The sequence below is a fragment of the Ceratotherium simum genome, chromosome 1, assembly GCF_057802395.1.
Source record: "Ceratotherium simum simum isolate JZ-2026a chromosome 1, ASM5780239v1, whole genome shotgun sequence".
Taxonomy (NCBI): domain Eukaryota; kingdom Metazoa; phylum Chordata; class Mammalia; order Perissodactyla; family Rhinocerotidae; genus Ceratotherium; species Ceratotherium simum.
In genome coordinates, this window is record NC_141900.1 from 29,306,882 (window position 1) to 29,595,239 (window position 288,358).

At 34.7% G+C, this 288,358-nt stretch overlaps 1 protein-coding gene across 2 annotated transcripts; it reads right to left on the bottom strand.

Annotated features, from left to right (window-relative positions):
• Positions 1–415: 415 nt before the first annotated feature.
• On the bottom strand, positions 416–223,917 carry SEMA3A (semaphorin 3A). Of its 2 annotated transcripts, none has more exons than XM_004431297.3 (17): positions 223,292–223,917; positions 154,177–154,334; positions 148,762–148,824; positions 129,383–129,502; positions 90,761–90,854; positions 81,850–81,969; positions 45,676–45,818; positions 43,759–43,873; positions 43,599–43,668; positions 41,054–41,198; positions 37,611–37,830; positions 34,623–34,714; positions 25,883–25,924; positions 21,262–21,419; positions 17,994–18,061; positions 5,292–5,434; positions 416–3,897 (listed from the first exon to the last, which is right to left on the bottom strand). In XM_004431297.3, the coding sequence occupies exons 1-17, from the start codon at positions 223,401–223,403 to the stop codon at positions 3,442–3,444; spliced, it is 2,319 nt and encodes a 772-aa protein (XP_004431354.1). In that variant the 5' UTR covers positions 223,404–223,917; the 3' UTR covers positions 416–3,441. The 2 variants fall into 2 exon arrangements, with proteins under 2 accessions (XP_004431354.1, XP_087301911.1); XM_087445785.1 differs by lacking the exon at positions 223,292–223,917 and adding an exon at positions 159,649–159,777.
• Positions 223,918–288,358: the final 64,441 nt, after the last annotated feature.

A 288,358-nucleotide genomic window follows, 5' to 3' on the forward strand; every position in this document is an offset into this window, starting at 1 on the left:
TTTAAAAATGAATTCATAAAACAAAAATTTCAAAATGTTATACTAATCACTCCATATTAGTAAAATGCTTGCTTATGACCTTCAGGATAGGCAATTTCCATAACAATTATGGGGAATCTTTGTAGATCCTGAATAAAACCAAACTGATTATCATAACGACATGATAGAATTTCATCCCCATATTTCCTTTTTAGGTATGACATAAAAGTAACAATACTTAATTTAAAGGGCATAAAAATTCACATAATCACCATAAATATAGAACCCAGTTTACAGATGACTACAATGAAGAAATCTGCTAGCTGATTACGTAGCAACCTGACTCTGGTTCTCAACATTTTCTAAACTTATTCCTTCTAAACTTGTTCCTTGACACCATATGCTACAGGGAACAGTAAAGACATCTGAATTCAAATATTTTGAAGAAATGTGTATTTAGCAACTGAATACATGCTAAAAGGAATAATTTACAGCAGCAATTTCATTACATTTTCTCTCCAGTTTTCTAGTTCCCATCTGAAATGCAATGATAAATACAGATTGGAACATATTTACTACCTGGCAAAAAACATGCGTATTGATTGGGCACACACCTTCTGCCCTTAAATAGCACATAAGCCACCTTGACACCCAGGTGGGAAAATCTTGCATTTTAGGATGATGTTGAACACACTGAAATGGAGTACCTATAAAAACTTGCATTTTATACTGTTCTTCCTCTTCTTTTCAAAATTATTTACATCTCTTTTGCCTAATGTGTAGGTAGCAAAAATATTAAACACATATCATTAAAAAATCACTAAATAATACATTAAAGTAGCATTAAGTGTGCATTTACATTTTACATTTGATTTCAACTGAGCCATAATTTCTCTGCTGTGATGTACCTTTTTCCTACCTTAAGATTGCTGTCATAATTTGCTCAAGGTCACATGAGTCTCTTAACAAAGTTTCAACTCTGATGATACACGCATATGCCAAAATTTATTAAAACTAAATTAAACGGGACATTGACTACTGTTCTTGCAAACTGTCCCTCTCAATACACGTTGGCAGAAGATTATGACTGTAATAAGAGTTATTTACCTGCAAGTTATATCTATAATTTTCTCTGAAAACTTAGATTTGATGGTTTATAAAGAAAGACATGCCAGTAGATTTGTTTTTGTTTCTTTTAATTGAAGTCTAGACTTTCTTTCTATGGATATTTCATAATGCTAAACAAAATGCATTCAGACACTGGAAGGCCTCCTGAAGTTATCAGAAAACTTCTATCCCTTTAAATCCTTTATTTTTGAGGACTAATAAGAACTAAGATACTTCTGTTATTGCAAATAAATTTGTTTCAGCTGCAAATTTAGAATGAAATGCAACACTGAATTTTAGTACAGTTAAGTTACTCTACGAAAATAAAAGAATGATCTATTTTTGCAGCACTCTTTGTTCTTTGATTTATATTTCAAACATGTTTTTTTTCTCTACTGGAGTGTGTCCTTTAAATAATTTAAAATTCAGCTACCATGTACTTCTAAAAGTAACACTGTATTACTCAATAGAGCCTAAAACTGAACGTAGAATATTTTTAGGCTTTCATTTGAAACAAGCGTCAACAAATTGCTTATTCAAAGTCACCACTAAAACTGAAACATGAGCTTCCATCTGTGAAATATTTCAGCTGATAGAGAATTTTTTAAAAAGTCACTGTAGTCGGAGGTGAGAAATTAATGCTGAGTTAATTAGAATCCCAAGACATCTAGAGTTAGAATTTCAATGCCGCTTTCATTAATTAGCAATAAGATGTTTCCTTTGCATTTTTGTGCATTATGAAGGCCCTAGGGAGGGATTCCTGCAAAGGAGAGTGCAGTGCGAAAGAAACCGTGTCGTAATGCTGAAGGTCTTACACATCCTCAAGATGTGTAAGATGCAGACATCCTTACACATTCCTTGAGAAGTCAATGATTCACAAGGAATCACCTTAGGACAATAAAGCAGGCAAGTCCTTAATTAATAATTTTTTACCTTTTTTTATAAGTTGTTGCAGGAGACAAAGAGTTTTATATGTTTTAAGTGTGAGTTGTGTCCTGGAAAACAGTTTGTATAAGAGTCACTCCCATCGATGTGAAAAGAATCATGTGTTCTTTAGACAGATAATTGTCTTAGACACGGTGAGATAAGAGGCAGTTGATACATATGTAAACAGTTGGGAAATTTGCTTTTAAGCTGTTGTTCTGAATATTACTGATCTCTCTCTTTTCAAAAAAATTAAGTGGCACAGATTCCTAATGGAATCATGAGAGCGTTTTTATGTCTCACATATCATGCAGAGATTCAAGCACAGAAGTAAGAGACATTTTCTATTAACATTATATTAAGACAATGCTTATTATTTCCATGAAATATACAGTTCCTTTTTTCTTCCTTGATCCACTAGGTACAACAAAATGCATTTAACAAATCAATTTGTTTCTTCCCTTTTTTTGCTGGTTAAATGCTCTGTTTTTCTGAGAACATTATGCAGGTTAAAATTAATTTAGATAATACTTAAAGAAGGGGAGGTGTTATTTGTTTGAATTCCTCAGAGGAAATAAAGCATAATTTATATCCAGGTTTTAGGAGTTAACTGTTAATAATGTATATATGTTTCTAGAACAATATTGGCTATCCTTCTTGCAGAACTGAAGACAAAATGTCAAAAAAAGCAGCACACAATTGGAGTTTTTAAAACAAAAACTATATAGCACAATAATTGTAAGACAAAGACCTACTCTAGCTTAGAAAAGAGCTAATTTTTACTGTATATTTGTCATGGTACATTTAAATTATAGTTATAATAAAATACATCTTTAGATCAAAGCTGAAAGAAGACATCAGTAGTAGATCAGTGTATTCCATTTCTCTTCTGGATGATGAATGGTTTCTGTCTTTTATATTTCCACAGACCGTTTCATTCCGTATCATTTTACTCCTCCAGTACGTATAAACATGAGTGCTGGTAGACAAAAAATATCCTTGAATCCAACCACATTTTGGAATATTCATCAGCTTAGTAAATCCATGCAGTTTATTTTACACTTTCAGTTCAATAAAATGGCTTTGCTAATGCAGTTTTTCTTCTTTAGATGGCAATATGGCAAATGACATTTTTATTTCTCAGGCAAAGAAGAAAGCGAAACCTGTACAATAAAATCTCGTAGGAAACATTAAGTCTGCTAAAGTGAACATCTGTGTTCACCTGACCTCTATTAGGTGTTGGTATTAGGAGGAAAGCCTGTTAGGAAAGTTACTCATGGACTTCATTTATAATTGGTGGAACTCAGTTGCATTTCCCACCGTTGTAAACATCCACGTAATGCCATGAAAAAAGTTCATGTATATTGCATTTTTTCCAGTTATTGTCTAGGCAAGTTTCTACTTGTTTGAGGTTTCTAGAGGTAATGCAGCTCAGACACTCCTGGGTGCCCTCTCAAATTCGTGGGTCCTCCTGTTTCTACCCTTCTTATTTTCCTGTAAGTGCTTCCATTTATTACTGTTCCCTTGGGTGTGTCCTGGCCGTTGCCGACGTTGTTTTCGGTCCCTTTTCCACACTTGTTCACAGAACTCATCCATTGTGTTCAGATTGGGGTGGTTGATGAGCTGCATGAAGTCTCTGTACCAGACCTTCTGGCTGGGTGTCATGTTGTTGGACATTTCTTTGGTCTTAGAGCCATCACCATCATCATCTTTATGAAGAAGTTCTTCCAAATGTTCTGTATCAATGACTTCCAGGGTCACTTTAAGAAGAGTTTGTATGAATCCGTGTTCCACGGCATGACAGAGGTAATTGCCTGAATCCTTTCGCTGTAGACTACGCAGCAGAAGGCCTTGTTCTGTTCTGATGATATGATCATCCACTCTGATCTAGCAGAAGAAAAAAAAGGTGGTAAAAATATGTATATATTTAAAAGGAATATAAGTTCTGAAACTCTGTCTCAGTAAAAATTTAGATTACGTGTTTAAGCACATTTTAACAGTTAATAAAATTTCTAGCTGAAGAGGAATGATAGCATTTTCCCCTGAAGGAAAAGAGTTATAAAACTCTGTCAATTGTTTTTAAGACGCATTGCAAAATACTAATTGTCTACCGTTTTAATTGAATTTCTCATTATAATAATTTAAAATATTCAAGATAATGGGAAGAAAAGACAATGATATACTTTATTTTATAAATTTGAAAGAAGGTATACAAATACAGAAGAAAGTTAACATTAAATACAGGAATTGGAAATGCAAAACCATAATACTAGAAAACAATGTAGCATGAGAATAAACTTATAATAAGATTTGAAAAAATAAATCAGCCATTGAGCAAGCAGAAAAAAGCATGACATTACATGTTTAATAATTAATTATTCAATTCCAAGGTTTTAGACATAACATAAATATGAAGATATGCTCTTCAATATATCTAACTTCAGTTTTATTTTGAATACAGTTTACAACAGAGATCTCTGAAAGCCTAAGCTGGTAACATAAAATCAACCTTGACATTTATGTGATGTGATTACATATTTCAAGACTGCTTCAAATGTCAAAGAAGATAATGGGAGGATTTTTACCTTTATATTCAGATTACGTTTGTCAAATTGTCTGCACATTATACATTTACAAATCACCTACGTAGTTTGGTTACTCTTATTTAATGCTTTTAAAAAGCTTTAAAGACTCAGAGTACTCACTGAGATTGTCTGAGTACAATTCTTAAATTTTACAGAGAAATAAATGGATCCAGTGTAGAGGAAATCTGTCTGATGCTACAGGCATAGTTCATATTAGACTTCATACTGGGACCTGAGATCCTTCATCCTAAATCTATTACTCCCTTCCCCAAACTTCCCCTCCCCATTTGAGGAGGAAGTTAACGGAGAAAGGAAAACACGTTTGGATAGCAGAATTAATTGAACGAAAGTTAAAATTAGTAGGAGGATTTTATTTATTTTTTTTTGTACACAAAGATAGCTAATATAATTGCTTTGTAGATAGCTATAGGAAGTAAAAACAAGACTCTAAAATGTATCCCCAAATGGCTTCTGGGACAAAACTCTTACTGGTTCACCTTTGTTTCTTCAAATTCTAGCACAAAGCCTGTCATATAACCAGCCTTCAATGAATACTTGTTTAATGAATGAGCTATTGATGGGTTAAGAAAAAGATAAAGATTCAAAGTACTTTTTTCCCCCCTCAAGTCAACCATGATAGGGTCATATAACAGTATATGTTAGATAGAAATAATCCAGATAGTTTCATCCCTTTACCTCTTCTTTTCGCTCTTCATTTCGCCTCTGGAATTGCCAATAGACCAGAGCTCGCTGTGATTTTGGACTGCATTCCAGGAACGTGCTACTATTTTCCACTCCATAGATGATTCTTTCTTCTAGGCTGTGGCCATGGTGATTATCTGGCCGGTGATGAGGAAATGAAATGAGAAAATGTTAGACAAGTAAACTCAACTTTCCAAAGTATTTATTTGGAAATTCAAGAGATAAACTTGTTGCCAAGTTGGAAGTTTTTCCAAATTGATTGAGGATGGCAGAAAAGTCATGGATGTAAGGTTTCAGAACCCAAGTGCCTACCCAAGTAGACTAATTATTTTGGTATGGGTTATATAAAGCATATGCAGAGATTTGTCTACCAGAAAAAAGCTTTACATTAACAAAATCAGTCATGTGTGAAGTATAACTATACATCTTTATATGCCATGATAATACTCACCAAGAAATTATTTTCACTGTAACACTCTATGCTCTGACTAATGGGGCCAGTTCATACTGTGCTATTACTAGTACAATAGTCAAAAAGTTATTTGATAGGATTTTTGGAAACAAGAATCTGTTTCTGAGAAATTATTTTGCCTCTTTGTGTTTCTTTTTCATCTGTAAAATTAAATTCACCAACCAATAGTATTTATCTAGTATTTTACAGAAGGTAGAGTTTAGGAAGTTTATACTGCCTACCAATAACCTCTAAACAGTCCACAAGTTTGTTCTGATGATCAATTGGTGTGAAATGTTTGGGACGGCTCAGAGGAAAGATGTACAATTATAATGCAATGTGGTTTCAATTGTCCTTATTTTAAAATGACACATCTTTTATTATTTTCAAGAATTAGGCTAAAGAACATGGCAAGAGAATATAATAAAATGCAGCAAGAATAAAATCTGTTTCCTGATTAAGTTTCTATTATTTTACCCTTTATGTAACCTCCTTCAAAGTGGTAAATGAAACACAGTGAAGATCAAAAGTACGACACAGGGAGTCTAGGTAAAACTCATTTAGAGGAGAAACTCCTTATTATCTTGTATAATCCTGTTTCCTGATTGACATCCTGTACAATCTGGAACTCATTAAATTAATTTAGAAAATAATAAATACATTTTCACATGCATAGAGAGCTGACAGTGTAGACAGATGAAAAATTTTTGTTCTCTACTTCAAACTCAGAGAGATTTTTAATTAAAAAAAATGTTTCCTACTTTTTTTGGCATCACTTTGACAGTTTTACTCTTGTTATAATCAACTGAGTACTTTTGTCTGTCATAGACAGTATGATTTGCTCTCACTAGGTTTAAAGCTTTCCAAAATCCTGCTTCCATCCAAGCCCTGTACATGGCCTGTGTCCATCATCTCCTATTCTCATCCTGCCTACGGTCGACCTTCTGTCTCCATTTGCTATCTCCAGGGATGTCAACCTTACTGCCTTTTCCTCTACTGCCCTAGCTGTGAAACAAAACTCTTCTAACATTGGGAACTATCTGTCCCTTCTTACTTAAAAAATCAATCCCCTGGAAATAGGAAAAAACAGGAAATGACTGAAATGTAAAGAAACAACACTATTTAACTGATTCCAAGTCACATTTTTTTTTCATATTGGAGATACACATCTTTGTGTGTCAATATCTACTTTGAATACGGTAGTGTTTTTTTTCCCTCTGAAATTATTTGTATGTCTTTGATTGAATAGATATGTTATGAATAGCACATGTTGCTGTGCTAGTTTGCAAGGCATCTGCTTCCCTGGATAGAGATGAATTGAATCTCTATGCTCAACAGGGGCTGGAAAATCTCCTGTATTTCAGGAGCTACCATGAATAATTAGAATGCCTTGTCACAGAAATCAATACAGTGTGCACTGAATACAATTTTTCTGCAATTTCTGTGCAGTATAAACTTTTTTGATTTAGAAATCCTTTTACTTACAATATTATCCAGCCTTAAAAGAGAAGGAAATCTGCAACATGCAACAACATGGATGAACCCTGAGGACATGTTAAGTGAAATGTGCCACTCATAGAAGAACAAATACTGTATGATCCCACTTAAGAGGAATCTAAAAATAGTCAAACCCCTAGAAGCAGAAAGCAGAATGGTGGTTGCCAGGGGCTGGGGGGAAAGGGAAATAGGGAGTTGCTAATCAACAGGTATAAAGTTTCAGCTACGCAAGATGAGTAAGATCTTGAGATCTGCTGTACAACATTGTGCCTAGAGTGACCAGTACTGTGGTTGTACACTTAAAAATTTGTTAAGAGGGTGAATCTCATGTTAAGTGTTCTTATTCCAATAAAATTTAAAAAGTAAAAGAAAAAATTTTAATTAAAAAAAAGAAATCCTTTCACTTTTAGGAAGAAACTTTTCATTCAATCTCTACATACTAAGGAATCATAAGCTGTATGATGGCATGATAACATAGAAAAAAAACCCACTGGATTTAGAAACAAACAACATGGTGACCCACCAGTTTCTTCTGGCTTATCAGCCATGCCTCCCAGGCCTACTTTTCTTGTAGAAATTTATGATAATAACTGACTTGTCTCTTACCTAATCTAAGTTACTAAAGATATCTACAGAAATCTAAGGTATCAGTAAGTAACTGCTCTCCGACATAGAACTCGGTTTAAATCCTTCAGTACATTAGTTGACACACTGCTAAGAAGAGCAATGTAACTTGTATAATAAGAAAAAAGAAAGCTTAATATAACTGTAACATTGATTAGGTACACTTAGAAAAAAATCACTAAGTTGTCTTCTTCCCAATTAATTTCATCATTCTACCTGAACCATAGAGAGCTTTCTGTTAACCTTTCTTATACTCCTGTGAAACCTGCTCAGTTTTTAGTTTCTCTTCAAGATCTCCTTTGGTGACAGCAAATGTTTCCCAATGTACAAAAAAAAAAATTCTTTTAACAGTAAATGTTTTCTTATATTCAAAAAATATTTCATTTCATCTGCTACTTATCTATAGTAGAATCTAATGTAGGATGTTATTTGATTTAACCAAGAATTTATACCAAGTTGTTTTTAGTTTAATATAGCAACAGTTCATGGACTTTTTCAAGAAACATTATGACATTCAGGTACTTTTCCACTTGAGTGAGATAAGAATCATAACTGGCAAATTTGGTTTATTGGCCTGGTACCTTTAGTTAGTTTGCCTTCGTAACTACTCTTGCCAATACCTCAGGGACTCATTCACCTCTAAATTGCCCTTTCTTTCTCTCCTTTGTCCAAATAAAGGCAAAAGAGAATCTAGTTAGTAAGTAGTGGAGCTCAAAGTCCTGTCATGTTAACTCTCAATCATACTCAGTATGCAGAGGCACTGTTGTCTTTCTTTGGTTTGAGATTCACCTATTTTATGTTTTGTTAGGTTCTGTTGCCATCAGCAATAATTGCAGAAAGTAAATTTCCACTAACTATAGTTGTTCTGTTAATTCCTCTGCAGCAGAATGTTTCTATCATGAACAATTTGTAATTCAGGACCAGAACTTTCATTTAAAGTGGGCTCAGCCAAGCATTCATATAATTTGGGTTCTCAGATGTAACAACTTGTAAACATTTTTTCTGTTAATTTCCCCAAACCTGACACCTTATAAACAGATACTCAATAAATATTTAGAAAGAATGATTAGAAGGTACTCAGTAAATATCCATTCCCTTTCCTGACCCTTCTACTCTACTGCTTCAGTAAATTTTGTACAACACAGAAAACATTAGAGGTCCAATAACAATGTGTTTCTCTCTCTCCTTTTCTCCCTCCTTTCTTCCCCTTGTCCTCCAATAATTCTTTGTTTTTCTCTCTCTTTCAAAAAAAATTTACAAACAGGAACAATATTTTGATTCTTGTCTTCTAACCTTACTAGATTTTCAATTTTTTTCTTTCAATGTCAAAGATGCTACCATTTTCTTTATTAAAGCAAACAGCTTTGCATAGAAATGGCAGCTTAGCATAGCTATAAGTGTTTTCAGAGCATATAATATGGAGCTCATAACTACCCAATATAAATTGGAAGCTTAACTGAGAAAACACTGTTGATTAAAGATTTCCTGAAGGATATGAAATCTTGCATATTCAGGGTTGAGTATAATCCAAAATCTCCCTCTGGATTAAACTAGTTGATCTCAGAGCAGTTTACATGGAACACATTGTGTTAATCCTATGACATAATTGATTTTCTGGAATTGTATTGGGTGGGGTCCCCCTACCTATGTTGAGGGAGCCCATAAGCAATACTCTATGGATTTGCTCACTGTGTTTATGTCACAATGTTGTAGAATATGATGGTCATTGTACCGCAGTGTTTTCTGGATGTTCATCTTTGAGAAATTTTCCTTTCTGGTCTCAGTTTTTAGGAATTATTGAGATTCTCTCGAACAAGTGATTTTTTTTAAGGAACTTTGTGACTCATCAGTTGATCATATTTCCCCCTCTACATCGGCTAAAAGAACTCATTAGACAAATTTATGTCTCACCCTTATAGCTTCTTGGTAGATATGTTCTTGCTGCATGCATGGTTGTGTTCTCTGTCAGTATACCTGCTATGCCTGTGTGACATTATTGCCATCTTTGTCTTATCTTTGTTTTTAATCAAATAATTACAAACTGTCTTAAATATATTAGGTCATTTAGCAATTATAGACAACAAAAAATTTTTATAACCCGTTTTAATATCTTTTTCAATGTTCTTAAAATATACCTACATAAAAATAATACGTCTGGACATAGAAGTCATAAATATGTGCGGAGATATTGTTATTGCTGTTCTTGTGATAGTTTCAACTGTTAATTCAAAACTTAAAATCCTTTATTGCGAATCCACACTGAGACAAATTATGAACTCCTTCCCAACATCAATCCTACTCCCCCACTAGCATCAAAGAAAGTATTTCCACTTCTATGTTTCCTAAAAATCTTTTTTTACATACCTCTTTAGAGCACATAAAGTCTTATTTGTTACAATTATTTGTTAATCTGGTTATCTTCCTCCATAGTGTATGTTCCATAATCCTGGCACAAAGTGGTCATGAACCCTTAGCTGATGTCTGCTGAATGGCAAATCCAGGTAACTATTTACATTGCATTTAAAAGCTGAAATCTCATGTAACTTTGACATCCTCAAATCACAGAGTTATTGTAATTACATAAAAGAAATGATTAAAAGTTTAATCAATTATAAAGGGCATAGAGTTTATAAACCTGATTATGACAGAATATGTTATTGAACTGCTGGTGAATGTAAACATTTCAAATCTTCTAAATTTGTTAAGTTTTATGATGTTACAAGAGTTGATTTGAGATATGGTGGGAGAAGATGATGACTAATCAGGTATATTTCAAAAGCAAAAATTCCAAATATGGGATGATAAGAAGAGAAAGAGATTTGAGAAATCATATGAATATATTCTCACATCTCCAGGGACACCTGTATCTTTAAAGGATGTCCATGCCAATGAGTTAACCCTGTAAATTTCCAGAAAGAAAGCAATCTCATTTTAATCCACTTTTAAATATACTTAGAGAGCAACTATTTTGAATAGACACTTTTGTCATGAAAATTACCAGTAGACAAGAAGGGTACAGTTGTTCAAATTGGCATAATGAATTCTCATGTGTTGAATAATCTGAATAGTTAGAGCAAAATAATTGAAAGCAACAAACATTAAGATTATTTTAAAAGCACCACAGTGTGTTTAAATAACACAATGCTACAATATGTTACAGCTGTTAATGACAAGAAATAATGTTTTTAAGGAAGCAATCTTCAATTAATCATTTCCTCTTTTAGTGGGATAATTTATGAAAATGAAACGAGGCTAATAAACCAGAAAGAATGGGAGGAAAGAAAGAAGTTAAATAAATTGCTTCCTTTTGTAACAACAAAAAGTCATGATATCCATCATTTGGTCAGAAATACGTTGCTAAAGGCTTTATTTAGTATTTGATTCTCTTCCAATATAGCAGAAACAGAAGGCATCCCATTTCAGCTTTCCATTTATTTCACTCTCCATTTTAACCCCATAAATGTCTCCCAAGATTGAAATGTTAATAATGTAACAATCTTAGTAAATTTGACGTCATGTAGAAAAGACAGAGATGAGTAAGGTAGTGAACTATATATTTATTCAACTATTTGATCTCTGTTATCATTTTTGATGTTCTCCTTTTTTAGGTTATTAAAGAGTTAAATTTCATAAATAATGAATATAAAAGTAAAACAATTTGGGGGAGTGGAAAATGGTTGCAAATTATTTAAATATTCAGCACATATAGTTAGTTGCTGAACTGCATAAAAAGAAATCTAATTCCAGTTGTTTTCATCATATTGCAATTTTAATATTTTTCTCAATAATATTCACTGTTAGGGCCGGTCCCGTGGCTTAGCGCTTAAGTGCGCGCGCTCTGCTGCTGGCGGCCCGGGTTCGGATCCTGGGCATGCACCGACGTACCGCTTCTCCAGCCATGCTGAGGCCGCATCCCACATACAGCAACTAGAAGTATGTGCAACTATGACATACAACTATCTGCTGGGGCGTTGGGGAAAAAAAAAAGGAGGAGGATTGGCAATAGATGTTAGCTCAGAGCCCGTCTTCCTCAGCAAAAAGAGGATAAGCATGGATGTTAGCTCAGGGCTGATCTTCCTCACACACAAAAATGATAATAATAATAATAATATTCACTGTTAAAAGTTATTCAAAGGAGGAAAGAAAATGTTGCCCAGCAACTCTTGGTGACATGGAAAATTGTAGATATGTACTTCTTAAGTATAAACATTATTACTTAGACTTAGATTTTCCTTAGTAGAATCTAGATGATTTTCTCCAGAAATTCAACAGGCACTTTATCAATAGAAAAGAATCTAATTTGATTTCAAGTGAATGAATAATATCTCTTTAAGTAGCAGGAGCTGAAAAGTCATTTCATGGATGAATCAATATCTCTTGAGAAGACATACAATATTTAAAAATAAAAAAATTGAAAATAAAAATTTCATTCATCTTTAATGTTCAAGTATATTTTTCGACCTATTAAGATGGCTAACAACAGATATAATAATATCATATACTATAGTGTACTTAAAACAAATTCTACAGTATATACTAAACTATATAACAGGGATTATGTTTGCTTATTTATCAAGATAATTCTTTGTACAACGTTTCTCCAGTGTTTTGTATGATGCTAATACCAACCAGTTTCTCAGTAAATGTTGAATGTGAGTTTGTGTGCATGCATGAATGCACCCAGAAATGCATGCGTATGTGTGAATTGAAGTCCCTGTGCTTAATACATCCATTTGTCAAGTACAAAAAAGATTCAATTAATGAAGTCTTAGAGAAAATTTAAACTTCAATGTATCAACTTATGAAAATAAATTTAAATTTTAAACTACTTTGTTTTATGCCCTAAATTAAGATCTGTCTTTGGTGCTGGGAAATAATTATCAGCTAGAATATAGCATTTAGAATTTTACAATTCAGGTAGTTCCTAACCTTCCTTGAATCCACAGATTCCTGTGGATTTGTGTTTAAAATGTTCTTATTGGTATACAGATAGGTAGATGGATAAACAGACACGTAACTAGGGGCAGGGTATTTTAATTTTATTGTTCATACGTAATTATTGTATTTGAGACAATCACATGTACCTTATTTTTTAGAGATTTATTAAGATGTGAAAATGAAATTGATGTGTTATGAAGTTGACTATGAAGCCATTTTAATAGTTATATGTAATACTGTGCTTAATATCTTGTGATATCAGAGGCTGCAATGCTTCTTAGTATAGAGCAGCTGAAATTCAATTACTTAAAAAAGCAGTAACAATATGAAGATATCCGCTATACTATTTATTTAGTCTATATTGAACATTTGAAATGTTTTATTTTCATGATTTTATAGCAAATATTTTACCAAGAAAGCACATATAACCTATATGCCAGAGTAAAATGACCATAGTAACTTTTACATGTAAAAATCAGGAAACATGGACTTTAATGTTAAATTTACTTTATCCCAAGAGATATGATAGGAGATAATGGAAAATACCTATTTGCTGAAGTAGAAACCTTCCATAAACAATAATGAAAATACCATCTTGTATTTTAATATGTGTTCCTTATAAATTTCGGAATTTAAAAACATATAGCATGCTTAAAAACTTTCCGTTTACAACAGTTAAATTATAGGTGTATAAACAGTTGGGTGATCTCCAATGACATATTTAAAAACTTTAACAAGGAACAATGATAGTGCAAAAATTTTCAAACTTCTTATTCATGTGATAGCCATCATTTGGCTAGAAATATGTTGTGAATGTCTTGCACACATACACATATACTATGAATAATTGAATTATTTGCCTAAGGTAATAGCAGAAGATGACTTTCGTGATGATTGATTATCTCCAGTGAAAACAGTTTCAAAAAAAGTTTACAAAAATTATAGAAAATAATACTTTAATAATTTCATTCTAGGATGCACACTTCTTTATATTTTAACTCTGATATCAGAATATGTCTTACAGTTGCTTTTCAACTGAATTGAAGTTGCTGTTTCCCGGAAAGAATTAGTTCTTACTTCTGCCAGACACATGAGATCCTACTACTCTAATACCTTTTTAAGTTAATATCTCTGTCTAAGGTTTTTGGTCCACCCTGTTGGTGTGAATTCAGAAAGTAAAGCTTCATGAGTACCATCTTGTAGTTCAAAGACTGCTCTTTCCCCCTTTTCCACCATCCATGATTATGGTCAGAACAGGCAAATTTCCTTGCTATCTTCTTCTGCATGGGAGTTTATTTCTCCTTTGCACTAATGCTGAAACATATTGTGTCCTGGCTTGATGCTGGGACCATCTATTAGATCGTTCATCTTGGGCAGTTTTTCTTTCTCAGCAGTACATAAAATAATGGTGCATCTTACATTCAGTGACATCTTAGACTTGATACAATTTATCAATTTATTAAAGTTAGGGATTTTTTTAAGGCTGACATCATGCTCATCTACCAAATCTTGAGGCTTCTCTTGGGGCTAAATGCTCAGATTCATAGTTAGATTTTATATGTATATGAAAGAAGGTAAAGCACAGACCAGATTAGCATTGCTACAAAATACTAAATTTATAGCTCTGCAGACCATCAAGATGACACTGCCAAAGATATCTTATGAAATTTTGGAATGATTTTGATGCCAACCAAGACATAAATTGAGATGAGCTAGTCATGGAGATAATTAAGAAGACTGAATTCTGTAGAGTTGTACTGTGGGAAGCTAAAAAGAAAATGCATGTATGTAGAAGAGCCAAGAGAACTATTATGAAGTGAAACTCAGTGATGGCATTAAACTGGAAGTTAGGACATAAAATATTTCACAGATTAAAAAATCTAAGATGACGTTAATTTTTTAAAAATGTTGTTACTTATGGTATAGCTTTTTCCTTTCTGGACATGTAGATCATAGTGCGGCTCATTCTTGTTTAGTAAAGAAGAGGAAATGGGAGGTAGTTTAAAGGTAAATTGACTCAGCAACTAATGCTCTTGAATGCAAAGTCAGACAAGCTCCAATTGTGTGCACAACAGTTATTTTAGGGAAGAGAACATATTGGAAACAACCTGAGGTTTCTCTTTAGCATTCAGTATGAGGTATGAGTGGGAAGACAAGAAGATCTGCCGGCACATATATATTTAGGGTTTTATACTAAAATTTCCCTATGTGAACAGCCACCAGCGATGGAGGAGAGTATGCTGGACCAAGGGGAAGTGGACTCAGATTTTTCTGTTTCACCTAGGCCATTTCAACATTAGTGCTGTTTTTACATGAGATGGAACAGAGCGCTGAGTAAGTGTTAAAGGTGTCACTGAGAGTGAAATTTCTTCCACCTTAATTCTGCGTTATTTTGTATAGTCTCTCTATTAAAACTTCAGGATATGTAAAATATAGAGTGTTCCAGAATATGTTTACCGTTACAGCTGGAACTGATCATCCTGAAGTGTGTAATTTGGCTTTAGGTTGCTTAGCAGCTTTCTGTGAAAACATCTCGTATCTTTATATGTTTCCATGTGAGCACATATATTTTATTGAATGTGAAATGTGACATTAGCAAGACAACATATATGATTTAACAGGGCTGGGCTCTGGATTTTTGCCATTTTACTTTCAAATACTGACATCACCTATTCCAAGATATTTCACTGATTCCTAATGGTAAGACTCAGCCTGGCCATTTGGGAATGCCTGACTTAGTTGCCAAACATTTGAAATTTACTGTAAACTATGGTGTATATTTTTTATGTTTGGTCAATTAGCAATACAAGCAGACAAGGAGTAAAGAGGCCTTCAAAAAAGGAATGTTTTATTGCTGCAGAGCTTCTGGGACTATTTTACCATCTCCTCCCATATATCATAAGCATCTGCTTAGAGTTGTTTATCCACTCCGTCCTCAAAAAAAAGACCTGTAACATGGAACCACAGCAATTGCCTTTCCTCCCTACAGCATGCACTCTGATTGAAGAATCAGGAGAAAAACTGATTCACGTTCATTTTATTTTCTATAGCTAAGCAATTCTACATTCCCAATTTTTACAGGCTTTCACCACCCTAATTTAATCAAAACACAACTGAAGCACTCTCCAAAGCCCATTCATTCAATAGTCAACAATATTTATTTATCCCAAGTCTCACTCTTTTTAAAAAATAAAAATGCCTTTGGTCAGCTTTTCCTTGCATATATGAACACTCATAATTCTAGCATATATATCATTTTGGAAAAATATTGAGTCTATGAAGGGACTGGATTGCTAAACAAATTAAGGTATCGGTAAGATACATATAAAGATATATATATACAGATATATAGATATACTAGTGAGATATATATATCAGTAATATATATATAGTTCTCTAGCAGTCTTCAAAACATAGCATAGTATCCTACATATAGAGGTGTATAATAATTATTAGTTAATTGGTTGATGACTTGTTTAAGAGATATTCTATTTCTGAATATGATGGTGTTAATAACAACAATGTATGACTTAAATAATTTTCACAATAAATAATAGATGCTACTTAGCTCAAATCTCTACGGAAAAACAAAAACAGTATCTATGCTATAGCTTGAAATATTAGATTATTCATTCAACAAATATTCATTAAATATCTACACTATTCATGATATGGCATCTATTACAGCCCTAGAGATATAAGAGTAAGCGAAATAACAAGGTCCATATTGATATGGAGATTAAAGTTTGATTGGAAATGAGCTCTAGTTACATCGTCTTGTTTCTTTTACTGCTAGATATTATCATTAGCTTCTCCATATCTAAGCAAGTAGATTCTTTATAATGAACTATTATTTCATAATCCTGCATTGCTTAAACAGTGCTGATCAAAACTCAATATTTTTACATGAAATAGATTAAAGGAAGACTAGCGAATGTTTTATTGTCCAATTGAAATATGCAATTTGAAAAATTTAAGAAGTGTGTGTCAATAATGCGCTATATCTATACAAACAAAAAAACTGATAACATTTGCTTCAATTTAGTGACATCTTTTTTCTTCATAATGAGAACAATAACAGACAGGAAAGTCCTTGGCAAGAAAATTTTGCAAGCAAAAATGGATCCAAAATATAGGCTCAATTGGTGGCTACCTGTCTTCTGGTATTGGCATCCCCCAAACAACCCTGTGAATTCACTCATGAATCAGACACCCGCACGTACAGGATACACAGCAGGGGGATCTGACTTTCAGAGAGGTAGCTGGGTTTTTGAATGCACGCCGGGTTTGTGCAGTGCGTTTTCTTTCGTAACATTTATGAAACAAGAACATTCTACCCACAGAATTAGTAGATCAAACCCAAGTTAATTGACAAAAATATTAGATCTTCTTTTAGGATTAATGTAAAAGGTACCAAAAAAAGTTAATAGGATAATTACGTTCAATTACATGTCAAATGTTTTACATTTGACATTTTAGCCATTTTTAACTATGAATGTTCATTAGCAGTCATGTCATTGATAAGTTTCCCCAGTAGAGGGAAGCACAGCCTCATTATTGTTTTTGTAAAGGGTTAAAGTAGGGGGAGTGAGATATTTACCACATTTTAAATGAAGATTGGTTGATATTGCAGCATTAAACAAGCAACTTGACATTAAATAGGCCTTGACATGTTTTAAGAAGCATAAAATGAACTTGCTCCAAAATCCTCAGTTCAAGAGGACATCCTACTAGTAAATCAGTGTGAAGAGATCTGAATTATCTTCTACTTGACTAGGATACCCAATAACAATACATTGGGTCTATATCATCAGCATATTAATGAATGATTTGCATGGCTTATTTTAAGACCACATTTTCTTCTTTGATATATTTAAATGAGTATTTTTGTTGCCTACCACTCAGGTTGCTTAAACCTTCTTTTTGTTAATATGAGAAAATTGAGCTTTAAGTCTCGTAAGGGTCTAAAATCTTGAACTTACCTTATCTACAATAATGAAACAGAATTCAGTGCTTTATGTTTTTTAGAATTTTCTTTCTCCTAGATTTTCTGTCTCTTCAGTTGCATTCCTTTAAGTGTTCTGGGAGAGGTGGGTGCCCTACATGCATATGTGTGGATATGCATTATTTCTTATGATTTCATTCTGCTATTAGCAGGTTACAAGATGAAAACTGTTGTAACTTACCATGGTGTTGTAAGTCTGAACAATGAGTAAGTGGGTCTCCATTTCTTATATCTTGTCGTCTTGTGCGTCTAAAATAATTACATTTAAAAGGTATTATTGTCTCTCTATTCTCTCTTGGGAATTTGTCACAAGAGTTAAGAAGAATCAAAAATCAAAGACTCCAAGAGCTTACAGAAAGAGATGCATCTGCATTTGACTAAAAGATTTTTTAAAAGCAGCTCATTATACCTGTAAAAGCAGTCTTCAAGATGATCAAAATGGGAACCAGTAGACAAATGTACTAATGATGCATTACAAGTCTTTTAAAGTATTGATAACAGAAAATTCATGTTTTTTTGCTACTGGATGTCAATGAATAAGAATCTAACATATAGAAACTCTAAAATTCTCAACATCTTAAATTCTGAGGAAAAAACACTAAATATAGAATAGTAACCCATTACTTCAATAAATAGAATTAAACATTTTCTCTGATCACTAATGAAGGACTAAGCTTGAAAATTAAAATCCACATGAATGTTCTCTTTCTCTTAATACTTATACATCATCCCTTAAGTAGACTTTTGTTAAATTTAAAAGTATTAAGACAGGAATCTATTTTTTAAGTTAGTTTTTAATTTTAGATCATATTAGTTGCAGTACATTCTGGGCGTCCTCTCTCTACACTTTGCTAATGGTTGACAGGGAAGGAGGAGGTTGGTTCCAGCCATTGTGGCACAAAAAATATGTGTAGTTTGAAAGAGAAGCTAAAATTGGAGATTGGTTATGTGTATCAGACTGGAAAAGATTGGGAACACTTGCCCAACTGTTTTTTGCATCTATTTTAATGGGTATTGTCTCGGTGCAAAGTTAGTTACCATCCCCGAAAAGAGCTCTCACAAAGGCCACTGAGAATTGCAAATATGGAATTTGTTACTGTATTCATAAATTTAGAAGTCCAAAGTATTTATAGATTTCTATTTGTAGATTTGGTGAGACCATCAAACAGATGTTGCACATTTCAAAATTTAGCCAACAAGGGAACTTGTGAAACACGAACCACATAGCATTTGGGAAGGCATTTTTTACTTCCATTTAAGCTTTTGAAAAATGCCATCACAAAGAATATATAAATTGCGAGGCCTCTAATCATCCTTTTCAAAGACAAATGAAATTGGATTAAGTGAAATCTGTAAGGCACAACAAAAACGTGTTAATGCTAATTCCTTCAATCTTGGATTGTAGGTATGCAATAAATACATTTCAAATGTATAATCATATACAGCTTTTTAATTTATTACAGATATATTATGATCTTATTTTTATCTTCTTTCTTTTGAAGAAAAGCTTAAAATTCAAATGGATTATTCCTAAATTAAGTAATGTTATACACTTTCACATGGAAAGGAAATACTTGTTTTTAGTTCAAACATTAATTCTTCATTTTTTGAGTAACATTAAAAGTCCCGTAGAGCTAAATGAATTTAAGAATCATAAAATTTTAATCTTAAATAATTTAATTTTCTTGCTGTAAAAACTGCATATTGCTGTTTATTAAACTATCCATGGTTTCTTTAATCAATAACACACTATCTCTACACAAAGGTTTTATCTTAAATTTAAATTTCCAACAAAATCAATAGGTATACGAAAGTAATACAAACATGTTATCTCAATTCTAAATGTTGCAGGCTTAAGAAAATTGTGAGTATTTATTAAATGGTATGAGCTAATGCTACATTTACATTTAATATTATTATTAACAAGATACCATGTTTTAGTCCATATGGACTGAATATATGATAGATTTAAGTTGTAGATGATTTAACACTATGGTCAATGTTATCTAAATTGTGTGATCAAAAGATTTAAGTAGACATTCAGGTTATTTCTTTCCCCTAATATTTTTCCAAACATTTAAAATAATCTAAAGGTGTAGAACACACTTCACTAGCAATGAAAAAAATCCATGTTCATAGCTTCTTTGAAAATATTAGCTATAATAAAAAACTAACAAAATAAATTTTATTGCTCCTAAAATGCAGTGGCTTAATAATGCTGATTTCTATTTTATGTTTCAATAGGTTGATGTGCATACCGTTAATCTTTAGGTTTATATTAGCAAGATATTGTATATTACTTTCATTTATCATTGCTCATTTCCTAAACACTGGTAAATATCCACAGAGAAAGGTAGCCATAAGTGAGAAGCAGAGAATATGTTGAGATGACTATTTTGTCAAATGAAGTAAGTGTTTTTATTTTTTAAAGCAAAAGTTTAGTTTACTTTTGTTTGTGTACAACTTTTAGGATGTGTTTAAGAGTTCTCTGAACCACTACTACACCTTCTGAATATAATACTACGTTGAATGATCAAATGTCCGTTTCTAAAGCTTTCAATCTCCTAGACAATAACTTAGTTATGTTTTTTATATTGTTTTAGATAAATTTCTAGGTATATCTTAGCAACTTTTATTAAAGTATGTCCAAAAAAATACTTTTAAGCATTATCAAGAGTATACTTAAAATAGTTATAAAATACATATATATGGATTAATAAATAGATATTTATTACATGGTTTTATATTTCAAGTTCAAACACTGCAAATGCAAGATGATACTATGATAGTATAGTGGCATTAAAATTTCTGGATCCAATAAAGATATATTTTGATGCTAGTTAATCAAAATTATATATATCACGTACAGAAATGTGATACCTTCAAAACTAGAAAAAATTCTTGATTGTTTATAATTGGGTCCCTGTGTACTCTCTAAGACTCTAAAGGTAAATAAATTCATTTCTCTGAGAATTTTGCATTCATGCAGGGACACAAATTGCCTCATTAAAATTTAAAACCAGGATAGAATGTTGCTGGATAGAAAAAGAAGAGCATTTTTGGACAAAAGAGCATTTTGGTAAAAAGGCACAAGGCCCAGTCTAGATTCTGATCCTGACTTTCTCTGTGGCTTTGGCCTTCAGTTTCCCTTTGTGTAAAATGAAGTTGCAAAACTTCATGATTTCGAAGAGTAAACGTTCAAGGATATTACTGTGATGTTTCAGATCTCCCTCAGTAATTTATTAAAACCATTTGTTCCATTACATTTAGTACCCAACTACCCTATTATGTTTTTCTGATTGTTTTGACTATTTAAGGGAAAGAAATGAAACAAAACCCCCTAAAACCACTTATTCATTAGAAAAAGGTGATGAAGAAAGCTGTTCCAAAAATGGAATCAGGTAAGATAAATAGCCAATATTTGTATTTATTTCTAATACTTCTCCTACCTCTTTGCAGTAGGAAAATAGCGAGAGCATGAAGAGCCGTCCCAGGCACAGTAAGGGTCTCGGGCGAGGCAGCACTCCGCACAGGCCTTCCCGTAAATGTCACAGCGGTGGAGAGGGAGCTGGGCTACCCCTGCCGTGGAGCCGACGTATAGTTGTTGCTGTGGAAAGAATTTACTGTTATGACCAAAGCTATCTTGTTTTTCAAATCTCTTTTTTCTTAAAAAACAATTATTTATACATAACTTATCAAAAATAAATTTGTATTTGTAGTCTTAAAATAATCACATTATTGGTAGTTTCTTCAAAGGCCTGGCAGACAATGTGACCATTTAAAATAGAGCAAGACCGGGCCGGCCCGTGGCTTAGCGGTTAAGTGTGCACGCTCCTCTACTGGCGGCCCGGGGTTCAGATCCTGGGCTCGCACCGACGCACCGCTTCTCCGGCCATGCTGGGGCCGTGTCCCACATACAGCAACTAGAAGGATGTGCAGCTATGACATACAACTGTCTACTGGGGCTTTGGGGGGAAAAAAATAAAAATAAATAAATTAATTAAAAATAAAATAAATTAAAAAAAAATAATAAAATAGAGCAAGATCAAAACCTAAATATTTGACTGAAACAGGTGTCTTTTAAAACCAAGGGAAAATAAAGGAAGACGGTAATAGTTATATGTCAATTATACCTCAATAAAAATAAATTTTTTAAAAAAGTAAGACACTGAGCAATATAATGTTCAAACCTTCAGTTTTTGCTCTTCGATAGCTTGCTTTTTTTACTTCTACTGTTTATAACTTTGATTTCTCAGATTATCTACATTGCCATGTATTCTGCTTGGTCATGAGGCAGGGATCATGTGCTTCTGACTCTTGGGCGCCCTATTCTACTGCCTGTGAACGAGTTTGCCTCCTATAAGAAGGGAAAGGGTGAAGTTTTGGTGCTTTTGCATGTATAAGAAGTTTTGCTCAGCACCAACTGTCTCGTTCTTGCACTACCTCCAGGAAGATTACTTTAAACAAAACTACTAAATTACTTTTCCTTCGAAAGATCATCAAAGAGGGGAATCAAGTACATGCTGGCTGGTGCAGTAGATCTGAACGAAAAGCTCCAGTGTTGAGGAAAAAGTGCTGTATTGGGCACTGAGGTTCTGGATTCTAGGTCTTGCCCTACATTAACTCTCTGTGTGATCTTGAGCCATTCACATAATTTTTCTAAGACTTAACTTCCTTACCCATAAAATGAGCATGTTTAACTAGATCTTTAAAGTATATATCCAGATAAAATGAACTACAATGCCATCATCATCAATGAATTTGGAGTTATTGAATGAGGCAGAATATGGGGAAAAAAATTTTCTAGTAGCAACTAATTCAGGATTTCAGTACAATTTGAAAAACGCCTTTAACAAAGTTGAGAAAATGTAGCATATTAGTTGCAAATTTATGTAAACAAAAAATGAAATACAAATAAAATTACTTTGTGATTTTTTCCACATTTTACTGTAATTGGTGTCATAGCTCACTTTTCTTGCACTAAAGGATTGAATAATTATAGTAAGCCTTAAATAAAAGTTGTGTAAATACAGAAACATGTAATAATACACATGGAAAAGACTTCAAAAGTGTATTTTAATTTCTCTTATGAAAAATAAGTTACAGAAAAGCCAGTCTCTGAACCATGGTGTGCTCTTTTAATATTACAAATCGCCTGACAGTCAGCAATGGATAGAATTAAAATTGCATTTCCAAAAGACTTTCAAAGATGGACTACACATATAAATAAACAGATAAGCTGAATGAAGACTGAAATATCAATTAGAATCTAAGTAATTATTAAGGTTATAAAGAGTGCTTACAAAGAAAACAATTCTGTGCTTAAAGCTAACCAACTTACTTATATCTTAATACAAGAAGGGATATAAGGCAGAAGAAGTAATACGATAAAAGCTAAAGCATTGTGGAAGCAGTTATCCTGATAAATATTGCTTATTCCATTCCAGTAAATGAAGAATATTTACAGTATATAATATTCTAGTATAGTATATAGAATATAGTATGTAGTACAAATACTCAACTTTTTACTATATTTATCTTTTATTATTATATTGAAAGATGCTACAAACCACAGCAAATTAAGAAATGATAGCTCAAGTCCCTGGGAGGAAAAGATGAATATTGCTAAGGTATTGTTGAGAGAAAATCATATTGATTTGTACCTCTCTTAAAGCATCTACAGAACCAGCATGTGGTAACGGTCAAGCATGATTTGAAAAATATTAACAAAAAACTTAACTAATGGCAGGAACTTCTTTTTTTCCCTCTTATCCTTTATTTCTCTATTCCAAAAGCATATTTTTTAAAAAGTAAACTTAGATTATATTGAAGTCAAGCCATTTCAATGTGACAAAATTGAAACAAACACATAATATTTAAACAACAATTAAATTAGCTAAAATGGGGTAGCAATATCCAGAGGCATCATTGTTATTGGTGAATATGGACATGCCTATCCATATATTGTGGTCATAACAACATGTTTAAAAAGCTACTGATCAAATCAGTCATACCTAATCAAAAGATCTCTATGTTTGGCCAATAACTTTTAAGAAGAATGAGTGAAAGGCATACAGATAGATTTTTAAGAATATGACATTTGAGTAGGAAAGGAGTTGTGATTACCTAAATAACAGTATCTAGATCTGTCATATCCCTTTAGGAGAAAAAATAATACATGGGAAGAATAGAAACCCAAAAATATGGCAACTGAAATTATCATAATGATAACATAAAGTGTGATAAAATGCCAAAATTTAAATACAATTCAACGTCTAGTTTTCATTTTATAATTATTCTGCAGTACTATTAATGATTCGCAAAACTAATTATGCTATCTAAATGAAATATAGGGGAGGCTTGCAGGCACCATTGAGCATAATCCAGTCAGTCACTAGCAAGTAACCTGATGTGCTTTTTCTGCCCAATTTAACATCACCACAGGCTTTCTCACTACCCTCTTTAACAAGTTGCGTGTCATAAGCAGGAGATGAGTCCATTTATCCAGAAAATTAGTTGCAACAAGGCTTGTCCCTCTTGAAACTACTGCCTCATTTTTAAAATTTCCATGAGCGTGAATGACATTGAATCACATATGAATGAAATCAAACTTCCAGTAATGGAAAATGAAAGCTAGGGACACTTTCTTCTATCATGGTATTTTAAATTGATAAACTGTTTTTGTTTGTTTTTTGGCGACATATCTTACATTTAATAGGCAATTCTTAAAGTAGCTTTAAAAACTTTTAAACAGAAAGGAATGTGTTACAAAACTAGATATAATGTAATTAAGATTGGCAATGAAGCCTAGCAGAGAATAAATAATTTAAGAAATCACTACAAGAAAGAATATCCCAGTCTAGCTTCCATCCTGGAAATCCCCCAATTTCCTTGCCAACATTTGACAGTTTTTAAATTACAAGAACAGGTGAACACATACTTATGAAGTGTAAGATAATAGTATCAGGTCTATAATATCTGCACCAAGTTTCTCTAGATATCTTGGAGATTATCAATCTATTTTGATACGTATGTGTGGAAAGAATATACGCTGAGTTTTACCGGCACAGTATTTTAGTGTCTTGTACAAGGGATAATGCATGGTCAGAGATGAAGCATGTAAACAATTCAGGAATAAGATTAGCCAAATGGTTCTCATATTTAACAATTGTGTATATAAGTTTTCACTGCACTGAGTGAGGGGCTGCCTACTCCATTCTGGCTTTTTCTGCTAGGTTATTTAACAATTAATTTCAACTCAGTAGTATCCAAGCCTTTTTTTTTTTTTTTTTTTTTTGTAGTTACTATTGACATATTGGATAGAAAGGCTAGGTAACATTTATGGGGAAAAGGTAATTTATTAGAAGTTAAAATTATATTTGTTTTGTACCTTTCATTTAGCATAGAAGTCATTTGCGTTTCTTAAGTGTCTTGCCAAAGCATTCAATCAGTGTGAATGGAAAGATTATTAACATGCTGCCCTGAACCTTTGAATTCATGAAGTTTAATAACTTATCATTTGGCAGTGATCATTTTGCTGTTTTCCTTTTATATTTAGCCAAACTAAATGTTTTCTCTAGCACACAATACTACTGAAAAAGTAAAATTAACATTTTAAGTCAAGATCCTCCAAACATAAATAGTCTGGTGCATAATTTTATTAACCTATAAAATGTATTTTGCTTATACATGTAAATTAAATTGAATTATAAACATTTATATTCTGAAATATCCACCAATGTTATTTTTAAAGGATACATAGTTGGAAAAATCATTGAGTAAATTATATTACAATGAGCAAAAAAAATGCTATAAATGAAACAACAAATAATGATCTAAGAAATATATTTATAGGATATATAGGAGATTGGTCAAAAATACGGGAGCAATGAAAATTATCTTTAGTTTTCGTTCTACTAGCTTATTATAAGAATATTTTTTCTTTTCTGTTGTTTTTTTGAAAAATTGCCAATAAATTTGTAAAATTTGATGGACCATAAATACATTTATCTATTTGAAATAAAAAATAACAAAATATAGAATGCTGATTGTAATACATAATGATAGTACCTGCTTAGTGGAAAGCTCCATTGCTGAAATAGTGGTTGGTTCCTAAAGAAGAAAAAGAAAAGGTGAACTATTTGGTCAATTAGAAAAGTCAGTCATTAATTAATTAACATAGAACACCAAGGTAAGTTTTCAGAGAGATAACCTCAGTACCCACAAGAAGCAATATAATTGGGAAATAAAACACATGAAAGAAATTGCATAATTAGGTGTTGAATGTGTGGAGCAGACAATAAGAGTATGTTAATGTCCTCCACCCAAGACTATCAGGAACATACCTGTAGTTGAACAAGTTAGGTTTATTGCTCATATCAATAATTGAGACCATGGGATTGCTCAGTAGGAGAGTGTTGGAAAGGACTTAAATGTTTTGGGTTCGTGTTAAGTGATTTGAGGAAGCAAAGGAAGTGGGGCTTTGCTCTGCACTGGATGCTGTCAAAAAACAGAGGTAATTTTATGATTAGGTCTCTTCATAAATCTTACTTAGAAGGAGGGAAGAACAGAGTGAGGCTAAATGCAGTGATTTGTAATGAACGAGCAATCACTCATATAGGCGGGATAGGGGGATATTTGGTCATTTTCATGGTTTGGACAATGTTTACGTTCTTGTCTGTGTTCAGACTTGATTACAGAATGGTCTTGCTTTTTTCTCGATTCATCATAATCTCAGAGTGGCCCCATCTGACGTTGGTGTTCTGCAAAAATTTGTATGTTCAGCTGGAGGACACCGTGGCCTAGCTGAGAGCGCCAGAACAGCTCTTAATGACATCAATGATGAGCTGGAGCTGATAGTATTAGCCAGTGTCCAGCTGTGAGAGCTCAGTGGGATGAGATTACTCTATTATTATTAAAATGACTGCTTAATGTGCAAAGGCCTACACTTCAGGTCTTTGCCAGAGATCATAATCTCTTCAATTTCTATCACCAGGCTAATCTAGAGAAGTAATAACTAGGGAAGTAATAATCACCAATATACTTTGTTAGGTGTTCTACCGAAGCCTATCATGAACACATGTAGTTTGCGTAAAAAAATACTGTTCTTTGATTAACTTAGACCACCAAAAGGGTACTCACCTGAACACATTAGCCTATATTCTCCTAGATTCATTTTCATTGAACTGTGCTCCATTACATTTTCACCAATGACAAACACAACGCTAAGAAGGAGATTGCTTGGGGATTTCAGAGGTGGCTTATGAGAAAGAGGCTTAGGTGGGAAGAATAATCTTAAAAGGCCTCATTGCATAGGCGGCTAAAGCTGAGCCTGAAGAAAGTGTAGAGTTGGATTCTGGAGCCAAACTACATGGATTCAAGTAGTAACTCAAACCTGGCCAGAAGTATGATATTAGGCAAGGTATGTAACCTCTTCATAATTCAGTTTTCTCATCTGAAAAATAAGTATGATGGTACTTTCCTGATAGGATTTTTGAGAAGATTAAATGAGTTAATAAATGTAAAGCACTTTACAAATGTTCTTGAAATGTAGTCTTTATTCAAACCTCTCCTCTCTCATTCTCTCTCTCACTGCACACACACACACAATCCCATATCCTTTTCTTGCTTTAGTTTTTCTCTTTAGTGTTATCACTATCTGGAAATACATATGTATATATGACATTTATGTATATATATGACACATATATACATACATGTATATATGGCATTTATCTTGTGTCTTGTGAGTTTCCCCCTTACCCCAAAGCAGACTCTGAAGTAAACTCTTATCTGCTAAGGTAGGGAGCAGGAGTGAGAAACTAAGGACTGAGAGGAAGGAGGAAAAGTCAATAAAAAGATGTGTCATGGAAGTCACCACTGAGAGAAAATCTGAAGATAGTAGACAATAATTCTCAAAATTGTCCACTGAGGTTTGCACCAAGAAAAGTATTTATTCATTCCATTACTCATTGGATGCCCACAATGTTATTAAATCTCCCACACTCCCAGTTGTGACACTCACTTGCCCTTTTGCCTGCTGCAGAGAAGTCCTGGGGCAGAAAGTGACAGACACACAGTGGGAATTAGAGGTGAGGCTGATAGGATGTGAGGAGGGGTAGCAGAGGCATCTCATATGTCTCCTTAATTGTTTGTCTCCATCCCCTTGCCCCCCACCCCAACTAATTTAGGACAGGGATTTTGGGCTGTTTCATTCACTGCCATATCCCTAGCACCTAGGACTGTTCCTGGTATTTACAAGTTCTCAATAACTATTTGTTAAATGAATGAATGAATTAATTCTCTATCAATTTTCCCCTTTTTTCCTATCTCTCACTTTCCCCATTATATTCTGTTCTTTCTTCTTAATTTGTGTATGAGATAAAGGCAGCCATCTTTAAAAAAGTCTTTCATTAATCCTTCAAGCTTAGCTGGAATTTCTCCAAATATAATCTAAATATTCTATACTCACTATCTTTATTTGTTCATGTCCCATTCAGTGCCATTCATCCCTCAGCCCACAGAGTCTAGCCCTTATAACAGAGAGGTGGCCTACGATTACGATTCTCAGAAGCAGAAATCACCAATGAACTGTATTGCTGAATAGACACTTTCAGTCTATATTATTATTACTGGACTTTTTTTGTTTTATATGGCACTATTGATCACTCATTTCTTCTTAACTGCTTCCTCTATTAAAATTTCATTATGCTTTGGAACACTTTATTGACTATTTATTCTTAGCCTTTTTCAGAGTCTTCTCAACCTCCAGCCATTCCTCACATGTTTGCCTTCCCTAGCCGACTCCTTTCCACTCTCTTTTGGATGCTACATTCTTTTCCTGGTGAGCTCATTCACTCTTGTGGTTTAAATTACCCCCTACGTGTTGCAGAATTGCAAATTTCCACTTCAAACTCTGACATCTAATCTGAGCACAGAATTTTCTTGACTAATTTAAGACAACCTGCCTGAGACACAAATGAAACAAATGATTTGGGAGGTAAATTAATTTGACAGGATAATTTAGAGATTTCCCATAGTTTCCCATTTTCATAGCTTGAATTAATGATATTAAAATAATTTTCTATAGGAATTATCAATCATAAAGACAACTATGATGAAAGTAATATCTACAATGTTCCCTATGTAGAGATATGATCTTTAGAGTTGAGTAGCATCAAATCACAAAAATCAAGGAGACAATTCATCCCAGATTTTCAGCTTTAAAAGACAAAGCTGACTATTGTATTTAGGGTTGTACAATATTGGAACCAGTGAACACAAACAGAATTTAGAAGAGTTAGGAAAATTTTCCATAGCAACTTCTTCCGTGCCAACTGTTTCATATGAGAAATGGTTATAGGTTATATAAGCAGCTAACTTCATGCCGACTTAATGAAATAAATTTTAGAGCCAAGGTGCAAGGCAAGTGCTTCTTAGAGAATTAACAGCTAGTGTAACTGAAGTGAAAGTTAGCTACGTCTTAGTTTTTTTAAAAACTTAAGTGAAACTATATAAAAGTGAAGCTGATTAATATTCATACATTTCATGTTCATTGACAGTATAAAAAATTAAATATCAGGTGGATGAAAATGAATTATTTCATACATAAATTGTAAAACAAGACAAACCCCGATACACACCAAACTCCATTGTGCCATATTACTATTTCAACATTCTTAAATTAAGATCCCAGAATCTCTTAATTAAAAGAAGATTATTTATTTTTTGAACCAGGAAATTAATAACAGTTTGGAATAGAATGTGCTATATGCTGCCTGCAGTTGAATTTTAATAGACAATGTATTAAGATGACATTCATTTAAATAAGGTATATTTTTTTCTGAGAAATAGCCCATGGCAAATATGACTTCCATTTAAAACAGATGTAGCTTCATAAGCATTTTTTCATGAAACTGGTTTCAATTGCAAATTTAATTGGTGTTCAAGTAAAAAAGGAATTAAAAACTTAGCATCTTTTCAAGATTTTCTGTGACTCTAATTTACTACTTTTTTGTCAGATATTTTAATCTAGTCCTTATTAAACTTTCGCACTTGCAGAGCTTTTCAACCTGCTGATCCCAGGAGAATCTGACATAGCTCCCTGGATGCTAAGCACGTGGACACTCCTTTAGAATGAGTTAATAGACTAGGCTTTGGAAAGCATCAATTATGTTTTACATTTGAATGAAAATTAAACTCTTTCATTTGTTTGCTCAGCTGTTCATGGAATATTGCATAAATTGGGTTTAAAATGCATGTGTTACCGATGTAACTGCCTTGCAATCCTTTGCAGTCAATAAGACTAGAAATAAAACCCCTTGTACTAAATGCACTGTGACCTGATGTAACACTCCACTGTCTCAAAAGTAAACCCCTCTTTGACTGGACTGGAAAGGAAATCCCACACTGAGTAAAGTAAAAATCAGCATGTGTCTGGCTTTTATATCTTTTGAATATTTTTTAACAAAGTATAGACGTAGAATTTTCAAGCATTTTAAAAGAGATTTTCATTTGTATAACTAGTTAACAATAGCTACCATCTACCAGCAATCTTTAATTTTAAAGAAACTTTAAAAATTTATGAAATGAAGAAGTTGAGGCTCAACTGACCATCTTGTTCAGAATCACATATAAATATGATTCAAATATGGATTTACGATTACAAATTATGATTACAAATAATATCTGGAATTTGTGTCTTAGTACTTGAATACTGTTTTGAATATACAGTGGCAATTCCAAGTCATTTCTAGAGTCCTATACCAATGCCAATTTTATTTCACCTCTTATTACCTATTAAAATTTTACTCTAAAATGAAAATTTTTATTATTGAGGAATATTTTTTTCTATACTCTGATTGGGATTTGATTTTACCCAGAATAAAAGTATCTTGGATTTAACTGAAACCACTGGAATGTTCTGTGATTAGCCAGGGTATTTTCCTAAAACCAACCTCAGGCAATGGATATAGTACTGGCTTTAGTTCATGATTTTATACCAGGTTTGGTTATTCAGCCTAGCAAGGACACATAATGAACATGGTCTCCTGGAGATGATATTATGGTAAAATTAACTGGTTGGTTGACATTCAATGTCTTTCCTTATAAAATCTAGGAGTATCAGAGCCGACCATGACTCTAAATCTGTTCCTTCTCTATTTACCTTGTCAAACTAGCATAATGCTCAGGTTAACTCTTTTTAATTTTATTTTATGTTAAATGGAATGACTTGCAAGGCTCAAATAGAAATATAGAAACTGTAATATTTTTCTCTGCTTGTTTCACTGTATATAGCGTTTGCTTTAATGTGTTGTTTTTTTCCCTCCCACTGCAAAATTAAACAAAGTTTGACAGTGAAATATTCCAATTGCTAGACCACAATAAATGTATGAACTTTGCCTGATAGAATAGAATGTTGAAAGTAAATATTTCTCTAAACTCTGCCCAAATATATTTTGTCTACTTGAGTGCCAAAGGAATAATAATGACAATAATGCACAGCAGAGAATATGAAAGAGAACTGGAACATTTAATTATGGAAAGAGATGTGTCCCAGGTTGCCAATAATCTTTTTACAAAATTGTAAACTCATAAACTATCATTCCATGTGAGCACAATATTACTTATTTACGCTTAATTATTAGAGACTGATAAAGAACTTTTCTCATGATATCTTAAAAACCACACAAATGTCATTCAATAGCTATCATGGGTGTAATTCAGTGTGTATTTCTCTGGAAACTGCAAAATACAAACTCTAATAGATATTAAATATTTGTGCTTGCAAGATTGTTAGCTCCCAACCTCTCAAGATTTTGTTAAAAGTCATTTAATAGATCAGCTTTAATTAATATCTTTTTAAACTAAAATTTTTATTAATGTACTAAAGAAAATAGCTAAGATGTGAAATGCAAATTTAAAATCCCAGATGTGGGGAATGAAAATTAGCTAGAATAGAGTATTACTGCAAAATTATGCATGTTCTGATTCATAAAATCCCAGAAAATAATTAAATGATAGAAAAAAAGAACCTTATTTTTAAAATGGCAATGATATGACTTGATATAATTCTACAAGATAAAACTTAATTGTACTAATAGATAATAAATTAAGTCCTTGAAACTATGAGAGAGAACACATAAGAGTCTGTAAGCTGCGCAAGGTCAGGGACTCTGTTTGCAGTGTTCATCTCTGAATCACCAGAGCTTAGCATTGTGCCAGAACCATGGTAGGTAGAATATATGTTTGTGTACAGTTGATTTAATAAATGAAACTTGTTTTAATAATGAACAACAAATGAAGGGAAACATGCAAAGGAACCATGACAAATATAAAAATAAGAGATTCTGAAAATAATTAAGAAATTATTAAGTTAACATAATATTTTAGTATCTCCTATCACTTCATTTGCAACAGTGGTGACAATATAAATTTCCAAAGATATAGAATTGGTAAATTTTTTTTTCTACTATAGAATAATATGGGATATAATTATCAGCATAACTTGTTGCTGTTCTCAGTTTATCTTCCTCATACTCTGGCACCTCACTTTGAGCATGGTATCCCTAAGGAAGACCTTAAACTCTTTAATTTCTCATATTTCATTTTTTTCATCAATACTGACTCTTTCATTCATTTAATAAATGTTGGTTTAAAACATTTTAGGCTCTGGATACACAACAATGAACATAAGACAGCGATTTATTTCTCCATTCCTCAGTGCCCATAATTTGTTTGCTAAACCTAGATGGATTCTATATTGCTAACACGGTGCATTTGGATAATTGTATTTCTTTTTTTTTTTTTTTTTTGTGAGGAAGATCAGCCCTGAGCTAACATCCATGCTAATCCTCCTCTTTTTGCTGAGGAAGACCGGCTCTGAGCTAACATCTATTGCCAATCCTCCTCCTTTTTTTTTTTTTTTTTTCCCCCAAAGCCCCAGTAGATAGTTGCATGTCATAGTTGCACATCCTTCTAGTTGCTGTATGTGGGATGCAGCCTCAGCGTGGTGGGAGAAGTGGTGCGTCGGTGCGCACCCGGGATTGGAACCCAGGCCGCCAGCAGCGGAGCGCATGCACTTAACTGCCAAGCCACGGGGCCAGCCCCGATAATTGTATTTCTGAATTTGTAGGATAAACTATCAATATGTAAATACTGAAATGAGACAGTGAATGATAGAGATTAGTCATCATTCTATAACAGATATAAATAAAATAAGGCCAAAGTACCTGATTTAAAAAATCATGATAGAATTATGATGATATTACTATTTTGAAGACTTAAACCAAGGGTTAGTAGAAAAGGCTACCAGAAATGTGGCTTATTTTCAGTGTAGCTAAACTGAAACAGTAAAATTATATTATCAATAAACTTTTGAGCACAGTACCTAACACTATCCTGGATGCTTTACATATAGTGTCTCTAATTCTTCCAGCCTCCCTGTGAAGTAGCTATTATTCTCACTGTTTTAATGATGGGGAAGCTTAGAGGGATCACATAAGTGTTCCAAACAGAACTGCCATATAGATATGACTGAAGGGCCTAAACTCTTTCCACTGGAGCATTGTTTAGTTGCTATCACAAGATGTCTATGTCGTGATTTACCAGCTATCTTTTTCAATACGAATCACATAGTTTTAATTGAATGAATATATATTAGGAACTTCCCATATTGTACTTCATTTTCTCTTCAGAATGTTACTGATAATGAGCAAGAACTGTACTGGGTTAATAAACTGGTCTAGAAATATAGGGCTAACTAAGAACAGTCTTGGGAGGACTGCTTACAATGAAAATATTTAATCAACTGAAAAATTTAATCCAGCTGCTTCATTTTATAGATGAAGTATCTGACACCTGGGGACTAAATGAGATAATTTTAAGTTGTGGGACCAGATCCAACGTTTTCTTATTTTCTGTCCACAAAATTCTTCTGGTCCAGTTTATTTTGCAGTTATAAATGTCTCATATGTTTGCCTTATTCTTTTAAGAAAAATTTGAAGTAAACCTTTTTTAAGCATCTACTTTTATCTCATATCTCATAAATAATTCATATCAAGGTGTGCATCAGTTCAAACTCTTCCTATTAGCAGGCTTTCCAAAAGGAACAACAGACATTGTGGTATAAGTGTTATATGTTGTATTACTTCTGTTCTCCTCCCTCACTTCACCCCATATCCTGGCTGCCTCTACCCCCAATGCTATATAAATTTACCTGGGCCGTCCGTGTCCATGTTCAGGACAATGGACAAACATCTGTTCATTTCTTAAGTATGAAGACTAGGAATCCATAACAAATTTGCCACCAGTGATACAAAAACCTCAATCATTTTTTGCTAATGAATGATTTCTCTAAGAAAATATGATAACACAATTCAGGAAAAAGCAAAAAAAATGGTTGAAATGTCTTCATTCCCATGTCATTCTGAATGTATTTCCCTTAATACATTCATGGAAGCTACCTATCTTTCCAGTTATACCATAAAGTGTGAAAGAGGAGATCTTGGGGGTGGGAGGTGCACAGAGTTTGTTCATTGAAGTAACTTACATAAGTAATATAAAATGTAAATCATATATTTTATCATTGAGAAAACAAAATACGAGCCAAAAATATATTTCTTTACATTTTTAGATTCAACTAGCATTGAAAGTTCCAAGGTTTATTTTGACTAGTGTCTGGCTTTCTAATTGACAAGCTAATTAGAAGGGTATGCTAGACTACTTGCCCATACCAAGTTCAGTGTGCAGCTGTCCTGGGGGAAAGACACACAAGTGAACTTGTTGACACTTGAAATTAAGCAGCACTCACCCGAAAAACTGTCATTTCTTCCAGCAGAACTTCTTCTAAATCATGCCAGGTCTCCTTAGGAATTGAAACTACTTTAAGAACGGTCCCAACATCTTTGAAAGAAAGTGGAGAAGACCACAATTTAAATAGATCTAAACAGAGTTTACTGTTAATGAATGGAAACAGTATTTGATCAGAAAGAAGATTTTGATCTCAGTCTTCCTTTTAACTTATTTTTTCATTACAGCATTAGCAAAATATATATTCAAGTGCATTTCATACAACTAGATAAACTATAAACATAGCCATGGCATAAAACTAATTGAATTTTTAGAAATATATGAAGCATTGGAGATGGTTTTATCCTGAACCTGCATAATTAAAAATATAATCCTTAGGTTGGATTCATTATTTTTATTATTTTTGATCTCAATTGTCAGGTATCTCAGGAAAAAACCCTAAAAATAATACCAGTTTGACATGACAGGTTTTTCCACTTTTGTTTATGAAATCAGGGACTACTATGAAGACTTAATGTAGATGCAAAATGCAAGGAATGTTGTCAAACAACAGAAGTAGTTAAGAGCTTCATAGCCTAGCTGCTTGTCCTCCTGTCACCGGAAAGCCTTTAATACTTAGAGGCCCCTAAAGACAGCGAAATGACTATTAAGTGATGAATGACAATAACCTGATTTCTCAAAATAAACACCTTGGATTACTTATTATAGTGGTTTTTCAATAACTGGTTAATCACTTTTGGTTAACATATTAGTTTGATTAACATATTGGTTAATCAATTTTAGAGTACTAAAGAAATTTAAAATTCAGAAGCATAAATCAAAAACTGTTAACACATTTTATAGAGATTTCAAGCATTGTTTAGTCTAGTTTTCACTGTTAAAAGAGACAAATTGTTCTAATGATGAGCTGTCAATTTTACTCAAAGTTGGGTTAGGAAGATATCAATTTTCTACTATTTACAGCATGTTCCTATTCCTTGATAGAATGAAAAACAAGGCCTTATTAAACTCAAAAATTTGACTCAACATTCTAGTTCTGATCAGCTGATCAATTATTTTTAGCTTCAATTGGCTCATTTTAATCAAGTTTAACAGACTAATTATTTGAGAAGAACATCTTGCCAGTAAAGAACAAGTTACACCAGGAAGATAATTCAATATATTCATATCATTGACAAACATTTTCAGGAGATCAATATGATGTGCTATGTGAGATCAAGAAAGGTTGCTAGTGTATCCCTTGTAAAGCAAAAAAAAAAAAAAAAAAAAAAAAAAAATCCCTCTTTTAAGAGGATCCTTCTGTGTTTACAGGACCTTAGACTACTCATAACACCAAAGATTAAAGGTAAATTAGGTTAATCTACTCAGTGCCTCTGATCAGTCTCCAGGATCCAAACAACTTTATCTGTGTTCCAGATCAAGTTTTACCGAGTAGTATTTCAAACAATTTCACACAAATTGAATCAGATTACTCAACTAGGATCAATATACTATGATGTGCAACTTAGTTAAAAGATAAAATTACTGTAATCAATTTACTTTGCTGACAGATGACCCTGGTCTGTGCTGACCGATAGTGGTCCACATCATCAGACATTCAATATGCTCATGAAACTGGTTCCTTTAAAGATAGCTTGTGGCCAAGAGGAATTAAAAACTCATGATTGGGTTTCTTTGGTAAAATAGCCGGAAGCAAGCCTTTGTTGCATTGACAATGAGTGAGGGAATTCTCAACATGTTTAGGCCAGAGGAGAAGAAAAAGGCAAGTGTCACATTATTGAACAAACCTAATGACTCTGTAGAGAGATGTAATTATAATTTGACATTAAATGATACAATAATATTTATTGAAGAGAAATCCTATTATAATTTCTAAAGATATTTATAACCAAAAGCTGATACTAGCAATTCATTGACTTTTATTGAACTCTGAGTCTCACTGGGATTCTTTTATTTGATAGGGAAACTTTCTCACTCACCAAAGAGGACTGTGATGTATTGCTCAGAACCTGACACTGCTATACCTGCTAACATAAGTATTTGACAATTTTGTTATAAAACTTTAAGTCTTTAAAGCATTTACTGTACAGTCGCCATTCCCCCGTAGTTAATGTAGTTTTTTTTCTCTGTTTCTCACCAAGGGAAAATAAATGTTATTATACAAGGTTTCAGTGGAGCACTCGCTCTGTTTCCCATTGATTTATGTCAGTTAACAACGTTAATGGAGACTAGGAATTTATTACCTTGGAATCTGACCCTAAGTAGCAAGTTTCAGATTTGTAACTGGTACTTTCAAAATAATATTATTAAAGAGAGTAGGGGAAAAATAAAACAATATGTCATAATAGTAATAGAATTCATTATGAAAATATACATGCAAAAAGTTTGTTTCTAATCACGGAATTAGTAAAAATATGTTGTTAAATTTCTATAGAAATGGATCTAAAATGTATCTGATGATTCCCTAGGTCCATTTTTTTTTGTTTTCTGATGAAGTTTTATTTTTTTCTCATTGTATGGCGAAAACACTGAACAAATTTTCTTGCCAAAATTTATTTGCTGGAAGATTTGCATCCTATGGTAATTTTAAAATTCAGATAATTTTGCATCAATATATTCTAGAACCATTATTGAATGTCTTGGGAATTTTAGGCATGGCTTGAGCAATACATCTTTGTTCTAAAAAGCCACGGGCCAGAAGAGTTATGATTCAATTACAGAATAACATTGATTGTTCACCTAATCATTAACTTTACCTGATTACATTTATCAAGTTTTGATTGAAAAGGAAATTTTATTTAAATTAATATATGTCAACTTAAAAAGATAACACATTGTAATGGTATAATGTTCAGGTTTTTTAGTCATTTATTAGAGGTTAACTATACCTTGAGAGTGACTATAAAAAATTCCTTCAGTTCTCAGTACACTTAATCAGTTAAAAGCAATGTTCTGGAAGAAAACTTAGAGCTGAAGTTACAACTTTTACCTGTTCCAATAAACATGACATCATACTGGCCATCTTCTGCATCCACTCGATCTACTACAATTTGTGTAAACTGATAATTTACATCTGTTTTGATCATTATTGGACGATTATTAATAGGAAACACTGGATTGTACATGGCTGGATGACTTCTTGCAAATGTTATAACTTCATCAGGAAGGTCTTTTGTAGAGTCAAATCCACCAAATGTTTTACTGGGACACTATTAAGATAAAGAGAAGAATATCTTTTGTTTAAAATATAATGAATAGGATTATAAATTACATAAAAATATATGACTTCAGTGTTCTAGGAATCTAAACCTGTGATAATTTTTTTAAAGTTAAGTAACTGATAAACTAAAAAATAATGTTGCTTAAATTAGAAGATGTAATATATATTATATATTTCTTAAATATATCTTGTCTCAATAGGATTTAGTTATGTCACCATTTCTTATCAAAAATTGCAAACACATCTCATGAATTCAGTGTACAGGAGGAGTCTGATGCCCCTAGTAGTAGCAATACCACATATTTTATTTATGTGATACATGAAATATTTGAAATAATAAATGGAATATATTACAACTAAATGCAATTAATCATTAGATTAGAGAAACTCAGAATAATTTTCTTGAATATATTTCAGTTTTTCCTATGGCATTATGCTAAGATACAAATGCTCTTTTCAAACTAAAAGACAATACAAACTATTCTTCGTTGTTTTGTTTCTAACATATCATTGAAAAAGTACCACAAAAAGTACCAAAAGTACAATCTCTTTAATAAAGTAACTTTAGGGATAAGGAGAGGTGTTATTCAAAGTGTTTAACAACCTGCATGGCACAGAAACTGACCAATCAGAATGGACCAAGCAGAACAGATGATGGCCACAGAGAGCCAGAAAGGATGCATTGTTGTACAGTGGCATAATATCAGCTCTGGATATAAACGCTCCACATAAGGCAATAAAACAAAAATGAGAAAATTCAGATTTCACTGTGTCTCTTTTCATTGCATTTAATTATGTGGTACAAGCATTCAGAGTACAATATCATCAGTCTCTTGCTTTTTGTTTTACACTTAAGTAATCTCTGCCATTTAATGTAAGAGCTCGAGAGCTGAAATGTTATTAAGAGAGGTTCTTGATCTTACAAGAGGCTTAGAAGGAGAAATCAATTGTCTTTGCCATTATCTTGATATAGATCATTAATAATTCATGAGAAATGAAATAAATAAACCTGTTTTGAAATGGGAAGAGTATCTATCTATGAATATACATGAATGTATACATATGTTGTATACATACACACACACAATAATACACTAATATAACAGTTAAAAGATTTAAGGAATTGCTTTTTGTTTAATTATAAAATTACTTATTTAATGTAACAGAAATATCAAATATTTATATAATTTCCTAGAAGAAACAATAAAATATTTTTACATTTAAAACTTTTTTTTTTGCTTTTCTACTAGCATTTAAAAATGGCTTGCAAAAATTTAGAAATATGTGATTGAAAATTAAAGTGAGGGATTTATTTATTTTAAATTTTTATGTTACAATTTGTTTCATTCTCTTGCCTTACTATCCTTTTATTTTTGTGTCTAGTATTACTCAGCTGTAGGTTTTTCTTTAAAAATAAAGAAAATGTCATTCTACTGCCACATTGTTTGAAGGTCACTTAATATGTTTTTCTCCAGTAGTGTTGATGGAATGACATATTCTCAACGGCCATCTTTTGGGATTAACGAACTCATCCAAGTGAATTTTTTTCACGGAGTTAGGTGTCATCTCCTCCTAGCAGCCCCTCCTTAATTCCTAGATTAGGAAATACCTTCTGCCTTCTGCCTCCAGCGTGGGGTGCATAGTGCTGACTTAATTTCCCCTGTTATAACAACTCTCTATGAATAACAGGTGAGAACATAGGCTCTAGAACCAAACTTCCTGGACTGAATCCTGGCTTCTCTCCTTGCCTCAGAGTCCTCATCTGTGAAGTGGGAACAATAACTGGACTATTAAGTGTAATATATATAAATAGGTATAAATCTCTTAGAACAAGTTTTGGGACACAATAATTTCTAATTTCCATTATTAATTCCAAATATATTGGACACATCTTTAGATAAAAAACTTTGTAGCTCCAAATAGTAGCACAATATCTAGCACACTGAAGGAATTTCACCAAGTCTGTTGAAGAGAACCTAGAAAGAGTCAGTTTATATTTAGAATACACTTGCATTAATTAGCAATAGATATAAACAGCCATAGGTATATAAAACTGTCCACCAACAAAGTAAAAACAGTTTACCATTAAGAAATGGAGTAAATACCTTATGCCTCTTATAAAACCCATTTGACTTCATATAATCAAGAGATATCCTATCTTGTTCATTTATTCTTCGGAAAGCTAACTTAGGTTTTTTTATCTACAAGATCCATCAGCTAGAAGTAATATTTGTAAAATGTAAAATTTTCAATTTGCTCATACATAACTTTAGCAATACAGAAAAAACAAGAATATTAAAAGCAACCTAACAAAATCATATAAAAACATAATTTACTTGAATTTAACAGAATAAAAAAAACTGAAGTGAAATTAAAGTAATGGCTAAACTTCAAATGCAAGTTTTTTCATCATATGAAATAATTTCCTTCAAGATTCTCAGGATTCGAAAACGATGCACATAAGTGGATGGTTCTATCCACATACTCTGTTACTTCTGAGATCATATTGATGATGACTTTACTAATTTTATACCATATCGAAGTCTCTTCCTTTTTTCTCCCTATTTTAAATTACAGATTCAAAGCTGGTTTTATTTTGATTTCTGTCCAATTTTTTTAAGCCTGAATGTGCCCAGGGTTGCTGGAGGGAAAAGGGAGAGGTTGGTGAGAGTAGACAATGTCTGTTAAAATATCTAGGCCCTGCTCTTTCTCTCAGGTTTTTTTCACATATCTTCTTTCACATATCAAGCAGTGAGGGATCTGTCCCATTTCCATGGGAAGATAACATCGACGAAAATTTTTTTTTTCTTGTATTTAATGTGCAATCCTTGAGCCTTCACTACGATCAGAGAGAACAAGTCCAGGTGTATCTTGTTTCAACTCTCCATGAAGGCCATTTTCACTACATCCCATGCAGAAAAGAAAATAAATAAGGCTACCCAATCACTTTCTGTTTCTCAAAAATTCTGAGTATTAATAACTGAGTGCTTAATAACTGATAAGCACTGAACTTGAACACCAAAAGTCCGTAAAAAACATGTTTTTAAATGTGGAATTCCATGGTATCACAGAAAATCCTTGCATTGCTTTCATTTATAGTCTTGGAATCTTTGTTTTACATTATCTGTATTTAATATTTTTTGTAGCTGATTTTTTTTAAACCTTCAGCAGAAATTTATTCATTTTCTATTTTAAACACATAGGCCACTTACAGTTCCTGGTCGTGGGTAGGGGACTCTTCCTTGATAAGGTACCCACTGATAGTTGGGACCATCCCTGTGAGCATACGGACCAAGGAACACCCTTCTCACATCACTCATGCTATACATACACACAGCTGACCCCTTGAAGATGTTACTAAAAGAGAGAGACAGAACAAAAACAGACTTTCATCTTTATACAATGGCAAGAGAACTGTCAATACTTCGTTCTTAAACTTCAGATATCAATTATCAAAACATGAACATAAATTCTTAGCAATCTCAAATAGTGTTTGGGATTTTTTTTTTAGTTGCATGTATATATTTTAACAATCTACAAAAGAAAGCATTACGATTTCTCAAAAATAGAAGACATGGATGAAACTGTCTTTAGTATTCCTAGAATATATATATTCATATCATACATAAACTTTGATATGAAAAACACATACACATGATCTTCTAAAAAGTAATGTTTAATTTTGATATCGTATAGAAATGAAAATATAAACTTTGGTAATAGGTTAAGCCTCAAACATATTACTGAAACTAGGGAACTTTTAAACAAGCAAGAATGTCTAAAAAGTCATTTTATATGTTGAAAGCACTGCAGAAAATGAATAGTCAATGTCAAATGATGTGTTACATTATATTATTTTTAATTCCCAAACCAAAAGTATTAGATCAAGTAACAGAGTTTGATTTGTAGAAGGCATTTAAAATCATCTCTTCCTAAAGCAGAAAATTGTCTTAAGTTAGTAGCTATTAAACTCTAGTCAAAGTGGAGTATTATAGCAATTATCCCCAACATTTTGCTAGAAAAAATCACGTAACTGAAGCAAACGGGAAGTTTGCCATGAACTGCCACAATTTTCCATTTTATTTTGCTTATATAGATACAGCTTGAGGGATGTATATATATAAAGATATAAAACACTTGTGCACAGTTAGATATGGAATGCTTATCTTTTAACCAATCTCTCTCCATAGAAAATTACATATAAATCAGACCAAAGGAAAAACACGTGTTCATAAGAGTTTATTATCGGAAACTACTGCATATAGACAATGTCTGGTAGAGCGTTAAGCTACATGAGGGAAGAAACCATGCCTGGCTTCTTTTCTGTAACATCAATTACATGTTGCACTTGACATACAGTAAATCTCAGTAAATATTTATAGAATTTAATAAAATTATTTTCATAATAGCGTGGCAAATTGACACGTATTTGCTACATCATGGTTTGTAAAGTTTATATGTATCTTTTTCATTGTTATAGACTTTGCGTATCTATTGATGAAATCAGCCATCATTGAAAGGCTTTATTATGATTCACAACTGTTAAGACTAACTCACAGACATCCACCTCACTGAAGTAGAGAGAGAAAATTATTTTACCGATTAAGCCAGCCATTCTTAAAGTGTGGTCCCTAGACCAACAGCATGGGCATCACCTGGGGATTTGTTAGAAGTACAAATTCTTAGGCCCCATCCCATTCCTACTGAATCAGAAACTCTGGGTGTGAGGAATAGCAATCTGTATTTTAACATGCTCTCTAGGTGATTCTGATGCACGCTCAAGTCTGAGAACCACCGTACTGAGCAATGAGGAAGCAGAGCAAACAGATTAATGTTTGTTTAATTTGAGCCTCTCACATTCTTTATTTTATTGTCATTTTGTTTTTATACCAAAGGGGATAAATAATTAGGTATGGGAAACTGCATATAGTTTTAGTAATATGGGTTTCTGAATTTTTGCATGTTATTTTTAAAATTATTAAGTAAAATATCCAATCAATTTGTAATGGCTTTAATATTTACAGAACAGATCAGTGTTGGACATGCAGTTAATCTTTCTCTTTATGATATCACAGTCAATTGCAGCACTTTTCTGGACTTTTGATTCTGACTTATTTTTCTTTTGAACATTTTCTCCTTATCTGAATGCATATCCCTATTTATATGCATGTAAATATATGTTTCTTTTAACAACTCAATGTAATGTAAACTCTGTACTGAATGTAATAGTCAAGAGATAATTGCTGCTTGATTGACAACAAAAACCTTGTAGGAGATGGGGAAAGGGGAAAGGAGGAGGGGGAGGAGAGGGGGAAGGAAGAGAGAAGGAGGGGAAGGGAGAGAGAGTGAGGGAGGAAGAGAAGGTGGGGAGGAAGAAGGAGAAGAGAACGGAGAGAAGAGGGGAAAACTTTTTTCACCCTAGTATAGTTTATATCACTATAAACTTATCAAAACTCAGATTTCCATTTTTATAATGCTCAACATTTCACTCAAATTTTTAAAGTCAAATCTATACATACATAGGACATGACATGGTTTTCACCATTCTATTTATAGGGATGATATTCTTTACTAAAATTTATTTTAAAAACACTATTTAGGTCATAACTTATTTCAGCCACCCAAGAATGCACAACTGCTCAAAGGTTAAGTCAACATTGTTCTTTCAAAAATATATTTTCACAAATTATGGATTCTTGGAAAACACATAAAGGACATGAAGTTTCTAGGATAATAAGTTAGTAAAAAGTTGTTTACCTGGAAGTTGTAAACACTCCATATACAATTGGATTTTTTGGATCTTTAGAATTCATTAGGAATACATCCTCTGTTTGAAAACAAAATTGAGGAAAGTTGCATTTTTGATGGTTATGGCAAAGTCTGAACAAATATTCTCCGTGCAACATCAGCTACTTACGCAATTCATCAAAATGAGTGTCGATGCCATTTGGGCCTGGCACTGAGCAAATCAGACGAGCTTTGAGAAATGTTGTCCATTTATTCACCAGACTTCTGTGCCCCCCGAAGTCATTCTGAAAGGAGAGAACACTGGTTTTAGAAACTGTGCATGATGATGATTTCAAATATTTTTCTTACCTTCAAATCTTAAGATAACAAAATACAATAAAGATAAAATACAATTCCCCATTTTTCAAAATGAGTAATGAGGAGTTTTAAATGACTAGATACAAGTAACTATGCTTTTTCATTACATTGTTAAATATCTATTTACTCAAACTTTATTCAAGGAATGACTTATAATAAATGTCCCTTAGCATTAAAAAGTTACTTTGCTTTTTCCATCTGTCACCACTCTGCAATGAGCAACTATTACTGTTGTGTTTGTTTTGGTCTGGCTTAACTTTCTCCATCCTATATGTGTATTTCTTGCGATCTTACTCACCTAAGCAGGGTGGTTCACAGTAGTGAACACATTAGCACACAATAGGCAGTTAATGAGTATTTATTGAGTGGAAGAATAAATGCATGCCTTATAATTCTTACGGAAAATACATCCCAAATAAAAGCATGTTAGCACTGAATATTTTATAAGCTTACAGTTGATGCAATTCTGACTTTACAAATGGCATTTTGAAAAAATATCTGCATAAACTTTAATAAAGGAAACTTACTCCAGAGAAAACATTTTGAAAAAGTGTCCCCTCACTGAAAATGAAACAGAATTTTAACCAAATGTAGCAATACATTCTAGTATGATGGTATGTATTCACTGGTAACATATAGTCTTTTAAAATAAACAGTATTTATATTATGCACATATGTTTGAAGGAATATAAATGTTCCTTCAAAAATATAACACCATTTTACATTTTGTTTATATGACTTTATATACTATAAAGATGTTTTTTAATCCTTATAAGTAGTGCTTTTAAATATGATCTATATTTTGCAGAGAAAAGAGGCTCATATATTTTATATATTATTTGTATGTTTCCAGATAGTTAAAACTTTTGATTTTCCAGTACTTTAATATACTAGAGATAAATAATTAGATCATAACTGGAGTAGAAAAGAGGCTACCCCCCAAAAAACAGATTTTTTAAATTTCATGATATTCTTAAAAAGAAAGAATTCCATTTTAAAACAATTATTAGATCTGACTTTATGATTTCCTTGAGATGAAAGGTGCTTTAACATATAACAGTTGGCTTTATTCATATTGCCTATATACTGCACTATACAGTGTAGAGGCAAGGAAGAGTAGTGCTATCAGATCTTCACACTGATACTAATTAATCTATAAGTCCTTAGTGAGCAATTTTTTATTCTATATATCTAACACTGTAATGCAATATTACATCCGATTTTGTGCCACACAGTAAATGAATTAGCTCATATGGATAAAGTTCAGAGCTTCAAAATTATATGTGTGTGCGTGTGCATGTACGTGTATGTAGGATGCTATAATCAATTTATAAAAATAAGCTTTAATGCTTTTCTTTCTTATATTAATACTTCAGTTATTCCAACAACACAGATTCACTCAAAATGGACACATTGTAGAAAATTATGCTAGGTCTGAGAATACAAAAAAGTATATTCTCCCAGGTGATATGAAAAAATTTTATTTCTCTAGAATTTAATGTAATTGTGAAATAATGCCTCACAACCTCTACCTGCATGGTTAACTATATAAGTTACTCATAAGCAAATATAATATGTTTTCAATCATTTTTTATCACCTAAATATTTACAGTGATCAGTCAAGTTTTTTAGCTATAGTTTTCATTGTATTTGCACATAGGTGGAAAAGAAAAAGAAATAAAATTGTGATTGGACAACGATATCCTTTCAATTTTTTTCTTTACCTCACCTTGCATATCTGACCTATTCTAGCATGAGTGGCTTTTCCAGTGTGTTCTCCATCTATCGCATTTTCACGGAAGAAAAAATATACTTTGTCATCTTCAGGGTTGTCACTCTCTGGGATGAGGTGGGCACTAATGAACCTTGGATCTGAGAGACAAATTATAGCACATATATTAATTCACAGTTGGATAAATAATACCATTCATTACAGTCCATTTTCACCTTCTCTTAACTCCTGTTTGACATATTTCAAGAACTAATCTTTCCTTAGTTCACTTTTTTCAGTACATGTGAACTGTTCTTTATGCATTTTAAAGTATGTTTCAATTCACTTTATACTTCAGAAAAAAATCATTAATTTTTTCTGGAAAGTTAGGAGTAGGTGAGGAAATCCTTAGTATGATCACATAATGCAAATGCATTACTGGATATTAAAATATTTTACAAACTGTAAGTGCTATTAAATATTACCTATTGCCGTCACCATTATTATTCTTCCTTTCAAACATAAAATAGTTTAAATCAAACTATCAATTGGTCTATTTCAGTTTCCACCAAAGACTGGCTGGGAGGGGAGAATGAGATCCATATAAAACAACAACATAAAAAAAAAAAATCCTTTCATGTTGTTTCCCATCTTAGTAAATGACAACATCATTTACTAGGTACTCAAGCCAAAAACCCTGGAGCCACCCTTGAGTCCTCTCTGTCTCTCACATCCCACATTCCATCTATCAGCACATTCTTACTCATCACCATTTCTTACCACATCCTTTACTACCAGTCTCTCCCAGACCACTGATTGCCAACAATAGACCCTAACGGTCTCCTTGTTGCTACCTTACCGACTTGGGTCTATTTCTCCACACAACAGCTGGAGTGAACCTCTGATATGTCACTCGCCTCTCTAAACCCCCCTATATCTTTCCAAATCTCTCACAATGAAATATCCTCCCAGTGACCAGAAGCCATTTATGATCTGGCCCCTGCTACCTCACATGCCTTTTCTTCTACCTACCCTTTCTTCCCTAACTTACTCCTAGCTAGCCATACTAACCCTCTTCCTGGTTCTCAGTCAAACATTCTCAGTCCTGCCTCATACTTTTCCTGCATTTGCAACTCTCTGCCTTCGTATACCCTAAAGACTGAATTTTTACTTTTATTCGGGTCTTTCTTCAAATAGAGATCTTTGTTGACTAGTCTATTTAAAACCCCGAAATCCTAACTCCTGGTGATTCTTTATCTATTTTCATGCATTATTTTTCTTCCTAACACTATTAAACACCTGCTATTATACATCTCTCTGTCTCTATCTAACCTTCATTTGCTTATTGTCTGTCTCCCTCCCCACCTCAATGGAATATAAGTTCCTTGACAAAAGGGACTTGGCATGTTTTGTTTGATGCTATGATCCTAGAACTTAAAACACAGTAGGCATTCAATGAATATCTGTGCAAAGAGGGAAGGAAAGAAAAAAGGAAAAAAGAAAACTGCCTAGACCATACAGAAGGTGTATCAGCAATGTTTAGAGCCCCACCTCAAAAAATACTTCTGTAAATACCTGGCTTGATATGGTTGTGGCTCAAACAAACCATATAAAAATATTTAATAGTTTCATGGCTTTGACATGTAATATACTAAGAAGCTGAGTTTACCTCAGTGAAAACACTTAGGACATTGCAGGTATTTAAATTCATACAATAATCTACTTTTACTCCCATGGTGCATTATGTTATCAAGTTAACCATGAAATGTACACACACAGGTCAGCACTATACTTAAGAGACCAGAAAAAAGATCAGAACCCTGAAACTAGCTTTATCCACGTTATTGAGTCCTAATCTTTACACCTGTGGATAATCATCGTTATCATGTGGTCTATGCTTGTAACCTTCTTTTAACATTTGCTCTGGGACCATGCACTTGGTATAATTCACAGAGCTGCACTCCACTATCCTTCTCAGGCAAATCATACAGACTGTAAGTAATGTAAAACATAAAATAGTACCTATTCATATTTAAAGTTCACTGTGCCAGTGGAGTAAGTGTAGGAGAATAATAACTTAAACATTGGAATTACTTAGCACCAGAATTTTTTAAAGATACAGAAAATAATACATTGCTTTAACCTTAATAATTGTTGCAAAGCTTATTTTTCTTCATAAATTTTTACCTGTTCATACATAAATATATTTGTATATATGTGTTTGTGTCATGATGAATGGTGAGCAGAATAATTAACGTGACATGGTAGGAATTATGATGTTACAAACCAAAGAATTATTACCCCACTGACAAAGTAAGGCTCCTATAAATGCAGCATGTGTATGTGTGTGTGCATGCACACGCAGATAATAACACAAACCCACATGTGAAAGAACTCAGTTCAGTCACTTGCAACTTTTGTGACCTTTTGGCAAGACTCTTATTTCTCTAATCTCACATGCCTAATTTTCAAGTTGGGTTTATTTCAAATTGAGTTATTTTAAATTGGGTTCTATTCACCTTGTCTGTCATAAATAGTTCATGTAAAAACAAATACTTTAAACAGCGCATGTGAAACAACACTGTAAAACATTAACAAATGTATTATATTATTATCATCATGATGATACTGAAAGGAAGCCTCAATCATATGCTAAATTTGGGATCTCATTATAATCCAGCTACAGAATTAAAAACGAAAAATCATACATTCTTCAACTCTAATACTGGGGCAATGGAGGAGAAGTTGGCCTAATATTACCTCCCAAATTAGTGTAGTTGTTCATATAAACACTTGAATAACTTAAAGAATTTCAAGTAATTAAATCCAACTACCATTTATTTCATCACAAATACATGCAAGACACCATGTAGAAAACAAAATGAATAATATATACCCCTTGTTCTCAGAAAGCTACAATCTAGCAAAGTGATGTTATAAGCACAAAAATGACAACAAAGCAAACAATATTTTACACATATAGATATTCTCTTAACTTGGTGTGTGGGCATGAGAGAAGGTGTTATCAAACATCACGTTTCCCTCTGTAAAATACTTGAGGGTAATTATCATCTTACAAATGTGGACTCAAGTGGGAAATACTTCAAGCAAGTTATCAAGTATATTCATTGTTGACAGGGCCTTCAATCCTAGTCTCTCCTTCAATATTTGATAGTATAGGCATGGAGGATTTTGTAGGTGAGTTAACAGTTTGACATAGTTTCAGATATAGCCCCAAAATAAAATTATATACGGTAAATAAGAGCCAAATGTATTAAAAGAGAAAAAGAGACTATCAAAGAAAAACAATGTCAATTTAATGTAACTTGTCTTCAAGAAATTTAGGTTATATCTAATACTTGGAAAAACATTCATTCCTATTTCAAAGTAAAATAGGTCTCTAGTTGATCTCTCCAAACATTTAAAAGGAGCCATTCTTCTTTCAAATTTAGAAAATCTTCTCTTTTATCAAAACTTCTGCTCACTACTCATTTTCTACTTCTTCAATCTCCCAAATTTTGCCTTCCCCTTCCTTGTTAAATGTTGTCCTCTCACCCCTCTCTCTTCTTCTCTCAGTCTATTCTTCCCCTCACTGGTGAATTTCCCTCTTTACTCAATCTGAACATTCTAATCAGTCATCCTAATCATCTTCCCTATCATCCTAGAAGCTCTTGGCCTTCTGAACCTCCACTGTTCCTGCCTTGTAAAACCCCAGAACCTTTTTCCCTTTGCCCCTAAACCTAAGCAAAGATGAAGAAAATCATATAATCATAGTAAATGGATGTGATATAAATTCAAGCTATTTATCCTAAATAAGAATCCTAGTGTTCCTAAGGAATTATTATATTTACTTTTAGTGGCTCACTATAGATTTATTATTAGCAACTGTTTAAATCATTCTGATTGTTTTCAAATCAACTACTGTACTATCTCTCACTTTACTCTCCAAAGATGGACTTCTTATATACTGATAAGACCAAGGCCATTTAGTAAGAACTCCTTTCTTTTCCTTCCTTCACTCCCCAATTTTTATTTTCTTCCTTTCTGTAGAAAAACTGACATCTCCTTGTTTCTAAGTCTAAGGCCTCTGTCTATTTGCTCTCAACCCAATAATCTACAGAATATTGCTCCAATAACAATCTCTATTCTTCAGGCAATCACTCACCACTTCTTATATTTTCATTACCAAATATTTCCTAAGCCTCTACTCTGTGCTCTGGATTGTGGAAGACTAGGGTATATTTTGATGAAATGTTTTCTGTCCACATGGTGCTTACTGTCTGTGAGGGAATACTGACAATTAAACAGAGCAATTATTAAACTGCACAAAAGAACAAATATAAAAGTTTGGAAAGAATGCAGGGGGAAATAAAAGGAACAGTTAATCTTGCCTTAAAGGAATTAGGGAAAGTTTTTCTCAGAAGATATGGCGTCTAATGCAAGACCTGAAGAATTACCAGGAGTGTCCCAAGTAGAAGCAATGCACGTGCAGGGTCACAGAAACAGCAGAGGATGCTGTGCACACACAGTGGCCAAAGCAGAGAGAGGTGGTCAGAGATAAGGGTGGAAAGTTGAGCAGAGGCCAGAATAAGAAAGAAGTGTTGTTTGGGAGTTTATGGTCCTAATGGCTATGAGAGAAACCATTGAAGTGTCATAAACCTAGTAATGACAGTATCAGATTTCTATATTAAAAAAATCACTCTGGCTACTGTAAAAAAAAAAATTACAGTGAGGCAAGAATGAAGGCAGGAAGCCCACTCTGGAGGCTGGGGAGAATGATGGGGATCTGGACCTGTATGACTAAGAAGGAGACACATGCAGAGATTATGTAAAAATAGAATTGATGGATTATGCTCATTGATAAGATGTGGAATGTAAGGAGTAGTGAGAAAAATCATGGAAAAATTAAAGAAACGTCTGATTTAAACAACTGGTTGGGTAGGAATCACTTACTGAGATAGGGAACACTTGAGGAAGGACCGATATGAGAGTGGACAAGGGAGATGAGATCAGTTTAGTGCATCTTTAGAGTGAGATGCTTGTGAAGTTGTCCCACAGGCCAGGGAATACAAGAGCTCAGAAAAGAAATGAGGAGAAGAACTGAAGTTATTTGAAATTGAAGTCAATGGAGTAATTGGGAAGATATAGAGTAAAAATAGAAAAGAGGATAGAACCTAAATCACTGAAAAAAGTTTTGAAAAGTAGGAAGAAATCTAGCAACCAGGGAGTTGCAAAATGAAGGGAAGCAGGCAATTCTTTCTTGGGTTTTCAATCTTTCCCTTTCTAATGACTCTTTCTCTGTGTCAAATATTTATTTTTAAAATCTTTTTATCCTCCAAAAAAAAAAAAACCTTCCACTGACATTCTATCCTGTAGAATCCGTTGTGATTTCTTGCATCCATTAAGCCATACAACCTCTTGAGAGAGTAATTGTACTCATACTCCCTGCCTCACTTAATACTTGCATCTCAACTTTTTACTATCTAGCTTTTGGCATCTTTCACTACTGATAGTGTTCTATCGATAAGCAACAGGACTCATCAAACCAACAAATAGATTTGACACTCATTCTCCTTTGGTTGTCTTCAGCTATTGGTACAGTAACAAGGCTAAAAGTAGATACTACATTTATCAATACATATATTCAAGATGGGCCGCAATTTTGGCTCTAAGCTTTCCAGCACGAGAGGAAAATGGGAAACCTTGTCAGTTACATTACTCACAGTGTTTCTAATACAGAAAATAAACTAAGGGCAATAAGTATCATCCACAAACTAACCTTGACTTATCTTTCCAGCAAAACTGATCACTGTTCCCCTTCCTTAATCCCTCAGTGAACCTGCTTATCATTCTAGAAAACTCCCTATCTACTATCTTCATAGGCAATGTAGTTCACATCACATGCAAATTTGCTTCTACCTCTTTTATAACACTTAATTTTCTTTCTGTTATCCTCATTTTCACATTTGTTATGACAGGCATTTGTCCTATATTTCTCCCTCTCTTGCCTTCAGCTTCTATACATAACAAAATATTTCCTTAAGTATATTTTGAATCTGTCCCACTGCAACTACCCAAATGTAAGCCCTTTTTTCTTCTCTCTTGGCAGTCACATTCAATTTGTTTTCCCTGCCTCTGGCCTCACCTTCTCCAAACCATCTTGTACTGTCTATCACCTTTTAACACACAAACCGTTCCCCAGCACCTGGTGCACATTTCTCAATTAGAATCCATAAAACTATTTTAATCACTTCTTTTCTTTCCCCTCTCTTCTTGTAGGATGATCTCCCTATTTTTCCTATTTCTTCCAGGATAAACATAATTTTTGAAACAGAGCCTTGTTCCTAAATGAGTGAATTAATTAATAAATCTCCTGGATTAAAATGTGTTTTTTTTTAAAGAACACATTTTCTTACTTTTTTTTTATTGCTGTCACATTGGCTTATAACATTATATAAATTTCAGGTGTACATCATTATACTTCTATTTCTGCATAGATTACATCATGTTCACCACCCAAAGACTAATTACAATCTATCACCACACATATGTACCTAATCATCCGTTTTGCCCTCCTCCCTCCCCCATTCCCCTCTGGTAACCACAATCCAGCCTCTGACTCTATGTGATTGTTTGTTGTTGTTTTTATCTTCTACTTATGAGTGAGATCATATGGTATTTGACTTTCTCCCTCTGACTTATTTCGCTTAGCATAATACCCTCAATGTCCATCCATATTGTCACAAATGGCTGGATTTCGTTGTTTCTTATGGCTGAGTAATATTCCATTATGTATATATACCACATCTTCTTTATCCATTCATCCCTTGATGGGCACCCAGGTTGCTTCCAAGCCTTGGCTATTGTGAATAATGCTGCAAAAAACTTAGGGGTGCATGTATCTTTACACATTCACGTTTTCATGCTCTTTGGATAAATACCCAGCAGTGGAATAGCTGGTTTGTATGGTAGATCTATTCTTAATTTTTGGAGTACTCTCCATACTGTTTTCCACATTGGCCGTACCAGTTTGCACTCCCACCAGCAGTGTATGAGAGTTCCCTTCTCTCCACATCCTCTCTAACACTTGTTGTTTCCTGTCTTGTTAGTTATAGCCATTCTGACAGGAGTGAGGTGATATCTCATTGCAGTTTTGATTTGCATTTCCCTGATAGGTAATGATGTTGAACATCTTTTCATGTGCCTGTTGGTCATCTGTATATCTTTGGAGAAATGTCTGTTCAGGTGTCAGGACGGCCGAGTGGTCTTGCTTTTTGACATAGTTTGTTAAAGCGTTTAAGATGAGTAGAACTCATCATAGGCTCAACGATGTTTAGGTACCTGGTTAAAGAAATGCTTAGACATGCTTCTTTAAATTGCAACTATTTCTAAGGGTTATTACACGATAGTGGGTTTTCAAAATGTTCTTTTGAAATTTTATGAATGTTCTTTTAACCTGGGAGAATGTTTTCTTTTATTGATCACATCCTTTTGTATTAGATAATTAATGCAGTAAAATTAATTATACTTGCAATTTTTCAAAATTAGATTCCATCAATAAGATTAAAACAACAGAAAGCATGTTTCTCCATCTTATGAAGCTAAAAACAATGCATATGTTGGAGGTCAGAGATTACCTTTGTCCTGAGAAACTACAAGCAATTCAATAACTTGCCTTGTCATCAAAAACTCCCCATGGAAAAGTTTTACCAAAATTCATTCAGACTGATCTATTTTATTAGTTCTCCTTAGGAATCTAAGAAAGTTCATGATACTCACAAAGGAAGCTATTCTACTTCCATCAAGTGGCATGCAGAAATGAAAAACCCAAACCCACTAGTTACTTTTTCTTTTTAAATTTGTGTTCTGTAACCCATTAAAGCAGAGAATGCCAATTTCCAATCTCCAGATACAAATTCCTGATTTCAGTGTGGCCATGTCCATTGAAACTAATAGACACACATATCCAGATCTTTGAATAATGTAGTTACAATGCCCCTAGATACCTTTCCACACTGCAACATTCTCTACTCTGTAAAGTTCACAAAACCCCATGACACGGATTTAGCAAAATCTTTGACTTGTACAGTTTGAAAATATTTCTGGAGACGTGACGCAGGAAGTCAATGTGGATGTATATTAAAAGCTGAACATCAAAAGAAAGTGGCAAAATCCATTTAAGCAAGATCAAAGTGCATTAATCTCACCACCGCAAAACTGCAATGTAAACACTATGAAAGGTAAATAGAGTGCAAAGAATTCTCTCATCTGGATAGCTTAAACAGTATGCCTGTGGGGAAGAAACTTTGTCTTTACAGGTACCGTGGTACTTTTGCAACGCCCTGAGTACGTGGTAGAAGCTGAACAAATAATCATATTTAACAATCTTGGGCCAATGCTATCATGTGAAGCATGGAATCTTTAGTCACCGTGATAGCAGTAGACACTGAGTAAATATACCCCTTTTCTTTCCCCCTTTATCTCCTTTACCACCCCCTTGACATTCTTCCATACCTCATCCCACAGACGGCATTTCTTGCAAAATTCACGTTTGAGTACCACCTGCCACTTGTAACAGTACCACTCTGTTGAAATATTTTTAGCAGCTGCAAATTAAACTGTCCTTCAGGTGCAACCTCACACTTAATGAAAATGACACCTTGGCACAGGACACGCAGCTGCCTTTATGATTCATCTGGCAGCTTGAGTTTATTTAAATAAGGAACACATCTTGCTGCTCTCAGCATTAGGATCAATTTGAATCACTAGTACAGCAACATCTGATCAGCATTTAGCTGGGTCCTTCCACCAACAAGCCCCCAAGGAACAAGAACATACAACTAAAATTATATAAATATTTTTTTTCTGAAAATGAATTAAATTTATAGGACACTTAATTAAGGCTTTTGGAGTATCCATAAATTTAAAAGTTAGGACATATATTGGTTTTCTAGGACATAAATTATACATAGTTCATTTGGACAGAGGATGGAATTAAAGACTATAAACTCTCTTGTGCAACTGCTGCAAGGACCAGTTAGTTTCATAGCATGAAGCCCTCCGTCACTCCTCTTGTGAAGCATGTTAGGAGGTTCCTGAGCAGCAGAGGAGGAGCATAAACACACTGCAGAAAAACAATCCAAATTAGCTATCCGAATCAATCATGACACCACCTATGAGAGGATAAGGAAGGCTTGAACATCTATAGAGTTCACCAAATGTACATACACACACTCTCATTTTCTTTACTTGAAAGGTGATTCCACTGATGTGATGACTATTCATGAAGGAAAATCCTTACTATGTACATACCCTCAATTACCAACATCAAAATAAACAAATTCTTCCTTCCCTGCACATATACAAAAACTATTCTGTGACAGGAGTCAGAGAAAACTGGGTAGAAACCAGGCTTCTCCCACTCAACAGATTTGTAACTTCAAAAAATTAATGTCACCCAGCCTCAGTTTTCTTATCTGTCAGAAAGCACATAGCTCTGAGGGGTGCTGGAGAATTACATTAGAGAATATATACACATCTACACCTACACACATATGTCTGTCAGTCTAGCTCTCTATCCACCTACCTCCCCATCTACCTATCTATATCAGCACATCATAGGCCTTCAAAATTGCTCGCTGTTATTATTTTATAGCACTGTTTATAAAACTTGGAGAAATATCCTGTATAAATATATGTTTTAGATTGCTAATGAAAGCAAGTTGAATCAGAAGCCAGCTGATAAGGAAGCTATTTACCTGTTAAAGACAACTGACAAGAACAAAGAGAAATTGTAAATTATATAAATTGTAAAACTTTATTTTTATAATTTTTAAAAATATTTTCAATATCACAGCCTCAGGCTTCAAAATATATACAAGCTAACTAGCAGGGAAATCGGTGATGAGGAAAAGTCATCACCAGATGACGGCCCGCATACCAGGATGGTAGCCAGAGTGACTGGTTTCTTCTCCTGTCAGCTCTGCCATATACATAAGGGAGAAAAAAAGCCCCAAAGAATCAAAAGACCGTGAATGGGAACTTTCAGCATATTGGGAATGCAGAGAATGCAGCATAAGGTCATCTTACATTCTTAGCTAACAGCCTAAGCAGAATGGATATATCATTTTTTGGCTGTGGAATAGAAAAACCTCTGGCTGCCAAGCAACAGGCCTGGAAAAACTTTTGATGCTTAGCTGGCTGGGAAACTATGAACAGCCCTTGGGATAGTTTAACCCGAAGAAAGGTTCAAGATGAGTCACATCAGGAAGGAGAGAAGGGCTGATTAGGATGGAAGATTAGCAAGAATCGTAAGTGAAAATAACAGGTACTATTTACTGTGCCTCTTTCTGGTGCTTTTTACACATTATTCTAATCCAGACTTGTCCCGACATTAAGACCCCAGCAAATGTCCAGAGTGCAAACTAGTAATTGGCAAAGCCAGGACATGAATAAGAGCTGAGTTCTTTCTACTGCATCACGTGGCATCAAGTATTTACACCTATGTATGTTTCAACACGTCTCTAAGTTGCATATCCTTATACACTATTTGGTTATTTTGTTTAGTACTGTAATAGAGACAGTTTTTAACATTAATAAAAGGAGAGTGGAAAAGCTTGCTGCTTTTTACCACTACAAAATAAGGCTATTTGAACTAAATGGTCATAACCAAAACTTTCCACAGCTTTTCTCAGCTGAAAGCAAATTACCGAAGAGGAAGCGAAAAGCCTTTGGAATACTGGACCTACAAAAAAAAAAACCCGTGACGTGATCACAGACTTCACTGCGGAGTGTGCTGCCTCCAACTCTATACGCCAAAGCAAATTAATCACCTTAGAGTTTCCCTTATTTAATCTAGCAAAGAGAAAACATTTTTTCCATTTCCATCTTTTCAGTTTCATCTCCCACATCTATTCAGTTGGCATCTCCTACCAATTCTACCCTTAATACATTTTTTAAGTGTATTTTTTTCCTTACTTCTTTTATCATAAGTAAAGCTCTCTCATCTCTCTCCTAAAGTATTGGTCTGTCTTCTTAAAAGATCCACTCACTTCAAATCATTCTTCCCAATAAACACTTCACAATTTTGCCAGTGTGTATTTCTAAATATACAGTTTTACTGATGGTTTTCCACTGGCTAAACCATTAAACTCAGACTCTTTAAAAAGTATTCAAGGTCTTCACTACCCAGCTCTCATACATAATTCTAGGCTCACCTCCCATTGCATTTCCCCCTGTATCCTCCTCTATCTTATCACTCTGGATTCCCAGAACTTTCATTCTTGAATGACTTTACTTACGCAAATCCTCGATGAAGAATCATGCCAATTTTTCAAGACTTTTTTCAAATACGTTCCAAAAGTACTTTCTTCAAATTCTTTAGGTGGAAATTTGTCTTCTGGGTTTCCATAATATTTGTTTAAATTTCAATTAGAGTAGTTACACCTTCCCACTTGCCTGAGATTTTTCTTTACAGTGATACACTATGTTTCTTCACTAAGTTCTTTTGAGAGAGAGTTTTGTCTTTCATCTTTGAATCCCCTCTACTTCTTAGGATAGTATATTACACTTTAAGAGAGTTGCTAATTTGAACAACTGAACACTATTCTATTTATACAATTGTCTTACGGTTTTTAAACTGCCTTCACATAGATGATGGTCAACAAAAGCCAAGTATCTTTTTAAAAAATAGGACCGGATGATAAAGGGCAGAAACAAAGAGCAAATCAAGAGCTCCTTTCTTCATATCAGATGGCCATAATAAAAGAGAAGATCAAAATGAGTCAGAAACTAAAAAGAGCAGCAGCAACATTGTTCTCTATACTGACTTAAAGACACACAGACTTAAAATATTCAAAAGAAGGTTTTACTCTGGGGCTGGGGCTTGAATAGCTGTATTCTTAGTCAAGCAAAACTAGGTGTGCTGCGATATTTATAGGCGTTTGCTTGTATTCTCTGTCAACAAATTCATTTATACCATGAATATTCTCATCACCTTTGCAATATTTAAATTATTATTGCTTTTAATTACATTAGCAAGTATAAGTAAGATTATATGGGTGTGTATAACCATTTTGAGGTAATTAAAGAGTATTTTGGCTGTTAAATAAAAGAATATAAAAAAGCAGAGAAAGGAAATACTCATGTAAAAAATATATCATTCAGGGCCGGCCCCGTGGCTTAGCGGTTAAGTGTGCACGCTCCGCTACTGGCAGCCCAGGTTCGGATCCCGGGCACGCACTGACGCACCGCTTCTCCAGCCATGCTGAGGCCACATCACACATACAGCAACTAGAAGGATGTGCAACTATGACATACAACTATATACTGGGGTTTGGGGGGAAAAATAAATAAATGAATAAAATTAAAAAAAAATATATATATATCATTCAATGGTTACTGCCTCTTTCCCTTTCCCATAAATTTTTTTGGTTATCTTAATCAATTTGACTCCTTAATTCCCAGGCTATTCTTCTATGCCTGAGCAGCATTTTCTGACTGACTTTTGACCACGTTCATGTAGTACTGCATATTTAGCTCCTCAGAATAACTCACTATCTCCATCATTTGCACACTGCTCCTCCTGGAGACTCATCTTTCTCAAATCCACTTTATTTATTAGAGTCACTCAACTCAGAAGCCTCAGATTAGTCTTGACTTCTCCTTTCCTCTCCGTCGACATTTTATCAATCATGAAGTTTTATTTCCATCTCTCTCCTAAATATCTTTCATATCTATCTTTATCTTTCATGTCTTCATTTAGGTCCTCAAATTTTTTCCACCCTTTCAATAGTTTTTTGAGTTTCTTTTTATCAGTCTTACTTCGTACATTTTTTCTTCCACATAATGCCAATATTCAATTTTTTTGTCTTTATCAATATTCAATTTGTTTATGCCAATCCATTGTTTAACACTTCCTTCATACAGTTTTTGGTAGGAGTGTAAAATGGTCTGGTAGTTTTTTTATAAAACCAATATATACCTACCCTATGATACAGCCATTCCATTCCTAGCTATTTAATTGAGAGAAATGAAAGCATATGTTCACAACAAGAATGTTTATAGCAGCTTTATTAAGCCCAGGTGTCTATCAATAGAAGAACAGGTAACACAATGTGGTATATCCATACAATTAAATACTATTTAGAAATAAAAAAAACCAAATTACTGATACATGCAATGACATGGATGAATTTCAAAAACATTAGAACAAATGAGTACATATTGTATAATTTCATTTATATGAGTTTCTAGAACAGGCAAGAATAATCTGTTGTGGAAAATTCAGAACAGTGGGTTCCTCTGGGGGCAAGGGTATGGGGACTGACTGGGGAAAGGAATGAGAAAACTTTCTGGAGTGTTCCATATCTTGATAGGCATTTGGGTTACTGAAGTATATCATTTGTCAAAACTCATTGAGTAGTACACTTAAGATAAGTGCACTTCATTGTACGTAAATTTTATCTCAATAGAAAAAATACATAAACAAATATTGAACTCACATCATTGTTAATCATATGAGAAAGGTGTGCTGAAATCTACTTTGAATTCAGAAAAAATGACGGTTGATGGATGGAGAGGAATGGATGGATACGTAGATATGGGATAAATTATAGTAAATGTAAATTTGTAGAATCTAGGTGGAGGACAAAGGTGTATCACTATAAAATTTTCAACTTTCTGGTATTTGAAAATTTTCATAGAAAAAATACTTCTATGCCTCCTGAAACAAAAGGTAGTATGTTTTTCCTAACTTTCAGCAGAGGTGAGCTTAGATACATATAAAGATTAAGAGAAAATTAAGAAAATACAGTGTGTAAATACAATAATTATTATTACGGGTGGTGAATGAAATCATTTACTTTTTTTACTAAAACTTATTTTTATGGCTCAGTCAAACTCAAACTGCAGCAAAATCAAGAAATTCAAACAATATTACTGAGCCTGAGCTACAAGCATCACTTAAATTTTCAGAGATGCAAATTTGGTATGGTAAAATCTTCAATGTATGGTTAGTTTTCTATATCTAGATATCATGTATGTTCTTTTTACTTAAATATTATGGTCTTTAACATCTTCTATTCAAATAGGAACATATTCATAATGTAATTGCCTACGAGTTGTAGAATTATGTTAAGAAAGTAAATTGGTAATAAATAGTGTGTTTTTTTTGAAGAAAACACGTCTTGTTATGTTTTTTGTCTTTCTGTTTTGTTGCTTTATTTTTATCACATATATCTTATAATCATTTCTCTATTTTGATGAATTTCTCAAATTGCAGGAACATAGTGTTGAGCACAAAGTAGGTTTTAAGGAGAGTGACTGGAATAGTAAACTAATTTAAACTAAATGGACACATCACAAGTTTATATGACTATTTTGTTATTATTAGTTATGATTCGATAACTATCTACCAAAATGTGGTCTATGTTTCCACTCTATTATTTTGTAAGTATGTGGTCTTTTTTATTGATTAGTTATAAAACAAGCAATTCTTTAATATTTCAATACAGGTATGATATAATTATGTACCTTATTCATTACATATTAGAGTGACTTTCCATTGCAGATTTTGGGAGTTGCAAATGATGTCCTGTTATTTACAAGTACACTATGTATAATGATTTAGAGGTTTGTGTTTTATCATGTTAAACATGGATTAGAAATATTTTGATGTCTTTAGATTTAATCCAGTTATCTCAACTATAATGTTTTTCACATTTATATAATTTTTGACTATTTATTCCCTCCTAACTGCAGGAAGCTGCAATATTTATAGATGTTTCCTTGTATTAGATCTTAAATAAATAAATTCATACTATGAATGCACTCATCCATCATCATTAATTGCCCTTTCATCATTTACATTATGTTTTTGAATTATGTTAAGTATAAACTACTGTATGATTAGATGATTTATTATTTGAGAAGATCAGATGGAATTTCATGAACAACATAATCTCCAGGAAGAATTTTTTTTTTTTTGAGGAAGATTAGCCCTGAGCTAATATCCGTGCCCATCTTCCTCTACTTTATATGGGACGCTGCCACAGCATGGCTTGACAAGTGGTGCTTTTGTTCCGTGCCCGGGATCTGAACCTGTGAACCCCAGGCTGCCAAAGTGGAGCACGCGAACTTAACTGCCACGCCACTGGGCCGGCCCCCGGAAGAATATTTTTATTCCCTTATATAGTTACACACATGCATGCACACACACGCATCCATGTATAATAATACACTTATTCTTGCAGTTAATAATTTGGATACTGATTTGATTACTTTTAAAGACATCAAAGACTTATTACAGACTTTTTTCCAATTAATTTCTATAAAATTGAAAGGTTTGGGAAATAGACAATTATCTTTGTATGTTTTCTCATTATAGGAGATGTTAATATGAAGGGAAATTAAATGAAATACACATAATATAAACTCTGCTCTCTAAAAACAAAATGATGCTGTCAATGGAGTCTATGTTCATAAAGTAATTACAATATTTTGCCTACAACACAATTTGAAATCGAATTTTGAACTTGGGTGAAGAAAACAAAGGCAGCAAACATTCACTGCCTACATCCAAAGCAAACAGAACTGTCTATTTAGAAAAGTCATTGCCTCAAGATAACAAGTAATTTATATAATCTTACTTATTCGATGACTTCACACTACAACTTTCTCTTAAAGGGAAAATTGGTAGAGGTTCAAGAAATGTGGTATTTCCTAACTCACCTCATTTTAAATTAGAGCACATTTTTCTTGCCTATGCCAGAAAGTTCATCACATTTTTTTAGACAGCATGCTTACTCTGCTTTATTAAATGAGATGAAACAAGTGCATTTAAGTGTGTGTGATTTATTTTTTAAAAGTTTCAGTGCTTAAGCAAGGAGCTAAAAAATAATCACCACATCAAAGAGATATAGTACAGGCATGATTTAAATCTCTTTCAGAAGGACGAAAAACATACCAGTACCTCCTTTCAACTTTCTCCAATCCACAGTTATATCTCACTCATTGGCAACATTTAAAATCAGGAGTTTATATAAGTTTAAGATGCATTTCATAGAAATAAACATAACTTTTGAAAAACAATTATATAAAGAAATGAGAAGACAAGCCACAGACTGGGAGAAAATATTTGCAAAAGACACATCTGATAAAAGACTGTTATCTTAAAATTCAACAATAAGAAAACCAACAACTTGATTAAAAAATGGACCAAACACCTTAACAGACATCTCACCAAAGAAGACATCCAGGTGGCAAATAAGCAAGGAAAAGATGCTCCACATCATGTCATTAGGAAAATGCAAATTCAAACAACAATGAAAAACCACTACAGACTTATTAGAATGGCCAAAATTCATAACAGTGACAACAGTAAATGCTGACAAGGATGTGGAGCAACAGGAACTCTCATTTACTGCTGGTAGGCATGCAAAATGGTACAGCCACCTTGGAAGACAGTTTGATGGTTTCTTACAACACTAAACACACTCTTACCACATGGTCCAGCAATTGTGCTCTTTGATATTTACCCAAAGGAGTTGAAAAGTTATATCCACACAAAACCTGCACAGAAATGTTTATAGCAGCTTTATTCACAATTGCCAAAACTTGGCAGCCACCAAGATGTGCTTCAGTAGGTAAATAGGATAAATAATAGTAGGATAGTAGGATAAATAAATTGTAGTGCATCCAGACAATGGAATATTGTTCAGTGCTAAAAAGAAATGAGCTATCAAGCCATGAAATATATGGAGGAAACTTAAATGCATATTAGCAAATGAAAGAAGCCAATCTGAAAATGCTATATACTGTATAAGTCCAAACATATGACATTCTGGAAAAGGCAAAACTATGGAGATAGTAAAGAGATCAGTGGTTGCCAGGGGTTAGGGAGTAGGGACAAATGAATAGGTCGAGCACAGAGGATTTTTAGGTAAGTGAAACTAACTCTGTATGGATACATGTCAATATACATTTGTCCCAGCCCATAGAATGAACAACACCAAGAGTGAACTCTAACATGAACTATGGACTTTGGGTGATAATAATGCGTCAATGGAGGTTCATCAACTGTAACAAATGTACCACTCTGGTGGGGGATGTTGGTAATGGACAGCCTATGCACACATGAGAATAGGATTATATGGGAAATCTCTGTACCTTCCACTCAATTTTACTGTGAACCTAACTAAAGCTGCTCTAAAAAACAAAGTTTAAGGGCCAGCCTGGTGGCTCAGTGGTTAAGTTCACACACTCCGCTGCAGTGGCCCAGGATTCGCAGGTTCGGGTCCCAGGCATGGACGTAGGCACTGCTTATCGAGCCATGCTGTGGCAGGCGTCCCACATACAAAGTAGAGGAAGATGGGCATGGATGTTAGCCCAGGGCCAGTCTTCCTTAGCAAAAAGAGGAGGATTGGCAACAGATGTTAGCTCAGGGCTAATCTTCCTCACACACACAAAAATAAAGTTTATTATTAAAAAAATTATAATAACACATTACCTAAATTAATAGTGTTCTTCTACATATTAAAAACTTTAATTGGGGTTCAACTCTTTCTTCCCTATCATGTTAAGAACATTTTCTTCTACTCATAGCTAACATATTTTAATTAATCATAAAAAGTCATTTGATTTATCTTACTCTTTAACATTAAAGAAGATAAAGCACATATCTTATTTTTAAAATATTAAGGCAATGAATTAAGAGATTTCCTATTACTGAATAATCTTTGTAATATCAGAATTGATTTCATACATTTATTTGGAATATTTGGATACTCATAAATATATTTATTTCTAGTTTTCCTTTTTGTCCAATATGTTTATCGGTAATACTAGAGCTCCATATGATTTGAATGGCTTGACAACCTTTTTATCTTTGCCTATGCTCTGAGACATTTCTCAAAGGTTTAATACAATTTTCTCACTCACATATTGGCCCCAAACACAAACAAAACCACTAAGCAACACAAAAACAAAAGCAAATATACAATACCAATTTAATTTTTTTCCATTAAATTATCTTAAAATTTAGGTGTATACTCAATTTCTGCGTACATTTTTTTTTTCTCTGAAAAGTAGCTCAGAATCTACAGATGGTAGAACTGGTATCTGTGAATTCCAGTCACAGTTTTATTCAGAAAAAAAGCCAATTTTCATATAATCATAAAATTTACTTTGCCAAAAAATTTCTGAATATGTAATCTCACAAAAAAATTTTTACTCTGTGAAATAAAAAGTCAATTTTGTAAGTGAAATGGAAAAAGTTCCTTTCTGCTATCTGCTCCTTTCTTAGGGGATGGTAAGAGTTAAGCCCTCATTCAAGGACTGCATTGAGAGGGGCTTTTTCTCTGAGTTGCCTCTGACTAGGCCCTTGAGTTCTGAGGAAAAGGAAATACCTATAAGAATGTGGCCTGATTCTTAAAATAAAATAATGATTTAGGGACCAGGGAAGATTTAGGTCAGTTTTTATTTGACATAGACCGTAGCAAATTTTTAATAACGTCAACGTTATTATAGATAGAAACTAATTATCCTGATTGCAACACCAATGGAGCTTCAGCATTTCTATCATCCTCTGGTCAGAAAACGTTCTCAAAAATGCTGGAAATTCAGGATCTCTTCAAAGAACAAAGACATGTTCAATTGCGATATAATTAGCAGTTTCTATCACTTTTGTTCTCAACAGACAATAACAGTTTTGATTCTCGAAAATGTATAATTATATGGGGAAGAAAATCCAAGCCAGAAAAGAAGATAATTTAAGCATAATTTTCAAAGTATAGAATTTGCAGAAAACAGTTAAATCCCTTAAGAAATAATAATTCAAATTTAACATTAGCCACCATTTTTTGTATTTTCATAATCTCAATGTATTGAAAATAAACAATTATTGTTATTTTAACAAAACAACTTCCACTAATTATGTTTTTTTGTGTGTGTGTGAGGAAGATCAGCCCTGAGCTAACATCCATGCCAATCCTCCTCTTTTTGCTGAGGAAGACTGGCCCTGAGCTAACATCTATTGCCAATCCTCCTCCTATTTTTCCTTTTACTCCCCAAAGCCCCAGTAGATAGTTGTATGTCATAGTTGCATATCCTGCTAGTTGCTGTATGTGGGATGTGGCCTCAGCATGGCCTGACAAGCGGTGCATCAGTGCGCGCCCAGAATCTGAACCCGGGCCACCAGAAGCGGAGTGCGCGCACTTAACCACTAAGCCACGGGGCCGGCCCTGTTATGAGTTGTTTTTAGGATTACATCTATGTGAACTGAATAGTGAGCAAGTTGTTAGTTATATTTACATGAAATTTGGAGAGTTTTCTTCATATTGGAAAGGGTCTATTATATATATAATCATATCACATCTCTATAATTTAAAATTTAAGGTTGCAATACGAAATTTACAGTTGTAACCTAAAAAGTGTAATTTTTGGTTTTATATTTATTTTAGTCTGTCTCTTTGCACTAAAAATCCACCTAGTTTTTCTTTACTCAATGCTTTTGACAAAAAGATGTCTACAGGAAATTAACAGTTATCACATACTATACATACTATCTTGCTGTTTTATCATCCAATTTATTACTTAAAATAAAATATGATTAGTCCTAGTCTAGCTGTAGTGAAAGACAGTTAATTCATGTTAACCTGTTCTGAAAACAACTTCTTTTTTAACTACCTGAGGCTTCTTTGAACCCTAGGATAGCACCTCTACCACAATTTTTTTTAAAACTCTTAACATTTAACAGGACATAGAGTTTGGGAGACTTTTATGGGCTATCAAAAACGTGCTAGTAGCTGTATTAATCTGACACAGTCTCAGTATAATGATTCAAGCAGGGTAAGGTGGGTCTTACCAGCCTTACTAGGAGGTCTTATCAGTGATTGTTGCTTGAAATTCCAACCAAACTGTTCAAAGGATACACTTACCAAGTGTTTATATCCCCCCAGTTTAAATGGAAGCAAAAGTCCCTAATTTAAGAAGGCTGATATTAGACGAACTGCAGAGTTTGGATTAGATCACATCACGAGCAGTAAATTGAGTCTTAATAATGAACACACGCACACACACACACACGCACAAACACATTCTTGCCTGCTAATGTCAATTAAGTTGAGAAATAAGATAGTCCATTCAGGTAGAATGGAACAAAATCATTGTGTCTCTACTTCTCTTCTTTAACGTCAAAGATGCAATATATTTTGGTAGTTTAGTCTAGTCTTTCTCAAATTTTATGTAGGAACTTGATAGAGGGCAGATTCTGATTCAGCAGGTCTGGGAAGGCTCTGAGATTCTGCATTTCTAACAAGCTCCCAGGACATGCACATGCTGCTAGTCCAAGGGCCAAATTCTTAGTTAAGGGTTTATACCAGCTAAGTTTCCAGTGAGTTGGGCTATGCGTAAATAACACAATTCATTCTGCGAACCATTATAGGACAGAATCATTTAACTTTGGCAAATCTTTACTTTTTGAAAAGTATGTACCTGTATTTTCCAAGGTCTATATTTAACTTAAAAAACATTTCCTACACATAAAATCTTTAGCAAAGAATAGAAATACGCAAATTTTTAAAGTGTTAAACACTAAAATGAACATGTTAGAAAGAAAAGAAAGTTCAGAAGATACAGGTTTAGTTTCGGTTTTAACCCAAGAGCAGGTTACTACTGACCTCTTGCAGGTTACTGAAATTTTATTACTTGCAGTTTCTCTACTTCACAGGGTTTTTGGAAGGATGAAGTGATATTATAGGAAGCACTTTGAAGAGTCTAAAACCCTACACAAATACAGGATTTCAGTTGTTCATGATTATTTCAATTATTTATGTAAGGATATCAATTTTTCAATTCATTACTTAATTGTTAAAACTTTCAAATATTCAGTATAATAACACTAAATGTCACTGCATTTACCGAGTGGTGGATGCAATTTAAAATTGCTGCTGATCATTAAGTCAATTTTTGGTCTTTGTTCAGTGCAAGCACTCCATTAACGCCATTCCTTTTTTTATTTTTTTCAATTCCTTCCTATTGCTTTACGAATAAAGATGATGTATTTTGAGTGCTAATATAAAGCTGTTTCCATAGATACCTAATCAAGACTAATAAAGGCATTTTCTAAACCAATTAGATACTTCCAACTTAGTTTTTAACAAGTACAGGGTTTGTCTCATTTTATTTTAATAACACAATGAAATGTTTTCTAATATCTTTAATATAGATTAAATTTAAGTTAGTTTTACTTTCTAGTGGACCTACTATTTCTACATTGTTCCATGAAATACGTATTAAAATATACATATGGGGCCGGCCCTGTGGTGTAGTGGTTAAGTCTGGCGCCCTCCGCTTCAGTGGCCCGGGTTTGTGGGTTCGGATCCTGGGTGCAGACCTACACCACTCATCAAGCCATGCTGTGGTGACAACCCACATAGAAAATAGAGGAAGACTGGCACAGATATTAGCTCAGGGCTAATCTTCCTCAAGCAAAAAAAAAAAAAGTAAAATATACATAGAATCATTATCTGAACAATACTCCACTGAGTCTTCTATAATTACAGAATATTAGAATCAATTTCGTAGACCATATATCAAGAAATGTTATACATATGTTAAGTAGTTAAAAAGACCAAAGAAAAGTAGATTTCCCCATCTTTTTAAATAATATCCCTCAAGATGTTACTGAGGCCAAAGAAAAATGCTTATAGACTATATGTAAATAGAAAGGCAGATAAAAAATATGACAACAATACAACTTACATATTTATATAATAAAACCCAAAGAAATTGCAAAATTACTATACTTTTTGCTTAATGATAGAAAGCAAAAGCAGTGTAAGTATTGAAATGTAAAAATTCTATAGCAAATAGTGTGTGAAATCAATTAAGGCAATAAAAGTTACTTAAGAAAACTATTAAGAACATGCATTTTTAAGTTTATACAACCATTTCTTTAAATAATTGAACTAGAAATTAAAACATTAAAATATGAAACACTTGTACTCAGAAAAATATCTGTATTGAGAACCATGATTATTGTTAATGATTAATTCGTTATTTTTTATGTATGTCTTCTAAAGTTCAGAGGCCAGTTGAAGAGATTTTATTTACTTATTTACTGGAAAACAGCCCAAAGCATCTACTGCTACTGAACTTCTACTAAAACCCCTGAATATAGAAGAATACTGTTTCTGGTTTCTCCCCATTCCTTGACTGTTTCCCTCTAACCACCAATGTCTTCTTCATCTCATTATTTTGGGGATGACTTTCTTGCTTAAAAATTTCTTTATAATTAGGAATGTATGCCATTAAAATAACATCTTCTAATAATCTACAGTCATCTACAGTTTTTATGATTCCAACTGATTCCCATCTTTTTCCTCAAAACTTAAAAAAAAGAGTTTCCCATTTCTTATTTTTTTGAACTCTCTTATACACATATTCTCTAAGAGAAGACAGCAGATATATGAACAAAGGATAGCCTCCCTCATAAATTATCATATCTTGCTATCATTTTATATTGAAAGCCTCAGTCAGTGTTTCTGATATTGAGTTAAAGCCTAAAAATCAATTGAATAAAAAAATTCATGTTTCATTAAAAGAAAAATGGATAGTACCTCCTTCCTCACTTTTTGGGTTAAACAATGGTTTTAAGATAGTAAGACATCTTGGAAATATATGCATATGATCCCATAGATGTGCTAAGACTTCTAGGGTTTTCCATTTGACAAAAAGTTCTGTAAGTATTATCCTGGAGGGCAGGGATCTCTCTTACTGGATCTGTTTCTTATAACAGTTCTTGGTACCCAGAGAGTGCTTAATGTGTGTGGAAAATAGAAGTTACCCAGAGTAATATGTTGGTCGCTAGCAAATGTAGCTATTCGCCGTGCTATTATTGGTGATCTAGGAGGACTTAGACTAGAACTGCAGGGGAAAGAGGAGAGAATAGCATTCTATGTTAGAAATTGGAGTGATTGATAAACTTACGTACAGAGAAATAGAAATACTGTTAAATGAGATGAGAAGGTACTAGACTTGGGGAAACTAAAAATACTCATTAAAAAACAGAAAATAAATACACTGATCAACAGTAATTAAATTGGACAGTTTAATCGCTGCCTAAAAGTGATCTATTCTTAACTTCCCATTAATAATGTAGCTATTTTACCTCTATCATATCGTATTACATATTATCTTAATTGTTTTTACTGACAACCATATGGTCAGATATAAAATGGCAATTTGAGTATTCTCAGGAATTAATATATGTTCCAATAACATTTTGTAATGCTCTGAAACTGTGAAAAAAATATTTAATACATATCACATCTAACTTACATGGCAAACTTCAGGGTTAGACCTTTAGATAGGAGAATTTATGGTGTAGTTTGGGGAATTTTATTTCAGTTTGTGATGTTATAAATTTTATTATAGTGATAGATGTTGTTTATTATATTGAGTGCTGAGGACAAACTCTAATCAGGAAGTTATTATTAACCATTAGGAATTATTCTTTTCTTTTCTCTCTTTATTCTTCCCTCCCTTTCATCTTTCTTTGCAGACTCCATCCAGTGGACAGATTAGTTTTTTAAAAACTTTTTTCCTTTTTATGATTAACATCTTTTTCCTCATAGAAAACACGTAATAATTCCAAATAATCAATCATAATGCAATGACTTAGCTTCCTCAGTTGCATTAAAGTGTATCAGAGGAAGTTTCATTTTGCTATTATTATCAGAATATTCTTTAATAACATCTTTTGCTAACAAGCCATGATCCTCCCAGCATGACAGTTTGGGAATTCACGAGTGGCTTACATGCAGTATTGGTAAATGGGGTTGCAGCATATTTATTCAAAATCAAAATGACAAAATTAATCAAAATAATAATAAATTTAGTAGAGATTTTTGCAAATCTTCATGACATGGCTACCTTCTTCTTTGGTGCTGCCTCTGCTGTTTCACTACCAGATGACTTCTGCACTGCACAACATCAAAGCTGCAGCCGCTAACAGTTTGCCACTGGTTTTCTATCTCCTGCTGCCATGTTCCTAGCTCCAGCCAGTCTGTTCATTCATGTTCTACAAGCTGCTCTCACTCAGGAATTAGAAATGAACAAGTAAGGAAATAAGAGTATTTCTAGTTTGGAAAATTAGTTCATATTTTAAGATTCATTAATATACAACTGTCTCAAGGTCTTTCAAAGGCAATTCCATTATAATTTTCTTAATTTGGGCACTTATTGGTTTATCAGAGTTGGCTATATTTACCTTGATATCTATGAAGAATGTGATTTTTTTCCTTTTCTTATTTAAAGGAAATCAACAGAAATAACATTAAGGGGAGGTCAGTCATTAGCCTTCTTGTGGCAAACAGCACTATCCCACTAGTTCAATAATTTCTCTTCAATCAAAATATTTAATATGATTACTGCAAACACATAAAAGTCATTGATCAAAGATGTCCTGTACCTTGTTGGTTCATCCTAGCCCTACAAACCTAAATTCTATAATCTGAATTGTTAGTATGACTAGATTTCCCTGTAATCCATCCAAAAATGAGTAAGGTTTTGTGGTAATCCATGTGTTTTGTTTCCTATCTTCAGAATTCATTTCTTTTTGTTTGACTTACAAGACTGCTTTCTTTTTTTTTTTGGTGAGGAAGATCAGCCCTGAGCTAACATCTGTTGCCAATCTTCCTCTTTTTCACTTGAGGAAGATTGTCACTGAGCTAACATCTGTGCCAATCTTCCTCTATTTTGCGTGTGGGACACCGCCATAACATGGCTTGATGAGTGGTGTGTAGGTCTGTGCCCGGGATCCGAACCCATGAACCCTGGGCCGCCAAAGCGTAACGCACAAACTTAACCACTATGCCCCTGGGCCAGCCCCACAAGATTGCTTTCTTGCCCTGCAAAACCTGAGTATAATTTGTTCATTCATTCTTAAATGTGTTTAGAAAACACATTTGATAAACAAACACTAACTCTATGGGTGCTAAGCAATTAAGTGGCAGTCATCAGTTTGATATCATCACTGGCATTACTTAACTTTCAGGATCAATGAGATTAAAGTTCACTAAATTATAAATGGGCCATAATACAATATATAAGCCCAAAACACAACTTATGACCTGGCTGTAACTTAAATCCTATTGTATGCTAAGCAGAAAAGGCAGTGTGGATCCAAAGGGAAAGCTAAATCTGCTGTCACCAATTTCCCATACATGTCATGTTAGGATTTTATAAATGTATAAATGGGATTGTTCTCTTTGATACTGAAACCCTGGCATCTTTTTAAGTTAGTAATTAAATGTGAAAAAGAGATTATTTGAATATATATGAATTTAGACAAATTTATAAACATATTTAGAAAAGAGACATTTTTGATGGGTCCCTTATGCTATCAGCCTACATTAAATCCAAAAACAGTTATAATTTAGCAAAACATAGGAAAAATAATAAAAACTATACTTCTAATGAATAAAAAATTTACACTCATCTTAATTTATAAAATTACTACTGATAATAAATTGTAATTATTTTTCAAATGCATATTTTATTTTTTAACCAATATATTTTAAAATAATAATAATATCACTTTTATAATGGTATACAATTTAAAATGCAGAATTTATGTGATGATCCAAAAGCGCCCTAGGAAATCGACAGATTGCTGAGAGCCGGGTGTGGGAGGTGGGGATGCAAGGTAAAGGAACTTTTTTTTTTTTTTTTGTGAGGAAGATCAGCCCTGAGCTAACATCCATGCTAATCCTCTTCTTTTTGCTGAGGAAGACCTGCTCTGAGCTAACATCTATTGCCAATCCTCCTGCTTTTTTTTTCCCCCCAAAGCCCCAGTAGATAGTTGTATGTCATAGCCGCACATCCTTCTAGTTGCCGTATGTGGGACGCGGCCTCAGCGTGGCTGGAGAAGCGGTGTGTCAGTGCGCACCCGGGATCCGAACCCGGGCCGCCAGTAGCAGAGCGTGTGCACTTAACCACTAAGCCACGGGGCCGGCCAAGGAGCTTTGATTTTCTCATTTCATTTTTTGTTTTTTTGCTGAGGAAGACTCTCCCTGAGCTAATATCCATCGCCAATCTTCCTCTTTTTGCTTGAGTAAGATTCACCCTGAGCCAACATCTGTGGCTAATCTTCCACTATTTTATATGTGGATTGCCACCACAGCATGGCTGGTAAGTGGTGTAGGTCTGCACCTGGGATCCGAACCCGCGAACCCAAGGCTGCCGACGCGGAGCATGCTGAGCTTAACCACTATGCCACCAGGCCAGCCCCTCTTGTTTCCTTTCTTAAATCATATAGTGACACAAACATTTCTAACCTGAAAAGGTTCCTTTTAAGGGCATCTAAACACCCTTAAATATTCCGTACTAATATTCTTGGGAAAACATTTTAAAGACCCTTTTCCTGGATACCATTTTGTAATTTATATTAGTTATTTTTTTTTTTTAAAGATATTCCTTTTTTTTTTTTAATTTTTTATTTATTTATTTCCCCCCCAAAGCCCCAGTAGATAGTTGTATGTCATAGCTGCACATCCTTCTAGTTGCTGTATGTGGGACGTGGCCTCAGCATAGCCAGAGAAGTGGTGCGTCGGTGCGCACCCAGATCCGAACCCCGGCCGCCAGCAGCGGAGCACGCACACTTAACTGCTAAGCCACGGGGCTGGCCCCTATATTAGTTATTATATGAAGTTTAGAGCATTTTAATGCCTTTTTGTCATGTGTAAGTAATAAGTATGTCACTAAGCTTAGAAAAAATCCTTTCTCTTTTTATGGAAGTGAAGGAGTAGTAGTAGATTTATTTTCATCAAAATGTACAGACATCGTTAGGTGAGAAATCCTATATGTATAGACTCAGTTTAAGGAAAGGGCATAGATCACAACCACTTCATCTCCTCTTGTTTTCCTTAAGGCACTTTCATTGCTTTCCTAGAAATATGTGGCTGTTCAGTTAAGTGAGATTGTGCAACCGACTACATTTTTAGTGACTTGATATATTTAGGTATATTCTTTAAAATTCTTGCATAATATTATGAAACCAGCTAACATCAACTGAGTTGTTTTGTTTGTTTGTTTTTGGTAATAGTAGTCATTTTTCCAAATACTTGACATGAATTTTCTCATACATGATCCTCATAACAACCAAAAGGGAGGAACTGTTATTATTTCCATTTGAAAACAGGGGACACTGAGCACAGAGAACTTACATCAGATGTCTACAGTTACTCAGCTAGTGCCCAAGTCAGGCAGTCGAGCTCCACAGATTCCACACTCTTTACCAGCATCCCAAAGGTTATAGACGATGTCTTCACATGAAAAAATTTAAAAGTTAAGCTGTGATACAGCAGGATAAACGACTTTCATAGAGTCATCAGTGCTGTCAATATCTTCTTAAAAATTATACTGGAAAAACTTTTAAAACTAACCTAATGGTTTCTTTATTTAAGTGGTGAGTATTGCACTTACTAGAGCTAAGTTAACACTTAGAAAAACACATTTTATCAAAATTTAGCCTTCGTTCATTATTTCTTTATCTGCTAATTTTATTAAACTTAATTTGATTAAAAAATTTGTTTACTACAGTCATGTGCTACTTAACAATGAGGATATGTTCTGAGAAATGTGTCTTTAGGAGATTTCGTCATGTGAACGTCATAGAGTATATTTACACAAACCTAGAAGGTATAGCCTACTACACACCTAGGCTATATGGTAGTAATCTTATGGGACTACAGTCTTATATGAGGTCCATCATTGACCAAAATGTCGTTATGTGGTGCATGACTGCATTTTAATATTAAAGCTGAATATTTTATATATTCTTGATGTACTAAGTGCCCCATATGACAAATTAAATAATTTATTAAATTAATTTAATAAAATAAATAAATTAAATTAAATTAAATTAAAAACAGCCTGAGAACAGATTTAAAAAGGCAAACATAACCTTTAGACTGGTTCACTGTGTTAATTTGCCAAACATGCATTATGTACTAGGTAAAAGCTGTTATGCAATGATAGCAGCAACCACAGTTATCATGAGCATTTACCATATTATTGAACACTGTTCTTATTACCCTATATGGTCTGTCTCCTGCATCCTCAGAAAAACAGCATAAGATATTAGTATTGACCTTATTTTACAAATCATACATGAGTGATGAAAATAATACATAGGTAGTAAATGGAGGACCCTTGGGATACAAACTCAGGCAATTTGCTTCCAGAGCCTGCAAAGCAGACTCATTGAAGAGTTTCTTATTTGGTATATCCTAGAGTGCAAGGCAAAGTGGTAGGCCCTGTGATAAATGCAAACATGCATCTATGTGCTCTTGGGATTCAAAGGTGGGAAAGATTAAAATCCATTGGGAGAATGGTATGGTTAAATGAAAAAGAAAGGAAATTTGAGGATAACCAACTCTATTGGATTTGAGTATGTTAGTGTTTAATATTGGAGAGGTCATTTAGGATTAGATGACAAAGGTCTGGACAGGCAGTGAAATCTGGATTCAATTCACTTGGAAATTGAGAGACAAACGATTTTTGACTGGGGAAGTATTGTGATAGCCATCAGAGCTGTATTTAGGGAGACATCTGCTAGTGGTATCTAAAAAAGAAGAGTATATATGTCTCATTGTGTTAGGTAATCTTAGAAAATTAAGCATAAATAATAATTTATTGACTAAAACAAATTTTAATCATCAAAAACTGCGTGCAGATCCTGGGTGCAGACCTACACCACTGGTCAGCCATGCTGTAGCAGCGACCCACATACAAAATAGAAGAAGATTGGCACAGATGTTAACTCTGGGCAAATCCCCCTCAAGCAAAAAGAGGAAGATTGGCGACAGATCTTAGCTCAGGGCGAATCTTCCTCAACAACAACAACAAAAAAAACTGCATGCAGAATTTTTTTGTCCTAAGATTGCAGTCTTCATTTGTTAGCATGATTATCTAATTTGATATTTGTAAAAATAAATAGCAGAAGATATATTCTCACGAGTCAACATTTCTCTTTGACTCAGGATTAATTTTATGGGGCATCTGAAGGTTACACCTCATAAAATAGTTGGGATAAATATATGAATAAACATCTTATCAACATGAAAAGGTAGGTTACTTTATAACTTTTTTTCATTTAGATATTGTCATATTATCTTTGGAGACATTGTAATTAAAACCTTCCAGTCTGAAAGCTTCTGAAATCTTCCACTATGAAAATATTTGTGTCAAGTCTAAATTTAATAATATTGTAAACTTATTCTTTCCAATCAGAGCGATTAGAAGGTAACAAGTGGGTCTTCTGATTTTTTTTTTTTAGTCAAAACTATCCATGCCATTAAAATTCAAGGGCATTGCTTGCCATCATTCAGCTTTATCTGGCTAAAATCCTGTAATTCCCCAGCCCTTGCTGTTGGGGAGCTCTAGGTTCATCACACTTAACCTCTGCCTAGGCTTCTCAGAAAATAATTTGTTTCAGTCCATTCATAGTTTCAATAGTTGAGCAAGCCACACGCAACTGCACACTGGTCTTTTACCCTGAGCACACTAATCTGATTGTTTTTCCACTCTACAAACTCTGGGTCAACAATCAAGCTGCCGCCAGAAACTAATTAATTTGCAAACAGGCTTCTGTTTTCACAGAGGGAAAGCTTTTGAGAACCATGTCAGAGAGGCCAGTCACACCATGGTTACATGCATTGTCATGGCATCCACTTCTTTGGGTAAATCTCTTGCTTGATGTCACTGCACACATGAACCCAGATTACCCAGTCAGCGGTAAATCCCTATTGAGGCCCACTGAGCTCTGAATGTAGTGACTCTAGAAGAGGAAATTGGTATAGACAGGCTCTGTATTCATTAAACTAATGGTGAGACTAGAGAGAAAAATGTTAAGGACCAAGAGGAAAAAGAGAGCTAGCTTTAATTTAAAGAATTTTCCAAGATATTGTCTCATTTTTATACATTTTCATGGATTTTAATTTAAAAAGTGGGTTTTCCTTAAGTAAATGTAATAATATCTTGAAATGTTATTTTTCTACTCTTACCATTCAACTATAAATTCTAAATAAGTGGTTCAAAATTTTTGACTAATATGCTATACTTGAGAGTTGTACCCATTAAAGAGCTCACCATTAAAAAATGTTAAAATAGCATATCCTAACAATTTTATTCAGGTAATTTTCTCAGAGTCCTAAAAGAAATAAAATCACCTTTCAAACATTGCCACTAATGAGTTAATTTTTATTCAAAAGTTTTATTCATTTTTCCTCATTAGTGCAATGTAATTTCAAACAAAACCGATTAAAAGTGATTATGTTCCTTAGACAAAATGTGACATAGAAAATAGGTCCTCAGCAAAGGAGATCAAGTAAAGGCATATTTTGGTAACTTTTTGCTCTTCATGAAAAAAAAAAGGTAGAGTTAGTTTATTAAATTTATCATTATTTAGAGAGTAGAATAATTTCATGGTATATACTTATTTTTTGAAAAGAGTATACTTCTGGGGAGGTGTGCATTCTTTATCAGGATGAAAACTTTTCTGGGTAATAAATTCACGAGGGAAAAAACCAGATAACTACTAGGTTGTGTTTAGATACAGATATGAATACTCATTTTAAACCATTACATATTCATGTCTCAGCATAAGTTCAGCAAAAATAACCAAAAATATTATTATTTTTATTCGCAGCTCTACACATTGATACCTCAGAATCGTTAACTAATAAATACAAAGTGTAATTCACAGAAGATGTAATTCAAAAGTTAAAAAAGACTGCATCGTTGTTGCTTCTTTCTTAGGCTATGAACCAAGAAGACATTTGTGGTTGCTGTTGTTGTTTTAACTGAATGATCACTCAACTTCTATAATACTCATCTGCTCACATAACCATAAAAAAAGGCTTCCAGAGGTTTTTTTCCCCCAAGGTCAGCAAAATATCACTAATTTACTTAAGCCAGAGAAATAATTCAAAATGGCATCACTAAGAAGTATGACATTATGCAAAACTAGATAAATTCATTTTACTTATTAAAAAAATCCAGCTGGATACTCTGACATAGTTTATGCCTTTAAAGATGATAGAATTAAAACAGTACATTGAAAGAGTTGTATGAATGATTTGAGATTAGGTATCTGGTACCATGCAATATTAATTTGTGCTCTCATAGTTTATTTGTGGTCACATTTCTTGGTTCTAGTTTCATAAAAATATATCTTGTAGAGAAATTTGAATCTTTAGAACACATGAAATATCCTAGTGCATGACCACAGAGGAAGCTCTGCTGATTCCAATAAGGGCAGGCCATCCTGGTCTGAGTGTTACAAGTGAGAGGAAGTGGAAGGATGACTTGCATACCGTTTCAATTATGGACAAGAGCAAGTGGGTTGGTCTATCCACAGGCACGATCCTTTTAGGAAATTCCACTAAAAGAAAACAAGTCTTCCTGAAATGAGTGGGAAGGCCTCGCACTCTGGGCACTGTAATTAGGTCTGTTTGTGTTCACTGGGCCTTGGCTCTCTCAAGGATCCATGTGGTTTCACATATTAAACCAGACTCTGACTGCCCTTTCACCCTGACTCAAATATAATCACTCACAGAATGAATCTGATAAAGCTTCCTAAGCATGCTCCACCGAATGGAAGTGGGATAAAGGATACAGAGAAAATTCACATTTATTAAGTGCTTACTACATGCCAATCACTTGCTTAGTACTTTTTACACATTATCATAGGGTCATTTTTTTTCACAACTATGAGAGGTAGATAGTATTATAATCCAATTAAAAATAAAGTCCAAAGTCAAGCTGAAACTTTGTCTCACTCTAAAGACTATAGTTTTTCCTTCTTATCATACAGCATCTCAATATTAGTCCAAAACATAAACAATATTGGAAATATGTCCATCAAACAGAAAAATAAACATAGGCTAGATATCCATCTGCTCTAATGAATGGCTAATATGTACAAGAACTAGGTGGTAGTATTTACATACTAAATGTTAAAAAATCATTCCTATAACAGCAGCATAAACTTATTTATTATGAATATACACAGAACAATTTTACCTAATTTTCATATTGTTAGTGAGCTGAAATAGGAATTGAAGTTTAAAACAATATAACATTGAGAGAATTTATGAAGCACAAGAAAAAAACATAGTGAATTTGGGCACGTCATGTCAAACACATACCAGTACATTGTCTGAAATCAAAAATTGTTCTAACAACCGTAAACTATGGGCTAGTGTAAATGATGATTTTTAAAAAGCATTTATGTAAAAAAGCAATAGCTTCACTAGAAGGATGTGCAACTATGACATACAGCTATCTACTGGGGCTTTGGGGAAAAAAAAAAAGGAGGAAGATTGGCAATAGATGTTAGCTCAGAGCCGGTCTTCCTCAGCAAAAAGAGGAGGATTAGCACGGATGTTAGCTCAGGGCTGATCTTCCTCACAAAAAAAAACAAACAATAAATAAAATAAAATAAAAAGAATGTCTGTCCTTGATTTTATTCCCTTATCTCTGTCTTCTTCAATTCATTGTTATAAGAACCTCTATAGGGCTGGCCCTGTGGCTTAGCGGTTAAGCGCGCGTGCTCCGCTACTGGCAGCCCGGGGTTCAGATCCCGGGTGTGCACCAACGCACCGCTTCTCCGGCCACACTGAGGCCACGTCCTACATACAGCAACTAGAAGGATGTGCAACTATGACATACAACTATCTACTGGGGCTTTGGGAAAAAAAAAAAGGAGGAGGATTGGCAATAGATGTTAGCTCAGAGCCGGTCTTCCTCAGCAAAAAGAGGAGGATTAGCAAGGATGTTAGCTCAGGGATGATCTTCCTCACAAAAAAAAAAAAAATCAATGGCTTCCATCTCTCTTATGTTTTTTTACCTAACAGTGTTACTCATTCCTAATTTTTTCTGTTAAAATGAAACTGAATTTAAACCTTTATTGATACTATTATAAACAATGTAAATTTTAGTGAGCAATTATGAAAATAGTGAAATTCCATTAAAAACACAAGGTAATTCAAGATCCAATTCTAGACAACTGTTTTATTTTTCTTAAGCAGGAACAAAAGTTACAAGTCATCTAAAATAGACCAACTGATTCTTCTAAAATAATTGAATTGGTTTGAACTGATTTGAGAAAAGTAAAGTCCTACGCCAAGATTAATTTTAACAGTCTTGAAGACCTTTCAAAAAGTACCTTGCAAGGTAATTTATTACTTCTGACAGCACAAATGATTGTGTAGTCTATGCTGATGCCTCCACACTCATGTATTTTATGCATGAATGTGTAAACATTGTTTCCAGTTTTATTCTGGAATGGTATTTAATTTCATGAGGCTTGTGATTCTCACAGTCCCTTGCTTCTATCTCAAATGTGTCTGCATCCCCAATCTTGCAGCAGTTCTGGTTTCTGCACCCTGTCAAATGTAACCTTTGTGCTAATTTGGTAAAATCAGTTCTCACATTTAGTGCTGAGAGACTGATAACTGAATTCTCAAATGAACTACACATTTGCAGAGATGAAGTACAGAGCTGTGGACAATGACTGTTTTCCCACAGTGTAAATTCTTCAGACTCAGCTGTCAACATGTGAGTGTGCAGCACAAAAGCAGCTTTAACTTGATGACTTTTTTCCTCCAAGGCCATAAAAATGAAACGGATACTATACTCTCCTTTATGTTATTCCATCTTCTAACGACATTTTCTTTCTCATAGACAGTGGAAAGCCTGTATGCCCTTCATAGTTGTTAGTAGATCAAAGTCTCCTGCTTGTTGAACAAAAAATAAACATTTTCCCTCCTACATAAATTATCAGTTTGAGAATAGATCAGATAGCAATGCTGAAAGAGGTTTTTTCCTACTAATTTTGACTCTATACAAAGCCCAGGTTTAATAATTGACAGTGGATATTCCAAAATGGTCCTCTGGGATTTTGGAGTTTGGCTCTTTTATAATTTTACACAGACAGCCTTCTTATGATCTCAGCATCTTTTCTTTTCCTTGGGGAGGCCTCTACTTTCTCAGATGGTCGCCCAGGTACCACTATACCTCCTCTACCCCCAGGGGTGGATATTTGACTATACGTCCAATCCTTTTTGATTGCCACAGTGTTTGTACTCAAATCACAAATCTTAGGCATCATCTGCTTTTAAGAGAACAACAATAGAGAAGTGATGTCAAACTTATTGGAAACTTGGGAGAGCAGGAAATAAGAGAAGGTAAGAGAAGTGACCCTTTTAAAGAGAATAGGCTAGTTAACAGTGATAAATACTACAGGAGAGATTGTCTAAATGGGGGTTGAAAAAAAGGTATAGTAAGTCATCAGTGACCTTTGGAGGAGCAGTTTCATAAGATCAAAGGCGGACTGAAAGTGGCTAAAGGTGGTGAAAATGTTGAGGAAATGCATTCCTAACCAGGCTGTGGACTTAGACATATAGGGACTTCATGGCATGCCATGATTAAAGGAACAGTTTGGATAGGATAGACGAGCAATCTTTCAGATCAGAGAAAGAAATCAGTGGTGAAGAAGAGATAAAGACAGAAAAGAAATGTAAATTGGGTAAATTTACAAATAAAACATCAATGCGATTAAGAGCAAGGGCAGAAGGGTCAAATGTGGAAGGTAAGAGGCACACCATTCTTACTAATGCATGAAAAATAATAGGACGATCAGAAATGTTGCTGCAGGAGAGTAGAGATGCTGATTGAGGTACTTTGAGGTCTATTTTATGTTTTGCATAGCCACTTTAAAGTATGGGATATATTAGAACAGAGATTGTCACACACAACTCATGGTCTCCTGAAGTTTCAGCGAGGTTCAAGTGGCAGAATTGTGACTCTCCTCTAACAAACAAATGAAAGACAGAGGTGATGAAATGAATTTTGGGTTCCCCAAGAAGGGCAGAAAAAATAAATGTGGTAGAAGTTCAAAGAGTGAGGTAAACAAGCATCTTACTGAGAACACAGATGGACTATAAACCATGAGCTTCATCCTTATTAATGAGGCAAGTGAAACCAGGAAACAGTTCATGGACGAGAAATTAGTAACAGAGCAGCTTTATTTCATAATATTGAAGGTATATATAAGTAGAGATAATTATTTAATAATAAAAAATAACCATGATAATATTGCGGGAACCATTATAAAAATCTTTGATGAACGCGTAAGTGAATAAGAAAGGGATGATTAGGCATATGTGTGTGGTGATGGATTGTAATTAGTATTTGGGTGGTGAATATGATGTAATCTATGCAGAAATAGAAGTATAATGATGTACACCTGAAATTTATACAATGTTATAAACCAATGTTACGGCAATAAAAATAAATAAATAAATATACTTAACTCGTGCAAAAAAATAAATAAAACTATATAGACAAATATATAACGATTATTTGGTTCAAAATCTGAGTGAAAATAGTATTTATTTTAAGTATATAAATTTTGTACATTTTCTCCTATACTAAATTTACTTATATACTAAAAAGAGAAAGAGAGTAAAAATGTATCTACTTGATCAAGTAGTAAAGCCAGTGCCTGAAGTTCAGGAAAGTGGCTTCTTGTTCTAAATCTTCTACAAATGGGTTAGATATAACCTTAGATAAAAAATTAGCCTTAATTTCCTCACCTAGAAAACGGGAGAGAGGATTTTAGCAAGATTAAAGGAGAATCAAATGAAATGATATAAAAGTTCTTTGAAATTTTGAAAACACTTTCACTGTAATGTCGTTATTAGCACCGCAATTTTTTTAAAACATTCAATAATTTATATGGTGCTCTCAAGGCATTATAAGAGGTGTGGAGGAAAAAAAAACTACACCATGAGATTTGTTGTGGTGTCCCTGTAAGACAAGACTGGTAACTCATCTTATCTTTTTCCACTGCCTCCCTTCCGTAGCTCCAGCCCAGAACTGTTTCTTTCCTTACTTAACTACTGAGAAACTTCAATTTTGGCACAAAGCTATATTTTCCTGAATTTTTAATCTCTCTTTTCTCTTTTTGCCCCACTTTCTCACAGCCACAGTCATGAAGTCACCACCACGAGTTTAACTGCATACGAAATCTCAAGTCATACTGTTTGTACTGTACAAGGAAAGCTCTCCCTTGAATTACTACAGATATACGTGTTACGTGCCTACATTCTTGCACGCACCACCTACCATTAAGCCACCTGGAATCGTGCTGCTCCGTCCTGATTGGGTGGTGGTGCCCAAGAGTTCGGAAGATAGCAAAGTCTCGTCCCATAAAATCAGCTGCCGTTCCAGAGTATAATTCTCCATCTGCGTTATGACAAAATAAAACCACATACACATACTTTAATTCAATTAAGGCAAGAAAAACTAAAGAAACAAAATACAAGTTTCATGTTAAGACCATGCTAAAAAGAAAAGAGATGCTCTCTGCATCATTATTCAAAGCTACTTATTTTTATCCTGTCTTTGTTGAAGGGAGTATTTTATTAAATGATCGTTCACTGATTAGGCATCTGACTACCCATTTAGCACTAACTTAGAAAAACTGAGTAAAATATGATTCAGCGGACATTACTAAAACAGGAAATTTTATTCTTTTCTATTATGACCAGAGACAAACTTAAAGTGCAAAATGCAAATTATATTTATCACACGTATGCTTTTGTATGTGTAAAGCTACTATGATTTAATATCCTTATTTATTAGAGTAAGGTATCATAAAATCTAGCTTATAGCTTTTTATTTTAATGGAAATTAAATTTCTAATGTACTTCCTCTTTAGTGGGATACGAATTAATGAAATTTTACTATAATTTAGAAAGGACTAATATTTTCCTTGCCAAATTTTTTTTTCTTGTTTTTTATTTTTTAATATATCAGGTGGAAGAAGCGTCTAACTTGATATAAGCCATCATACAGTCCAAAAACACGTCATCACATAGTCTCAGATATAACAGAAATGTGTCTGAAGACAAGAAAATTTTGACAAACACAGGTCATGATCACTACAGCTCAAGATTCTGTTGTGCTTTGACTCATTCCTATTTAAACCGAATTAACTCTAGGTCAGAGTTTAACAATGCAGGAATCATATTCAGAAGATTAGACTAGAAAGGACAAGAAAAAACGAAGGAGAAAGAGAAGTTAATATTTACTGAATACCATTCTGTGTTTGCCGGGCAGTCAGGCACTGGCTTGACATTTTCAAATTATCTCATTTAGTTCTGTCAACAAGCCCATGACGTAAATGTTATTCCTATTTTACAGTTCAAGAAACCCAAGGTTGCTCAGCTAATGACTACGCAAGTCAAGGTGAAAGTTCAAACCCAGGCCTGTTTAATCCCAAGCCTCTTACACTAAACCATACCACCTTTCAATAAACTGAAGTTTATAAAAATTACATTTTCTGTCCTTTAAACAGAAAATACCCCATATTATTTCATCCAGAAAACATATTACTGCCTGCTTACGTACAGTGAATTATCAGCAAAACAAAACAAAAAAATACAAAATTTTCTCTAAATAATCTACCAAAATAACAGTAAAACTTAACATTATCTTGTTGATCATTTAGATAAGTTAATGTTTCTGAATTCATTGATTTGAAAAATATTCAGAAAATAAAGTAGGCACAGATAAATTATAACTTAAACATTTGTATAACACTATCATTTCCAAAGGACTTTGATATTTATTAGATGAATCAAAAATTTTCTGTGCATCTTCAGTTATAAATGCCTTTGGGAAAGTCTTATTAATTTGATTCTTTATGTGATATTCTTTGTTCACACCCTCAGTTCTCATGTGTGAATAATAGCTTTGTAATGAAAACAGACATTCTCAGTGGTGCAACCAAAGTCAATTCCTTCAGTAGAACCTGTGGTTCTCTGATATGTTTGAATGCACCAGGCTTTGGAGAGTCTCCAAAGCAGTGGAGAATAGCTACACAGAGAGAATCACTGAGCAGCTACAAGTTATGACTTTAAACATTAATAGAAAGATGTCTTATCTTAGAGACTAAGTTTTAAAAAATTGATCATTTATTTTGGATTGTTGTGAATTGAGACGAATAAAAATGATGGTTTGACAATATATTAAGTACAAATTACCAGCTAAATGAATGGTACTCATATGACATCCTAAATTGTCATAGTATAATATCTTTGGGATTCAAAAGCATCTTGTGGGGCTGGCCCAGTGGCTCAAGCAGTTAAGTGCGTGCACTCCACTGCAGCAGCCCGGGGTTTGCCGGTTCAGATCCCGGGCACGCACTGATGCACTGCTTGGCAGGCCAGGCTGTGGCGGTGTTACATATAAAGTGGAGGAAGATGGGCATGGATGTTAGCCCAGGGCCAGTCTTCCTCAGCAAAAAAAAAAAAAAAAAAGAGGAGGATTGGTAGATGTTAGCACAGGGCTGATCTCACAAAAAAAAAAAGCATCTTGTGTTCTCCTCGCTTAATTAAATATCAAGTTCAAATCTGACTTACTCTCATGATAATATGCTGCAGCAACATTTTATCTGCCCACAAGGTAACAAAATAACCCTTTTCTAAAAGCACAAAAACATTATGAATAAGCTATCTATAAGTTTCAAAGGTATTTTGAAATATTTAAATGCCTATTGTCTCCTTAATTTTAACCTATATTCAATAACTATAACATTTTTCTTAAGGTTGATATTTTATCTTTTTACAGATATAATTGATAAACAGATGTGATGAATTTTTAAACTTCAGGTGAATTATTTTTCTTGATCTGGGTGAATAAGAGGGTGTTCGTTAAAAATGTGTTGTGAAAGCAGCCTAAAATGTTCATGTCAATTCCAAATATTTTTCATGTTGGAACACCTGTCACAGAATGCCTTGTGTCTTCTTTACCTTGAAAAATTGAAAGCATTAAATTATTAGTTGAACCTCATTGCTCTCTCAACCACATTAGGTGACGAAAATCAGGAAAGGTGATAATAGAACAACCAAAAGGTGGAAATGGAACAATTTCCTATCAGAGTGTAGTCAGACAAGACTATGCCCAATAGAAAGTATGATCAGAAATAGAAAAGTAAAGAATGTCATTAATTAATATTTTTTTTTTCTTTTAGCTTGCTTTAGTGTAAAATCCACACTTATGGTTGTCATTATACATAAACCTTATTCAGCAGAGAGCTGAAATAATACAAACAACAACAAAAGAAACTGCTATTTGGATATAGATAGGTATTTGTTCTCTTATTCATTTGTTTAATTGTTTTACAATTTATTTTTTTACCCACTTTCACATGAGGAAGGCAAAAATCAATATAAATAAAGGCAAAGGCAGAAGGACTAGACTGCCTAGTCATTCAGAGAAAGGGCGGTCATTCAGAGAAAGCAGAAGAGTTCTTCAGTGGAAGAGCCATTCACTCAATCTATTACTGAAAACAGAATTAAATTAAGGAATTGACTTAGAAACCAAAGGAAGGTTGCAGTTTAGGCACCAGTTGCCTCCAAGCATAGGAAATTACCTCCCACCCAAATATTATTTTTAGCAAGAGTCGACGTGATTTCTGTGAGCTGGAAGCCACCAGATGACTAGGTGGCCATGAAGGGTACACTCTCATACTGTCAATGCTCAATATCAGTAAGCGTTCCTTTACACCAGGCCTTAGACCAGATTTTCTGCTGAGAAGTCTATAAGATTCTTATCAGGGTTGACTGCTCCAGGTATTATATCACATATTTGTTATTTGACGCAAATGTACAGGCGGTAGAATATTCTATTCTTGTATTCTCATTAAGCAGATATATAATATCAACTCAGAGTATATTTCTTATATATATACTTGTGCATTTCCACCATGTATTAAAGACTTATTACATTCTGTGGCTAACTGAAATGATCTAATGATATCTGAGTATAAGAAATTTACTATACTTCAATTGGCTTATTTTTGGAGAACAAATATGTTTAACAAAAAAGACTACTTGTCAAACTTCTTTTGTAGTTTCTAGGTCATTTATGAAGTTATCAAATTACACGTTGATTTTTGGGCACAGTGTTAATTTTCTAGTTTTCTGACCCTAAATATAAGTCTTCTTGAAAATCTGAAATTAGTATATTAGGTAAATGTTATCCTACAATGATTCAAATAGCATTATGGTTAAGATACATACTTTTGGGTTTCCATATATACCAAGCTACTAGTGAAAGAAAATATGACATTTGTCCAACTTTATTAAATTGATAGTAGAATAATATACTCAAGAAATTGTTACATATATCAAAAAGTGGTTTCGGATACTCTGTCCAACAAAGCTTTTAAGTTTCTCTCTAAAAAAATACCACATAGGCAGTTTGCTGTCTCAAAAATAATACATCAGACTAAGATAAATTAGTGCTGACAGATGTAGCTAACAATCTAGAAATTGTTAAATATAAAAGTTGCTATTTGAGTACACTGCCATTCTTTCTTAACTATAAGCTTTCTTAACTGTCTCTACAGAAAGCATTCTTTACTGAGATGAACACAAAGTTTAGTGAACTGCATTTCCACCACAGCAGTTACCTGAGAAGCATGTTAAAAACAAAAGTTCATATGGACTCTGGACTTTCTGTTCACAGCTTAAAACGAAGTAAAAATGTGGCTTAGATCAGGTAATGTATTGGATTATAATTCCTAAGAAGGGTGTGGTGAGGAGAAAGAGGGTGAAAAAAACATTTCCTGATGAAATCACAGCATTACTAACACAGGTGTCAAGTGTGACATGGATGTGAGCAAAAATCAAACAAACCTGAAGACCAAGCCATTATGTTGTTAACACCTTAAGTAAATTCCACTTCACAGAGTAGAAGAGTAATTAAAAACAGAAGAAAAAAAAGAAATTTATCTCTCTCCTCTCTCTCTCTCTCTTTCTCACACACACACACACACACAGCATGAATGAAATCCATTTCTTGAGAGTGGAAGAGTGTGGGAATAATTTTACATTTTTACATTTATTGAGCTCCGTCTCTATACCAAAAAACATAATATTCTGGCTTTATTACTTATGTTGTCCTTTTGAAACAAATATTTTTTGAGTAGTTAATATGTGCACATGATACAAAATTAAAAATATAAAATTTATAAGGCACCAAATGTGTCTCTGAGCCTCCCTACAGCCAACCACTCTTACCAGTTTTTTGGTTTCTACTTCCACGTGTATTCCAGGAATATGTAAGCACCCAAATGTAGTATGCTATTACACTGTCTCATTTAATTCTCACAAGAAACTAGCGGAATTTGCATGGCCCTGCCATTTTATATACAAAGAAATTGAGGCTCAGAGAAGTTCACATAATTTTCTCAATTACAGTTACCTAATTTAGGGAGTACCTCGTTTGCTCTAAAACCAAGTGAGAGCATATTCTAATGTCAAATTATATTCTTTCCTGAGGCAAGACAGAATTCTAGCTTGGGGAAATAAACCTTAGCTAGAAATCCAGACATTTTAAATATACCTCAATAATATCTCTTAGTGATGGAATATTTTTAAATTATTAGCACTGAAATGCTTGGAGAAGACTTCGATGAGGAAATAAAACTGCTTTCAAGTTGACTATTCCTTCCACGTCATGAAAATGTGAGATGATCTTTAATTAGTTAGGAAAATCCTGGGTTTTATTCTTGTGTTGTTTTCACACTTGGCATTTATGCTGATCAGAGGAGCAACTGCTATTTTTTTTTTTTTTTGTGAGGAGATCAGCCCTGTGCTAACATCTGCCAATCCTCCTCCTTTTTTTTTTTTTTTTTTTGCTGAGGAAGACTAGCCCTGGGCTAACATCCGTGCCCATTTTCCTCCACTTTATATGGGACGCCCCCCAGCATGGCTTGCCAAGCAGCGCGTCGGTGTGCGCCCAGGATCCGAACCAGTGAACTTAACCGCTTGCGCCACCGGGCCTGCCCCCGCTATTTTTAATAAAGAATTTTTAAACAAAGTCATAAAAATATTTACAGGTGGCTAAAATAATAAACACTAAAAATAAATATTGGAGCAATTTCACATTGACAAAATGATTTTTTATTAAAAGGAGATTTGAAAAATTAACTTTACTAAGGTGATTTGAAAAACTTAGAACATGTTATAGGATTTGGAGACTTAATTCAGTAGCAATGCATTACCCAGGAGAGAATCCATATTTTCTATGGTTATCAGCTTAAAAATCCATGGCATTTTGGAAAGAGGTTATACTAAACCTTCAAAGATTTCATAAACTAATTTTTTTAAGCTGTCATCTGGTTTTAAAGCTTACTACTGTTGAAACTGCTTAATAGAGGGATTGATGGTATAGAAAGTGCCTGCTGTCAAGATCAGTCTAGCCAGTTTACAGGTGGTTTAAGCCAGCATTGGGGAAGGAAGCAGTCCAGAAGCACCTTGAAAACTTCTCTTATGTGCTGAAGTAAGGAGACTAAATTCAAAATCTTTTCGGTAGACAGGCTTTCCCAACAGCCATTCTCTAATATACAATGTACAATCTGTATATTTCAGAGACAGTTGTCACCCTTGTATGTAAAAGTTTGGTAAGTGTTGTAGAAAATATTTATGTTAAAAAACTCCATTAAATTAGTATGCACTCTTTTTAAAGGAGCACAAGAGAAAAGGCCAAGAAAAACCCAAGGAGGGGAATTAAATATACTGTGAGAGGAAGAATTTATAGCATAGTTACAAAAGAAGCAAATAACCTCAATAAAAGAAGTCACAGCTCTTGAATTAAAATGGTGTTGAGGATATTTTGCGGTATTTTACCAGGTCTAGCATGGCCTGTATTTTTCTGTATCGTGTTTCTGTATCTTGCTATTCAACTGATTCAGAAATTAATTTACGTTGGTCGAATAATCTCGTCAATAAACACCAAATACCTCTGCAAGTTGCTCAATTATTTGACCTTATTGAATAGGTGAGGTTTGGACTTCCATTTAAAAGCTGCTTCTCTGAAATGCCTACTGTTCTTTTTAGCCATACAACCTCTCCTTGACTCACAGAATTTCCTTCATTCTCTTTTCCTTTTCACAAACTTATACAGCTTTTTCAAAGAAGTTCTAAAAAATTTGGAGTTTCATATTCTTTGTGGACTTTGTGTGGTTGCATACCATATGAACTATGTAATACTTACTTGTCATCATCCTTTCTCAAAGGAATATTAAAATAAATAATCAAGCAAATCCCTACTGAGAAACATACCACAAATTAAAGCTGCTTTAGGCACAATTTTACACATTGCTTTTTGAGGAATATCAATCCATTTTTTAGTGTGCAATTTAAATAAGTATAGGCTGCAAGTTTGAACAAGGTAGGCCTCCTCCCCTTTGTTTAAGACAACTTTCAAATTTCTGTGTGTGCACTTAAGGAAGCCATCCACATGTAATCACTAGGCCATCTGCGAATAGGAAAATTATAAGTGTGGTACACTTACTGCATTCCTTCAGGTCTTAAAGTTTTGTTAAAATGCTCCATAAATGGATCAAATGGACTAAAACTGTCTGCATTTGAAAAGCAATAGAGGAGATAATTCATGCTATAATGGTTTTATTCTTAATAGAAAAGGGATCAGTGAAACATAGTAATAAAGTAAACACTAGAGAATACTGGAAAAAATATACCTTCCTAGTTAATGTTGTAGTCAATAAGACTAGAGTTTTATTTTGTTGAGTAGGACAAAAGTTATTTTTAAAAAGAAAAAGACTGGCAAAACTTCATGAACTTATGACACATCAAATAATAACCTAAATTTACTATTAAAAAATCTAGATTTATTATTCAAAATTCAATTAGAAATTTTACACTTGAAAATTTCACGACTATTTTTATTGTGTTATCAATAATTACTTTCTATATTTTATAGAAAAGAAAACAAAAAAAAGGAAATAAAAAGTTACCTAATTTCTACAGAATTATATTAAACACATATTCAGGAACAGGCTAATGATTCAAAATCTTTTGTGTTTTAGGTTGCTGGTATGCTCAGAAGTTAAAAAAAGAAAAAGAAAAATTGTTTAATGATGTATCACATTTTGTTTGTGTGTTTATTTAACTCCAGTCCAGAAGTAGTTAAAGAATGTAGAAAGAATTCTTTATCTTTCAATACAGACTAAAGTTTTCTCCTTCCGTCTACTTCTATCTTCTTCTTCTATCCTTTTGAACTATGACTAAACATTCACCACCCATCTGCAATGTTGAAGGAAAAGACGAAAGAAGAAAACTAGAAAGGAAGACGGTCAGAGAAAAGGATAGAGGAAAAACATAAAATATATTGTTAGATTAAAAAAAAAAGAAAACAAAGTCAAAAAAGATGAATACAGAAGGACTTCATCAACTTAAGGTAACACAACAGGGCCCCTGCCAATTGTACCACCATTTAGACTGACTGTGCTGATTAAGTTGTCCAGATGTTGAGAGTGTGACAAATCTTGGAACTACAACTAACGAGATAGACTGAATCTCATTCTTTTCTTCTGATATGTCAAAATTCCCCCTTGAAATGTCTCTTTCATGAAATAAAAACCAAAACTCTTACAAAATAAAAATTGTGAAGTTCTAGTGGGGATATATAGTGAATGAGCAGGCAATTTTATTTTATTTTTTCATTTTATTTATTTTTTTATTTTTTATTTTTTGTGAAGAGATCCGCCCTGTACTAACATCTGCCAATCCTCCTCTTTTTTTGCTGAGGAAGACTGGCCCTGGGCTAACATCCGTGCCCATCTTCCTCCACTTTATATGGGATGCCGCCACAGCATGGCTTGCCAAGCGGTGCGTCGGTGTGCGCCCGGGATCCGAACCAGTGAACCCTGGGCCGCCACAGCAGAGTGCGCGCACTTAACCGCTTGCGCCACCGGGCCGGCCCCAGGCAATTTTAAAGATACTATTAAACTATTTCAATTAAAAAGAATCATAGAGTCCATAGAGCAATAATCAAAGCAGCATTTAGTGTTTCTTCTTCATTTTCAAAATATTTGAACATACCCAACTGAAATCCTCCTAAAATAGCTCATCAATAACGAAAAATCTTGGTATATAAAAAAGGAACACGCAATCTGGTTATTATCTATAGAAAATTTACTGTTTGATTGTTGACTACGTACCTATTAAAAGAGATGCCGTCAACAGTTTAGGGTCATATGGACTCTTCCCACGGCCATTTTCAAAATGTAAGTCTTCCAGCTTAAAAATGTTGTCCTGTAGAAAAGAAAAAGAAAGATTGAATTTATTTATAACAAGAAGTATTTTAACACGCCAGTTAATCAGACAGAGGTTGAGTATTCACGTCTACCATCAAGGGGTATTATAATTTGTATAAACTTTACAGATGGTAAAATAACTTAAGTAGATAAAACCTAGCTATTACTAGCCAAATATCTACTTAGCTCGGTGATCTTCAGTAGCATTTAGCATGTTGCAAGTAATAATGCATAAATGAACTCTAAAAGAACAAGCCATGTCGTGATAAGAGTAGAGTGAGCATTTTATCACATAAATATGCCAAGAGGTACCCTAATGTCTCTTGAAGGAAAGAATTTTAAATTTAAATAAAATGACTTTTTTCCCCTCACATAGAGAAAAAAAAAGCAATCCACTATATTAGATTTCTAGAATAAGATACACTATCTTACTTTTCTGTATGTGCTTCCCAAAAGGAAATGCTAAAGAGCCATAGCTGTCACTTCCCCCTGGTCTGTCATTCCTACAACTTTGCTGCTTACAAGCTTCTCAAGCATTTTTAAATTACTCACATTGGAAGGTAGGAGTACTTGAAACTATCATTATCAATTTCTCTAAGTGTGAAATATCAAACTGTATGTTAGGGGAGGTGTGCCCAGAGGTAGTGTCATTAAAACAACAAGCACAGAGATGACACATTTTTATTACAGGGAAGTCTGCTCAGTTAAGGCTCAAGTACCCAGAAACTGAGGTGAACATTTGATTACGTATAGAAATATGCACAAGTCCCAGGGTAGAAAGCACTGCAACAAAAGCCCTAATAAGTGGGTAACTAACCATGCTTGAGACCCAGTCCTTGGAATGTGTCTAGCTACTGAAATTTCTATGTGACAGTGGAGCAAATTGGGGGGTATTTCTGAGCACTCTTTTCAGAACCATATGCTCTGGGAATTAATTAGATCAGAATATGTATGCTGTTTCCAGTAGCACACTGACTTGTCCACTGACTGAAATAAAACAGCTTTTTTGGCAATTTTTCTACTGTTCACATAAAAGTATTTTCTATCTTCTTAGAATAGTAAATGTTGTTCATTTTATGGCCAATAAGGATCACTTTATTTAACATTTAATATTTCTGATGGAGCTAATGGCAGAGTTTCAAATTATGATTCTTAAAACTCATTTGAGTTAGGGAGAAAGAGTGAAAAAGGAAGCAAACCAAAAGTGTTCTCTATTTTTATTACTGTGAGTGAGAATTACCAATTCTATTCTTGCCTTGTATTGATTCTGTATTTGGCAATTAGCTATCCCTTGGAATGATGGCTCTTTAGCTGACTTCTAAAATTTACACTATGCAATAATTTATGGGGTTTCTCAGAATTGTGCTAGGCTGTAGTGGAAAGGGCAGTAAGTCAGGGGTCAGGCCCAGCTGGGCCAATTATTCGCTCTGGTTCTTTGGTAGCCAATTAATATTTGAGCCTCAGGTCCGTAAAAGTCAATGCCAATAAGGATATTTAACCTCACATGTTACTGTGAGGGTTAAAGAACTGAAATAAAGCATTTTTAAAGCAGCAAAATAAAAAGCAAACACAATTTACTTTTATTTTATTAATACTGCTCATATTACCACTATAACAAAAGAATATGAAAAATTTAACACAAGTTGTTACTATTATTGTAAACTTTCCTGGCATAATTGGAAAGAAATATTACTTAATGACAGTTATATAAGTCACCAAGTTACAAACTCATTTACAAATACAGATTTATCATAGGCACTTGAATATTAAAATTATAATATGAAACTTAGTGACATATGCTAAGAAAAAGCATAGAAGAACCTCTTAAGAAATATTTATATGTATTTTGATGAAAACTATGAAATAATCCAAAAGAAATATGCTCAGTAAAAGATATACACTCTACTGCCACAAATCATAGAAAAGACTAACATTTGTATATGTGATTAATTTTCACAGGTTAGAGGAAGCAGCAGAGAGAAGTGGTGGTGTGGTTGAAAATAGTTATAAACACTACTATAAGTTTCTTGTCCTCATAAGACATTTTACAATACTGACAAAGATAGAGGAACTATCCCTTAAAGTAGGAGACACTTGATGTCTGGGATCATGTGTCCAAGTTAATAAGACAATGCCAAGGCAGATGAAAAGTACTTCCAATCTCGTATTTAATATTTGATTTACAAGGTGAAGAATTAGACTTCATAGGAAGAGAGGTTAAGCATGTCAGTTATGGTTCAAGAGAAGATGAAAAACTATCCTTCATCATGGTGTCAGGTATTGTGTTCAAAGCTGGCTTCCTTTTCCTTTCCTCCTTTTTTCCATTAAATGTAACTCTTACCCAAGTTTTTGGGTATCACCATGTAATTCTTCTACATTCTTATATGATTCTACTGAAAGGTAAAACGTTGAATTTCCTTTCTAGCCAAGTGAGATGGGGGCTTGGAATAAATATAATTTGGTTTCTGAATAGGGAAGTAAATTTCTCACAAATAAATATTTGTGGTGTAAAATTCATACCCATTACACATAGTAGTGGGGTCGAAGGATGTCATAGATCAGTAGAACTGGGTATTACCCCTGGCTCTGCCTTTTATTAACTATGGACCTCAGGCAATCCCTAAACCCTTCTGAAACTCAGATTCTTCATCTGTAAAAGGAGGATACAAAAATCACATAGGGTTGATGTGAATATTTATTTTAATAATGTATATAAAACAATACTTAGTATGCCCTCTAAAAATAGTCGTTAATTTCCTTTTCCATTGTTTTTAGTTGCCACAATAAAATTATTCTTTCCTACACTGATCCATATCTCTCATGTCATAGTGGAAATGCTTGGCTATATTTCCATCAGTGGAAATTAGGACAAGTGTTTAAAATATATACAAATGCTTTGGACTCCCAAAATGCACTGAAAATTGTTCTTTCCTATAGCCAGCTAGACCAGTGTCTAGGTCAAAAGCTTTCCTGAAAATTATCTAAATACAATACATGTAAAAATTATCAATTAAGAAAGACTACCCTTTTAATATATCTGATAAATTTAACGTGATTGATATAAAGAGAGACCAATATTGCTGTTTCTGTTATATTGTGAGTGTGATCTATTATTAGATGTGTGAATATATTAACACACTGTAAAAGAACTCGGTGTTAATATAATTGTATATTAACATTCTATGTTGTCATATGTAACATATCACACAGACAACCGTCCAGCTGTACTCAGAAAGCCTTTTGAAATCTGATTGCTACTCAATGATTTTCTGTTTTAAAGAGCATCAAATAGATCACATATGCAAGTAATAAGACCAAAAATCCTAAGACCAGTGTATACAATTAAACTGCATAGCTTATATGTCTTATTTGGGCTGGAATGGTTTTCATTTTTAGTAATAGATGAACAAAAATCTAGCTGCATGGATTCTAATTGCTTTAGCAGATACAATGAGCATATCATATAAGTTATTGTGCCATATTTTATTACATGATTGCATCAGTTTTCAACAGCTATTTTTAGCTCTCAAGACCACTCTTTCCCCTTTGTCTTTTGGATTTCCTGACTGTTATTAGACTGTGGTGAGGTAAGGCATTAGAGGAAATAATAACTGTGCTAATGTCTAATCCAAAGTCTTATAAATTATAAACCATTGGTGACATCATGGCAATAAATTTCCTAAATCTCAATCTTGTCCAAGTAATAAATTTATGTAACAAAGTTGCAATTTTAGGTGTTTTATCTAATGATTAAAACATAAATGATGTTTGCCTAAAAAAACGAAAAGAAAATATTACATATATGTGATAGAATGACCATTTTGAGTGGGAAACTATATAAAATTACATCAAAACCAATACCTGGACAGCACAGCATTTAAAAACATATATTATTATATTTTTTTCAAATTGCTCTTTTTCCTCTCCTGCTCTTCACAAAAGACATCTTGTTTGCCAGTTATACTGAATTATTAAATATTCCCTGGTCACATCATGCTTTTTTTCATTTTTGCCTGAAACATCTTCCTCCTCCCCCCACCCACCCTCAGCCCTCAACCCCAGGGTGAACTTCCTTTCTTTTAAGAGCAAACTAAAAAGTCACTTCCCAGAAGTCTAATTTATTAATTTCCTTTGTGCATATCCTAATTAATAATAGTACACAGGCAATGCTTATACTGGGTAAAACTACTGGCTTCAGCAAAGAAGGGATGTAATAGGATCTCACAGGAAATATTGTGGCATACTGTATTTTGCCCAAAGGAGATCCTTTTGTGGATCAAATTCATCCGGAATTTACTTTTGCTAAAAAGGTGACTCTAGATCTATGCTGTGCAATACTATAGCCATGAGCCACATGTGGCTATCTAATTAATTAAAATTAAAAATTCCATTCCTCAGTTACACTAGCTATATTTCAAGTGCTCGATAGTCACATGAGGCTTGTGAATACAATACTATGTAGATGCAAACATTTCCACTGTCACAGAAGTTCTATTGGACAACACAGTTCTAGATCCTAAATCCTATTCCCTTAGCAGCAAAGAGTAGAATCAGAAATTAGAGGGCCTCCAGGGAGAGAAAACTTGGACTAAATCACAGTAGAAAGGGGACAGGAAATTTACAAGAAGAAATTATACTAAAAACACTAATTTAGTTTTTGATTTTTATTAACCAGGGTTTACACTAAATAACATTTAACAGCAGTACAGATGAACAAATACATGCCCTATATTTTCCTATACATCATTCTTCCATTTGAATCACTTTTTCCTAATCTATTCAGGTACAAATTTTACCCATTATTTAAACTGTAGGTCAAGATACTTAGTCCACTAAATGTCACTGATTCTCCCCAGCAGAAAAAATGTTTTCTCCCCGGAACTTGCATAGCAATCTATTCATACTCTCTTTTTTACCTTCAACCTTGATATTCAATGATGCATGTATTCTTTTTTTACTATAAAATTATTTTGAGGCCAAGGAAAAATCTTATTCACTATATTTCTTTCAAATACTAAGACAGAACTTTGCACTGAATTAAGCTCAATGAAAGAATGAGTGAATAAATGAGTGACTATGCGATTGAGTAGAAGAGGCTCTATAGAAAAACTATATCCAAGGAATAGAAAGGACATAGCCCTGGTCTCTAGGAGCTAATAATTTAAGGATACGACATAGATACGAACACAACTGTGCAGTAGAGGTCAGACTACAAAACTCAAATATTAAACCAAGTTTTAAAGTGAGTTTTAGGAAATGTGATATTCTTTAACTGTTTTGTGTTATATGTGTTACTATTACTGTATTATTGATACTTGTTATACACTTCAAACATGAGTTTACTCTTACTAAAAAAGATAAAAAATAAAACCTAATGACAAAGAGTATAACCTTACAGTCCTTTCATTTTTACATCCCTGTTCCTCTTTAATTTTCATTGGGCCTTGTAATTCTTCATTTATTATTAATATTAAGCTTATTAATAAATATTACCCCTCTCAATAGAGCCATCTTCATTGAGCGGTAAAGTTATCAGAATATTCCTTTGCAGAACTTCAAAAATCTTTCTGATCAATGTAATATCTCTCCTGTGTATCCCATCATTCCAGTATAACTGTTTTACCTGACCATTTTTTTTACTTGATAGAAATTACTCCAAATAGCTCTGGGTTGTAGGAAAGTAGAAAAGCAAACTGGAGAAGCTGTTTGGGCTTGCAAAATGCAATTTTCTACTTAAAAAATATATAATTTCCTATTGGTATTTTCATCTTTATATTTATTTTAGAAACTTTCTAATTTATACAAGTTTTTTGAAACACTAACACTAATAGAAATATTGATACAGTACATACACACTGAGTTGTGACTACGTAAGAATTATGTTTGGAATATGAAGGTCATAGGTTTAATTATTTAACTCAAGGAGCATACCAAAAACTACAAAAGAAATTGTTGTAAGAAAAATAACAATAATACATTACATACACATGATATTACAATGTTATAAAGTATTTGGTAATTATTTCACTTAACACTGAACTCATACTGAGTGCTAATGATGTTCTAAGACTTCATGTATATTATTTCACTTAATCTTCAAACAACCCTACTATAATTAAACCAGTTTTACAGATGAGAAACTGAGACATTCTACATATACTACTCAAAATCATACAGCTAATACGTTATGGAGTAAGAATTTAATAACAGATCTGTCTCTTTCCAAATCCATGTTTTTAACTACTCTATAAAAAGTGAGTTTACCATAAATATTACATGAGATGTACCCTAAAATAGTAGAAATTGGAAATCATAGGAATTCAAAATGGGGATAGATAATTTTCTGTTTCAGCATTTGAAGAAAGGCTTTATTTGATTTATGCCTTGAAAGATGTATTTTGGTGAGAGATGAGTGTGTCCATGAGTACGCATGCGTGTGTATGTGTGTGCATTGGCTGTGGGTGCAGAGGGTCGGAGGAGCTCATAGAGAAAGGGCAAAGAAAAGCAGAGAGGCAGATTATTCTATCTAGAAGAAATGGCATAAACAAAATTCCCTCAAATACAAATATGATTCATATTTGATAAATAACATAAGGTTGAGTTTAGACAATGAAGAGTATATGCATATATTAAGAGATAAGGTTGAGAAATAAATTTGGAATCAAACTGTGGAAAGTTTCTTGTGCCAGAATAAGCACTTTAGTCTGTATTCAGAAGGTGTCAGTGACACAGTGATAATTTTAGTTGGGAGAACAATAGCATCAAAGAGGTGCCATATTATGATGAATCTGACAGTGATGTGTAGGAGGATTTAGAGACATCTGAGCCCGGTGGCGGGAAAAGAACTACTGCCATAGGCTGGGGAGAGAGAAGTAGGTCGTGTTACACATTACGCAGTTTAAAGGAATTCTGTATGTTGTATGTTGTCACTTGGTTGACTCATTTAGCTCCTTTGTAGCTCACGTCTCTTCTGCTACAACAGAATCCCCTTTGATATCCCCTTTCTAGCAAAGCTATGGATTCTTTCCCTAAGAAAACTGAAGTTAAGCATTCATATGAGTTATAAGCAATCTTTTGGATTTATTGACTTTATGTAATCATGGTAAGAGTTTCCAAACTAGTTATTCCACAAAGACCTTTCCATTTCTAACACGGTGTGATTCTACCGTCCTATCAGCCTGAGCTTGGACATTTGCTTCTGCTGTTCTTTGTCCCCTCCTTAAACATAATACAGGGAATATCCAGATTTTTAAAACCTATTTTCCTTTTCATTCTCTACATATTATTACTTGGAATTCATTTATTTTTATAAATTCAGCCATTGAACTTCAGCCTCAATCCCTCTGCTATTCTAATCATTCAAACTCGGTTTCCTGGACTGTATGAAATCTCCTTATTTTCCATAATTATTTAAAAATTGAGAGCTATTAAGAGTCCTTGGCTCTTCAAAAGAATATAACAGCAATTATGAATAATAAACTTCATAAAATTAGTCTGTCAGAAAGAGTTATTTAACAATATACATTGTAGGAAGATACAAAAGAAATGTAACCTTGGTCTCTGTCACCAAATGCTGAGAAATTTAAAAAGTAATGCTATGTGAATAAAAAAGTATAATTTTCTGCCCTGATTATAATATATTAAGTCTTGTCTTAGATTTAACTATGACGTCAGCCATATCATATTAGAATTCTGTGTTTCTCTACAATAAAATAAACAAAACATTGCTTCAAGTAAATGATTCTTAATTGAAAAAAGAACCTCAATGAAAGATAAGTTCAAGGAAAAGGCATATACCTGTAAAGATTTTTAGGTCTCTGTATACTAATAATACCTTCTTTTCACATTAATTAATACTTTTGAGTATTATATGTACATTATAATATTTGGTTTTAAAGCCAAAACCTAGTCATTTAATGCTAAAATATTTAGTCAATAATTACAATTATTATACTTATTCAATAATTGCCACTATTTTTTTTTAAATATACACTTTGGAAAGGAAATTTTCCTCAGCAAGTAAAGGTACAAAGCCAACTATATGATAACTGTTTTGACAAAAATGCATTTTACCTATTAAATTAAATAATAAAAATATTCCAGTTATATAAATTGTAGTCCAGTTTAATATTCATGGTATATGACCAATATCTAGTTATATCTGTGCAGACTTTTTTTATTGAATATAATTTCTGTTCTGGAGGAATTCTTAGGATTCAAAATAGAAGAAATATCATCAGGGTAGACAACATTCTCACTAAGTTTATCTCCAGGCTGAATCTAAGTAGGAATGGTTGGCCCCTGGCCTCACTGATTTTGTCAACCTCTACTGTTTCCTCAAGCATGGCTTTAGTATATCAGAAATCTTACCTCTGAAATTGGTCTCCAGAGACTATATGGCTTTTCTGTGACCCGGAATTTTCCTGTTATTTAAACTATAAGGTAGATACGGTAAAAATATTATTGTTTATGGATTATGAAATCTAGGTTCTATGACCCATTGTGCCAATTATTGATTGTATGTCTAAAACAAGTTTTTAAAATGTCTTTGAAGTGTCAATATTCCTATCTATGAAATGGAAATACTCCACAGAATTGCCTCAAGGATTAAATTAGATACAAGGTGTATTAACATAGTTAAGCATACTTAAACCATATAGAAATTTAGTTCATTATAATTTTAATTATCATAAATATACTATTAATGACATCTTTGCTATGATAGCATGTTGATAACTAATTTTCTATGATTATAATAGCTAGTGTCTGTTAAGAAACTATTAGCCAGGCACATTCTCCTAAGTGCTTTGTAGGTATTTACTTTTTTATACTCACAATATCCCTTGAAATGCATGGTGTGATTATCCTAATTTTGTAGATGAAGAAACAAACAAAGAGAAAAAAGTGACTTGTTTAAAATCACTCAGCTAGTATATAGCAGAGCCAATTTCCAGAACCAGTAACAAACGGAGGGATTATAAAAAGCTAACCTTTTTGTACTTGCTTTGCACGACCATGTTACTTTATGAATACATATAATACATGAAGTGTTGTTATATATACTATCTCTTAACTCAACTTTGCATTCCCTGTAATTCATCCATAGGTTAGGCCCTGAATTAAGCTTAACTGAATTGACCATGACAGATAACACTGTATTTGATATAGTCCTCACATTATACTATTAATAGAGTAAAGACAAGTAGAAGGAATTAACATGTTTCTAACTTCATTTGCAGAAAAATATATGAAATTACTTGTTTCAAGTTTGTGAAAAGTTACTATCACTTTATTCATCGTCCTCCTAGTAACAACACACAGTCCTTACAACTGGATTAAACAGGATTTGCCCTTTAAATTTAAGGGACCTGAATTTATCTGGGTTCCTCAAACAAACATCAGTGATATGATTCATCTGCTTTTTGTCATCATTAAAATTAATGGTATAAACCAAGGAAAACAGAAAGCATATGTGTCCTTACTTCATGCAGATTACGTTTTTAATAGGAGCTTAATTTGAGTTTATGCAGATATCACAAACCTGTCATGGTATAATTATTCAACCATGAGTGCCTGTTAAACTCCCAAGGTATATAACAAGGAAAGGGAAAATTCTATATTGGCTAGAGTGAGAAATTCCAGAACATGAACAATTTACTCTACAATGTTTTGCGCCAGTGAGACCTGGTAAAGTAAGCCCAGTCAAAGAGTGAATCAATGGTTCACAAAACATAAACTAGTGAAACAACTCTTTCCATGTGCATTTTAAGAATTCTATGTTCAAAACATGGTTGTTATTTGCCATCTTATAATTTCATAAAGCATCAGAGTGTTTTTTTAATCTTAAATCATGTAAGTACAGCTATTACTTTTTACCACTTCTTTTTATAAATCTGTTTGACACATCCATGATTAGACACCTCTAGGAAATTTTATCAACCTAAATGTAACTATGTCAATAGAAAGATGCATATGTACTATAAGAAGCATCTGAATGTATTTCATATGGTTTCTTTATGTTTAAAGATTTTTTCATAGATACCATCTGGGAAGTAATGAGGCCAAAAGAATTAACATTTTATTTACACCATGCTTTGCTTAGCAAAGCGTTGTCATTCAAGTGTTGTCATTCAAGTGTTGTCAACATCATATGACGTACACGATTTTCTTTTAGCAAATTAGAAAAGATTTCAAAAATTACTATTTTGGCAAAGGTATTGTAGGAAAGAGACAATCCTGTCAATTCTTGGTGGGAATATAAATCTTAGAGAATAATTTGATAATTAGAAAGATTCCTAAAAATGTCCATACATTTTAACTTGATTATTTTACTTTTGGAAATACGTGCAAAGAAAAAAATAAGAGAAAAATTAAAGCAAGAAAAGGTTCATCATGTTATTTCGAATACTGAAAAAAATTTAAATGCCAATAAGATGTGGGTGGTAAACTATGGTATATCTACATAATTGATTATGATGCAGATATTACAATAGATGTTTATGTTAAATGTTATAATACCTAGAATCAACACCTGTTAAATCATCGTGGACGCAATAATGCAACAACTATGTAAGATGCATGGAAAAAACTTGAAGGAAATCCATTAAAATGTTAAGTCTCTACCTTATGTTTTTTGGGTATTTTTTCTATTTATATTGTTTTTCTCGTTTTTAGCATTTTATGCAATGATCATGCAGCTCATGTATTAAAAAAAAAAAACTAACCAGGATCTCTCTATCCTATTATGTAACTAACTCTTCAAATTGGCAGTGCAGGGACTGAGTCTGGCCCAGAGACACGCTTTATTTAGTTGACACAGGGTTTTGAAATCTTGAATTTGAATGCCCTTTTATGGGACTGAGGACTTTTCATAGGACAATTCTACTTTTCCATTGCTCCCTATTCTTTTGTGTTTCTTTATCTTTTTATGTCACCTGCATGGTCACTGTATGCATTTGGGTTTGCAACCCCTATAAAGCACTGTAACTTACTTGATCACCAACAACTACACTGTATTTATCATCTAATAGTCCCCACTTTTCAGTGTTACTTCAAATAACAAAGTCCTCAGAAGGACTGTGGTCATGCTCTCATATATCATGATGAAAGTACTATGAAGTTTAGCAATTAATCATGGTTAAACACAGAAGTTAATGGGAACTTCAAAGTGATTTGAAACTCTAATTGTCATAGTATCACAAATCTCCATAGCTTTTCATTCATTCTTTTTATATAAGTAAATTGATCTGTATATGCACTGCTGTTTAACAATGTCTCTGTTTTATTTAGAAAAAAAATTGACTTTTCCAAATATTTGCATCTAAATTAATTACTCAGAATTCTTAACAGCTGAACTTTAAGGCTGTTTGGTTAACTACCAGAAAATAAAGGCAGAGCAGTCCTTAGAGAAGTATCCAGATATTGGGTGGCTCCCTTACTTTCAAACTAATGACCATAGAGACATTCTATATTACATGTTGAGCTGACTTCTGGGTCATTATTTCTAACCTACCAGAGTGAACACTTGAATTATTTATAAATGAATTGCTTTCACTGGTAGAAGTCAGTTTCTGGCTATAAACAAGACTTTGTTATCAAACAAACAATTATAATTACATAATCTGGAATAAATTAAGCATTTTTATTTGGTTTATTAGTTAGAATGTTTGATATTGAAAATTATAGTGCACACCTAAAATTACCATTCACATGGGCCAGATATTTATATCATTCTAAATGACATTTTCAATTAGAGAAAACATAATAAATCTTCGTTATAAATTATTTTAAGAGTAGTTGAAAGCTCAATTAATATCTTGCTCAGCTTATTCATGGCTATTTACTATCCTTAAAAAATATACTTTAATCCCTGTCATTCAGAAATTTAAATTTTAGATGGAGGGAGAATATTAACACATAAAAATTGAGAGTCATAAAAAATGAATTACTATAAATTATGATATATATTTTTACATAATGTGTATTATACAAACTCAAAATGAAGAGATGGAAGAGATAGTTTAAATAAGTAGAAGCAAGAATGCACATGATACATTTGTGGCATACCTAGAAGAATGGCCCAACCGGAACAATGGACTGGTGTGGGAATAATAGGAAAGAAAAATTTAGCAAAATTCTGTTTTCTACTGTCTAGGTACTACTGAATTAAAAAAAAAAAACTGTCAATATTTTCTCTAGTCTATGTTTGATCAATGTTGATGGATAATACACATAATTACAGTCAGAAAGCCCCCAAATAAATATGTATGCAAATGGAAAAGCTAGAAGGAAATATGCAGATATATCAAAAAGGTATATTGGGGGGTGGCCCAGCAGCATAGTGGTAAGTTTGCGAGCTCCGCTTTGGTGGCCCAGGGTTCGCGGGTTCAGATCCCGGGGAGGACCTGCACACTGCTCCTCAAGGCATGCTATGGCAGCATCCCACATACAAAATAGAGGAAGACTGGCATAGATGTTAGCTCAGTGACAATCTTTCTCAAGCAAAAAGAGGAAGATTGGCAGGGCCGGCCTGGTGGCACAGTGGTTAAGTTTGCGTGCTCTGCTTTGGTGACCTGGGGTTCACAGGTTTGAATCCCGGCGTGGACTGATGCACCACTCCTCAAGCCATGCTGTGGTGGCGTCCTACATACAAAATAGAGGAAGAGGCATGGATGTTAGCTCAGAGCCAATCTTCCTCACCAAAAAACACCAAAAAGAGGAAGACTGGCAACAGATGTTAGCTCAGGACCAATCTTCCTCACCAAAAAAAAAAATTATTTTGGACTACTGATTATATTTATATATGCATACACACTTATACATACACATATGTACATATACACACATATGCGTATATTCTATATATTTGACCTCACATGTTATATATTACATATACATATGTGTACCACTAAATATTATATGTTATATTTTTAAATATTTCTTAATCATGATAATGGGTTTATTTAAACCCATTATTTAAACATATAGATACATTCAAACTATAATGCATATTTTAAAGGGTAAGAAAACAGAACACTTTTTTTCTAATTACAAGATTAACTAAAGGTTCCCTGTTTTAATTTCTGCCCCCTTCCTTTTTATTTTTTTTTCCTTTAAAACACTATTGAGAAAAAGATTGAGAATGGCTTGCCCCATGGTCATAGAAGAAAAATACTTAAAAAAAAATTCTAGGGGTCGGCCCAGTGGCATAGTGGTTAAGTTTGTGCACTCTGCTTAGGTGGCCCTGGGTTCGCAGGTTCGGATCCCAGGAGCGGACATGAGCACTGTTCATCAAGCCATGCTGTGGTGGTGTCCCACATAAAGTGGAGGAAGATGGGCACAGATGTTAGCTCAGAGCCAGTCTTCCTCAGCAAAAAGAGGAGAATTGGCAATGGATGTTAGCTCACAGCCAGTCTTCCTCACAAAAAAAAAAAAAAAGATTCTAACTTTGGGGTAGCTTTTCAGTCTGCATCATAGTTTTACTTTAATGCTGATTCCTTCAATATTGTTTTATCATTTCAATTATCCATGTTACTGTTGTGTTCCAGCACACACAGAGGCAAGAAGTATATACTCTTGAAAGAGCAGACTATATTATATATGTTTCATTCATTTTCAAATTGTGAATTATTTATTTGAGCTGCATTCTAGCTACAAAGCTAAATAAGAAGGATAAGCAGCAGGAAGTAGAAAGCGGAAAGACCTCAAGATGATCACAAAAGAGTGGGAAAGACAAGGAAAAAGGCAGTGGGCATATTGTGGAGTAGTAAATCCTCAGGAATTTAGGTAATTTTTAATATTGCTGTCATCGTTGAAGAATCCTGCAATACTAAATAAAACAAAAGCTACTTGATGAAGAAATATATTTTATTTTAATCATCTTTATTTATGATCTTGCATAAAAATGGTGTTCCTTAATTTAAAAAGAGAAAGTTATATTATATTGAGCTTGTAAAAATTTAGTCCTGAGGTCCTTTTCAAGGGATGACCAAGGACCAAAATCTAAGAAGCATCCTGAATATAAAAAATCTACAGGCAAAGTCCATAATGTTATTTGCTTTTGAGCTCAAGGAATCCCTCTATGAATCAGATATTAATTCTAAGTCACAAGAAGTTTAAGCCATCCAAAATCTGTACATAGATAGAAAAACTAAATTTTGGTTTTGTGGCATTTTTAAAACATTGCAGGTGTCATGCTCTCAGAGCAGTCATATATAACCTAAAAAAGTCCATAGTCAAATCTTTTCTGAATTTTACAGGATCACTTAAATAATACATAATGTCAGTTGCTAGTGCTATTCATTACTGTGTCATTACAGTTGTAACAAAAAATAAAGGTTTCATCCTCAAAATTTGATATCAGAATTTAACCAGTTAGACATTTCTCTTCACAGAAACATATAAAAACATTTTTAAAACATAGATTGTCAAAATGCAAATGAGGTCCAAATTTGATTGAAAATGGATCACAAAATTATTTTGGTAAATAAATCAATTTCTGATAATATTTTCTATCTTTAAATTTATATTAAATTGCAATAAATTATGGGCACCTTATAAGAGGGTTCACAACATATATTTACTATATGTAATATATATTTTTACTAACATAATTAAATACAAATATAATTAACTAAATAATTTTAAACCATATTTCTTAAAATTGTGCAATATTTCTTTAAAATTGTATATAATAAATGTAAATAAAACCAAAATGATGACTGACTCAATAAGGGATAATCATGACTTCTAGGTAGCTTAGATTTATTAGTACTACTATTTTACATAATCCATCAAAATAGATAAAAACACCGAAGTTCAGAGAGAATAAGTAATTACTCAGTATCTTAGTTTTAGAATCTTTTCCACCAAATAATCCTGCCTTTTTCCATGGTAATATTTGTGGATTACCTTTACAACCTTTATGCCTAAATCCATAGTTAATTCTGTAAAGGCATTGTTCTATATACAATACAAGCTACATCTCAAGTGCCATTACTAATTATCTCATGTTTATTTTTGCTGACCTGTTTCAAGTCCAGATTTCTGCTTGGCTGAGCATCAGTGATCATACAAGCGGTGGGTGTGTGGCCGGCTTAGAAGCACCAATCATTTCAATGAAATTTCAGCTGTTTATACATTTAATGTCTTGATTTTTGAGTCCAATTTAATTTCATAGAATCATTTGCAGTTTTGCTACAGTTCTCAATTTCTTTATCACTTTCAAGTCTCTAAGGGTTATTTATTTATTTATTTTCATAATAATGCTTTAAAAAAACTGATTGTAAAGACCAAAAAAATGACCACCTGGCCATTGTTTCCATATAGTCTTTGAAATTATTGTACATATTTTGAATAAATGACCAAGTAGTAATCAGATAAAATAATATTTATACTTTATTTGAAAGTAATTATAAAATTAGGATAGATAATGAAATGACACATTAGGAAAATTATGTGTAACTAATGAATTGTAATTCTGGACCTGTTGCTTTATAAATTTTCACGCAGAAATATTTGAAAACATAAAGGAGACCCATTAGCTCTCTGGAGAGTTGAATTGAGACAGTGAGTTGACAATAAATGTAAAAAAATTTAGGTGAAATCACTTATGGCAGGATCTGGTAATTCCAATTTTCCATAAATCATAAAATAATCCCCTAAACCCATTTTGTTTAGAATACTTCATAGCTAATTTGGAATAGCAAGGATTGGGGAGCAAAATTCATTTAGTATATTAAGTCGTTAGCAGTATAAATGTTGCTGCTCTATATGGTGTTATAACAGCCCTCCCAAAAGAAGCAAAACACTTTCTTTAGACAGCTGCTTTATTTTGTGGTTTTTAAAAGTCAAAAGGACCAGTTCTTGAATTTGAGCGTAGTCTTCTATCATTTAAATTTATGCTCCTGGATATGGCATATATTAGAAATCTAGCTCCTCTTTATTTAAGGACACTCAAATTTTGCTAATGCGAAGGTCGTACATGTAAGGAAAAACAGACAAATTAGGCAGCTCTCCAGTTGACTAATAAAAAGCCACAACATCAGTTTACCTCAAATATCCTAAGGCTTAAGTTAAAATTTCTGATCATGAGCAAAATAAGGTACAGATCTGTTCTCAACAGTAAGTGAATTATTTTTGTCTTTATAGATATAGACTGTCCAATATTCTGAAAACCTACTTGTAAGCTGCTATTCATTGTCATTATACATTGTCAAAGATAGTGCCGTTAGGAAAAACAAAGTTATAGTATGTGGAAACCTGAAAATGCCTACGTAATGTGATGCCTAACAACGTGGGTTTCTCAAGGGATGTTAAGAATAAAGGATAAGAATATGTCAGTATTAGTGAGGGAGGATGCTACATTTGGAATGAGATATTTTTTGGCTAACTGCATCAATGGACTGTATTGAAGTTCAGGAGGAGCAAACGGAGGATGAGAGGGGGTGTCATAGGAAATGAGAACATAGATGTAGGAGGATATCATATTACACAGAGCTTTGAAACTGACCGTAAAATCTTAGGCATTGTTCTGGGGGAAAAAAGTAACTGGTGGGCTGGGACTGGGACGAGGGCAGTGACTGAGCACAGATGGAAATGAAAAACTGCTGTTAAGACCAAGAAAGAAGAAAATATGATAGCAACTAAGTTGAGGAATATCCTGAATCATGTGCTAAAGTTATAAACTATAGCACAACTGGAAAGTTTGAAATTTTAAAGTTTTTTTGCAGATAAAAGTCCAATAACATTTAATACAGTTAAAAAAATAAAATAAATTTGTTGAAATAGTTAAACTAAAATTAATTTCATCTGAAACATCCCATTGTATTACTCTAATTTTTTGTCTTCTTTACCCTTTTAAAAATAAATGAAGCCACCATTCTCTACTAATATTTTGTATCCCCCTTTGCACTTTTAAAAATAAACGAAGCAAAATGGAAAAGATGCATATAAATGGGTTATCAGGAAGACAGGGCTGGTTGTTAGTCAGAAGCTTTGACACCAAGTTTTGAAGAGGGAAGTACAACTGAACCTTAAATGTATGGTCAACCCAGACTGCTTGCCTTTCACATAATTTATTATTTTTGTTTTTGTTTTTGGCCATTGTTTGGCAATTATAATTGCTGCAATTTCCAAAGATAGGCAGCCGCAGGATCAGGGAAGAAGACAGGGCAGTGTTGTTTTTCCTGTTTTCCTACCTCTACTGCTATTACAAACTCTGTGTAGGTGCTCTGTGTGATTGTTTCACAGAACCAGAGCATGTACATCAAAGGCATAAAGCCTGCTGCTGTTATGTGCCTACTACAATCATTACTACCACTGTCCACTTTGCCAGCCCTCTCTCTGGTGCTAGCATTCAATCACAGCAGCACAAGTTGACAACATAGGAAGATGCTAGGTCCGGTGCCACTTTTATAGTCTCTGGAATTAGAACACCTGGGTTTGGGTTCAGGCTCTGCTGCTCTGTAGTTGCGTGACTCTGGCTTTCACCTCCCTAAGGCTATTTTCTCCTATGTGACAATTACATATAAACTCTTTGCTATTATTTTTATTATTGGTATTTTCATATCATATTTATATTCCTCACAAGAGAGCTATGAGGTAGAAATTATTTTCTTCATTTGACAGTTAAGGAGATTGCTTATGCTCCAGGGGTGCAACTAATAATTGACAGAGCTGGAATTTACAATAATTATATGCATGGCTAAGGTATCATAATAGAAGACAGTAGGTTTAACTGTTTAGGTCGTTGCTACAGGAATCATATGATTTTAAAAATTCATAGCAAAAAAGGTGCGGCTTGTGTACTGAGAAAATATTCTGGGAACAAGAAACTATTATTTCTAATCTTGCTCTACCACAAGTTGTCTTAACTTGTTTCTTCATATGCTCACAATGATAACCAGGGGCCTCTGTAACAAATGATAGAACTAAGAAACATAGATAAGTTTTGTTTTTTCCAAAGGATTAATAGGGAAAGATATTTTAGACCCATAAAGATAAATTTAGCCAATTGCACAATTTGTTTTTCTTGCTGACCTACACTCCCTTGAATTTGATTCCTTTCATGGCCAAATTTCACATATAAGTCGTTTTATACTTGTCCCTTTTTTTCAATTATCCCTTTCACATGAACACTTTATACCCGCTCTTCTACTTAAAGGGCCATATTAGAAAACACCACTTGTTCCAACTCCCCTGTAGATCTCTCAAAGCTTTTTTGTTGTTGTTGTTGTTCCTTGGGATTTTCATTGACTATGGAAATTCTGAGTGCCTATTTCAAGGTATGATTTTCGGTTTTGACTCTACTCCGTATTTATTCTACCTCTATATCTATTTCCTCTTTCTTCATCACTTCTCCCCCAGCTTCACCAAAAGTACTTCTGCTAAGGTTTAGTCTTTGGGTTCCTTGTATTTAATTCTCCCTAATTATCACTCAGAACTTTAAAATCATGACTTCCTCATCTACACTTCTTCTTTTTCCCTTCAGCTCAATATCTGCCTAAGTGACACACTGCTTGGATGCTCCCTCCAAATCATAACCTCAACAGAGCGGAAACCAACCACTGCACTTTCTCTACTCTTAATACCAGGATCCTATAATCAAACTAATTCTCCTAATGATGCTCCAAATCTTATCAATGAAATCTTCATTATTTGTCACACATGTTCAAAGCCCAGAATATACATTTGGGTATCAGTTTCATTTACTCTTTATTAACTATCAATTATCAAATCTTTTTTTTAGACTTCTACCAAAGAAGCTCTTGTATTGTTTTCTTTTACCTTCACCATTCAAGTATTGGCTGTGATTACATCAAGATTAGATTTCTGCTTAGCTTCCTAGAAGACTTCTTTGATGCTTTACCCTTTTTTATCCAATCACTTCATCACATACTCAACTAGCAGTTTAAAATTGTATAGAACCTGCTTTCACCATATTAATTTCTTACTCAACAATCCTCAGTAGCTCTCTCTTTTTCATATACATAACTTTCTTTCAATTCCTCATAATTTGATCTAATCCTAATGCCCAACTTCATTTTCTATTTTCTAATAAGCAAAATGGTTTATTCAGCATATTCTCTCATATTCTCATATCCAACAAAAATAGTATATTTTCTATTAATTTCATGTCTTTTTCTGTTTTTGTTTTTTTTTTAATGAAAATATTTACCTTCTTCTATCCATTTATCCAAACCTTCCCAGGCCATTTTCAGAATTTCTTTCAAGTAGTTCTGAGTTCAAATCATGACGGGGATTCCCTAGATGTGTGATTTTGTGTTGGTTATTTAACCTCTCTAATTCCCATTTTTCTCACCTATAAAATGCAAAATAAATTCCATTTGCTTATTTAGACTGCTGTAGCAATGTAATAAGATAACTGCTTGGCATAATGTTCGGACATACAATCATTAATTTCTACAGTATTTTTAATGATCCTACCCCAGGCCAGGGTCTAGGGGTGCAGAGCTGGATATAGCAGATACAGGATCAGTCCTCTAGCACTTTGTAGTTTTGTAGGGAAGACAGATCTTAAACAAATACTTATACAACATTCATGTAATCGTAATGTCTATTTCTAAAGGACAATATCATATGAAAAATATGAGGGTGATTTATCTTAGGTAGGGACCGGGAATGAGGCAGCCAGAGAAGGCTTCCCTGAGAGAAGGACATCTAAGGGGAGATTTGGGGGATAAACAGAAGTCATACAGAAAAGTGTTCAGGAGTAACTCACAAATAGTAGTTTAGTGTTGCTGTTTTATTGTTACACTATAAATTATTATCCTCTTGAAACCTTTCCTGGCCACTTCATTCCTATTGACCTCTGTTCTCTGAAAACCTATTTTACTGTATTATATTCTTTTACTATCGTTGGTCTTCATCTTTTTGCATTCTGTTTTACTCTGTTCCTCTGTGCCTTGCAGTGTTCTTCCCATTTTATGAAATGACCCTATTCCTGTCTTGATTTGCTTTGAAACTAGCTTAAATACTCTTAGGCAAAATTGGATATTCCAAAATTGGGGCTTCCCGTATATACGTATAACTGTATTATAACTGGTCATTGCTTTATGCTATATATGATTTCTTTCCCAAATGCCCATGCAGTTCTGAGGGCAGAAAACATGTCAAATTTATCTTTCAACCATAATGTTGGTATCACCAGAAAATAAGCACAAAAGAGGTATTTGTTGAAAATATTTGTTGACGGTTTTATGTCTCTAATTCTAAGTTACTTAAGGCAAGATTCACATCTTACTTCAATCTTATTTACTACTACTATCATAATATGGTATAAACGGTATTCTGTGTGTGTTGTATGCTGATTGATTATGAAGACATTTTTCACATCTATTTAAAGATAGAATATTTTATTATCTTTTGACTATAAAATTTGACATATTTAGAAAAACGGTATGAAATGTAAAATCCTACTTATTTTTCCAAACTTCCTGCCCAACAAGATGAAAACCATTATAATATGAAATATTAGTTTGAGAATTCAAAAATAAATAAGATACAATTATCCCTCTGAGAGCGAGAAGTCTTTGCTGTTGCTCTGAATGTTCTTTCAAGCTACTATGTTTTCAGGATTTGAAACAATGGAAAGAGGACTTTAAAGTTATTTACTTAACTTTTTTGAGCTTGAATAAAAAAGGCACTGAAGTAATAATCCTTCTAAGACCCATTGATGATTCAATTTAGAGCTGTTAGGAAAAAGAATGCCATTTGGTGAAAAATTACATGTAAACGCTTATCTTGAGCACTACTTTGCAGTATGTTTTCAGAGTAGTATAAAATCCTTCCTCTTAAATAGGAACAGAAATCTCAAGATCTCAGTTCAGCTATCAGTTTGGTATTCCACTTGCAGAAGAATATACGTCACATATGTTGCCATTAGCATAACTGGTACAAATTTTGCCATTTTTAAAATAAATCAAGTCTACAAATTCTTCAAAAAGAATATTTTTAACTTCATAGGTACAAATCTACAAAAACTTATCAACTATTAATATTTTGACAAATATCATATTGCAAATATTATTTCACAGTTAAAAACAGAGAATGTTAAAATTACTGATTTAAGTGCAATTACAGTTTTGAAGATAACCATTTAATAGTCTGTAATCTTAAATTGCTTGACTGAAATGATACATATCTAAATCACATCAAGTTATACTATAATTTCAAATTACCTAAACATCTAATAAAAACATAGTCATTCCTTCAAGGTAGATATTAGCATTTCTTATGGTAAATTCACTATAAGGCTTATTTTACAAATTGAGTGCTTCTTTTATAATTATGCAGCTCTAAAGTGTGGTATATGTATCTTTTATATATATAGGTGGTATACATATATTTTATATATATTTAAAACTATTTTATATATGTATATATATACAAACAACTCATAGTTTAAGTATACTGTGTATTAGTTTAAATATCTAGATTTATTAACTAGAAAGAAAGCCTTTTGTGTTACCAAACTAAGTTTTAAAGGTTACTAAATGTGCCGAGATGCAAAATGGATTTTTAAACTTAAAATAGTTGACAGATATATAGAGACTAAATAAGTAAGGTATTTAAAACATTCATTCTTAAGACAATATATTTGAAAATCTCATTATTATTATATCATGAAAGATTTGAAATTAGATCTTTCTTAGTATAGGAAATAAACTAGAGAAATTGTGTTTGTGAATATTTGAAAGATTTTAAAGTTTGATCCCATATATTCTCTGAGTAATAAAATAATACAAATATTATAAAAGATTGTCTTTATTTTTTAGATGACAGTGGAGGTGGAAGTGCATGTATTTCTTGGATTTGAAGTTTGATTTAGAAAGAAGTTGGTAAGAACTTTATAAGTAAAACTATGGAAGTTCAGGGGTTAAGTCAGTCAATTTGAGTATCTCATAGGCAAAAATCAACACATGCATTTAATAAAAATCTAGGAATTTGACAATCAGAGTACTAATGGCTGCTAACTTAAAAGATATCCTCCTTTCCATTTCTGAAACATGTATTATTTAACGTTTGTTCCTTATGCAATGGGCAGGTAACACAATGTCTGCAAATGATTTGCCTAAATACGTGCAGGAATAGCCTAGCACATGGCAATAACATGTTTCTCTGCAAGGAGGAAACCTAAATGCAAAGAAAAGGAAACACACGACACAAAGTTGAACAAATGCAAAATAACCTTTAAGCTTATACCTAGAAGCAAAGAAAATAAATCAAAAGTGGGACAAAATGCATGCTATTAACTGATTTTTTTTCTATTAAAAATAAGGTTATTTAAAATTGATATTTTTAAAGTTGTAATAACTATGCTGACACTGGTGGTTCTTCATTTACTTATTAATTAACAAATATTATCAAGTCTCTAAAATGTGTCAGACAATGAGCTGTAGAAAACTGTAGATTGATAAAAAGAATATGCTTTTTAGAAAATATTTTATATTTCACATCTAATCTGAAGAGAAAAACTCCAAACCTAAAGCACACACCTTATCATCCAGAGTGCTGGTTTGGAGAGACGGGGGGGGGGGGGGGGGGAATAGAATGAGAAGTACTTAGTGTCACAGTTCAGAATCTATTGAGCAGAGTGCTTTACTAGGTTAAACACATTGGATCACAATATCCCTTTGAGGTAAAACGATATAATTAAATCTTAATCTAGCTAACACTGTGGTTAATCCTAAGTGGTTTCTGAAAACTCAGTCAGGCTTAGAGAAAACTACTTTACTTTGACTCCACGCTTTAGGCAATATCTTCATACTTTTCTCTCAATGAATATCGAGAAATTTATTGACATTAATAACTCGTAAGAGAAGAGCTTACTTCAGTCATTTTTAGTCTGACAAAAACAGGCAGTGATTTTGACTATAATGCTTTTTTTCTAACCTGCCAAGCATTGTAGAATTCTGAGATGCTTTATCCAGAATCTAAATCAGTAAGTTATGAACAAAATTAAATGCCATAATATTACAATGTCATATTACTTTCCAATAGACAGACACGCAGGTTGCATTTTTACATAACTCTGTACACTCTGCTCAATTCTAAAGTCTGAATTCTAGTCAACCCACCGTCTACTCTCTGAGAGTATTAGTAAACTAATGTTTTACACATGCCAAATACATGCTGTTCACACAGAGGAAAAAAAAGGCATTTAAGTAGAGTCAAGGGAAACTTGCTCCCTGTCAAACTGCTCAACCTCTGAAATACCTGATTGTTAAGCAGGTTGTGTCATCTCCTGCCAATTAAATCCTGATGGGGGAAGATGAAAGGCAATTCTCTTACCAAAATAAAATTTGCCTTTATCCTCAGAGAGCTTTAATTCGAAACTCAAACAATGGAGCTCAGTTTTCTTGTAACGCTACCTTCAGTTATTATCTTTTGAAGGCTCGTGTGTACATATTTCTGCCCTTGCCCTTCTACTTGTCTCCTTCGCCCTCTCACCTGAAAACTCCTACTTCCCTACACTGGCAGGAAAAACGCTGCTGCTGAACATCACATCCCTTATTATATTTATTGCTTCCTGTGTGTTAGTCTTCAGGAGTGAAATGTAGACTTCAACACAAACGTTATGTTATGAGTGAGAGCACCCAAAAAATCTTTAAGTGTCATACTTGATTCAGAGTATGGAATTCTACTAAGAATTTCTATTCTATTCTGAACAAAGTGCCCAAAATAAAAATTAATAGATATGTTATTATTATTACTATTATTTTGCAATAAATTCCATTGTTAGCCTGACTTATTTCATCAAAATGGGTTTTGAGGCATATTTCTTCATACCTTCCTTTCCTTCTTCCCCTCTTCCTTCCTTCTTTTAAGTTCAGTCATGTATATCCTCCAACTACTTCTTTCCTGATTTGCTACATAAGGGCTCTACCAGCAAAATAAACTTCAATTGCAGATCTGTGTAAATGTTATTGTGAAAATTTTATTTAAATCTGTTCTCTACTAAGGCCATGTGCATATGATGGATAAAACAATTATACCAACAACAACAAAAAAATCGCAAGTGCTAAAATTTCAGCACAGTTATACGTTAATATGGATTATTCCTGACATGAAAGTGGAAATACATGTCAAATGTATAAAATGGCTCACACTGAAATATAGAGTACCCTCAATTTTTTAAGAGACTATTTGGTGTTATTCAAGGTTCAAACTGGCTGGGGATTTTTATTTTATGTTCTCATTCTAATTTGCACCCTGTGGCCCTTTGCACAGGAAAAACACAAGAATAACTAACCCTCGAGAAATGAAGAAATGATCCTTAACAGTTAAGAGTTTATAACATGAATCCTACCTGCAAATATATATGCTATTTCAGATAAATTCTCTTCCTTTTGCTTTCTGAGAAGATTGCTCTGGCTTCAGTGTAGAAACCTGACTGCACAGGCTAAGCAATGGTGGTGAGGAGCAGGGAGGCAGCAGGATGTGAGTTAAGAGCATTATTTCATCAAATGGAACCATATGGCATGGTCACCTTTACACCTCTGGTGTGGTGTCCAGCAGAGGAGTCTAATACATACAAGCATGATCTTAGACGCGAATATCTTTCTTTTTCTATTTCCTAAATACTTACTCACCACATCTAACATCATGGCTTCTTGCCACTTTTTGCCCATCATTCACTTCCTCTGACCTCAAACTTGGCTTGCTTTCTTGATCTTAAATTACACACATTTTCAACAATTTTCTTTTTATTTTATTAATATTTTTAAATAAATTACGGTCAACTCAAGGTTAAGGCTCTTATGTCATTATTTTTCAGAATTAAGGCTCTAATGTCATTTTACCCATTTGTATTCCAGAATATTCTTATGCATACAATGATGGGCGTGCCCACGAGAGAATGTCACATATGTGCATGTCATCTAACACACATAAGGTTGGGAACAGCTGTTGTAACATTCAGAATCCTAGAAAATACTAAGTTACATGATAGTGGAATCCATACTTATAATAGCATAATACGATACCAATTCTAAAAAGAAAAAGCAAAAACAACACCCTTTGGGATACAAAAACTGACAAATCTGAAAGTCTCCCAAATTTATAAAGTACTGATGAAATATTCTGCTTCGGATATTTGCAACAGTTGAGTGATGAACAATGCGCAGGCAAATTCTATTGGTATACAGTACTGATCCATTTCAAAACAATCACTTTTCCCACAACAGACGTTTATTACCTTAAGCTAAATGGAAAATAGACTAAAGAAAATAGACTAACATGTATTTGTAGATAAATATATCTACAAACATATGTTCAGGCAGTCTAAATTGACATATTCCTTCTATTACACCTTCATAATTTTGTCTAAGATGTTGCCATTACTATGGATATAAACACACACACACACAATATATATTATATATAGTTTTATACATAAAAGTGTATATACAGATATATATTTTATATATACATTTCCTATTGAAAACATTTGTAGAGAACTCGGTACAGGAATTATGAATACTTTAAATATAAATCAAACTGCACTTATTTTAGTATCTTTTTTCTAAATCAGACTTTATCTCTCTGGACCTATTGAGGTTTGTGCCTATAAATATCTTTATTTCTGATTTTATCTTTTTCTTTTCTCATGCTCTATGTCAACACTCAACTAGTCTCCACCCTGTTCATTAAAGCTTTTTTCTAACAGATGTTGTATTTTCCTTTTACTCTTTCATGTTATCCCGGAGAGATCAAAGCGTTTAGTCATTCTTGTCCATTGTATGCAGACGTGTGTGGGGGAAACTTTGCATGATTCTTGTGTTCAGGTTGCTTTCCTAATGTTTTCAATTATTTTCTTTGATAATATTTGATGTGTTGACTGCTTCAGCTAATAGAAATCATCTTAAATCCAGCTAATTTTATGAGAATAAAAGGAAATAGTGTAAAGTATTGAAACAACATTCAAATTTTATCTATTTTGAAGAGGCAACTGACTCATTTTCAATAAGTAAATATTACCTTTGTGAAAGAAATCATATAGTTTTTCCCTGAAATTACATGATATAGTTTATAATCAGATCATGAATGCATGGAGAAAGAAAGTAAAAGACAACTATGTTTTAAAAATAATCATCTAACGTTACTTATTAACTTCAATTTTGAAAAAAACCTTATAAACAGCTTGACATATATGGAAAATTGTGTCTTTCATGTCTTTTTACATGTTTGGCAGTGAGAGTGAAGGTAATGCAATGTAATAGAAGGACTCTGAACTGGCTGTCAGGAGAAGTGAGTTTAAGTTCGGCTTTTACCACTAAGTAGCCATAGGATTTGTGAATACTATTTAAGCAATCTAAGCTTAAATTTCCCATATTATAAAATGAAGGACAGGAATTAGAGGAGCTATACAGTACCTGTAAGCTATAGTGTTTTATAAAGACGTATATTTGAGCAATAATTTTATGGAAATTATGGTCACAATTTAACTCTGGACATACAATATTTGAAAAAGTAAGATACCAGATACTGCTCAGCTTTGTGTTCAGTACGCATTGGGCTTAAGCAGTTATGAGTATATCAAATTTTCCGTCTTAATTTTTTGTACTAAAATCTTCCAGATCAAGTACAAATGCGTAGTACCAGTACTATGCTGCTTTCCTTAACAGCATATTTGACAAATACTTTTCATTTCTGTCTTAGAAGATTATTAAAATTTTCACACTTTGATAAGTATAAGGTAGAAAAGTGAATGGGAGTAAATTTTTTTCATTCATCTGGCAAAAACATCATTTTAGTTTGGTTTTCATTTCACCTGAAGTTGATTTTAATCAAGAAACAGAAAATTACTGATTGCCTCTGATGCACTTTCTAAGCAAGGGTACATCAGTTCATTTCAAGTTTTCTGGATGTTTGCATGGTAAAAATGGTAATATTTTGCTTATCACTTACATAATCTTTTCCCATTCCTCTGTCAGATAAGTTATCACATCTTATTCTAGGAAAAAAAAAGATTTTTACATATGTCTTAGATACTGTGCAATTTTAGTATGAATTTTAATAAATTCCATATTGCTGTTAGCAAAAATTTGATGTAGTATCAAGGTAATACCTAGGATTGCTATCTAGCATGATACAATACAAAGAATAAGTATTCCTCCCTGCAAATCTTGTGTTTGTCTCCGAGATTTAGGCCAGCAAAGGGCAGTAAATGCGGGACACTAAACATCCATCCTTTCCAGGTTAAGTAATTTAAATTTGAGGTAAGACAGCTATTAAATGCCAGCAAAATATAAATCAAAGGAAGAAAGTTTGCCAGGATAAAAGCACTTAAAAGGAGCTTGAACCCTGGCATGTACACAAAACCTCATTTGCAACACTAGAAACATCCAGACTTTTAGCCTCTATAAAGCTTTGTGATAATCTCAAGCGAGGTAACTCATTGAAATAGAAGCTAGTCTTGTACTTCTTAATCACTAACCTATTTTCTGAAGTGTATGTGCATAATGTGTATTAGATAAGTATTTTTTTATCACAAGAGAAATCCTGAGATATAAAAATGTTAAGGAGACCAGTTTAATGTCATTTCAGTGGCAGCAAAAGTCACACAATGAATCAGTGACAGACCTGTGAATTGATTTTAGATCCCATTAGACTCCCTTTTTAACCACTCAGCAATCCCTGAGCTTGCTTTCAGTGACCAAAGATGCACAATCGAATTAAAATGGCAGACTGAAAAATAAAAATAAAATAAAAATGGAAAGTAGTCATTCTATGTGGTTTGATTTCTGACAGTTGAAACAATATTTCCTGCAGGTAAATGAACAAATCTCAAAGCTATACTCACATATTAACACCAAATTTTCTACCACTTATAGGGGGATGGATTTAAATTACTGAAGTATAACAGAAAAATATGAAAAGATAGAAATAATTGTGTTAAATAAAAGTTGAAGGCCTATGCCATTAAATATTTTAGGCAATGATTAAAGGATGTCCTTTCACATAAATATATATTTCTCCAAACACATTTGTTCTAGCTGGAATTTCTAAAGACTCATAAGTACAAAACTAAATTTGAGTAAAATTGTAGCATTTTTTTCAAACATGTTAATATTTCAATATCTTCATAGGCAGAGATAAGTTGATAAGAACCATTTATATAGGGAAAATGAAATAAAGACTATGCCAATTTTCTGTTATTTGATAATTTGTATGTCATATAAAATTACATATTTTCTGTTTATAGAGAATCTAGAATTCTACATATGTACACCATTATCCAGACTTTTCTATGTTCTTGAAATATTACATGATCAAAATATTAAGAAAAAGGACATCTTTCATTGCTAAATTTACTTTGAATGAGAGGTGGAAAACTCTTAATTTTTTTTTATATTTTAAGAACTCTATTTTAAATATATTTCTATTACTGCTAAATATTCTGATTTTCCCTTTTGGGTAAAAAAGAATTATAACTCTCTTTGATTATAAAATGTATTACCACTCTCCTGTGTGTCTGAGTGGAAGTACGAGTAAGTAGGTTGTGTTTATCATTGCTCAATACCTAGATTATATAGAGAGGGAATTAGTAGAACAGAAAGTAATTGATTGTGCGGGGTATCATAGCACTTCTGTTACTGAAACGAGACTCCCTGATTATATTATTACCATATCCTTTTAAAGATGAATTTGCCACAGCCATGAAATTTTACCAAGTTGACAAGCACTGTCACATTTTTAGCACAAAGAATTTAATGATTCTTTCACAAAAGTTCCTAATCATGCAAGTAGTAATTCATTTTATTTGAAATTCAATATTTTGAGAGTGTTTAGACCTGAGTATTAATAAACACATAGTACATATTGTTAAATATGGCAAGATTTCTTTCTTTTTTAAGGCTTAATAATATTCTATTGTATGTATATACCAAATTTTCTTTATCCTTACATCTGTTGGTGGACATTTAGGTTGTTTCCATATCTCAGTTATTGTGAATAAGGGTACAATGAACCTGAAGGATATAATGCTGGGTAAAATAAGCCAGTCATGGAAGGACACATGCTGCACGTTTCCACTTATATAAGGAATCTAACACAGTCAAATTCACAGAAACAAAGGGTAGAATGGTGGTTGCCATGGGCTAGAGATAAGGGATTGGGGAGTTGCTGCTCAACGGGTATCAAGTTTCAGTTATGCAAGATGAGTAATTTCTACAGATCAGCTGTACAACATTGTGCCTATAGTTAACAATACTGAATTGTGCACTTAAAAACTTGTTAAGAGAGTAGATCTTGTGTTAAGTATTCTTACCACAATAAAAAACTAATGGAAAAAAAAAACATGGTACAGCATCATAACAATGAGGTACAATTGGTACAATATCAGATATAATATTTATGTCACTAGAAATGCCATATGTTGTGATGGTGATGACAACATATTTACTAGTTGTGTGATGATAGGTAGGTTGTTAAACCTCTCTGAAACTTAGCTTCCCAAATTGAAAAACAGACATAACACTTCCATCACAGAGTTGTGAAAGCCAAATTGATAAAACCATCAAATATGCAAACAGTGATAGTCATTAATAGTAATAAAAATAATGAAAAACTCATAGGAATTAGTTGTAGTAGGAGAGAAATTAAGCAGAATAACAAGGGATAAATCAGATATATCATTTTCATAAAAATTTCACAGAATCAGTATAACCTATAATGTAATAATGAAATTAAAAATAAAGCATATATTTTTCATTTAAAATCACTATTCCTAAGTACTATATATTATATCTTGTTTCTTTAAGTTTGGTTGGTTTTTGTTTGTTTTTTATTTTTATTTTTTAAACAAAGTGAGTTTGAAATGCTTTCACATACACATAACACAAAATAGCATTCTCTGGATTTACAAGCATGAAGAAACCAAGCTTTTGTGATACACTATGGGTGAGAAAATCACATAACTTTGCATATGATAGCTTAATGTTTTATGCACAACATAAATTCAGCTTATTTGTAGACTTAGGAGTAAAAATTGAGTGTGTATGTGCCACAATATGCTACCAAACATGTTTGCCGTAATTATCACAAAAGAATTGGGAAACCATTTTTTCATTGAGGAGTTTAAACAGTGTCATCATCTCAGTTGTATCTCATCTAGTGGTTTATGAAATTTGGATGTTATTTTCATTTCTTGTTGTTTTCCTATTAGAATTTTAAGTATTACTCAGTATCTTCCACTTAATATCAGCCTAGGCTCTCATCGTGTTACACCATTCAACTTTTGCCATCGTCTCCAAATGGATGTACCTCTATATTCATTCTCCCACCATTACATCCATACCAAAAATATGTTTCAAAGCCAATCATGGCAATAATAGTAGTCTCTTTCTGAAAGCGTGTATAGCTCTTGACTAGTTTCCCCAAACTCAACCTGATCCTAATTTTCCAGCCTCCTTTTTTGAAAATCACTATACTCTCTGCACACTGGGATATTTGTCATTTCCCCATTGGCCTTTTAAGTCTCTGTCCTTCTATTCTGTCCTTCTAGTTTTGACTATCTTCCACATCCATCAATACTTCACCTATTTTTCAAAATCCAGCTTAAATGTGATGGCCTTTGTTCACTTCATCAAGCGTTCCCTCATTTATACTCAGCACCTTGTTCAAACTAGGCACACATTAAATAATTTTGAAATATAAAATAAATACGGGATGAAATCCCTGACTTAATCCCCTAAATCAGAATTAATGATTTTATCTCTTCTTTCCCACTGCATGCTACCGGTACTTTCTTTTAAAGGAGCAGGCTCTGGCCAGTCCCCGTGGCCTAGTGGTTAAGTTCCACACACTCTGCTTCAGCGGCCCAGGTTCGGTTCCCAGGCGTGGACCTACACTGCTTATCTGTCAGTGGCCATGCTGTAGCAGCAGCTTACATATAAAAAGAGGAAGATCAGCAGCAGCTGTTAGCTCAGGGTGAATCTTCCTCAGCAAAATAAATAAATAAATAAAGGAGGAGCTTCTGGACTCAGACATAACCCATTGAATAGCATGCTTGCCTCTGGTCCATTACAAAATACTCATGAAACTTTAATTTTCTCATCAGTTAAATGAGGATACTAAGAGTACCTACCTCATCAGATTTTGTGAAGATTGAGTGAGCAGCCACTACAGGACATTTGTTCATTGCTCAGTAACTATTAGTTGTTGAGAGTATAATTGTTATTATTACTGATGTTTTCACCTATGTTGAAGTTACATATTTATGCATATGTTAGCTCTTTGAGGGCAGACATTTGTGTTTGTATTCCTTATCATTACTATTAGGACCTTGCTTAGGAAAAATACTTCCTATACTTTTATTAAAGTTAATTTTATCACTATTGAATCATTCATCTGAATAGAAATTGCTTCCAAGATCACTTGGACATTGATTGTAGCAGTTGAGCAGAATTGTAGCTACACATCTGAAGAACCCCAGATATAAATGTTAACCCTCCATTATTTCCTAGGATTCCCTCAAATCTATTTAATAAATAAAATCTCTATTCTAGAAGTTCTGGTTTTCTCATTATGTCTTTCCTTTTCACCTCAGTGCTATTCTCATCACCTCATGCTGATTCTCATCACCAGCCTCTGCTATTTCTACTTCCCCGGCTCTCATCCTGTCCAAATGGACCACAAGTGCTAAGCCTGGAGCAGCTGAGAGCCATGAGGAGCCCTAGACCAGAGGCCAATACACTAGGGCAAGAGGAACGTCCTCTGACGTAAACATAGGGAACAGGTAACACTATCCTCTTAAAAACTACCACAAGGTTATCTTCTTAGTGTGCCATCAGTTACCTTACATCATATGTTTTCTAACAGAACTAAATTTGTAGAATTGTAAAACTAAGTGTATCTTCTTCATGGCTAAAATTAAGTACCAAAAAAACTGGAAAACAAAAACAATTAAAATTAGCAACAGTAATGCAATGTGACAATGGTATCATTGCACATCCTGAAAAGTAAAACCTTCTTGCAATCTGAACATGTTTCTAGTGACCAGAAGCTACAGTCTTGGGGGCTAGCAATACTACTCTTCTCTAACCACTTTTCTCTATTTGAACCATAGCAAAATCTTCCTTCATACAGCCCACTCTGACCTTACTTTGGCCTTTACTTGGCAGGAATACAGAATCTGCATATCGAGTCAACCTTTGTTTCTTTCTCATTAGCTCAAGAAAATTAAGAGAGTATTCTTGGCACTCACATCATCATAAGCCTCAAGCAAACAAAGGCACTAACATCTTAACATTTTATATGATTATGAGGTAGTTATCCAAATAATTTAGAATGTACATATATCATTTTTTCAGATTATCATCAGTGAACCACCACGGTTTAAAACAAATCTGCAAGGTAACTTGCCGATGCCCATTTGAAACACATAGCAAGAGGCGACAAATGTATTTTGATTTGTGGAAACTCAGTCTAAGTTTATTCTGCTATTTTTCTGAAGTTTCAAATATATCAAACTAACACCTTCCTTCTCATCTATATATCCAAACTGTATTTCCACTATCTTAAACTTTGGTTCAAAAGGAAGTAATTTAGGCAAGGAGACAAAGAGAGAAAGGAAGAAAAACACAGAACTGGAGCTCAAAGGCAGAGAAAGGCTCATGATGGAGGAAGGAGAACAAAAGAGAAGATGAAAACAGACCAAACAGGTGAGAAGGCAATGGGGTTTAGTACTACTCTTTGTGTTTCTTGTAAAATGTAATATTGATAACAAACAAATTAAAGCTTTTATGGATACAAATTCCTCTCAAAATAGATAATACGGGAAATGAATGCAGAGGAATCAATCAAAAAGGGCACAAAAGGAGAAAGACTAAGTTGGGGACTATACACCTCCAGTGACAGGCTAGCCACAATAAAGGTATGGTCTTTGATCCAAACTAGCTACTGTAGTTGATGAGGAAAAGATATATATATATGTTGGCTAACATGTTGTATATGACTTAGTCCTTATGTTTGTGTTGATCTTGAATGAAGATGCCATTCAGAAACTGAGTACTATAGATAATATAGTTTTCTAATAAGTAATTGATAATGACATTACTGCACCAATATGGCCTTTAGAAAACTGTTTAATTTTGTCCAAATTCTTTTTCTGGCTCTAGGTGAACCAGATCTGATAAAACATGAAACTAAATACCCTGCAAGGTAAGAACTGAATGCTAACATTTCCATTTTTATCTGTCATTGTTCTTAGGGGAAAAAAAAATGCTAAAATACTGTGAGAAAAAAACTTTCTACAATTGAACCAAACAAGTGGTAGAGGGTAAAAGGATGTTAATCTCATAATTGTTGTGTTTTCATATCAAATATTTAGAGCAAACAAGTCAAAAAATAAAATGGTTATTTGAAACATTTTAAATAGGATGTGGGGGATGCTGGTTTGGATTTTTGGCTTGCTTTCTCTCTCTCTCTTTTTTATTTTTTACCATTTGTGATTTTTTTTTCTTTTCTAGCCTTGTTTCTAATCATAACTTAGGTCCCCCTGCTACCTCACCTGGCTACTAGTTCTATTAATTTTGAGAAACAGTCTTATGAATAATATTTAGAGTTTAGAACATTAATAGCTCACAGAAAATACATTGGTGAGCTGTTAAGGTCACTCAAAATTTATGAACTGTGATGCTTTTCTTCACATACAAACAGCAGAGCATTTGAAAATTTAATTTGCAATATAAATGGTGATATTGCTTATTCAGCATGGTAACTTGTACAGGTCCACCTTCCAACATGATTCAAGTATTGAAAGATTAGGAAAGAAAAACCTAGAAACCATTATGGACTTGCTCTAACCACATTTGGCTCAGGTCAGTCGTGCAAATGAAGAACACACTGCCTCTGGTGGAAATAATGAGTAGCAGAGAAGAAATCGTCAAAGAATCCTGACTTTCCCCACCTAGTTTAGCCTGCTACAAAGCAAACGCAGACTCCAATGGACGATCTAAGAAAGATGGAAAGATGTTACCTACCCAAAAGCACTCCTCATTGTTTTACCAAGATATCTAACTCTCTCAGCTTTAATATCTCCTCTTAGAAATAAACTTGTGCTCTACTGGACTAAACAACATAAAACATTGAAAGACAAAATACAATTAGAAGAGGTTAGATTAGATGTATAAATTAGTCCACAGAGCACTAGCTACCACTTAAATAGCATTTTGGCCATAGAGACTGTTACTAAGAGCATTTGATTCAAAGTTTTGCATAAAAGCAAACTCTTATTCTTGGTGGAAAGGAAGAACCAGACAAAACATTTTATTTTATATCTAGATATATTGGTTGTCACTGTAGAAATGACTTTAGAGATAGCTATTAAGCTTCATTGCATTTCTTAATGTCCCTTTGGTTCTATCATAAATTGAGATCATGACATTATGAGAGTATTTATAGAGTTAATAATTTCCAGCTCTCATCTGGGTCCCTCTTTCTTTAGATTTCCTGCCTAGTACATAGAAGAGGCCCATTTGGAATTTGAGAAAACATCCAGAGACTTCTTCAAAAAGCTATACTCCTCCTAAATTCATACTTTTTTTTTATTAACAGATGTAAATTTGAAGGGGAAATACCATATACTATAAGCCATTTGGGAATATTCTGTCTCCTAAGGATGACTTACACTTTTCATTTGAATGGCACGGATGCTGAGAGCTTAAACTCAAAACTCATCCGTACTCTAGCTCTGAATCATTCTTTCCATGAACTCTGCATGCATTTTTATGATAAACACACACATGTGTATGCATATGTGACCTCATTGCCAGTTATCTGCAGTGTCAAGTACTACTGGCAGATACCCAAGAATTGATTGACACACATCTTATAGAACTGGAGTTAATTAATATGTCTATCAATTCCCAACTGCACTACAGGAAACAGAAAATCTGTTTAATACAGCAATCAATGACATACTGTGTGTGGTCAGAATGCGTTCACTATACAGCAAGAGTAGATTTTGGAATACAGTGTTCAGCAGTATAAATATTTCTATTAAAATGCTAGGAGAGTAAAATAAGGTCTATGTTCATAAGTAGAAGACTAAACAAGGAAGTTTTTTGCACACTGTTTATCGTTATTTAAAAGGAACTGTTAATTTTCTCCTACAAGTTCTGAAGCTATTAAACAGTGAAGGGGGTCTTGATTTGATTCAAAAGTAATGTCTTTACTTCTGTGGCATTCGGCCATCTGGAATGGTAAGTCCATAATGTCATTTTCTAACAATGGGTTTTAACAATCTTGGGAACTCAATCTAAGACAATGAGTTATTTTAAAGAAAGAACTCTCTGCAAGGAAAAAATTGAATGTTAAAATGTCCATGACAGCCACGATAAAAACAAAAAGCAAAACGTCTTTTTTTGTACAATAAAATTATTTGTAATATGTAAAGTCTGAACAGAAGTTTAAAAAGGAAACTATTTCATTATTTTATGTAGAGTGGGGCAGGTAACAGCAAAGGGTACGTGCTACTTCTACACTAGAATACAGGAGAAAGATGTGTCCTGGTTCTATCTGAAAAGCCATCCTTGTATATAAAAGTTACTAAATTCAAACTTCAAGAGAGCTTATGAACCGTAATCCAACAATCCTGCCTCAGTCCTAATTGCTATTTTATTTCTTACTCTTTTAATCTTTCCATTACTACCATTCTTTTCCGAACCACATGAAGCACACATTCTCTCTTTCTTAACTTCACAAACAGCGTAACTGTTTAAATCCAAGGGTAGTATTTTAAGTACCAGTATAGATCAATTTAAAGCAGATTCTCTTAAGGCAGCTTAAGTACTGAAAATTAAATTTTATGTTGTCTAGACAAACTATCTTGATAATATCTTTTCCAGAATTTCCTAGATTGACTGTCTAGACTGCTCCAAATTCCCCCAGGTAATTGCATAATCATCTTCCCTCTGACCTCCTAAATAGTCTGGAACAGTATTTCCCAATATATAGTTGCCATGCAAATCAAGATCACTGAGCTTCTGAAAGAGGACTCTCTCAAAGGTTCTGAGTTTCAGAATCAGGAAAATACTTGCAGCCCAATATCCCACCTCACAGGAGATGAAACGAGAAGCTTTACTGATTTCAGTGGAAAAAATGGCTCCTCCATTTTCCTGGGTAAATGGCCTGGCTCCAGAACCTGTACCTCTCCATCAGGTACTCAGCAATGAGTAGTTGATGAGTTGATAAGGAAATACGCTGTGAACTTTACTAAATAGCAACTAAGAAAAAATTCAACATTTTGGGGGAAAATGATAAAAATATGGGAACTACCTATTAGGCAACGTTAAACTCTCACAACTACCACATGAGGTAGAGACCATTCTCATTACTACTTTTTAGATTAGAAACAGTGACACAAAGAAAATAAGTAGCTTGCTACAGATCAAGCATCTAGTACGGAGCTGAAGTCAGACAAAAGCCCAGCGGTCTGAGGCCACAGGACATGTGTTTAACAGTGATAGGATTAGAACTCCTTGAGTTTCTATAGCAAACAATGTCAGTGGGTCACGCCCTGTTAGGAGGTTTGGAAAACAGTTGGAGGGAATAAGTCAACCTCTCATTTAAAATATACGAACACTGAGGATCAAAGAGGTTTTGCTTAGTTTTGCTTCACATACACTGAGGCAGAGTCTCAGCGAGGTTGACTAATTTTTCCAACGCTCCACAACTTGTAAGTTGCAGAAGAAGCTCAGAAGCCAGATGTGACTCCAAAGTGCACGTCCTTCCCACCAACCTGTGCTAGGAGCTCAGCTCACCTGACTCCGCTGCCCTGTGCAGCATGATGCCTGGCAGATGGAAAAAGTACAACATGATGTGGAAAGAGTTTTCTAGAGCTATCTTCAGAATACACAAAAGTGTGACAATCACTCCAGGCCCAAGTTTTAGGGTGCTTGAGTATAGGAAACAGCTGAGAAGAGAGCAAAAAGGGAGAAACTTATCCAAAAGGTGCTAAAAAGTTAAGTGTACAAAACCTCCAGGACCACGTGCAGGGAATTATTCCTAATTTCATCAGTATGAAACAAGTAATTCAAGTAGAACTGCCTTTCCTTAATGTTAGTTTTTACTTAAAACTCTTGGGTATGTCAGCAAGTGCAGTATAGGTGCTCATAAGGGGGAGGAGGAGGAAGGATGCGGTGGAGGAAGAGGCTGGTGATGGGCAAATGCCTAAACTGGTGAGACCTTGGTAAAGTGTTTTACTCTTCCCAGGATCATCAAAAAAGTAATAATAATTGTGTTTAGTCTAGAAACCACATATTCTCTCAGATACCTTCTTACAGAAAGAAGGTACAACCCAAACTCTTTTGATTTCTAAGTCTTTGGATTAAAATAACATATTTTAATCAATTTAGGACGCCTTAAGAAAATTTAGAGAGAGAATCTAGAGTTTAAGTTATAAAGAAGTGGCTAACGTAAATTATACTTTACGTTTAGGACTCCAGAAACATTCTGGAAACAAATCCGTTATCTGTTGAGTATCTCTGAATTCCAATTTGGAACAAAATTCTGTCACAAATTACCTTCTCACCACATGAACGCTTTTGTTCTTCTTAGGATTTTGTGCCAAAAATTATAGAATGGGTTATAATTGAAGGTTATCGGTAAGCCCAATTCATGGAACTGCTTTCAATACCAGTAACTTTTCTTTTAAATATTTCCCTAATTTCAAGTTTTACTTAAATTTACCTAGCTTTATTTATTTATTTATTTTAAAGATTTTATTTATTTATTTTTCCCCCCCAAAGCCCCAGTAGATAGTTGTATGTCATAGCCGCACATCCTTCTAGTTGCTGTATGTGGGACACGGCCTCAGCATGGCCGGAGAAGCGGTGCGTCGGTGCGCACCCGGGCCAGGCCGCCAGCAGCGGAGCGCACGCACTTAACCGCTAAGCCACGGGGCCGGCCCAAATTTACCTAACTTTAACTTCCTTAATAAAATATCTTTTAGGAGCAATAGACAAATTAAAGAAACATCATTTTTTCCACACTGCCAAAATAATAGCCAAAAATATAAAAGCAAAGCTTAGCTGAGCAAGAACACCAATGTGAATAATTTAGGTCAAACATGAGATCAGATCATTGTGCACATGTATGGCATCCTTTCTTAATGCCTAGCCAGAAGAAAACAACTGGGGTGGCAGACACTTCTGGCTGAGGATGGAAACGGAGGAGAAAGCTGGCAATATACAAATGAGGGAGAAAACAGTACACATTCTGCCTGCTGACATCTGCCGCACGTGCAGAGTGGGTTGGACTCTGTCATCCAGGGAGAAAGCAAATGCTCTCTTCCTTCCTTCCTCCTGTTCCACAGCTATTGTTGAGTGATGGTCTCACTCTTTTTGCATTCACAGATTAAAATTAATAACAGCATCTGAATTTGAAGTAGGTGCCACTGAATAGCGAACCAGAAGCTAAATGAGCTGAAGAAATAAGTAATGAAGCATTTGAATAGTAAGGGGTCACAGACAAACACCATTTTTTAAAAGTCAGCTTTACCTCAGGATGATGTCCAATTTCAATGTAGGTGCAAATTGGATGAAAAGCCCCTGTTCCACAGGCGTACAAGTGAGTCTGATTATAAGCCTTAAGCACCTTGATGAAATTAGCACATTCTTTCTGCAAGACAAAAGGAAAACCAGTGAGTTCTAGCACTCAGCATGACTGAGGTATCCTCTAAGGTGCTAGGCATGCTTGAACAGATTTCTTTTCTTTTCTGTCCTTTTCACAATATTTTTAGGCCCTATTATTCTATTGTTTGCTCATATTATTACATGAACTAAAATTATAAAAGTTCTTACTCTTTGAGAGTCTAAATATAATATTCTCTTCCATAACTTTTTCATTAAAGCTATTTGTAATTTATTTATATGAAAGTGGAATAAGGTTATAGATAACCAATAATCACAGGTGACTTTTCTGGGAAATACGGGAACAGCAAATTATATGATTAAATAATGAATTACTTAAATAATACAATGGTGAAAATTTCTTTGCAAAAATCAGCTTTGAGTTTAATTTTAGAAAAATAAAACAAAAATAAGAGATAATACAACCTTCTATTAAACATGAATTTTAAACATCATTAGTAACCCATAATGATGGGTGATTGACTCTGAACTTCTGTAGTGCTGCTTTCTAGTGAGCTCCATAGACCGTAAGAAGGTAAAGCTTCTTTTTGTCACTTCAGCCTCAAAGATAATTTGGGTATATTTAAGATAGAGAGAAGATGTTAAAGTCTGGAATGTCTGTAGTCTTAAGGATCTTTTTAGAGTGGCTATAATCGATAAATATTTTCAGGAGATTCATGTACGTCCTGAACCCACACATGGACCCCCTGCCCAATGAGCCATGGATCCCCCACATAAAGAACAATTAGTTATAGGAGGAAATTCTAGTCATATCTTATTATTATTTAAAGAAGCTTAGACATTCCTGCCATTTTATTTTCTGAATAAAATATCACCAAAGAAATAAAATGGACAGAGCTCTTTATATTCTTTTTACATATTCTATTATATCTGTAGATCTTGTGAAAGAAAGTGGTTTTCTATGAACAAACAGGAATCTTAGGCTTTTGTCCCTGTTGAGGAAAGATTTTGGGGAAAAAGTCAGGTATTCAGAATAGAAACAATTCTATTGCCAAAATAATCCAGAGCAGGAAACACTCATTTATTGCAAAATATTTTTAAATAGATGAATCTATATCAATATTGTAAAAAGAAAACAAAAATGAAAAGAAAAATTCAAACTATCAAAATAGCTTCAAATAAAATGTTATGGTCTATTAATCATATAACAAATCTTAAAAATTGAATACAGATAAGGAGAAAATATGAATTCATCTTAGAATACTTAATATCCATATTGAAAATATCCAAATGGGTATTTACATGCTAAATAATAAAAACTTCATTGAAAATTATCTTGTTATTGATCACAGACTTTTTTAACTCATTTTGTGTTTTTGCCTATAAACATTTGGAAATAAGATAAAATATATAACTAGAAATGCAGAAAAAGATCAAAAGCAGACCATAATGCAAGTGAGGATGGCAAACATAATAGAGGATTGAGTTGGTCCTGGCACCTCTAAGTGTGTAACACTCCCAAAGTCACTGTCTATGACATGTGACTTTTCAAGTGAAAGCTCAGAATGCATCTGGACTTAATGTAGTCAGCTGGAGTTTATAACTGAGATGTTACAATAATTTAAGTACATTTCCACATGATATTTGTATTCTGTGTCTGCAGCTGATGATTTTGGTCTTAACTTGATTGCCCCCATAAAATACTGAGCAGACACCCAAACTTGAGCAGAATAATTGTTATTTAAATTCAAATAATTGCTTTCCATTATCACTAATTTCTCTAGGATGAAACCTGAGGATGTTTTATAATACTTTGCCCCCAAGATAAACTACATCTATTTAAGGTAAAATATAAAACTTCCAAGTTATGACTCCTCATGCTTTCTTAACACACGGTGGGTAGTTCAGAGGAGTAACTAAAATAAACATCTAATTTCTCCCACTGTTTTGCTACTTAGATCCTGAATCTTTCTTTTGTCTGGTAAGGTAACATATAAAATTAAGTTCTGAAATCAACTGATTTTGCAAGTTGCTATGAAGAAAAATTTCCTTGCTTAAAGAGTTTATGGATCTCATCCATGTTTCACTTTCAACAGCGCACATCTTAGACAAAACTGTGAAACAGATATAACCTAACTTTCAAGACTCTTAGCAACAAACCTCTCCATTCTGTAACAGTTTCTCCTCCTTCCTCAAGAGGACAGGGCATGAATGCTTGGGCAGAGGAGAAAGGTTGTGGAGAGGGAAACATCTGATAAACTCATTTACAAATGAGGCATTCATGAGTCTTTACCCAAAGGAATTACTGGTACTTTTAAGAAAATTCAGTCATTTGCAAAGAAGTCATTTTCAGAAAAATATTTTATGGCATCCCTTTCTTTGAAACATGTAGGTAGCCACATACTCTGCTTTTACATAAAGAAAGCCACCCCTGATTGTGGACTCAATAGTACAGCACTCAAGATTATAAATAACCAGTTCCAGCACCATATGTTGAAATCAAGAAACAGGCTGTATGTATGCTGGTACGAAAACGAATATTCTAATAAATAATAGTGGCAGACCCAGATGGATGTCTTGTTCATTTTAGAAAAGAACAGGGTTTCAGTTTGTTTTCCATGCCTTGAAAGATATGCATGCAATTTTGAATACAAACTCAAATTCTCTAATCCTATTAGTAACACCTAAGTGCATTCTAGAAATTTGAAAATAGACCCTAGTTCTTCACGATAAAAAAAAGAAAGGAAATATCTTATGAGCGTGGATATTGTGAACACAAATAAAGGTTCATATCACCTCTGCAACTTGTTATGAATTCTAAAATCACAGAATTTCTGGGCTCTTATTTCTTACAGATTGGATAACTGATTAGCAATAATTAACGACTGAAAAACTCTCAGGGCTCTTGAAACTGGAATTGAGCCACACTGAATATCATAATTTTAATTTGTTCTCTGTTAACTGTCAAAGAAGCACCACTATAATATGACAATTATTCCCCTACAGAGCTGCTGGAAAAAAATCAATCACAGGACTATAGCTGTGAAACCTGGCAAACGATTCTACTGAGAATGCTGATAACAGGAGTCTATCTGTGCTACAAAGCAACTAGACCCACCCTATTGGCCTAAGGCCTGGAATGATCCTGTTCATTTCCCCAATGAACTTGCCCAGTTGGCAGCAGGTTGTATTGTTGCCATGCCCGGGGGCTAGCTCAATATTATTTTGAAGTGAAGGTTGATGCAAATAGAATGGAGAGAAATTTCTTGGGTTTATAGAGTTTGTTAAGACACTTGAAATAAAACAAAGAAATCCAACGAAATACTTCAAATTGGTTAAAAATAGCTGCAAGGAAACTCATCAACAACAATGTAGGAGGAAACAGTGAATTAAAAGAACTGGACAGAGAAGAACCAAATACTTGAAAGAGACACTGTTAGTACGGATTGTTCTTTAAGCAGAAAACCTACATAAAAGAGTATCAATCCTGTCATTCATTTGCCTTCATTCTCTAGCTTGTTGCTGCCAAAGTTTTTGAGTGTTCCAAAACAGGATACTCATTTTATTTGGAAGCAGCCTGAACATTCCTCTAAAAAAAAAAGGAAGCGTGGCAGAAAAAGGAAACACACTTCACACATTTCTGCTCTAGGGAGACAGAAGAAGAGTGTTTCTGACCTTTTCTTGAACCATGACGATTCTTAAAACTCAGAATGTAATGTACTTTTTGGCATTAAACTCCTGCACTGCTTTGCTCAGCACTGGCGGATTTACAACGTAATAAAGAGAATGTAATCAGTTCAAAATGAATTCATTTTTCAAATCTTGATCCTTTTTGAAATTTAAGTTGATATACACAGACAAGTTTAGCAACAAGTTGGCTTCCCAAGAGTCAGGCAACCATACTGACCTCTTATTTTACTGAAATTTACTCCAGACCAACAGCATTATAAATTGTTAACTTAGCCTAGATGTAAAAGTAAAGGCCGTTATAAACCAGTAAACCCCAAGGCCACACCTGAGGAGCAATGATTCATCATCCTTAGTGACAAACCATTTACACATATTTTTTAAGGGTTTCTAGTGTCTTTGGATCAAATGGATAGAGGAATTCCACATAGAGATATTAGCCTGGAAAAATAAATTAGAAAATGTCTACCCCCAGAAAAAAATATAGGAGCCAAATGCACAGTGATTCAAAAACAAACATTACAAATATGTAGCACCGATTAGACTGTGTTATGCAGAATTTTCCCGGACGGTTACAAAAATAAAGTCCATCCATCTGTCAAAACAACTGCTCCGTGCATGAAAATTAAAACAGAATTGAGGTGTTTTTAACTAACTTCCGATAATTATACCTTCTATAAAAGAATATAATTTACCTCCAATTCCAATTACTTCCTTGCATGTTCTTAAATTATGTATGAAATTTATGGGTGAAATTTTGCCCTAAATAAGAGAAGAGAAAAGAGGAGGGAAGGCTGTGAAGATGAACCTTCTCTATTCAAATATATTCAGTTCCTGATTACATCAAACAACTTGTTCTGGTTCAAATATAAACCAGCCCAAAATGAATGGGTATCATACAACATTTCCTCAGGTCAGTGAACATTGATTAAAAAGAAAAAAAAGTCTCTACTTCATCAGTACCCCATCATAATATTTATGTAGAAATATTTTAATGTATAGTCTAGCAGCTGGGAAAACAAAAAACGCCTTTTCCTTATCATGATAGGTGGATACATTTCTGCATGAAAAACCATTAATAAACTTAATTCCTGAAGTCAATCTGTTGACTTTCTTATTCTTTGGTCAATTTATTGGGCAAACTAGCTGAATACTAGAATCTTTGTGCCAGAGCAGTAATCCGTGAGATTGTTCCTGTCACTCATTTCATCTCCCTGTTTAAGCTGTTCCATACTTATCTAGCAACAAAGTTTTGTCTTTTTCTCCTTTAGCACTGTGCTATTACAGCCGTGATCAGATCATCCATAATCATGTCTTCCTAATACCTCAGCATTCACTAACGGGTGTTAGAAATCTCTTCCTCAAAGAGGCATATCTAATAAAACTAAGATTTAACTGTGTTCTAATTATAATATTAGACATCTAATGTTGAATTTGTGACAGAATTTTTTTTTTTTGTGAGGAAGATCAGCCCTGAGCTAACATCCATGCCAATCCTCTTCCTTTTGCTGAGGAAGACTGGCCCTGGGCTAACGTCCATGCCCATCTTCCTCTACTTTATATGGGACGCTGCCACAGCATGGCCTGACAAGCAGTGCGTCAGCGCTCACCCGGGATCCGAACCCAGGCCGCGAGCAGCAGAGCTCATGCACTTAACCGCTATGCCACGGAGCTGGCCTTGTGACAGAATTTTTTAACATACACTTTATGAAATGGTGAGTAGGCTATTCTGTCCATTTGGGGAGACATTTTTACCCTAACTATTAAGAAGAATGATGGCATAATAAAACCAATTGACCTTTTCACCTTAATGTTTTGCTTTGTTTAATTTCAGAGAATTTTTTTAAAATACTGATTCAACTAGGACAACAAAGTTGGAATTATTTCATGGCTAGTTATTTAAGAATGTATGCCTATTCATATTAATTGACCTATATCATCTTTAAACATATGATAACTGAAAAATAAATTTTAAAGTGCCTTGAATGTGATAGACTAAATGAAGACTCCTGTACAAGGCTACCAAATCATTTTACTTATATGAACATTTCAGTTAAGTGCCTCATCTGATGGGTTTTTCACCTCTGGATTGACTATTTGTTTTGAAGTTCTAGAAATACTGATTAAGACTCTATAAACATTTTTCTTTCAAATTACTTTAAACCTTCAAACTTGGTCAAAATGATTATACACATAGGCACTAGAGACCATGATATTAGCAAAGGTTGCCCAGTGCAGTTCTCTTCTATTTAAAGGAGCTTTAAGCAATTTCACTTTGAAATTCCATATGGACCAGAAAAGCTGATAATATCTACTTTTTTGGCTAATATTTTCTTTTATATTGTGCTATCAATCTAATTAATTATAACTTTTATTCCATTGAGTGGAGTTATTTGATTGTGGGTGGTCCATAATATGTACCTAGCATAATCTTTCTTTATCTCATATCCAAATGAATGCACACAATTGTAAAATATTATGTGCAACCAACCTACATATTTTTCCTGCCAAACCAAGAGAACTATTAAACAATCAAAATCCTCACTCTGATTTCAATAATGATATTCTGTGGTTTTATGCAAGGTATGGAGTATTTACCGCTCGTGTCTTAAAGCAACTAAGTCAACGATTTATACCTAGTAGATAGAGTTACAAACTAAAGAGATTTACTGTGGATAGAATTAGTTGGTATATTTAATTCTAACATATATGCATTTACAAAAATAAAATCTAGTTCTCAAATAAGGGAGATGAACTGCATCTTTAATTACACATGCGATATAGCTTTGAGGACGGAGAAACGATTATAAAATCCAGATTTTAGATGAATGCTTGATTTCATTCATATATACATCTTTTCTACCTTCTGCCATATCTTTTAACAAAAGTAAAATTTTTTGATTGGAGTCCTTAATGTCCAAGTAATGTCCAAGTACTAAATGTCGTTATATAATTAATAATATAAAATGTTCTCTTAACATATCTTCTAATAATCCATACATGCAATTATATATGGATATCTATACACATATATGTGTGTGTATATATGTACATATACATATATATATTAATTTTAGAAATAATTTGTGAATATAATTAATATGTGGAACTGCAGAATTTTAAAATTTGTTTATATTTATTAATATAATGAAGCTGTTACTTATTCTAAGGTAAGTATTTACATTTGAAAAGGTATTCTCAAAGAATTTAAGAAAAACATATAGAACAAAAGTAATGAAATCATAACGATAAAATAGAAATAGCATGGAGGTAATTATTTGTGATAAAAAGGAAAACCACATGCCCAAAAGGCATCACTTCTGCTAAAACCCATTGATACCAAACCTAGATTTAATACCTGATCTAATTGCAGTTTCGACCTTCCACAGAAGTGTAATCTCAATCAACCAGTCTGGAATTTTCTGGTTGGTATCAATGAGGTAATCTGTCATGTGGGACCTCTCCATCCCCCAGAGGAAGAAGCAATCCGCATGATAAAACCCTTGCCATTCCCTTCCCCACAAAGAGATGTCCCAACCCAAAATACTCCTTTCTTTTCTATTGCTAATACCTTCTAGCCCCACCCTCCTTCTGGCTATAAAAACCTTCCATTTTGTACAAATCCTTGGAGTGTCCTTCTAGTTGCTAGATAGGATGCTGCCAGATTCATGAATCACTTAATAAAGCCAACTGTATCTTCAAATATACTTGGGTTAATTTTGTTTTTTAACAACTGTGTTAATTTGATGCTTTAAAAGTCAGTCAGACATGGGTTAGACTTATTCAGGCATGATTTTCCTTTTGCCGTGTGACTATCAGAAAGTAACTTAGGATCTCTGAGACTAAGGCTCCTCAACTAAAAATGAGATTAATGATATATCCGTGTAAAGTACTTAGCACGATGCCTAGCACTTATTAATTGACTAGTAACTGGTTATCTTATTCTTAAAATAATCAATAATCTGTTTATTGCTTTGACTATTTCCATGTCTGCTTAACTCACACCATTCCACACAGTGCCGTGACTTGGCTAAGAACTCTGTTATGAATTGTTCATTCCTTGTCAGGACAGTGTAGGGGATCAGAATTTGCAACTCCAAAATGTGTCTCTTTGGCTTGATTATTTTTAAGGACAAAAGACTCTAAAAGAAACTTTGAACTTCCCCCTAACTGCCTAAAAGAACTGATAAATAAATGAAAAGCAATAGGATATATTGGAGTATATGAGGAAGCTATTTGGTATCAAACTAATTCGTACTGACCTTGTTTTTCCAAAAGGGCCTGATGTGGCCTGTTGAGCATGCATTATACATCTGCATTAAACATTTACTATGTCCCAAAGACAAGAATGATGACCTTAACGATAGGGATGTAACTTCCCCCCATACTGGCACTTCTTTAAGGATAAGCATCTCTTCCTGGGAACTAAGGATTAATTACTAACTTGCTGTGCTCACCCTGTGACCACTGACCTGCTGTGCCAGCTAAGCATCTCATGAGAGCAGTAAGAGATATTCCTGTCATATGTGATGTACGTTCTTTGTTCCAAGATGGTATATAACCACTCCGTACACCCGACTTCTTTGGTGTCAGGCTATAGTCCTCAAACTCGGCTCATAATAAACTCACCCCAGTTTTGATTTACAGATTAACCTTGGATTATTTGCATCGACAGAATTTAAGATAGAAGGCCTGTCCCAGGAAGAAGCTATCCCCATAGATAACTCTCGGTATAACAGACTGAGAGGATCCTTGCTAAGCCCATTTTTATCAAAGTTCTCTCTCTCTCTGGTCACACTGCCTATAGGTGGCCCAGCAAACATTTGTTTACCAAAAATTTGCTTTTCCACCTCCATGTGAATTGCCTTCCTCTCCTTGGAAGTTCCACACCACTACCTCCAACATCCTCCTTTGTTCTTAGGTGAAGATGGTATTTAAGGTAGTGGCTTTCACCATTTTGGTGAGTTACTCAGTTTTCCTGGGTTTCTCCCATGTAGACATGTTATTAAACTTCGTTTGATTTTCTGCTGTTACTCTGTCTCATGTCAAGTTAATTCTTAGACCAGCCAGAAGGACTTAGAGGGTAGGGGAATAGTTCTTTCTCTCCTATACAGTTAACAGAGTTTAAGCCCATACTTGGTGCAAAGGAGAGGTGAATTTAAGAAATTGGTTTTGAATATTCATCTATGTCCTTTTGTGTTTCAAAGGGAAATTATATTTTGTTCAGTAGAATTTTCATACAATTCCAGTTCTCCAACAGTGGAGAACTATAAATTATAACCACTCTTTTCATCAAAGTGGTAGATGGCATGAATCATTGTCTCAAACAGCAAATACAGCAATAGTTTCTCAATAGTTGTGGAGGAATTGTACTGTGTCAATTTAGATAGTCTGGAACTACATTTCCTAGAATTCTCTTTCCTGTAAATTCCTTAAGATTGGCCATGAAAGAAATTTGCATGAGATTTGGAAGGCAGAAGTTAAGCTGCAACCATAATGCTCTCAAGGCCATTCTGATGTGCTGGCCACTGTGTCAGCATGGGGCAGCACCTGGGCCTGCAGCTCCTCCACCTTCCTCCAGATCTCATTCTTTAGCTTCTACAAGACCTGGTCCTGGTCTTTATGCAGTTGCATAGCAAAAGGCACCAGCTTCTTCTGTAGGTCACCCAAATCATAGGAGTTGGAGGTAGTGAAAGACAGACACTGGTCCTAGTTTGTCTTCATGGGTCCCATGAAGTTATAGGTTTCAGTTTGTCTTTGCTTTTCCCACTTCATGTCTGGTTTTTCTTCCCTAATGCCAACCCTGGTGACCTACAGCAAGTTCAGGCCTATCACCTACCTCAGAGGCAATAACCTTCCATAGATTTCTTCACCATCGTATAAAATGTAATCTCTATAATAAAATCCTTTTCTATATCATTCATACTGGTTCTAGTCTCTGATCAAACTCTAACTGATAAAAGGATATATCTTACTACCATAAAATAGCTCAATGTGATATGTAATATAAGGACAACATGGATTTGACCCACTTAAAAAGAAAAACAAGGTTGTTAGTCGATCATTCTTATTTCTAAATGTGAATGGTTCCTCCTTTTAAAACACATATTAAATTTTAGAATCAATAAGTTATATTAATTTTGGAATCATTTCAAACACAATACTAAAACAAAATCTTTTAGTCCACACACACACACACACACACACACACACACGTAGTTTATATTTGACACCTTGTATAGCATATGGTATAGAGAGAATAATATATTTAGTATATTTAGCACCTAATTTGAATGTGATTATGAGAATCTTCAAGAATGCTCTGCTCTGAACACATAAAAGCCAAAAAAAGAGATTTTCAGTCTCCTGAAATAGTATCAAATTTTTAGAGATATCCTAATTTTGCATCCTGTTTTCCTTACCACCCTCAAATATGCAGTAAATAGAAATAGATAAAAATTAAATGATATAAATAGAACTTTAGGAAAGTTTCGTGATGTCCTGTGGACACAGGGTAATTTTTTATTGCTACATTACTAAACCAAATTAACGAAAAACATTCAAAAGTTGATCACAGCATATCTGCCAGGAGACAGAGCATATCTGTGATAACGTGATTTATAATAAGAAATATATATTTAGTCTTTATCCTCATTTCTGGCACAGAGCTCCCAAAACCCTTGGAATTTCCTAAGTATTGAGAGTGATAAAGGTGTTTTGTGTTATGTTAATGAAGTGATTTTTGGAAGGCAGGTATGGATGGGTGCTGGATGCCAATGGAGCCAACCATATGATTAGAGGGTTGGAATTTTCAGTCCCACCCTCTGACCTCCAGGGAGGGGAGAAGGGCTAGAGGTTGAATCAGTCGCCAATGGCCAATGATTTAATCAATCATGCCTATGTAATGAAGCTTCCCTAAAAACCCAAAAGGATGCAATTCAGAGAGCTTCCAGGTTCGTTAACATATGGAGATGTGAGGAGAATGGCATGCTTCAAGAGGGCATAGAAGCTCTTCGCCCTTTCCACATGCCTTGCTCTATGCACCTCCTCCATCTGGCTGTTCTTGAGTTATATCCTTTTACAATAAGTCGGTGATACAGTAAGTAAAACATTTTCTGAGTTCTGTGAGCCCCTCTAGCAAATTAATAAAACCTGAGGAGGGGGTCGTAGAACCTCTGATTTACAGCCAGTTGGTTAGAAGTACAGGTAACAACCTGGACTTGCAACTGGCATCTAAGTCCAAGGAGGAGGTCATGAGAACCTCCAATCTACCTGGTCAGAAAGAAGCACAGGTAACAACCTGAGATTACGACTGGCATCTGAAGTGCTGGAGGGAGGGGGCAGTCTTGTAGGACTGAGCCCTCAACCTGTGGAATCTGATGCTATCTCCAGGTAGATAGTGTCAGAATTGAGTTGAATTCTCAGATACTTACTGGTACCTGAGAATTGCTTGTTGGTGTGGGGAATCCTTCATACACACTCATGTTGGAATTGGGTCTAGGAACCCTTTTAACATGTAAGAAAAGTATTCCCAGAGTTCATGTTAAATCTATGATGTGATAGTCAGTGTACCCTCAGAAATGAGTAGAAATCCATTCATGAAGATTATCAAGTGCATAAAGAAGCAGAATACTAATGATGACTATTAGAAACTACACGTCAGTTGAACTTGGAACAATCTATGTAGTCAAAAGACATTGGCCAAAATCCTTTTCTCAGAGGAACTGTCCAAATCATTCTAATGAACCTTACAGAGTATGAAATGCTTACTGTACTCTAAAAGTATGTACATTGATGCATGGGTGAAATATGATGACCAATCAAATCTAAATAATAATTTTTTAACCAATGGCAAATACGTGAATTTCATTTCAGCCATTTAAGGATACAATTGAAATTTCCAATAAAAAGGAACACAACTCAAAATCCCCAAACCCTCTGAAAGTTTTTATATAATGTGTCTTTTATAAGTGCTAGCCTTACTTTGCAAATATAAAATTAAAATGCATTTAAATTTTAATCCTGAATCTAAAAGATTTTTCAAAAAAACTAAGCTCATATATATGAGCCTTGCTCCATGGCAATTCAAACACAATACCGTCTTATTTTGCTGTATTGGTGAAACATATTAATTCAAAATATGAATGAAACCTAGTTTCTAAAATAACTTTAACAGCAAAGCTTCATTTCCCATGTATCTCCTACCTAAGATACAAAACTGGTTCATCCAATCACTTTGGAAGGAAATGTGTATCTTATAACCAAATATGATTTACATAAATGAGTTGCATTTAGAACAATACCTGGTAAATATAGTAAGCTCTCAATAAGTGTTAGCTATTATTATTACTACTACTGAATGCTGAATTTAAACTGTTATCATTCTGTTCAGTTTACCTGATATTTACCCCCAAGCAGAAATAAACATACACATGTACTTGCGCATGGAAATCTATGCTCATTTCTGTGACATTTAATAAGACAAGGTTTTCACTGGCTTTCATCAAAAATCAGGTGTCTATATAACTGAAGTGTCATCAAATTTCATCATAGGACTCATAACTAAAAATAAATAAACTGACCACAGTCTTTCATTTGTGAGAACATCTAGAGTGCCCACAAAAAATTCTAATCAATATTGTCAAGAAATGTAAAGGGTCTGTGATTTTGCCCTACTTAGACGATAACAAGTTAGCCTGACACAGTTTCATGGATGCTGGCAGAAGATATACAGCTCCTGGATCAGAGGTAAAGGACTTTATTACTCACAGAAATAGCAGTAAGAGTATCAGCATTTCTCTTGCCAGTTCCCCAAGTTCCAATTCCCACTGGGCAGTGAGAAGAAGTATCACCTTGTACATGAAGTGAGTTGCATTCTAGGAGAGGAACTCTGGGTTGAGGGAACCTGAATGTTTTATAATAGTCATAAGCATGCTGGCCATTAAATCTTGAGGGAGATGTGTTCATTGTACTAGACGGTAAGCATACCTACCCTTTGCTCTGAGAGAGACGCTATCTCTACTTCTCAAGCTTGTTTGCAAATCAGCCTTTTGCTTAAGAGGGAGATACTACCTTCCAAGTCTCTTCGCTGTACAAGTACCCTTAAAAATAGTCTGCAAAATAGGCAGTCAATGCCTCTGTTCATCAGGTATGCAGAAATGTGAGAGACCCAAGAAAAATTATCTCCCAACAATTATACATCAGGGTTTTGAGATTTAATGAAATCTTACGATTTGCGTAGAATTAGGAGGTAATTCTAACTATCCATTAAAAAAATTTTTAGGGCCAGCCTGGTGGCACAAACAGTTAAGTGCACATGCTCTGCTGTGGCGGCCTGGGGTTCGCCGGTTCAGATCCCGGGCACGCACCAATGCACTGCTTGTCAAGCCATGCTGTGGCAGTGTCCCATATAAAGTAGAGGAAGATGGGCATGGATGTTAGCCCAGGGCCAATCTTCCTCAGCAAAAAGAGGAGGATTGGTAGATGTTAGCTCAGGGCCGATCTTCCTCACACAAAAAATTAAAATTAAAAAAAAAAATTTTTAACATGCCTTGAAGTCCCTAAAATACAAAAATCAAAGTTGACGTCAACTTTGACCTTTGGAAAGTAAAGGAAGCTCAAGGACTAACATGCATTTTGGAGTATGCTTCAAATTCTCAAATGTATTCATTTGGCAAAAATTAGTGTTGCTGAGGTCCTGCAATATAAATCATGATAAAAGTGATAGGCATGTTATAATATATCATAGCATCAAAAGTGAATAACTAAGAACAAAAAAAAAAAATCCCTTAAGAATTGCAAAAATGTCCCAAAATTCAGGTGCATGATACTACACTTTGAAATGTATCCAACAATAGTGAAGTTATGAGATCTGCTTTTTTGGTTCATCTCAGATGGTTGAAATTTTGATTTCCAACTTTGTTCAAAATATTTCTAACAGTCATACGGTTGCCATTTGGTTTTACTGAAACTTAGTGCAAAGAGAGATGGTTTAGTAGGATAAACAAAGAAGATTCAGACAGCTATTGATTCAAAACAGATTCTTTCACCAGCTTAGCATATATTCCGTTTTCATTTGCAAAACAGGGTCAAGGAAGTTAATCCCTCAACAGAAATGTTATTGTGAATAACAAAGTGGATTTTAAGCACCAGAAAAATATCAAAAATGAAAGCAAAAGTGGATAATAGCAGTCAGACTAGAGATATCTGGATTGCATTTATTTCCTTATTCAGTTTCTCTGTCCAATAATATTACATATTATATAACTTTTCAAATTACAGCTCCCAAGTAACAACAACGGAAAAGTTCATGGGCATTTCACTCCTCTAATATAGAAATGCCATAACATGGTAAAGGTTTAGAACCTACAACACCAAGAAAAGAAGGCATATTAGCATATATCCTGTACATTCACTTCTACAAGAGGAAAAAATAAATAAGTTTAGATTAATGTTGTTGTCTAAATGTTATTATCAGCAGCCTAAGACACATTTATATTTTCCCTCTTTCTCCATATATGTATAAATGAAGAGAGAGGGAGAGAGAAGATTCCCTCTATACCACAAAGTCCATCTTCGTGGAACAGCTGCTCAAATTCCAGCTGCTGATTTAACATATGTGTTTGATGCAAAAACTGAGAAATGATGGCTTGCATCTTCCCAGCTGCCCAGGAGAATGGGGGAAGGGTTCAATTTTCTGTATGATGCTACACTCAGTGACACAGGAACTATGTAGGTTCAATTCAGTGGCATATCTTGACTTCCCAGATGGCTATGCCATCTTAACCACACTTAAGAATGATGCATTCTTGGGGCGGGCCCGGTGGCGCAAGTGGTTAAGTGCACGCGCTCCGCCGTGGCGGCCCGGGGTTCGCCGGTTCGGATCCCGGGCGCACACCGACGCACCGCTTGGCAAGCCATGCTGTGGCGGCGTCCCATATAAAGTAGAGGAAGATGGGCATGGATGTTAGCCTAGGGCCAATCTTCCTCAGGGGAAAAAAAAAAAAAGAGGCAGATTGGCAGATGTTAGCTCCGGCCGATCTTCCTCACAAAAAAACAAAAGAATGATGCACTCTCGGGATATATAAAATTAGCTAGTGTCTTTGCTCCACTTTCCCATTGTATTTTCCTATTGTATTCTTATATCTGAACCTAATCCCAAGAAGATAGACCTTCCTCCAGGAAGGTTTATTTAACAGAGCTTTGTTTCCAGAGGATTTTTACAGAAAACGCTAAAACCAGCAGGAAAAGGGTAAACTTGGGCTCTAGAAACCACAGAGAGCACTCAAGGAGGTTGTTAGTTTACTTTTCTATAAATGTTCAGGTCAGTTCCCATTTGGGTTACAATTCTATCTTGGAGGCCTGATGGCTACAAAACCCTCTCAAGTCTCATTCTTGTGGTTTTCAGCATCACAAGAGCTCTTTGAAAGGAATTATTGTCCATAAGCCACAGCTGACTATTATTTACTCAAGATACAGTGAAGAATTTCCCTCAAACTGTCTATGTGTCACTTTGCAAATCAGGTGTTGAATGAAAATTGTGGAAACTTTTTACCCTCGGGGCCAGCCCGGTGGCATAGCGGTTAAGTTCACACATTCTACTTCGGCGGCCCAGGGTTCTGTAGTTCGGATCCTGGGTGTGGACCTACTCACCGCTCATCAAGCCACGCTGAGGCGGCCTCCCCCATAGAGGAGCTACATCTCTACAACTATGTACTGGGGCTTTGGGGAGATAAAAGAAAAAGAGGAAGATTGGCAACAGATGTTAGCACAGGGCCAATCTTCCTCAAAAAACAAAAAAAGAATTTCCAAAGGTCTTTAAAAAAAAAACCTCTTTACCCTTAATTTTTTTTCTGATTATTTAAGAAATTATTACTAAAAATATCAACCTTTTTTTTTTATGTTTATCAAGGAAGAAATGTTACAAAGCCCAAAAAGCCAACTACTTGCTATTTTCTAAAATCATATATTAAAAAAGAAATGGAAAAAAGTGGGTCTGTATATTAAAGTCCAAAAATAATCAATAAATGGCATATATCCTATTTAAATGAAATAGATATGTAATTCAGGTACATAAATGAGGTCACCTGAAAAGTAAAATAAATTTTAATAAAATGCGTTCCAAATGCATAAAATATATTTTGAATAAAGTCAATGAAAAGCAACATTAATGGAATGAGATGGATTACCAGGAAAAGTAGTATGAAAATATATTTTCCTATTTAAATATATATTAGTGTTTGGTGTTTAGTGTTTAGAGCTAAAGGAAAAATACATTTTTCCTTGAACTAAACTATATGAAAACTGTTGTGTTTTCCTTTCATTAAATAAGTTTTAACAAAGAGAAATCAAAATCTATAACAATTGAATTGATTTAATGCAGAATGTAAAGGAATAACCAAAGCACAGACATTTTATCATGTTACATTAAGTAGTTGACTTCTAAAAAGATTAGTATGACTAATATTGCCATACCATTAAACTTTCAAAAATTTATCTCTCTCAATGCACACATAATTACCTATCTCTACCATAATGTGTAAGACGTGACTTATAAGTTTTCAGAATCTTTATTACAGGGTGCTATGAAATGATCAAGTGCCATTGATACCCTGTATCAGACTTAGCAAATGCCATATGTCTTAGTTCCTTTTACTTTAGTTCTATGAAACCCATAAGCATTTTAAGGAAGCCTGGAAAATACAACCAAGTTTCCCTTCTTAGAGAGGAAACCTCTGAAGTCATGATTAGGGTTACCCAGAAGGCACTGTGGGGATTATGACTTTATTGCAGCTGCTGAACTAACTGTATTTGGGCTAACACCAGAATCTCTCAGTGTTCAGTAGTGATAGGGAAGGAGAGCGGAGGGGAAAGCCATAAAAGATAAGGAAAATGCACTGAGATGAATTTTGGAAATCACAAACACAAAAGAATATTTGCTAACTTAGCAACTGAATGAGTTGATTCAGTCATTAAACAAAATATGCTCAGTACATGGCTTCAGTGCTTATTATAAAATCCAGATAATTTGACAGATAAGAATGGTTGTTATCTTCAATTTTCAAACTAAATTGAATTCAGAACAGTGCAACACTACAGTGGTCCTGATCATTAAAGAAAACCAAACTGGGGCCCAGTGGTTAAGTTCGGTGCACTCTGCTTCAACGGCCCGGGTTCGGTTCCCAGGCGTGGACCTACACCACTGTCCACTGGCCATGCTGAGGTAGCAACCACATACAAAATAGAGGAAGATTGGCAGAATGCTAGCTCAGGGTGATTCTTCCTCAGCAAAAAAAAAAAAGAAGTGCAAACTAATTTCATTAACGATGTTTTCACTTAGAAATTGTCTAAGCAACTCTATTTCATATACCAATAATAACAATAGTATTTTATTGTGCACTACACTCTGTGTAATAATTTCACTTGTGATTATTTGAGTCTTACAGGAATGCTGTGAGCTGGTTATTATTATACCCATAAACTTGATGAGACCAGAATAGGTAAAATATTTATTTGAATATCTATTGCTTATTATCTGCGTGTTATTAGGCAAGTTCAAATCCATATATGCCACAGAACACCAAAAACTTTATCAGAGGCACAGAAATTTTTATCTCAGTTCTGGCATAGTACTCAAAACATTGCAAAAATTTTGAATGGGAAAAGATCTTGAATGAATATTCTGAATCATTATACTTCTTGATCAAGAAAACAGGGGTAATGATACTCACCTCATAAAGTTATTGTTAAAACTACATTTACAAAATACTATTTAAATTATCATAGTACTTGGCACAGAAAAGATTCTCAATAATTATATGTTTCCATGTCTTCACCTGTTAAACTTTAATAGAAAGGGAGAAAGACTGTGTTTTTCAAAGTCACAGTTGTATACAGGTAGAATCTCTATTTCTATCCATCCTTAATTATTATCACATTGAAATCTTTCAACATAATTTATTAATGGTAAACATGACATTTTGATGTTAATAAATTTCTGTATTCAGTTATATTTTTTGCCTTATACTTCTGACGTATTTTCTACTTTTAAATAATCTTCACAAAAACTAGTAAACTTGCTTCTTACAAGTAAAATACGTAATGTCCCATTCAATGGATAAGATACTAAAGCCCCCCAAAATTAAGGTACTTGTTCAAGTACAATTAATGAGCCAGTGGGGGTATCAACATAAAATTCTTGGCTTCTCTAGACTCCTACTTCATTCTTTCTATTTATTCCTTTCCAACCATCCCAACATATGTATCAATTTGGGATAATATAAAATTTGATAGAACAGGTTTTTTCGTCTACTTTCACACACCCAGAAAAATGTTTACTGTACTATGTATAATGTATACATACATACAGTATATATACATACATACATACTGTGCAGGTATACTGTAACTTATAATCATTATATTTAAAATGAAATTTTCAAGGATGAAATTCCCATGCTTGCTGATATGCAATTAATCAAAGATGGGGAATACCTGTGCTTTATGCTCCTTTATCTACCTTCCTTCACCTATAGTCAACACTGCTACCAGATTGAGGCATTCTTTTCCCACGAACTCAGATTCTATCTCTAAAACATTCTGAACAAATACATCATCTAAGGCAACTGCTATCAATCAATCAAGTTGTCCCTGGAAAATATCTATATATCTATATACAAACACACAGGTTGATTTTTGTCTTTAGGCACATAGGATAAAGTTCTTCTAAATGCTAATACACAGACAAAACTTTTAAATTTATTTTCTTGTGTTTTAGACATCCAAAAATGTTTAAGACATAAAATAATACAAATATATTCTTTAAGTCCTGTAATTCATTTTAATTTATTGATTTAAATGATTATAACTGCTTTTCGTGATCTGTGCAAATACTTGGCTATATCTCAAACCAATGGCCCACTTAATTTTACTGACAAAGTTTACCTCAGGAAAAACGGCCTCTACCATTTTACAATGGTAAAACCATTGTAGGGATTGCTTACCATTCATCTTTTGTTCCATAGTACCCAGGACCATGCCTGTTAAACAGTCATTTCTCAATCCATATTTATTTAAGGAATGAATGCATGAAAAGAAGGAAGGAGGGAGGAAGAAAGGGGAAAAAAGAAGAAAGGCAGGAAGCAAAAAAGGGAGGAAAGGAAAAGAAAGAAAAGGAAGGGAATGGAAAGAAGGAAGGCTGGGTAATTTAATCATGATGACTCAGAGGTAGAAAAATTTCATATCATTCAAAATGAATTAACATATGAAAACCAATCTGTACAAAGAAGTTGACTTACAGAGTATAAGTATATATGCTACAAAACTGCATTTTGTTAATTTTTTGCATATATATAAATTATCAAAGGGAACATATTTTTGCTTTATTTAGGTGATTGTTATTTTTACCCACTTTCTTTATATAAAACTGTCAATGCTCTACATAAAAACGTCGATATCCAAAATTAAATATTATTTTGTTTCTAAAAAGTGATTAAGGCCACAAGTAAAGCATGGTGTTTAATATAACGCCGAACAAAAATGATGACAGAGTAATAAATCACTTACGTAATTACTAAAATAATTTAGTGGATTGATACTTACCAGGATATCTTTTCCAGCCCATTTGCATTCATCCCGTCTGGTGTAAGATACAGGCCACACAATCTAAGGGCAGAGAAGAAACATTATTTTATGCCAATTAAGCTCTCTAAAAGATCCAACATTATAGTCTGTTAGACAAAGCTGGGGCAACTGAGATAAAGTTCCATAAAGCATTATATGGCCAAAACCTCTCAGTTTAGACTTTACAGTGGCATCAGTTAATTGGTATAAACTTAAATCATGCTTTCTCCATCTATCTGTTAGGCTTTGCTGTATATGACAGTTGAGCAATAAAGAAATTTATATAGTCAACAGATCTGAGCAGTGCGCAGTGGAAAGAACTGTAAGGCAGGTTGGGAGAGGGAGATCATCCTAAGAGGATTTGAGAGTCTAGTGAAGAAAGGTAGAAAGAGGCAAAGAGTGTGGCTTACATTCTTCTAAATGAATCAGTCTTTGTCATGAAATAGTTACTGTGAAATTTTAAAAATGGGTGCTCTGGATCCTTTTCCCTAATCCAAATCTCAGCATGACATGCTAGAATGGACAACTGATAGGGTTAGAAAATCCATCTTAGAAAAAAAATTTTTTTGTTTTTTTTTGGACAAGGAAAAAAGGTAAGAGTAGCGTTGTATACTTTCAGGAGATAAAGGAAGAAATAAAGAAGCAAATAGAGGGCCAGCCCCGTGGCTTAGTGGTTAAGTGCACGCGCTCCGCTACTGGCGGCCTGGGTTCGGATCCTGGGCGCGCACCGACGCACCGCTTCTCTGGCCATGCTGAGGCCGCGTCCCACATACAGCAACTAGAAGGATGTACAATTACGATGTACAGCTATCTACCGGGGCTTTGAGGAAAAAAAAAAAGGAAGATTAGCATGGATGTTAGCTCAGGGCTGATCTTCCTCACCAAAAAAAAAAAAAAAAAAAGAAGAAGCAAATAGCCATAAAAAAAAAAAACCCTCCCCACTGTGGGCAAAACTTAGACTAATTGAGAAATATTTATTTCTGTTTTCATCCCTAATATTTGGTCTTCATCTTTTCAAAGTTTCCTATATTGTATGAACACAGTGACAGTGGTAGATAAACCAAGGTGTTACTGGTGGCTTAGAGGACTGTGGATGCATTTCCCTCAATAATATTAATGCAAATACCCTCAACTAAATTTTAATATAAAATTTTTCAGTTCCCCCGAGAAATTCCAGTGTCTCCCATTTGTATTGGGGCAGAACAATTTAATGTTTTTTTATTCATCTTTCTCTTCTGGTAACATTAGTTAATTTCAGGGGAAAAGAAGTTGTATGTAAAAGAAAAATCTAGAGATGATGGCAGTTAATCATTCATGTCTGCTAGAAAGCTTTTAGTATCAAAATGACTGATTATCATTCATTTGGGAACCTCTAGATAATTCAATATAAATGGTCATAAACTTGGGCAGAGGCAAAGATATTCAATCTAGGGAATTAAAAAGCCAAATACAACCATTTATAAACAAGAATTTAGGACATACTGAAATAATGTATGATGACATGACAAATGCATTTCAGGTCTATGTCAGAATTATAAAAGCCCTAAAAATTTTTGGATATGCATTCATTTTTACCGTTTGAAGCTCTTAATTTATGTATTCCTTTCTTTTTTCATGTGCTTTTCTTTTCATATAAGTTTGTGTATGTAAATTAAAACTATCATTTGACATATTCCCCAAGTTGTTTACAAAGTAGTAACATAATAAAAAGCATCCAAGAATACAATCCTTACAAGTACAATTAACAATCCTTACATCCTTACAATTAACATTACCCTGACTCCTAAATTACTGGGGCAATTGCTGGGCAGTTCCCTTCCACAGGTTCCACAGCCCTATCTTTACATTGACTATGGAAAGGTCAAGTGATCCATTCTTTTTTAAAGTTTACAATGGAGGAGGATCAAATATAAATGTTCACAACACAAATAACACAGAACAGAGCTAAGATTTATTGACTTTCATATTCAGATTTCTAGCTAGACTGTGCAAAAATCACAGATTATTAAAACAGATAATATTTTAATTCAAAAAGTTTAAATTTTTGAGTTGTTTTCTCAGTTTCCTAGCTCTTGATTGTTGGTGTTGAGATAGTATCGGCCTCATTTTGTGATTTCTCTCTTATGTCAAATACTAATAAATAATTTTGATAACATTCATGCTAAATTCTCTCAGCCTTAGAGGAAAATGTACTCTTTCTAGAGTTCAAGAGTAAAAAAAAAATGTTTTTTAAGCTTAAAGATTTGGCATGAGTAAAATACATTTTGATATAGAAAATGATCTTTTGGAAAGCAATTTGATCAGGATAAGTATAAGTTAGGGGAATAAATATATACATATAATTAATTGTCTTTCCAACAGTGTCCATTTCCATGAAGAATAATTCCTAACTTTTTGGTTAGATTTGTTAACCTGTTGGTATTTTTTCTTCTTTGCTCAAAAATTTTTCAGTTAGCTAACAATGTCTAAATACCTTATCCTCATATTCAAAGTGCTTCATGATCTATTTTACACTTTCCCTTCTTTATGCCTGCATGCTGCTACTCCTGGCAGCCTCTCTTTCTTATTATTTAATAAGCATTTATGCCTTGAAGAAATTGCACTCTTGGGGCCGGCCTGATGGGGTAGCAGTTAAGTGACCGCGTTCCGCTGCGGCGGCCCGGGGTTCAGATCCCTGGCGTGCACAAATGTGCCGCTTGTCAAGCCATGCTGTGGCGGTGTCCCATAGGAAGTGGAGGAAGATGGGCACGGATGTTAGCCCAGGGCCAGTCTTCCTCAGCAAAAAGAGGAGGATTAGCAGATGTTAGCTCAGGGCTGATCTTCCTCACAAAAAAAAAAAAAGAAAGAAATTGCACTCTTTTATGAAAGCCAAGAATCTTTCCAGGGTCCTTCCAAATCTGAGAATGTGTTTTTGTCTTTAACAGGGATTGGCCTAGTATTTACCTTTATGCTCATACATCTTATCTTTAATATTATCTTGTAAGTTCCTCAAGAATTATTTATGAAATACTAGAGTATCTTCTATAGAGTTTATCACAATAGTAGATGCTTAGGAAAACGTTGTTGAATAACATTATACATAGGTTAAAAAGAGCATTAATAAACAAACAAGTAAATTGTATTTACTTTTATAAACAGTGTGATATAATTAAAATTAAATAACATGTTTGGAATGGATGTTTTAAAATTAGAAATATGTCTTCTATTATTAGAATAACGATTTTAAACTCATGAGCAGGAGCTATAACAGGAACACTATGATATTGAGCAAGTCATCTAACTTTTATTTAATTCTTTATTTCAGTATATATTTATTACAAATCTAGCTGGTGGAAGATACTGTGATATATCCTGGGCATACAAATGGCTGTAGGATTTTTCTCACCTATAAAATAGTAGCTTGTCTTATATGATAAGTTAGTTCTTTTCAATTTTAGAATCAATTGAATATATAAACCAAATTGAAAATATTTATTCAGATAAAAACATTAAATGCATTATATATATTCTGAAGTGATATGTGCTTAATGTCTACCTATAAATATATAAATATTTATATTCATATATATGTTTTACAAAATGTTAAAAATGTCATAAACACTGAAAATATGAACTGATATAATCTCCTATTATAAAACATCGAATTTCCCTTAAGCATTTTAGATTTTTCATTCATTTTATAAAGAATGGTTTCCTTTCACTAAGAAAAATATTTTTATCATTTCAGAAAAACAAATGAATAACCAGTGTTTTTTAGATAATAGATAATCTTAGGGATATTCTTATCATCTGAGGAGGCTAAGAAATCAAACAGATTGAAAAGTCAGAAAAGAAATATCCAAGGTGATTTTTAAATGCCATATCTTAATTCTAAATTTTATCAGTAAGAGCATTGCCATTTTATATGACTATATGTAATGAATCAAATATCTTTATACATAAGTTAGAAGTTTAGTGTTTGGGTAATAAAAGAAAATAAAGTCTTAGGTTTAGTGGTATACTCTATTAGAGATATTAATTAGCTTTGAATTTAAATCTTCACTGTATCCCAAAAGCAACATTCTTCAACCAGAACAAAAGCTTTTTACAATTCTGTTACTTTTTAAAAATTAATGTCTAATATCTTACAGTTTATAAGAAGTTGAGGCACACCACTTTAAAGCCCTCAGTGTTAAGAAGACACAAAACTAACATACATAACTACTGCAGTGTATGTACTCTAAAAAGCATGTTACACTAGCACTCTTGCGAAAGCTGTTGCATAAAGATCTTTGTTCCTCAGAGAATTAAGACTGGAAATATTGACTGAAAAAAAATGGTTGACTTAGAGTACAGCATATAGACTCAGTAGCACAATTTCCACTAATTTGTCAATCTGTTTATTTTCCAAACTATACAGCTTATTAATTAAATAAGCCAGAAACACTATAAAGAATAAGAATAAAACTTATAGATTGCTAGTGTCTAAATAACCACATGCGCAAAAGCCTGACACTGAAAACTGATCTTCCAGATCAGGATTTGGCAAACTTCTTGTTTAAAAGGCCAGATAGTAAATATTTTAGGCTTTGTGAGCCAGATGATCTCTATCACAACTACTCAACTCTGCCATTGTAGAACAAAAGCAGAGAGAGGCAACATATAAATGAATGAGAGTTTCTACATTCCAATAAACTTTATTTACACACACAGGTGACATGTCAGATGGGCATGTGTATAATGACTGATAAACTCTGCATTTGCAGGGAACATAGAGAGATGTATAAATTTATACATAATATACAGAGTACATGAAATCAGCTATGATATATTTCTATAATGGTTCAAGTATTTAATTCTATGCAGGAAAATGATATAGCTGTGGAAGGATAAGCTCAAGTTAGTACTTCTTATAATGATCATTGAAAATACTATGGTGTCTTCCTCAACGATTTTATGGTTTACTGCATCCATTGATTTGTAATAATCAAATTAATGCATTATTTTTATTTGCATCTTAAGAGATAAAATATTAAACAATTTTTTCAGTTATCACACTGTTTTTTTTTTGTGTGGTTTTTTTGTGTGTGTGAGGAAGACCAGCCCTGAGCTAACATCTGATGCCAATCATCCTCTTTTTTTTTTGCTGAGGAAGACTGGCCTTGAGCTAACATCCGTGCCCATCTTCCTCTACTTTATATGGGATGGTGCCACAGCATGGCTTAACAAGCGGTGCGTCGGTGCACACCTGGGATTCGAACCGGCGAACCCCAGGCCGCCACAGCGGAGCGCGCACACTTAACCACTTGCGCCACCGGGCCGGCCCCCAGTATCACCCTGTTAAATAGCTAAAGAATTCCTTATAACTTGCGTTGTTTCAAAAGAACTACAGTATATGTATTAGAATACAGATACCTTTTGAAAATCCTTGATATTAACCAGGTTGAATGAAAATATGTGATCCTTTGCTCCAACATACAGCCTACTCCGTTCCTCATCCAAAAGGAAGGTATGATAACTGGAGCTGTTGGCCAAGCCATTGAAAGTGATCACATTGTTGGAGTCCAACATTTCTGCAAGGCAACAAAGCAAGACATTGGGTGTTAATGTGAGGTCTTACATGAGCACAGACTATTGGTACACGGTAATGTGACTACTGCCTGCTGTAGTGACCAATCAGTGGTTATTCTTCATGGTACTAAGCAATATACAGGAGCCAATTTTTTTTACATCTCATTTTGAAATCAAAGTTATATTCACTAGTTTGCTGATTTCATACTCAAGACCACACACTCCTACAGAAGAAAGAGAGAGAAATATCTTGTCCACACAACTGGTCTGATAGAATTTCTTTGCAAGTAGTGATGGATTAGAATGGTCACTATTGCACATAAAATGTCTTTAATTTTACAAAGACTTGTTTAAGTGGTTTCATTTACTCTAAGTCATTAGCTAGAAGGATAAGTATAGGGGCCAACAGAGCAGAAGTAGTATGGGGGAAACACTGTTTAACCTCCTAGGTCGTTTGAGACCCCTTATTATTGAGGAATTTTAATATGTCCTTTTGATCATTAAATCATTAACTCCACCATCTAAATCCTTAGTAAGATTTGTAACTGACATATATAAAGAAATTGAGTTAGGCTTTTATGAAAACATGAATTAAGTTAATTTTACTATCTGACCACAATTTTTCGGTTTGTTATCGCTCTCCAATTTGCTTTTGCTGTGAATGGGCAAATATTGAACTTTTAGGCCTACACCTTAAGTGAGAAAAATATTTTCAGATAAAAATAACATTCATTGTAAGTGCACTTTTGCATTAGAAAGGTAATTGCTGATAATTACCAAAGAGGTTTCTTTTAAATATCTGCTTCAAACGAAATTATGTATATATATGTATACCACCACAACCCCCCCTCCACGTGATGGAAATGTTGAAGATTCTCCAAAACTGTGTTTTGAATCAATGATTCAGATTTTTACAGTGCACATATAGTAGAACACTTTCATCAGTATCCATAAAATGTACAATGTGCCTTCCAAAGAGAGGAAGCGGCAATGTAGCTTCTTTCTTTGTCCCAGCCCTACACCCGGACATTGGCCATTTGATAAACTGCCTTGCTTTATCTATTTCTCCTTCTCCATCTGATCAAAAATATTATTTCAATAAATGATAAAGTTCAAACTCCTTAACTTAGCATTAAAGGACAGGTCACCACCACTTGAGTTTAGACCCCACCCCAGTACTCCTCCTCATTGCCTCTACTCCCTGCAGAAAAACATGCTCTGTAGTCGTCCACTTTTTAGCCTTTGCTGCCATTGTTCTTGACATGTACAACTATATGCCACCTGATAAAATAGTATCCACTCTTCCAAGCTGGTTCCAATGCAACAGAATTAATTTCTTTGTAACATTCTGCTTGAATTAATCTTATAACTTGCATCACACTGTCAATTATTACAATCATTCATACAGATGACTTATCTACCAGAATTAACATTTCCTCATGTCAGGAAATATATAATTAATAGCTCATCATCCACTACTCACATGGTTTCTTTTCCATATTACCAGGTCAATAAATATTAAATTGAATGTCTATCTATCTTATACACAAAATTACAAGAATTGTTAACAAATTGTTAAAAGATGCTTTTCTAATTTCTTCCAGAGAAACAGTATAATACTGGGCTGGTCTTGTCCCACCCCCAACCCTAGCCAAAAAAAAAGGAGGAAAGGAAGGAGGCAAGAATGGAAGGAAGGAGGGGAGGAAGGACGAGATCAAGGGAAAGAGTTTCATTCATGTGAGTCATATCTAAAATAAATGAGAGCTATTATTAGTCTTCACAGAGAAAGAACAGAGAATCTACTACATAATATCTGAATTTAAATGTCATTCCTCTCACCAGTGCCCAAATGACTGCAAAATATCAACGCTACTCGGAGTCATTATAAGACTGTAATTTCAGGTACTCCAAGTTGTGTGAGGAGGAAAAGGGCTACTACCAGAGGCAGGGGCTATATCACTGGATATATTCATAGGATGACTGAATGGCTGTTTAAGGGGATCTGTTTATCAAATAGATTAGATGCCCTTCACTTACCTTTCCAATTCTAAACTCTGTAATTCTACCCTAATAACAGAGAGACCAAACTAAAGGTTGCAAGGCAAACTAAAAAAAAAAAAAAAAAAAAAAAAAAAAAAAAAAAGGCCAGCTGAGTCTAAACCAAGATAATTACATGGAGATATTAATCAATGGGAGGAGACAGAATGGTAGATTTTAAATGGAAATGCATAGAAACTACGTAAGGGAGCTCTAAGCATCAAGTGGAAGAAGTTATAGGAAGATAACTACTATAGCCATAGAACATGGAGTCATCCAGTGACAGGTAAAAAACACAAGCATCGCCACAGTACTTATTTACTAGGTATGCAAACTAGGACGAGCTCCTTATGCTACCTGGGCCTCAGTTTTTGGAAGATGGGGTTAATAACATATCTTCCAAGAGTTACTGTGAAGGTGAAATTAGATAATTCATGTAAAATATTGAGAACAATAGTTCTCATAGTAAGCACTCAATTAAAGATTACCTGTTTGAGGTTAAATGCTAATATGTTCAATCTTCTTGACCAGAAGTTATGATCTAGATGGGCAGACTGAAAAAAATACCTTTCTACCTACCTTACCAACTGTGCTAAACTTGTTAGCATCACTAATTTTGTACAGTAAGGGGATAAATAAGAAAAACAATATGCTCTTTGATTTACATTAATATTAAATGTAATGGTCATTTTAAGAACAGTGAAGTATTATTTTTTCTTTGCCAATTTCTGTACTCTGAACTTTGAATAATAAAAATAATGACTTTCTATATCATAATTCCAAACAATGAAAATGTTCATCCAATTGAAAAATACGTTACAGGTTGATTTTGTAAAATAGCTCAGGGAGAATTATTGGTCCCTAGGTACAGGTAACTCAAAGAAAAGTCTTGAGTGGTTTATGTGCGAAATCACTCTGACAACACTTTAAAAAATGTTACTGCTGGATCATTTCATTAAACAAAAAGATAATATTTTCCTGGAGTACGAGTTAGCAGCTGTTTTCCTTTGCTTTCAGATGTACTTAATTTTGCTTCATCATTACTTTTGCTTCAGTTTCTTTAGATGTTCCTTTCTATCAAGGACTTTTTACATTGTTTTATTACTGAGAGAAGAGACTTTTTGAGACCCTCATGACAAGGAGCCATGGCAAATTCTGGATTGCTTAGGTTATCTCACTGCTTCCCAGGGCAAAAATATCGCCGTTAAAATCAGAGACCTTTTCTCTAAATCAAGATCTCACATTCTTTAATATTCTGTTTTCCTTATTTACGATTTTGTTTTTCCTATATGTGGACACAGTCAGCTGCAATTCATATTAAATAACTTCAACTTTGACTCTACTCCTTGAGAATTTTAGGTGTTTCTTTTCAGCTTCTGTTATGTAAATCTTACCATTACATAAACTGGTATTGGAACGAAAATAAATATTCAGTAATGTGAGATGTAATATTTAATATTCTGCTACCTTCTCACATCTTGCCTATGTTCATCTTTAGTCAAACAACAACAACAAATGTTATTTTAAAGAACAACCTAAATTTCCATAGCATCACCGTGACTATGGTAAATGCCAGTAGACCAAAGCATATAAACGCACTAATTCTTTTTGGGTGTCATTCAGTTTACCTCTGGTTGAGACATTACTTCCACTTCCACATGCTGTCATGCTGTCTTTATGTCAACCATAAAGAGAAGTAATTGTAGGACTGTCATCAAAATTGCCATTTCAGACAAGCACTCTTTAATGAACTATGTATTCCTAAATTTGAAAGGTGAGTAAACAAGCATTCTGTTTATTCCAGATTCACCAAATGATTTAGTGTTTCTATTATTTTGCTTAATGTCAAAATGGAAGATACACTTATCATAAAGCCAAGCAAATAGTTTGTGCTCAATAAGTGCTAATTGTTATCACCATTATTATTACGACATAAGACAATGCAGACAGTAAGCATAAGTGTGTAGATGTTCTGGAAGGGAAAATCAATTCATATAATGTAAAACACCAGTGTTACCAATTATAAATAGACTGCACTCTTGTTAAATAGTTACAAAAACAGAGTCTTATGAAATTCAAGACCCTTATACATATAGTCTATTTGGTAGATTTCTATTTAATCTGATAACATGCAGCAAAAGAAGAAAAGAAATTATAATTGATCTGTTCTTTAATCAGAATATCCTGGAGGAGTCAAGATGGCGGCGTAGGCAGACTCTGAACTCACCTCCTCCCGTGGACACAGCCAATTTACAACTACTCGTGGAAAAATTACCCCTGAGACAGAACTGAAAACTGGATAAGAGGAACTCCTGCAACAACGGACAATCCTAACTGAGGTAGAAGAGGCAGAGACTCCCTTCTGGAGAGAAAAACGCTGCCTTCACAAGCCGCCAGCTTCACGGCCGCCGGGAGCAGCCCACAGGAAACTAAACTTATAGTTTTACAGCATTTACATTGTAATAGAAGTAATTTCTTTGGGAAGAATGCATAAGTGAGAAAGAATGGAAATGCGGAAAGAATAAAATGAAAAGAGTTGGTACAGCTGATTCAATGGAAGGAATGTGAAGAATAAAAGACAACAGGGAAAATATCTTGTGGAGAATCTTATCATCCATTGACTTCTTTCTCCATTGCTGCCCTAGCCTTTGATGGTTTCTTTTCTTGAGCACTTTATATCATCCCGCTGCCGCTCTACTTTCTGATGAGAAATCAGCAGATGAGAATCCGTGTACGGGAAAGATATATTTTAAATCAGCCACAGGGAGGTGGAGTCAAGATGGCGGCGTAGGCAGACTCTGAACTCACCTCCTCCCGTGGACACAGCCAATTTACAACTACTCGTGGAAAAATTACCCCTGAGACAGAACTGAAAACTGGATAAGAGGAACTCCTGCAACAACGGACAATCCTAACTGGGGTGGAAGAGGCAGAGACTCCCTTCCGGAGAGGAAAAACGCCGCCTTCACAAGCCGCCAGCGTGACGGCCGGCCGCCGGGAGCAGCTCACAGGTACGCAGCCTCCCTGGAGGCGCGGGGCCTTGAGCCGGGGAGCGCCCCCGCTGTGGGCATTTTGTGGACCCAGCACAATCGACACCAGCGGCATAATATCTGACCTTGCCTGCTACTAAAGCATTGGGGAGCACCCCCAGAAAACCCGGTTCACAAAGAAACTAAAACTGGCTCTTAAAGGGCCCACGCACAAACTCACCCGTTCCAGAAAGCATCCTAAAATCACCAGAAAGAAAGGTGCACACTGCTTTGGTGACAAGAGACTCACCTAATAGGCCCTGAGTGCATCTCGGTGAGGGGTGAGACCTCTCCAGGGACTGGGACATTGGCGACGGCCATTGTTGTGGCCTGGTGTGAGCGTGCTGACACAGACGCCATTGGAGTTTTCCCTGAGACCTGCTAGCCCAGGGTCTGCTCCACCCGCTAGAGCACCGATTTAATCCAGCTCAGCCAGGCAGGCAGCCCACCCTAGAGACTGGCCCCACCTAACAACAAGCCCTCAGGCAACGTGTGGGCCTGCATAGATTGGTGACTGGATTTTCTGCAGCCTGGCAACTGAGCTGACTTGAGCGGGGCAGGGTGTGCACAAGGAGCGGGTGGAGAGTGTGGGGTGGTGGCGGAGTGTGTGGGGCTCCCGCTGTGGAGAGACTGGGTCCGCTTGGGGAGGTCAGGGCGCTCACACGGGGCAGGACTGTGTTGACTGTGTGTGTGGACCTCTGGGCGGCAGGGCTTGTCAGCTGCAGAAGACTTGTGCTTCTCAAAGACCCACATAGGAGGTTTGCCCCACCTTCCAAAGCCTGAAACAATTGGGTGCTCCTGTGCCTGAGGCCAGCCCCACCCAGCTGCAATCCTCAGAGAGCTGACAAGAGACCTAATAGGCTAGAGGTTTACAGCAATTCTAAGGCCCTGAGCCTAACAACCTGCCACACTGGGGGCCTACTCACTTAAAAGAAATACTGCAACACAAATGTGGTATTAGAACTTACAGCCAACTGTGCTGGGGCTCCCCACACCTGATAAAGAGACTGAAGGGCCCATAACAACTACAAGCAGCTGAGCATTACAACAGCTGGCCAGGAGCATAACTCAGCCTCCCTGGGCGCCTATAGGGAGAGCTAACAGGCCACAATAGAAGGACACACGTAGCCCACATAGGGGCCACCCCTGGAACATTGAGAACTGAGGGAAGCACACTGGAAGCCTCCTAAGCCATCACTTACATAAGGTCACCTATCCAAGAGCAGGAGACGTAGCTGACCTACCTAATACGTAGACACAAGCACAGGGAAAGAGGCAAAATGAGGAGGCAAAAGAATACATTCCAAGTAAGGGAACAGGACAAAACCCCAGAAAAGGAACTAAATGAAACAGAAATGAGCAACCTACCTGACAGAGAGTTCAAACTAAGAGTGTTAAGGATGCTCACTGATCTGGGGAGAAGAATAGATGAACTCAGTGAGAATGTCAACAAAGAAATGGAAGATATAAAAAAGAATCAATCAGAAATTAAGAATACAATACTGGAAATGAAAAACTCATTAGAGGGACTCAAAAGCAGAGTAGAGGATACAGAAGAACGGATCAGTGAGCTGGAAGAAAGACTAGAAGAAATTACCCAAGGTGAACAGGTAAAAGAGAAAAGAATTAAAAAGAGTGAGGACAGTCTAAGGGACCTCTGGGACAACATCAAGCGCACTAACATCCGTGTTATAGGTGTCCCAGAAGGAGAAGAGCGAGACAAGGGGGCAGAGAATCTATTTCAAGAAATAATAGATGAAAACTTCCTAACCTAAGGAAGGAAACAGACATCCAGGTACAGGAGGCACAGAGAGCCCCAAACAAGATAAACCCAAAGAGGCCCACACCAAGACACATCATAATCAAAATGTCCAGAATTAAAGATAAAGAGAGAATCCTAAAAGCCGCAAGAGAATGTCAAGTTACATACAAAGGAAACCCCATAAGGCTATCAGCTGACTTCTCAGCAGAAACCTTACAGGCTAGAAGAGAATGGCACGATATATTTAAAGTGCTAAAAGGAAAACTTACAGCCAAGAATACTCTACCCGGCAAGGTTATCGCTCAAAATGGAAGGAGAGATAACATTTTTCCCAGATAAGCAAAAATTAGAGGAGTTTCTCACCAAGAAACCAGTGTTACAAGAAATGTTAAAGGGACTGATTTAAGGGGAAAAGAGAAGACCACAAATAGGAAAAATTATCTATTTCCACGATTAGAACGTAATGGATACAAATGCACAAAAAGAGGTTAGATATGATATCAAAAACATAAAAGGAGGGAGGAGGGTAGTTAAAGAGTACAGCTTTCAGACAGAGGTCAAACTAAAGTGACCATCAATTCTGTATAGAAGAAGTAAGGAACAGAGAAGGACTACGTAAACACTGAGGAAAAAAAAATAAAAAAGGTAAAAAATGGCAGTAAGTACATACTTATCAATAGCTACTTTAAACGTCAATGGACTAAATGCCCCAATTAAAAGGCATAGGGTGGCTGACTGGATAAAAAAACAAGACCCATATATATGCTGCATACAAGAGACACACTTCAGACCTAAAGACACTCACAAACTGAAAGTGAAGGGATGGAAAAAGATACTCCACGCAAATGGCAATGAAAAGAAAGCTGGGGTAGCAGTACTCATATCAGACAAAATAGACTTTAAAACAAAAACTGTAAAAAGAGACAAAGAAGGGCATTACATAATGATCAAGGGAACAATCCAACAAGAGGATATAACACTTGTAAATATCTACGCACCCAATGTAGGTGCACCTAAATATATAAAGCAATTATTAACAGACATAAAAACAGAAATAGACAGTAACACAATAATAGTAGGGGACTTTAACACTCCACTTACACCAACAGATAGATCATCCAAACAGAAGATCAATAAGGAAACATTGGCCTTAAATGACACATTAGAACAGATGGACCTAGTAGATATATACAGAGCATTCCATCCAAAAACCGAAGAATACATGTTCTTTTCAAATGCACATGGAACATTCTCCAAGATTGATCACATATTAGGCCACAAAACAAGTCTCCATAAATTTAAGAAGATTGAAATAATACCAAGCATCTTTTCTGACCACAACGGTATGAAACTAGAAATCAACTATAGGAAGAAAATCAGAAAAGCCACAAATACATGGAGATTAAACAAAATGCTACTGAACAACGACTGGGTTAACGAAGAAATCAAAGAAGAAATCAAAAAATACCTGGAGACAAATGAAAATGAAAATACGACATGCCAGAATTTATGGGATACAGCAAAAGCGGTTCTAAGAGGGAAGTTTATAGCGATACAGGCCTATCTCAACAAACAAGAAAAATCTCAAATAAACAATCTAAAAATGCACCTAAAGGAACTGGAAAAAGAAGAACAAACAAAGCCCAAAATCAGTAGAAGAAGGGAAATAATAAAAATCAGAGCAGAAATAAATGAAATAGAGACCAAAAACAATAGAAAAATTAATAAAACCAAGAGCTGGTTCTTTGAAAAGATCAACAAAATAGACAAACCTTTAGCTAGACTCACCAAGAAAAAAAGAGAGAAGGCACAAATAAGTAAAATCAGAAATGAAAGAGGAGAGGTTACAACAGACACCTCAGAAATACAAAAGATTATAAGAGAATACTATGAAAAACTATATGCCAACCAATTCGACAATCTGGAAGAAATGGATAAATTCTTAGAATCATACAACCTTCCAAAACTGGATCAAGAAGAAGTGGAGAATTTGAATAGACCAATCACCAGTAAGGAGATCGAAACAGTAATCAAAAACCTCCCCAAAAATAAAAGTCCAGGACCAGACGGCTTCCCTGGTGAATTCTACCAAACATTCAAAGAAGACTTAATACCTATCCTTCTCAAACTCTTCCAAAAATTGAGGAGGGGGAAGCTCCTAATTCATTCTACGAAGCTGACATTACCCTGATACCAAAACCAGACAAGGACAACACAAAAAAGAAAATTACAGGCCAATATCACTGATGAACATCGATGCGAAAATCCTCAACAAAATACTAGCAAATCGCATACAACAATACGTTAAAAGATTATACACCATGATCAAGTGGGATTTATTCCAGGGATGCAGGGATGGTTTAACATTCGCAAATCAATCAACGTAATACACCACATTAATAAAATGAAGAACAAAAATCACATGATCATCTCAATAGACGCAGAGAAAGCATTTGACAAGATCCAGCATCCATTTATGATAAAAACTCTGAATAAAATGGGTATAGAAGGAAAGTACCTCAACATAATAAAGACCATATATGAGAAACCCACAGCTAATATCATCCTCAATGGTGAAAAACTGAAAGCTATCCCTCTAAGAACAGGAACCAGACAAGGATGCCCACTATCACCACTCCTATTTAACATAGTATTGGAAGTCCTAGCCAGAGCAATCAGGCAAGAGAAAGAAATAAAAGGGATCCAAATTGGAAAGGAAGAAGTGAAACTGTCACTATTTGCAGATGACATGATTTTATATATAGAAAACCCTAAAGAATCCACCAGAAAACTTTTAGAAGTAATAAACGAATATTGTAAAGTTGCAGGATACAAAATCAACATACAAAAATCAGTTGCATTTCTGTACACTAACAACGAAGTAGCAGAAAGAGAAATTAAGAATACCATCCCATTTACAATTGCAACAAAAAGAATAAAATACCTAGGAATAAATTTAACCAAAGAGGTGAAAGATCTGTACACCGAAAACTATAAAACATTTCTGAAAGAAATTGAAGAAGACACAAAGAAATGGAAAGATATTCCGTGCTCTTGGATTGGAAGAATTAACATAGTTAAGATGTCCATACTTCCTAAAGCCATCTATAGATTCAATGCAATCCCTATCAAAGTTCCAACAACATTTTTCACAGAAATAGAACAAAGAATCCTAAAATTCATATGGAACAACAAAAGACCCCGAATAGCTAAAGGAATCCCAAGAAAAAAGAACAAAGCTGGAGGTATCACACTCCGATATCAAAATGTACTACAAAGCTATAGTAACCAAAACAGCATGGTACTGGCACAAAAACAGACACACAGATCAATGGAATAGAATCGAAAGCCCAGAAATAAACCCACACATCTATGGACAGCTAATCTTTGACAAAGGAGCCAAGAACATACAATGGGGAAAAGAAAGTCTCTTCAACAAATGGTGTTGGGAAAACTGGATAGCCATATGCAAAAAAATGAAAGTAGATCCTTACCTTACACCATACACAAAAATTAACTCCAAATGGATTAAAGACTTGAATGTAAGACCTGAAACTGTGAAAGTTCTAGAAGAAAACATAGGCAGTACGCTCTTCGACATCGGTCTTAGCAACATCTTTTCTAACACCACGCCTGACCGGGCAAGAGAAACAATAGAAAAAATAAACAAATGGGACTACATCAAACTAAAAAGCTTCTGCACAGCAAAGGAAACCATCAACAAAACGAAAAGACAACCTAACAATTGGGAGAAGATATTTGCAAACCATACATCTGATAAGGGCTTAATCTCCAAAATATATAAAGAACTCATGCATCTCAACAACAAAAACTACCAACCCAATTAAAAATGGGCAAAAGACCTGAACAGACATTTCTCCAAAGAAGATATACAGATGGCCAACAGACACATGAAAAGATGTTCAAAATCACTAACTATCAGGGAAATGCAAATCAAAACTACAATGAGATATCACCTCACGCCTGTCAGAATGGCTATAATTAACAAGACAGGAAACAACATGTGTTGGAGAGGATGTGGAGAGAAGGGAACTCTCATACACTGCTGGTGGGAGTGCAAACTGGTGCAGCCACTATGGAAAACAGTATGGAGATTCCTCAAAAATCAACGATAGAACTACCATATGATCCAGCTATTCCACTGTTGGGTATTTATCCAAAGAACTTGAAAACACCAATTTGCAAAGGTACATGCACCCCTGTGTTCATTGCAGCCTTATTCACAATAGCCAAGACTTGGAAGCAACCTAAGTGCCCATCAAGGGACGAATGGATAAAGAAGCTGTGGTATATATACACAATGGAATACTACTCAGCCATAAGAAACGACGAAATCCAGCCATTTGTGACAACATGGATGGACATTGAGGGTATAATGCAAAGTGAAATAAGTCAGAGGGAGAAGGCCAAATACCGTATGATTTCCTTCATTAAGCAGTAGATAATAACAACAATAAACAAACACATAGGGACAGAGATTGGATTGGTGGTTACCAGAGGGGAAGGGGGGAGGGTGGAGGGTGAAAGGGATAATTCGGTACATGTGTGTGGTGATGGGTTGTAATTAGTATTTTGGTGGTGAACATGATGTAGTCCATGCAGAAATAGAAGTACAATGATGTACACCTGAAATTTTTGCAATGTTATAAACCAATGTTACTGCAATAAAAAAAAAAAAATAAATCAGCCACATTTGCAAAAAAAAAAAAAAAAAAAGAATATCCTACCAAATAATTATGGGAGAGAACCATGATCTTTTGTAATGAGTCAATTCTAATTTTCATTCTACTTATTTATTTATAAATTTCCAGATTTGCCTTTTTTTCCCTGAATTCATCATAATCTCTAATGAAGCTCTATTTGAATAAAGTAAAAAAGAAAATACATTGTTAGCATCACTATCAGTACATTATTTAAGATATTAAAAATTATTTTATAAACTAATGCTTTTCTTATATATTTATTTTAATATACGAAAAGAAAAAATGATGGGAAAATTTACATCAAAATCATACATGACTATTCATCTCTACATAATAAAATTGTATGGTTCCTGTAGTGTTCTAATTATCTTTAGGATAAGCACAAATTTATACAGATGATTACATTCCAATGACCGGATCAGATTCTCAAAAATGCAATGAAATGAACACTGATTTCTAGAATGCAACACTGCCCAGAACTAGACTTTTTATAGTAGGATGGAGAACTGCTGTATACTTGACTTTCAAATTCAAACAACAGCCACCCTGTTCTTTATATTTCTGACTTCCATAACATTTCTATTTCTTTCTCTCTTCCTTCCTTCCTTCCTCCCTCCCTCCCTCTCTCTCTCCCTCTTTCCCATTTTCCCATTCTCCCTCTCTCTCTCTCTCCTTTACCCCTCTCCCTCTCTCCTCTAAGTTTTATTATAGCATGAAAGGTAATAGGACCCCACCAGTTGCTGGACTCAAATGAATTGCCTGTATTCATTGACGGCTTTAGGCTTATGTCCTTTTTCCATGACTTGAACTTTGTCCTTTTCATAGAACAGACAAAGATCCCATTTAAAGTAGTCAAAGGCTGGGTCTATATGATGCCAAAATATTTTGACTAAATGATGACCACATCCAGATATTTGTAAATATTGGAAAGTTCATCAAAGTCCAAAATTTTTAGATCCTATAGTTCAGTGTTTCTTAGATTTTTAAAATTTCATAAACCAAAATAATTTACAAAAGCAAAATAGGCTGAAATAAAAGTTGGCAACTTTTTGTTGCATTATAAAAACAACAAAAACAACTACTGTTTACTATTATTATCATTTCATACAAAAAAGAGGAGGCATTTTATGTGACAAAAATGGCAGAAAAGACAAAAAAACACATAAAAGATAATCATTAGAGATGCATCAATTTATATTTTGGAAAAATTCACCTTATTTTTCTTCCTTTATTTTTATTTCACTAATGACTACTTTTATAAACTTATTACACAAATAATAAGTAATTTAAAACTTATTACACAAAAGGGAAGTACCTTTCCACAGACTTATGTTTGGCAAGTGCTGCTCTAAAATAAACTGTGGGGATGATGAACTCTACTCCTAGCATTTCTGGGCAGTGCATCTTGTCATTGCATAGATAGAGCCAATATTAGTGGGCATCTACATGTATTTATTTGTTTGTTTATTTACACTCAGTGATGCTGAGTATATTCTCTCAATTTACAAAGTTTGGTAAGTATTGTTTGAATATATTTAGGAAAATCGATCTTCTAATTTCAATAGCAGTAAACACCCAAAATGTGCATCCAGTTTATATATCCTAGGCTGAAGGTAACTTTTACCTTAATTATTTTCTCCAGCCTGTGCCAGAGGCCACAAAACTCTATAAAATACAACCCCACCACCTTTGCCTAGGACATTTCCAACTTATTTCTTTGTATTTGCTGATGGTCTGATCTCTAATGTCTCCATCACATTAAATTTATGCCAGGAGTCTCTTCTGCCGGACACTTCTTATGCGTAGTCGAATAATCAGCTTTTTCTTGACTTGGATAGACACCCTGATCAAGTTACAAGGTGCCCACACCTGAGCTTTGGGCAAGTAAAGGTCCATTCCCAGTCCAAGCCCAGTTTCCACGCTTCTAGACCCACACAATACATAAGTGCCCTGAACCACACTGTCAGGGAGGGAACAATACATTTTCCCTCAAATATGCTTGTAAAATATCAAAGGCAGGTCTACCTGTGATATTAATCTGTTTTCCACTTTTTATAATGTGAAAAATATGTGTGGAAAGTAAGCTGTAAACAATCTAATCTGATGATTCAGATTTTTTATTATTTAATGGAGTTATTCAACTACTAATTCAACAAACACATATCCAGTCCTTATGTATAACACGTAGGCATTGGCTAAGAAGTATATGGAGTATACAGATTAATAAAATCTTGTTGGAAAGTTAGACAAATGCCCTCAGTGAAGCAAAAACTAAATGAACAACAGCAACAAAGAGAATAATAAGAGCTAAAGAAGTTAACAGGAAGGAGAAATTAATGCCACAGGAGAAGTGGATAATCCTTGCAGAAATAGCTTGGCAATTAAACCTAACCTTAAAAACTGTATAGGACTTTCACCAGCAGAAAGCAGTGTGGCTGAGCATTCCTCATAGAGGACATGAATAAAGACCAGGAGGTAGAAATAAGGGAAAATACAAGGAGAAAAAATTTTAAGTGCCTACTATGTGTCCAAAAGTGCTGAATGATTTATGAGTATATTCATTTAAGCTTCACAACAACACTGTGAAGAAAGAATTTTCATTTCTATTTTTTTTATGAGGAAATTGACTCAGATAAATATTGAGAATATCCTGGGTCACAGAACTAGTGTGATGAAGAGTTGAGATATTCATTTCCATCTGATACCAGAGGCCAGGCTCTGTCTTACTCTATACAAGACAGAGTATAGAGTACTCTTAGAGGTAGAATTCTACCTATAAGAAGGTAGAATTTTTGAGAATACTAAGAACTGATTGCTGAGAAGGAAATGTGTGAAATGTAAGAATACAGTCTGGAGAATTCATTGTTGAGAACTTGGGGTACTTCTCACTATCATATAACTTGTCTTAGTTAATAGTCTCTTAAATATTTATATTATTTTATTTTCTCTGCACTTGGTCTTTTTACACAATAATAACTCTGTGGATAATCTTATCTACAACTACGGCTTTTGTCACTAGCAGTATTTTGACATGTCTCAAATGTATATCTTCCAAGACAGATTTCGCTCCAAAGGCCAAAGAAGGCTTACTAGAAACCTCTATTTAGATATTGTACAAACATCTCAGAGTCTGCATGTCTTGAACAGAACTCATTCCCTTTTCTTATTTCCATTACTGACATCATCAACTTTCTTTCTGTATGTTTTCAAATTGGTTGCAAGTATCACTCAACCAAAGAATCATACAAACCACCACCTCTTCATCACCCACAGATCCAATCCATCACTTCAGTTTTGTTTAACACTATAATAATTTCTCCTATATTTTCCTTTGTTTACATACTCACTGCCACTGTCATAGTTCAATTCCTCATAATTTGTTCCTTCGATTATTGTAATTATCATCTAACAGAACTTCCTCTCTAGATTTACACCAACAAACTATGTTATGCATTGCCTCCAGAATAATCTTTCTACAAAACAAATATAACTTTCCTCTACTTGACAGAAAAGGCACTTTTACTCTATCTCTTTCCCTGGAATCTCACGGAACAAAAAAAGAACAAGAAAGTAGAGGAAAATAGTCACATTAAATGAAGTGAGGAAACAACACCAATGGAATATCAAACCAAAAATTATTAAGAAAATATATCCAATATAGTGAAGCACGAAATATTTTGAGATAGAATGCTGAAATCTAACATATATCTCCATATGTTCCAGGTAAGACAGAATTATTAATCAAAGTGTTAACAAATCATGCACGTTGTATCCACAAACGCTTTATTACAGAAACAAGCTCTAGGAGTCTATATGGCTATTAAATTATTCGAAAATGTCCATAAAGAGTAGAAGTACAGCTAAAGTATAAAGGCATCATCATCATCACAACTAACACTTGTATGCCAGGTACTGTTCTAATCACACACACACACACGATATTTATTGTGTGTACATTATCCTTCCACTAAAGGAAATCACTGTAGATAAAGTACAGTGAAGGCTGGAGTGGAAGGTGTGAACACCAGATTAGTGCACGAAGTGTCTTTGATGGAGTTTCATAAGAAACACACCAATCATCAAAATATGAATGAATGAAGAATATATTTTCCCGGAAGAAAGTATATTAAAACTTTTGGAGCTTGTTTTCAATTCAAAACAACTGTAGACTGAACTGCTCCAGCTCACTCCCTCCCTGTCAAAAAAGTTAAAAGGTCACCAAAATGCAACTGAAGAGCACAGAAAAGAAGAGGAATTGACATAGGAAAGAGAGGATTAATTCGGTTGCCAAAGTTCCAAAGTAAGTATTAATAAAATCAAATTTTCTTTGAAAGAGATGAAATTGATTAATAAGAAAACAACAGGAATGAAAGACAGGAAATAAAACCTGAAAATAAACTTTTAGCTGCAGTCTGAAATGTCACTGTCTTCCAGGAAAAATCTAATTTACAGAAGGATCAATTATGGAACTTACTAAGTAAAGGAACAATATATTTAGGATCCATGAATAAAAAACAAGTCACCTATAGAACGGAAGTGATTAGGTGGGCTTTACACTTGTTCAAAGCAATGTTATTTGCTAGAAAGCATAAAAAGGAATTTGTGCAAATAACCAAATGAAAACATATGGGACTCAATAATTTTATACCCAGAAGGTTGCCTTTCACGAAAGAGAGGTAGTATCAGACATTCTCAAACACGCGAGGTTTAAGGATACAGAACACCCACCCATTCAAGCAACTACAGCAGTAACTTCTTTTTTTTTAAATTTTCTTCATTTTATTTATTTATTTATTTATTTTTAGATTTTATTTATTTTATTTTTTCCCCCCAAAGCCCCAGTAGATAGTTGTATGTCATAGCTGCACATCCTTCTAGTTGCTGTATGTGGGACTCGGCCTCAGGATGGACGGAGAAGTGGTGCCTCGATGCGCACCTGGGATCCAAACCCGGGCCACCAGCATTGCAGCGCACGCACTTAACCACCAAGCCACAGGGCCGGCCCAGTAACAACTTCTTTTTTTTTTTTTTTTTTTTTTTTTAAAGATTTTATTTATTCATTTTTTTTCCCCCCAAAGCCCCAGTAGATAGTTGTATGTCATAGGTTCACAACCTTCTAGTTGCTGTACGTGGGTCTCGGCCTCGCGTTGGACGGAGAAGCAGTGCCTTGGGGCGTGCCGGGATCCGAACCCGGGCCGCCAGCATCAGAGCGCACGCACTTAACCGCTAAGCCACGGAGCCGGCCCAGTAACAACTTCTTAATAACAAAATTCATTCAAACAAGACATGAATCAAAATAAAGAACACAGATATTACATCCCTTGCCTCTTTAACACCTGCCTAAACGTGTCCAATATCTGTGTGATTTAAGCCCTTTGTATTTTTCACACATTTTTTTGTTCATTCACCAATAGTGTGTCTACCTATATATAGAATGATATATAAATACATATATTTACACTCACACACATGCATATATAGGATTATTTCCAGCTACCTCAAAGGTACGCTATCTACAGCTACCACAGCTTAGCATGTTCTCTTGTCCTCCCGGTGCTCTCCATCTTCCACCCTCATCTGCTTAGGTGAATCTACTCACCTTTCAGGATCTAGGTCAAGCCTCTCTTGTGAATTCTCTGACCTTCCAAGGGATAGTGTATCATGCCTTCCTTTGTGAAACACAGTGCCGTGTACAAATATAATCACTGCTTTACCGTTTTGGCTCCCTTTCTAAAGTTAAAATATGCTGCTTTTACTTATTTTTGTATTCTTAGTCCTAGAATATTTTCCTGATACTTACCTAGTCCTGTCACATAGAAGCAAGTGTCTAAATAAATGTTATTTGAAATACCTCTTATTTTTTTTTAAATGCAACAAAAGTCAGAAAAAGTAAATGTAATAACAAACATCTAGAAAAAAGCAAATGTAGCAATATATAGTGTATGTCAGATTGTATACTAGCATTTCTAATCAGTTATATATTACATTCAAATGACTAATAAAATTATGCCATCTAAACCCTAAATTATTACAACCTGGCTATAAAATTATAACAAAATGGCTAATTTTTATAATTCTATGTGCTAAGTGCTGTTATCGTTGTTGTCCATATGATAATCATAGGAAAAAAGTTTTTCAGCATTCTATTGCAATAGCAAATAGTTTATTGCTATAGTTTATAACAATATAGTTTAACAGTTCTTCTATCTTCAGTTTCTCTCAACTTTAATATATTCTTCAGGGCACCACCATATAAATTGACCAGAGCATATTTCAAAAATGTAATGTTTTTATTAAAAAAAACCCACAAATAACAGCACCTACTCCTACCACTGTTACCGTAGCCCAGTCTCCCTAATAAAAGTCGCAGTCTCTAATCTTCCTTTGCTACCTTATTTTATGCCTATTTCTGTAAGTTCCCACAGTTCTGTCAGAAATGGCCAATTTACTCTTCTCTAAACCTGGCCTGCCCCCTCCTGCTTCTAGTTTATTTTCCCTGTTTTCATTCTCCAGGGTACAGTCAGAAGCCATCTCTCCCACAAAAGCCTTGCAAATTGGCAGGTATTACTGTCTCCTCTGGTCCCACCCACTTTGATCATAACACACACTAATGCATTAATTGCATGCCACTCATCTGCATGGGCATTAGGTTACACGCTTTAGTTCTCCTAGATATAAAATTAGCACAGTGCAATATGGGTCTAATTACATGTAAAGAAAATGGTTAACCAGGTAATTAATTATTGAACTTGAGATCTAGAAGGATCCTTAGACTATAAAGTCTGATTACTTCCATTTATAAAAGAGCATAAGTGACTTTACCATTAACAGTTGCAGAGGCCAGGTTTAAATTCAGGTCTCCTGGCTCTCAACTCAATGCTCTTCCTAAATAAATTTCTAGAAAAATTGTGACACTAATTTTTCTCTTTATCTTTTGCTGCCTGATCCCTGATATTGCAATAAGTTTTTGGTACAAGTGTATGCTCAAAAAATAAAAGTCGCAAACAATTTACAATAAACTAATACATAATGTCCATTATTACTTCTCCTTGGAAGAATAACAAGGAGAGTTTAAATGTCATTATTACATAAAAATCTAAATGTTTTCATGTGGACAAAAATGATTAATACAAATATACATTGCAAGGGATCACTCATTTCTGTGTAAGATGACTAGTCAGTAAAAATTTAGAATTAAAGTGTAGATCCTTCTTTTACAATTCACCTTGGTTTAATTTAGCGCTTTGACTGATGGGCTACTAACCCAGAGATCGAAACTTTGTTTTTTATTCCGCCTCATGTCTTAATTATCTATATATTTTCTATAAGGCTCCTCTACAGGCAGGTTTCTCTTATCAGTCAATTCACCAACAAGTGTTCATTAAATGCCTATGAGTGTAAGCACTGTATTATCAGTAGCAAAGTAAAAAAAAGAGCCTTATCTGATTAATACAATTGAAAGTCTGATTTTTCATGCAGTCTTGGTGAATTATTTACATATACCACAGTATATGTTTCAGTGTCTTCTTCAAATAATTATCATATTCCACAAGACTATAAGAAAGTAAATGTTTTCTTTTTTTATAATTTTATTTATTTATTTATTTTTCTCCCAAAGCCCCAGTAGACAGTTGTATGTCATAGCTGCACATCCTTCTAGTTGCTGTAAGTAGGACGCAGCCTCAGCATGGCCGGAGAAGCAGTGCGTCGGTGCACTCCTGGGATCCGAACCTGGATCGCCAGCAGCGGAGTGTGCGCACTTAACCACTAAGCCACGGGCCAGCCCCAAGTAAATGTTTTCTCATATTTACAAATTGTATACTTCATATTTCCAGTAACAAAACTGTGGAAAAGATTCACATTTGGAGAAGTACATAGTTATAAACCAGACACCCGTTATCTGTTGTATTTGCCCACCATAAAAATTTTTTATAAACTGCTTAAGAGTGATTTATTTGAATTGTTCTAGTGCTGAGCAAATGAACTTTTATTGAAGAAAGAAATTGAGTATTTCATCAGTATTTTTCCATCATTTCCATCCCAAGACACATTTATGGGAGGGAAGTCTTCCTTATTCACTGACAAAAACTGATACACGCAAGTGTGATTAGACTGAAAAACATACTTATTTCAGTGTTTGTGAGTGTCTCTTTGTGACTGTGGCAAGAATCTATTTAAATCTGGGAAGGGAGAGAGAAGGTCACAAGGGAGGTCCAGGAGATCATGTGGACAGTCTCAAGGATCAATCAAGTAACCAAATCAGAGGGGCAGGTGTGTGTGGTTGGGGGTAGGAATTACCTAAACCCTAGATTTGGCTGACAGAAGGTGTTTACTATGTGTTTATTGAATGAATGAATAGATGGATTTCTGATTATGTGGATAACTGGATATGTTTATGAGCGTGTAATAGTGTACGTGGGTTAGATAACCCGTAATTTATCCTGCTGTTCTCACTACTTCTAGTCTCCTCATTCTCCAAACTGCATAGTGTCTGGGTGCCACAAACAATGGCAATTTAAGTTTGTCAGTCAAAAAAGTAGAAGTTGTTGACCTGAGAGGTTATTTTATTGTCTCTTTTTTTTGAGGGGGGAGGGGAAGAGAGAGGGGAGGGCATCCATATGGCATGCCTAGGCATGTCCCACTCCTTTAACTAGAATAGATACATTTTGATTGTAAAGGCTTCTAGCTTACTCCTAAAAGGATTTTTTTTTGAGTCAGATTTCCCTGTAGAAAGGTGGGAAGGAAGTGGGAGAGGAGGGTGTTCAAAACCAACAAACTCAAAGAATCTCTAGATGAAACCACACAACATATTTTGAGTACATTCTAATCTTAGTGACAATAGTATTTCCTATTTATGATAACGCACTGTAGATATTTTTCCCTAATTATGTGTTTAACTTTGGAATGGACACATTTCAGAATTTATTAAGCAATGGAAGTCAGATTTCCTATATTCTGCTCTGCCCATATAATTTTTTTTTGCAAAAATTATCTCATGGTATTAGTTCTAAAATTTACTTTGTACAGAAAAGAAATAATTTAAGTATTTTATCTTATAGAGAAAATGAGACAAATTTAAATTGTTCTATTTTCTTTTCCAAATACATTCTGCTATAAATATATTCTAAGATTGGGTCATGTTTAGAACTGTTCTGGGATTGAAGTTAAATATAATGTGAGCCATGTTTGGTTCAACAGCCCTGAGGACAACTCAGTGATTCCCTAGAATGAAGCTCAAAACCCAGCTTGTTGGTTGAAAATCCTTGCTCTCCCAGGGCCCATTAAATCAAGCACATCTCCGGCATGGACAGGACAGCAGAAACTAAAGAATCTCTAGACCAGTGCAGGACACGTAGACGTTTATCCTTGTGGGGATAAACGTCTAATTCAGAATTAGGTTTACCTCTTCTTCAAGAGTGGGCAAAAAAGTAGCATAAGTCAATTTCTTATTAAACCTTCTCCTATGCTTCTCCATCCTAAAATGTGATTCTTTCTCTTTTACAAAACAACAAAAACAAAAATGAAACACTAATAACAATGTTAGGATGATAAGTAATAAATGTGGTTTAGAGTGAAATATGATCTCCTTTTAATCTCTGCTGGCCACAATGAGACTCTCCCATTAGTCTGAATGCAGAGGATAACATGAAGGAAGGGAAAGTAAGTGTTAGTGCCATTAAGTTCTAATAAAACCCTCAGAGCAGTTCAACGTGAGCAAGGAAAGAGTCATGTAACATTACCTAAAGTCACTGATTTCTTAATTCTTTCGTTTTCCTGATACTTGTTTATTTCACATGTAAATAGTTAAGATTATCTCTGCCAATCACTTTTTTATAACAATATTGTTATTACTAAACTTTGGATTAAATATTTGAAAATAATTTTACATCTTTAAAACTGGAACATGTTTATTTCTTTGAAAACACAATAGGTATTATTTTTTTTAACTTTCTCTTCAATTAATGTTATAACGACCTATGTACTTCCACCTCCCAAAACTTGCTTTTAAAGCTGAGGTCCAAAACTTGCTTTAAAAGCTGAGGTTATGTATTTTGCTGTGTCTCTAACTGGCAATTTTTAATAAGACTTCCAAGATTTTAAAAACTTATTTTAATTTTATACTTTCTTGTAAGGGAATTATATAAAATAGGCATTTGTTTCTTATTAAGCTAAACGCCACTATTGATAAAACTCAAAAAGTGGTGGAAACCAGTAGAATCGCAAAATAGAGAAAAAATTTCTAGCTTTTCCCAATTATAACTGTTGTTTTATCATTTTTAAGCACTCAAAGCAGAGTAATTACTTCTACTTAAAAAAAAAATCAAGAAATCAGTTTAAAAGTTCATAGCTGAGTTTGTTTGATGAACTTAATGACTTCCACCTCATTTAGTAAATCAGAATCTAAAAAATGCTACACTCAGCTCTCTTGATAGGCTCTGGAGTTTATCAGCCCTACTTTGCCACTTCATTAGCTGTCAAGAACCAGTAAGTGATATTGCTATGAAAGTCTTGATTCAGGTAGTTGAAAACGCTCTTATTGCAAAAGTACCAATTACCAACAGACTTGAAGTCAAAAGAGGGTATATCAGGAAAGGCACATCATCCACATACATACAGTTGGTTATCATCCTTGTAGACATCAAAGAAAGAAAGAGCGTTTGAACTATCAGTAGTTGACTTGTAACATTCACAAACTACACACATTGATTTAATATACACTGCAGCATAGTTATCATTGACCTTAGAACTCTTACCTATAATCATATGAGGGCAACAAAAGAGGGATAAAAAAATGCATATTTTCTTCTCCAAGAAAGGACCATAAAATATAAAGATGCCTTTTGTTTTGTTGTGTTTTGCTGTGTTTTTTTTTTTTTAAGGTTGTTATGGAGCAGCTGTCAACAGGACTTCAGAGAGATAGCAAACGGAGATGATCTTTAAGATGCTTTGCTGTGGATCTTTTGTGTTTTTTGCAGGGAAAGATTCTCCCTGAGCTAACAAAAACATGCATGTTTTTATCTCTATGCTTAAATGGATTCTTATACTTGGCCTTACACAATTTTTGTGGCCAATCTTTTCATAAATGTATTTTTGTTTCCTTAATTAAACAATTCTACCATGAACTTCCTCTTTAACTGTTTGAGGTTCAAAATGTGACTTTAGTGACATTTAACTTGAATTATACTGCCTTTATTTCTTCTCTACCTTCCATCGTATTTCCATGGTTGGTAAACAGAAAACTAAATAGGAAAAGCATGTGGGTAAGAAAATCTTAAATATTCCAAACCAAAGTTAGAAAACATTTTCTGTGACATTTACATGACGTTATCTATATATTAAGAACTGTTTTTCCCTCTTTTCCTAATGAAAGCAAATATACATGTTAATGAATAAATGATCATATACTGGTATGTTCCATAAAACACTAGTTTCCTTTGGCACTCCATGGAACAAAGGATTCCATGAGAAAATGAGTCTGGTAGAATACTAAATATATCATCATATTACGCTTCAAAATTAAGACACTAAAGACTTTTAGACGTCTAGTTGTAAGGAAATTCACTTAAGAAAACTTTATTAAACCCAATGTTTCCCAACCTTGTATGACATACAGCCTTTTGTTAAACATAAAACTACTCCTATTTTCAAGGAGAATTTAGGGACATACTGTCATTAATATCAGACTTTGATTATTAAAAATACAACACATGAATAAATACTGGAATATTAAAATATTTGGGGGAAAAACAGTTCAGTGGGAATTTTAAAATCATAGACATTACGCTAATTATTCTAAAAATGAATGTAGACCAAGTCCCTTCTTTGTGCTCAAGTGTTGTCTGCAATTCCTTTATATATTTGGAGGGTAACAGTACTGTAACAACAATGCCCCATGTTTTCAGTAGATTCCTTAATATAATTTTAACTTACTTTTAAAAATATAAATTCCCAAATTAAAAATGATCTATTTTAAGGTAAATAGAACACTGAAAAAGGTTATAACACTAGTGAAACAAATATTTAATATCTAATACAGCTGAAATTGATTAACATGCATTTTCTGAATAAAAACTTTGGACAGTTTCCTAGAGTTTCAATCATATGCCTAGAACTGAAAAATAAAACATTAAGTCACTTTCTGTTTCCTGTATGTTTCAAGAGACAAGTTTTTATATATCTATATATTTTTGGCCAAGTCTTTCTTGTAAAATGGTACATATTGTATAAGCATTGTATATATTGTAACACATATCATTATTCTGACATATTTTATATACAGGCCTAGGGGCGGGCATGACATCCATCTGTCCTGGTGTGGGTTCGGGAGCCTTCCCAGGGATGCCCCAGTGGAAGAGGGCACCTGCTCCTGTGCACTGAGGCCGGCAGAGTCTTCATGGTGGCAGAGTCTTCATGGTGGTCGACAGGGCACGGGCCATCAGCTGATGTCCCTGTCTTGTGGATGCTTTGCTGAGTGAGCAGAATCTCCAGCGGGCAGGCAGAACCAGGAGGGACACTGACCAGGCATTTACATGGAAGACGACAAATTCTTGGCACATCTGCAGCCATTCCTCCCTCCTGCACCCACAGCAGACATGGCTAATTGATTACTGCATTCAGAATCCTTACGCCAGGTAGGCCCCTCTGAAGGATGAGGATGGTCTCTGCCGGCAGGTGGGAAAGTGAGCCTCGCGGGCAGCATGGGCTGATAGCCAGGCCACCGATGCTAAGAGGGCAGTGCCCAGGTTTCAAAGCCAGGCAGTGGTCCAGTCAGGACTAGACCTCACGTCTAGGGAGCTAGTCTTTCAGACCTGGACCAAATGCTGGGATCCCCAATCATGAACGTGGAGGTGCTGACAGGCTGCCTTGAAGTGCTCTTTAAATAGAGCATTGCTCCTACAACAAGAAGGATTTGGCGTACAAAACCTCAGGCGAGGCCTGCTCAGAGAGGGGCTGCCAAATCTCTAGCAGCTTTTAAAGCACCTGCTGTGTGCCAGAGCTGGTAACTCTGAGCTGGGGCAAAGAGCAACGGGCCCGTCTCCCTCCAGCTCTCTGTGGTGGCTTTGCTCCTCCTGTGAGCTCTGCACCTCCACCAGGCCAGTTCCCAGAGCCACGGGTGCAGGCAGTCGGGGCACAGCGCTCCCGCGTGGGTCCAGACAGGCGAGGGTGAATTATCCACCAGGAAACGGCCTGGGGATCTCTGACTGGGTCACCTTGGCTATAGGCAACACCACTTGAAAGATCTAAAACTGGGGAGGTAAGGGAGGTGTTTTTGTTTTTTTAAAAAAATATTCCTTGTTAAAATGAAAAAATAACCTATCCTTGTAAAAATATTAAAACAGTAAGACAGGTATTTTTAAAAAACGACGAGCTGAGCGAGGATAGGTGACACGCACCGAGCACATCACCGGAGACTCAGAGAATGGCGGAATCATGCCCAACGCCGCGGCAGCCTGGAACACACTGCCCGGGGGAAGCCCGATCTCGCGGGATCTCGGGAGTTCTACAGGGGCCCGCAAGCGGAAAAAAACTACACTTTTTTTTTAGTCAGACATAACAGTAGGAAATGTTTGTTCACCTAATAAGAAGCCTTGAAACTACACAAAGCAAAAACTGATAGAACTACACAGAGAAATAGGCAAATCCACTTTTATATTCAGAGATTTCAATAATCCTCTTCAAATAATTGATAGAACCAAGAAATATATATACATATATATGTATATATGTATATATTATATATATATATCAGTGAAGATACAGAAAACTTAGACATTATCAATCATCTTGATCTAGTTGATATTTGTAGAACCCTCTACCAAACAACAATACAATATCCATTCGTTGCAAGTAAACATGAAACACAAGATAGTCCATGTTCTGGGCCATAAAGCAAGCCCCAATACATGTTAATAATTCAAGTTGTAGAGTATGTACTCTGACTGCAATGTAGTTTTTGTCTGTTATTGATTTATTTTGAAGAAAATTATGTTTTCATGCTGAAGTGCCATGCTTGAGTCCAAGTGCCCACCTCTCTTTGAGAGTTGTGGAATCCTTAAAATGACAGTAGCTAGTTTAATTCCATTTCTGTGCAAAAGATTTTATGAAAGCAGCTGTTTTTCATGGAATATGTCCAGGTTTTCTCCTCAGGATATAAACCAGTGACCTCATACTTCCAACTCAAGACCTATCTATCAACACTCTTTCCCATGTAAGATTTTCATCACGCAGGATTCTTGCTTTGGTTGAATCAGCATATCCAGAACTTCATAAAATAGTGTCTCTTTTAATTAGACTCAAATATGCTCAACTCCCAATAGATTTTCATAGCTTTTTAAAAAAATTTACTCCAAAGGTTCTGGGAGAATTTGGATATATTTTAGCTTTCATCAACTCTATACCTTCCTAGTTCAGAGCTTCTACATTTTAAGAAGTTGATGTACTTTGGGCAGATGTGCCTTGTTCTTCCCAAACAACTTGACAAAAATACTTGACTTGAAATAGGCCGTCTTTTCCACTTCGGGAATTTCTCTTGGGTAGAAGATTAGAAATTGTGTCAACTTGTATCAAACATTGCCTTAAGTGGTTAGCAAATGCAGTCTCCTTGGCTTCAATACTTGTTTCTTTTTTACACTCATTAGCTTCTTTTAATTATGTAGGAGAGGATGAAGAAAGTCTGTCATAATGTTTTAAATATATTTCTACTCTAACTCATCCAGTAAAACGGTTTCTAAAGCATGAATTCTGTTTGCTGATGAAATCTGCTGAGATTTCGTATAAGTTATATTAATAATGTTTTTTCTTATATTTAAGCAACATAATATCAGAATTACTATCAAATATATCTAGTTTAACTGTAGGGTTAAGGAAGATTCAGAAAGCTTAGTTTTTGTTCTGAATACCACATTTAACTCTACATCTGATTTACGATGGAACTACTGGCAAGATTCTGTGTCGTTTTTTGCCTCTGTTAGACCACATGTGAAATACCTGCCCCTAAATATTTCTCACGCAAACTTAAAAAGAAAAAAATGATGTAATGTCTGAATATCTTTAAGGCCTTTTCCTTCTGAAGATGTAATGATTCCAATTTTTTAAAGTTTCTAGACCATTCTTTCCAATTGGAATTGTGTAAATTATAACAAGACCTTTTTATTTATTTATTTATTTTTCATATCATCCTCTGGAATCAAAGGTTACTAGTATTTAATGCATCAGAAGAAAAAAAAAGAAATGATGGGGTTTATACTTTCTGATTTCCTGAGGTGACCAAAGTATGCCATTTTTGCTCTTGCTATGAGAACTGCTTAGTTATTTGGATCCAATTCAAATTTGAAGTCTTCGTCTTTGAGCCTTATAGCAGAAAAGTAGTCTTTACAAACTTTTCCTTATGACAAGTAATCATGAACCCCTGAAAGTGTGACACTTAATAAAATGCTATTGTTAGAATTATGATAACATTCTTGGGTCATTCTGTGACTTGAAAGCATCTTCAAAATAATCTATTAGAAAAAAATGATTTAGATTAATGTTTCACAACTGAGTGAGCCACAGAAAAGATAGTTTTATCACTTTGCTTAGTATTTATTGCCTGGATTGTCTGTGAAGGAATTATTTGTAAAATACACATTCCAATTCTACGGAGGTGGCATGTTTCTGTGGGAAAGTTAGTATGCATATAAGTCTGTATACAGTGAAGATACACATGTCAAGAAGACATGAAATGTATGTGGGAATATTATGTTTTCACCAGCTGTGTGTTCTAGCCATAGGATTTTTTTTCCTATATATTTATTTGAATGGAAGTCATAGTCTTCCATCTTGACCCATAAAATGTTAATCTTTTCAAGAACATCTCAATTTCTTTTGTTAAAGAAACTCTGTATAACACTGTCAAGCCCAAATCCTTAGTTATAACTAAACTTTTCACCTAAAGTTAGTCAGACTTGAAATGTCTATTATGCGTTCCAGCACTGATTTAAAATACCTGTACGGAATCCCTTGTTTTTTCTTTAAATTCCTAAAAAATTAGCAATCAGCATTGTAATTTTCAAGCTTGGTAGATTTTTGAGCAAGTGATTAAATGCTCTTTGCAATATCAATATTACCTGGAATATATGGGTGGGCAAAAATGTACTCTTTTGAATGGCATTAGAAGGGATGCTGATTATTAACATTCCTTTGAGTATTAAAAACTTATATTTTTCCTTCACATTGATGCCTCTACTTCTCCAAAATCCTTATAAAGATATTTCACAATATTTATGTTTACATGCAAAAATGAAGATATAACTACTAGCTATTCACTGTTTTCCATACTATAAAATGTCTACATACTATTCCATACTTCATTATTGAAAGATGAATAACATCTGCAGGGATCTCAAAAGCCTTGCGTTCAGAGCCTGTTGAATACTAATTTGGGAATTCACATACCAGGTTTTGTTAATGACCACACACTGACTAATATCTAGCAAGGTTAAGGCAACTCTGGGGAGCAGATCTGCTACAAGAAAGTTAAAAGGTGTATTTTGCATTCTTACCTACTTTAATAGAGTGTGTGTGTGTGTGAAAATAGCACCAGCAGTCTTTTCTGAAGATCTAGAGCATATAGCTAATTCAAGCAATTTTAATATTCTAAGATATCTTTGAGATTTTAACTATTAGGGCAATTGATAGAAAAGTGCACAGTTGTTGCAAATTACCCAAATTTAGAAAGTCACAGTTAATTCTACTTTTAAAATACATCTCAAACCCACACATGCCTTTCAATTGCCACCACTACCAACCTAGTTCAAGTCACTCTTCTCTCTTACTTGGACTAATGCAACAGAATTCCAAATAAATTTGACTTGGCCATTCAATGCATTGGACACAGAATAATCAGGGGGATCCTCCTAAAGCATGGATCATATCATGCAACTCCTCTGCTCAAGACACTGCCATGATAGGGCTAGTGTCTTATTAATTTCTTCCTCCTACACCACTCTTAGAGCTATCGTGCTTTTCTGTCTTAGGTCTTTAGCAGATGTTATAACTTAGGTCTGGAATCTTCTATTCCCCTCCCCATCCTCTCCACTTGGCTAACTTGAACCCTATGTTGTAACTTAAGTGTTACTACTTCAGCGATGTCTTCCCTGATGTGAGAATCCACAATAGGTTCCGCAGTTAAATTTTTTCATGATATCCTATTTGCTTCATAGTATTTATCATAGGGTGGAACTTCATAGATTTACTTTTGCCATAATTTTGTTTACTGTTCTTCTCCCCAACTAGACAAGAAGTGTTATTTGGGTAGTGCCATATGTGTTTGTGCCTCCTCTACATAACACAGTGCCTAGCACACTGTAGGTACTCAACAATATTGACTAAGTAAAATATGAATAAAAATTATTATGTAAAATTCCATTGCTAATTGTTCTTCCCTTGTTCATTGCATATTGTTGTGATGCTCTGAATTTTACTTGTTTTTCTAGAATTTTTTAACGTTATGTTTTCTATAAAATATAATAATTCTACAAGATGACAGCAAAGAACAAAATTGTACACATTAGTTTTTGTAGATGACAAGTGATTCCAAAATTTGTATAATAGTTTACAGTTCAGTCCTAAAGTAAATTTTATGGACTAATTCTTTTGGTGAGGAAGATTAGCCCTGAGCCAACATCTGTTGCCAGTCCTCCTCTTTTTGCTGAGAAAGATTGGCCCTTGGCTAACATCTGTGCCCATCTTCCTCTATATTATACATGGGACGCCTGCCATAGCATGGCTTGATAAGTGGTGCATAAATCCGCACCCGGGATCCAAACCTGCAAACTCCAGGCCGCCGAAGCAGAGCACGCAAACTTAACCACTATGCCACCAGGTTGGCCCCCATGGACTAATTTTTAAAACTAGTCTCTATAAGAGTTTGCAGTTTTTAAAACAAGTCTCATTTGGCTTGCTGGACCTGGTAAGCAATGACTTTTTTCATATCATTAACTCAAAATATTTTACTTTTTTCTTTTTTTTTTCCAAAGAAAGGGACTGTATCTTTAGCCTGCCTTCCGCCTCATAGAAACCCATTAGAATAATCTGCCACTGTGCATAGTGAACAGCCACCTCAAGTTTTTTTTTACCAAGGTCTTAAAGGTACCAGATTCATATTTTAGTGCTTTATACAGTTATGGTGACACTGAAAGATTGTCTCTATGCTCACAGAAGTAAGTAGCAGGTCTGTCTGGAACTGCTACACCTTACAAGAGCAGCAAATTAAAAAAAAATTGCAGTTATTTCAGTAATTTAAAAGAAATAGGTGATGCTTTTTGGAAGCACTCATCTTTACAAATGTATTTTTCCCTATGAGATATTATACATAAATCCTGTTAAATAGTAAAACACTTTAGATGCAAAACTCCTACATAAAGCTTTATCAGTCTATCCTCGCCATATTTCCAAGGGAGCTGACATAGTAATTGTGGAGGAAACAAAATTAGAACACCACCTCTTCACAGCAGTTAGAGAAAAGCATCCCAACATTAAAGCAATTTGCAGTTTGAGGAGCACGTTACTTAGTGATACTGTAATCACAGAATAAACTGTCAAAAAATACGGTTAGGCTCTTTTAGTCCTTGATGAAATCTAAGCATTAATGCTTCTAGTAATTTGAGGACTGGAAAGACTCAGTTTTACCATTAGCTTTAGATAATGACTTATGCGCAAGTTGGGTGTGGACAATTGTTTTCTAATGGGTTTACTATTGTGAGTTTCATAATTTGGGCATTTTGTTGTTAGAAAGCCAGAAAAGAAACAGGTCCCTTATCGTGACTGTTCTTTCTGCTGGCTCCAACAGAGTTTTTCACCAGAATTAGGACAAAACATTGTTCTTTTGTATGGGTAGAAGAGGAGAATGCTCTGTATTGAAGTATTTTTTAATTCACACCAGAAATTAAAATGTGAACACAATCTTTACACTACAAACACTGCCTGTAGCACAAATCATCCCAAGCCCCCTCATGGGACACCAGGAGTCCTGGCTCCTCTACCTTAGGAAAACCAATGTTGAAAGGTTTTTACTCTATTAAACTATAAAAGTTGTTGGCAAGCCCGTGAAATAGGTGGCTTGAAGTGATGAGTGAAATGATGTCATTGTATAGTGTATGTCTTTCCCTGCTTTAGAGATTGTAGAAATACCTTGATATATAGAGAAAACTGCTAGATCTCTATGGTCTAATTTTGGAACTGGTACAGAGCAGATGCAGGACAGGCATGCTCACTCATGTGTAAAATACTTTTGCATATTGACTTTACTTAAGATGAAAAACAAACAGATGTTTAAAATATTGACAAACCAATTGTCAGGGGAGAGAATGTTAATATATTCTATTTCTTAAATATCCTAGAAGAATTAATATTTAAATTTATTTAATGCTATTAATATTTCATTATTCTTAGCACATTGATATAAGTTTATCGTTAAAAATAAAAACAATATATCCCCAAACTGCTTGGCTCAGTACTAATTTTAATCCTGACCCTAATTCCCATCCTGAGAGTTTAGCCTGCTTAAGTATACAGTATTTAACATAGGGTCTTATTGGATTTACTTGGAATAAAATGTTTATATTTTGAGTTTCATGTTACTGAAAGAGCAAGGACATTCAGCTTCATGTAATGCCAAATGGATACTATAAATATAACATTTTAATAATTTATTTCTATATTAGTGTGCAGAAGCTGCTGGATGCATGGAGTTTGTTCCAAAATGTCATTTATTAAGTTCATTTTTCTCTAATAAAAAAGAGTCACTATAGAGACAACTTGATGCTGTTACTCTCTGTATGTGGCTAGTCAAGTTGATGCCGGAACTCCTATAAATACTTAGAGAGAGAGCCACTACGTGGAGGCTGGGATCTTGCATTAGGAACTGTATGATTAATTAAAGTAATTGCTGGTAAGTCATTTAGAAACTCAATTTCTGAGTACTCTGCAAGATAAGGATCATTAAACTTTATTTCATAGGTAAGCAAAGAGAGGGTATTAATGACAAAGTAACTTGTCAAAAACCATGTAATTTTAAATAAGTGAAACAATTAATAAATTTAATAGTATAAATAGATATTTTTCTACATCTCTAATTTTATAAATTTATGTTGACCAATATTTGGGATAAAACTTATTTGTAAATTATTGATCACCTTCTTATTGAATCATCTTTTCCATTGGCCTATATTTATGCTTTTGAGGGAAATTTTATTTATATGGGAAAATGGCAATTAATTGCACATAGTACTACTTTAACAGAAATGTTAGATCATAAAACCAAAGGTAAATACTTATAAAAGATACTTGAATGAAGCTTGGGAACCATTAATTGAAATTCTGCTTATATCTTAATTTACTGATAAATTCATTGCCATTATTTATTCTGAATTGTTATTAAAATACAAAAAATTTTGCAACAAAATTCCTAGAATAAATTTGATATTTTTATCTCTAAAAATTCTTATACAATTAATGAAAAATTAGAATTTTGTGCTTTGGGCTTCTACTTATACCCAAGAGAGGAGAATCTTGTATATTTGCTGATAACAATACTCTGATAACTACAATTGCTTCAACTTATGTCATTTTTATATAGATTAGGTACTCTTATGCTAGCACATTTAGTCCTCACAATAACCCTATGAGGTAAATTCTATTATTATTCCTAATTTACAGTGAGAAAACTTATAGATAACTTATATATAGTAAATAACTTGAGAACAGAATAGGGGCAGCTTGGCTTAAGAATCTTTGCTCTTAAAAAATAATAAAGAGAAAAAAATAGAGGGGGAAAAGACCTAATCAGGATTGAACCCGAGAAAGGACACATATGGTCCTCAAGCTACCTATGGAACATGTGGCAGTTGAATATAGATCAAAGTTATTAAAACTGAGTGTCCATCACATTCATAGCCTCTTTCTGAATAATAGCAACAGTAGTTTGCTGCCATGCTTTATATCATGCAACCACAATTTAATGGATTAGAGATCTCTGCCTGAGCCAAAGTCTGCACTCTATATGCCTCTGACGTGGCCTGGCACAACAACTCTTTTCAGTAAAACATTTTGTTGTATTCAGGTCAAATTTACTCTCTTAGGGATTTGAATACTAGAGTCACAAACAATTGAGTATGGCAAACACCCAGACACATAGAGAGAAGGTTGTAAGAAGAACCCAAGACAATAAAAGTCATGAAAAGACAGAAACTATGAGATGGAGAGTAGAGTACAGACAAATTTGTAAATGGTGTTACTAACATAAAATAGAGTGAAATGACAATCATTTGGGGCAGATTTTTCTGTTATTTAGATATACAGTTTGAGAATTCCCAATGTCTTCATTTCCTAGTTCAAGCTTAACATCACTCAAGAGGATAACATAAAAGTTACTATACTATCCCTTCTCAAATACAAATGAAGAAACAAACAAAAAAGAATTATAAATATTAAGATTATTTGTTGAAATGGCTTAATTTTGAAAGGCACTGCAGTGATGACTGCAATGTTTTGAAGCTGAATGAAATAGAGAAGTGGGCAAAAGGCCAAACCAACCACTAATGGCTGTAAGTCGTTAGAAGAAATAAGTGATAGAGTTCAGTTGTTTTTGTTTGACTATACTTTTTATTTTCATTCCTAGTGATTATACAATCCTATCTCACTCAATATGTAAGGTATTACCTAATAATCAATAAAGGCACCATGGTTTAAGGTCAGGGATAATTCATATATAAGTGGAATAAAATTCTGGAATTCCACATTGCAGGCTGATACTCAATGGAAAACACTGCTTCTGAGAAAGGACAATGAAGGATAAACAAAAAGCAGGCCGGCCCTGTGGCTTAGCAGTTAAATGCGCGTGCTCCGCTACTGGCAGCCCTGGTTCGGATCCTGGGCGTGCACCGACGCACTGCTTCTCTGGCCATGCTGAGGCCGCGTCCCACATACAGCAACTAGAAGGATGTGCAACTATGACATGCAACTATCTACTGGGGCTTTGGGGGAAGGAAAAGGAGGAGGATTGGCAATAGATGTTAGCTCAGAGCCGGTCTTCCTTAGCAAAAAGAGAAGGATTAGCACGGACGTTAGCTCAGGGCTGATCTTCGTCACAAAAAAAAAAAAAAAGGATAAACAAAAAGGTAGTAAGACAAAATATGTATCTCCTAGGTTGTTTTTCTCTACATTCAAATGACTTTTGCAAAAATCAGCTAAATTAATGTGCATACTCCCTCTCTTTCTATTCATTTATTGTATGTGTATTTACAAACTCTTTTGTTCTGTTTGAAGGCCACATGCTGACATAGTGATCTATGTTTAATTTCTAACACTTAAAACAGCTAAGCTTCTATAGTGTCAGTTGCTTTCATTAACAAAAGATAACAACAATATTACAAATACACATAGAAGTATTAAAAGGGATAAAGACTTTCTACAAACTTGACTAACAGAAGAAATAAAATGTTTGCTTCAAATAAGAGTATTACATTGTTCTAAACCAAGAGGGAAATGAATGATGGCTATCTAATTATGGTAGTTATGTACTATATTAAATCAATTTATACCATTTCGTAAGCAAATTAGATAATTAATAGAATGGAATTTTATTTCAGAATCTGATGGGAACCAATTGGGATACCTAACATAATATCTACTAGTTCACAACATGTATGAGTCTTCCTGCCATTTGAGTTAATCTTTTAATATACATTTTTAAGATTATCTTCATTATCTAAATTTGTCAGATAATGGTTTAAACTTCTTTTCTAGTTGGCTGTAATATATAACTTTATTTTCTTAAGGGTTCAAGTTTATATTGAACCATATACCACCAGAACAGTGATCTCAAACCTGACCATGTATTAATATCACCTGACAAGCTTAAAAAAATACTGAGGCTAATATAATTGATCCTGTGTTGAGGTCAGGTGTCAGTATTTCATTTTTTTATCAATCTTACCAGGTGATTCTAATGTATAGTCAGTGGTGCAAACAGTACATTGTCCCAAATACATTAAGTATTGTGATGAAAATAACATCTATTATAAATTGTAAATAACATTCCTATTAAATAAAAACACTTTTCAATATGGAGAAGAAAATAGGGGCATTAAGTTTCTCCATTACTTACTTTATCTATGAACAGAATGGAACATCATAAAATATTCAAAAAACTATGTAGATGCAAGACCTGGGTCCTAATCCTCTCTCTGCCACAACTCTTCAAGAGTGAAAGCCAATGAATTATCTTAGGCTTCAATTTTATAATTAATAAAATTAATAAGCTGGCCTACAGGCTCTCTAACATCACTGATTTACCATTGTAAAATTTGGGCATTGTGGATAATCATTATCATTTATGTATCAGTATAAATGCTCTTCCTTGTAAGCCTTGTCAACTGGAGCAAAATATAAGTGGTTGTGAAGGATTTTAAATTAATTATAATTAGAGAGAAGTCAAGATGGCGGTGGAGGCAGACTCTGAACTCACCTCCTCTTGCAGACACAGCCAATTTACAACTACTTGTGGAAAAATTACCCCTAAGACAGAACTGAAAACTGGATAAGAGGAACTCCTGCAACAACAGACAATCTTAACCTAGGTGGCAGATGCAGAAACTCCTTCTGGAGAGAAAAACGCCGCCTTCACCAGCCACAGCGCCTCACGGCCGCCCAGGAGCAGCCCACAGGTACGCAGCCTCCCTGGAGGAGCGGGGCCCTGAGCCGGGGAGCACCCCCGCTGTGGGCATTTTGTGGACCTAGCACAACCGAGACCAGCGGCATAATATCAGACTTTGCCTGCTACTAAAACATTGGGGAGTACCCCCAGAAAAGCTGGTTCACAAAGAAACTACAACCGGCTCTTAAAGGGCCCACACGCAAACTCACCTGTTTGAGAAAGCAACCTAAAATCACCAGAAAGAAAGGTGCACAGTGCTTTGGTGAAAAGAGATTCACCTGATAGGCACTGTGTGCATCTCGGTGAGAGGTGAGACCTCTCCAGGGACTGGGACATTGGTGGCGGCCATTGTTGTGGCCTGGTGTGGGCGTGCTGACACAGACGCCATTGGAGTTCTCCCTGAGGCCTGCTAGCCCAGGTCTGCCCCACCCGCTAGAGCACCGATTTAATCCAGCTCAGCCAGGGCAGGCAGCCCACCCTAGAGACTGGCCCCACCCAACAACAAGCCCTCAGGCAACTTGTGGGCCTGCATAGATTGGTGACTGGATTCACTGCAGCCTGGCAACTGAGCTGACTTCAGTGGGGCAGGGTGTGCACAAGAGCAGGTGGAGAGTGTGGGGCGGTGGTGGAGTGTGTGGGGCTCCTGCCGTGGAGAGACTGGGTCTGCTTCAGGAGGTCGGGGCATGCACGTGGTGCAGGACTGTGTTGACTGTGTGTGTGGACCTGTGGGTGGCAGGGCTTGTCACCTGCAGAAGACTTGTGCTTCTCAAAGACCCACATAGGGGGTTTGCCCCACCTTCCAAAGCCTGAAACAATTGGGTGCTCCTGTGCCTGAGGCCGGCCCCACACATCTGCAATCCTCAGAGAACTGACAAGAGACCTAAAGGCTGGAGGCTTAAGCAATTGTAGGTCGATGAGCCTAACAACCTGCCACGCTGGGGGCCTACTCACTTAAAAGAAATACTGCAACACAGATGTGCTAGTAGAACTTGCAGCCAACTGTGCTGGGGCTCCCCACACCTGATAAAGACACTGAAGGGCCCACAACAACTACAAGCAGCTGAGCATTACAACAGCTGGCCAGGAGCATAACTCTGCCTCCCTGGGCACCTACAGGGAGAGAAAACAGACCACAACAGAAGGACACACATAGCCCACATAGGGGTCACCCCTGGAACATTGAGAACTGAGGGAAACACACTGCAGGCCTCCTAACCCATCACTTACATAAGGTCACCTATCAAAGAGCAGGAGACATAGCTGACCTACCTAATACATAGACAGAAGCACAGAGAAAGAGGCAAAATGAGGAGGCAAAAGAATACATTCCAAGTAAGGGAACAGGACAAAACCCCAGAAGGGAACTAAGTGAAAGAGAAATGAGCAACCTACCCAACAGAGAGTTCAAGCAAAGAGTGTTAAGGATGCTCACTGATGTGGGGAGGGGAACAGATGAACTCAGTGAGAATGTCAAGAAAGAAATGGAAGATAAAAAAAGAACCAATCAGAAATGAAGACTACAATACTAGAAATGAAAAATTCACTTGAGTGACTCAAAAGCAGAGTAGAGGATACAGAAGAACGGATCTGTGAGCTGGACGAAAGACTAGAAGAAATTACCCAAGCTGAACAGGTAAAAGAGAAAAGAATTAAAAAAAGTAAGGACAGTTTAAGGGACCTCTGGGACAACATCAAGCGCACTAACATCCGTGTTATAGGTGTCCCGGAAGGAGAAGAGTGAGACAAAGGGGCAGAGAATCTATTTCAAGAAATAATAGATGAAAATTTCTCTAACCTAAGGAAGGAAACAGACATCCAGGTACAGGAAGTACGGAGAGCCCCAAACAAGATAAACACAAAGAGGCGCACACCAAGACACATCATAATCAAAATGTCCAGAATTAAAGTTAAAGAGAGAATCCTAAAAGCTGCAAGAGAAAGTCAAGTTACATACAAAGGAAACCCCATAAGGCTATCAGCTGACTTCTCAGCAGAAACCTTACAGGCTAGAAGAGAATGGCATGATATATTTAAAGTGCTAAAAGGAAAAAACTTACAGCCAAGAATACTCTACCCAGCAAGGTTATCATTCAAAATGGAAGGAGAGATCAAAAATGTCCCAGACAAGCAAAAATTAAAGGAGTTTGTCACCAAGAAACCAGTGCTACAAGAAATGTTAAAGGGACTGATTTAAGGGGAAAAGAGAAGACCACAAATAGGAAAAATTATCTATTTCCATGATAAGAGGGTAATGGATACAAATGCAAAAGAAAGAGGTTAGAATGATATCAAAAACATAAAAGGAGGGAGAAGCGGAGTTAAAGAGTAGAGCTTTCAGACAGAGATCAAACTAAAGAGACCATGAATTATGTATAGAAGAAGAAAGGAACAGAGAAGGACTACTAAAACACTGAGAAAAAAAAGTTGAAAAATGGCAGTAAGTACATACTTATCAATAGCTACTTTAAATGTCAATGGACTAAATGCTCCAATTAAAAGGCATAGGGTGGCTGACTGGATAAAAAAACAAGACCCATATATATGCTGCATACAAGAGACACACTTCAGACCTAAAGACACTCACAAACTGAAAGTGAAGGGATGGAAAAAGATACTCCATGCAAATGGCAATGAAAAGAAAGCTGGGGTAGCAGTACTCATATCAGACAAAATAGACTTTTAAACAAAAACTGTAAAAAGAGACAAAGAAGGGCATTACATAATGATCAAGGGAACAATCCAACAAGAGGATATAACACTTGTAAATATCTATGCACCCAATGTAGGTGCACCTAAATATATAAAGCAATTATTAACAGACATAAAAACAGAAATAGACAGTAACACAATAATAGTAGGGGACTTTAACACTCCACTTACACCAACAGATAGATCATCCAAACAGAAGATCAATAAGGAAACATTGGCCTTAAATGATACACTAGACCAGATAGACCAAGTAGATATATACAGAGCATTCCATCCAACAACCGAAGAATACACGTTCTTTTCAAACGCACATGGAACATTCTCCAGGATTGATCATATAGTAGGCCACAAAACAAGTCTCCATAAATTTAAGAAGATTGAAATAATACCAAGCATCTTTTCTGACCACAACTCTGTGAAACTAGAAATCAAGTATAGGAAGAAAATCAGAAAAGCCACAAATAAGTGGAGATTAAACAAAATGCTACTGAACAACGACTGGGTCAACGAAGAAATCAAAGAAGAAATCAGAAAATACCTGGAGACAAATGAAAATGAAAATACGACATGCCAGAATTTATGGGATACAGCAAAAGCGGTTCTAAGAGGGAAGTTTATAGCGATACAGGCCTATCTCAACAAACAAGAATGATCTCAAATCAACAATTTAACAATGCACCTAAAGGAACTGGAAAAAGAAGAACAAACCAAGCCCAAAATCAGTAGAAGAAGGGAAATCATAAAAATCAGAGCAGAAATAAATGAAATAGAGACCAAAAAAAAATAGAAAAAATTAATAAAACCAAGAGCTGGTTCTTTGAAAAGATCAACAAAATTGACAAACCTTTAGCTAGACTCACCAAGAAAAAAAGAGAGAAGGCACAAATAAGTAAAATCAGAAATGAAAGAGGAGAGGTTACAACAGACACCTCAGAAATACAAAAGATTATAAGAGAATACTATGAAAAGCTATATGCCAACCAATTCGACAATCTGGAAGAAATGGATAGATTCTTAGAATCATACAACCTTCCAAAACTGGATCAAGAAGAAGTAGAGAATTTGAATAGACCAATCACCAGTAAGGAGATTGAAACAGTAATCAAAAACCTGCCCAAAAATAAAAGTCCAGGACCAGACGGCTTCCCTGGTGAATTCTACCAAACATTCAAAGAAGACTTAATACCTATCCTTCTCAAACTCTTCCAAAAAATTGAGGAGGGGGGGAAGCTCCCTAATTCATTCTATGAAGCTGACATTACCCTGATACCAAAACCAGACAAGGACAGCACAAAAAAAGAAAACTACAGGCCAATATCACTGATGAACATCAATGCAAAAATCCTCAACAAAATACTAGCAAATCGCATACAACAATACGTTAAAAAGATTATACACCATGATCAAGTGGGATTTATTCCAGGGATGCAGGGATGGTTTAACATTCGCAAATCAATCAATGTGATACACCACATTAATAAAATGAAGAATAAAATCACATGATCATCTCAATAGATGCAGAGAAAGCATTTGACAAGATACAGCATCCATTTATGATAAAAACTCTGAATAAAATGGGTATAGAAGGAAAGTACCTCAACATAATAAAGACCATATAAGATAAACCCACAGCTAATATCATCCTCAATGGTGAAAAACTGAAAGCTATCCCTCTAAGAACAGGAACCAGACAAGGATGCCCACTGTCACTACTCTTATTTAACATAGTACTTGAAGTCCTAGCCAGAGCAATCAGGCAAGAGAAAGAAATAAAAGAGATCCAAATTGGAAAGGAAGAAGTGAAACTGTCACTATTTGCAGATGACATGATTTTATATCATGCAATCCACATGATCCACAAGAAAACTTTTAGAAGTAATAAACGAATATGGTAAAGTTGCAGGATACAAAATCAACATACAAAAATCAGTTGCATTTCTGTACACTAACAACGAAGTAGCAGAAAGAGAAATTAAGAATACCATCCCATTTACAATTGCAACAAAAAGAATAAAATACCTAGGAATAAACTTAACTAAAGAGGTGAAAGATCTGTACATGGAAAACTATAAAACCTTTCTGAAAGAAACTGAAGAAGACACAAAGAAATGGAAAGATATTCGGTGCTCTTGGATTGCAAGAATTAACATAGTTAACATGTCCATACTTCCTAAAGCCATCTATAGATTCAATGCAATCCCTATCAAAGTTCCAACTACATTTTTCACAGAAATAGAACAAAGACTCCTAAAATTCATTTGGAACAACAAAAGACCCCGAATAAGTAAAGGAATCCTGAGAGAAAAGAACAAAGCTGGAGGTATCACACTCCCTGATTTCAAAATATACTACAAAGCTATAGTAACCAAAACAGCATGGTACTGGCACAAAAACAGACACACAGATCAATGGAATAGAATCGAAAGCCCAGAAATAAACCCACACATCTATGGACAGCTAATCTTTGACAAAGGAGCCAAGAACATACAATGGAGAAAAGAAAGTCTCTTCAACAAATGGTGTTGGGAAAACTGGACAGGCACATGCAAAAAAATGAAAGTAGACCCTTACCTTACACCACACACAAAAATTAACTCCAAATGGATTAAAGACTTGAATGTAAGACCTGAAACTATGAAACTTCTAGAAGAAAACATAGGCAGTACGCTCTTCGACATCGGTCTTAGCAACATATTTTCAAGCACCTGTCTGACCGGGCAAGAGAAACAATAGAGAAAATTAACAAATGGGACTACATCAAACTAAAAAGCTTCTGCACAGCAAAGGAAACCATCAACAAAACGAAAAGACAACCTAACAATTGGGAGAAGATATTTGCAAACCATACATCTGATAAGGGCTTAATCTCCAAAATATACAAAGAACTGATACATCTCAACAACAAAAAAACTAACAACCCAATTAAAAAATGGGCAAAAGACCTGAACAGACATTTCTCCAAAGAAGATATACAGATGGCCAACAGACACATGAAAAGATGTTCAAAATCACTATCAGGGAAATGCAAATCAAAACTACAATGAGATATCACCTCACGCCCGTCAGAATGGCTATAATTAACAAGACAGGAAACAACATGTGTTGGAGAGGATGTGGAGAGAAGGGAACTCTCATACACTGCTGGTGGGAGTGCAAACTGGTGCAGCCACTATGGAAAACAGTATGGAGATTCCTCAAAAAATCAAGGATAGAACTACCATATGATCCAGCTATTCCAATGCTGGGTATTTATCCAAAGAACTTGAAAACACCAATGCGTAAAAATACATGCACCCCTGTGTTCATTGCAGCGTTATTCACAATAGCCAAGACTTGGAAGCAACCTAAGTGCCCATCAAGGGACGAATGGATAAAGGAGATATGGTATATATACACAATGGAATACTACTCAGCCATAAGAAACGATGAAATCCAGGCATGGATTGACAACATGGATGGACATTGAGGGTATAATGCAAAGTGAAATAAGTCAGAGGGAGAAGGTCAAATACCATATGATTTCCTTCATTAAGTAGTAGATAATAACAACAATAAACATACACAGAGACAGAGATTGGATTGGTGGTTACCAGAGGGGAAGGGGGTAGGGAGGAGGGTGAAAGGGATAATTCGGCACATGTGTGTGGTGATGGGTTGTAATTAGTATTTGGGTGGTGAACATGATATCATCTATGCAGAAATAGAAGTATAATGATGTACACCTGAAATTTATACAATGTTATAAACCAATGTTACTGCAATAAACAAAAAATTAAAAAAAAAAAATAAAAAAATTAATTATAATTAGTTTACTGCTTTTTAATAGGAATGATTATAATTTCTATTCTTCATATATTGGAACTAAGATTCATAAATAGTAAGAAAGAAGTTTTTTCCAGAATTTCCTTCTAAAAAAATAAAATACCATCTCTTTGAGGTTAGCTCATAATGAACAGTCTACAATCAATCACAAAAAGAAGGACGCTTTCTTGGGAAGTAACATTAAATAACGCAATCACAAAGTGCAATGTTGTTATTAATGCACAAAATAAAGATGAAATCAATTTAAAAAATGAGATACTATTCGTTAAAAATGACCATAACTGGTAACAATTCCTTGTATAAATCCTGAAAGCTTTTCAGTAAAGTTGATATTACTTGTCTCATTAAATAGCTTCATATTAACAGATATTAAGACCTACAGCTCTGTTTTTCTTTCAGTCTACCTTTTTTTAAAAATAGGGTGCCTGCAAGTAATGACAGTTCTAGCAAGAAAAGTAAACAATTTTTTAAAAGGATAAAAGAAAAGAAAGGAAATGACAAATATAGGTGTCACCAAGCACACTGCAATTTCAGTTTTCAGGTTGCAAAGATGAATGAGACATCAGGGGGAAACAGCTTTGTTAGCACAGCCCTGACCTAAGTTACGGAAAGTGAATACATCTTGGTACTCTCAGTTATGACTCACTACCTTGTAATGATATAACATTTTCGTATATGCATTATTTTACATCTTGCTCATCTTCCTATTTATAAAAGCCTTAATATTTCATTTAAAAAATGAAAATGACTTTTTGTAATATATAAAGTACACAATATTAAAGTCTATGTACAGTGTAACTACTACAATTTCTCAAATGCTTAACATCGCAGTGACTTTTTAAATGGAATTTATGAGTCTTTTGCTATGGTGTTTTTTATGCTAACAGGACTGCACAACAGCAAATGCTGTGACAATCATGAATTATTAGAAAATGCCATCACACATTTTTTTCTGCTATTTGCTGTATTTATATTTGTGACAATCATGTGACAGGAATTTGATATGTGTACAAAAAACTTTATATAGAGTTTTCAAGTGGAACAGAGCAACTGAAAATTATTCTAGGATTTTGTGAATATTGTGATAGACTTGTCTTTAGAGACATACATATATATATATAAATCTCTGATAATATTATCAGACTTCCTAGCATTTAAAAATTTAATTATTGAATCTCCTGGGATGCGTACAATTGATCCTCATGAAAAGCTCTTGCAGCATAAAGAGATTTCCAAGCTGGAAACAGACACTGTGTAACTTTATGCTTGCCAAGTGTTGCCATCTTAAAATCTCAACTGTTGAAACAATAACATTTTGGCTGCTTTTATAACACTCATTTAATGTTTACAGTTTAGTAAACGTGCATTTTTATAAACAGAGGGCTTACTTAATTAAACTGGACCAGTGAAAGAACTAGGTCAATGTATTGTGAACAAAATAATCCCAATATGGTTGGGTTATGGAGCAGCTCAATTTTGTTCATTGAGTTCTATCGATTTTTGGCAGAGAGAAAAGAAAGAAAGAACAGATGGTGAAAGAAAGAAATTGAGCTGCTGGGTGATGGAATACACTATCACACTGAATTATAAAGAATAGTGCTCCAATCTCCTGAGTAGCTATTTCAGTTAGAGTACAAAATCAACATATACCGCTTATTTCTGAAGCAACAAAAAATTTTCAACAAAAATGAACATAGAGTTCAGTTTCAAATTGTGACAAAATGTTAAAAGATAGCATCACATGAAGGGGAAATGTTGCGTCTGCAGTAGGGTTAACGAAACAGATAAACTGTATTTCCTCATTTGGGTTGGAGAGTGGGAAGAGATTTGCCCCTACTCATTGGCAATTTGAGTGTTCAGATCTGAAGGGTTTATACTACTCTGAAATAGGTGAAGCTTTTTTGTGTCTGTAAATTGCATATAAATATGTAAATTAAACACCTTTGCCCTGACAAAGATTAGAAAGTGTTCCATCTTCAAATAAACAAAATCAACTAGAAAAATTCATTCTTTTCAAAATAATAACATAAAGATATCAATTTACCATAATATGGCAAATTAATTTCAGGTTGATATTGGTATTCCATCCAATTGTTTTCTATTGTTTTATCATATAAGTCTAGATAAATAATATCTTGAACAGCTAAACAGTAGCTACATATAAGATTTGTAAAAAACAGAATGAAATAAAAAAACCCCAAAATAATATAGTTCTTATAAGAAAATATAATTCTTATACTTTAAATGAACTGATTTGATAAGAAAAAAGTGTAGTATTAAGAAAGGACCAAATTATTTTAATGTCAAACATTTAAAAGATTGTTTTTTAAATAAAACATTATACTTTGCTGCTTACAGGGGAACATAATTCTTTTGAGTTTTTGCATTTGCTTTAACATGAGGATAACAATGTAACACATATGAGGCTGCTGCAAATAGGAGTCAAAAAGAAATACAGTGTCTATTAACTTACATATTCAGTAGTAGAGGAAGAAAGCTAAATGATCAAAAACAAGATTTCAATGTAGTTTTTCAAATCTCAAACACACTTTTAAATTTTGAATCAGAATTTGTCTATATTTTGTGAGTTAACCAACCAATATATTCATTTTGTACAATTCCATATTGTCAGTCATTGGGATTAAATTGACCTTTAATCTCTAAAAAGGAAAAATGAATAGCTTAGTCATTTCCAAGTATCATTTAGCTCAGTGATCAGTAACCTCTTTTTGTCAAGGGTCATACGGTAAATATTTTTGGCATTGCAGACCAAGAGGCAACATTGAGGATATTGTGTAGGTGCTTGTATAACAAGAGAGAACAAATTTCCACAATTTTTTTTGACGAAACTCAAAACTTTATTTATGGAAAAGAACTTTGAATTTCATATAATTTTTATGTCACAGGTATTATACTTCTTTTGATTTTGCTTCCAACCATTTAAATATGTAGAAACTCTTCTTAGCTTGCAAGCTATACAAAAACAGGCCACAGGCTAGATTTAGCCCACAGGTTGTAATTTCCCAACCCCTGATTCAATCTATTGTTTTATTTTTGCTTTGGAAAGTATCTAAGTTATAGAAAAAAACATAAGTTTATTTACCTGAGGAAATATAAGTCTCTTAACCTGAGATACATTTCTGACATATGTGCCTGGAAGAGTTTTGGGGAAATATTCATCCATTTGATGACTGAATTCTGAATTCTCATGTCCCTGTCACAAGGTAAATGATAAGTTTTTGTTTTTCCCAACACTTTACGGCTGTATTTCAGAGGTGAAGTATAGTGAGAAGAAATTATTCTTTGAAGCAAAAGACATAGTTATTATTTAATATTTTAGTTATTATCTACACCCTGAGTTTCTCTCTAGTTAGAGTATTGGGCCTATTTTTGTCATATCATCGTTTAAGATATCATTGCTGTTGTTAGTGTGCTTGAGTGGATTACAACTTCTGGCAATTCTGTGTACAGCAGAGTGAACCCTGCCTGGTCTTTCTGCACCATCCTCTCACCTTCCGGTGCTATATCAGATAATCCTCCCTGCTATGCATCAGGTTTTCAGTGTCAATTTTTTGGAAGTGTCCAGGTCCTTTTTCCTAGTCTGTCTTAGTCTAGAAGCTCCGCTGAAACCTGTCCACCATGGGTGACCCTGCTGGTATTTGAAATACCGGTGGCATAGCTTTCAGCATCACAGCAATACGCAGCCACCACAGTATAACAACTGATGGACTGGTAGTGTGATTCCCTGACCAGGAAACACACCAGGGCTGCAGCAGTGAGGGCACTGAATCTTAACCACTAGACCACCAGGGCTGGCTTAAGGTAATCATAAAAAATGTGAGAGCCTTCCATTGAACCATCGGAACTATCTTTAAAAACTCTTATAAAAATTGCAGTTTATTTATTGGAAATATGTAATCAAACACATTTAATATAATGGAGAAACCCAGCATGACCCAAGTCTCAACTCAGCTGCAGAGATGATGGTTTCATACACTGAGGGGTGGAGGACGAGGAAAGGCATCGGAGAGAGAGGAAGACCTAAGGAACTCAAGTTGACATGAATTCAAGTTGATACATTCAGAAGGAGGGACCTAAGATACAAAGAGATATATGTATCTGAAATTCACAAGCAGAAATATGAAACAGAAATCAAATCTCAAGGTCAGAAATTAGTAAAGAAACCAATTATTCATTGGTTTCTTTACTAATCCTTTATAAATTTCAAGGTTTGTGATAGTCAGGGCAAGTGATTTAATGTTTATAATTAAGTATTCCAATTGTTCATCTGGCCACCACACAAAGCATTTTTTTAAGTGAAAAGGCTGAATTAAAAACAAAAATATAACCTGTGGTGTTCATAGTTGCCACATTGCTCTCATCTCTGAACTGAAGACCTCAGTACTTACTGTCAAACTAGAGCAGCCACATCATCTAAACACAGTTTTTCTCTTTCTTCTTGAAAGATTAATGAGCCTCTTAACGTTTCATAAAAGCTGCCCATTTCATTTATGCTGAGAAGCATCTGCAACAGAACGTGACAATTGACTCTAGTCTCTGATTCCATTCATTTGTCAAAAAGTTTGCCAAAACTTGGGAACCTTTGTGTGAACCGGGTCCACGGTGTCAGCAAAGCTGGGGTAATATTTGGGTGTTAGGAAGGGATTTACGGGTTAAAGAGTAACTCCCGTGGAACACAGAGGTTTTGTATTATTTCAGCCTCAACCAGCCCATATTATAGAAGTTTCACTTGAGTTTTGCCTAAAATTTTCTTGAAATCTATAATAACGATGTGTATGCTATGTGATGTATGCTAAGCATCAACAAAAAACAGAAGCTAGAACTGTTTGCTTTTGCAAAAATTACTTTTTATATGTTACCTTTTTTAAGTAAGTAAACTTAATTATGTAGTGGCATATGATTAGCTATACATTACTGGTAAACTAAACATTATGATTCACTTCAAAAAAACAATGAAAGATTTTTATGGAAATCCATATCGTTTTCTAAATAAAGATACAGAATGAATAAAGATCTAAGATTGGAATTAATCTTCGTGTAGTCCTAGTTGTTCATTTTTATATGTAGCCCATACACTTAGAGAAAAAGATTTTATTTCTTTCCAAAGATTTTAGGTATTAGTGTGTGTTTTAAGTTAGGAATAATTTATATTAAAAATTTTAGGACTCTGTGATTTTGTAATTAACTTTTTTAAGAAGTCTTTTTTTGTACTGTAATGATTATGTACAATTGCGCAGTTGCAGTCTTTGCACGGTGATTTCTTCCAATCATTTGGAATCAGATCTTCTTCAATGAAGAGCAGTTATTAAAAGTAATGATTCCACATACATGAGTAAATCTAAAATAGTCAAGTTCACAGAATCAAAGAGTAGAATGGCGGTTATCAAGGGCTCTGGGGAGGGGGGCATGGGAGGTTACTAATCAACAGGCATAAGTTTCAGCTAAGCAAGATGAAAATAAGCTCTAGAGATCTGCTGTATAGCGTTGTATCTGTAATCAACAATAATGTACGGTACGCTTAAAAATTTATTAAGAGGGGTAGATTTCATGTTAGGTGTTTTTACAATAATTGAAAAAAAAAGTAAAGGCTTTAGTATCAGACAAGCATGAAAATTCTAAACTTTTTCCTTAATACTTGGTCTACTTTGGGCCTTGGTTTCCTCATCCATAAAAGGATGGAAAATGTCCACTGCCTAGAGTGGCTGTAATAATTACATGAGGTAGTTTACACAAAATTCTTAGCACTATTTCTGGCCACTAATAAATATTCATTAAATGGTGACTGTTGATACTATTTTCATCATCACCATTATTTACAGCAACAGAAACATAGGAGTTATTTTTTTTAACTAACTTTAAAAATAATTGTTTTAGCAGTAACCTTACTCTAAACATCAGTATACAGCACGTTGGGGAATGCCAACCATCCTCAGTAAAAAGGAGTAGGAAAGCTGATGTGAAGCCAGCACCTCACTGTATTACCTACACCAGTTGAGTATCCTGAGTGTCAGCTTTCCCTTGCTTTTGAGGCAAGAGGGTTCACCACTTGCAAGTTTAGTAATCAGCATTCTGTGTTATTTGAGACCCTTGTTCGAGGGTTGAAAACTGGAATTTTCTTAAGAACAAATTCCTTCTTTTGGAGTCATCTGGATGACTTAAAGGCAGACCATAAAATAAACTGATAAACGGTTTCAGTTATCTAAAGGACAGTTAACAAATGTTTTGATTGGAAGCCTACAGCAGTCTTTTCACTTTTTTTCTATTACCATATACGTTGTTTTGAATAAAACAATCAGATAAACATTCCATCAGGTGGATGCATGTACAATTAAAAGCTTCCTGTGTGAATCCTAACTATCTGCAAGTGGGCATAGGAGCAGACTCTGTGTGAACCTTGCCTGCCCCACAAAAGAATGCTCTGAAGTTTTATGGCAGTTTTTATTTATGGTCACAGTGATTCACCAACACTAACAAGCGTTAAATTTTCACAGCACTCCTATCACTTTATTTGGCATGGGAAATGGTAAATCTGTGACAGCCTAAATATGCAATTCTGAATTAAAACTCTCAATATTTTTTTCTGAGAACAATTCTTTCTATTTAGTTGCTCCATTTTCAATATACACAATATCTTGTTTCCTTGAATTTATAAATTATTTAGGATGCAGTTCTCATATTTCAGTAGATACAAATCTTGGTACAAAATGCACATTAAGAGGTTATTCTGTGGTATGCTGTAAATTGCTGAAGCAATTTAAATAAAGGCCCCAATTAGTGTGAATAGTAAGAACTCTGAAAAAAGGAGCAGCAAGTCAAAAAATTATCCAAACCAGAATAGAGATCAGAGGAGTGTAAATATGTTTTCTATTGGGATTTCTACCACAAATGGTTCTCTCTTCCTGTATTTAATGGAAAACATACCATGAGTTTGATGTATACTTATCAAACAGAAAAAAAAAATCATCTATTATCTCCTAAGTTGTATGTGCTTACTTATTTATGAAAGATGGCATGGCAAATCACTAGGGTGCCAGATAAATGCCCCTAAGAGTCTGGAACAGTGGCTTAAAAATACGCACTTTTCCCCACGGATAACAGTAGAAAAATCAGTATTTGTAAACCAAATGAACAGCTGGTCTTCCTATGCTTAACATCTAAGTCTTAAGAGTAGTGTTTAAGAATGTTTAAGTATTTCTTTCGGCATTTAACAGAACTTTCAGAGCTGACAGGGAGCAATTGCTAGTATTCCCCATTCATTCGCATTTCCTAGCCGCTCTGACAATGTTAGTTTGTGAACTGAAAGCAATGACTTTGATTTCCTTCTGTAAATAATTCAGATAATGCAGTCTGGAGTCATCTTTCCTAGTGGCGTCCATTCAGTTTAGAGTGTGCAACATTCGATTTCAGTAATGAAGAGAACTGGCTCTGGAAATTGGAAAACATGGCACCATCTAAACCTTCTTTCATTGTTACATAATAATGTCTAGCCTTGAGCCATAAAACTGGACTACTTCAGTGGTGCTATCAAGTTTCTTGAAAAACTTTTTAGAATAGTCTTCTATTATTAGGAATACCCAGTGAAAAAGTTAAGAAATGCTACTTCAAAAAGTTAAAAGGACATGATGAAGCACGTTCATTCAAATAAAGCCCATTTTTTTGTATGAGTCATTTAAGTGAAAATAGTTAAAAGAACAGAGCTATAGTCCAGTGGAATTCCTTTAGAATTGTGATATCAGAAAAGAGAACTAAAGGGCATACAACACATAGCCTTTACTGTATGTAGCTGTTATGCTTCATAAAGCATATTTTGATCCATAACATGTCAGAAGACACATTATAATAAACAACCAACACATAGGTGACCTGTGTTTGCCCTTCCTTGATAGGCTATGGATTTTACTCTTCTAAATGATTATGATCGAATATCACCTTAGTCCTTTAGTCATAGCATATGCCATTATTGTCACATAACGTAAAACTCTCTTTCTATTCTTTTTCTCAGCTAAAAGGAACCGCATGTTGTTAGGCACAATTTCAATAATAAATGAAATGTAATGAGATTATGGGAACATGTTATCATTTGGTAATAATTTTTATGCATTCTATGCATGATATCTATAATATTCACTTTTATAAAGTACATTCAGAAAATACCTCCATTTAGTTATTATTGTTATACAGCAATTCAATATCCTTCACAGAAGTTTAAATAATTTTGTAAGTTAGAGTTGTTTCCTGTCTTGAAGGAGAGACGTAAGAAAAAATCAAGCGTTAACCAATATATTTTTAAGTAAAGTTTCCTCTCCCCTAGTCCCACCTCACAGAATCTGTTTCCTCCCCAGGATTCCACCCTTCTGATTTGATTTACTTGTATCCCTTTAATTGTCTTGATAAACTTCTGGATACATCATTATATCAAACAACTCTATTGTTAGCTGTAACTACTAGAATATCCAGTCGTTTGCTCTTTCAACTCCTTCCTGTTTTATACACCTTGGCCTAGTCACTGCTTATCAACCTTTTTAGAAGATAGGGAGAGGGCCGGCCCCGTGGCTTAGTAGTTAAGTGCCCACGCTCCGCTACTGGCAGCCTGGGTTCAGATCCCGGGCGCGCACCGACACACCGCTTCTAGGGCCATGCTGAGGCCGCGTCCCACATACAGCAACTAGAAGGATGTGCAACTATGACATACAACTATCTACTGGGGCTTTGGGGAAAAAACAAAAGGAGAAGGATTGGCAATAGATGTTAGCTCAGAGCCGGTCTTCCTCAGTGAAAAGAGGAGGATTAGCACAGACGTTAGCTCAGGGCTGATCTTCCTCACAAAAAAAAAAAAAAAGAAGAAAAAAAAAAGAAGATAGGGAGAATAACAGAAAGTCTAACAAAATAATTAGCATTTACATCACCAAGGGTAGCCACACTGACTGAAATGATTTATTCAAGCCAATGTTTAATACAATAGAGAGAAAAGGCAGTCACACAAATTGTCTCCCCTCCTCCCAATATAGCTTATGTATTTGCCTAATTGCTCACACCATTATCTCAACTCTTGACTTATCTTTCTTGTGCTCTTCTTTCACTCCTCAGCTCTTATCTCACTCCATGAAGAATGCCTCTTTTGCTTTTCCATTATACTTATCTATTCTGCACTTTTTGTCACTTGACCTGATATATTGTGAGCTACTCTCATATTTTCTATTAATGTCTACTACTTACTGGGCACTCACCATGACAATCTCTTTGCTAGTGCTCCATGTGTATCATTCACAATACATTTAAAAAAGGCACTGTCCTGGGGCCGGGCCCATGACCCAGTGGCTAAGTTCAGTGTGCTCCACTTCAGTGGCCCAGGTTCAGTTCCCTGGCGCAGACCTACACCACTTGTCTGTGGCCATTTTTTGAGGCAACCCACATACAAAATAGAGGAGGATTGGCACAGTTGTTAGCTCAGGACAAATCTTCTTCAGGAAAAAAAAAAAGGCACCATCCAAGCCTCATGTAACCTACACAACCATGCAAAAAGAGTAGATCTTTTATTATCTTCATCTTATAAGTAACCATGGAGCTTTAGTGAGGTATATCGTCTAAGGTCACACAGACAATAAGTGTCAGATTTGAGCTCAAATCTCCTGATTATTAAGACCATGTTCTTAACCTCTGTGCTCTACTGATTCCAACCAGATTGTGGTTCTGGGTGGGGCCTGGTACCATGCACCTAGAATGTACTCAAATAGATCAATTAAAAATAATGATGATGACAATTTTTTATGACATATTTAATCATTTCCATTGGAAACTGAAGAGTGAAAGATAGAACATGACTCTTTTGTGTCATGCATTGTGTGCTCAGAGAAGTCACGTTACCTGCCCACAGTTTATTCACTTAGCAACTGAACTTATTTCATATGATTTTCTTAAATATGCCTAGGCAAACTAAAATACTAAACATTTCATAACATGCCCTTGACTTTCTGTCCCGCTTATTGTTTGTTTACTTCCATTACCTAGAATGTTCCCTATTCTTCCTCCCCCCTCCACACCTGCCAAAAGTCTCTTTGATGTCCACCTCAAATGCTTCTTCTCATGTAAAGACTTTCCTGATCCCTCGCCTCTGTGATATCTTAATTTTCTGAATTTTCACAGTTCTTTGTTGGGATATACTATTCTTTGTACATTTGCCCCATAATGTGTGTATTGACATACTTGCCTACCTTTCCCAACAAATGTGAGCTCCTTGAGGACAGAACACATGTCATTTTCATCTGTGCATATCCCATAATTTATAGTGTTCTTCATTGCATACCATAATAGTACTTAAGAGAGAATGATCAAAGATTATAAAGAATCATTGATCACTGACATACTCAGATTTTCAGAATTGGCTCCCATTGCCTTACTATCTGCCACTCCTTTCCATATAAGATTAAATTAATTTTACTGTTTCTTAGATAAGCTGTACACTTTAATGTCTCAGGTCTCCAGACTGTGCTTCTACCAAAAGACCTTCCCCATTCTTCCTTGCAAAATTTTCTTCATCCTTATAGGTCCATCTTAATTTTTACTTCCTGTAAAACATATTTTTCTCATGCTCAATAGCATACCATAGCATACGTAACAAACAATTGTCACCTTTAAACTTCATAGCATTTGTTTTATATCTAAGTGATGGACTAATATGCCTTATCATTGGGTGGTATAATTTCTTGAGCACTATGTTGTGAGGGAAAACATGGATTAATCCTATGTGTTTTTCTACTTCTAGTAATCATTACAGTGATTGATGTACAGTCATACTTAGTACATTTTTGTTCATTTGAAATGAATTTTAAAATTTTAAAAGAACATTTCCTGGATGAGAAAGAGAATAATATCTAAGGAAGCAAGAGCACAATAATGGAAATTTACACCTAGTGATCACTTACTAGAACCCTGCACCAAACTGCAAGAACAACAAAACACACACACACACGTGCATGCACATGCATGCATCTGAGTTGAAGCATTTGTCTCTCTTCTAGCACTTTTTGCATCCAGTATGCTTAGTCAGTGCTCTGCTTAGCTTCTCTATTCTCAGTCATTCTCTTTCCCCACATTCCTCTATCATTGCTGTATGAAATAAACTCCAAATGGCAACTGGCATTTGTCTAGTAGACTATGGAATTAATTCTATTTTTTAAAACTTCCGTATTTAAAAAAAAATCAGCCTAATGATATACTCAACCCTAATTTGTCGGGGTTGATACTGGAGGGTAGATCCTTCTGCACAGGGACTGCATCTTTTATCTCTGTCCTACTTTCTCAAAGGCCCTGGCCCAGAACATACCTATTGAATGAAGGATGGCATGTTGAGCCAAGGTTTGGTGACTATTTCTTTCTTTTAAATATTGGTGAATTTTATTTAGCTACTTATTATAATGATTCACTTCTTGGCTCCCTCAAGTAAATATGTTAGAATGATCAGAATTTTGTTTGTTTTATTACGAACAAATTAGGAATACAAAAGACGTGATTTCAGTCTAACAAAACATGACCTTGTGTTTTTTTTCATTGAAAAGATGATAAGATAATGCTTAAATATTCATCTTTGATTTATTTTATTTTCTTTCCCTTTTCTAGTTTGTGTGTGTGTGTGTGTGTGTGTATGTATGTGTGTCTAGTAAAACTACTTTGAATTCATGTTGTTTTAATATCCGGCTTTACATACAGCAGATGGTAGAAATATTTTAAAAGAGGTGCAGCACCATCACACTGAGACTAAGAGTTTCATTGTTTTGAATTTAAAGAAAAGGAAACATTTATTTTTATTATATCTATTTCCTTTTCAAGGAGATTTGATTCAAGGTTGTATGTGCAAAATTTATGAAATGTTGTGAAGCATATGAATACATATATACATATATAAATATAAGCAGAAAGAGTATATTATAGGCAAAAGCAAATTGATATCACGCTAATAGAAAAAAGGAGGGGGGCCGTTTATTTTAATAAAATATGACTGTAGTCAGTCTAAAATGCAACCCTTGGCAAAAGTAGTTTTTCAGCGACCGACCGACTTAATTACATCTAACTACAGCTACTTACATTTTAACAATTACTTAAGGTAAAAAAAAATTGTCTTTGAATATTGTGTCCTAAAAATAATGTATCAGCACAAAGTAGCACTATATTTTACATTTATTTTACTTTACTAAGAAAACCCTTGCAGTTTTAAGAATTCATCGCTGATTATTTTTACATTTGAGCTACTATTAAAAGGCAAGTTGCTCTTTGTGATGTGGTTATAATTTATAACCACAGACAGTTTAAGTTTTTAAGCTAAAACTATACCTCACCTTCACATATCATTTACATATACTGATTGCTTCCACATGTCTGGCATAAGGTAAAATAGTTTATGAGCATTGTAATATGGCTAAAGCCACAATGAAATAAAATTCATCTTTGTCTAGAGTACCTCAGAAATTTATTCACGCTGGTACATAAAGCATTTTCCAAAGGAATTCTGCCTTCCAGAAAAATCCTTTAAAAGCTGACTGTGGTTAGTGTCACCTCCCTTTCTAACGACGTCTAAATTTCCCAGTCTAGCTTCCAAGTGTCTTCTGTCAGACAAAAGCTCCTTTAAGTTACTCTCAACATGTTCCTCATTCTATTTACTAGCTTCAGACTGCAAGTTTATTTTCTTGAGTGACTGCATATCCTCTTTCCTGCAAATGGGTTATTTGTGATCACAGGTGGTTCATAGAATTGGTCAGAAAGGCTCAGACTTTATATCTACAGTGTTTCATTCAGACTCGGGGACATATTAAATAAGAATATTGTGTTAATTCCTATGTGGATTCAATACTCTTTAAGTTGTCATGAAGGATGTCACGTCTTCATGGACCAAATTATAACAAAATAATATTCAAGGCAACCATTACACCATTTAAGAGGATATGCTGTAAGTACAGGAGCTAATAAAACTAGTCATTTCCTGGTTATTTTTACTGAATATTAAATGACTGACTTTGGTTCATGTTGAAAACATGAATTGGAACTTATAGTCTGTGAGATGCAAGCAACCCTTTCCTTAAGAAACAGGTGCTTCCTTGCTCAGCCTGGCTCAGTAAGTATTCATAGCCAGAAAATGTCAAAGTCAGGTTTGCTTTCATGACCCTCATTAGCTTTATGTATGCACTCATACAGATTCCACTGAAATCACACTTAAAACTGTGTCAAGCAATAGGTCAATATCATGACGTTTAGCTTCACCCATGTAGGACTGAAAGGCCTAATGTTAGACTCAGCCATTTTTTCATCAATTGTTTCCTTGCAACACTAGCTTTTTACAAAGCTTCCTCGTATATTCACTGACTAGTTGATATTGACAACTTCTTGTTTTTAAACATTCACATTATGATGCTACATGTCTTTCAAAGAAGCACACTTACATATATAACCATTGTGATTTTCTTTGTATTATTATTATTAATCTAATTCACAAAGTAAGTAATAGCTAAAGAATACATGCGTGCATACCCACTCCAAATGAGCAAAATACTCTAATTTAGAACGTATGCAATTATCAATCTGCCTCGAGGAATTAACAGTTAATGAGCATCTTCTACATACCAAGCACTGATTGGGCACCTTGCACATGTTTTGTCAGTATCCGGGTGACAGCTACCATGAAGCAGCTATTCTCCCCACATTAGAGAAAAGCAACCTGAGGCTAAAAACCTAATAACATGCCAGAGTCCTCACATCTAGAGAATGCCTGAGTCAATTCGTTGCTTTCTTCACTATGCTAAGATTCCTTTTGTACTTGTGAAATTTTTGTTCCAGGAGCTAAATTCGAAAAGGTCATTAATTTTCAATAGGCCAACAGGCAGGTACTTGAACTCTGTAAACACAGCATGACTTACTATTCAATAACACTAAATAATGATAACGTATATTATCAAATATAGTTATTTTTAATTGAATATGTGCTCTCACTTTGTATATTCTAAGAAAATGAAATTTTATTCTTTTGGAAATATGAAAAGGCAATAAATCCGGCTGTTTAGATGGGGCACACTAGAGACATTCAGCCATTATTTCTATCTATAAAGAAAACTAAATTGTATGAAAAAGATGGTGTGCAATGTACAATGGAGAATCCATTTAGGAGAATGTGGCCTGTAGAGTGTGTTACATGTGGTACAGCTCAATATTATAGACATATCTGTACTAAGAAACAAATTACTATAGCATCACTAATTTCACTTCCTTATATGGCGTCTGCTTAAAATAGACTAAACAGATTCTTTCAAAATTAATGTGCTGATGTTTATACAGTTGTGAACAGAAGTACTCTCATAGAGTAGAGAGTTTTCTCCAATTTAACAGCTAAAGAGTAAAGCCAATCAGATAAGTATTAGTCTCGTTTCTGATGAAACAACAGTGGACAAAACAGACACTGACTATGCCTTGCTAATACCAGCAAGAAAGAAAGAAACTATTTTTTTTTTTTTAGTCACTTGGTCTCATTTTGTTGTTATGCTGGAAATCTTTCTCAAGAAGCTGTCGTGATTAGGAGGTGAATGATAGAGGATGGCTGCTCTGTTAGCGTGTGCAAAGGGAACCTTAATTCTATTCTGAATAGACACCTCAGGAAGCAAGAGAAGGCTGAGACTCTATTGAACATGAAGAAAATGCAGTGAAAGTAAGCAACGCCATGGCTCTGGGCCAGCGTGAGGCCTCACAGGGAACTGGAGTCTTAGGAGTAGTTGCTCTGTTTGAGCACAGCTTCTGATTTTACCAGTTAGAGTCAAGGGCAAAGGAGTGAATCCCTGCACACCAGCCCAGGAAAGAAGAAAAAAATCTGTCAAAAGAATGATGAACCGACAAAACAGAGGGAGATGAAAAAAAAAAAAAGGTCACCCTTGATATCTTGCTTTGCCCAAATAGTGACATCATGATAGAGTAAAATGTGTGTATGATTCCTCATCAGAAGTTCTAAATGTACGCTCTATCCTAAAGCTAAGAAATTTTGAAGGAATTAATACGTAATATAGAATATTTTTAGGTAGAGAGCTGTATCCTAAATGACGTTCAACAGTTGGAATTGAAAATTTTACATAAAAGCATACGTATCTGCAGTTTTTCTTAAACATGAGTTGCATTTTTCTGGATACATATTGCTCTATGTAGATAAGAAAAAGCTACATGCCCACATATGGTCTTTGTACTCCAGGAGAACAAGGTCATTACATGAGGCCCAATCTGAACGGTAGCCATTTGTTCCAGAAACTTGCTTCAGCATCTCATATGATGACTCAATAACTCAGAACTGAAGACTCACTCCCAAGTTTCTGGATGCCTAAAGCATTGCTTTGCACATGCCACTTATAAACTTTATAAGTTGCATCACTTACTGTTCAAATCTAAAGTTTAAATCCTATAACCTCTGTTTCAAAATTCTCTGCCATTTGTCCATAACTAAATTGCTTCTGCAGCCATAAATAACTTCTGCTCCAAATATTTCACTACTCTATTTTACAGACCTTAAAAGTAAACTGGGCTATTTCTGGTACTCAAATCCGTTGTTTATATGGACTCACCTCTTCTTCTTAGCCCTCTCACCTGGAATGATTATCTGCCATCTCCTCACTTATTCCTTAAACCATTTTATTCAAGGAGTATTAAATCAAGTCCCCATTATGCACAAGACTCTGCACTGGACTGAGAACGTAAGATGGATGAAGAACAGGTGTGATGTTAAAAAGTCAACAACCTGTGTCTTCTTCCCTTCCGAATGGTAAGGTTCTTCAGGACAGTTGTCGTATTATGTTTTACACCTCTGTGCCTCTTCAAAAGCCTTGTCAAAGGAGATACACACATCAATGTTTATTGGAGAGGACAGTATCAGTAAACAACTGAGAGGGTGGCAGGATGTGTGCCCAGGAAGTAAAGTTCACAAGTCTGATCTAGGGAAGGGAGGACTGTGTTGGGGCATGGTTGGGACTGCTAGGTGAAGAAAGTTTCACTTTCCAGTTACTACCGATTGTTGTATCACACTCCTAGTTGCAGAAATTTAAAACTTTATTGTTATTGAATTCTCCAGAAGGCCCCTAAACACAATAGTTTACCAAACAATTACTCTATACATTCAATGTGTCTCATCTCCAGCCTTTCTTTCTCATTTCCATTATCATGATCCTTATTCAAACACTCATTTCCTTATATCTGAACAACTGCAGGACCTCTAAATAGTTCTTCTATGCCCTGGACTCCTTTAGGTTAATCATTCTTATAATCAAACTAAGGAGTTTGGGCTTTAATCAGTAGGAATTTAAAATAAGAGAAAGGCACAATTAGATTGGAATATCAGAAAGAATTGTAGCTGTAATGACAGAAAGAAGAGACGATAATTATAGGTGGCTGTTACCATAAGAGGGCAAATAATGATAAGGGCCTGACTTAACCTGGAAGACAGAATAGGACAGATTTGAGAGAGACACTCAAGAGGCAGAATCCACAGGACCTGGAAACTGGTTAGATGTGGAGTGGGCTGGTGAGGACAGAGGCAAAGATGCTACTGGCCTGGACAACTAGGACAAAATGACAACATTCCCTAAAACTGGGAATAAAGAGGAGAAACCAGTTTGTAGAGACGACAGTAAGTACAATTTTGAACAAGATGTGTTGGAGTCCCCTGTGAGAGATTCAAGTGTAGATATTCTGTGGCCTTTGATGTGTGGAAGAGATACATGCCAAAGCCCCCAGCTGGCTCAGCAACTAGTTCCCAGAACTTGCAGCATCTGGGAAAGTAATTTTCCAGGTAGGGGCGTAGACAGACTGGGAAGTACTCCCTGGGTAACACTGGCACATGCTTTCCAGTGTGTGAGCCTTCTGCTGCTTCTCTTCCCCGGTCATCCGTCATCACTTGGGCGACATTTCTATACCTCAAGGGTCAAGGAGACAAATTTCTTTGTCCTTTAATCAGCGTATTTTATAGATGTAAAGCTGAGGTATTTAGAGTAACATAGACGAGAACCACACTCTCTGTACCAGACAAGGATGTCTAGTTTAGATCATTAGGTGTATGTGTGTGTAAGACGGCTATTAGTGAAAATTTAAAGTGGCAAGATTACCTCATTAAGAGATTGCCATTTTATTTGCTCTTCTGTAGATTGATCTGCTAAAAATGACAGAAAAGTTCCTAACCACGTCCCAAAAGAGACATAAGGGCTTTTAATTTTTGAGGCCTAGAAATTTTACATACCCCCAGAGGAGAATTAACAGGATTTTGTTTTCAAAAGACAGCCTTAAATGAGATTTTATTTGGATAGGATAAGAAGATATGGGTTAAAAACCTTGTACTTTCAGAGAAAAGGGGTGGGGGAGGGTGACCAGAATCAGTTAAAAAAAAAAGAATTCTATTTCAAACCTGGAAACGTGGAAGGCTGTTGTATGGGAGGATCCACCTCCCGCTCACACCCTGCGCTCTGCAGGTGGAGGGACTTGAGAGTGGAAACATTGTGTGCACGCTTGTGGAGGCAAGACACTAAGCACTATGACCTGAGCCAAGATGCTGTGAAGGCTCAGTGGAAGGGCCACTGATAGGGGCATCTTGGCAACTTCCAAGAATAGTAGTGCCTAAGAGAGAGCAGAGAACTCGGCCAGACAGCAGCATTGTACAGTAGAAGATGCTCTGAGAACGTCAACCACTAAAGGATGGAAGATCATAGACAGTCCTGAACCGCTCAAGACCTGACATCAAGCAAAGGAAGAGACCCTCTCCCCAGGACCTTTCACCTCAATCCTGTGCTCTAGTGATTAGCATTCCGCTTTCCATAATTCCCAATTAAACATGATGTGATTTAGAAAAATAACTACTTGAATGTAACTTTTCTTGTATTTGTTATGAATACACAAACACATATGTACTACATATAAACACATTGATTTATGTAGTCTTCATCTATATATAATTCTGCAAATTTAAGGGATTATACTATTATGACCAAAATTCCAGAAGTGACTTTTTGAAGTTTGTGTTGCAAAATATCATGAATCTACAGCTTTGCCTAATATATTATAAAATGTTCCAAGATTTTACTGGCCTGTTTGTTCTGAAACTAATCTTTTCCTAAGTGAGCCAGAGAAACATCCTAATGACAACAAAGTGATAAGCAAATTAAAATATACGCAATATATGACTTTGCATTTAAAGATTTGTGGCATACAACAGGAATACACAGTTAAGGGGACATTTTAATACCTGATACTCATCATATAGATGACACAGGTGACTTCATATTAAAAATAAACATGATTTATAAAATAGCAATTGCTCTTTTCACAACTTGTTGGTGGATTGGTTGCAGAAACAACAAAGTAAAGCAGAAAAAATACGAATTAACTAGGAGAACAAGAAGAAATCAGCATTTTAAACCAGTACATTATATAATTTCAAGGAACTATAGTCACTGTGTTTTTTGCACTGGGTAACCAAACTCAACTTTCCTTTCTTTTTTCAATTGGTTAGGAAGAAGCCTAGCTCATGTACTTTATAGACAAATCTCAAAGGAGAGATAGATAAGCCCAAGTGACCACTGTGGCCACTGTGGAAAAGTCCTTACAAGTATGTGCCACTTGTGCTTCTTGATCTCATTTCCAGTCGAACCTAGACAACTGCATATTAACCTCACCACACTCCCAGCCCGATATGCTGCAGCTTTAAGTTCCCCTTGTTAAAGGACAGATTTGTTTCCATATTGCATTTGAATGAAAAACAAAAAATAAACTATATTATTATACAAACTATATAAGATATATTGTTTTCCTAAAAAAAAAATCACAAAGAAATAGTTTTTGATAGTGGTAATTACCACTCTTCTCTACTTCTGCCTTCTTGAGAACATTCTTCTTGTCTTTCAAGGCCCACCTTCCTTATGCCCTATTTTACAAAGCCCCTGAAGTCTTTAGGCAGATATACCACCTTCTTCAGAAGTCCTACTATATTCGCTTTATTTATCTAAGAATCTACCTATTCATGAAGAAATCTGTCGCATGCCTTATGTGGGTTTATGTGTGTATGTGTGTGTATGTCTTACATATAGAATACAAGTAAGAAATACTTATTAATTATAATAATTTTTGTAATTTATTGAAGTTTGCATCGCTGATGAAAACCTATGTTCATTTAAACTAATTCTTAAAGGATGATCACAACAGAGCAGAGTTTATTCTCTCAAAATTTCAATTTGAAAATAAAAATTTCTAACACATATTGTAAAGATTCATAAGTACTTGTATAGTTTAGATTTGACCTCAAATATAAACAATGTTTTTTTGGCTTTTCCCAAATATATCCCTTAAGGGTTGGAACTAGCCTTCCTCATTTTTTAATACCACTTAATAGCTATGATTTGTATATAACAGCGCTCTTGGTAGTTGACCTACTGTTCCTATTGATACTTCTACCTTGTCACAAGACCAACATGTAGTTTTATAAGAATGTAACATCAAGCATTGTAAATTAATTTATATTTTAAACATCAATTACAGAACTATAAGTGGACTAAGGAAATTAGCCTATTATTCTCCCCTACCTTCTCAATTATATGAGATCAGGATCTTAAACAAAGAACTCAACATATGTTTTGTACAGTCACACTCCAACAAACATTCCTGTGGCTATTTCCTATCACATCTACTCTCCTGGACAAGTAGGGGCTCAGGAGCAAGGGCTGAGGATAGAAGTGGGTGGTGGTCCCGAGCCATAGAGCACAAAGCCAAGGGAAGAAAGAGGCTGACTTGAAATGAAAAGCAAGCGGCAGCGAGCAACCACTGCTCTCAATAAGTGGAATCAAGGATAAGAGGATGCAGGGAAGGCTCTGCAATACTAAATCTTATCAAGTTGTCAGAGAGCAAAGCCAGGATTCTCCCACAAGTGTGGACAATAAATACAGGCAATTTAAAATTTTAAAGAATTGTACTTGCAACTTCGTCTGGTAGGACTGATTTGTTCTACACAAAGGTTCAGATACAATGCGACTGATGATGAGACATTTTTATCTTTAGTCACTATGATTTTAGAAGTCTCACTCACTTTCTTTTCTGGTTGTACATACTGAGACAGGATAATAAGGAAAATCAAGGTATTCATCCAAAGTAATGAAACGATTCCTCAACCTCCTTCCTAGAGTCTCCTAAGATGTATGCATTGTTTTATATTCTCCATCTCTTACTTGCAGGCAAACAAAAATGACCCAGATACTGTCTGATTGAGTCCTGGAACAGGCTTGGTTCAGAGGAGATGTTGTTTGTGGAGACAGCAGTGCCTGCATGCCCTTTGTGTACTCCTAAACGCCTCCACTGATAACCTCCTTCCTAGCATCTAGCACCGAGTTTACTTTCTCTACAACACCATAATATACAATTCACTTATAATGAATTGATTTATTATAAATTTGCACTCTCTTTGCACTCACTTATAAACAGGTATATTTTGTGTTTAAAACACAAGGTTTATCAAACGAAGCATAAATTCATTCAACGAGTGACTCTGTGTTAGCCATTAAGACTATAACGATGAAAAATAATGCAGATCTGGCCTTGAAACCTCACAGTCTGGCACAACAAAGATGATCCACATAAGTAGTTTTACAGACTAAGAAGTCATTTGACGTGTTCAATAGAACTAAGCTTCATTTAGTTTGCTGATGAAGACTCAAGTAGGTGATGTTATATTTTATCTAAAGACATGTTCATGATTACAGCAGCAAATTAAGTTACTGTAAGGTTTGGTCAACATCATTTCCCATGCCACATCTCTCCAAGCAAAAGAAACGTGGAAATGCAGGTTTATTGACTCATTCAGGAGATGACAAGATTCCTTACATTTATGGTCCCTTTAAGTTTTACCCTAAGCTTGTAGAAAACACTAAGAGCAATTCATTCTTCATATTTATCAACAGAATTTTATTTTTGCTTATCTTCATTCCCTAATTCAAGTATAAATTGTATATTTTGTTATCCTGGGTTTGACAGAGTCCAGCTTTGTTACTGTTTGGAAATAGTGTACGAATTCCCTATTTATACTGATGTTTATGTCTTGGCAATTGAAGGAGATAGTAACTGAAAACATTCAGACTTAATTGTGTCAGATAGAATTTATTGATTTTTCCATTTGTTTAATTGTGATATAATTTAAAACAATCTACAAACCAAAAGGAGTCATTCTTTTAAAAACATACCGAATGTACTTCTCTAAACATTATTTTACCTTCTCAGCTAACTACTCTCCAATTATAAATGATGGCAATAACATGCCTCAGGCAGGTGCCTTATTCCTGTTAAGCACACTTTACGATTCAGGCTTTAAAAAAAGTGTATGTGTGTATCAAAATCTTTAGCAAATTCCATTTTAACTAATGCTTCTGTTTTGTGCACGTTACATCTCCTGATTCTTATGCCAGTTTTTCCAAGCTTGGCCTCCACACATTACTCTATGTGTTTTTATCCTACCAGACTGCCTATTTCCCAACTAACGAAAGAGCAGTCACAAATTGCTAGTGCCACCTATTAGTGGAAGCATAGAACTGCAAATCATAATTCCTTTAAATAGTACCTTAGAAGTCATGAGGGGTAAAATCCATCCCAAGACTCACACTTGTTCTAACTTATGTTTACAGCTGCTGGTCTTTTTAAAATAAGTTTTCACTGCATACACTAAACTTAGATACTGTCATGAGTTTTGGGGATTTTTACCTACAACTTTGCATTAATGGATCATTTTATCATAGATTTTTCTTTTCATAAAGGTTTGATAAGTGCAATGTGTTAATCAATTGATATGTAACTCTCCATGAAATAGTATCATGACTTTGTAGATGAACATTGTCAGATAATGATCAATTAAATTTATTTTAGTAGTGGTCTCTCCAGAAGATTTTAGAAAAACTCAAGTATAGATTTTAAAATTCCCCAAAAGATATAAAGGTGTGATATTTTGACTTTTGGAACTGTGATACATAGGTGTGTCACTGGTAGGAAGTTTAAATGAGAAAAATTGGAATAAGAAGTTAAACCACACAATTTCTTACAGCTGACTTAAAGATCATGATAACTTTATAAGTTACTTAAAGCACACATCTGAAATATAATTACATCTTCACACAAAGCACAAATAGATGATGCTCTGCAACCAACAGTTTAACTTCTGTTTTTTCACTTGGAATACATGCAATCATATGAATTAATTCTAATTAAATTTACTCCTGAAAGATCTTTCAATTGCATTAATTCTTGAGTATAGAATTTAAATATAATTGACCAAAAATCACAAAATATTTGCTAATTATGTTGTTTGATTTATGTATGATAATTAAAAATAAGAAAAAAAAAAGAAAAATTAGTTATCAGATCTATACATCTATTTAGTTACCTAAATATCCAAGTATTTCAATCACTGACAGTAGTAGAGTCTTGGAAATAATTTATATGAAGAGAAATGACAACATAAAAAAATTAAAATTGGAAAAATGATGTCTTCAGTATTCGGGCTTACTTAAGCTAGTAATGACTCAATATCATTATCAAAAGTTGGTGGATTAGATACAAGCTTATATGAGATGGTTTTGTGGTCTCAGTTATTTTTTTACTTGCTAAAGTCTACACTGCATAAATTATTATTTCAAAGGCCAATCTGGTTGGCAGCTTTAAACAGAGAAGCCACAAACTGGAGACTTTCACTAGCCCTCATTTGATCTGACCAGCATTGGGTCACAAGATGTGACTGAGCATTTTGTTTTATTTTATTTTTCATCAGTTTGCCAGGATATAATGAATAAAAAGTTCTAGTTCTCAGTGTGCTTAAAGTGAAGATATCAGAATCAAAATATGAGTTTTAAAGTTAATAGAATTTGAGAAGAAAAGGCCACATTAAATAAGAATAAGCAAGTCAAAGACCTGATGCCAAATATGCAGTGACTAATGGAGAGAAGGAATTACAAAGAATTTACAACTTCTTTGCTCTGTGTTTAAAAAAAAAAAAATATATATATATATGTATGTATATATATATTCCCCCTACCTTTCATAGAGGAGATTTTCAGTATAAGACAAATTCTATCCTATACTTTTATGTGAATACTTGAGATATCCATGAAAACTTTTCATGGGACTCAAAAGATCATGTCGACTCTGATATATATGTGTATATATAGAAATATATATATACACACACAAAATTTAAAATATGAAGGTCATCTTAAACCAATAACAACTTATTTGTAAAGCATTTTATTATAATTCACAACTTGATTGCCGAGGTTACTTTTCTCAACTATAAAATATTAACCTAAAGTTTTGTCATTCATGTATATTCATATATATACACACACACACATATATGTACATATGTGTGAATGCATGTTTGTGCTTTGGTAGAAGTAAAGGAAATCTCTGAAAAGTCAACAAGTTTAATTAGTAAACCTTATTTATATTAATTAAATTTTGCAGTGATAATAATGTATTGAGCAATGGCAAATAAGAAAGCTTTTGCAGGGGCCAGCCTGGTGGCGTAGTGGTTAAGTTCGCACACTCCACTTTGGAGGCCCGTGGTTTGCGGGTTTGGATCCCAGGCACAGACCTACATACTGCTCATCAAGCCATGCTGTGGCAGTGTCCCACATACAAAATAGAGAAGACTGGCACAGATGTTAGCTCAGGGCCAATCTTCCTCACCAAAAAAAAAAAAAAAAAAGGTTTTGCAAATTTTACTTCATAATTTTTAATTAAATACTATATTCTAGTATCAGAAAGATGAGAATTTTGATTTAACTAATAATCTCATCTTACAATAATGAAACAACTTGACTCTGGAAAAAAAGCTTTACAAAGTATGAAAAGAAAGCCTCTAAAACATCTACCATTTATTTAAGCACTATTTACTAAGTTCTCCCTATGAAGGTAAAGTTAAAGACATTGATTTAGGCCCTGGATGCCATGATCCCCATCATATTCAGACTTGCATGTGTCTTTGATTTCTACTAAAACTGAAGCATACACAGTCCTGGAAAAGCTCATTACATTGAGTGATGGAACATTTGTCATTTGTTTAAAACCCCAAACCTAATTTATTTCCTTGTGATTTCTATAGGTTTTTCTGAAGTCTTCATTGTACCACACGTTCTAAAAGAAAGATTATACGATATTCTGCTCTTTCATGAGAAAAGTGAAATTTGACTAGGTTTGTAGGGGAAATAAACAGTTATCCACCAATTTTAAAAAGAAGCATTTTAACATTCAGCTATATAACATATATTTAAGGAAGGCAAAAGTATTTCTGAGTGAATGTTTCTTGAGGATAATTTGTATGTGACTGCTGAGATTTACAGAGTTCTCACATTTGCTTCCCCCACAAGGATTCTAAATCAGATTGGTTCAGAGGAAAACCAGCATACCCCATTTTTCTAATATTATCACTTCTCCAGATGGTCCTGAAAACATCTATTCAATTCCTCTTTCCTAGAAAGTAAAGGAGTACCTTATTAGATATGTATGTACATCCACTACAAAGGCCGCCTTCCTGTTCTTACTTCTTCTTCTTTCTCATTTAACACATCAAATATCTTTCATTCCCTAGCAGGCAAGATGACAAGCAGAAAGTAAGCACACTGATTGCCTGAAACTTTGTCTTGGCAGCCTGAGCAATGAGAGAGTTAATGGTGGATCTTTGAAAACAAGTGACCATGGGAAATTAGGGTTGGCAGGGATTTAACTCTTCATGAATCATGCTGGAATATTTTTAAGGGCAAAGCAGTGGATGTTTTAACTGTGTTTGACATCTAATTAAGGAGGAAAAAAGAAGTAGCTAAAAAAAAAAAAATCTCTGTTATAGTTTAGAAACAAAGTAGTGACAATTGGCTACCAGGCATTTGCTTTGGCAAAACAAGTGTACATGTAGAGACAAAAAGGTAATGACAGACCAATAAAATGACAGAAGAAAAATTGCATGGACCATTCCTTTTATTCTCCTTGCTGTTGTTCATTTCACAGTTTATTTTACCAAATTGCCAAGCTCTAGGTATATCAATAAATTGTTATGTAGCTCTAGGGCAGTTTTTGATTTAAAGGAAAGCAGCATAATTCTAACAGATGCCATTGCTAAAAAGCACTTATAAAGACAGTGTCAAATATATACATCTTGTCAACATATACGGGCTTACCTCATCAGACAAGTTTAAAGCATGTGTACATAACAAAGGGCTATTCTAATTAAATGCTATCTTTTAGTATATAGAAAGGAAGGGTGCCTCCTCTAAAATGGAGAGTAATCTATCACCATAGAAATAAAATTCTTGTAAAATAAATAAGCATAATTCTCAATTCTTATTTATTTTACAATCTATTTAGTGCTTAGACAAGTATCTCCAAATCTAGTAGATTTTTAAAATGTATCTCATGTTTCAAACTTGTTCTTCTAAAATTATAGCATACAGACATTCACATCTTCAGGAACTAAAGTTGCATGTAAAACTTCTGAGTAAGGAATATAAACTTGGATAAAGTGGACCATCAACCTAAGAATTATTTGATGGCATCCTCTCAAAGAGTGAAGATAGAAAGCAAAAACTGATGAAAACACAGATGCCATAATATCATAAACTATGGAAATAATTTAAAGACAGTTACTAAATAGAAACATAATAGAGATTTAATTAAATATTTAATGGATGCTATAAGATTATTTTTTTAAATCTTGCGTAATGAGTAAAATTGCATTTCTGTTTGCTAATGTTTAAAATCCATTCCCAATTTAATAATCAAGAAAATATTGTACCAAAAAATAAATATATTTTCCAATTCAATGTATTTTATCTAACAGGTATTAAATCCAAATAAACACATTTAATAGGTGTTTAATTTTCTAATCCAAAGTGTGAAAATTACACCTCTCTTTCCTATTTGTGGTCCTCATTCACACTAGAGAATCCAGAAAGACGTGTTTCCCATCATGTGAAAATTAAAGGATATGTTTTCTGGCATAAGAGCAATGTATATTAGACAGACATCTCTACAGATAGATCCAATAATTTTCTTTCACGTTACAGGCTAAAAACAGAATACAACTGAAGCTTCTCACTGCCCCACCCCCAATTCTAGAAATCTGAGAATCATAAGAAAGCAACACCTTAGGTAGTAAAACTACTTGAGTTAAAACAGTTTAATCTTCAACTCCATTTTCATAATACCTCAGTTATATAAATATTCTCTTCCATTAAAAGTTATACATATATCATTTTGGAATCTATGTTAGCATTGTTTGATACATCTATCTGTAAAACCTATCTAAACAAACATAGAACATTTTAAAAAAAATCCTCATTAAAAAACAAGCGTACATACTAAACTGTAACCAAATAAAGTACTAGCAGCCATGTGATAAAGCTTTTTTTCTGTCTTAAATTTATACTTTTTTTGAAAAGTTTACACAACTAGCTGTACAACTAGAAAGTAATGTCTCTTCAATTCTCACTGAAGTACATATGGAATTAAATAACACTATATTTCAAAGGCTTTAGCTTTATACCAATTAGCCAAATACACAGTCTTTTGTACAATCATAACACACTGTGGAAAAACTAGTCTGTTCTCTCCAGTTTATATTCTCTTGGCAAACCATGATCTACTGCTTATGTTAAGCATCTGATTGCCAGATTTGAACAAACTGAATATTCATGATGACAATTAACCATTTAGCGTCTAAAACCAAGAAAATACAACGTATCATAACAATTATTATAGATGAGTCATTCACATCTACAAAGAGACCATTTATACAATAGTGGTTTTTAAAAATATTTTAATAGAAGTAGAGTCAGAAAAATTAACAGAACATATGATCACATATACCGATCAGCATTTAGCAGGCATTCAGCTCTTCTCTGCAAATGTGATTAAATGTTCTTTGTTTGCATTTAAATAGTCATATAGCAAACTGAAGGCATGCTTTTATCAAAAAAAGTGTTTAAATCATCTCAGAAAGACACACACACTCATGTAGGTTTCCCAGGTTAAACTAAAGGTTTTATGGTTTAGGTTGGGAGGGAGTTCAAGGAATGAAAAGGCAGGAGGCAGGGGAGCATTACAAAGCTAGCCAAATAAAAGAAAAAGAAAAATTTACCTTTGTAGGATAATTTCAGCCTTGGCACATTGTTCTTCCCATTTTGATAGTTTGCTCTTGCTGTAAGTAATACTCCCCAGAAAAGACAGACAATCCTAGCGAGCCAGCCCATGCTGCAGACGCTGTAGATCCCTATGCTGCTTCAGTCTTCCCTCCTGTATTGTGCGGCCAGAGAAGTTCAAACAATCTGGAAACTGGAGGTAACAGGTGATTTAGGTCAGTTTCATTCATAAATGCAGACAATCGAGACCTCAAGGCAACACTAACACCTCTTCTTCTGAAACAGTCACTGAAGCACAAAAACTTCAAACCCTCCAAAAAAACAAAAAGAAAAAAATCGAGCCAGGCACCGGATAATGAGGCACAACTGTTGTGTGGAAAGAAAAAAAATTAACAAGGGCTGCTGCAGTGGTGCTTAAGAAGCAGTCCCTTTTATCTAGGCTCTTCTGATAGCCGGCGGACTCTAATCCTGCTCCCTGCCTCATTCGGCTCCGGGGAAGCAGAATGAAAGGGAAACAGAGAAAGAGAGAGAGCGAGCGTGAGCAGCGCGGACTTTTCCTGTACACATGTAGGGAGAGATGACACAAGATCCCACAGACAGGTTTTCCCAACACTCACTAGACTGGCTGACAATGGGAGAACAGGCGAGCTCAACCCACTCCCCTTCCCTCCTGTCACACAACACATGCAAAAAACATCTCGTAGAGATTAGAGCTGGGAGCAGAACCCTCCAGCGTGCCTGCGAAAGGCATGTAGCTATAAATTTACTTCCCAAGCAAGCGTTGTTTTATAGCCATTTTTAGGTGCAATTTTGATTAAAAAAATCTGAATTCTGCTACCTACATAATTCACAACTCATGCTCATTATATAATTTTGCTTGAACTTGTGCATTATGTGTGTACGTGTGTATATGTATGTATCTACATATATACATATATAGATTACGCATATATATGTATATCCTTTTCATCAGTATAACTTTAACCACTGAAGGTTTTAAAGCCTTGTTAGAGATCATTCCCTCCTCTCAACAAACCTCCTTGGATCAACCATCCCCTTCCCCCGCCCCACTGCAATTTCAGCGAAGAAATTCCTAGTAAAGCCCATTTCAACAATCAGTTCAAGACAAATATAGGTCCACTGAGAATTATAAATTACAGCAAGGGATTCTCAAAAGGATACTCAGAATTTAAAAACATCTATGGCTTTCCAGCTTCTGGAATGCTCTGGCTAACGTTTTTAATGCATCACATCTCATTAATTAAAGCCACTTCCCTAGTTTTGGTTTAAAGGGCAGAGGAAGATGACAAAGTTCACAAAAGTCCCTGCTGAGTGTCAAGGACCAACTTAAAAAGAATATCTGTGTGTCTTCATGAGCTGGTGAAGGGTTACTAAATTTTCTGTGGACACATATGCATGTGTTCAGGCAGTCATACAAACAGTTTTAGTTCCTTCCTAGGCATGTTGTCTGAGGTGTTTATATTTCCTCTTCTATTTTTCTTTCAATTTTCCCCAAAACTGATATCTTTATAGAATTTTTGAGGGAGGAGATGTATAAAGTTAATAGCTCAGGGCCAGCCCGGTGGCATAGCGGTTGAGTTCGCACACTCCACTTCCGCCGCCCAGGGTTTGCAGGTTCGGATCCCAGGGGCGGATCTACACATCGCTTATTAAGTCATGCTGTGGTGGCGTGCCCCATATAAAGTAGTGGAAGATGGGCACCGATGTTAGAACAGGGCCAGTCTTCCCCAGCAAAAAGAGGAGGATTGGCAACAGATGTTAGCTCAGGGCTAATCTTCCTCACACACACAAAAAAGTTAATAGCTCAGAACTTTCCTGTCTTTACTTCCCAACTCTCTCTACTCTACACCCTCCCCCACCCCACATACAACATACATTTGAAATACAGAAGACAGAGCTTTATTTCAATAATATGGAGAGGGTGAGTCGTGCAATTAAAAACATAAACACTTACTGAAAGTGGCTTAGTATTCTTATAAAAAATCATCTAAGCATTGTCACTACAGCTTTCATTATCTAATGTCTACAGATCAATAGAGAAAGAGCAGCTCTGTGTGTGTGTGTGTGTGTGTGCGCGCGAGCGTGGGTGGAGGAGGAGGAAGAGGGTGAAGAGAATTTAAAGGGTGGAAAATGGGGGAAGGGGAGGAGGGATTCTGTCTCTACTTCACTAGATTGATTCATCAAACAGACCATATTGTATTTGTCAGTTTCCACAAGCCTATTGATCAGTCAGTATTGTTAAGAAAATAAAATCCCAAAATAATGTTGATTTTACTAATTCCCACACTTGTTATCCTGAGCACTTTTCATGCTCTAGGCAATGGATTAAGGCTACAAATGACAAGAGGCTTGTCTGTCTTCCATGGATTACTCTCTATAGACATTCATTCTGCGGAGGAATTCATGTTACTTTGGGATTATTTAGAGGATTGGCCTAATGAATTATCCTATTGAAATATCACATATAATTAGTTTAAATACTTTAAGTAGTTCGCCATTTTCATTAATATATATTTTCAATGTCTTAAAATATTTATTTTTCTCTAGCTCTTGTTACCTAGACTAGGAGAGCAAGTTTATATTTGTCAAAACTAAACAGGATAAGCAAATTTAGAAATGTATCCATTTCACTTGCGTAATGTCTAATCCTGAAACAATTTGATATGTTCCAGGAAAAATAAAAGGTTGTAGGTAAAATTCAGATAAAAGAGGGTCAGAATTGACTCCATGGGGAAGAAAGACATTCAATCTAGATTTTGAACCACAGAGTCAGAACAGAGCTATTTCATTTTGTAAAGCAAATAATTTAAATTAATGTTGAAGCCTGGAATTTGGTAGCACAGACACCCCCATGTTTATATACACACACACATAATTTAAAAAAAAATACTTGGATATATTTATATTTGATATTTTTCTTACCCTCCAAATTTTTTGATTTTTGTATCTTTCCAGTTGTTTGAAAGTTTAATAAATTCACATTTACATTTGCTTATCTATAGATTTTTTTATTAAAAATATGTGAGAATAGTAAATTCTTTAGTTAAGCATAAGTGTCCTACACTGATTACATTATAAAATAGCAGAAAAATGCAGCCACACATAGATATTTTAACTGTGATAAAAAAAAAAATCAAAAGAAACTACACACCTGAAAAATACTTAACGAAAGTATTTGGAAACTTATATTTCTACTGACTTTTGTCAAGGTTAAATAAAGTCATTTTCAACTTGTTTCTCACACCCCTAAACACATGAGGGATAAGCAAGGTTAAACCTATTTCTCAACTGAGGTAGGAGCAAAGTGGAGATGGACTTGGGTGGGTGTTTATCAGAACCTACCAGAATCTGACCTGCACATGTGAAATGTGGATTTTGATCCCCCTCCACTCAAGTAACATCACTCCCTACTCTGAGAATCTGTGGTCTCAGTCCTGACACAGTCAAGCCTGCTGTATTTGCCACCTTTAACCATTGATTTTCCCACGTCATTGACTCCTTTTTAGAAGTCAGAAATCTTTGATTGACCTTTTAACGTTGAATTTTATGTAAGGTATAAGTGAAAATTTTTACTTTGTTTCTTTCTCAAAGCAGTCTCTCTATTTTCAATTATTTTCTAATCCACAATCTAAATCATGTGCTATAATTAATTCTGCTTACAACTGAGGTCCTAATATCTTCTTAAATTTCAGGTTTTCAGATGTGATTAACTCCTACTACAGAGTCACATCTGAGCAGGTGTTTAATATGATGATCATGCTATTGTATACATTTCTGTCAAATAAATCAGTAGTTTTTAATCTCACCCTACTCCACATTGAGAGGGATTGAAAAGACTTTTGAGTATAAAACTCTGAGAGCAGCAGTTTTCTGGGTGGTGTGCTTGATTTTCTAGAGAAACAACACTCCCGACTTCTCAACAGGTTGATTAAGTCTTGTTTTTCAAACAGGCCCATATAATCATAGAAGATATGTATTAAAGCATTTTTCCATTGGAAATGTAGTTTTGATTTTTTCATTCATTAGATAAAACCAACATGTATGTTTTTTAAATATCCACTTTACATATTCTGTTATTTATTATGAAATGAATTGGGATGGCAATAAACATTGTAGTTTAAGAGCAGAAATTATTGTTCTAATTTGTGAGAAGGTATTCCAGGTACTTCCACAGGTTATAGATACCATGAACCTTTCTGTGTCTGGTAGGTAAAAACGCGCGCTATATTTGAGCATAAAAGAAAATAAGGAGAAATGTAGTTTAGATGTATTTAAAAGATTTAGCAGATTAAATGTACTTGAAGTTATGGTGCACTTCATCAAACACACTTGCCTCTCCCTGCAATCCCATTCCATCCCCATTTTATTGTCCTTAGATAGAGGAACACCCCCAAACTGTGTGCCGCTGACAGAAGTAGAAGATCTCTTTAAGAGAAATTACTGAGTTAAGAATTTCAAAATGAGTTGGTTAACCAGTTCTCCTAAGAAACAACACCAAGAAAGAAATCAATACTAAAAACAAGCAGTACTCTTCCCAAGGTGTTATTCAAATGAGTCATGTAAAAAAACCTATATCAGTTTCCATCCAACATCTGCGATTTCCTATTTATTTTCTTCAAGGGAATGCTTCATTAGTATATGAGAAAGGCCTATGATCCACAGAATTACAGGAAATGTCATAGTAGAATATTTGCCCTTGCTCTGACATCTCATGTTGGAAATTCATTTTTAATGAGGGTTTTTTTGATAAAAGGAGTTTGAACCTTCCTTTTTTTTCTAAAAAAGAATTGTGTGGGTGTAAACATTCTTTAGAAGACCAGAAGACATCATATTAATTGGGAAAATTAAATAGTTGATGTATTATTCACTCTAGCCAAAAACAATAGTTATTTAAGAACTGCTGTGGTAATCGCTGGGAACTGGGGATGGCAGGTTAAAAGCAATATTGAAGAGATTAAGTTAGACTATTCATAATCTGACCCTTGTCAATGCTTTTAGTATCAGCACCATGTGAAAGCATGAGTTGAGAGGGAGAAACTGATAAAAGGCAAAGGGAATTCAATCTCTAGAGGGGAATTGTCTCTGCTCTTTCCCTCCTACGCCACCATGAATAGAGATTTCAGTAAAATATAGCTTGACCCTCCTCTGGACCGAATTTGTAACAGGTCGGAAAAAACAATTTTGTGTTTTCTCTTGTGACATCAATGTTCATGATATTTTAAGGTAAATAGGGACTCAAGATAAAAGACTCCTTGTTTTTCAAATGAATTGAAGTGAGATATGTTAAATCAATGCAGAAGGAGATGAGAAACAGGCCAGTCACATTATTTGTGGCTGTAGAATTTAAGAAAAATTTAAACAATTAAGGGTATCAGAAATTACAGGGGAAGTTCTTTAGGGTAAGGTGAGGGTAGTTTCCCTTTCCTTGAGAATTAGATTTGTGGGGCTGGGAGGTGAGTTCATTAGGTTACTAAATTTGAGTGGGGGATGGAAGAAAGTGACAAAAAAAAGGGACACATAAAATTTTGTTTATAGTTAGTATCCAAGTTGCCCAAAGTGGCTAAAATCCAGTTATAGGAGCATGATTTATCATTTCCACAGTTTCTCTTTCCTTTCGACTTTTAAATTCATCATATTTTTCAACATTTCAAAATGTTTTAAACATAGGATTTTTCTTTTTCCTTTTCTGTCTGTTTAAGAAGCTTGTCATCACAGCTTCTGTATTAGTTTATCTGATAAGTGAATTCAGTATTCCTGAATATTAACATATTGAAACGATAAAACACTGAAAACACCAAAATACCTGTTTTTTTGTTTTTTGTTTTCAAGTGAGAGTGTCTCCACCTTAACTCAAATGGAACAAGAAAGTTTTCAAGTGAGACAAAAATCTCATTGTTAATACTGCTCAGCACAGGCTAGGCAGTGAGGAGGAAAAAATGAGGCGCCCGTGGAATACAAATGAAATGAGCAGGTTGGCTGTTGAGTGTTGCAGGATCTGAAGTTATTATTTATTTGCTTTCAGTAAAGGCGTATCACACAACTTCTTACTGAATAAATAAATAAGCAGATCTATACTAAATAAACAAAGTGAAGAAACTGGGCAGTATTGTTTAAAGGATTACTTTCCATCTGATTCGGGCAAAACAGATGCATACAGCTTCCCTCTGTTACCCACTGAAAAGAATGTTGCGCCTCAGATGTAAGTTTACTAAAATCTCTATATTCTCGGAAGCATACTTTTTTCCTTTTTAAAAATGTTTTTAAAGAGTTTGAAACTGATAACGATAGGGAAAAGAAATTCAGAAACCTAGAATTAAAGCTCCTTAAAAGGGTTTATTATAATGGCAAAACCAACTGTTCGGCGGATGACTCAAAAACTACAGTGCATTCTGCTTTTCAAGGGCACAGATTTTTCCAAATTGCAAAAGTTAGGAAGAAAAGACTTCAGTTATTTCCTTTCCTATTCTGTATTGTCTCAAGTGTTAAATATCACTTGGTCCAGGCTATGCAGCTTCCCCCGCCATTTTTTTCTTTTGTGGTATGGGGATGGGGTTAGAATTATATGCCAGGTTTCATTTCACTGCCTTGGCCACAGGAGCAGCTGTCACCTTATGGGAGAGATTAGGAAATGTTTATTAGTTAACAATTTTTTTTATTAACAAATGATTTATGAAGAAATTCAAGTCGCCCATTTTTCCTTAGGGCATATCCATAGAATAAATCTCTTTGAAAATCAATCAACATGAATTCATTTTCTCGTGCCTCCTGTATCAATGAGAAGAGAAATAGCATCCAATATGTCCAGTCTTGAATCTTCTTAATTACAGATCCAAGCTGAAAATAGTCTGGCTTGAGGACTTAAATGACAATATTATTATTCCCTTGCTTAGTTTTTAAAAGTTGATACATGACTTTGGTAACTTAATGCACCCCTAAATATCAACTTAAAGACCCCTAAATATCTAATAGACAGAATTTTATAAAACACCTTTTGAGGCATAACAATAATATTCGCTATATCAAATTGTGTTCTCACAATTTTTCTCAACTAAAGCTTTAGCAATTAACTGTAATAATGTGCTGATTATATATAAGGAAAAAAAACACCAGCTAGTTTTTTGAACTTACAATTTTAAACAATGAGTGTATTTCCCATTGTGTAACTTTGTGGAAATGACATCTGATTTTTTTGGATAGAATCAGATAGTTTGGTGGTCTCATTATGATGTATTAAATAATTACCACAGACTTAATGATGCTGTGAAACCTATTTCAATTCTGTTAAGCCAAAACACTTAGAGAAATAAGAAAACTAAATTTGAATGAATCAAGCAAATTGTGGTAATCTATTTCTTGGGCTGTCAACATGAGTCTGTAGGTGCTTGCCACTCTGTGTAACCCAGCACACCTAATTTGGTTCCAGATATGCAATTTTAAGTATACTCTTTACTCTCAAATCCAGTCACCTTTAAAACACTTTTTACTTATCATATTTCTTGCATTGTTTCTTTTATATTTATCTGTTCATTCAACAAAATTTTGAGAATTGCCTAGGTGTCAATCATTGAGACTTGTAAAACAAATTATAATTTTTTTGAGAATAGTGGTATGTATTCCTGGTAACAAATGCCAATTTACCTTTTTTTTTTAACTTTGTACCACAAAGCGTAAAAACTATCTACAAAGCTTCTATATCTATGTTGGCCTAGCGTGCTTTATTTATTTATTTATTTATTTAAAATACATCTCTACTGCTATTTTCTTTTCATCAAATTCTATATCTGTTCTCATTCTTTCTAGTAATATCCTTCTATTATTGTGGAAGACCCTAACCGATGACAGATTGTCTACATAGTTTGTTGGATTACTCATGATTATAGGCTATTGTATTCCCCTAAAGTTAATCTGCCTGTATCAGGATTTTGCATTAGGGGCTCAGGATATACGATTGCTTAAAAAAAAAAAAAAAAGCCTTGCATAATTTTTCAAAATGTTTTGTGAGTATTCTGGGAGGTCTCTCTCCTGTGATTCTATGGTACTGTGTGCATACATCTATTATAGTTTTTATTACTTTATATTATAATAATTTTCTTCAATAGACTCTAATCTCAAAGAGAACAGAAACTTTTTTTCTCATTATTTTATTTCCAGTGCTCAGCATATTTGGCACAGAGTAAAGTTTAACCTATTAATTAAAGGATTAATTAATTAATTAAAGAGTCAAGGGAAATATGTGCTAGCTAGTTAAAATACTGTGGCCCAGAAATCTCACAATTTTAACAAATAGTTTGGTAGAAAAGACCTCTTTGCAGGTATAATTGTACTAGTTTTCCATGCTGTTATATTAAGCATGTATTGGAGTATAGACAGTAATATTAGAGAGAGTTATAATTTGTTTATTTAAAATCTGCTAAAGTAACCGTATTATAGTCCATAAAATAAAATTTTTGGTCTCTCCTTCAAAGCATGGAAAATTCCATTGTTTTGTTATTATTACTTTTATCCAATTATGTATTTCTTTTCAGATTAAAGACCTCTCTTCAGGTTTCCTGTAGCCTGCAAACTATTACAGTATGTCGCTAACATTCATGTTAATCAAAATGGGCATTTTACAGTGTTCCCAAGTGTATAGTGTTTGCAAATAGCAATAAGTTTTCAATTTTTTTATTTTAAAAATTAAGACTGGTGGTTATAAAACTCCCAGAAAGAAAGCCACCACAATTGTGAAAATGTATGTATTATATGAAACAGGACACCTGGGTTTAAATCACAAGAACACAATTTGTAGCAAAATAATTGAAATTTTAGTTTCTTTGTCTAGAAATGAAGTTGATCATCCCTGCCTTCCCAATGGCTGTTGGGATCAAATCAGATACCATATTTGACAGTGCCCAACACAAGGACACCCAGGGAGCCAGTGTCCCTAGGCAGAGATTTCACCTCCACACACCATGGAGCCCGACTCTGCAGTCACAGACTTTGGCCAAGCTGCTGGGCATCAGAATTGAATATAGGGAGCCAGGGTATCATGTAGATATTTCTAAGGAAAAAATGGATTTTAAAATGCCCTCTTGGAGAAAGAAAAGACAACACCTTGAGAATCACTACAGTAGGTACTACAAATATTAGATGAAAAAGAAGAAAGGAGGATCTAGGCTGTTATTGATTTTATGGGGTGAAAAATTGTCCTTTAACTATTACATGTTATTTTTTAAATGCACCAAATTTACATATCAAGTGCAGCAGTGCGACCATGAAGAATATCTAAATTAAAATATGAAGAGTAGAGAAGGCAGTGGTAGGCAGAGAAACCATGACTTAGACTAATAAGCGTGAGGTTTCCTTCCCTAATCAGCCCTGCAACTGTAGGCAGCTGCAAATTGAAGCAGAGCGGCATTTCACCTCTTAACAAATTGCTGGTGTCTCACTTGGCCAGATGTGGGTTTGAGATCCTCCACCTTTTACAGCTTGCACAGTATAGAAAGAACTGTATCTTTTATGGTAAATCAAGCCTTAAATTAGTAGACAACCTATTACTAGCACTAAATCCTCAACATGCAAGTGATTTTTAATAACCTAAGTTGCAAGCTTCATGAGTCAGTATTTATTTTTTGGAGCAAATTATTTTTCCAGATAAGTATCATACTTAACTTTAGGAAGCAGAGAAGTTTAGGTCAACAGGTGAAACACCTGTACAGCTGTTATGGGAATATCTCCTGCTACTATTTATATTTTAAGTCATTATATCTCATAGGTCAACAGCACTCTTTAGTATTTTAACTGTTTAACAAGTTTTGTTTCATGCTGTTTTCAGAACACCAGGGAATCTTGATTGGTTGGTAAATAAGTTAATTTTCCATCTGAGCGGAATGTTTTACTATAATAGTTTCAACAGGAACATTTCCCTTTTACCTTTATTGTCACTGTTAAAATACATTGACAAAACACAACAATGATTAATATTATACAACGATCTTTGAACAGTTTCTCAGATCTACAAATGGATACCCACAAAATATCATTTAGATTCACAAAATGAATTGTTGTGAATATCTTAATTTACAAAATAAGTCCATTTTCATATTTATTTTTTTCACAATAATTGCCGGGAGTTAAAATATTACAAAGTATAAAAATACAATTGCCACAGTCAGAATAGAATTACAGTGTCTATTTTTGCATAAGTATCAGTCCATGGCAAAACTTTCTAGATTTGTTGGCCATAAGTAGTAGTACCTGTTAAGCAGATTTTAAAAAAAGAATCATGTTTTATAAACCTATTCAGAATTTTAAAAGTCCATCCTGTTGTACTCCCTCAAAAATGCTGTGTTTCAAATGTACTTAGCAGCATTTTCAAATGTGAATTCAATAAATGTGGAAAGCCACTTGGACTCCCACTAAATTGAGTCTATCAGAAAGTGGTTCAAATGTCACTAATTGTTTTATAGGAATAATCATGTTGTAGCTTTAAACAAACTTAAGCTTTAGTCTACTTTAGACTGGAGTGCCAGGATGAAAATAAAGACCCTTCTGCTGAAGTAGAGACGATTGAGTTACATTTAACAAGATGCAGGATGTGGCACTTCAGTATCTGACAGTGGCGGGCTGTTTGCCACCCCAGCAGCTAGATCATGTTTCCTTTGCCTCATACAATTTCAGAATAATTTCATAAAAATTACATGATTGACACCATAGGTTTCTTCTCATTATGATTTATTGAAATTTAATACCTTCACAATACATTTACACTTCAAAAGTATTAGAAAAGAAAGAGACACAAGGCAACAATCTTACTTTCATGAATTTTAAAGATCTAAGATTATTGTACAAACTAAGATGACCTTTTATTTACTCCAAAGATTTTCCCTGATTGCTGATACTTTTATATTTTTTGTGTTTTCATTAAATGGGCTTCGTGATATTTTCCACAGTCCTTTCTCTCAACTATAAAAATGAGTGACTGGATACTGTAAAAAAATGGATAAGATATCTTTTTCTATGTATATTATAGTAAACATAATATTATAGAAAGTATCCCCTTCCCTAGCTCATTCTATCTCTAATTTGGTTATTCCCCCTTTGTATTCAATTCTCTACAAAGGCTTGCAAAATAATTTGTCCTAACTGTAGTCACCCCAACGCCCATTATACATTATGAGCTAAATCTCTATACGTATGTATTGTGCTTCGGGCATGTTTATATGAATTCATTCCATCAGTAAAGTGCACATATCATGAATATAGTTGTCTTTAGTACTGCTTTAATTACAGGGCATCCTCAATGGTGAGGCTCATCTAGACTGTTTCCTGTGAAGTTCCTAGTGCAATTCCTTTCACAATGCATCCTCAATAAACGTAAGTGAATGACTTCCTGACTATTGTCACTGTTCCTGGGAGATGCAGGATGCAGTTGGCAGCAAGAGACAAAGCTGGCTGTCAAAACTGTTATATTCAGATGAACAGTAAAAACAGGAGATGAAAGAAATCTAAGCTTTTTGGAAGAACTCTGCCCATTCCACCAAAAACTGATTCAAAGAATTTCATGTATTCCTGAATCCACGAAGACTGGTTTGAAAAACAAATCCCAGAATTCAAAAAACTGTCAATGACCATTTGGTTATTTGAAAAAGACAAAAGAGTAAAAAAATACTATGTTTTAACAACTATATTTAACTGAAGAAATTCCTGTGTTCTAGTTTGGGATATGTAGAAAAGTATTTTGTAGTAGGGTGATGAAATACCCTTAAATAATAGAATTTCATTAGGTATAGGTTTGACACAAATGGCTTTCGTTTTTCCCAGTTCCCTGACCCATAAGCTAAATATCAGGTGTTATAACATTTAGGAGTAAGTCTTCTTCCTGTGTAAGTAGGTGTGGGAAAAATGTGTCACCCTTTTCCCAGGAGGTTGGTGGGGCTGTTGGTGGGGGAGGCAGGGTTCCCTTCGATTGCTCCACACTCAAGGAACACTGCAATGAGAGAGGAAGGCTGTGTATGCAGTGAGGACCTTAAAGCAGTGAGATAGTGAGGAGTTTGAAGTTAAGCAAATACTTTTTCTCTCAAGATTATAAAGCATTATAATCTTCTGTATTTTATATATGTATGTACATCTGTACATATGTATATGTGCATCTATACGTATATATAAATATACACACATATGTATGTATTAAAAGTAATTCAACAAACACTCATCGAACTTCTGTGCCAGGCACTGTGCCAAAACTGTTAGAATTCAAAGACAAATGAACACGTTCCCTACCATCAAGGATTTGCAATTAAGTTGGAGAGGCAATGTAAGACTAGTCTTTCAGAAGTATACACCAACAATCTCCTTTGCTGTTGTTAGTGTTGTTGAGTAGATTCCAAGAACCTGCGTACAGCAGAGCGGAAGCCTGTCCAGTCTTTTTGCACCATCCTCTCACCTTCTGGCGCTATATCAGAGACAATGCTCTGCTTCTATTCATGGGGTTTTCATAGTTAATTTTTTCAGAAGTGAGTGGCCAGGTCCTTCTTAGTCTGTCTTAGCCTGGAAGCTCTGCTGAAACCTGTCCACGATGGGTGACCCTGCTGGTATTTGAAATACCGGTGGCATAGCTTTCAGCATCACAGCAACACACAGCCGCCACAGTAATGACAACCGACAGATGGGTAGTGTGGCTCCCTGACAGGGAAACAAGCATGGGGCCACAGCGGTGAGGGCACCAAATCTTAGTCACTAGATCACCAGGGCTGGCTAACAACCTCCCAGATACCAATTAATTATAAACTTCAAAAACTAGGCAAAAGATAATTACTCTTGACTTTTTAAAGTATTTAGCTAGGCTGAGTATTTAGCTAGCTACAATAGTGTATAATAAAATATCTTTCTTCTTTCTCAAATGATACAAACTCATGTGTGATTTCTGGCATCGTAAGTACAAGTGGAACCATTGGCTTTCACCCATTTCCTTATTCTGGAGAAAGACTCTCATATTTCAGTCTTGGAAAAAGTGATAAAGGCTATTTTCAGAAATCAGACTCTTAGGCTATAGAAAACTGCAGGTTTCTGATTAGTGCATTGTCAATGAATCGAAAGATAAACATTATCACCTGAGTCTTATTACAAGTAATGGATTTTATACATTTAATACTCTAAAAATAATGTTCTACATCTAAATAGTCTGTTGTTTTACAACTAATGGGCTAGTGGCCTACAAAACTTGATTCAATTTTAAATATCAAGAAAATTTATTTTCTTTGTGACTAGTATTTGCATTTTAAGTTTCTTTTTCCTCTGAGTGTTTTATTTCACATTTATGGGTGATGAAATGCCAGTTTTCAGACCTACAGTGTGTTACATATACCTGGAAAGAATCTAGAATTAAATTGAAAAACAGATGAACATTCTGTAATGCCTTCTCAGTGATTCTATTAATTTTGGAGATAAGCCTTTCACATTCCTCAGTGGTCCAAGCAGGAATGACAACGACAAAAAGAGTCCATTATTCAACCACTCCATGTAGTGGGGCATGTGTGTGTGTGTGTATGTGTGTGGGTGCAGGCTCATGATTGACCCAAATACATGGATTACATTTTTAAATAACAAGGAGGCAGTACGGTGTGATGAGAGAAACCCAACCTGAGTTCTATTTCCAGCCTGGGCACTAACCAGTTATGTGCTATTAGATAATGAATTTCTTGCAGACTCAAAATCTTTCTGTATAAGTGTGTTAGCTGGATTAGATGTAGTCCACCTTTGGTTCCTTCTCGTGCTGAAAATACTATATTCTAAAGCATATTTCCAAACCACAGTGTGAAATTTATCATTTAAAATATTAACAATATTTAATTATTTTAGTTAGGAATAAGAATTTAATGATTCATATTGCTCCATATAAAACTGTAATTTCAGTTGGAGTATAAAATGTAAAAACTATTATATAATACTCTGTCATTAAAATATTTGGAAATATCTATTATAGCCCCAATATCAAAATATTAATTTATTAAATAAAACAGAGTTGTAATATACCTCCTACATATAGTCTCTGAAGTAGGAATTTGGGATAAAAGTCAATTACATGGTTCTGATGTTACATGTAGTTGGCATGATGCAGAAGAAGTTGGCTGAAGTTAAGGTTTCTGGAGAGTGTTTACCATTCCTATCATTTTGGGAAGAAAAGTTAAGTTTGTTCCTCAGAGAGGGTTAATAGAGACCACAATGCACATGTTTAATTTATGTTATTCTCATTCAGTTACGCTGAGATATGCGTTTGATATGAAGGGAAAACAATACTGTTGATGATAATTTTAATTTAACTTATTTCAATGGATATTTATCAGTCATTTCCAGATACTAACCTAGTTACTATGGGGAATAAAAAAAATGAATAAGATGTGATTCCTGCCCTTGAGGAGGTCCCAATCTAGTAAGGGAAAGTTACATGAAAAGAAAATAGAAACACAGCATGCTAATTGCTCAGATAGCACAGATGATAGGCATTTAGGCCAACTGGGATTTTACAGAGGCTTCCTGTGGGCGGTGGTGCCTGAGCTGGGTCTTAAATGATGAGTAAGAGCAGCTGAAGAAAGATGAGGAGGTTGTGCCTGGGCTTTGACCAAAGTACAAAGCCACAAAGTAGGAGAGCGTGTGTGCGTGCAGGAAATGGGAGCAATTTTGCCATTCACAGGGTGTAAACAGCAAAGAGGAGAGAAAGGAGAAATCAGCAGGGTCCAAATCCAAAAGCATCTATATAGTCATGCTTGTAATTCTAATATAGGTGATGAAAAGACACAGAGGAGAAAGCCATAGATAGATTTTCTTTCTAGATAAATGAGCCTGATTGCAGTGTGAAGGATATAATTACTAGCAACAGGCATGAAGGTAGGAAGGCCAAGTAGGTTTCTATTTTAACAGTGTAGACCAGAAGAGACAAGGCACAAAATCATGGCAGCAGACTATGAAAAGAAGAGAGAAATCACATAAGGGAAACACTAAGGAGGCATGCTAGTCCTGATGGAAGGTTTGATAAAGAGAAGGCTGGATAAGAGGGATTTTACAACATTTCCCAGGCTGTTATTACAATATTGTAAATATTGCATTGTAAACAACTGTGTTAACACACAGTTATTTACAATAACTCCCGTGCTTACGGCACAGATGAATAAAGCCATTAACTGACACCAGCAAGAGAAGAAGAGGAGCAGATATACTTGACGAAAGAGAAGGGAGTTCAGTTGTGAGCTTGTTGGTTTTGAGAAGATTACTAAGTATATATTTTAGGTACACATAAGCAGTCTGGTAAATTAGTTTTAAGCTTAAAGGCCAAAGACAAAGACTGAGACATACGCACCAGTTAGGATCAATGTAGAGAGAAAAAGTAAGCTGAGGACAGAACTCTGCATGGCAGTAAGGAATAGGCAAAAGAGGAGAACCCCAAACAGGAGAAGGAGACGAATAAGCAGGGAGGGACAGGGAAAGCAATGCCACGACCATCCAGGTAGCAACTTTTAAGGAGGTCCGCCAAATGTGGGAGAGGGATGTGGAAGCCAAGCAATGCAAGTTCTCTTCGAAGCAGTAGGATGAAAATCACCCTTAGCCTGTGCAAGGACAGAGCTCGTGGTGGGAACAGAAGCCAAACTGCAGTGGGTTTTGAGAAGACCAACTGCAAGAGAAATAACTAGTAATTAGCTGATTTTGGCTAATCAGCTCTCTCCCTTTCTCAAATATGAAATGATATTGAAAAATTCTTTACTATCCTAGAATTTGAATTCACAGTGCAAATTGCAACATCTACTCTGAAAATAGAAACTATTTAGAACACATGACAGTTTTCATTTATCATCACTACATTGGGGAAATGAATTCTCTTGTCTTCCAAATAATTTGGTTTATTTCTCTATTTTCCCCAAGTGTCATTATAGGCTCCTCATAGAAATTGATTCAGTGATCACAATGCTATATTATGCCCTTAGCTTTTATTATAGGTTGATATAACGAATGATCTCATGAAGAAGAATCTCTTCCAACGTCTGCAAAATCACTATTCATTACACAAGTCAACATCTCAAATAATGATACACATGATAAATTCCTTCCAGAATTTAGTGCCAGGAAAATGTTTTCTCTAATGAAGAACTGATATACTCTTTTTTCTCAGTCAATGGAAACATATTTCTTTTTAACTTCAGCTGATGAGAAGTTTAAAATTGAATTTAATGCTCACATGTAGAAGCCAGCTTTTTCTCGTTTCCTAGTCGGTTCCTGGAGAACACCTTTTCCTTTCTTTCGAGTTTTCTCATTTTGTATTATTTTAATCATGTATGAATATCCATGTGTATGTCCATTTACTGAAGTCCTCTTCAAATACTATTAGAATATTAAGTGCAATTAGCAACAATAAAAAGAATAGTAATAAAGTATTTGGTCAGCATATCATTTCACTTTCTCTTCATTCCTTTTGAAGGTCCTTTTTTCTCCCACACAAACTCATGCATATATTGTTCGAAGAAAAACATAATTTGGGGGTATTATTTTAATTAAAGATAAACTTTTCTATGAATTTTTTAAATCAATTATTTCTGTCTTTTGTCATACACTTAATTTCAAGGAAAAACATACAAAGAATTTAATTCTGGCATGAAGAGCATTATCCATTAATTTACTATGCCTATCTTTACTTTCAATTATATAATTCTGAGCTTAGTACAAATATCATTGGTGATTTTTCTTACAGGACATGTAGCTGCACTTAGAACCACTCGAAACTGTAGCCTAATTTGAACTGAATTATGACATTCTCTTCTAATAGCATACTTTTTGTGTGTGTCTCCCTTATGCCTCATTTTGCCTAAACAGAAGTTCCTAAGAACAGTGTGAAGAGTGGTAGGTGCAGATAAAGGAATATAAATTATGTAAATAAAGGAATACAAGTCATGGAATATTTACAGTTTGAGTATAGGCATGAGAATTGTAGAAGGGGATTGGGTATGAGAACTAGCAAAACCTACTTCTTTTTACAAGAAATTCCAAGATATTCTTATTGGATAAATCCCTTCCCATCCTTCATGACCCATTTCAAATGTCACCTTCTCTCATCCTTAAAACTCTAGACAGTTATCAGTGCCCTTTTCTGAATTCCTGACACTCTGTTCCTAGCAATTATAATGGAGTCTCAAAATACATTGTAATGATCTGTTTAAAGATCAGCTTCCTTCCTTTATTCACTGGTAGGAATTATACCTTCTTTGCCTTATAACCTAAGCAGTAAGCTTACACTATGCACTCAATTAAGGCTGTTTTTGAAAGCTGAAATGTATGAATGAATGTAGGAGTGAATGAGGCAGATATTTGGGTGAAAACTGCAGAATAATGGGGATAATGAGGCATCGCTCTGGAATTTAAATATTTCATTTTCTGGATACTCAAGATGATTATAGAATTGAAGATATCATTTCTACTGATGGCATGAGGTGGTAAGAATAAGAGTCCCAGCAAGAATTTGAAAAGTTGGGAAAATAAAACTGTTTTCTATGAAGTCAACATTAACTCAACACAGTGCTCTGGAATCATGATGCAAAATAACCTCTAAAACATTACATAACTCCTAGAACAAAAAAAGCTTGAACTGAAAGTGTCTGAATGTATTATCACGGTGAGCCTAAAAATGTGCAAATCACGTGGAGGTAGAACAGCCATGGAACACCAAGACAAAAGACCCCAAGCCAGTTGTGGCAGTGCAGAGCACTTGAATCTCCCCTAAACTTTCATTTTCTGAAAAGGGGAGATTGTCCCAACACTGTCATGAAAATAGATGCACCAGGCTATGCCCTCAACATGATGTCGTTCAGCATCCAAGTACGTTAATATCTTCCCTTTTTCTGGCTCCCAGCGGTGTGCTTAAAAGGAATAAATGTGATTGTCATGAAAATATGAGCATTATGGGTTTTGTGACATTTAAGCTTCTTACTGTACCTTAATAAATATTCTGATTGATTATACAGTAATAACATGCATCAGTTTTTGATTGCCTACAATAAGCCAAATGTTGAACCAGATATTCTTTCATACCATAGCTTTAATTTTCACAACAATACCCTGCAAGACAAGAATGTTTTTCCCATTTCACAGATGATCAAACTGAGCCTTGGGCAAATTAAATAATTTGATGTCTGACAACACACCTCACCTTGCATTTTTTGTTTTTTGTTTTTTTGTGAGGAAGACCACCCCTGAGCTAACATCCCATGCCAATCCTCCTCTTTTTCCTGAGGAAGATTTGCCCTGGCCTAAACCCACACCCATCTTCCTCTACTTTATATGGGACGCCACCACAGCATGGCTTGACAAGCGGTGCATCAGTGCACACCTGGGAACTGAATCTTCGAACCCCAGGTCTCCGAAGCTGAGTAAGAGCACTTAACCGGGCCAGCCCTCACATTGAATTTTTTAACATTTCCTCTATATAATTATAACTCAATTGGACTTATATTGGTATATCTAGTCAGATAACATGATAGCAATATTAGATATATAAAGAACTTATTTTTTTAAACAATTCAATTGCATTGTGAAACAGACATGATATCAGCACTGCCATTGTGTCAAATACATTTATTAAAATGATAGACTCTTATACTCACAAAACTAGAATGATAATGAGAAAACATTTTGTTCCAACTTTCTGCACACAAGGGAATAGGTGAATTACCTAGAACGTGTTATCCTCTCACTTTAGAAGAGTTCCTCTACGCTCTGCATTCTGGGACATCAATAATCAAAGGCCCAGAGTTGCTGTTCCTCCCGCCTGACATGTTCTTCCCCCAAACAGCTACCTTGCTCATTCCCTCACCTCCATGGATCCATCAAAGGTTACATTCCCAACGAGGTTACATTCACCCTGACCACCCAATTTAAAACTGTAACCCTTATTTCTGTTCTCTAACTCTGATCTATTTTTAACTCATGGCCCTTATCACCATCTGACGTATTATATATTTTAATTATGTGGATTCTGTTTGTCCTCCTCCTTTTAAAAATTGTTCCCCATGCCTAGTCTGTTTTATTCTATATCCCCAGCACCTGGGATAGTACTTGGTAAATGGTAAATGTCACTAAATTGAATCAAAGAATTCATAACACATCCACAAGTATAGCTATGAAAAACTAAAGGACACATTTTTCATTCACTCTGAAACAAATATATTTTTTTCTATGCCATATAGGAAACATGCAATCTTTTATAATAGGATTAAGACAAGCCTGGGGGCCAGTTTTTTAAATATATTATTATTATTACTTTACATCTACAGGTGAACTATTCAACACTAATAATTGTTCATTGAACAAATATTTACTGAAGGTGATCATTTTTTTGTACTTATTTAAAAGTGACTCCTCTCCTCTGGTAGCGAAAGGTAAATCTATCCTCAGGTTTTCTTCTAAGATATCTGTAAGAGCAGTTGGAAAAACAGCTCTTTGTATTAAGGGATTAAAAATCTATAGTAAATATATTTTTAAAGTATTTTTTCAAAACCTGACCCCTTCTCAAGTTTACATTATACTGACATTGTTTGGTCAGACTAAAACAGCATAACAGAAGACTAAACCCAAGTTATGCCACCGAGAATAGGAAAGAAACTGTGTAAGAGCCATTGCCTCTGAGTCACGTTAGGCAGAATGACAAATGGACAATGATATACATAATGACATGGCAGTCTTTGGCTTTGCACAGAGGTCCATAAATATTTTGCACATGCTTGGAATAGATGGACGTCCAGTTGACACACTCTCCAAGAAAATTCTAAAATTAGATACCAGATCTAAATTGGTATCAGGAATTTAATAAAAAGGGATGTCCTCAAAGGCTTTTAGGTCATCACACAAAGTGGTCTTCATTGTGTTTTATTTAGCATTGCCTAGCAAGCCATTTTTGGAAAAGCAGAGTACAAAGAACCAAACATTACGGCAGTAATTCTCTTTCCCCCCATATTGCAATCAGTTTGAATAGCAGCGGATATGCGATTTGTGTTAATTGTGCCAAAACAGCAGCAGCATGAATACTAAATTATTCACCATGTTCACAAACTGTCAAATGGGGCAAATAACCAACTATTCAAAATAATTGCAAAAAGACTGGCACAGCTGTAATGTGTTTTCAGTGTGTATTCCATATCCTCCTGAAACCAATATTCAATGTAGTGAAATGAACACTTCTCTTTGATAGACTCAGACGAGAATTTAGATTTCATTCATAAATATTTCAAGTAAAAATTAATTCATTTGTGCTATAATTTCCTCCTCTCTAATAATTTAAAAATACCTAAATATTTCCAGATTAGGAGAAATTAGCAAATAAAAAGTGAACACTCAAATACATGTTGATGGTGTGTTGAGATGTGCTTTGTCTCCTATCATTGAAAGGGAACAAAGTTATGATTTCTAAATTACAGATGTTTTTATGGTAATGAATACATTTGTAAAAAATTCCAGTGTGTAAAAAATTTAGCTTTTTCTAAGTTTTATGTTGTAATATTGCTTGCTAGCTCTACCATGTGCTACAGTGTTTAAATGCAACATATTTTAAAAAGAAGAGGGAGACAGGAGAGGCAAGGAGGGAAGCAGAGAAGGGAAAGAGGGAAGGAATAAGGAAGAAGTTAAACAAATCAAAGTTTAAAATCTCTTTTTTTAAGATATCTTTCCCAGGGAGCTTAGATTTGTCCGTAATCCTTTTTAAGCACCCGTTCTTCTTGCAAAGTAAGAACGGAGTTATGAATAAATTCACACCTATTTATACGACTTTGAACAGAGCTTCTAATTTCCATATCTAATAGTCAGTTACTGTTATTTCATAGAAGTAACTTCAAAATATTTCCCAGTAATTTGGGTATGCAAACAGCCTAAAATTAAAAATATTTTTAAAATTATTTTTATAAAGAACTTTTGAAATTTGCTGCAGATTTTATAGAAAATCCCATAGTGGTTAATAATAAAGGAATATTAGATTGATGATGAGTACTTATTTAATGATGATGGAAAATGGAAAAAACAGGAATGTTATACAATAAATTTTCTTGATAGAGAAATGTCAAAAAGAAATTTCAATTTAATCTTAGAGAAATGTTAGTAATGAAAAATATGATGATTTTTTATAAACTAACATGATAAGATTTTGGTTTTATCTCTAAAACAGAAAAATGATGTTTAAATGCAAATTTACCCTAATCCCAAATCTGAGGTACGTATACGTTTTTATCAAAGTTGCTGTCTCCATTTATGCATTTTGTTGTTATTATTAAGGATATTTATGCAATGTTATAGTAATAATTGTATATTTCAGAAGAGTAATATATCATATTTCTGCTTTTATCTCAGAATGTTAATAAATTGAAATAAAGGTAGTTGATTAAAATAAGGTCAGATAGGTGTACGTATAATTATGAAGTTGCAAAGTATAACAAAGGTTTTTTCCTATGTCGGGTTAGGAAAAAACATTTTCCTCACACAATGTTAATTAGTTGACTTTTATCTTTATATCAAACTGTCCAGGTGTCATTTTTTATGTATAATTTAATCTAATATTTACTTGAGAAAAATTTTTCTTAAATGCTGCATTTTTATGACAGACTTGTAAATAAACTAAATTTCAGAATACCATCAGAAAAAAAATTTTTTAAAAGTAAACTGAAATATGGTTTCTAATTATTTGCTACCTCTCGCTGTGGGAGGATTACAATTCCCTACCCCATTGATCTTAGGCTTAGTCATATAACTTGTTTCATCCAATGAAAAGTGAGCAATACTGCAACCTCTGAACAGAAGCTTTAGAACCATCCTATGATTCCACCGTCTCTCCCTCTACTGTATCTCAGATGAGGTTGCTCCTTCAACTTGTAACCCAAGTGAAAAAGACTTGAAACAGAGACAGAGGCAGCTAACAATAAGTGAACAAAAAATTAAATCTTTGGAGTTTTTGAATTGTTATTATGGCAGCATTTTTAAGTGGAAAATCACTGTTATACTGCTACTGGCCCAACTTAGCCTACATTAGGATCATGTTCTAGTTCTTAAATAAGGCCTATTTTTAAATTCTTTCCATTCAAAATCCTCATAATTTGAAACATTTATGTTATGATTCCTAGATCTGCAGATTGAAGATCTTTGTTCCCCATTGAGAACATTTTCTAATATTGAGAAGAAAATTTAAGACGCTTTATCATAAAAAAAGACTTGTGTCCCAACAACCAACTTGTTTCTATTACTTCAATCTACAAAGCTAAACGAAGAGACTTAGAATTCTTAGACCTGGTAAAATTCATATGGGATTATGTGATCATGCCTTTTGCCTTCAGATAGATTAAGGATCATTATTAAGTAATCAATAATTCTCTTACTTCCCAATACAAAATGAGATATACCAGAGAAAAAATAGTCTAGAAAAAATGCTTACCTTTAAGAAGAGAAAGTCATTTAACATTTTATAAACTTGAGACTATATTTTATAATTTCTAGATATTTTTAGAAACACCCAATTGAATTTTGAAAACCCCAAATCTACTAACTATTTTGTGGCCTTAATGAAGTCATTCAATTTGAATTTACATCATTCAGTTGGCCTTCATTAAATAATGGAAATGAATTTAATTTCTTAATTTAACATAATTTATTAAAAAGAAATAAGGCAAAAAGCAAAAAAAATGAGACATTGGTGATATTTAGGGATTTAAACAATATATAGTAATATAATTGTCATATTTAGCATGAGCTTACTTTCCTATGACTTATTCCTTTAATTTATCATAACTTAGAGGAACCAACTCTAAGTGGTGAAGAAATACTATATTTTATTTTTAACCCCCATTTCATATTACTCTATGCCCACCTATCTTCAATTATGTTTAGGTCATGCCTCCCTGTCTCAGGATCTCAACAGCGAATTGATGACGTATTCAAAGTAAGATATTTTGAAAAGGATTTATTTACAAATGAACTATATACAAAAACTTTGGTGTAGAGGACCCACAAAGCACTCAAGGCTCTACTCAAAGAGGCTGACTCTACATAATTCTTTCCCTTTGGGTTCTAGTAATGGCTCCACATTACTAACAAAAGACTGATAAACCAGTGAGGGGAATATCTGATTAAGATTATCTTCAATGGAAAGTAAAAGGACCTTTGCTCAAGATATTTAAGTAATTACTTATTTATCGCCTCTAAGAATTCTATATTCTCACCTTACTTCCTAATCAAATGAATTAATTATGTAGGGCCTGGCAAGAAATAAGTAGTCTTTTCTGAAGTCTGGTGGAAGGTCTCCAACACTAGTCATCAGCATGGTATAATGAGTGTGAACTTTTCTGAATGGAGGTTGATGTATAGAGATACTATGAAAGTTCTAAGCATGAAAACCATAGTTTCCACAAAAGCACTTGTGGAACTCGCCATGGAAATTCCTGAGGACATCATTTTGTCAATACCATAAAGCTCTGCTGTGATGATAAAATTCTCTACAGTATTACTTACTAATACAATCTAGCTATTGCTATTAAAATTCATTTTTATATCTCTGAGAAACTTCTCAAGATAACAAGATTTATATCAAGAAAAAAGAACTGCAAGTTATCATTGATTCTAATACTTAGGTTCTATGTTGTTCATTGGTAAAGTGATCAAACAAAAATTAAACTGAGATATGTAAAGGGAGTCAGATTTCCAGTTTTATACCTGTGACACTAACTATAACCTCTAAACTATGACTATCACACCATATTTCCAGATCTTCTTATACTTATAGATAAAGTAGAAGGGCATATCGACAATAATAAATACTCAGATGCAAACCAGGTTACTAAAACTTTTCTTATATACATCAAAATAAAATATGGAAGACTGGACACATTAGAATACATTCAACTAAGACAATGCATCAGTTGTAATATAATGAGCAGGCGAGATAGGATGGGGGGGTTGGCAGGGGTGGGTGGCAGTGGGAGGAGGGGAACAATTAAAATCTCATATTGCCTTTGGCAATTTGGCATAACTGAGAAGCTTGAAAATGACAGTTGCTGACAAAGCAACCTACAAGGAATTAGTTTTATTTTTGTTCCAAAATCTAATATTAACTGTGAGCATAGGATAGATTTTCCCAAAGAATAGTGTACAAATTTTATGTAAGCAGCAGTCATTTTTAAAAAATGCATTATATTTAGTTTCAGTATAGAAAGGTTTATTGGTTCTAAATTAATATTTTCCGCCTTTTTCATTTACCCATTAAATCATTCTTTAAGCACATAATACCTACCATGTGTGACACCTGTGTTAGGGCAATGGTTCTCAAAATTGGCTGTGCATTGGTATCACTGGGGAAGCTTGTTCAACATATCAAATCACAGAAATCACTCCAAACTTTCTGATTCAGCACCCAGAGATGTGGGGCATAATCATCTTTGTTTTCAATAAATTTCTCAGATGATTCTTATGCCAGGGATACATATTAACTCCATTGAAAATGCTTTTGAATATAACCTCTTCTTATCATGACAGAGTCTTCACACATCATGCAACAAATATTTTATAGCAGACTCATTCTGCATAGCAAACTAAGAAGCAGACGTAGACTGATAAGAGATTTGCACCTTCATTAAAAGGTTAAGAACTAAAAATGGAAGGGAAGGAGGAATGCTGACAATAAGAAAATTTTCATAGTCACAGAAAGCTTCACTTAATGTTTTCAGAAGTGGGATAGGAAGAAAAACCATTAGAATAGTCATTAAAACTGGTTTGTCACCTTCTTATATATAGGGGGTGCATGTGTGGGTTTGGGTGTGGGTGTGTGTACACTTGTCCAACAAGTTACATTGGTCTGTAAACTGTTCCCTTTGTGATTAATGCAGAGGTTAACCCACTGATGGAGCTCAAATCTTACTAATAATGTTTCCAAATATCATGATTCTTTCATATTTTAGAGGAAAATAAACTCATTTATGGGATTACATATAATTACATCACAAAAAACAAAAATTTGTTACTTATGTTTCAAAATTCAACTCAACATATAGCATGTTTCTGTATGTAAGAGCGAATAAGAATAAGGATTTTAAAAACAAAAAAACATAGTCTCTGATGGGGAATACTGTGTATCTATGAGAAAAGCTAAGGCTTCAACATATGAAACCAATATGAGGAATAAAGATAATAAAATTAACAAGACATCTAGAGAATTTCAATATCATGAACTTTAGGAAAGATCAGATGATATCATAGCTTAGAAATAAAGTAGAAATCTTATCTTAACTGAACCCATTTGCAGGGTTCATGAGAAGAAAACCTTGAGATTTGTACTTGAAAAAAACATCCAGGTATAAATAGGGCTAATTACAAGAAGGAAATCTTGCCAAGAATAGGGATCAATATGTGAATAAAAGCACACGGCCAAAAAATATCTGAAAAGGCTTCAGTAGAAATACACATAAAAATAAAAGCAGATAGAATAATTTACCACAACGATACATTGTTCAGATGTTAACCATAAACAAACTGGATTATACTTTTCTTTTGCACTTTCCCCATCTTTCACTCAATCATTCATTTGAAGACAACATTTACCTTCTGTTCTTCATGTTCCATTCAACATTAATAGAAAGATGATTAATTTATACCAAAAGATAGAAGGGAGCATGAAAGTGACCTATGTAGGAGGTGATGCCCCTAAATCACTTATTCATGTTTTTTCTCTCTGAAGGTTTACCTCAAAATACATGGGCTCTGCATACTACTACTTTGCTACTTTGTAAATTATAGAAAAATTAAGAAAATTTTCAAATATGACAGTACTAATTCTCATTATGACAGAAAGGAATTTTACATGACTTTTATAATTCCTCAAATTCTCCAGATTTAATTATTTATAAGAAATTATCTGGTAAATATATCAAAGGGTAAAAGGTCACTTAATCTTTTGCTCTATTTAGGTTTTAAAAAACAAACCACATCATGATGAATGAGCATTGACACTGAGCTAAAACATTCCCATGAAAATACACATTATGAACTATACACAATCCATTAAACAAGACAAAGTCCATTCCATTCTAGTTCCTTCTTACTCAGTGCAGGTATTGAGAGAGAGAGAGATTTAGGACACCCTGAGTACCCTTTCAAGTACCACTAATAAAATAAATAATATTTGTTGTCACATCACTCGCTGGGAGGTGGATGTGACTTCACGCTCATTCATTTGTCACTCTCAAATTGAATAATGCCTCCCTTAGTACACAGACCTTTTCCCAACAGCTGGTAACTACTCAAGTAGAAGTTAATTGAGTCATTGGTTTCCCCTTGAATCTGTGAATGTTTGGAGATTATGAGCCATCAATACTGCGTGTAATAAGGTAATAGTCCAATTCCTATTATGAAAATAAGATGAGCCTGCTTTATATTCTACTCAGGTATTTGTACTAGCACTCTAAGTCATTATGAGGAAGAAAGTTGGGGAAGAGAAGAATTAGGAAGGATAGAATGAGAACAAGTTTCTTGCAGGCCTAAAGGGAAATATTTAAAAATAGTATTTATTGTGCTTCATAGAAAAATTCAGATTAATTTTTCTGATTTATAGTTACTGATTGACAATCAAATTATATACAAATTATATAGTTTGCCATTCTCAGTTTCAAATTTAATATAATTCTAGAAAAGCATCATACATACTGTAAAGAGAGATGAATCAATATCAGGAGATCTGAGTTTGTGGTCATAGTTCTGAACAATACGAATAGCACATAATTAAATAATTAAGCAATTTATCATATTTCACACATTGTGCTTGATCTCGATATGCCACAGGTTTTTCTTTTGGGAAGCAAGAATAATACATCTGAAGCGGTGGTAAGAAATTAAAAATCCCCAAACAACTTTATCTGTTTGGAGACAGCAAGTTTATTTTTTTTGAGCGACCCCTAAGAAAGTAACAAAGCAGGTCGTTAAGGCGTGTTGTTCTACCATTCGTGGAATATCCCTTCCACAAGCAGCAAAGAATGAATACAGAAGAGGTGTCAGGGCTTCCTTTAAGAGAAGCGAGGCTCTGTTTATAAACTAGAGAGACCTTTTCAATGACTCAGAGCTCACGGGGTATATTCAACGTGTTTGCCTGCACCAATCATGTGTCTCACCGTTTAAACAGAAACCCGAGGGCCTGGTGTGAACTTTCTGGGTCGTCTCTCGGAAGGGAGGACAGAGACACTCACGCCCTGTGTGCTCTGCTCTGCAGAGAAGCACCCAAGGAATCTGCCTGTAATGACATGGGCACAAAAGTGTAGAATTCTAGGCAGCGGGAGGGGGATAATAGAAGAAAGTGGGAAGAATAAGATAACTTGCTGTCTACTTTACAAGCAGCAGCACGAAGATTAATGGGCTAATTTCTGAGAAGCACTTAAACAGTCATGGATGCCGAGCTTAAACATTATTATTTATTAGTTGGCTATGTGGTAAATTTCCCCTGAGAGCACAACTGAAAGCCATATAAAAAAATGTATATTCTTACTCAATTTCAATATACATATTGTATATAAGGTAGATTTTAATCGTGCAAGAACATTTAGAAAGATAGTAATTCACCTTCAAGTAAGTCTAAGAGTGAAATGATATCTCTCCAAATATCTAAGAGTGTTCAGTATTCAAGGGGTGGCAAATCCGAAATTAACTATGAAATGAGACATTCTGTTGTCTCTATCCCTAGAGAACAGGAATCAGGACAGGGAACATAAATTCAGAATGGTGCTGCTGGGAACAGGAAAGGTGTCAGAAATCACACATTTTGCCACGGACTCCCCTATAAGAAAGTCTTTAAAGAAAATGTCTTTAAGTGTACAAGCTGAGCCCATAAAGCTTTACAAAAACAGGGGCTGGGAGAACCTAGACTTGCAAATGTTCCATAGAATTTTTGAAGCACTTAAAAAATTTGTCTACAGTAAAATTACAAGGCATAGCTTACAAGAATAAGTTTTCATGCAGTAAAAATCACATCTATAACTTTTTCAATGTAGCTCTTTGTCCACTAGCGTAATTAAAGTTTTTTGATATATTATTGTTATTTAAAATAAGTATGATTTTTAAAGTGCCACCCAATACTTGGGCAAAGATTTACAGCCAATATCATGGTGGTGAGATCATATTCCAATTAAAAAGCAAAGACTCAAACATATAAAATCATTCTGCATAGTATATTCATAGCTATATGCTACAATAAATATCTGATACCCACTCCCCAAAAACCAAGATTTGAAGCTAAAAGAAAGCAAGATGATTTTGGCATAATGTTCTTAAAAACAACTAGTAGAAATTACATATCATTCTATTCCTAATGGCTGTGGTATTTGGGAAATGAAGATTTATAGTCTGTTATCAATGCCTATAATTATAGAGATGCCATTAAAAATCCTCTTTGCATTAAATATGCCTCACAGATTCAACTCTCATTATTTGTTTAATGCTTGAGGTTTATTCTTCATAGGACAGAAAGGCAATGGAAATGAGAGCAGCTATCCTGTACAAGGTTAATTTGTGAATGATAAATGAGTGCTTTAAAATGAACGGCATAAGTTACAATTTAGACAGGTTTTGGCAGAAAACCAGTTTTCTCTGTTCAGTTGGGATTTTTATTTTTTTTTAAAAAAGGAGAAGATTCAACAGCACAGAAGAAAATACAAGCGATTGCTGACAAAGTCTTTCTCAAGAGAGATTAAAGAGTTCATTAGGATATTTTCAATTTCAAAGCGGGGATTTTTGTGCTCCTAACTTGGACATAAGTATTTCTTTGCTGTCTCCTTTCTTGAGATAACGGTAAAACTAAAAATATATATTTGCTTTAAATAAGTGTGTATTGGGTGATAGTTGAAAAAATAAAATGTATTTTAATGAAATAGCTGACTGGAAAAGTCATTCTATCCAACCGCTCAATTTATTCAATTGAACTCTGGTGAATCAAAGCCACCTTATTATTAAGTTAATTTACTCTTGAAAACAAGACTCCTATAGTTATGAGTGTTTTTCCAATACCTCTGAGTAAGCATCCTCACATGCATTCTATTTAAAGGTACTAGTCCTGATGCCTAGGGAAGTGGATTATTTCTTTAATGAGTAGGACCACCTGTGTGATATGATTTGAATGGAATGGAAAGAACTTGCTCATGCAAAGTAATTCCACCATCAGACTGCAATAGAAACTTGTCCTTCCACCCAGGTTGAAATTCTCATCACTGAGTAATTTCCCTTTTCTTGGCTACTGCGGGCTAGTAGGTGATGTGTGTTTGTCTGTGTGTGTGTAGACGGGTGGTAATTCAACTCAAGCTCACATGGGATTGATAAGAAAAGAGAACGGATAATGAGGTATGAAGAAAAAACTCAATTAAAACATAAAATGCCCCTTTTAATGCTTTGATAAGACCTTTCGCTCTACCTAATAGGAAGGCAAGATATGGCTGGGGCTGGTGGGAGGCAGAGACATGGCAGCATAGATGTGCTCTATAACGGGATGCTGAAGAAGACAGAGTCCAATGGGCCAGCATAAGCTGCTTGAGCTGAGAACAAATAGAGGCCCGAGTCAAGGGTGGATTGGAAACTGTCAAGTGAACGTCTCACAAGTAAGAAAACAGGAATCATTTTAACTAATACTGGACCAAGATTTGGGGACCTTAAAGAGGCTACAAATATCATATCCCATTGACCTGATATTCTTTAATTATTTATTTAGCATTTATTGACTAGGGTTAATAAGAAATGGACTTTCTTTTAGTAAAATGCTACATCATTGTTCATGTTAAATATAAACTAGGTATGTACTAGATATCTTTTATTTGCCCTTCCAAATCCTTTCTTCATTTATCCTCTCTTCTCTGAGCCCAAGGAGCTTCACAGTGTAGATATAAAATCAATCAAATGGCTCTTGGGGCCTCTGGCTTCTATATCAGGTTTGTGAATAGGAATTACCAGCATGAGAACAGAATGGGTGAGAAAAGGGATTAAGGAGAGGAAGGTCCCATGTTGATTCCCTGGCATTCTCCCTTCGGGATTTCATAGGCTGGCTGCATACTTTCTGACTTTTTTTCCAAGTTCTGTAAACACTTCTACCTTCCTCCCTCCCTTTGGTCTTTCGGTTGATAATGGCATCTTCTATTAAAGGCCTGGAATACAACAATATCCTTTGTGGTTTCCATACACCCTGCCCACACCTTTGTAAATTGTCGTTTTATTAAATTTTATTCAAATTACCCATTTTGAGGATGCCAGCTGTTTCTTCCAGGACCCCGACTCTTATGATATAGTACATGTGTTGTACATAACTTACTTTCGTACATATTTGGCATTGTCTTTCATACTACATTTTATTTTTTGTCATTTGTAACTAGCAGTACAGGGAGTCACACTAAAAACAGCTGGTCAAACATGGATATAGTTAAATTGCCTTGAAGTTCTGCATTAAATTTGGCAAAAAAAGTTTTATATTTTTCTCAAGTCTCCTTTTGAGCAGTAGCACTTTCTCTTGATAATAAGGTCAAATAATTCAGATATTCACTTGCCATGGACAATTGTAAAACATTTTTTTAAAGTTTAATATTACATATAGAGTTAGTGAAAGAGCAGTTACTAGAATCTCACAGATAAACATATTTTTTCCTTCCAGTTTCATTATCAATCCAATTTAATCTTGGATTGCTGATTAAGTACAACATGTCATTCAGCAGAATTTGCTTTCCAGATGGATTCTCTTTAAAATATTTGTTATTTTCTGGTGACTACCACAATGAAGACTTATGGCCTCTACAATTTTCAATGTCTTCATGTCTTATATTTCTAGGATTATATCAATGTTAGTCCGCAATTGAAGGTTTCCTGTAGCATGGAGACAAAATAATAAAATTTTACCTTGAGTTCTACGACATTATTGCTCTCTGGCCCATAGAATGACATAAACTCTTTTCTCTGTTGCCTCTGCTCTATCTCCCCTCTCTTATCTTTCTTTGCTTCTTTTCTTTCTAGTCAACAAACATGCTAAATTTCCTGATCTTATGGAAAGAAAAAGAAAAACTAAGCCAGTAAAGAACAACTTACTCACTCTCCCATGTCCCCTTCCTGCTATGAGCATTTAATCTCCATTTCCCTTTACATCCAACCTTCTCAAAAGAGGAGTCAACTGGAACCATCTCTAACCTTACCCTTACTCATTACTCAGTTCTCTGCAGTGAACAGAATGCCCTAAGTAGGTCACTAATGATCTCCTAATAATCCACTGATTTACCTTATTTCAAATCTCTGGCATTTAACACTCTTGATCAGTTGAAATTCCTACTTGAAATTTCCCCTCTTTGTTTTCCATCATAGAGCTCTCACTGAAATGTCCTACTTCACAGATCTATTACCAGCTCCCTCCTCTCCTTTCGTCTTTGCTCTGACCAAATCACCTCTTTGTATCCTCACTCTTTATCAAAGTTTCATCCCTGGCCATCTTCTCTTTTCAGCCTAACCATTTTTTAAAATGATATTTCGCCTCATTATCATAGCTTCAACTATTATGTATATCCTAATATTTTCCAAGCTAATGTCTCTGATCTATAACTCTCCTTGAAACTCCAAAACTCATATTTCTATCTGCTTTGGAAACATATCCACATAGATATCCTCTATGGAACTCAACTTCAACAAGTGCAAAGATAAATTCACTATTATCCCAAATAAAGCACTCCTCTTTCATTTGTATGTTTCTCCAATGTACATAAATAATCCTGAAATCCCAAAGTCAATCATGGCCTTTCAGATATCTTGGCTCTTGCATCTCCCAGTATTTTTTACGTAGTCAGTCACCACATTCTTCTGATTTCACTGTCTAATCATGCCTTGTCTGGTTCTGCTCCTATCTCTGCTTGGTTTGGTGTCTCAGCTTCTCTTGTTTGCACTTTTACAATAACTTCCAAACTTGTAACCTTGATTACACAGTTATTTAATTAAATAGAAAACTGTTAATATTATTCTCTTACACAGTCTTCTCTTTCCTTAGCACTCTAAAAAAGGCTTTTAATAATCTAGCTTTTATCAGTATAGATCTTCCTCAACTTACAATGGGGTTATATCCCAATAAATCCATCATAAATTGAAAAATATCTTAAATTAAAAATGCATTTAATATGCCTAACCAACTAAACATCATAATTTAGCCTAGCCTGCCTTAAATATGCTAAGAACACTTACATTAGCCTATAGTTGGGCACAACCAACTGACACAAAGCCTATTTTCTGATAAAGTGTTGAATATATCATGTAATTTATTGAATACTGTCCCGAAAGTGAAAAACAGAATGGTCTATGGGTACAGAATGGTTTTAAGTGTATTAGTTGTTTACCCTCGTGATGGTGTGGATGACTGGGAGCCAGGGCTTGCTGCCCCTGCCCAGCATCACGAGAGAGTATCACACCACATATCGCTAGCCTGGGACAAGATCAAAGTTCAAAGTTGGAAGTATGGTGTATGGTTTTGCACCATCACAAAGTTGAAAAATAGTAAGTGGAACCATCTTAAGTCAGGGACCATCTGTATTTCTAATTACATCTTCTAATATTTCTCTGTTAACAGTGTGTCCCAGTTATTTCAACGTATTTATAATATATCCCAAATCTTAGAGTATCACAGTGGAGTATATATACACAATCTAATCATTTTGGCTGGATTGCCATGCTGCTGTGTTTCTGACTGGGAAGGCCTAATTATACTTTAAAAATCTTTTCACCTGATACTTCTTCCCTGAGGCCATTCCTGAATCTCACAGACATAGTGAATCACACCACCCTTGGTGCACTTACATATATTTATTTGCACGTATCTCACTGTGCTTGAAATGGTTCATTTACATATATTATTTTCCAAGCTACCCTTTGGCCTTCTTGACCACAGGAAATGTCTCTTAGCTGCCTTAATACCTCAGTTCCAAGCACAGTGCCTGGATCATAGTAAGTAGCCAATAAATATGTGTCTACCTACAGGGTATATTAGGAGAGAGGAGATGGATGACAATCTCCTGGCATAATGTAGGCCAGGAATAAGAATCCATGAGGTTAGATAGAGACTGAGTCACCATTGAAGGGAAGATGACCAGAAGGAAGAGACGCTCTTAGATGATAATTTTCCTGGGAGTGGAAATAATAAACAAGGTGGTAACAGCATCCTAATACTCTAAAATAGGATGAGATTGCATCTTCTCAATTAATTTTTAAGGAGAGCCCCATTACACCATTTAAACGTTAATTAACACGGCATACCAGTTATCCATAAGAAAGCTTCCACTGCGGCACAGCTACAAAAAAAGTCATGGGAAGAAGGAGAAAACTTCTGAGGCCAGAAAGGACTGGAAAGTCTGAATCCTGTGAGATAAATTACACTCTCAGGACCATGGCCTATCCTTGCTAAGCAGGAGCATACATTTTAAGGGGCTGAGGGTAGCAGAGAGGAGACAAAGCCAAGGCCAAGTTGGGTAGGAAATCACCTCAGAGCCTAAAAAGTGACCTTCTCACTTTGGAAAATAAAAACATGTCTTCCCCAATAGGGGTTATAATGGAATTCTTAGCCTTGTTTCTTAACCTTGTTTCCTAGTAGAGAAAAAAGAGCGAGAAAGATAGACAGAAAAGTCTTAACAACAAAAGGACATAAAGATATATATATGTGCATGTGTGTGTATATATATAAGATAATCATTAAATTAAATACTAATTAAAATAAAGATGATATAGCTTTATTAGTATCTGACAAAATAAAAAGCATCACTTAAGGGGCCAGTCCCATGGCATACTGATTAAGATTGGTGTGCTCCGTTCCAGCTGCCCAGGTTTGCGGGTTGGGTTCCTGGGCGCAGATCTACGCCATTCATCAGCCATGCTGTGATGACAACCCACATACAAAATAGAGGAAGACTGGCACAGATGTTAGCACACGGTGAATCTTCCTCAGCAAAAAAAGAAAGAAAGAAAGAAAGAAAGCATCACGTAAAATAAAGAGGTTCGCCAAATATGACAAAATATTCCATTCAAGAGATACAATATTTTTAAATTGCCTGCAACTAAAAGCACAATTTCAAAATATGGAAAGCAAAAATATCCAGTTTTCCAAACAGAAATGTAAAAATCCATGGCTGGAATAATAGATTTGAACATATCTCTCAGTGACATATTGTTCATTCAGAGACATACACACAGACACAAATTGGTGAAGATACAGAGGATTTGAAGAAAAAAAGTAACAAGCTGGTACGCAACAACTATCCCTTTTTAAGTAAGAGCAACGCTGTCCCTTCTTTCTTAATTGTACTTCTTTTGACATCTTCTTTCCTTCATTTTAACCCGAGGACCTAGGAAAACACTGTGCTCAATCTTACAGAACTTGTCTGAGAGACAAGTTTTCCTTCTAATTTTTTCCTTCAGATTTTCTTACAAAACTCACTTGATGTTTGTATTTTCATTCATTTTCTTGAAATGCCTCCAAGTTCAGTTTAAATGTCACAGAACGCTTTACACCAACACAGATCTGTATTTCACAAACATTTAGTCATCTTTGCTGTTGTAGGTGCTTTCCTCCCTCTGCATTACCTCAGATTCTTTCCAGGAGTCTGAGCCAAGGGTCACCTCGTTCTTTGGGACAGCCTCTGTGGCATTTGATACTATCAAGTCCCTTCTTAGTTGTACTGAATAATAAATAATTAATTCAATGAAGAATACTGTTTTAGACAGGAAAATGACAAGCGATTAAGGTGAAATTACTCTTGGAGTTGCTCTACTCTTTTTTCAGGTTATTTCAATAATTTTGTAGACTTTCCATATCCCATTTACTGACCTAAAGACTTATTCTGACCAAAGATAAGTCAGGGCAACATGGAATTTCTCAATCATACAATGTTTTCTTCAGTTTAATCTTTTTTTTAAATTTATTTTTAAGACATTCATCGGTCAAGAACAAAATTTTTCTTGCATACATTTATTCTCTTGGGTAAAAATTATGTTTCTGGTGAATACCCTAGCAAAACAGAAATGCTTTTAAACATATTTTAAACCCTAAACCCACATCCTTACTGGGTGTGCGATTTTAGCTCCTTATTTAACTTCTATGTGTTTATTTTTCTCATAAAAAAGAAGGAAAATAGTATTTACTTCATAGGGTTGTTGTGAGGATTAAACGTATATAGACTCTCTACTACAGAATATTCTGTGTGGTAAAATTTCATAGACAAATTTACAAGTATGCGATTTTTACAAGTGACAAAAAATGAAAATTGCTTTTTTGTTAATGAATATGATTTAAATTCATGGGGGAATTTTCATTCAAATGATAATAAAACAATCAGCCAAAAACATCTAAAAGCTTTAAGAAATATTTCAATCATAGAGTGATATATTCAATAACACTACAATGCTGTCTCATTCTCTGAACACTTGTAAGCAGAGTAGATTTTTCTTTCTATTGTCTTTCAGATTTACTTGTATTACAATAAATCAAGAAGTAAAATATTTTTAAAATAATAGCTTTTGCTGTATTTTCTAAGTGACCTGATGGTTTGTCTGGCAAATTCTGCCATGCAAAGGCACAATAGTGCATTTAGTGAAGCTCAGGGCCCTAGTAGGAACTCAGCATCGTCTGTTCAAAGGCATAAGATATATTTAATTAATAATAAATTTAAAATATTGTGTGTATCATGAATTTTTTTGATGCACTGTACTAAAAAAATAACTGTCTCATTTTTATTAAGTGCTTTAGAACCATAGTCATGTTCTTGCCTGTTCATTAGTTCGTTTTATAGTGACTTCATAGCCATAATGTGGCATAAGAAATCAATAAAAAGCTGCACAAAAAGTAAATACGTTGACTTTGGGGCGTTGTGGTGGCAATCAAACCATATTGTTTTCCTTCTCTGGACCGTTCTAAACTGAATTTGCTTCTGGTTACATTCTAGATCTTTTAGGAAATTAAAAAATCCTATGATCTAAACTTTTTCTAGAACAGTGTCCCTATTTCCTCACCTGAACTGAAACCTGACCTACTCTTGTTAATGCTACCTCCCCTGAAACCCTCCCCCACACTCATGCCCATGAACCATATGAAGAGGCCAGTGTTCTCTTTACTCTTTGTTGCTGTGTTGAGATCATTGCCCTGTTATCATTTATCGGTAACTGCTCTGCTCTGCCATTCAGTTGTGATGTCTTCTTCCCACTTATCTGTATTTATCTCTCCACCTTCCTGGGGCTCTTCTCTTTTCCTCATTGACTTAAGCCTACTTTGGTTACAATATTCTTTGATTACCCTTTTCCGATCTGGTTCTTAACACTCAAGTTAATGAGCCTTTTTACCACACCCTCATAGGGCCTAGACCTCTTCAGCTCCAAAGACCCCCATTTCTATTAAACATATGCATCTTTTTATCCAGATGTTTTCTGTTCCTATGAGATTTATCTCCTCCAGCTCACCCCCAGCCCTCACTGCATCCTTACCCCTTTTAGATTTAATAGCCTGCAGTTTCATCATTAATTTCACATATCTAGATTTGCTCCTTACTTACTCTGACTTTCTGCCTCCCATTTGTACTATTTCAATTTTCAAATCTAGGATAATCTTTTGCATTTTTATTCCCGAGTGCTGAGCATTGCTGAAGAGTCAAGTAACAGGAGTAATTGTATCTATTAAAAACAAATGCTAATTAATATCAGTTAATATCCCAATGTTGTTTTGCTTCCTTTCAGTCTACATTTGGCATATGGGAAAACTTTTACCTCAACTTGCCTAGAGTGCAACTTGATGGAAACAATCTGGAGGGGCATTTGGTAATATGTATGAAAATGACTTATTTTGGTGAGGAAGATTGGCTCTGAGCTAACAGCTGTGGTCAATCTTCCTCTTTTTGCTTGAGGAAGATTGTCGCTGAGCTAACTTCTGTGCCACTCTTCCTCTATTTTGTATGTGGGATGCCACCACAGCATGGCTGGATGAGCAGTGTGTAGGTCTGCACCCGGGATCCAAACCCGTGAACCCTGGGCCACTGAAACAGAGTGTGAGAACTTAACCATTACACGATGGGACCAGCCCCTAAAAATGCATATATTTCAAAACAGGAATTTCATCATTATCGTTTATCCAAATGCAATTATCAGACAAGTGTACAAATATTTGTGTTTTTATCTGTACATAGTGAATTTCTTACATAACCTATTTTATATAAGTATAGTGGACTAGCACGTAGCCAGTGAATGCATTTTATATTAACTAATATGATAATATCTTTACTATATTATTGAGTGAAATGAAATATTATAAACTGGCATATTACATACAATTATATACCTGTGAGTATATATCTAATATTATACACAAATATATATGTGTCTTGTGTTGCATGTGAGTAACTACACATAAGTTTGGAAAAATGTTTGCTAAATTATTAATGATTGATTTTTTGAAATTTTGCATGATTTTGATACTTTTTTCTTTATTTTCTTCTTCATACTTTTCAGTATTACTTGAAATTCCTGCATGAATATATATTATTATAATAAGAAAAATAACTCAAACTAATTAATTTGAGGAAAATACTAGTTTAGATATAATTGTTTAATTCCTCATCTCCCTTTTGTTTCTAAACAAAATGAAATCTAGTTTCCTGACTCCATCTATTCTCCTAAAATAGTTCTTATAAAGATCAATTATCAATGAATTTATCATCAAACACACAGATGGCTTATTCTTGGACAACTCTCTGAGGAATCTGACATGGTTGAGTGTGCTGTCTTCATTAATAGCATGGCTACTTTAAGCCACATTTTATACCATTGCATCTAACTAAGTTCTTTCACTGGCTTATTCCACTTGGCCCCTAACTACAGACATTTTCTAGGTCCCATGTTCAGCGTGCATTCCTTTTCACTCTATGTATTCTTCACTAATCTACTTCCTTCCCACAACTTCAAATATCACCCTTACTGGATGATTCTCCAATTATTATCTAAACATCAAAGCTACACAAAAGCCTGCTGTTTACCGCACAAAACAAACCTGAAGTTACCTCTACCCATAGGAGTAGATTAGAATTCATTAGTTTCCCTTCCAAATTTTCATTCTCCTATGCCTTCAATTTTAAATGCATCACTATCCTCTCCTTTGTTTGGATTCGAAAGTCCAGACTTTTTGAACTTCCTCTACCTTGTGCCTCATAGCTAGTCACCATATCTGTATTGATTAGTGCCTATCACATATTTGTCAGTGGGCAAATGAAGTAAGAGTTTGGATGATGTGCTATTTCCTATACACTTCCAGTTATACTAGCCTATTTTAGACATTAATCACTTCTCTCCTAGATATCCAAAATAGCCTCATAATAGAGATCTCTAACTCTCTTTTCCTTCACTCACACAGTCATCAGCATTAAGTTGCTAAAGTTCTGATTATAATGGCCTCCTTTTGCAAGAGAGAAAGAATATTACTAACACATTAGTTTGACATTCCAGGCCATTCCTCCAAGGTGTTATTTCAACTTTCCCTTGAAGTTTCATTTCTCGTTCACAAGTTATACTCATCTCCCAAATACTCTACTAGCCACAAATGAATAACCATATTCTCCTAAAATGCCCGGATTTTTCCATCTATGAAATTAATTTGACTGAGACAAGGAGTTTGACATTCACTTGGAATACAGGTAGTTATTAACTTTGCACTATTCCCTTGATTGTCATCCTCCAAAATCTATGGCTTTAGACACCATGGTGTATTACAGCTAAAACGCTGCATGGAGACCCATATATAGTCAATTAATAGAAACATGCAACAGGGATGCTTTTAAAAAAAGTTCAGTGGCAATGCAGATGAGAGTGGGAATCATTGCTGACTGAAGTGCTATCAGAAAACTCATCCATAAAAAAAATACCGTGGTATCACAGGTCGCTAGATGGACAAATAACAAGGCTGTATGGGAAGTACCAAAGAAGCCGGATTTGGTGGAGCATAGGCTATATTTTGGGAATAGTAGATGAGAATGCTTCAGAGGGTTGTTGATTGCATTTCCAATTGAACTCGAGATCAGGACAGAGGGTAATCTATAGTAGCCACAGTAAAGGTCTACACCATTGAGGACAGAAAACAGTATGAACTAGACTTCTAGAGGAAACAAGAAAGAAACAATTTGATCAACGTTTCTCTGAAAGCTGATTATTGAAAAAAGAAATAACCATTTTACAGACAACTACATTATCTAAATTAAAAGTATACATACACATAATTATTAAAATATCAATTTCTATGTAACACACGTCTATGGTGTGATTAAAGAAAATGAAATACTAACTAAAAATAAACACAGGCAAAATTGGGGTCTTATATCTTCAACCTGTATATTTGAATATATGAGCTTCAATTAACTTTAAAACTATTCCTCTAGATTCAGAAGACCTTGAAGTTCTACGCTTTCAGCAGAGTTTCAACAAGTTCTAATAAGAGTATGTCAGAGACTAAATGGTCTCAGGCCAAGTGATATGGGTTTAAAACAGGCCCTCTACTTACTAACTGTGTGACCTAAAAGGCAAAAAATCAGGGTTCCCGCTTTCTGTCACTCTTAATTGGCTATATGACAAAAGGCAGGTCAATTATTATCATTCCATCTTGGTTTTCTCATCAGTTTAACAGGTATAACCCGCCTAACTCAGCTCTGGGAAGGACAAGCAAGCATCTTTCCTCTTTGATGTAAAATTAGGGAGTCTATAATGATGCAGCTCATTTTGGAAAATATGCAATACTGGACCATGTACTACTTCAATAGGAAGATCTCGTTAAAAGTCAGAGTGAATGTGTAGTCAAAGGAAGTTTTTAGTGGAGCAGTGACTGAGTAGAAAACAAACCTAATATCTTCACTTTGTAGTATCCTGATAAAGAATCCTATGAATCATATTCTAATATATTTGAAATAATTATATTGAATCTGGATACAATAAATGCTTTAAAGCATATTTTAAGAGAACATTTACACAAGTAAAAAATAAAAAAATATTCAACTAGTCATTATTGAGGAAAATTAACAAATATAGTACAAATTGTGGGTGGTTAAACATACACTACTGAGGGCCTGGCCCAGTGGCGTAGTGGTTAAGTTCAGCACACTCTGCTTTGGGGGCCCAGGGTTCACAGGTTTGGATTCCAGGCGTGGACCTGCACCACTCATCAAGCCATGCTGTGGCAGTGACCCACATACAAAATGGAGGAAGATGGGCACAATGTTAACTCAGGGCCACTCTTCCATAAGCAAAGAGGAAGACTGGCAACAGGTGCTAGCTCAGGGCCAATCCTCCTCACCAAAAATAAAAAATATACTATTGAATTGGACAACAACAATAAGCTTAGTTTTCATTTTGGCTTATACATTAGTAGTTATTGATACATATTGGTTTATCTATTTTTAGATATATAGATCTATATCTTTCTATGTATCACTTATCTATTTCCCAATCTATATATGTATATCAGTAGTTATTAATATACCAGTTAATCTTAACATCTTGTGATTTCTAGACTGGTTGGCTTTGTAATAATACCTCCGTATCACACCTCTGTTAAATTGTTACATTCAGCACAATATTCAAAGCAAACAACTGCAGAATCAAATACATATTACTAACCACTTCAACCTTCAATACTTTTATCCCTCTCCTCCATTTAATTTGTATTTATGTGTTTCAGTCAGCTGTCTCAAATCTCTCGATTTTGGGAAAATGGGGAATGGTAGCTTATAAATAAATTATGGGTAATCATTCATACTTAATGTTAAATAACAACTTTTTACACATAAAAATAGTGACGCAAACTTTTTCTATGCTAATTCTGTTTTCCAAAATAATTTTAAATATTTCACTGTATACACAAGCCTGTTTGCAAAAGTGCATAGTCAGTCATCTCTCCTTTAACTGTATCTGTGAAAACTACAATGATTTAAAGCCATGTTTCAAATCCAAGAACTTTAAAAATGTAGACCAAGAAAAGTGTATTATAATGATAATACTAAAATAAGATTTTTTTTTAAATTTAAATGACAGATTAACATTTCAGATTAGTCTGCTAGATTCTGTGATTGTATCACTATGCATGTTTGCTTTAGGTAAAACAAACAGAATTTATTAATAGTTTATTAGGTATCTATTTAATTAAAAGTTTAATTCTCATCAGAAAATTATTTTTCAATTTTTGAAAGATTAGACACTTTATCTAAATAATTTGAATAAAACTTTCTTGCAAATAAATCGAATCCTTTGCCCATAGGCAATCGCACCCAATCCATTTTATGTAGCCATGAGGCATACTCATTTTACACTCAAATATCAAAGAAAAATGAAATACATGGGTAAAAAAGTTATATTTTTAAAACATTAGAACTGTTATTTGGTAAAATATTGCTCACAGAACAAGTTTTGAGAATCTTGTGTAATGAATTCATTTTTTAAAGCATCTGGTTATCTTTCTGATTAAAAATGCAATACCAGTTATATTTTAAAATACATATTTTAATTTATTTTTATAGTAATTTACAGTAGTTTCTTTTTACAGTTTAAAAAATGGATCATAAAAAAACTGTGATTAGAACATTTTTTACATTTCTAGGAATATAATGAGATCTGAGGCACTAAATCTGAGGAGTTAGAATTAAAGACAAAACCACATTACTGACTTTAATCATCTTTGGAGGCCATCTTTGGATGAATTTGCTTCCACGCATGATAGAGATTCACACACAATCACTACTTCTATCTAGAGATTATAAAAAAACTTACCATCTCCAAGTGAATATTAAGGTTAGATACAATATGGTAGAATAGTTATTTTTTCTATAGTTTTATAGGCAGAACTCACATTTTGTCTGAATAATGAGTGGTTTAATTAAAAGCAGTATGTGTAACTATAATACAGAAATATCATATAGATCCTCAAGTGCTTTAAATCACCATTTTACACCTAAATGGTAGCTAGATCTACAGGATCCCAAGAAAAAGAGTAGTATTTGTTGTAAATATTGTAAGTCAAACACTAAAGCTAGTCTAGATATATTAGATTCAAATGCAGAGAGAGAGAGAGGATTATAAGAGGTCTGAAAAAATATAAAAGTGAACATTTAATTCATTTTAAATGATTTTTAAAAGAGGATTGTAGGTAGTAGGCTTAATAATGGCCACTCAAAGGTATCAAATCCTAATCTCTGGGACCTGCGAATATTACTTTAAGTGGTAAAGTTTTTGCAGATGTGATTAAGTTAAGGACCTTGAGGAGGTGTCCTGAGTTTATCCCAGGTGGGCCCTAAATGCCATTGCAAGTGTCCTTATAAGAGAGAGGCAGAGGGAGATTAGACACGCACTCAGAAGGTAGAAGGCCATGTAAAGCTAGAAGCAGAAAAAGAGATTTGAAGACATTTCATTGCTGGCTTTGAAGATGGAAGAAAGGGCCAAGAGCCAAGGGAGACAGCTCCAGAAATCGAAAGAGGCAAGGAATGGATTCTCTCCTAGAGCCTCTAGAAGCAGCGTGGTCTGCCAACCTTGATTTTGGCCCAGTGATGCAGATGTTGGACTTCTGGCCTCCAGAATTGTGAGAGAATAAATTTTTGTTATTGAAGACACCAAGTTTGTGGTAATTTATTACTGCAATCCTAGGAAACTAATACAAGGACTTTCCAAGCAGAAAGGCAAAGGAAAAATTGTAAAAACACAAACATACCAACAAAACAGTTGACTACATAAAAACTTAAACTTATTTACTCCAAAAATAAAATAAAATGCAAACTGTTAATAGTGTTTTGTTATAAATATAACACAGAATTAATAATTCATATATATATATAAAACAAATTACTAACACCCCAATAACAACAAAGCTATCTCTAAAATAAATTTAAGGGATCGTATAATACACGTATATATTTAGTGTTCAACTTGAAAAGCAATCTAATAAACGCAAATAAAAATGAGCTAATATTTTTTGACCCTAAATTGACAAAAATTCCAAATCTTATTTATTTTTCTCAGTTTAGGGGAGGGTATGATAAAATAATAACTAGCATACTCTTCTCATAGGAGAAACTATACCATTCTAGAAAACGGCTTGATATGTATATACATATAAGAACTCTAAGTGTGTATTGTATTGGACTCTGTAATTTAACTTCTACAAATTAGTTTTAAGGAAATCATCAGAACAATTTATACAAAGCTATTTATCACAGTGCTAATTTCAGTAGAAAATGATTGAAAATAATGCAAATGTCTAATCAAAGGAGAATAAACCTATAATTATTATGCAATGATACAATGCAATATGATATGATTATAAATCATGGTTTTTAAGTATAATTAATGACATCAGAAATGCTTCTGGTGCCAAAGTTTGGTGAAATATGAAGGCGTAAGGAAAAACCTAAAATATCAGATTGTACAGTGTATGAAAAAATTTGTGGAAAGTGAAACAAACAACAAAAATTTGTGAGAATGTATGTTAAAAAAGGAAGCCTAGGAAGATTCATTCTCAAAATTTTAAAGTAATTAATTCTGAGTGGTACCAATATAGATAAATTAGTTTTCTTATTTTGAATCTCTAGTGGTTCCACGACAAGGTTAACTTTACAGAAAAAAATTATGTAGCATGCATTCAGATATACGCCATCAAGATTAAACCAGGGGCCGGCCCCGTGGCTTAGTGGTTAAGTGCGTGCGCTCCGCTGCTGGCGGCCTGGGTTCGGATCCTGGGCGTGCACTGACGCACAACTTCTCCGGCCATGCTGATGCCAAGTCCCACATACAGCAACTAGAAGGATGTGCAGCTATGACATACAACTATCTACTGGGGCTTTGGGGGAAAAAATAAATAAATAAATAAATAAAATTAAAAAAGAAAAGATTAAACCAACATTAACATCTTCAGATATCTGTTCCTGATCTCTCCATTATATTTTATATTTTAGGAAACTGGAAAAAGTAACAATATAAAAAGGAAGCAACGCTTTCTCTGTTTCTAGAGTTACCGTATTTCAAAGTTGGTGTGTATAACATTTGTAATTGGGAAAAAAGTTATCCGATTTTTAAACAAAATAAATTTCAATAACAAAACCCTTTGGTTAAGAAGAGGTAAGTCAATAAAGAGTGATAAAAATATCTAGTATACAACAAAACATTTTGACTGGCTAGTCCACAGAGGAAGAAAAGAGAACTGTCTGCAAAATGTTGAATAAACAGCTGTTCGGCCTCTAAAATTCTTTGAAGAAACTCAGTGAGCCACAAAACTCATGATCACAGCATCCATTACCATCACTGCTATCACCAGGTAGTTGTCTAGAAGACTGTTGCTCCTCAGAAAGTATAAGCCTTAGAAGGTCTTAAACACTACAGATGTTGATCAACTCAGTGTTTAGAAGGTAAAATATGTGTTGAGTTTAAATTACTTCTTTAAGATACTTTAGGCATGATTTACCTTCCGGGTTACATCTGCACGAATTGGCTAACTAGGCTCTTTTACAGTTGGAAAAAAAAAGTGATGCATTGAACTACTTTCTGCTTTGTGTTGGGCAGTATAAAGTAGTCATTCCCTTGTCGGTATCCAAAAAATAAATTAATAACCATGTATACTATCTTCCTTTATGACTTAAAGATAAAAACTGGAATTTGTGGTCTCTTTTCCAGTAAATGACAGACTTCACTAGCACTTAGTAAATACAATTAATCCTAGTTTTTTCATGTCCACTTTTTCCTTCTAGTCTTCTGCTTTCTCTTCAAATAATTTCTAGCTTGCCCTTTAAAAAGCCTGTTAATATTTTATCTGAGGGAAAAGTATTGAAATGGGATTAAAAAGTACTTCAAATTCTTGACCACACTATTCTGACAAATTAAGAAGTACGAATACTTTCTGCATCACTCATGTGTATGTCTTGCATGCTCCAGCAAGCAAATGCTTCACAACAACAAAAGGGAACCATGAGAAGTGTAACCTTTTGCTGGGAGGTTGTGGCATGTGGTCAAGCAAGTATTTTACCATAAACTGAATACTCGCTTGTCTTTTCTTGAGAGTCAGCAGATATATACATTTAGGTTCCTCTAGAATTTGTCTCTACTTATTCCGCCTAAAGATAAAAACCGCATTCTTTAGCCTAGTTATCTATAAGAGTTAACGTATTTTTTCAGACACGTTTCAATAAACAGCATGTCAATGATTGTTTATAGTGCTAAAAGGTTTTCTTTAGGCATACTACCTAAAAAATCCCACTCTTTGATGTCTGTCTCTCTTTTTTTTTAATTACACAGTGTGTGTTGGGAGGGTCTCTACCTAGGATCCGCTACAAAAAGGTCCTTTAAGACCTTTAACAGCCTAGTGATCCTACTATAGGGGAGTGTAGGGCTTCAAATAACAAAGAAAGAACTGCTCCTCAGAGTGACTACTGCTTCTCTCGTGGCGTGGTGTGATCCGGGTCAGAGCAAGGCCATGTTTGGCTGGATATCTGTGATCCAAGCTCTAACCTCATGTGGAACAGGAAACCTGGGTGTGTCTATACTTGGAAAATCTGTGCAATATTTTATGCAGCTCAGTTTTTTCCCTTCCCTATTTCAGAGGAATAAAGTGCTTCTCTGTTGGATGCCAGTCCTCTGGTTCCTTAAGGGAGTCATGTTTCATCCTCCTCCCACCTTTCCCTCTAGCTACTGTACCTGAAGGTTGCCCAGTATCTAGAGAATCTTTGAAGGGGCCATTCTTCAAATCCACCCTTCTTCTTTTGCACTGAAAGTCTTTTGGATTAGCTTATGGCAGAGGAGTATTTGTTCTTAGAATAGCAAGTATGACCAGGCTGGAAAAAGGAATTTAGTGAGGAAGGGACTTGTGTTGGTCACAGCCTAAAATTTTTTTTAACTTCTTTTTGCCAACATATGCAAATACAATCAAGACATTCAGGTCTCCCATTCTCCATGGTGGTGGGTTAAGATATTTTTAACAGACACACAAGATTCAGTAAATAGTATGTCAATGATTGTTTATAGTGCTAAAAAATTATTCTTTGAGAATACCACCAAAAATATATTTTTTATTAGAGATAAAACCAAATACTCCATGATACTTAGACATGATTCCAAGTCTGATGTAATGTAATATATGGAATTAGTGGTGAATTAGAGTCTTGACTCCAACTCTTACTAAACATGGGGTCTTGGGCAAGTCACATAATCTGAGCTGTTTTTTTGTCAAATGTCCCTCTACCTTATAAAGTTATTTTAGAAGTCAAGTCAGATAATGAATATGAAAATGATTTGTATAAAATAAAGTAGATTATGCTTGCATAATGCTCTAAGGGAGGGAAAACCGCTACACCCAGGTCTTTTGACTCTGTGACTGGCTTTCTTTCTAATTGACTCTACTCAAACAAACATAAGTAATGTTATTATCCCATTTCAACAAGCCTGATTTTTTTTTTCTGCCTAATCGAAAATTATAGACTTCAAAAGTCCTTAGACATCCAACTGCAAAGAGAGAAATCTTATAATCAGTTACTGGCTGGAGATATATATATACTATTCCGGTGTGATTTTTAGTGAAAAAATAGTGTGTAGAAACATATAATTAAGCGTGAAAGGCAATTTCTTATGTATCACTTTTGTTACTCAGAGATACACAAAAATTTACATTTTGGTTACATTAATACTTTTTTTTTTTGGTCTTTGGGTTTAAAACAAACCAAAAAAGAAAAAAATAAAGCAACATTATTTAACTGTTTAATTGCTTCCATTTTGTTGGGGAAACTTAACCTCAATTTAACCTTTGTGGCTACTGTGCAAGTCAAAATCAAATGACTTTGACGATCTCAGTCCCGGAATAATAAACTCTTTGGGGGCTTTAAGCCCCTTTACCTTCAACAGGGGGAACTGAGCAGTCTTCAATTTGTTTGTGTTCGTTGATTGATAATAAGCAGTTTCTCTGTCTACATCTGCGTGGGACTATGTGAGCTCTGCTTTAGCCTGCTGGGAGTTGAGAGGAGGGAGAGGCAATCACAGAGGGTTTAAAAAATTGTTCTAAAGATGACATTTGGGATATTTTGGCCATAGGCCAACCTGACTTTTTTAACTCTAAAACAATCTTGGCACCTTACATTTTCATTTTAATCTGTTTTCACAATTCAATATAAATTGACAGTTCACTATTTCTAAGTAATGGACGCTATCTTCAAATGGCTACCTCTACCAATAGGTTCTTTGAAAAATACATCATGAAGGAAAAATTCTAGAGTTATAGTATTTTATTCTGATTTTACCACTTGCTACAAAATCTATTAGGAATCAACTCTAACTTTTCAGTTATGAAATATTTGATTCTTCTGTTTTCTGTTCAATTTGGCAAAAAATGCTCATCCAGAGTATGAGATAATCTCCTGAATAGTTAAATATTTCTTATTAAATGGAGATGAGATAGTAGTGATAAAGTTCATAGGGCTTACTCTTTCCATAGGATTTTCTTATCATAAGAATTTCACAGTATAAATAGGTTCAAATATAACTCATGCCTTTTAAGCCATTTATGCAACAAGAGAAATGTGTGTCAAATTTCTATGGCTTTAATAACACTATTGATTTCTTTATTCTATGCAAGCGGCTATCTTTAATTCTATTGGTGTTATGGTGCTTTGGGTTTTCAGAAGCATTGGTTAAAATGAAAAGTATCATTTGCTGATCCAAGGTACTATACTTTGGTAAGTGATCAGGAGAGCACCTGAGTTGGAGTTTCTGACAGAAACAGCAGATTAAAAGCCAGGAGGGCTGATTTACATGATTGGGAACCAAGAGTCTGCTTCTATGCAGATAGGGGGACTTGAAGCCGGTATATGTGTTCAGAAGAACCGACTCCACGATAAGCAGTGTGTTCTCATTTACCCTTAAGCGAGGACATCTATGCTTAAGTGAAGACAGGAGGCTGTTTTTAGCCAGAAGGCTAACTCAGGAAAACTGTATTTCTTTATAGCTTGAAAGGCTCTCCATGGAGCAGAGGTCCCGCAGAAACCATGTTACACAGCTAGTGACCGCCCTAGTACTCTTTACACAAAACTTATTATTACATGACTCATCCAGCCTCACCACATACTGTGCTTCTCCTGAGCAATAAAAGCAGTTGGTTTTACCCTCGGACCGACTGGTAGGGTTTCCTGGGTCACTGAATCTATAGAATTCTTGTAAGAATTAGGAGTTCTCTTCTAATTAACCTAGAACAAGAGAACCTAGACTTTCTTTTCCTACTCTTCTGAGTTGCTACTTAGACAAAGAGGATTAATACAATCAAGAATGTGATTCAAGGTCCACAAAATAAACTTAAATAATTGCAGAGAACATATATACTTATTCCTGGTACTGACACTGGAGAAATTTATTCTTAAGATCCTGAGAAATTTGATGTCCCATATTCTTACAATAAATAAAACCATAAGAATAATATGCCTTTTAAAAATAAAAGTAATTCTATGAGAGGTCTAAATGATATGCCACTGTTTGAATATTCACATCAATCCAAGAATGACTCCACTTGAGTGCCTGCTAGGGCAGATGAAAAGTAAATGCTCCAAGCAATGCTCTTCCTTGAATGTCATTGCTCTCTGAAGAGATTTCAGTAAGTATTGAGCAAGAGTAAGATCAGCATTAGACCCCTTGACTGTTAGCTGGTGGGCAGTGATTCTGTGGTGCTGCTAAAATGTGTATCACATAATTTAGTAGTCAGCCATGGGGAGATAGGACTGATAATTATTTATGAAAGGTGAAAGATGGAAAAACTATTCATACTCAAATAGAAGAATACTGACATCCATAGAAAGGCAAAACACAGAATAACACAGGAGGAATGGGTTTTTTTGCAGATGTGATATTGAGTCTGCTGTAGTATATACAACAAAATGGGCTACACATATAAGATTTGTGATTGAAAGTGAAGCCTAGGGGCTGGCCCCGTGGCTTAGCGGTTAAGTGAGCACGCTCGGCTACTGGCAGCCCGGTTTCAGATCCTGGGCGCGCACCGACACACTGCTTCTCTGGCCATGCTGAGGCCGCATCCCACATACAGCAACTAGAAGGATGTGCAACTATGACATGCAACTATCTGGCTTTGGGGAAAAAAAAAAAAAGGAGGAGGATTGGCAATAGATGTTAGCTCAGAGCCGGTCTTCCTCAGCAAAAAGAGGAGGATTAGCATGGATGTTAGCTCAGGGCTGATCTTCCTCACAAAAAAAAAAAAAAAGAAAGAAAGTGAAGCCTACTTCATAAGTTATGGACCTGTCAGAAAAATTACTGTTCCCTAAGACATTTCCCTAATTCTTGAAGATTGTTTATAATTTATGAAAACCCAATTTTCCCATACACAAAAATTAGAAAAACAAGTTCTCAAGTTCTCACCTATAAAGTAATTCAGGATGACGCCTAAACATTAAGAGCCTCTGTTATAGAGTGAAGAATCAAGATATATTAGAAGATATAAAATACATTATTTTACTATCCATTTACAGAAATTGCATTGTATAAACTGATCAATTTGTTTTAAAATGCTAAATGTATGAATTTAAATGAAGTTGAAAAAGAGAGCTTGGCTCTGAAAGCTTGCGTAAATATTTCTTTGTGCTTAAGTAACTTAGAATTATGCTTTCTACAAAGGTCAATGTTTTTCTAAATGCAAGTTCTGGTAAAGAGTAGTATATGACTTTTTAAAACATTAACTAAATCACATAGTAAATATTGACAAGCACCTACTATGAGGGGTGGGGTAATACAAAAGTAGCAAGATAGACCTAGTCCCAACCCTCACAGAGTTTCTGATAGAGCGCAAGTCCAAAATAACAAGATCTATGATAAGGTTTGCAAAGTGTCTATTAGATGAAATGACCTAGTTATCACTTATTTAAACTTTAATCAGATCAGTTTTATAGAGATAAAAAGTGTGCAAGACAGATATAGATGAACAATTTATGTATTATATATGCATGTATATGTATTATACATTTTAATTTTAGTTAGATATAGGTATACAATGTGTGTATTACATACGCATGTATGGATTATACACGTTTATATGTACATATGTGTATGAACATATCTACATATATGTAGATATTTATCTGCGAAAGGAAGAAGAGTGAAAGGGGAGTAGTAGCTAGAGGCTGGTGTGGAAAGAGGGAAGTTTTAGATGGAAGACAGTTGTTGTAAAATCATGATAAGAATTATCCAGTATAGAAGTAAGAGCTGAAGCTACAGGAGTGAAGAAATATACAGCAGAGTGAGATTTCTGAGAAGGAAACAAAGAATGAGGTCGAGAACACAGTTGAATAGGAGGAAGAAAACGTCTGCTGTATCGAGAGGGAATAGGAAAATTATGAGTGATGAGAGAGTTACATTTATCCCTCAGGTGGCAGTAAGTTGGGATAGTTCTCATTTGATGGTTATTATTTTCTCCACTGTAGTAGGTGGCTAAATTATCTCGGAGAGGAGGGATGGAGGAAGGGAAAGGCTGTAAATAAGAAAAATAAAAACCTTTTCAATGACTGCTATGGAGAACTGCAGAATCGATGGGGAAAACAAAGAATCAGTGAGCAGCATCAGGGCCTAGTTGGTGCTGCTCATGAGGAATGTACACTGTTACTAACTTTCATTGTTTTGTGGTTTTCTCTAGTAGTTCTGGTGGAAGCATGGAGATGACTGGCAGTTTAAATGATCCAAGACTGGGGTTTGGCAGAAAGATGCAAAGGAGTTCAACTGGCCTGGAGAAATGAGGTATTATCCTGATAGCAAATTATAAGCTAAGTAAGGAAGACTGTAAAAAAAAAAAAAAAAATGAAAAGATGATAACAATTGAGAAAACAGAAACATTAGTCTGTTGGATGAGTGGATGAGACAAAGATCTGAACTGCTTTACTGGGAATAGCTGAATGAGAGTGCCAGAAGGAAGGAGGCTATGACAGATTTAGTTGTCTTAGTCTTTTATTCCAAATCCCTCATGGTGATGACAGGGATGAGATTTAGTCACTGAAGTTGAGTGAAGTGGAGATGAGACCAAGAAACCAAGAGGGCAGGTTGTCAGCTGAGCAAGAACAAAAACATCCAATTTGCATAAGATAGCAATAAGATTTGGATGAGGGAAAAAGACCTGAGTTGGATGCTAAAGTTTTCAGTAAATAACAAGAAATGATTTGAAGGTCAGTGAAACTAACCAGGAAGAAGAATGAAGGGAGATAGAGTTGAGTGCATGGACTAAAATTAGAAGGGCTTGTACCTAAGAGTTGAGGTGCACTGGCTTAGGAACTTCCCTGAGAACTGAAATCAGAGGACAATGACCCATAATATTCCAATGTGAATTTTAAATAATAAGCATTTCATGACAATCCTTACTTCTAGATATTCTCCTTCAAACATTTTTTAAACGCTTTTTAGTTTGACAATTGTACAGTGCACCCATTTTAAGTGCCAGTTGACAAATCTTTACAAAACTGATATGTAACCACCACCTAGTCAAGATATAAAAGATTACCAGTATCCTAGAAGTCTGCCTTGTGCTCCCTCCCAGTCATTACCCACCCATCTAGACAAGTAACTACTAATCTGGCTTTTATCATCATGGATTAGTTTTGTCTATTTTTGCATGCCACTATGAACAGTTTAACCATGTCTGTTGGCCTACATATATGTACCAAAAGAAATTTATAGGAGGTTCATGACAGCATTATTTTTAATAGCGTTCTTCAAATTTTAATGAAGTAAAATTTGGCAAGCACTTCATCTATGAAGCATGTGTGTCTTGTCAAGTTTTATTTTTGACTGCTGGAGACAAATTCCAAGTGAAAGGTAGAGAGAATTAAGATGAGGATCCAAAGCTTTAACGTGAGAGTAGATCACCATTATGGAGTTAAGTACCCGGGAACATTAAGAACCGCACGGGCAGGCCTTGGCTCAAAGGTGAATAATAATATAGCAAATAGAAATAACAATATTTTTGAACATTTATCATAATACAGACATTCTTTTAACAGCTGCATATATATCACCTCCATTACATTCACAACCATTCTGTAAGGTTACTATCCTTTTACTCCCATGCTATAGCTGAGTAACCTGAGGCATAAAGAAGTGAGATTGTGGAAAGCTTACTCCTGTCTCCACCAAGGATTCCCATCTAGGCTATCTGCACGCAAAAGCAACACTCTCTCACTCTTGACCCTCTCACAAAGATTGTAAATTCCAACCAGAAATGCACAGGAACACATCTGCTACGCCACAGCAACTCTGTTGAAATCTGAAACCTGAAGAATTATCCAAATGTATAGTTTTTGGTGAATATCTCTGGAGTTTACGTTCTCCCCTGTCTTTGGTCTAACTTAGAAAACTTCAGAGGTTGATCTCCCCTGTGTCTTTGTCGTATTATTTCCATTGATTGCAAAACTCCTATGATTTTATTCTGAGCTCACATTCATCATCAGTCTCATTACGAGAACTGATACTACTAATGAGAAAGAGAAAGATGGCATAGAGATTAGTAGCCATACCAAAATCATTTCCAGAAATAAAAACAGAGACATTCTGCAGCACTGCATGGATGTTTTCTGATCCTTTAAACCATTGCCAACTGGTAAAATAGGCAAGACTTTTAAAATTGCAATGTCCTTTTTATTGTGATGCCAGCTGAAACAATCCTGCTTCTGTCACTTTTTATTCAGCTTTGTTGAGTCTAGGGATTTATAATCCTTTCCTAAAGCAGAAGAATAAAATGCAACATGCAATTAGCATCTGGAGTTTTTAGAGCACAACATGGGCAATGGCGGTGATGACGATGATGTGATGGCAGCGCTGCATCCAGACTTACGTCTCTGTATGGTTGGTTTTGCACATTTGCAGTCCCTTTGTTTGCTCAAATATATGCAAAACGTAGAAAAACTACAAATGTGACTCTCTTTCTTTTACAAGAAATGACACGTTAAGGTAGCTTAAAGAATGTTGTTTTACCACATTTAGGACTCAATAAATGGTATGTGAAATGAAGGTAGTATATGTGGCTTACATGTCTTGTAATACTAAAATTTTATCATTATCTGAAAGTAAAGATTTATCTTTAAGTTGTTTATTTTTGAATGAGGAATATATTCTTAAAACTCTGTCAAAATTTGTAACTGATCACTACTCAGAGACCTAGGGATCTTTGGACATTTTTTAACCCATGATTTTCAATCATGATTTTATCTAAAAGCATTTTTTTAAAGGCAAATAAGGAAAACAAAAGCCTAGTGAATGTAAGCAACTGTTTGAAAGTATTCCAGTTAACGACAGTAATAAAAATGATGCGATGTCCTGTGTTTGGTGAACAAAGGGAGCCCACCACACACTCTGGAATAGCGACGAATGGGTTAGTGCTTATCCTATTGTACAATGGAATGGAAAATGCACACTGGCTCTCAAGTTCAAAGGGCTTGAGGGAACTTCGGTAACTTTATCCCCTTTAGTCACAAACTGTGAGATGGCATATGGTTAACATCCTTTTTTGGTGTTATTTTTAAACTTGTTTATGAGACATAAATAAAAAGTGTTCTGAACCCTGTAATGACTTTTCTCCCTGAATGGAAACTTGGTTGTGATGGGCCAGGCAGTGTGACTATCTGACAACTGATCTCTTCACTGGTGAAGCAGGAATGGATGCTGGAGAAACTGAAATCTAAAGGGGTAGTATATCATATTTTTGCTCTTCCTTTTCCCCTCTGAGTTTTCCCATGGCATAGGTATTCCAGACCTAGAGAGCTCAGATAGTTGAAAGGGGGATTTAGAAAACTGTCAAAAATCATTTGGGTAAAGAGAGTGTCTCCACAATTTTCCATGAATCAAATGGTAACAAGGGAATATCGTTTTCTGACTAACTTAATTTCTGACTCTATAGCCGCTAGAGGTTTGGTCCTCTTAAATCACACGAGATTTTTTTTGAGGAAAAAAAAAGCCAGAGGAAGTAATAAATGTCAAACACTCATCAAAAACAGGCTGGGCACTTTAATTTTTTTTTCATTTTATTTTAGTCTCTACTGGAGTTCTTTGAACTTGTAACAAGTAACCCATCTGCAGTTCAAATCTACTGTAAAGCTGGTTTACCATGCTACCTGTTTTAAAACTTACATCTTTCCCCGAGGACATTAGGAAACTGGGGCCATAATACATTCTGAAATATAGACCTCTATTCCCTTTAGTTTTCCTTGGTATATATTTACAATTTCATACAACGTAATCAGGTAACACAAAGTATTAAGATGCATAAACATATGGGCACTGGCATAACACTCAAGTCATTTGTTTTAGGACAAGAAAGTGTACGTGCTCTGAAACAGTAATCCTCACAGGGGATGGGCAGGGCTTCCCAGTAGAAATTAAACAGCCCCTGCTGTGATTTTCCTAATCTGATTCATCAATAGTGTGTGCATTGGCTATCCATAAATGAAACTGAAAAGCAATAAAGACACTGAACAAAATGTTATAAAGACACTAATTTTTGCTAGCGCTTAATTGTAGCTAGTGCTTAATTGGTGTGTCAACTTAATAAACCAGTGAAAGAAAAACATGTGAACACACACCAGATAAGATATGATAAAAATTTCTTGTCTTATTTTTGACATATTAAATAGAATGGCATTTCACTTCTTGTGTTCATACTTTTCCTGTGATAATTCAAAAGCAATTGCAAATACTCATGATTTACCTGACATGAGAGAAAACAACCTCTCACTTGAAAGCTCTGAGATCAGGTCTTTGTGTTCAAAGCGTCATTCTCTACCTTTCTTCTGACAACACTTTCTTACATAGGGTCAGAGCATGGCTGGTTCCACCTCCTTCATCATCTACATTCACCTCCAGCACTTCATTTACTTAGGTTGTTCATTCTTGGGGGATGAGAACTTCAGGTTCCCAGACTAGTCTTCTGATTATAAGCTCCTATTTCCAAAGGTCAGGCGCTGCCTTTGCTTAGTTGTGACTATTTTATTAAATTGACCTTAATTCCTGTGTGCAATGGGCATTCATTAGACGGATGTTTGGTAATGCGATGTTTCTACTGAACTCTTGAGGAATTCTTTTCCACTGTGTAAAAGTGCAGGGGAAAGAGAAAATGTGACATAGTAATCCAAAGAAAGAGTTATAACCTGTATTTTGAGAAGATAATTCTACCCTTTTCAATATAATTCTGTCAACCTTGCGAAAAAAGAAAAAACTGAGACAATCACTCTAGGTTTCTGCAGTATTTTACATATTTTCAGACTAGTGAAAATAATCTCTACTAGGTTTCATTTTTTTTGCCATCTGATATTTGAATAATAATATTTTAAGTACTTCTAGTGACAATGAATATTTGCCTAGTGGGCTTTTCACAGAGCCCTAGAAATAGTCTGTCAATATTTATTTATTAATCAGTGCTACTTTACTGCTCCAAGAGACAATGAATAAATGGTTCAACCAAAATTATAACCTTGGATTCCTCACTTCTAGTCATAAATTCCAACCACTAAACCTCATTCTTCTTTTTAAGGTATTGCTCTAGGAAACTAGTCTTTTTCCAAAGGCAAAACTCTAGGGATTATCTAAACCAGAAGGCATGATTATTTTTTCTTTTCTGAGCTGTGGCTTTGCCATCTGTTATATTTCCCTTGTTGCATAAAACTGGTTTCTACGACCAAGAAACACAAGTTCTGACAAAGGAATAGGATATCTTATGATGATCCTATATCTTAGAGACCAGTATGTTTTAACAACCTCAATAGTGAGATATCTATATTTTACTTATTTTCATATGAATTAGTTTTTCCAAGAAGATTACAGGAAAGCATTTGAACATTTAATAAACATATTGTATTTTTAGCTAATCAGTGATGATCACCAACAACTTTTTTCACTCAGTTTATACTACAGAGGATAGATTATATAGAAGACTATTTTTCTATTAATTCTATGTAACTTGTATAATTTTTAAAGATAGTTTGTTTCTTATGTCCTTAATCTGGATGCCATCTCCAGGATAAATTATCACCAAGGAGATGAGTAAATTTTCTACTTCATCCCATTTATTCTGAGAACAAAAATTGGTTTTCTAAAGCTATGCAAGACTGACTTCTCAGGTGAAAGGTATATAAGATATCCATGTTTGTACATGTGTGTGTATGTTGGGGGGAGGGGTGGGGCAGGATCTGGGGAGGGGTTTGTGGAAAGTGCGACCTGAAAATGCTACTGAGAAAAAAAGGAAAGCATGAAAATGAACAATTATCATCTAATTTTCCTACAATAAATCCTAGTACTTATTTTAGAAAAGAAAACAGGAATATTTCTGGTGCTGGGAAAGAAATAGAATCTTTCCTTGCGAAGATCAAATGCTGCCCAGGAGGAGAAGTAGGTGCCATAAATGAGAACATTAGTTAGAGAAGACATTAAAGGAAGCTGTAAGTGAAGAACTGGGAGATCAGCCCAGTTAGAAAGGAAGCGGAGCACTTGGAAGTATAATATGCCATAAAAGGAGGACACAGCCCCTGCTGTTTCTGGTGAAAGGGAGTGGCCTAGATCAAGGCTCACTGGGGATATCAATACACAGCAGGAGTTCATGAGATTCTATGTCATCATCTTCCCAAATTTTCTTCAAAGACATTTTCTATATTTCTTTGCATCTACAACAACTAGAATGGTGCCTAACATTTAGCTGGTAGTCAATAAACATGTGTAAAGTGAACGAGTGAATCAATAAAGGAATGAATGATTAAAATGACATGAGAATGACTGAAATGTTTAAGCCTAGCATATTTTCAGGAGCTTCATGGGAGAATGAGAAAAATAAAATATAACTCTCTCCATAACCATAATATTAGTCACATATGCTTAATAAATAATCTGTGCCAGACATTATAATGGGTACAACAATATATTACTAATATTATTTATAATCCTCACAGTCATTCATTAAAGTGAATACTGTTCTCTTTTTTTAAAAGAGGAGATCTTCTTTTAACAGATAGGCAGGATCCTTTGAACGAAGAGCATCTATAAAAGCAGGGTTATAGGTTTTTGACCCTGCCTGGGAGGACTTTGTACACTTACATTGGAGATCATCTTTAAGTTTAATGCTACTTTGAACACATTACTATTTTATATCAATTGAGAGACTACAGCAAGTAGTCTTTTTATATAATGATCCTTTTATATAATGATCATCGCACTTTTCAGGATTGCTATATTTTTAACATATAACCATACTAATATATGTGTTCAATGAAACATATTCACCATTTTAAAAAGATAGTAACCCTTTTGCATTAAATTACTTCCCATGAGAAGAAGTGCTAAGGAAATCTATATCCATATGCATATCAATAGCTGTATCTATAAGTTTGCCTATAAATATACAGGTGATGAAAAAATTTTTTTTACAAATATAACCAGGGAAACATTTAAACTTAAGCCAATTTTTAATTCACCAACCCTGGGTAAACTAGCCCAATATATGGCAAACATCTAAATGATATTTTTGCTGTTTATGTTCCACCAGCTTTACAGGTCAGATGAGTATTTCACAAAATACAGACGAACAGCTTGTCGAAACTCTGCCAGGGTGTATTCACAGTGTCAAGGTCAAGCTTACAGAGAGAGTAGACATCTCATGGATGATCCATGGAAAGAGGAAAATATGTGGTTTATTTGTGAAGGAAGTGGAGAGGTTATCTTTAAGAAGCTATACTGTTGGGTATAAATTATAAATTTATAGGTCCTTTAAAGTTTGGCATAATTAAAAAATAAATTATGGCAATTACATACTTTAGCAGCCAGCCCTGGTGGTCTAGTGGTTAAGATTTGGTGCCCTCACTGTCTCGGTCTGGGTTTGCTTCCTGATCAGGGATCCACACCACCCATCCATCAGTTGTCACACTGTGGTGGCTGCATGTTGCTGTGACGCTGAAAGCTATGCCACTGGTATTTCAAATACCAGCAGGGTCACCCATGGTGGACAGGTTTCAGCAGAGTTTTCAGACCAGACAGACTAGGAAGAAGGACCTGGCCACTCACCTCCAAAAAAATTGGCCATGGAAACCCTACGAATAGCAGCAAAGCATTGTCTGATATATTGCCAGAGAGGAGAGAATGGTGCAAAAGAGACGGGGCAGGGTTCTGCTCTGCTCTACACAGGGTTGCTGTAAGCCAGAATTGACTCATTGGCACTAACAACAACATGTACTTTAGCAAACGGAATTTTTTCATTTACTTACAGTATCTTCCCTTCTTATTAGCCCTTGAGCAATATATTTTCCCACTGACTCAATTTTTTAAAGATATCTTCAATTTCTAAATATATTGCATTACATGGATATGTGATGGAATTTGTGCTCTTATCTGATCTTGTGAACCACACCACGCGTGTGCATACGGGAGCACTCCAGGTCTGGAAGTCCCAGGCACTCCCTCTTGGAAAATATTGTAGGGAGTGCAGAGCACAAGGTCAGGAGTGCTTGCCTCAAAACCAGAAAATCCCAGTCTTCTAGAGCCTCCAATTTTAATGTTGGCAACAGAACATTTGGTATCTTTTTCTTAGCTTGGCTTTGCATTACTTTTTGCTTCCTTCATTGGGATATTTTATAGTGTATGTCCCTCTGTGTCTAGGAAATGGGTTTAATAAAAGTACCTAACACATAGTTTATTGTGAAGATTAAATTAGTTTGTATATATAAAGCATTTATAATGTGTCTGGCACATAGTCAATGCGATATAAGTGTTTGCTGTTATTGTTCTCTCTCCGTCTGTCTCTCTCTCACACACATGAGCACGTGCATGCACGCGCACACACACACACACACACACACACACACACACTGCCTTTAATAGTTATCTCTAAAAATGATGTCCCATGCTCATTATCTCCTGCATCAGTTTCACAGTATTTGAAAGCAGGAGATCTATCCTACGTCTCTCCAGTGTTTATTAAAAAGAGTGCATATTAGATATATATGATAATCATCACCATGACTTTTGGTCCTAAAAGGAAATAATGCATCTCAATATAAACTGTACTAATAATTAGTGATCTTTTTCGTCATAGTGTTAGAACTGGCATCTGAAGAATGGAAACAAAAATCTATTCTGGCACATCTGAAACTGTTAAATGTAAAACATAGCATAAACTAATTTCTTCTTAAACGCAAGTTGTAAACAAATTATGAATGAGTCAGCATTATCACTGCTTCTACCAAAGAGAGACATGGATGATTGATTTTCCACTACTGTTTACGACATCATGTTATTTTTCCTTTTTCTTGTGTTAATTCAGTCTTTATTTTTATTTTAATCAGACAACGAATATTTTACGCGTTCATTAGTCTATCTTCCTGCCAATACGAGTTTACAAATAACTTCTCAGCTCTTCACATAAATGGAATACCTTAGACAATTCAACATGATTCCAGAATGTGTTACGAGAGAATATAAATATTTGAGGAAAATAAATAGTAACCTGAAGCAAACTACTTGGGGGGCCTGCAAGAAATGTGGATAACTTTTTCCCCTGTTCTTTTTAATTTTCCCGAATATTTATGCATTTTGCTTCTGGCTAAGGATGGCAGTAAAAGAGCCAAATTCTATAAGAAAAATTACTCCTGTGGTTTTTTTCTGGCTCCTATAACAGCAATAAGTTCGGGGATACCAGATATATTAAGATAATGTATTTTCATTAAATTTCTAACCCAATTGTGGATCCATGTGGTTCAGATAAAATGCATTCATGTACACAGATCTGAAATGCTCATCATAACCAAATTGAACTCTAGTGCCCTTGAGCATTATTCATCATGAGAATAAGCCACATTCATGTCTAAAAAAACAAAATCCAGTTTTTAATTTGGATGGGGAAAGATTTGGGAGCTCTTCTTTAGATTGCTTCAGGCCAACTTGAGCTAGGACACACTCAGTCTTCTCAATCTTTGCTTTGCTCTGCAGTGGAAGTTTAGACACCAAGTCAACGTCTCTGGTAAGTTGTCTGGGTCATAGTATCTCAATGTTGACTAGTTTGTTCCCAGATTCTTATAGGAGTTGAAGTTGTCCAAACTTCTCTCCCAGTTTTCTGAACAAGGTGTCTCATGTGGCTTCTGTTTTGAGTTCCTATCCCAGTCATCAGCCTACTTGCCCATTTCCCTATAAACCTAAGGTTTTGCTGATGTCTGAACCCAATAGCACCCAATTCCAAGCCCAGAGTACCCTGCTTCATAGTTTGAGATTTCTACTTGAATTTTGTTTTGAAATTTTCAAAACTTTAACGAGGGCTTTACAAGTTAAGGAACTACCCCAGAAATGAGGGCTAATAAACAGTAAAGCTGAGTTTATAATCATATCTAATCATATTCACTGGATTCCAAAGCCCATGCACATATTCTCTGGGCCATTGCTTTTGCTTTAGCTTGTGTCTCTTTTTCTGTGACTAGAAGGAGACAGACCTCTGAACTTAATCCCAGGATGGAGCCCTGCAACCCACGGAATGGCCCCTTAGACATGGTCTAATGCCCTATTCAAGAATTACTTAACATGAATCCATTGTAACTGTGTTCTGCTCTTTTCTCTGGGTGTTCAGAGGACTATACTATTCTATTAACAGATATTTTGAATGAACCAGAACTAAATATTTATGTTCTACCATGTCCACCAGGTCTGCCTGACTATTTGAAAATCTCCTTTAACATGGTTCTATCTGCACTATTCTGTTCAGCCTAGTAGACTAAACTAGTAACGGTCTCATTCCTGCCACCTCCTCCCCAACCACCTTCCCAGCCCAAACTCTAACCACTTTGCCTCCTATGAGTAAGCAATCTTGCTTAGATAAAACCCATAGTATATTTTAATGCAGAGGAGATGTAATTGATATATGGACTATACACAATAAATAATAAAAACATTGCTATAAAAGTATTAGGATCACAGAATGAATGATTTTTATTGAATATTAGACTAAGAATTTGAATATAATTTAGTAAGAAATGAAGGTCCACTGACAATTTTTGGACAGATCAAAGTGGTGTTTTAGAAAACTTTTTCTAGTACTATCACAGTAGCAGGAAAAACAAGAGGCCATTTCAGCATTACAGAGTATAGGTGAGAATGGATATGAGAAAGTGACTTTGAAAAGTAAACAGCTTTGGTGTGAGTCTATAACTGTGGAATATGAAATCACCATCCTTTGCAAATTTGGGGAATTTATGTTTTTGAGTTATGAAGAATAAAAAAACACAATAACTTATGAGTCATCTAGTGAGAAAGAGGCACAACCTAAAATTGCAATGAAATGGGAGGCCAAATACAACTCAAAAAAATTAAAAACATAATTGGAAAGAAACTTGAAGTGCCAACTGGCACGCAAAGGGAAGGAAATTGCTTTAGCTGGTGAGTGAGAAAATAGGAATGATGAATTAGCTGAGGTTTGTTCACCACAGGACTTGCTAGAACGTTTCAGGAATGTTGTGAATATTATATACAAGAGCTTATTGAGACTATTTACAACCTTAAATATAAGCATTACCTAATCATTGATGTGTCTACCAAATCAAAGTTACAGATTGTTTATCATACACATAAAAATAATAGAGATTATAAGTGAAATACGGTCAAATTTATGAAAGTAATTTCATATTTCGTAATTTAATTTTCAATATATTGAATAAAAATGCCTCTCAAATGAATTCTACCAATTTTAGCAAGGGTATCATGGCAGCTTTTTAAATACTTACACATTATTAAGTGTATTATTTTAAAAATATGTTTTTAAGACACGTCTATCTAACTTCCCTATATATGTGCATGCACACACACAAATCTGTGATTATCAACTTCTCAATGGTAGGAATCACAATTTTTTTTAAATTCCCAGAACCTAGTTCATTTGCCTAACAGCGAATAAATTTATCAGTAAATAGTATAAACTAAATCCCTTTCCTAACCCCAACAAAGTATAAATATTATTTGTAAGCAATAGTTCCTGGGTCTTTGCAAATAGATTTTTTTCGTCTAAGTATCTCTGCATAGATAGATCCATACTTAACAATATATATACTTTTATTTGCAGGTTCTTAATAAAAATGGAGACATTATAATGTTATAAAATTAACAAGATGATCTTTATGTTTGCGACTGTGTTTGCACAAAACAGTTTGAAAGTCAAAACTAATATAAAAGTAATTCAATGGTCATTTAAATGTCTAAAATATTTAACAAATCACCGAATATTCTTTAACACACACACATACAAACACATACACATGGACTAGTTAACCAAATTAAATCAACACTGTTTTTTAGTCATAGCTATGAAATGCGAATTGTAATTTGAAGGCAGAAAATCCTTTTTTCTTTTCTAAATCACATTAAGTGCTTGTTTATATTTCTAACCATGAGAGGTTAACAGTCTGATTGGTGTAATAATTTCTATTTCTGTTTGTAATCTGTTTAATTCTTTTATAGCAATTGTGTTTGAATTGCATTATGGCAGCTATAAAAATGGAAATGGTGGCTATACAACTCTTTTACTTTATTTCTATTCTCTAAATGCTATTGAAGGGACTAACTGAATTAACTAGACATAAAAACTTCTATGCATTCAATTCAGCAGACTTTTGGACTGCTCACTGCTTTTGGACATTCCTTCCTTAGTAGCATCCCGTTTATTCTGGCGAGGTTGTATGTCGTCGTAATTTCGTCCTCTGGATACAGTACTTTTTTCCTAAGGCCATGGTGATTTGTCTGTTAGGTGGACGTGGTACCAAAGTACCACACTGAGTGAAACAGAATCCTTCCCTGGGAGATATATGCATATAAGCTGAGACAGAGAACTCTGTTTTTGTCTTTGAAGTCCCAAACTGGGATGAGGCTAATTGTGACGTTTGCCCTCCCACCTCCAGCTTGGTGGAACACATGGTCTGCCGTAGAGGAGCGAAGCTCAGAGGGGCCCAGGTGAAAATGAGAGAGAAAGGCTCAGTGGCGTATTTGAGTGTTTGCCTCATGAAAGTCTGAGGCAAACCTCTATCCCTGTCCTTCCCAGTATTTACCTCTTTCCTTCCGCTAAGTTGAGTTCGGTTTGTGTAACTTGTATCCAGAGTTTCCTGGACATTCTCAGCTAGAGAGGCACTCACTATCAGAATCATGAACAATTTACAGACCTCTGTTACTCCACCCTTTCTTTCCTCTCTAGATAGAATGTCAGAATGGAAGCAAAGGGTTTATTATTATAGGCTTAACCCAAATGTGTTCTGATTTACTTTAAAGAAAATCATTTGCAAAGTTTGCTCCTTTAACAAATATCAAATTACCTGAAATTCACCTCTAACTAATCATGACCCATTAGTGTATCCACACCACTCTTGAGAATTGCAACTCCAGCTCCAGGAAAACGAATGGTTTTAATTTGCTACTCACGCATATGGCTGATCAATGAGCAATCTCACAGTGACTCCTCTTGCTAACAAAACAGACCTTACTATACAACCAGTAGAAGGCTTTTCTTACTCTCACTGCTCCTTCCTTCCTTTTTCTCTCAGTCTCTCTCTCTCTTTCTCTCACCTTCTTGGAAATTCTTTCTCTTTTCTTCTGGCATCCTGGATCAATAAATAGCCGGAAATCGTCAACTGGCAAAAAAATTTTATATATATACATACATATATACATACATACTGGATTACCTAGCAATCCTTATCATCCTACAGAACTAGAACACTCTGTTCCTAATATATCTGATTTGGTTAAATCGTTGGAGTTAAAACGCTTAATATTTGACACATAAATTTAAAAATATATTTTACAGAAACCTAGGAAGTGAAACACAGCTTTGAAGTAGTTTGTCCTTGGACACAATACCCATGTCATTAGTTCATATGAACCCTGATCAAAACTGGGCCAGATGGAGGCTTGTGAACTGGTGGGGATGGGAATTATGTGAAGTTGGCCTTTTAGCATCACAGAGATTTTAGAGCTTCTAGGGACCTAGGAGATAATATAGTCAAACTCTCCAATTTTAAGGATAATTGAATTTAAATCAAGAGAGGTTAAGGGAATTACATAAAATAAAACAGCTAATTGATGGCAGAGCACAGATTAAAATCAGGGTCACCTATCTCACAAGTCAAATATCTTGCTTCTGTAACATGTTCTATGTTAGTCTAAATTAATCTTAAGGAGATAAACATTACATTATTATTATTATTATTAAAGTTTTCACAAGCAACTATCCATGTAGAATTTTACTTTCTTAAAAAAAGTTGGTTGTTTGATATTTCGTTGCTATTTACCTCTGTGGCAGAATTACTTTTGGCTAAAATATTTACTCTAGTGTCTTTGGAAATATGCATCCTTTTCTTTATCAGCTTTCATAGAACATATAAACACATTATAGTAGTCATTTTATAATAAAAAGTAACTTTTTAAAAGAGGCATAATTTAACTTCTAACAATAAAGATCAAGCACTTTTTTAAATAATTGAATTTACATTGTTTCAAAACAAAAACATTTTTCTTCCCTACAAATCTTGTTGAGCAAGTGTGGTTTGAAGCAAGAATATTTAGATGGAGCATATGATTTGGTATCCCCCCAAGGCAAGATCAATTTTCGAAAGAATAAGCTTGGAAATCTCAAGTGATTTACCTGCTTGTCTGATTGGTCATGAGAGTCTCAAGGTGGCACTAAGTCTTGTTTTACTTTCCAGCCTGGGTGGACTTAATTCTGTGAACCAGGCATAGGAATTTTTGTAAATCATTTTCCTTTAAAAATTTGCTCTTGGCATGATGGAAAATAACGACTGAAACACTTCTGTGCCAAATACAAACATGTCTGTGCCTTGCAGAATCTCTGCAGCATATACCACGTATCAGACCTTTATCTGACCTGCTGTGTGAGAGGTTACAAGCGACGAGGGTGAACCAAGGGAATATGACAAAATGGAGAAATAAATCCCATTCTCCTAGTTACTCCCAGCAAGTTTGCATAGCTCTGACTGTTCTTCAGGATC

Excerpts from the sequence above, each read along its gene's own strand:
- SEMA3A (XM_004431297.3), bottom strand. The coding sequence starts at position 223,403 with ATGGGCTGGCTCGCTAGGATTGTCTGTCTTTTCTGGGGAGTATTACTT. Across the intron at positions 43,874-45,675 it reads GAATAGGTCAGATATGCAAG|AATGACTTCGGGGGGCACAG; the intron begins GTGAGGTAAAGA and ends CTCTCCTTTCAG. Across the intron at positions 41,199-43,598 it reads GGAGTGTTTACAACTTCCAG|TAACATCTTCAAGGGGTCAG; the intron begins GTAAACAACTTT and ends TCTCTCTTTTAG.